Source organism: Melopsittacus undulatus, chromosome 3 (assembly GCF_012275295.1).
Source record: "Melopsittacus undulatus isolate bMelUnd1 chromosome 3, bMelUnd1.mat.Z, whole genome shotgun sequence".
Lineage (NCBI taxonomy): Eukaryota > Metazoa > Chordata > Aves > Psittaciformes > Psittaculidae > Melopsittacus > Melopsittacus undulatus.
The window spans coordinates 102,707,967-102,996,324 of NC_047529.1; the positions used below are offsets into that span (position 1 = coordinate 102,707,967).

The 288,358-nt window shown below is 40.5% G+C and overlaps 2 long non-coding RNA genes across 3 annotated transcripts; both read right to left on the reverse strand.

The window, feature by feature from the left end:
- Positions 1-25,975: 25,975 nt before the first annotated feature.
- LOC115945334 (uncharacterized) lies at positions 25,976-192,917 on the reverse strand. Of its 2 annotated transcripts, XR_004549511.1 has the most exons (10): positions 192,263-192,917; positions 189,860-190,003; positions 189,436-189,513; positions 189,040-189,241; positions 147,489-147,578; positions 145,778-145,866; positions 70,445-70,583; positions 45,688-45,871; positions 43,922-44,120; positions 25,976-26,191 (listed from the first exon to the last, which is right to left on the reverse strand). It is a non-coding gene; the product is annotated as an uncharacterized lncRNA (long non-coding RNA). The 2 variants fall into 2 exon arrangements; XR_004079690.2 differs by lacking the exon at positions 43,922-44,120.
- Positions 192,918-194,665: 1,748 nt separating this feature from the next.
- On the reverse strand, positions 194,666-237,870 carry LOC115945335 (uncharacterized). The gene is made up of 3 exons (XR_004079692.2): positions 237,691-237,870; positions 195,785-195,965; positions 194,666-194,695 (listed from the first exon to the last, which is right to left on the reverse strand). It is a non-coding gene; the product is annotated as an uncharacterized lncRNA (long non-coding RNA).
- Between the last annotated feature and the right edge of the window lie 50,488 nt (positions 237,871-288,358).

The following is a 288,358-nucleotide window of genomic DNA, read 5'->3' on the forward strand; positions in this document are numbered from 1 at the left end:
GATTACCTGGGACATGCAGAAGGCTGAAGTATTTCATGACATTTTTGCCTTAGTCTTCACTGTCAAGAGCTCCAGCCACATTACTAAGTCACATAAGGCAAAGTCAGGGACTGGGAGGATGAAGGACTGCTTGCTGTAGAAGATCAGGTTTGAGACCATCTAAACAACCTGAATGTGCACAAGTCCATGGGACCTGATGAGATGCATCCATGGGTCCCAAGGGAACTGGCAGATGAAGTGGCTAAGCCAGTATCCATCATATTTGAGAAGTTGTGACAGTCCAGTGAACTTCCCACTGACTGGAAAAGGGGAAATATAACCCCATTTTTAAAATGGGGAAAAAAGGAAGAGCCACGGACCTACAGATCAGCCAGTCCCACCCCTGTGACTCACAAGACTATGGATCAGATTCTCCTGGAAACAATGCTAAGGCATATGGAAAATAAGGAGATTATTGGCAACAGCCAAACAGCTTCACCAATGGCAAATCATGCCAGACAAATCTGGTGGCCTTCTATGATGGGATTACAGCATTGGTGCATAAGGGAAGAGTAATTAATTTCATCTACCTGGACTTGTGCAGAGCATTTGACACTGACCTGTGCAACATCCCTGTCTCCAAGGTTTGATTTTTGTTGTTATTATTATTTTCCTATATATGGTTAACGTGAGCTTTGAAAGAGCACAATTGGCAGGGATAGACATGTTACTGGCATTCTTGCAAGGCCAAGAAGAGTCATCTGTGTGCCCAATCTCTCTGGTTAAGTTTTGCAACATTGGGGTCGAGTCATATGTGGTGCTACCACTGTGTAAGGAACTATTCTGTGACTAAATAAAACTGATTTAATTCTGAACATTCTTAGAACACATACCAAATCTGATCTGCCCACCACGTATAATAACACTTGTTTACTTTAGAGGCAGCCATGCTGTTTAGCTCTCAGATGACTGCCTCAAAAATTCTCAGGAAGCTCAAAATAAGCCCCATAAAAAAAGCACAAGATTAGCACGGACTCATCTCTGGTAGGAGCTAGTTCCGCACTAAAATCTTCAAGCCTCATTCCTACTGTTCCTAATCCTTGTCAGAAATAATAATGAGACAGAAATAATAATACCCAAAGTCCTAAGTCTGAATCCTGATCTGATTTGGTAGCAGAAACCCAAATGTAAAAGCCTCCAAGAGAACCAAACAGACAAAGAGCCCCAATCTAAAAAGAAACATTCCACATTTCATGGAATTAGACCTTAACTCTTGGTTTCAAAGCAGATTTGTACTTAGGAGCCTATGTCACAACTTTCAACAAGATGTCAGATGCAGTTAATGCAACATTTAATATTGGTGCAATTATACTAGTACTCTTTGCAGTATCACCTATTTCAATCTAGAAAAGAAATGACAGTATAGGAAAACAACAACATAGGATGTCTTTATATCTATAAATGTGTTCATAATGGGATGTCTTTCAGTAAAAACACATACCAGTAACCTAAATAATTCTACTAGTGCCAGGTCTTTTATAGAAGACCAAAAGTCTCAGAAGTCTTAGATGTCTATATCAAACCAGTTTCACTAGGATTTTGGCAGGTAATAACTTTTCCAGGCCCATATGTAAGCACCGGATCACATATGATAAAGAGAGGTGGTCTTCAGTTACATTTTGAAAATATTATTTTTAAGGTTGATGAAATGTGTAAGAATTAGCAAGTTAAAAAGAAAAGCAGAATTGAACCAAGCCATTCTGAAGATAAAATAATGAAAGGAAGTAGAGATCTGTAATAATGCTGATTATATTGGCAACCCTTCTTTCTCTATAACCCATACTTCTGGAAAAATGGTAACAACTATAGTGATACATATGGTGCTAAGCACTTTTTATCTGAGACAAAACTATGCTGTTTTCTTCATGTATATAAGAACAAACTGAGTCCTGGAGAAGAAAAAAATCAATAATATAAAGGTTTTAATTCCCTGATTTAGATCTTACTAGAAGCTTAGAAACTTTCAGTAGGGAGAGAAAGGGGAATTTCCTTTTCTTAGGGAAAACCTCAAATTTATTGATACAGTCTATCAGTTTGATTGTGCCTAGCACTGGAAAGAGGTGGCTTCAGTCTTCAAATAACTGATTTTGTCTCTTTAAATCTGTTTATCACACTTGCACCTCAGTGTTAGGTCCTGGTCAGGAGAGAAGCTCAAATGCACGGCCAGGGGTCTGGACAACAAGCCTGCTCAGCCCTGGCTTGGAGCAGCTTTAAGAGCCAGGGAACCACCCTCTTGCTTTATGCCATAGCATAAATCTAGAATTTGCAAAACTTACCTTATGGCTACACTGTTAGAAACGAGCTTGTGTGCCTGTGCTAGTAGTAGGCACCCAGTGCAGTACTAATCTTCCTGGCACCAAAGCCACAGTCATCTATCCCAGGCCAAATGGTGTACTATGGAAATGTCCCACCCTGGTAGTTTTCCTGGAGATTCACAAGAATATCTGAGAAAATTATGTCAGTATTGCCTTCTCTTTATCTGAGCAGCTCTCCTATCCAGATAAGGATCATTTCTATTGCTCGTCTTAGGCTGGGGGAGCAGTTGCAATGAGGACTCTGGGGTATTTGATCCTGCAAAACTACCAGGATTACATGGAATCTGGAGTTCATGCCAGACACAGGTTCAGTGAGTCTTTCCTGATCTGTGCCTCAGCTAAGCCCAAACTTGCATTTTCCGACAATAGCAAGTGTAATTTCAACAGCAGTGCTCATGGCTCTGGTATAAAGAACCATGAAGACTGGGAGGGTCTGCAGGGTCTGCCTAGAAGACTGTGCATGAGAAAGGTGAACTGAATGACAGTTGCAGATCGCAGCATTCCTCCTGCCGTGAAAACCTTCATGAAAAGAAGGCTCCATGAAAAGTTTGTTATCTGTTGCTAATTACCAAACATCTCTATCAAAGACTTTTAGTATTACCTGATTTAAATATCTGAAAGGTGGTAGAATCTCAGGTAGTTACTGATCATTACTATCATTATGTCTGCATTATATATTTAATAACAGAGGAGGAGCACTGTAGTAATTATGAAGGTTACAGATAGCTTAAAATCTGATGTCCTTCAACAGTTGCTTTTACATGTTTCCTCATTTTGTTTTACATCATTATCCTTTGAATTAATGAAGCACTTAAACACTGTTTGCATACATACCCATACAGATTTCTGCCATGAGTAAACACAAAGTGAAAACATGACATTGTTTATCAGCAAGGTACATTTGTTCTGTGTTTTCAAGAACATCTATAGAAGTCTGAAGGGCAGAAATCAGATCCCTGGAAAACAGTTTGACAGAGCTACTTCTTTGAAAAAAAAAAAACAACAACCAACCAAACAAAAAACAAACACCCCCCCCCCCCTCACTGTATTGAAGAAAGGAGGGGACAGTTCTGATGCCTGCTGTAAGCTTCAAAGCTTTATTTACAAGATAATTCAGTGAAGGATTGTGCATTCTGAGCAATTCTGAATAATCTGAAAAAAGTTTATGAAAAATTAGACTCTAGAATTTGTCCATGGGCTTTAAATGAATGCCTGATGTTTTTCTTTTCTGGTTTTCAGTTTTAAACACTGTTCACCTTTCCAGGCATTAGTAGACATTTAATTTAACTTCCCCTTATTTTTAGATTTGCAGGTCATGGGCCAAAGTGTAGCCTTAGCTGTGTTAATGTAAACCAAGCAATTCTGTTCACTTAAGTGTATTTTCATTAGTGAAGGCGAAACCTGTCTCTCACACCTGATGTGCCTTAGCACTGTAATAATCTCACACTGGGATCTCAGAAACAGAAATACTCACATGCTCATAACACTGTGCTGAACATGTGTCTAAATCTATTCCTATTCAGGCTTTTACTGAAGCACAATATAAGAATGTAAGTTTGGCAAAAAAAGAGCTAGATACTTTGACCTAAGTTTCTAAATATACCATTTGACTAGACTTTTCTTTAAATGTGCTATGACTGAGACACGCATTCACCTGCAGTCTGTGTACTTAGTGAATAGCTATGCACATTTTGTATGACCAGCCCTGTTTGCTTTCTGTGTAAAACAGAAGAGGTCACCGTAGCTGAAACAAACCTGAAACTTGAAGCTAGAGTACTAAGTAACTTGAATTCAAACAAATCAAGCAATCTCACCCTGAAGTGAGCATGAGCCAATCTGCTTTCCTTAATGAACCCCTCTAAATAAGGTAAGTGGGTAAAGAAAAGCATATATTTTTGGGAAGCCAAAGTGGAGCTTTGATAAATTCAAAGTGTAGTCTGATAAATTCAAACCTTCACAGGTCTCACCCTTCCTTACCCGGTAACCCCACTTTTCCCTCCCCAATAGCAGCATGCTCCATCATGTCTGCTCTCACAGCTCTTAGGAAGCAGGGGAGAAGTTTGCTATGGGGAGAAAGAGTTTATAGCCTAGCAGCTGTGTGAACAAACTCAGACTTATTTGGCCTCTGTGAACTGGGTTAAATCAATGAAACTTCAGAGCTCAAGCCTGATGCTTTATTTCCTTCAGTCTGAGGTTCTGCTTGCTACAAGCATCATCTGGAGCAGCACGTGTGAGTCTGTGAAATGAAAAAGGAATGAAACCAGAATGTGATTGTATGCAAGATCAGTTCCACGCTGACGTGATAATACATTCAAAATTCTCATTTCTGTAGAAAGCTGACCACAGGCACTTCATCAATCAGTATTTTGATTTGTAACATGTTCCGTATGGTTCTCTGTCATTACATAATGGGGAACATCCCCTGTGAAAACATCTGACTTGGAGCTCTGCATCGAGTGAGCTGCTCATGTTTCAACCACATTTCCCAGAAACTGAACACTCAGCGACATATTCATTTTAGTGACAGCCACCACTAATGAGAAACAGCCATGTGTTCAGCAAGTCTTTTGCAACCCGGAGCATGTTATATTAACAATAACAACAACAAAATTCAGATTCATTTGCATGACAACTGAATCTCTAGAATCTCAATTTAAACTTCCTAACACTCATACTTAATCAGTGTTTGTAATTCTCCTTTCTCACTTTTTATAGTTTCTCTCACTATATTTCATCTCTAGTTAGGCCACTTGTTCTGGCATGCATTCTGCACATCAGAAACAGGAAGCTGGGGCATGAATTGGAGGGTTTATCAGAAGCTGAGGTGAAAAAACTAACCACTAAGGCTATCAGAAGTAAAAGGCCCACACAACAGTCAGTAGCTGCAGTAGATCAGAAAGGCCTAAAGAAAGCAACCAGAAAAGCTGAGGCAGATGATTGTAGAGCTAAGTTATTTTCCTGCATCAGTTTTCTTTGCTCAGAACATCAGGAGATTACTAATCTCAAACCTATTTGTTGTTGTCTGTCTTTGATTGGTTGGTTTTGTAACACAGAGGAGTAGGTCCCTGATTTTTGAATTGCATATACAGGAAAAAAAACCTAATCTACCAGACCCACAAGGCAAGCAAATTGTGAAGAAACTAAGATTTTAAACTGCATAAAAACAGTCACTCTTCTAGAAGACTGGAGGCAACAAGTGCTGTACCTTTATTTAGGAGAGTCTCTTACTGGTTATTTAGTGCATTACTTTGAAATGGTCATTAAAAAATTAAAAGCAATATAATACAACAGCTGGGTGTTCAGTATGCCACTGAGTCTGAGCAGCAGGACCTCTGTAGAGAAGACCTGTATCTCACTGGTCTGCTAAGAATTATTTGAATCTACCAACAACATACTGACAAAGGGCAATTTATTTTCATAATGAACCTGACAGAGACAAAGCAGGATACTAGAGCTGTGGTAAGAATGAAAGGAGCAACTCTCCCAGCCTGTGGGCAGTGGGGTTGACTCCCTTAATCCCAGAGACTTCAGCAGGATTTGTTCCCAGATAAAATGCTTAGAATAGGAAAGAGGAGTTTTAAAACTGCTTAAATTGATGCTATGACTTCATAAAGGTAACAAATAAATAAGAATTTTAAGAATATTTGTATTAATAGTGTTTTGCCAGCTGATTTAGTCAAGGTCAGAGTTGAAAAGTCAACTCATGTGCTATGTTCAAAGCATGATTAATTAACACTACTCCTTTTTTTTTTAAATGCACTTCACAGGAGTTTTTTATGTTTCATCACACTAAGAAAGTTAACATTTGCCTCTTAAATTCATTGCTTTTAAGACTATGGTCCCTCCAGAGCCTCCGTTTAGCTTGAATGGCTCATAATTTTCTTCTTTACTACAGAAAGCAATGATGACCTTTGGTTGTTGGTAAAAGAAGAAAGAAACGAGATACTAAACCTTCAAAGTGACACAAACATCCCTTAACTTTTGTTAGATCATTTACCAGAATCAAATGTAAGAGATAGAAAATCCATCCATGAGGACAGCAATCACAGAAACAAACTCTTAAAAACATACACAGTGTGAGAAGCAGTCTCTGAAAAATCATGACCATGATAAGTGGGATCAGGAAGTTTTGAGCACTTAAAAATACAAATGAGAACAAAGTTAGAAATTAAAAATCCTGCTATCTGAAGCAAAGCAGTTGTGACAGAAGATAAGGAAAATGCTATAACCAGAAATTATAAGAAAGTAGCTAATTCAGAGAAAGGGATTAAACAGAGCTCAAAGAACTTTGAGATGAACTCGCGGGTTTTCACAAAGGCTAGTTACTGAGCTTCAGGACATGGCACGTATTATTTCACAGAAGAAAAAAATGGCAGCTGATGAAAAATAAAACAAAACTAAAAGGTTTGTTGATAAATTTCTGGAAGCAAAACCAAGGAAACAGGATCGAGAATGTTGTAATGTATAAGAAAAGATCACAGCACCTTAAACCCAATCTCTAAGCACCAAGGCCCAGTGTCACCACAGGCAGTGCTGGCAGGAAGGAGCCTGAAATGATAGGGCACATGGTAACCATTAAACTAACCCAGGTAACTAGCTTACAGGTACAAAGAATAAGGTTGAAACTATGTTCTCTCAAAAAAAAGAAAAAAGCAGCTGATTGGAAGCACATCTGAAAATTACTTTTAGTGTGTGCCTCGCTACATTGCTTATCACTTAATCCCTTAATCTCTTGACCTTTCAGTTGAATTTATTCAGAAAGTACATATGTGTGCTTTGTTGAACTGGATCTTTTTTTGTTGCATCTTATCCCTAGTTGCCACAAAATTGCTTTTCCACTGAGCAAAGGGCTTGCAGGCTTGATGTATGCCTTGTACCTCTGTGCTGTTTCCTAAACATGTTGTCAGTTAAAATTCAGCAACTACCTGTGTCCAAGAAGTATTTCCTTCTAAGTACTCACATGTTTATCTCTGAAAAACAAATTATGCTAAATCTCATGCTGGATAAATTTTTAACTGAAACTTTCAGAGACATTCAATTTTCCCATATGTTAAAACTGTCAGGGATGTATCTACCACATTTCTGTTTTTTGGAACCCAGATCTGCAGTGGCAGCAAAAGGGCTGCTGCTACCAATGTCCTGCCTGATCTGATGCAAATGTGAAGATTATCCCAATCTTTCTGCAGTGACAGGGAGAAATGTTAGGCCATACATAAGCATAGTACTTGCCTGCCTGAGGAGAGAAATGAATCCGAATTTAGTATACAAAAAGGTCACAAAAGTGTGTTGAATGCTGAATTCTTTTAGTTACATTAATAATCGTTTAGTTAGCTTGCTCAGATGAAGTCCAGCTTCCATTTCTGAGAGCATTAAAAAGGCTACATATATGTATGCATGTATTTCTAAAGAACAGCAATAAAAGGTAAACCACAACACTGGTGAAGACTGAGGCAAAGAAGTTGTTGAGAACCTCAGCCCCTTCCAAATCCAGGATAGCCAGTTTTTCTGTTTTCTTCTGGAGATGGTCCACCCATTCTTATGTCCTCAAGGTAAGAAGGACATGGAGCTGTTGGAGCAAGTCCAGAGGAGGCTACAAGGATGATCAGGGAACTGCAGCACCTCCTGTATGAAAACAGGCTGAGAACACTGGCGCTGTTCAGCCTGAAGAAGAGAAGCTATGTGGAGACATCAGAGCAGCTTCCAGTGTCTGAGGGGAGCTACAACGATGCTGTAGAGGGACTCTTCATCGGGGACTGTAGTGACAGGACAAGGGGTAATGGGTTTAAACCTAAAAAGGGGGAGTTCAGGTTAGATATAAGGAAGAAGTTCTTTACTGTAAGGGTGGTGAGGTGCTGACACAGGGTGCCCAGAGAAGTGGTAAATGCTCCATCCAGTGTTCAAAGCCAGGTTGGATGGAGTCTTGGGTGACATGGTTTAGTGCGAGGTGTCCCTGCCCATGACAGGGGAGTTGGAAATGACTGATCCTTTGTAACCCTAACTGTTCTATGATTCTATGATTATTCTCAGTATGTAAAATCTGACTTTAGCAGCACTACTTTTCCATTTCCAAAGTAATGTGGCTACACCATTTACCACCAGTAATAAACTTGCCAAGTTATTTTGCCTGAACAGATGAGCAGCTACTCTAGTCCTCTACTCTGAGGGTACAGAAATTAATTTCTAATCATATTATTGTTTTAGTTTAGTTTGGGTTTTTTATTCAAGAGTCAGAGAAAGGGTGACTCATATTTCTGTTTGTAATCAGCAGCTGGCTCCTACTGTCCCCCTGAATCATCAGTTCTGGTGAGTCATTACTGCCATGGTCTTCAGCATTTGTAGAAAGGGTGTAATTAACTGACCCTTCATTGCATAGCCTTATAAAACACTCTTGTACAATTGGTCTAAATAGCTTTTGCTTGGAAGAGACACAGTGAAATCTGAGAATTGGATTTTGAAAGAAATTTGCAGCATCAAAAGAAATTTGACCATGATTATTGCTTTCACTTCTTTTCACAACGCAAAGAACTTGTTTTGATATGAGGTTAGTATAGGAAAGAGGAATGGTCATTTCAAAGGGATCTTTCTGTAGCCATAGCTGAACATTTTAAATAACTGTTAACAGCCTCTTGAGTTTTCTTGACTTTCACTCAATGTAAAATTTGCTCTTCACTCTGGAAGATCAGTATACATTTGCTGTGCCAAAGATTATCAAAATAAACTTTGGAAACTGAAAACTTTGAAAATGATTTAAGAATTCAGGCATGCCCTCTTCTCACATTTCTACTTTCCATGGTCTAACTAGTGAGCAATCCCTGCAAATGGCTGCTGGTAACAGAGGTGAACTAAAACATCAGGTCCCACGTGCAAGACAAAAGAATGGCACTTCCATCTTCTTTATCCTTAAGTGCATTGAGAACAACCTCCTAAACACTTTTGGGTCCTATCATAAGCTAAACTTTTTAGATGAGGTTTTGACTGCATAAAGTTGTTCAGGGACTTAGTAAAGGCATCCTCATTTCCAATATATTAATTGCTCACTGTAGGAATCTGAGACTTATGACCGATTATTAAGCTTAACCTTTAGCATGCCTTGATGTTCAGCATCCTTCACTAACTTTGAGAAGGAATTTATGCCATGCTGCTTGTCCTGTGTGACTAGCATAGTAATGTGGTTGGTTTTCAGTTCTTCTTATGCACCTCAGCATAACAAGTGCTCTACAACAACAGTTGTTAGTGACAAAAATAATTATCCACCCTAATTTATGTTATTAGTTGCATGGAATTACAGGGCATTATTTAATATAAAAACATTACAGTGCTTCCCTAAAATACAAATTAATTTTACTTAAGGAAGGTTGCTATGTAACAATAAAAGAATGATGTATTTATTAGGATTAGCAAACTTAAAAAGAATACACAAAGCTCTGTAAATTTGACGTTGCTTGATGCAATATGCAAACATCCATAAAAAAAATAAGTGACTTCGTATTAACAATCTTTTAGTGTGTCAAAGCAGATGTCACTATTGAAGAGCAACTATTGAATATTTTTGTCAAAATATTAAAGAAAATCTTAAATTCGTAAAATACGGGTGTCTTCTTGATTATCACAGTTCTTTAGATTAGACACTAGTTCCAGGGTAAACTAGAATTTATGCTTACTGCAATTTCATGATGTTATGTAAATATATAGGATTATATAAGTATAGAGATAGCTACACACTTAATCTTATCCTTCCATGAAGCTAAGAGCAGAGAAACTTATAGATCTCTTTATTCCTGATTATAGAGGTCAGCATAAGATAACCAAGTTGTGATGAAAGGCACTATTGTACTTGATCAACATAACTTCTTTTAATAGATAGGCAGCACAGTACTTCTGGTGTCTGGTGTCTGAATTGTTCTGTCCTCTGCTTTTGAAATACTTCAGTATTAAACAAATGTAATGTTAGATGCTTCAGTTAGACTGGTCTCACCTCAGAAGCTTTACTGGATTCCAAAATACCACTTTTCATCTCTAATAATCCCCTGAGTACAACAGACATATGAATAATTCATTACAGACAAATCAAGCCAGTAGTTTCCCCTAGATATTGCATATTTACTCAGGACTCAAAATCCCTTCTTTTAACAACTGTAAGTTGAGTTCCCTGAATCTGAGTCAGGAAAGTGAATGCATTAAAATGGTGGTTTTCTGCAGCCGCCCATGGATGGTGTTTAGCTGCAGGCACAGCTGTTTGAACAGCTCTTTGTGTGGGTTACCAGGGAATGCCCACAAAAAGCCTGTTTGTGTGTTTTGCTGGGGAATGGTGGGGGGAGCTTTATGTGTATTGAAATGTATTTTCTACTCATGTTGTACAGTCTCCTCCTGAGTTTTGAATCGTCTGGCACATTGACCTCATTGTCATCATAAAAAACATGACTTGAAGAAAGAGAAAACAGGTGGAGGCTTAATTCTAGTGCTCCCCATTTTGCCCTCTCTGCTTCTTCCACCCTTGGCTGCCCTCCTTCTCCTCCTCCTCCTTTCCCCACTGCAGTTGCCCAACGAAAAGCAACAAGTGAAAAACTAACCAAGGAAGTGTTTCACAAAAAATAGCTCCATGGCACCCTCTTCCTGACACACACACACACAAAAAGCAGCCTCAGTAATAGCCACAACCATCCAGCAAAAACAAAACTACATAGTGAACATACACAAGTGTGAACTGCTAAACTGTGTTACTCAGTTCTTGGCAGAGCAGTTTTAACAAATAGGTTTGATGCTTAATTAGAAATAGACACTTGTTCTTTCCCCCCCCCCCCCCCCCCCTCTCTTTTTTCTTTCTTTTTCGTTCTATTTTTCTCTTTATTTTTGCTAGAAATTAATGACATTCAGAGCTCACTGGGGCACAGATAAATGCGAGCTAACATATTTTTAACTTGATTACATTCTGAAGTGAGGTATAGAGGCACATAGCTACAGTAAGTGATTCCATGGAGAGAAAGGAGGAGGGAGGAAGGGAGGGTAAAGCCCTCCACAGATATGATAAGAAAAGCTGGGATGAATTGTGGCCTCTGTTCTCTGTTATCCAAGGGTGTCTAGCTGCTGCTGTACTAAAGGCCTTTATTCCCTGCCTGTGGGAAAGTGGTGGGCGAAGGCTGTGTTCTCAGTTACACTGCACATGCAGACTTTAATTAGATGGATTAAAACCAAGACTGTATCATGTCCTTTAGCAGTATTCTATCTTGAAACAAAAGATTTTCTTTCCTGGCTTCTGCAAGCAGCATGGTAGAGCATTAATAAAAAACTGGTCATGGCAGTTCAAGATGAAAGGTCACACATGATAGAAACTTTGAGGGGGACATCACATTCACCTCAGTGATAAAGGAGCTCTGTTCAGGCAGGTCAGCACAACATGCCTCAACTATTGGAAAATATAAACATATGGGGTGGATGGATGGTGGAGTGTGGAGTTTGGCATAACAAGTTCAGCAGTGGAAGTAGAAGGGAATAAAAAAAAGTAGAGTGAATTTCTAGAGACAGAATATAAGCTTAAAGGATCCAGCTTTAAATAAAAGCTAAAGAAGGTCAAAAGGAGCCTCAGATGAAACCTGGCGTGATGGCTACGTAGCACAGCTCAGATGCTGTACAGTGTGAATAGGCATTGAGACTGGTGATACCCTCTGAGAGCAGGCAGGGAATACCAGCTCGAGCCACAGGGCTACATCCTCACACATCACAGCCCAACCACACATGGGCAGAGCCTGCACCCCTTCAGCCCACAAAAAGACCATGGAGATACTTCTCTCTGAGTCAAGCTTCAAGCCTCTGTCTTATTTCAGGTGATTCCCAAATTCAATGCTTGGTCTGAGATAGGTTTTTCAATGTATCATGTGGGCCACAATGACTATTGTGTTTGGGGTTTTTGTGTTGGGTTTCTGCTGTTTCCTTTTGTTATGCGTTTTTAATGGATACCCAGGCTTTCCCCGGGGCTATGCGCTGGAATGTGTCGAGCGCTTCCAACATCACCGTTACCAGTGGGAGGGAGATTCAAGCCCTCCTCAGTTTCTCAAGAGATCAGGCTGAAAAAATAAACACATTATGGCTTTGCAAACCTTAACTGATGCAAAGGTCCCACCAAGTCTGAGTATAGCTACTGCCATGTGCAAGCCCCTATGGGAGAATGCTTCAGGCTTGAGGAGCAACATAGGGAAAGGAAAGGGAGCCAAAGGTAGATTAGGTCAAATGTTTCTGCTCTGCTTTGACATACATCCTACTTTTCAAAATCCAGCTCAGAAAAAAACCCATCAGTTTCCAGGTAAATAATTCTTGCCAACAACTCTTTTAACATTTTCATTAAATCAGAGTCACACAGCCCAAGTCAGGTATGACTGTGTACGCATTGGGCTCCATAGCTTCTTTCACGAGACTGATCCATGAATAAGTCAATTAAGAAACAAAGAGTCTTTCTACCCTAAAAGGAACATTGGAAGAAAGCACACAATGAGGTTCTCATAATTCAGAAAGGTTCTGCACATCAAATGACCACATTAATTAACAGCACACTCTTTGTAGCAAACTGAGGCAAAATATATGTTAGCTTTAATATCATTGAAATAAATACTCATCAGCTCTAGTAATTCAATCAAGAAAAGTAAAGGCTAGTGCTAGAAACCAAAATCCTTCTGGATAAAACAACACAGGTTTTCATTTTGAGCAGCAATTCAGTATAGTAGTTACTACCAAATTACTGTCCTGATTCTGCTGCTGCTTCTGAGATCATTGGAAAAGCATGGTTTAATTCAATACATCTAGGTAATTTTCTGTAGTCTCAGTAATACAGAATGGCCTAACATAATCATTTTGTATGATGAGGATAAACTCACTTGGCCTTCCCTGCCATTTATCTTTAGAATTGAGTAAAAAATTATAGCGTGAATTGCCCGATTCTTGTTTATATTGCTGCAGGCAGAAGTATAACATAGTACTGTGAAGGACTACAGTGTTACATGGAATAATTGAGGTACCAGGTGCACAAAGTTAGCACTAGAAATACAGAGCACCAGTTCCCCAAGCTATCTTGCAATATAGGACCCTGCAGGCTTATCCAAACCCACCCCCAGTGCTGTGACTGTGATATGGGGACGAAAGCAGTCATGGCCATTTTGCAGGGTTTAAAATAAATTCTCTTCCTAGACATGTGAAATAAGTTGCCACTGAAATAAAAGGAGGTTTTATGTTCATACCAGTGTAGTGTGCTTATGTGACCTCGAGCAGCTGGTGTGTTTGGTGAGTTTGCACCTCACTGCTTTTTACTCTTTTATCCAGATGGGGTGCTGAGTCACAGAAGACCTTGGTTACTTGCTCAAAGCCATAGGAGATCCTCAGTCAGGGAAGAGATTTTTTTTTTCTCCCCCAGAGCATCATCTCTGTAAAAAGCTTCTCAGTAGTTCAAAACTAACAACAAGTTTTGAGCAGGCAATAACCCCATTTAACAACCCAAAAAATCCTACGAGGTCTAAAAAAATTTATTTCAGTACTCATTTGATAAAGAACAAAATGAGAGAATAAACAATCTAGAGTGAAGGTGGTGAAAAAATTAATGATTATCCATCCCAGTGGCTTCTGTCACTAGGGCCAACAGGGAGATTTCTGCTGACTCCTGGCAGAACTACTGATATTTCACTCTGACACTAAATAAACTAAAGAGGACCAGCAACGCATGGGCCTGATACCATCTGTACTACTAAATTGGTCCTTGGCATATTTTGGCATAAATCTGCTTGTGCTCTTACAAACAATGCCAAAGGACAGCTTAGGTATTAACCTGCATGAGGGACCATATCCAACAAGTATTCTGGATATGGTCACTATCATTTGGAGAGTAAAAGAGTTTAGCTGTGTGAATGCAAGCTCTTTCATGTCAGTTGGCCTCCAGGAAAAAACTCTCTAGTTATATTTAATAGTTTTGATGTAGTAAGTGTGACTAGGCTTTCCTTTCCTTTCTAGTCTTGCCGAATCTAACAGTCCAAACATTGGCAGTGAGATGGGACACACACCAGAGTGATAGGAGTAAGAGAATTTGACCATGCAGCTCTGATAAATGAAGCACAGTTCATTATATTCTAAGGAAAAACACTTATTCAGGGAGTGGACAGAAGGAGACCTAGAAGTAAATAAACCAACCACAACATAAATTGATACAAACAACTGAAGAATCAATAGGCCGATTTGTTTCCATATTAGGGCTAGTCCTCTGTTACTATAAAGCTGACCATACAATAAATATAGTCTTTTTTATAAATGCAAACTGTGATATTATGTAAATCCCAAATATACTGTTAACAACATTAAAAACAGAAACTCTTACTTTAAGCATCACACAAAACTCAGTAGGTTCTAGATGGAAGAAAACATTGGACAAAGATCTTCTTGTTTAAGCAATAATCATCAACATGTGGCTTAAGTATAGTATGTGGCAGCTGCAACAACATTCATATTTCAGTTTGCCTAGTCTTAGCCAGAGCAAGAGAAGTGCTGAAAATGGTAGCATTCCTCAAGGATCCATTCCAGATCCCACTGAAGTCAGGGAGAAACTACCTTCCATGCTTTCACACTTGGACAGCACAGCTAACACTGAAGCAAGCAGACCATATCTATGTGGCTCTGTCCCAGCAAGCCAGGCACATTAGAAAAAAAGTCTATTCCCTCCCTAAAGTCAAGATTTATAGGGGAAAAAAGTCATGATTTTTGTTGGTCAGTAAGAAACTGAACATGAGCAGCTTCAGAGTGTGCTTGAGTCCAGAAACCTCCTGTGTGCTGGGCTGCATCAAAAGGAGTGTGAGCAGCAGGTAATGAAGGTGATCCTGCTCCTGTGCTCTGCTGAAACCCCACTTGCAGCACTCTGTGCAGCTCTGGTGTTCCCATGGAGTTGTTGAAGCAAGTCCAACCCTGACTTATAATCATAGAATAGCTAGGGTTGGAAAAGACCTTAAGATCATCTAGTTCCAACCCCCCTACCATGAGCAGGGACACCTCACACTAAACCATGTCATCCAAGGCTCTGGCTAGCTTTGCCTTGAAAACCACCAGGGATGGAGCATTCACAACTTCCTTGGGCAACCCATTCCAGTACCTCACCACCCTAATGGTAAAGAACTTCTTCCTTATATCTAATCTAAACTTCCCATGTTTGAGTTTTAACCCGTTGCCGCTTGTCCTATCACTACAGTCCCTAATGAAAAGTCCCTCCCCAGCATCCTTATAGGCCCCCTGATAATGTAGATATCTATCTATAGGTAGACATCAGTAAATAACCCAAGTTCCATCAGATACATAGCCATGATGAAGGTTGATTTTGGGAGACGAGTATGTTTTTAGTTTTTATTACACTTAATATGATGTTGCAAATCATTGTCCCTGCTAGAAATCCTTATAACATGATACCAAATCATCACAGCATGAACCTGAGTCCTAGGCTTGGCTGGTTTACATGTTCTGGAAAGATCGTTAATTTAAAGATTCTGCTGCTGGGAACTGAGAAACAGTGACACCTCTCAGGAAAAAAATCCACCTTTTCACCACTGCACTGCACTCTTGATGTTCCTGCCCCAATTCAGATTATGTTATGGGGCAAGAGAAGCGAAAAGGCTAGCTGATGTGTTCTCCAAAGAACATGCCTATTGCACTGGATAAGAAGATAAGGACTGGCTCACAAAAAAGAACCTTCTGCAGCTTCCCAGTGACAGGACTGTGAGAGGTGAGCACTGGCAATTTAAGAGGTACACAAGACACATCAAAAGCACAAGTGCTTTACCATATCCTTAGTGCACATGTGTTAAAGTTGTTAAAGGAGAGCTCGAGCAGGCAGAGTTGCATCTACCTTGCAGTGAAGCAGATTGCGAGTTTATTGTGTTTGGCTTACTTAGCTTTCCCACTGTAAAAACATTTTGTGTCAACATGAGTCAAGGTAAAACCAGAGATTCTCATTCCTTGATTAGATGTGTTTATTTATTTTCTTTCATTTGTTCTACACTGGGAAGTCAATAAGAAGGAAGCAGCAGTACAGGAGATGACACTGTCAACCTGAAGGAATGGGAGTCTACAGTGTGAAGAAATGAAAAAAAATCACACTTGGGAGTGCTGACAGGAAGTAAACTCATTTCCAAGTAGTTTTTAAAATAATTATTTCTCTATTTTGTCACTGGGTTTTTTGTTTTAGATGTGATGGTATTTTTGAGATTCCATTTCAAGTTGAGGGTGTCTGTTCTAACCAAAAATATAGAGAATTATGGGCTCGGTACACTTCTGACCTCTACGTTTGATTTGAAACCCCAGGATTTCTTGGTATATGATAAATCACTGAAAAATACATACCCTATATCTGATATTAAATCATAAAAGGCAACAAATAAGAAACCTAAGCAATTCCTTGAAAATCTGTTCTCTATGGATCAAAAATTAATAATAATTTTCTTTAGGGCCTCAGTACCATAGTATCATGGCATGCACAACACAAACATGCTTTGCTCCCAAAGACCCATCACCAGCATTGCTATTGTTTAGCACAGCTTTAAACAAGCTCTGAAGCCATGCTGTAAATCAGGACTTATTTCACTGAAGTCAATGCACCTAAATGACCGTAAAACTGCTATGAGAGAGAAATCAGGCTGTTAACCTTTAAATAGAGCTTGCACTTGTCTCACAACCTCTGTTTGGTCAGGCTATATTTTATTCATTCAGAGAGTGAAATGACAGCCACAAGACAGGAAATAAGTATTTGACTGTAGTTGAGCTATGCTTGATATAACTTAATGATACTAAGCTTTTAGCATAAACTTCTTATCCCATATCCAATAACACTGCTTGAACTGAAATGGAGGCTTTCGATTCTAACCTCAAACAGCAACCTGGACCATCTTCTGCCCACACAGTCTAATGATATGGGAACCCAAAGACAACTACAGGCTTCCTTCTTTGACCTGGAAGTTTCCACATTTCCCCAGAAACTGCTAAGTATCAACGAAGGAAACAAGAAAGGTGACTTACCAATCAGATAGTGCTAGTAGATAAGTTCTGGTTCTTTCTTTCGGGAATAACTTGGTATTTTATGTTGCATTATTACTGAAAGCACAAAACTGAAGCCAAGAACCAGAACATTTAAATTCTCAGTGGGCTGAGGTGTGTGTAATACTGACTATTGGCTGGCTGACAGGAAGTTCTCCCTCAAGAACACTGAGGTACCTTCATTGCACTGTAGAGTCAAAACATGGGTATGTAATTTTGGTTGTCTAAACTGCTCTCTGGAGGACATAAAATCCACTGAATTCAGGTGATGTGGTCCTATGTATCCATGGGCCAGGAGAATAATACCTCCTTACAATAGACCTTTAAACCCCATGAACACATCATCCTAATGATGTTTAACAGTCAGAGAGCACACAGGATGTTAGGAGTCCTTTGGAAAGGAAAGAAGAACAACACAGAGTTCTGCTGTTCCATAAGTTCAGGTGAATACCAAGTGCACCTCTGATCCTCTCATCTCCACAAAGGCACAGGAGGAGAGCTACAACAGATTGCAACAAGGATTACCTGATGTGCAGAAAAGCTTCTCTCCATGGAGAGTTTAGGTTGCAGAGGATTTCTTTGTCTGGAAAAATTACTAACAAGTAGTTAACATAGTTATAAAAGAATGAATGTATACCACAGGAAAGAATCATTCAGCATTTTTCAGAATATAAAAGCTAGAAAGAAAAACTAGGAAGATTAAGAGATGCCAAACTAGGGAGACCAAGGGAAGCACTGTTTTGTTTTATATAGCCACACAACGTTGTAAAGGACAAAACTATCAAAGACACAAATAAAATATAATTAGGTACTGAACATGGAGATAAGGACTTTTTTGCTGCTTCTTTCTTTACCTGCATTTTGCAGATCTGAGAATTTCACTTAGAAGAGATTCTGAAGTCCATATAGTTTCATAGGTTTGTAAAGAATGCCTTAGGATTCACCACTGTCCAGGGCTATATATAAAGATAGCAGTTTCATATGCATATTCAAAGGAAAAACTAGTAATTAGATGTTAAACTTTCACATTTAGATCTGGATTTTAAGTTCTTCACTGTTGAGAGTCATCTGGAACATACTTAATGATTAGTGTCATTAGCTGTATGTTATATGGCAATTTAATACAAATTTGTGTGTGCAAAAATCATTGAGAAGGCAGCTCCTGATTTCTGATTTCCAGCTACATTGTCATTTTAAAGCATTTATTCATGCTTTTTGGGTTTAACCTTTGTTTGGATGGTAGAAAGTAATGATAAAAGCCATCAAAAAAACAAGAAGAATTCAATGAATGCACAGCTTGGGGATTATTTGTTTGTTTGGGCTTTTTAGGGGTTGTTGGTGGTTTTTTTTTTTTGTTTGGGTTGGTTTGGTTGTTTTCCAATCAGATGTCCCAAAGAGCAAACCCCACCCCCCTCCCCCCGAGCTTTTGCCATTGCAGACCATATGCCTCTGTCACTGTGAGGATGAGAGGATGATGTCAGAAACAAAAGGAAAGAAGCTCTGGCCTAGGTCAAGTGGGTGCATTTCAGGGGTTTCACTGAGCTCCCACCCTGGCATCAAGCACTCTCTGCAGCCTGTTTCAGTTTCTGTTTTCTTGAGATGGAAGGAACTTTCTCTTTCATCACGGAATAAATCTGGGTTTGTCAGACAAAGAAACAAAAAAGAAATGCATTTCTCTTTCTCTGGGAAATGTAAACAGCATCACATCCAGCCAGCATCACCAGTTAGTGCAGCAGCAGGGAAGCTCTGCTTTCTACCTGGATTTCACCTCCTGAGTGGCACATACAGAAGAAAGAGGTAAACTGCTGAATTTGAAAAGGTTCATCCATGTCTCCTGCTGGCATGAAGAGCTTCTTCGTTTTCCTTTATGGCATCTTAAAGATCTCATGTCTGATTTTTGATTATGTAAAAAAAAATGTTTGCTATTTTTGTGTAAAAAATACTAGCAGCAAACTCTAAAAACATTCAGAGAAAGGAGCAGTGATTTTAGCATTGTGTTTGTATGATTCCAAAAGGTGTATTTAAATGTAAATGCTATCCTTTCACCCTTGAGCCACCTGTTCTTACAACCAGCAGAAACAGAGTGTTCATGATATAACAGATCTTATATTTGATTTCTCATGTGAATCAAACTCTTTTATAACACAGTTTTGCCAGGTTAAAAGAACAATATTAGTCTCGTGGTTCAGCAGCTAGATCACTGCTCTGTCACATAGGAGACATGGGTTCAAAGGAATGGCAGAGTGACTTAGCTGGGAAGTGCATGATTGAAGCTGCAGCCATGGAAAGATCCAGTCCTCCCCTCTCACAGAATTGTTTAACTTTGCATTATCTTGTCCTTCAGGCCAGTCAGAACCATCCCCCCTCCAGCTCCTTATCTGAAACTGTATCCAGCAACTGCTCCCTTACAGTTATCAGGAAGAGGGCTTGAGACCCCAAGTCTTTCAACCATCTGTATTAGTTTGCAATTCTACAGTAGTGATGACTGGCAAGGAGAAGGGAGATTTTGTGAACAGGTCTTGAATTTCAAGACAAAGTTTCTTTGACCATCTAGCTTTGCTTGTGCACTGAATAAGTGCAGTCAGGTTACATGTGCTCACGGCACGTGGATGTCTGAACTGCACAGGCTGTGAGCAGACAGCATCTGAGACTCTCAGCAGATGTACGACGTGATAATATGATTGACAGAGAAGCTCAGATCCTGCTATGCCAGCAGTGTCTCACAAAAGCCTGAAGAGCCCTGTGTGCTCTATATTAAGAACTTATTTCTTGAGTAGTGAAAAGTTTTAGTTCATTTTGGCTACAGAAGTTGACAAAAGAATTAGCATAGGCCTAGCAAAGTGTTGTTTCTTATTTTGGCCCCACTGAATCAAAATAAGGTGTTCTTTTATTCAGCACAGTTTTTTTCCCCTTGGTCTGAAGCATGGTTGTATGGCTGTATGGTTGCAGGCATCAGATTTTGGCTTCACATCAGCTCCATGCAACAGCAAATAGAGTTTGGAGGATGGCTGTAGGATGGCTGTATTGTGGACTGGTATAAGCTCAGCACTGCTTGTTACTAGATTTACTAATTTGTGATGCTGCTCAGAGGACATAGTGACACGGGTATGTCTTTGTGCAGTGACATTCAAATGCTTAACAAGATGATATTTTTTTTCTTACAAGCCATATTATTTTTTCATTCTTTACAAGCTGTGTGATACAAGAGAGAAATCTGTGTATGCTGCAAGTGCAGGCACCAATGTCAGGCAGTCCCACTTACTTCTCTCACTTCCCCTTCACTTGATACAGAGCATGTGTCTCATTGTGGCACTAAGCAGCACATGAAAACTGAGGGGAAATAGCCTATTATTTTAAGAGGTGGAGGACCAAGCACCTGGAACAGTGAAATACTTTGAAAGCACTTCTGTAAAGGTTTTAGGCTGCAATATATTAAACAATTAAGAGGTGTTGGTATTTCTATACCTGAGGGCATTTAAAACAGGAAAGTTCACTTTAAAGGCACCAGAGTGGAATGTGTATGGTCATATTCTTTTAAAGAAAAACTACCACTTTTTCCACCCTCTTTCAGCAAGACACCCAAATTTCAGCTGACTTGCTCTTTTAGCAGAGGAAATGAAACCAGATTATTTTAGTATGGTCTAAACAGTTAAAGGAAAAAGATTTTAAAAAGCCAAACCCTCCAAAGAATAGAATCAGTTACCTTGAATGCTTTACTCAGGTAATTGAGAAAATAGTTTTGCTTTTAACCTTAATGCATTGCTTGTGTACCCTGGACTGTCAGCACCACAGGTTACTACAGGTCAATCAGTAAATTGCTGATACCAGCTATAAACCAAGCCTTAGGAAATCCAGTGCCTCTTACATCCTTGCTTCTGTTTTTCTGACAACAATAAATTAGTTGCTGTGCAACATCAAATTAGCATGAGAGACCAAGAACTTTGTACTGACAATTTGGATCTGAGTACACAATCAATATTAATTGTAGTTAATGAATGATTAAGTAATTCTTAGAAAGCTCTTCTTCATGCCCTTTATAGTACATGAGAGTGAAATACAACCTCTTTTAGACAGGTAGACAGACAGCCATGCTCACAAACACACGCCCCATGTATCTGCAGCCTACATACGGATACATTCCAAAAAGACAAGCTCTAGGAAACTTCATAAGAGAAACAAGAAAAAAAAAACAACTACCTACTGGTTTCTATAGCACTAAGTACACAGATTTGCTGGGAAAACTTTAGTTTCTGTTCTAACATTGGTAAGATGATGTTTGCTTTTTCACCAAAATATTTTCTGACAAAGAATAAAAACTAAAAGACTTAATAAAATCTAAAAATTCTCATTCATGGAAAATGCTTTCTTCAAGTAGCTTGTAAGAAAACAAATACTGGACTTGGCAACTTCTGTGTAGTTTTACCCCCAGAGTAATTATGCCAGGCTTTTGCTTTAATCATTTATCTCAGGCAGCCCATCAGATTAACAAGGAAAAAAAAAGTATTAAAACTTAGTGAGTTACTGGAATCTTCTGGAACTGAAAACTATACAGCTGGTCTGCAACATAATTGGGCATCCTCTATACAAATGTTGATGAGTTTCCAACTATTGTAGTAGCATAGTAAGAAGGCAGATACTGGGCACTGAGCACTGAGCAACTGTTGTCACCAAGCCTTCCCCTCTTGGCTGCAACCCCACTAGCTCAACGAGCAGTTCTGGTCTCCCAGTGCAGAGACAAAGGTTGCTTTGGAGAAGCTGGGAAGCCTAAGAACACCATGTAGATTTAGGACTGGATAGGAGGTATTGTGCAGAGGCCATGCCCATTACTCATCCGCTGGCAACAAACTCTCTTCCTTTTGTCTGGAGAGACGGTAAACTTTCCATGCCATCTGAAAACAGAAGGCCTTTCACAGAGTACAAGAACTCTGCCATCTCAATCATGTGAAAATATTGTAAACACTTTCCCAGCCCCCATTCTGCTGTCCGAGAAGCAGAGCTAGAAAACACCAAACAAAACAGGAAGGGAAGAAAAGGGTGTGAGCTGCACACTTTGGTTTCAGTTGTTTTTCTCTCTGAATAGGAATTTTGCTTGGAATTTTCTTTTTTTTTTTTTTTTACTTAATGTTAGTGAAGAAGGTTAAGTAGCTCTTACGGAGAAAATGCAGTTAAAAGCCTATTCTATTTGTTATTTAGAGTGAAAAAAATTACAGTGCCCAGCAGATTCTCTCCAGCAGAATTCTCAGATTTCCTTTCAGCCTCTGCAAGAATAAATTTCAGCTGTGCTACAGGACTTGGATTTCTCTTTCAGTGCTTAGGTTGACTCACCCCTATGCATGTTTTCTAGGAGGGTCTTCTCTCTAAACATTTAAACACCACAAGTGTTGTATTACTGATATATCTTAAACACAATAATGTGTACAGGACGTGAAGGGGTCCACAAAGAAGAATACATTCAGAGAACCCCTGTGTGTGTACATATGTTTAAAAGTCATGATGCACAAGTGTATGTCATTTGCCCAAAACTGTTATACTACTCGTTTTGCCTGATGACCCTTTCTGTATAGGTTGTTCTGGTGCAATATACCATTAACTCAGGACAGTTGTTTTTACAAGTGAATTCAGTGCTTCATGTAGTTATGCAAGTGATGTAGTTCCTTGCTCAAAAAGGTGTACTTAGCCAGGGACTACTTTAAATTTCATAGTAAGTTTGAGCCATGCCAGCCCATTAGTTCCCTGATTTTTACTATCTGAAGCATGAGATTTTGATTTAGGTTGGTCAGCTTAACACTGGAGAAGGGCAAAGTAAAATGCCTTTGCAACTTAGTGGGAAATGTACTTTGTTCCTTTATGTAGAAATCTTGCTTTAGAACAAGATTTCTGGTCCAGTTTGGTCCCTGATCCAATTCTGAAAAGGTCAAGTGGAGGCAAATCTGGAAATATTCCTGTTCCCTCAGGGCAAACCCCCTGCACATGACCTAGGAAAGGCTCAGATGTCATCAGTGACTTCCACAGCAATGTACCACTGCTATCCTGGGGGGGTATTTTTTATGAATATTCAACAAGTGGCGTGCACCAGTGGAAGTCAGTCCCCAACAGGCAGTGAGAGCTGACTGCTATAAGAGCACATCATATATAGGAGAGGCTATTCTACTCGATTTCCTCTTAACTCTCTGTGGGTGCAGTTTGCTGACTGAAAAGGAGACTTTCATATAAGCAGAGGAATGTGAGTTTGTAGACCAGTTTTGCTATGCAAGTAAAGAGAAAATGTAAAAATGCAAACCAAGTGATGCATGAACATTCCTTCATGCTTGATGTTCTGTTTCCCACTGGGCATATCCTGCCATGCTGTACCTTTGACATCACTTTGTATGCAGGAGTCCACGTTCACAAGCAGCAGATAAATGTGGGAGTTCACTATAGTCTTGGATGTTCCTTGGACCTTTCTTGAGTTTGATTTTGGTGTGCACATTTGACATCTTAGGACATTCTGCTCTGGCCTCTGCCCTACAAGAGGAAAGGCTATGCCTTTGCCTGTGCTAGAGATACACTCCTTTATGCTAGTGAAAACAGCAGCTACTCAGTAAGTTGACAATCCTGATCCTGATTTCAGTAGAATTCAAGGACCATAATGAATGAGAAGTTATTACCAAGTAGTGATAGATGTGGCACATTGGGAGAGCAGGTTATAACCATCTCTCGGTATAAGTATGCACATTATGCATAAATCTGGCCTATTTAACAGTTTTAGAAGTTCAGGACCTGAATTCCATACCCTCAGAATATAAGTGTATATTCATGTGCCTAGTCAGTTACTTAGTCTTTCTATACACACACTAAGAACACAAGATCATAGGTTAGAGAGGGATGAAAAGTAATTGCCAATAGCTGAATCAAGGGCTGATAAACTGACTGATATTTTAAATTCACAGATGCATTCCTTGGGCCTGCCTTGCACATGCTATCTTGGTACTTGCCTCCTCCCCTTTCTATTTTATGAAAGAAAATGCAATAAATTAGAATTTTATGAGACTTCAAACAAAAGCCTTCACTAAAATTGAAAACAAGACATGAATGTAGAAGCATATGGAAGGTTTATGAGAGATTCTAAATCAATAAAACCCTGTCTGACTCCTACTTCTTTACAACCCAAAACTTACGAGACAGATGAAGAAGTTTGCTGTACTATACAGTACTTGTATACCTTCCAGCAAAGTGACATAGTTTTCTTACTCATTCCTCTGATGCAAGGCAGCCCAGTAAGAACTACTCTTAAGATCCATTTTCTGACTTTCTTTATAAAATAATTCAAAGTTGCACATGGAAATGACATACCTTTCTGCTTTGACCCTTAGCATAACAGTAACCAAGCAGAAGTGACTTCCTAGCCTTTCAGTTTTCTTTGGAACTAAACTCTGGACCCCCTGAATTCTGTAATCAGCATTGTAAGCGTGTCATGGGATAAAAGCAGTTCTGTTTAATTTAAATTTTCATCTTTGCTCTGGACTACAAATTGATTAATTCTGGTCACTGTATACAGTTTTACTTCAAGGTGTTTTTCTTTTTTCACTACTTCTCTCATCCTTACCATTCCCCCCTTTCAAAATGGTGTGGATAAGGGATTTTGTTTATCTAAATGACAGAGTGATTATTAAGGACTGTTTTACTTTGTTTTTGAATACAGTACCCTACATTCCACACATTTCTACCAGACACAGTGGTTTGCAACTGAAGAACACAGAAAGGGATGAAATTTGGGTCTGGCTTGAAATGACTGCAAAATACTTGAAGAACTTTTAGATTTTTCTTGTCTGAGATAACCCAGGTTTGGGGACTAAGCTATGGGGATATTTGACATCAGATGTTAGAAGTGGCAATACTGTAGTACATTTTGTTCTATGAGAAAAAAACGTAGGTTCCGTACTCAGTACCCAAATAAGGCCTAGGAACTGCTAATTTTCATTTATAAAGAACGGAAATTATACTAACCAGTGACAGAAATTATTATATTGGCTTAGAAGTATACCTCTTTTACATTCCTGCTAAACTGATCAGTTGTGTCATGGTTAATACCTGCAGCCATTAAATCATCCTTGCTTCTCATACCCAGTTAAAACTGAATTTAAATTGCATGCAACGGGATTTGCTCACCATGCCCCATCCCTCAACTGCCAGAGACAAACAATTCTGAAAAGAAGGTGAGAAAACAAGGGTGAAGACATCCAAATCACAGCAAGGGAGGTGTATTTACAGAACAGACATGCTCATGGTCAGGGGAGGTGGTATTCCTACAGATAAGTTATTACAAAGGCTCTGTGCTTGTAAAATTCATTCCAGTGTGGAAATAAGAACGGAAACAACAGCACAGTGTGGAAATAAGAATGGAAACAACAACAGCACAGAGGGACACATCTAAAGAGACTTGGAGGTTTGCATCTTACTTTAGATATAGTCTTGCTGAAACTCAAGAGACCTCTTCTGAGTATGCTGTGACTTAATCACCCTGGAATATCATTCTTCCAAAGGAAAAGGAAAAGCAAACACAAACAATATTTTGACACAAAATTTATTAAAACCGTTGTTTGCATAATGTCTTACAAAAGTTGATTAGTTGGGTTTTCTGTCGTTAGAGAACACTGAAGAGAGAAGAGCTTTTCAGATCTTGAACTGGATTGTGACTGATGTCCATTTTATTACTGCTTTGAATGTCCCTTGATTTCTTCTCTATTTTTTCCCAATCCCTGCTTCCCTGTGTGCAGTCCCCCCAACTTATTGAAGACATTCTCCTCCGGTATCTGTAAAGAGATAAAAACATCACAGTTTTCAAGTATCAAAGAAGGTATTAATAATTATTCAAAGGTAGGCCATCTGAAAAACTCAGCTATTGAACAAATATGAACTCTTTCCACTTCTCTTTCTGTCATAAAGGATGAACTTAAGCACGTTAGCAGGTTAATAGTCCACAAAAATTAACTTTACTTTGATGTAGAGCTTTGAAAGTAATGATAAAAAGTGTATTTTCATTTACTACAATAGCTGTAACAAGTTCTGACTTTTCCAGAATCTGTTCATAATAGATATTGTCTCACCCTCATTATTTTGCCACACAAAATACTCATACCTAAGAACTGTCACAATAAAGAGCACTATAGAGAAGATCAATCAGTCCCTGTGGGTCTCTTAAGGTCTTCTGGATCACAGTCCCAAGCAAACACAGTAATCCTTGTGAAGCACCATGCCTAGTCAGACTTCACAATTTTCTACCATGGCATTAGGGGGCAATGAGTCCCTTTCCAAAGCACACAGTTCTCCTGGTTAGAGCACAAGGGACTAGTACTCCATTCAGCTCTAAGGAGTTTCCCAAAAGGAGGATGGCTAGATCACTGTTATGGATTTTTCCCACTACTTCCTGAGGAAAATTTTGCCTCTATTCCTCCCCTCTCTCTCCCTCCAGTTTATGCTGCCTGCTGCCCCAAATATCTATATTCCTGCCTTCCATATGAGAGATATAAGACCAGTCTAAACACAGCTGTAAAGCTCTAAAATCAGCATCAAAGCTCAGTAAAAGCAAGAGGGAAAAACAATATGCTTTGTTAAACAATACGGCCTCAGATCTCAAAGGGTTATACAATTTAAGTAATACCCCCATTTAGTTCTGTATATGAAAAGCATTACTTAACATCCTCACTCAGAACCCCACTGTTTATGACAAAAGAATACAGCTCCCTCTTGTCAGTAGGGCATCTCCACTGCCCTGCAGGAAAGTATTTTGATATATTTCAGATGTATTGAACCTTCTACACATTAGGAAAACAAAACATGCACTGTACACTCTGGAGCCATCACCACTCTTGGTCAGCTCATAGGTTTGCCAAGGTTACAGAAAACACTCTTTTACATCACAAGTCTAAAGTTTAGGCTGTTTTACTCCTCCCCAGGAACCTGGAAGGGTTTAAACAGATTTATCAAAATAGAAATGGAAATATTTATGTTTGGAAACATTGGTATTTCTAAACATTTGTTATTTCTCTCCTTCCCCACAGATACTGATTCCCAGTCTTTGAGCTATGAGAAGTGGTTTAGAAGTTATTTCTCAGGAAAAAAAAAGTTTGCCTGCTAAATCACCCTCACCCCCTTCACATAGGTTAGGCTTTCTGCTGCACTACTGGTGTTACTACTATCACTATGTATATGTGTACATATCGTGTATTTATATGTTTGTGTGTTACATATTCATTTTTTCCCTACGCGGGTCAGCACTGGTTTTAGTTTTACAGGCATCACTGTTTATGGTCAGTATGAATCCTTATGATGATCTAATATGATCATCTATTTAATGTAAGCTACATAATTCACCAGTTTAGTGACACCCTGATCCCAGTGTAGAATCACAGAATGTTTGAGTTGGAAAGGACCTTAAGATCATACAGTTCCAACCTACTGTCATGGGCAGGGGTGCCTCCTATTAGACTAAGAGGACCCTAAACCATGGTGTTGGCACAGCAATAAAAGTTTTGGGAATTTAAAAGAACACTGAAAGGCACAAGAAGATGTTTTATTTCTTTTTATAGCTACCCTAAAGGGTCCCCAAGTGGACAAATCTGCCTCCACATGTGCTCATGTGCAGCAGGATGAGTGCAGGTAGAAATGTATGTGGTAATACTGCTACTCTGCAGCAGGGTGAGGGTCTACTCTTCTATCACAACTGCATATGAAACACTTTTTGCTATAGCTCCATTTCAGTTGACACTTTATGTTTTACTTGATAACAGAGTGGGCAATGCTCTATATTGCAACCATGAACAGCGAATGGGGAATACTGTAAATGCAGAACTACTGTTATCATGTATTCCAGGGAAATCAGAATGGATTAGCAATTACCACAGTGTACAGTCCTCATTTTGGATTACAAGAGAAGAGCCAAATTTAAGACTAAATGACACAAACAAGTTATCTCCTGAAGAAGGCATGCACATGAAAAACAACAAGGTTCTTGGTGACAGCCAGCATGGCTTCACTAGGGGGAAATCCTGCCTGACCAATTTGGTGGCCTTCTATGATGGGGTTACAAAAGTGATGGACAGGGGTGGAGCAGCTGATGTCATCTACCTGGACTTGTGCAAAGCGTTCGACACTGTCCCACATGACATCCTTGTCTCTAAATTGGAGAGACATCAATTTGATAGGTGGACCACTCGGTGGATAAAGAACTAGCTGGATGGTCGCACTCAAATAGTTGTGGTCAACGGCTCAATGTCCAGCTGGAGATCAGTAACGAGTGGTGTCCCTCAGGGATCGGTGTTGGGACTGGTCTTGTTTAATATCTTTGTCACTGACATTGACAATGGAATTGAGTGTGCCCTCAGCAAGTTTGCCGATGACACCAAGCTGTGTGGTTTGGTTGATACGCTGGAGGGAAGGAATGCCATTGAGAGGGACCTTGACACACTTGTGAGGTGGGCTGATGCCAACCTCATGAAGTTTAACCATGCAAAGTGCAAGGTCCTACACCTGTGTGGGAGCAACCCCAGGCACAGCTACAGGTTGGGCAAAAAGGAAATTCAGTGCAGCCTTGCGGAGAAGGACTTGGGGGTGTTGGTCGATGAGAAAATGAACATGAGCCAGCAGTGTGTGCTTACAGCCCAGAAATCAAACCCTATCCTGGGCTGCATCAAAAGGAGCATGACCAGCAGGTCAAAGGAGGTGATCTGCTCTCAGGAAACCTCACTTGGAGTATTGTGTGCAGTTCTGGTGTCCTCAACATAAAAAGGACATGGTACTGTTAGAATAAGTCCAGAGGAGGGCTACAAGGATGATCAGGGGACTGGAGCACCTGCCATATGAAGACAGGCTGAGAAAGTTGGGGCTGTTCAGCCTGGAGAAGAGAAGGCTGCGTGGAGACCTCATACCAGCCTTCCAGTATCTGAAGGGGGCCTACAGGGATGCTGGGGATGGACTATTCATTAGGGACTGTAGTGACAGGACAAGGGGTAACGGGTTGAAACTTAAACAGCAGAGGTTTAGACTGGATCTAAGGAAGAAATTCTTTCCTGTAAGGATGGTGAGGTACTGGAATGGGTTGCCCAGGGACGTAGTGAATGCTCCATCCCTGTCAGTGTTCAAGACCAGGTTGGATGAAGCCTTGGGTGATATGGTTTAGTGTGAGTTGTCCCTGCCCATGGCATGAGTGTTGGAACTTGATGATCTTGAGGTCCTTTCCAACCCTAATTATTCTACAATTCTATGAAGAAAGGCTACAACTACAAAAGCATAAGCTTTGTTCTTCCTATTAGGTTACTCACCAGGAGACAGACAATAACCTAGCAGCCATAGTACGTTATCTAGCAATAAAGAGATGGGGACCACTGCCTGCAATTCCCCCTCTGTACAGGCCTTGCTGTTTATCCTAACACATACAGAAAACCTTCTTCAACATAAGAGGCATCAACTTAGCACACAGAATCATCTTGGCCATCCCTGCACTGCATAGTCTGTCCAGGGGGCTGAACACGGTGATAGGAATGAAGACATATAAGTTGTTTATCAATAAAGGCAGCTTGATACTCCTACACTGTCAATAGAAGGCTCTTTAGAAACAACAGAGTAGGAGCAAAAGACATTGTAAGTTCCAGGCAGGGAACATATCAGTATTTTAGCTAGTGCCCAATAAAACAAAAGAAGAGGAATAAGAAGAAAAACATCACTTATCTCTTGGTACATAATAACCCCTGTATAGTGCCATATTTCAAATTCTGCCTTGGTTGAGTGTTCCAGGCCATCAGCCAAATAAATTTGTGATTTAAACATTCCAGAAATACACACACTTTCCTCAAAATTATTATTTCCTTTCCATTGTGTAAGCTCCACCAGAGATGGGCTTTGCAACTACAGGTTCCCTGGGACTGTTTCCCCATTCATGACATCATACCATGAGCAGCTTATCTTCGTGAAATGCCTGGAGGTCAGCAGAGATAAAAAGGAAAACACACACACACCATACTTACCTCCTCTCCTAGTGCTTGGCTAGGCTTGTATCTCTCAGCCTGACTTGTGCTATTAGACCCAGTTTGAGCCCAAGCAAATTCCAACCCACTCCTCTTCCTGAGGCTCCCATTTATTTAAACAGGTAGAACCAGAATCTCCCAAAGTGCTGCTGCAGCTGAAGCTGAAGCAGCTTATAAAGTAATTCTGCTACAGGTGCCAAATAAAAATGTGCAGTGGGCAGCTTCAGGCTGCAGACCTTTCTAGAGGTTAGATCTGGCAAAGGAAACACTCAGCTGCTCTGTGACTTTCTTAAGAGACCATTAGCTGCAATTATTGCATAAACTTAATAACAATCAATTTTTACTGAATCTGTCCCACTGTTCTACTATCTGTCATTAATTTCCCATATGTTCCCTTCACCACCGCTCTGAGGCTGAGCTCAAGTTACAGACTTTGATCAGATTTCTTTACAAGCCAGGACATTTGCTGGCTTGCTTGCTAGCTTGAGGCCAGTTATGTTTGAGTGAGGCCCAAGCAAAACAAATCAGATTAGGTGACTTCCAGTGAGTGGGCACCAAATCTGCATGATCCAGGGTTGTTTTTTAAAAGTTTTAGATTTTTTAAAGTAGAAGTTCTTTCATTATTTCAGGGTTTTTTTCTTAAAGAAAACAGAGCTGCTGGATAGTACTAGCTCATATGTTGCAGCATCCCCTTGCTTACTATAAAGCAGAGGTCTTTGTTCTGTTTTCTTTATGCTAATGATAAGGCAATAGTTTCTTGTCTCTATTTCTAATTACAGATGGGCAAAAGCATCAGTATATTTGGAAAAAGAAGGATAATCAACAAACCATTTTTTACAGTATTTGCATTAGATAATGAAGTCTAGAGTTTGCTGCTCATTCCAGTTTCATGTGAAACCCTCCTCTCATTCAAATCTCATTTCTAGAAACATTTCTTACACTGTGGCAATCTGTGAATCAACAGAAAATAACTGAAATTGTAGCACCCTTCCCTCCAAGCCTTAAAAAAAACCCAGAAACCTGAATAATCACTGGTCCTGAACTATTTAATTCCTTTGTCATCATTATTTTCTCAGCACATCTGAAATGTATTTTAAAAGCTTTAGGACAAGGACTATTGTAAATTGCCAAGAATTCTATGATTCTATGAAAATCCGGGGGCCTTAGGAAATGCTAAAATAGAGTTTTGAAAGTAACTTGACACTGAAGGACCTCTAAACCTTTGAAAATCCCCCGTTTTATGCTCCCCATCACACATGCACAGAAACTGAAGGTGGCAAAAATAGAGTCCGAGCACAAGACAAAATTGAAATACCAGTATTAGAATTTAACGTTTTGGGTTTAGTCAGTGGAGCAAGCTAGTAAGCAGTAATTTGAAAAGGATGTTTATGTCTTGCCTGTCCTTAGCTGGTGCAAAGACATTCTCCAGGAGTCACTTCATAAATTTAAGCACAGCTATAGGAATCGTAACTTGAAAGTTAAACAAATGCTGCATATAAACATCATATTGTCCATATTGCCATTATTATTATTAGCACTTACAAAGGTAACCAAGCACAAGACCCCGCAGAGTTAAGCATGTACATAAATACAAATGTATTGTGTTCTGAATACCACAGAGCTGAAAACTGTGGCTTCTGACTGCTAGGAGCATGTTTGCATATTGGGACCCAGAGCTTAGGGAAGCAGAGAATAGAGACACCTCAAAGGGAGAGATGAGTGGGAGCTGCCCAAATTAGCCATTAGGAAATGCAGAGGATATTAGAATGACCTTAAGCCTCTCTGGAATTTAGTTGCCCATTTCAAGGCAGGGATCTCCACACTCCTCCAACTACCCAGACCTCCTCCAACTACCCAGACCTCCTCCACCAAAACAAGAAGAGTAGTGGGTACTGGTTTGTAGAATCATGCTACAACCAGGGTACTCCTTCAGACTGAAGGAGGTTTGGGCTCTGCTCCCTCTAGGCATGGAGGGCTCTGAACCTGTATTATCCACACCTGTGTTAAAAGCTATCCAACTTTAAGTTATCCTGCTCTGGAAAGTTCTTCCTCTTCCTTTGAAAGCTGTTTCTTTAGGCATACTTAGGAATTGAGCCTAAGGAAATTAACCTAACCTAAACTAAACATCTTATCAACTCTCTTTTATTTTTGTCTTTCACATTTAATCTTCTTAACAAGACAATTTATTCACTATTTGAGGCCATTTACAAAGTAACAGTAAGAATTTCCTTAAATATTGCACCATCACTGTGTCTTCAATTGCATATGCTTTCCCACAAAATAAAGTTTGATGAAGAAAAGGTTAAATAAATGGCCCAACATAGTGAAGAGGAAGAAACTGCCATAGTCAACCCACTTCAGGACCTTGAAGTATTCTGCAGAACCCACCAGCTCATCCCACCAAACCACGGGGCTGTTCTTTTTCTTGTGTTTGCTTAACAATTTATGACACAGGGAGGAAGGGAAGCAGACTGGAGGAATGGAACTAGTGAGGAAGAAAGCAGAAAGATTCAGTGACAAAAGAAAACAGTTCAAACAGGAAAAGGCAGATTTGTGAGTCATTGGCAAAAGTACAGTTGTTCAGTTATTATACGTGTGGTAGGTTGGACAGAGAGTGTAAAGATGGGAGAGGAGACTCTACACACAGATCTCACTGAGATTCTTGCAGAGATCAGAACTACTGCAGAACCACCAAATAACCACCAGCCACCAAAGAGCTGAGAGAGAGTATGGAAAATTAGGGGGGATATCTGGGAAAGAACAGTCACAGAGGCCAAGAAAGAGCAAGATTTCAAGGAGTCAATGGGGTGAACAGCATTAAGAGCAAGCGATAAGTAAAAAAAGATGAGGCTGCAGAAGAGACCTGTTACTACCTCAGAAAAATCCCAGGGGGGGGATTAATTACACACTATGGGTTTCTGTGCTTGGATACAAAAAGCTTTACAAACCAAATTGTTGGCAAAACTTCATGAGTCCCACACTGGAATAATTAAAAGTTGTTCACTGAAGTTATTTTTGGTGGACATATTTGGATAAGACAGTGGAGTTGTTGAGCACAGTGTAATGCATGCCAAAAGTCCTGTTATGTGCCTGTCATTACACTCTGCCATACTTGGAAATATGTTCAAAAACTGTGGTAGAGAGTCCTTATTGGCTTCATACTCGAAGGACAAACCAGTGCTATGCATTTCAGATGGAGGTCATAGCTCAGGTCCTGAATCATTTTCCTGAGGAGGGGGCCCTCATGATTCAGTCCATGCAGGGAGGGAGTTTTTTGCTCTGTGTCAGACCTTGGAGCAAGCATAGAACTGTCTAAATGTGGTATTCATATTCAGAATTCATACATACATATTCTACAGGTACAGGGGTGTAGAAGTCAACAAAAGGTTTTATCATGGGGTGACCTTCCTATCTGATGAAATGGGGTACTCATACCTAATATACCTTCACAGCTGAAACAGGCTGGCAAACCAGACAGTAAAATATCACAAGCCATTGGAAAAATATCACCCCACTCCAGCATAATGTGTTTGTTTTCTTGCAGTGTAGTTCCTCAAAGGACCAAGCTGGGGGCTTTTCTGAATGTTCCCTCTCCACAGGAATTTTTCCTTGAAAAACCACACAGTACTAAAGTGGCTGTAAATAGAGACAAACAATACAAAACAAGGTCTGAAACAAGAACTGTTAACCAGAAACTTCAAAGGAGACAAAAAAACACCTTTTGATTAAGGATATATCAGGCCCAGAGTCTATCATTGTTTCTATGGAAAAAAAAAAATCTAGCCAAATCCCAGCTTCTCTAAAACCAAACAGTAGGTATATGGCTTGAGGTGGCTGAAGCAACCTAGAAATACTGCAACAAACGTCACAGACAGATGGTCTGCCAGGGATCATAATCTCCTGGGAACTGAAAAGCAGAGCACATACCCAATTTGTTAACTGTTCTCTTATAGTCAAACCATAGACACTGCTTCTCCCTTGCAGTAGACCTATGCCAGAAACTTCTTCCTCAAGAAGTAGCTCAGACGCTAAACTGCCATGCTGTCAGAGCTAGGACTTGTCTAGAGTTTGCAGAGACAGGAACGCCCCCCAGCTGCACCTAGCTCGGTTACACTTCTGTTGTCATGGATGTAATTTCGTACATCAGAAAAATGATCATCTCAATAAACTCATTCTTTTTTATTTGCCCAACATTGGAATCTGAGACTTCCGGGGTCAATTATGATTCCCTGGATACAGGCAGACTGCTTTCTCTGACACTACTCCTTACTAGTTTTAAAAAAAGAGATAAACATCTGTAATAAATACCCACAAAAATAAACACATTGCTTTCTTTGAGATGCTCCTTTTCTACAATACCCATTTAAAACCTTAACTTCAGTGTGATTATCACACTTAGGCTGTGCTGATCTGTATCTCTCCATTTGTATTCCCCCCTCTTGTCTGTCTCTATCTCTGACTCTTTGTTGTATGTTTAGACTGTGAGCTCTTCAGCTCTTCTCAGAGACTGTTTTTACCTTCAGCTGAAGCACTAAGCTAATGCAGAGGATCAACAGGGAAGACAAAACAAAACTTTGTTTATGAATGACTGCTCTCTTCATGACCTGTTGGAGTTCATTGTGCACAAATACAAATATTATTTGCACTAAAGACTTTAGTCATCAATCTGAATTTTAAGTTACAAAGCCCCTAATCGAAAATGATTGTGAATACTTTGACCTCTTGATAAAATCTGGGACATTTTAAGAATAATCTCTAAATACTTTTGACCCAGCATACGTCATAAACACCACTCCCAGAGAAATACTTTCAATTTGTCTCTTCTCAACTTCTCCTACCTGGAAAGAAGTATTGATTTTGAAAGCTTCAGGGTCCACAGACTCAGGGCCAGATCATGTTCAGGAGCAGTATGGAGCCATGTGGGAGCACCCAGGCTGGTCAGGGGTTCCCTTGCACTACCAAGGGGCTGTCAGCAGAAGTAGCAGAAGTATCTCAGATACAGGACCTGTCTGATTTGAGTTGCCAGCAACAGGACCTCTGCTGCATCTTACTTAGTTTCATACTGCAGAAATACAAGTTACCATGGTAAAAGAGTGGGAGATTCCCAAGCTGGGTCTTTAGGGGTTTTCACTTCTTGCTAGGAGGACCTGGGAGTAGTTTACACAGAGTGGTTGATGGGCTTCCACAGCCAGTTTACAGAAGTCTCTCATTCCAAAATGTGTGCAATTTATTTGAGCTAACAGAGGAGAACTGTCTGCTTCCCAGTTAATAAAAAGCATAGGCTGAAAGCAGAGCTCTGCCAGCATATCTTGTTACCAAAAAGATGCTTGGCATTATATGCAAAATTGAACATGAACTCATTATCTGATTATTTTCATTTTGAAGAATTAACTGCTTTGGGGGAAAGGTTTGTCTTAAGCAGTCCCTGCATATAGATGATTAATTGCAAATACATACCTCTGAAGAATACAGAAAATGCTTGTGACCCTCAGGGTAGGATGCAGCATTATCAGTTTGGACACCATGTGACTTAATTCAAAACAGAAGGAAATCCATTTAAGCTAGCAGCATCATGCCTATACAGATGAGAAGAGTTGGGCATGCTGTGCAATTCTTACCAAAGCAATATGAATAAGAAATGCTTAACAATTGTTTGTAGTGAATTTTCTCTTTCCCCTCCAAAAAGATAATGATATAGCAGCACATATAGTTCCAACTTTCTAGATACAAAAGTATGTTGAAAACAGGATCCCTCTGTGGTATAAATTAACATAGTGAAAAATTAAGAAAATGGAATCAGATACCCTGGGACAATATTTTTTTGAGGAAAACCCTCCATTCTGGCATCAAACCCAGGTCACTCTGGATTAGGAGAACTGTCTTTAAGACAGCTCATTGGGCAGCATCCTCTTGTTTGACTCCTGCTGCTTCTTTGCTCCATTCTCATCTGTTTGATCTCAGCTTTCAGTGTTTCCAAGGTTAGCCCTCTCTTGTAGCTGATTCAACAGCTGCTGCCCTCTCTAGGGCTGGTGAGTGCCACACTTGTACTCAAAATGCTGTTTCTTTTTCCTACTGGAGTGACTTTCAGAAAGGTACTGCAGACTCCTCCCTCCACTGTGTGTCAGCACTGTCCAAGTTAAACCAATGCATGTCTTCCACTGAACATTTGGCTCTTCCTTTTTCACTCCAACAGAAACACCCCTGCGCTCATGTGCCTTGTGAACCTACTTGTAACATCACAGTGTGTGCAGCTTAAACTTCCCTTTCCTTTCAGCTACATCTGAATTGCATTTTTACTTTTTTTATATGGGCTAGCCCAGCAATCCAGAGGCAAAAATACATTGACTGGTATCCAGGAAGGCAGTAAACATCCCAGGATGATTCTGGGCTGCCCAGCAAGCATTGCTTCCCAGGCTTCATGCAGGCCATAGGCAGGGACAACCCAGATGCTTTCCCTCCAACCCAGCCAGTACAGGAGCTGGTATCCAACAATTAGCTGAATCACTACACACTTGCTCTCTTATCACTCAGTTCAGATCTCTTTACAGAGCAGATTGAGACAGGAATGAGAAGCTACCCCATCTGGGAGAATAACATTAGGGTGCCCAAAACACTGACTTCCTTAGTCTGGGTTCTCCATTAATTAGGGTGAACAGGGAGAAACCAACTCCACAAAAGATGCCTTTAAACCTGTTAAATAGTTTTAAAGGACAGATCCCATGAAATGCAATAATCATTCTCTGTGATCACATAAAAATGATATGGTGTTTTGCAGGAAAATGAAAAAATATGGGTAGAATTCTAGGGGAAAAAGAGCATATAATTGTAAATATAGTCCATAAAAGAATATTACAGACAAAAAGAACCAGCCTGGAAAATGTTACATTCCCACCTGCAGAAATGCAGATTCCCAGCCTAATGCTGATGTGACAATTCCACTTTTTTGCCTTTCCCACAGCAGTGCAAACACCAGTGCTTGCCTTCTCTCCAACAGCTGGTCTAAGGCAGTACAGCAATCATAGAATCATAGAATAGTAAGGATTGGAAAGGACCTCAAGATCATCTAGTTCCAACCCCCCTGCCATGGACAGGGACAATTCACACTAAACCATATCACCCAAGGCTTCATCCAACCTGGTCTTGAACACTGACAGGGATGGAGCATTCACTACCTCCCTGGGCAACCCATTCCAGTACCTCACCACCCTAACAGGAAAGAATTTCTTCCTTATATCAAGTCTAAACCTCTGCTGTTCTAGTTTCAACCCGTTACTCCTTGTCCTATCACTACAGTCCCTAATGAATAGTCCCTCACCAGCATCCCTGTAGGCCCCCTTCAGATACTGGAAGGCTGCTATGGGGTCTCCACGCAGCCTTCACTTCTCCAGGCTGAACAGCCCCAACTTTCTGAGCCTGTCTTCATATGGGAGGTGCTCCAGTCCCCTGATCATCCTCGTGGCCCTCCTCTGGACTTGTTCTAACAGTTCCATGTCCTTTTTATGTTGAGGGCACCAGAACTGCACACAATACTCCAAGTGAGGTCTCACAGGAGCAGAGTAGAGGGGCAGGATCACCTCCTTTGACCTGCTGGTCATGCTCCTTTTGATGCAGCCCAGGATAGGGTTTGATTTCTGGGCTGTAAGCACACACTGCTGGCTCATGTTCATTTTCTCATCGACCAACACCCCCAAGTCCTTCTCCGCAAGGCTGCACTGATTTTCCTTTTTGCCCAACCTGTAGCTGTGCCTGGGATTGCTCCCACACAGGTGTAGGACCTTGCACTTTGCATGGTTAAACTTCATGAGGTTGGCATCAGCCCACCTCACAAGTGTGTCAAGGTCCCTCTCAATGGCATTCCTTCCCTCCACCGTATCAACCAAACCACACAGCTTGGTGTCATCGGCAAACTTGCTGAGGGCACACTCAATTCCATTGTCAATGTCAGTGACAAAGATATTAAACAAGACCAGTCCCAACACCGATCCCTGAGGGACACCACTCGTTACTGATCTCCAGCCGGACATTGAGCCGTTGACCACAACTATTTGAGTGCGACCATCCAGCTAGTTCTTTATCCACCGAGTGGTCCACCTATCAAATTGATGTCTCTCCAATTTAGAGACAAGGATGTCATGTGGGACAGTGTCGAACGCTTTGCACAAGTCCAGGTAGATGACGTCAACTGCTCCACCCCTCTCCATCACTTTTGTAGCCCCATCATAGAAGGCCACCAAATTGGTCAGGCAGGATTTCCCCCTAGTGAAGCCATGCCGGCTGTCACCAAGCACATTTCTCTTTTTCATGTGCCCTAGCATGCCTTCCAAAAGAATCTGTTCCCAGATTTTGCCAGGCACAGAGGTGAGACTGACTGGTCTGTAATTCCCTGGGGCATCCATTTTCCCCTTCTTGAAAATGGGGGTTATATTTCCCTTTTTCCAGTCGTCAGGAACTTCACCTGTCTGCCATGATTTTTCAAATATGATGGCCAGTGGCTTTGCAACTTCATTCGCCAGCTCCTTCAGGACCTGCAGATGGATTTCATCAGGTCCCATGGACTTGTGTACATTCAGGTTCTTAAGATGGTCTCGAACCAGATCCTCTTGTACAGTGGGCCCAAGGTCTAGGTTTTCACAGTCCTTGCGTCCACCTTCCAAGACTCGGGTGCTGCAGTCAGAGCCTTTGCCAGTGAAGACCGAGGCAAAGAAGCCATTCAGAATCTCTGCCTCCTCCAAATCCTTGTAGCCAGTTCTCCTGAAAGTTTCCGGAGGGGGCCTACATTGTCCTTAGTCTGTTTTTTAGCCGCTACATACCTATAAAATCCCTTCCTATTATCTTTAACATCCCTTGCCAAGTTTAGCTCCAATTGGGCCTTAGCTTTCCTAACTTGGTCCCTAACTACCCTGACAACATCCCTATATTCATCCCAGGCCACCTGTCCTTGCTTCCACCTTTTATAAGCCTCTTTTTTCCTGTGAATTTTTCTCAGCAGCTCCTTATCCGTCCAAGGAGGTCTCCTGGCCCTTCTGCTGCACTTTCTTCTAGTCAGGATACAACACTCCTGAGCCTGTAGCAGGTGATTCTTGAATATTAACCAAGAGTCTTGGGCCCCCTTGCCCTGTAGGGCTATATCACATGGAACCTTGCTAAGCTGGAACCAGGCTCTTCAGGTACCTGCTTAGCAAGGTTCCATGGGATATAGCCCTAGAGCGCAACGGGGCCCAAGTCTCTTGGTTAATATTCAAGGATCACCTGCTACAGGCACAGGATCACCAGTACTGTTCTGTTTCAGTTCCTGGAAGCTCCCTGCTCTGCTCTGGCAACTTGCCACCCTTCCTGAGCAACTCGTCTTGCCCCAGAAGCTGAAGAAATATTCCCTATTTGAACTGTTAAACTTTCATTTCCTATCTGATGTTGTCTCAGCATAAGCAGCATTTTAAAATCTATATTGATGTTTTCTCTTTTTAATTCAACTCTCTGAAAGATGTTATTTTGGACTGAAAGGTACAAATGAGCACAAACATTGAGAGTTCTTTGCTATGGCAAATACAAGCTTTTAAAACAAGATATTTAAGGTTTTCTTTCCACTAACTAGAGAAAGTAATTAACCAGGAAGTGTAAACAGCAAATGTGAACACAGCAGAATAGGCTGTTTTCACTCCAGATCAAAAGGAAAAGAGTAGGAGTAATAACTTTCTCAAAGGAATTTGCCATATGTCATTTGCACATATTTTTCACATCTTGTTGTTTCACAGATAAGACCCTGCAGTTGAAGCCACTTTCTTCAGCTTTCAGACCAAACTGTGTCACCCACAGCTGTGTTTCTATCTCATTGAATCACAGAATCATAGAATGGTTTGGGTTAGAAAGGACCTTAAGATTGCCCAGTTCCAACCCCCTGCCATGGGCAGGGACACCTCACACTAAACCATTTACGCAAGACTCCATCCAGCCTAGCTTTGAACACTGCCATGGATGGAGCATTTACCACTTCACTGGGCAACCTGTACCAGTGCCTCACCACCCTCACAGTAAAGAACATCTTATATCTGACCCAAACTTCCCCTGTTTCAGTTTGAACCCATCACCCCTTGTCCTATCACTACAGTCCCTGATGAAGAAACCCTCTCCAACATTCTTGTAGGCCCCTTCAGGTACTGGAAGGCTGCTCTGAGGTTACCATGCAGCTTCTCTTCTCCAGGCTGAACAGCCCCAGTGTTCTCATCCTGTCTCCATGCGGGAATACTAAGGTTTTCACTGGGGACTTTTTTTGGTTGGGTTTGTTGGTTTTTTTTTTAATTATCAATATGGTGTCTAGAATAATTTCTACATCTGCTCCTCACATTACCAAAAATGTGCACTGGTGCTGGTTTCATCTCTCTTGATGTGGCTGCTACTGACACCTTTCAACACCTGTAATAGTGCTGAAGTTTTATCTCAAGAAATGCAGGCAAAAAAGGCAAATGACTGTCACCTCCTCATCATTGTTAAAGAAAGCAGCTTGGTAATAAGTGTCTATTCACAGAGAAAACTTGTCCTAATATGTTCATGGACATGATGTCACCTGTAGTCTTTTCCTACAGTTTCTGCTTTTTCATTTACTTCTCCCAAATTAATTTTCTTTAATCAGCTTTGTGCTGGGAATGTGACTTGGAGCTCGTCCTGTCACCTGCTCCCTTCACCTATGGAAAATATGCATCTGAAGCATCTGTGGCACCTTGTCAGAGTTAAACAGAGACCCCTGTTAACTGCAGCCCTCAGCAAAACATTTATGGCTAACACACCATCCTGTGTCACATAGGCGTAGGTAGTGTGAGACCATTTCCTTCCCCTGCCTCACCCTGTAGTTGAACGTGTGGGGATGTAAACAGCAGGCGGAAGGAAGCTACAGTTTCCTGAGAAATAACTGGCTGATTTGTCTTGAAGCAGCTGGGCAGATTGTCTTGAAAGGTACCGGGGAGATACACAGCCACTCATGAGGAATTGGGGACTTAGTAATTGATAGTTTAACCACAATGTAAAAGTGTGGAGTGATGAATGCAGAAGTGCTAAGGTAAAGACACTACTTGTCTATTTTTATCAGTAAGTTTTCTAAGTCTTTGAAAGGGCTTGACTTAACTAGCAATGCTAATGGTCTGGTTTGCGTTGTACAAGCTGGAGGCATTCAGAAAAGATACTTTCCTGTACTACTTTGTCTCTAAATGTGCCAGGTGCTGAATCACAATGCCTCTCTGTGAACGCAGTTTCCCTCTTTCAAAAAAGCTGTATCAGCAGAAATAAAGATGCCTATTTAAAAACAAATTTGTCAGGTTTTCAGGATCCATTGAGGACAGTAGGAATCCACCTTTTAGTACCAATGAGCTCTGGCGTGGGTGCTGAGTGCTGGATCACAACCTCGTTTTCACAGTGCTTTCCTTTCTCTCACATTGCACAGTACAAGACACAAGAGGTCAGTTGCACAGGCATCTCCAGGTACATGCCTGGTCAGTAATGTTTTGAACTGTGGGCATCACAGCCTGAATAGCAGTACAGTTCACCAAGCTATGCATCCACTACTGTTTCAGTCTGTCTTTCAAAGAATAGCAAAGAGGAAAGTTAACAGTTGTCAGTCTTCTCTGTTAAAGGCTTATTTACTCTCAGCCCACTGTGCTACTGTTTTTCATAAGCTTTACTCTCAAACGTTCTATTTTGTTTTCCTGATAAAAATATGGTTAAGAGAATCATCTTTTAGCACCTGGCATATTCAGTGGACAGACTCCAAATATACTAGAATGGTTTTGTCTGTTGTACTTTTGGTATAGGGACGATTGTATTAATCAGCTTTTACACCAACAGAATTTCCCACACCTTCTGGAACCACTCAGTAAGTGTGGGTACATGGATTGATATTCACGCTACTGTTATTGTTGTTCAAGTTTTCTGTGATGCTGTACTCATAACTGAATGGCACTTGCCTAGAGAAGGAACAGAAGATATTGAACCAAGATACTGAACATGCCATGGCTCACAAGTTTTTATTTTAGTTTTCTGATGACTTTTTCCTTGCCATGCTGCATGCTGAATTGTGCCATTGCTGTTTTTTTTGTTCATAAGGTATTCTCTCGTGTTAGTTAGTCAGGTCCTTAGGGACTCAGATTTACTCAAAATGCAAAGCCGACACTACACTGACAGCCAAATACACTGTCTCAGCAAAGTAGCAAATAAACAGATCCCATTTGTCTTCAGGTTAATTTGGAAGATGAGGATGTATAGCAAAAAAAACAAGTACTGTTACACGCTCTTGGGAAAATTATTTTACATTAAACCAATTCCATCTGCAGCTCTGGAACTTGAGAGTACTCACAGAAATGGACGAGTAGCTTCCAGCTGAGTAAGAATACATTTTATACAGCAACTTGATTTAATAAAGCATTGTTTTCTGTTAATATTTAGACAAATATATTTTAAAGCAGCACAAAATCACAAAAAAAAAGCCTATGGGAAGTTTAAACCTCCAGCAGAATAACCTTTTTTTTTGCTGTCAGAATTTACCAACAGTGCCCACAAAGGACCTTAAAACGAGTATCTGTATGGCTCATACTGAAGCATCACAAATGAAGCAAAATACCGAGAAGTCTTTCAGGCTGATTAGGACACCTGTTCTTTCTGCCTCTTTGCACATCTCTGCATATAGTCTAAATAGTGGATGAATGGAATTTAGACTGCTGCTGAGACATAAAATTAAGGGCAAATGAAAAACATGTGACGGAAGGAGTGCTCTGTACTTTTAAGAGTGGCAAAAGACATGTAGCTTCTCCTTAAAAGAGATTAAAATCCATATTTGCAGATGATTAAATAACTGTACACGGAGATGAAGAAAAAAAGCTAGCGTTAACATGAGCGTGGGAAACTGTTAATGAAGAGAAAAGCTCATCTACAGGGAAATTAACTGTTTCTGCTCCATTTCCATAAGAAACATAAATGAAAATGTGTTTGTAAAAAACTCCAAAAAATCTTTTGCAAAGAAGATTGCAAGCATATGAGATATGGACATTGACCTAATCCAAAGACACTTCTAAACACTTGCAATGGCTATTCTGGATGAGATGAAGTGTATCAAGAAGTTCACTTTTGCGGTCCTATCACAGTGGCATGTGTGTTGCACAGATAAGAGCTGTCATAAATGCTTCAGTTTTGTGAAAGGCATAGTTTGTAAACCTTCTTAATGTTGGATGAAATAATAACTGTTTCCAGCCCAGGTGGTTCTGGTAGCATGGACACATTTAAAACACTGGTTTAACCTGTACATCACATGTTCTTTTTTCCATTTTCCATGTGCTTGTTCTATAGGACATATGAGGTTGAGACCTCAGTTCTTTCTAGTCCCATTCAGTCTGAATTACAGCTACAGTAGAGCAAAATCTTGATGTCTTGTTTTCATGACCTGCTGTCTCAGCCCACATTTTAATTTAAATAGCAAAGGGTCTTCCTTGTGCTTTGCATGGATCTTGGTACACTGGTAATTCTTAATATTTTTAAGCCTACCTGACTCTTTCCCCTCCAAGTCAACTACATAAATGACAGCATGACTCTTCTGCAGAGAAACCGCATACAGCTGTGAGACACACTGTTGACAGGAGGTACTTCGACCAAAGCACAGCCTTTGACTAAATGCTGCTGCCAGCATCTTATCACAATGATAAGGTGCTGCTCCTCTCATTGATGCTTCAAAGCATTTGGGTTCCTGTTTCAGATAAGAAAAAGAGTAACCGTTATTTCTTCTTTAGGGTAGGTGCAATGCTACAATTGCATAAATAGTATATTGTAGTACTAGCCCAATCTAGGGCCTTCTCTCAGATTACATGAACGGAAGAGGGCTGGATCTGGCTGACAATTTGGGAAATGGGTGAGAGGGGAACCCCCCAGCATGACAAGAACTGGTGTTAGTGAAATGATAGCTGGAAATCTGGATCATTGTTGAAGCAATGTCCAAACAGAGGACACATGCTACTGCAGAAAGAGCCAGCTTTTGGATACACACAGACCTAAAAAATGTTTAACTTTGAAAGACTTAAAAATCCCTCTACACTTTTTTCAAGGATGAGATCGATACCCCAGGTGGTTCTGTTGATACACTAGAGGGAAGGAATGCCATTGAGAGGGACCTTGACACACTTGTGAGGTGGGCTGATGCCAACCTCATGAAGTTTAACCATGCCAAGTGCACCTGGGTCGAAGCAATCCCAGGCACAGCTACAGGTTGGGCAAAAAGGAAAATCAGTGCAGCCTTGAGGAGAAGGACTTGGGGATGTTAGTCAATGAGAAAATGAACATGAGCCAGCAGTGTGTGCTTACAGCCCAGAAATCAAACCCTATCCTGGGCTGCATCAAAAGGAGCATGACCAGCAGGTCAAAGGAGGTGATCCTGCCCCTCTACTCTGCTCTCGTGAGACCTCACTTGGAGTATTGTGTGCAGTTCTGGTGTCCTCAACATAAAAAGGACATGGTACTGTTAGAATAAGTCCAGAGGAGGGCCACAAGGATGATCAGGGGACTGGAGCACCTCCCATATGAAGACAGGCTCAGAAAGTTGGGGCTGTTCAGCCTGGAGAAGTGAAGGCTGCGTGGAGACCTCATAGCAGCCTTCCAATATCTGAAGGGGGCCTACAGAGATGCTGGTGAGGGACTCTTCATTAGGGACTGTAGTGATAGGACAAGGAGTAACGGGTTGAAACTAGAACAGCAGAGGTTTAGACTTGATATAAGGAAGAAATTCTTTCCTGTTAGGGTGGTGAGGTACTGGAATGGGTTGCCCAGGGAGGTAGTGAATGCTCCATCCCTGTCAGTGTTCAAGACCAGGTTGGATGAAGCCTTGGGTGATATGGTTTAGTGTGAGTTGTCCCTGTCCATGGCAGGGGGGGTGGAACTAGATGATCTTGAGGTCCTTTCCAATCCTAACTATTCTATGATTTTGCCAGACTCCAGTAATTTTAACTGGACTTTAGCATATTCTTTGCTTTTTTTTGCCTTCTCCAGTGATGAAGTACTCTGCACCTTAAGCAGTATTAACTAATAATTCTCTGTAGTCACTAACCATATAGCTAATGAATACTTTAAAAGTAATTCCTGACTTAAGATTTATGATCATGCAGAAAGCTTGGAAAGTCTGCTAAAGGAAAGCAAAGAGAGATCACGGGCTCCCGGGTTTCTTGAAATGCCATAAGGGAATGCTGTCTGGAGTAGGTGGATGGTCTGATTGTGTGCATAGTATGATCCCAAGTCAGGAGGAGCAGAGACAAAACTGAGCTCACCTGTCTTCCAAAGACTAATCTCTTTGTTGTTGGTTTGTTTTTTTTAATGCAGCTCTTACTTTTACTAGCTGAATGAAATCATACTTGGAGAGAGTTTGTCCTTTAGGTCCAAGCTTCAGTCACAAGACTGCCTTTCTTTCTTGACATACAGGGTTTTGCGTTTCAGGAGTTGATGAAATAATCCCTGTAATAAGGTAAATAGGACTCAGTTCAGCTGAATATAATAACTTTACCCAAAATTTCAAGTAAACACTGAGAACTTCAAGTGTTCAGGTTCAGGGGAAGATATTCACTGCAGATTTTAAAGAATGAAAACAACAGCTGAGTTAAACTATTCCAAAGCCAGAACATTTTATGCATGCTCATCTTAATAAATGGAAAAATGTGCAAATCTGCTCCTTCTAGAGCATTATAAAATGGCATTACATAGGAGACTGATTTCAGAGTTCCCAGAGGTACACTCTCTTTTTCTGATGCACATGTCTAAGCACCATTAACGCTACTACCAATAGGACAATGTACATGTCAGTATAAAGTACATTATCAGAACCTCCTGGATTACAACTCCCTGATTAGTGTCTCTGTGTCAATTATCCCATTCAAGATGTCAAATATTTCACAAGAATTAAATTTCAAAATACACAGACTCTGTTTGATATATAAAATTCCAGAAGCCTGCTCCACATATATCGATGTTATTATATCACGTACTGCAAGATTAAACACTTTCACATACCTCTGCAATTTTAAAGCTACCATGCTTTTGATAGCACTGAATTTGGTGCTGCAGTTGCATCTATATAGTTTTACTTGTGGGGATACTTACTGTGCACAACAAGAGAAAAAAAGGTTTTGCATTTTCAGCCAGCATTTTAATTTCTAAAACAGTGACAACATTGTAATTCAATACAAAAACTGAACCTCTGTGACCCCTGAATCCAAAACTGAAGGGTAGGGGAGAGAAGGAGAGGAAGAAAAAGGAGCTCTACAATGCTAACATCAGAGAAATCTTTTCTTCATTGTGTATTCTTCACTGCCAGGGAGTAAAGAATGTGTGTGTGTGCATACAGGAGGCAAGCGTATCCAGTTGGAAGTGTTTTGGCTTTCAAATTAAATCAAGCTTTCCCACAGAAATCTATCCTTCTTGATATACATTAATATCCAAGTTATAAAACAAACTTGGCTTTCATCTCTTGGAGAGGTAGATCTCCAGGTGAGCAAAATAACTGTGGGCTTATTCCACAAGGCAGAGGCATACACCTAAACTAAAATCTTGGTTTAGTCTTCGAAGTGAAGTGTTTTCAGAACAAAGCCAAACTGGTGACTCAAGATCTAAATTATTTTACATCCAGGACAGCCTTAATGCTTCACAAACCAAACTATTTTAAAATTTAATGTTTGGCTTAACTTGTTAACCTTTCCCTTCCTTATCACTTCTTCACTGACACTTTCCCACAGATGTCTTGGTCAAAATGCGGTTACATGAAAACTCTCTAAAACGAAAATTTACTGACTGAAATGGGGACAAAGAATCACAATTGACTAGTAAATAAAATGCACAGAAAGCAACTTTAAAGTTTATAATTATAAATATTGTGTCAGAAACTCAGCCCTCACAATGACTCTTGTCTATTTGCAATAGAAGCAAGTACTAGCAAGCTTAATCTGCTCACATTTTGTCATTAGACCACACAATAGACTACTCTTGAGCAAGCAAAACCCCCAAATTAGTCCCAGAAATAATTAAGGAAGCCATTTAATATATCAAATGAAAGAGGATCATGTTTGGCTACAGAGAGACAAAATATAGCAAATAAGTTTTCTATTATAAAAAAAATATTCAGAGTCCCAGTCATGAGCTTCTTGTGCTTCATTTGTGCTGAAATAGGGAAATGGAGTGGGCTGGAAGCAAGAGATTAGGAAAAGCCAAGTTTTATTAAAATACAAAAGTCTAGTGTTTTTTTTAAGATCTCAGCCACCCTTGAGAAGGGGGCGGGGGGAGGTAGTAGAAGGGAGAAATAGAAAATCTGAATGAAACTACATTGCCTGGAGACACTTTGCATATCCATAAACTTAATTTTACCAAGACATTTCAAGGATATTTTCAGTCTTGCAGTTAAGCTCCTGCCCTTGATGCTCTCCATAACTGGGAACTCCTTTTAACCCACCCCTGTGGGAGCTGTGGACCACTAAAGACAGGGTATCTTTTATTAGACAGTGAAAAGTGCAGTGGGGCTCCTCACTGTGTTCTCTTCTGAAAGCAAACCCTGAACATAACTCCAATACAAATACAACCAACAACCATTGACAGCAAAATCTTTTTGCATAAAAATTGATCCCTTTTTCAAGTTATCCTTTTCTTACATTCATTATTCCACACCAACTCTACTAATAAAAGCCAGATATCATTTTCATCCATACTATCCTTCTTAGTGGTGCCTAGTTTCACTGATTCATCGGTGTATACAAGTCTTTAATAAACCAAGGTCAATCTAATTTCCTCCTCCTAGTGCTCTCTTCTCCACAACTTCTTTTTCACATGTTTCAGCTTTACTTTGAAGTGACTTCCTTGCCTGGCATGCTTAAATTCAGAAACAGAGTGCCTGTCATTACAACTGCAGTTCATGCCCTGATTAGTCATAGCAGAAGGAGAATTAGACTATAATCTCCCAAACAATGTAGAATCTGTAAATCAAAACCAACCAGCTCTTTCTGGGTACAGAACTGGGTACAGAAGTATGAAAATCCAAACAACTTTTCTAAGGTAAAGTCAACCTCAGCATATGGATTTGTTCAGCTTGGATTTTTTTTTTTCTTTCCTCTGCTCTTCACTGTCCCCCCCACAAAAAAAAAAAAAAAAAAAAAAAAAACAAAAAACCAAAAAAAAAAAAACCAAAAACCAGCTTTTATTGCATCCTGAATAACAGCAACTTCTGCTGGACCAGAGGACAAAATAGGCACATGCAGACATGAGCTTACAGTACAGAAGTACAGAGATGAAAAACAACCTACATTTAGTACTACCCCACCTAGCCTTCCTGATGGTAAGGATGTTTGCATTTCTTTGCTCTAAATCTAAAAAACAAACAACAGTGGCTGCTCTAATCAAAGGAGTTTTAACATGCTGCCAAAAAAAAAACCAAAAAAAAACCCAAAAAAACAAACAACAAAAAAAAACAGATTTATAATGCATCAAAATATTAATACAGTTATTTCACTGAAGAAACACAAACTACCCACAGCTATAGAGAGAAAATATTCAGAGAGAATCAGAGGAATGGAGTTGCGCCTGATGGAGCAACATAAAGTTTCTGGGCATGGAGCAATAATTTCCATAACACAGTACATGACAGGTTTCTACTTGCAGAAATGAATCTCTGTCATGCCAAGTGATAGGTCATCATGCACACAATGTATCTGGGATAGCCCAAGTACCACTGGAAGTCACTGATGCTTTATATTGTAAGTTACTTGAAACCTCACAGATGTATGACAGGTTCTTCCAGCAATGCAAGTGGGCCTAAATATAATCCTCCAAAGAAATGTCCATAAGATCAAATTTTTACTTCTCTGTCCTAATGAAAAATGTCAAATTGAGAGTTTTAAAGCAGAAGTTTTTCCTCTCTACTGCTCTTTGGTGTCTGGCAGGTTCATAATATTTTCTGGGGTTTGTTTCTCATCAGCTTCAATTATCTGGGAAAGGGGGAAGGTGGCAGAGCGACCACATAAACCCAATACAACGCTTCCTGAGGCTTCCTCTTGGTGACATTTGTGAAGTGGAAAGTTTACAACTATCATAAACAAAAAATGTGTAATCCTAACTCCTCCTTCCAACTCAACTTTTCATGCCAGTGTGGACCAGTGTGGAAAAAGAAGGCCTCTAGAGTATCAGCTTTAGTGGATGGGAACACACAGGATAGTGTGAAACAGTTGCAAGGCCAGGTTTAAACATGTAACCTGAAACACTGGAAACTGGAACTCACAGCGGAGCTTAGCAACAAAACCAACAATATAGACAGCGCATGACATGTGATCACTAAAGCAGAAACAAGGTTGCTTAAATATAGCCTCTGTAGGTACTAGAATGTTTCTGAGAAGTACACATCAAGCACGAGACAGATGCTACTAATAAGTAGAGCTTTAGACGTTTATTTTTGTATTTAAATATCCAGCTATATTTATCTGAAAGACTTAACTATACCATTCTTGACAGAAAGTTATGCCAGTTACTTACTGCTGTCTAGACAAAAATATTTAAAACTGGCAAAGATAAAACCTTTGTAAGGGAAGACGGAAAAGGGCTTTAAGAGTCCATGAGAAGGGCAGTATCTCTGCATTTGAGTGTCCAGAGCTCTGGCTTTAAGAACTTAATCTGTTGAGGAATGTAGCGTATTAATTATTTTGTAAACAGTTTTCTAATGGTTGTTCTTGAACCTAAACTGTTTGGGTTTGAAGGGAGAGGTAAATTGTGAAAACTCTAGAAAGCTGGAAAAATCCATCAGTTTGACAGGCAGGAGTTATGTCTGACGATCATCTGACACCTCTGGCACTGTGACCACAGTGTGGTGAACCACTTCAAGCTAGGACATAAAGATATGAATCATCTACAGTGAGTAAGCTGTCCCACTTGCAAACCTCCTGGAAAAAAAAAAAACAACACCAAAACAAAACAAAAAAAACACCTAATATTAAACCCAGACCATCTGGGCACTCACCCGAAGTGTTTGGACAGCTTTAAATGATCCTGTGATCTCAGTGAAGAAATTGTTCCTCAAATGAGTTACATATTTCACCTCTATTTTTAGAGACCTGCTATACAGAGATTTCCCAGTCTCTGATACAGTAATTTGGTAGCATGTGGTACATAAAGCTGGAAGAAAACAGCATAGAAAAGAGTTACCACAGACTTCAAGGAGCAGAAAGGTATGAAGAGTTTCACAAGTTTCCCTGGTTATTCAGAAATTATATATATATATATATATATATATATATATTCTTTTTTTTGATAGGGCAAATAGTTCTGCCCCACTACACTCAATAAACATTTCATTATTAGCCTAAACAAACAACAGACTGAACACAGTGCTCAAGTAATGCTTCAGGACATCAAGTTTCTATCAAAAAAGAGAGCTTTGGGTCAGCACAGGAATGAAACTGATATAGTTCATTCCTTGATCACTCCATTTGCATCACACAAAAGATGTCCTGGAGGGATGACAGAAGACAAAGTCCAGGTGATAAAAAGTTAATGGACTGTCTTTATACAACACATTACTCTACGTGGGTCTCTTACAGCCATAAGTTCTTATAGCCACAGCTGCAGCCCTTAAACACAGTAGTATACATAAAGGTGGTGTGAGTCAGTCACCTTTCTTTTTCTGAAACTTTCCATGGGCCACCGAGGAACAATGAATTTTACTGAATACTCAGCCTTATGCAGATCAAACCACTTTGGAAGTTACAATTGATTTCATTATACTAATCTGAACTACTGATCTCAAACTACTGATCTCACACTACTTTCGGGTATAAGTCAATATAAGTTAAATAAAACAATTCATGCAGCAAGAATGCTAAGCAATAAACAAATCCAGGTTTTGTACATGTGTAAGTATTGCTCTTGTTGACTAAGACTTTTTCCTATGACTTAATAAGTCTCCTCACAGAACTAGGTGCCATTTGAGATAAGCAGAGTTGCAAAACCTCTTCTTGTCTTGATATAAAATTATAGGAAGTAGAGCTGGAAAGGACTTTAAAAGGTCGTCTAGTTTGTCCTCAAGGCACAATTAATATTCATGTCACTTGTGAGATGTATATACCTAATGATGGTGACTTCATCATCTCCCCAAGCTTCACTACACTTATTTTTAGAAGGATTTTCCTAGTAACTGTTCTGACTCCCCCCGGTGTAATTTAGCTTGTCCTTTCTTATTATGCCTGCTATGAAAAAAAAAAATGACATATTACTTCCCTTCTGCTTTACAACAGTGTGGATTTTTACATCTTAATTATTGGCCTGACCCTTACATCTTCTTTTTGAGTGTTTGATAACTCCATTTTTTCAAGTTCTCCTTGGCTACACTGCTCCAAGATGAGTCCTTACCAGTATAAACCACTAGAGGACTATTTCTGTAGGCTGCTTTCTGGTTTTCATATAGATACTGTGGGTCACTTAACTTTTTAATAATTCAGCAACTCATATTTAAATTTATTCACTTTCATTCCCAGATATTTTCCAGAGAACTGCTGTCTGTTGTGTTACCCTATGTTGTATTTGTGCAAGAGATTATTTCTGCTTAACGCTTTGCATTTGTCCCTATTGAACTTAATCTTAAAATTTTTAGGTGATCTCTCCAATTTGTCAAGATAATTTGGGATTCTAATTTAGCTTTCCACAGGTTCAGAAACCTTTCCCCCCCATCTTCGGTCATAGGCAAATTTACTGCATGGAATATTATTCCCTCATTCAGATCATTCATGAGAAGATTTAATAATATTCAATCAAGAACAACTCCCTGTAGAAACTTCTCCATATATTTCAATCAAGCAATAAAATTAGGTAATTATTCTACGAGTTTCACTTTTCATTTAGCTTTGCTTTAATTTAGCTTTTACTCTAAAGACTACATTTCCTTGTCTTTCCAATAAGAATATCATTCCAGAGTGCCAAAACTTAAGTAACATAGAAGCAGAAAACTTTACCTCTGTATCTGTAGACCTCCTAACCTTATCATAGCATGAAATTAGTTTGCTCTTGACAAATTATTAGCTACTCCCTCTCTCCATCTTATGTTCACTTGCTCATGAATGTTTAGGTCATAAATTGAACATTTTGTTTCTGAGCTATTCTGGTGATTTTATCATCAAGCATGAAACTGACAATCAACTGCCCGCATGCAATAACATGTAAATTAACTTCATGCAAAAATTAAAAAGACTTTTTAATTCTTTTTCATCAAAAAATCTTCAAACACTCACTATTAAAGGGGGCAGCATAGAATCATAGAATAGTTAGGGTTCGAAAGGACCTTAAGATCATCTAGTTCCAACCCCCTTCCACGGGCAGGGACAACTCACACTAAACCATGTCACCCAAGGCTCTGTCCAACTTGGCCTTGAACACTGCCAGGGATGGAGCATTCACAACTTCCTTCAGCAACCCATTCCAGTGCCTCACCACCCTCACAGTAAAGAACTTCTTCCTTATATCTAATCTAAACCTCCCCCGTTTAAGTTTTAACCCATTACCCCTTGTCCTATCACTACAATCCCTAATGAATAGTCCCTCCCCAGCATCCTTGTAGGCCCCTTTTAGATACTTGAAGACTGCTATGAGGTCTCCATGCAGCCTTCTCTTTTCCAGGCTGAACAGCCTCAGCTTTTTCAGCCTGTCTTCATATGGGAGATGCTCCAGTCCCCTGCACATCTTCATGGCCCTCTGGACTTGTTCCAACAGTTCCATGTCCTTTTTGTGTTGAGGACACCAGAACTGTACACAATACTCCAAGTGAGGTCTCACGATATCATCTGTGAGAGGTCTCGAGTAAGCACAGAACAGTGCATCTCGCATATGATGTACCTCATTGATCAGCACTAGTAGAAACATCTCTCTATGCCGATTTATGTCTCAATGCAGCATTTATTAGAATAAAGGCCCCACGAAGTACAGGGATATCATATTGTAATGAATCAATTATGCTCATTCAGATCACAGTTAAAGCACTTATGAGATATTGCTGACTCTTCAATCACCTGCTTTTGTCAAGGCATGGCACACAGTCTTTGATGCATTCTTGATTCACTCCAGTCATGCCCAAATCTATCATAATTTTCATATTGATACCTGTTGTATAGCCAGCACTATCTGTATATGGGCAAAAATGAGATGGAAAAGGTGCAGAAGATACACGGTCTTTTTGGAGGAATACATGTTCTGTGCACCAGTCAGATGATGGAGGCTATCTAAATACACATCTGTCAAATTGAAATGGAATTAAAAATGAAGTGGCAAAACACTCCTGGTCAGACTTACTACTAAAATAGATAATTTACTTTTTATATGAAGTCAAGTTCTGTGGAAGACCAGAAGGCATTCAAAAGTAAGAATCCAACAGAATTACCCTTGAAAATAATGCTGTTATTAGTCTATGTGAAATAAAATAAAATGCACATTATATTAGAACAAACAAATAAAAAAATTGTGTTTAATCAATATTAACAAGGCAAATATTCCAGTCTTTGTCTAATGAAAATTAGCAACCACCAAAATTAGAAAACTGTAACCAGGTGATTTATTACCATTACTTTAGTCTTTTTTACCCTATTGTTGATGAAATGCAGTGGCCTGCATGAAGCTCCTGAAGATACCATCCTCCTGAACAATAAATGAAAAAGAACTGTCAGATAAGAAAATTGCATACCTGCTTCTTACTTATAGGTCTACAGCTATAGTGAAATAGGGCAATTGTTTTCTTCCCTTGCCCTCACCCCACATCAAACTAACCCATGAAGGCAATTTCCTAAAATGGTACTTTTAGCTAATCAAAAAGCATACTATAGGACACAGAGAGAAACTATAAATGGTAAGAGGGCTAAATTCCCCAGCTCTGGACTCCTGTAACCTGTTGTTAATCTAGTCACTCTCAGGAAATGGTGGTATTATTATAATTATTTCTCAGTTCCTTCAAAGGAAGTGCTAGATGGTATACTTTAAATAGAGGGTAAGAATATTATCTTTATAATATTTTCATCATGTATTGTTAAGCACAGCATTAAATCACTGTATACCAGTGCTGCATCCTACCATGAGGAAGCCAAGTGTACTGTCTACCTGATGAATTTTAAGCTGTCAGAGATTTATAGTGCATACAATTGATGAAATTCATCCCAATTTAGGTACCACTGGTTCCTGCTATATACCAAATAGTTGTAACAAGGAAAAATGCAGCAATCAGAAAAACATAAGAACTTTCTAAAAGACTGATGAAATGGGGTTCTTTCCAGTGATTTCAGCAGGAAATGGGGAAGGGTTTAGGTGACATAATGGAACAACAGCATCTCACATACCCATGTGAAACAAAATCATTAACAGGAGTAAATTTCAAATGGTTCACCAGGACCAAAAAAGAAGAACCACATAAAACAGGGGTACAATGAACTTCAGGTCATGACATACATTTCATAGAGTCACAGAATAGTTAGGATTGGAAACGACCTCAAGATCATCTAGTTCCAACCCCCCTGCCATGGGCAGGGACAACTCACACTAAACCATATCACCCAAGGCTTCATCCAACCTGGTCTTGAACACTGCCAGGGATGAAGCATTCACTACCTCTCTGGGCAACCCATTCCAGTACCTCACCACCCTAACAGTAAAGAATTTCTTCCTTATATCCAGTCTAAACCTCTGCTGTTTAAGTTTCAACCCACTTGACCCATCCTGCATCAAAAGGCACTGAAATTCATTGCTTGCAGCCCCACCTCATGTTCTTCTTTATCTCAGAACGATATGAACCAAATAATATGCATTTTAAGTGTACGTTTGTTGAAAGCTTTCAGCCACACTGGAACATTTTAAACACCTTTTTTTTTAAAACTAAATAAAACATTAAATATATAGGCAAAAAGACTCCTAATGTAGGTGAGGATAGGTCTATATCAATTCAATCGATTACATGTTCAAAACACAGCCAGCAGTCACAGTGTCAGAAATGCACCAAACTCAAGTCTTACGTGGTTTGTAGATATTTTTCCCCACTATAGAAAGAGCTGTGAATAGGCCATACAAGTCTTAACCAACAACAAAACACGGTGCAACAAGGAGGCTACACTTCGGTTTCTGCATATACCTTGAGCTGTTCAAATTTGGCTATAGTGACAGCATAGCATGATGTGTCACAGGCACCCACACAGCAGAAGATTTTATTCCCTTCAGTGTATATGTGCTTCATAAGCACAAATCCTTTTGCCCACTGTACTATGCAGACACCTACAAAAAACAAGGTGAAAACCATACACAAAGTGCACTCAGATGCCTATACTTTGGCTGTCTTCCAGTGGAGTGACCTGAGTCCTCTCCATGGTGAGTCTCTGAGTCACATCTAGAATCTTCCATTCATTCTGGAGTATTATACCTTACCCTTAGCCAAATATCTTCAAGTATGTTTAGTCCAGAGGGTGAATTTCAAATCCTGGAAGATTAAAATTACTATTAGGATTTGTGGTGCTTCTTATTTCTTCCTGTAAGGAAGTGGTTCATTCCTCCTTTTGCTCGTGTAGATTTGCTTCTTCCCGTGGAGGCAGATAAGGTGGGAGAAGATTGTATTAGAGAGTCAAATGTTTTGACTCTATACAAATGCCCGTAGCATGGGGAATAAACAAGAGGAATTAGGGATGTGGGCACATGTATGGGGCTAGGATATAATAGGCATCACAGAAACATGGTGGGATGGCTCCTTTGACTGGAGTGTTGGAATGGAAGGTTACAGGCTTTTTAGAAAAGACAGGCCCGGTAGGAGGGGAGGGGGAGTTGCCCTTTATGTTAGGGATAGGTTGGAGAGTATGAAACTCTGTCTGGAGACAAGTGATCAGTTAACAGAAAGTTTGTGGGTCAGGGTAAAGGGGAAATCAGGGATGGGACACATTACTGTGGGGGTATGTTACAGGCCACTTGATCAAGAGGAACCTGTGGATGAAGAACTCTACAGACAAATAGGAAAAGCCTCACACTTGCAGGTCCTTGTTCTCATGGGGGACTTCAACCACCCTGACATCAGCTGGGGCAACGGTATGGCCCAGCACAAGCAATCCAGGAGGTTTCTCGATTGTGTGGAAGACAACTTCCTTCTGCAAGCAATAATGAAGCCAACAAGGAGAGGTGCCCTGCTTGACCTCGTGCTCACCAACAGGGAAGGGCTTGTTGGAAATGTGACTCTCCAGAGAAGTCTTGGATGCAGTGATCATGAGATGGTCAAATTTGAGGTCCTCAAGACAGTGAGAAGAGCGTGCAGTAAGCTCACTGCCCTGGACTTCAAGAGAGCAGACGTTGGCCTCTTCAGGAATCTGCTTAGCAAGGTTCCATGTGATATAGCCCTACAGGGCAAGGGGGCCCAAGACTCTTGGTTAATATTCAAGAATCACCTGCTACAGGCTCAGGAGTGTTGTATCCTGACTAGAAGAAAGTGCAGCAGAAGGGCCAGGAGACCTCCTTGGACGGATAAGGAGCTGCTGAGAAAAATTCACAGGAAAAAAAGAGGCTTATAAAAGGTGGAAGCAAGGACAGGTGGCCTGGGATGAATACAGGGATGTTGTCAGGGTAGTTAGGGACCAAGTTAGGAAAGCTAAGGCCCAGTTGGAGATAAATTTGGCAAGGGATGTTAAAGATAATAGGAAGGGATTTTATAGGTATGTAGCGGCTAAAAAACAGACTAAGGACAATGTAGGCCCCCTCCGGAAACTTTCAGGAGAACTGGCTACAAGGATTTGGAGGAGGCAGAGATTCTGAATGGCTTCTTTGCCTCGGTCTTCACTGGCAAAGGCTCTGACTGCAGCACCCGAGTCTTGGAATGCGGACGCAGGGACTGTGAAAACCTAGACCTTGGGCCCACTGTACAAGAGGATCTGGTTCGAGACCATCTTAAGAACCTGAATGTACACAAGTCCATGGGACCTGATGAAATCCATCCGCAGGTCCTGAAGGAGCTGGCGAATGAAGTTGCAAAGCCACTGGCCATCATATTTGAAAAATCATGGCAGACAGGTGAAGTTCCTGATGACTGGAAAAAGTCATCAAATGGGGGAAAAACCCCCATTTTCAAGAAGGGGAAAATGGATGCCCCAGGGAATTACAGACCAGTCAGTCTCACCTCTGTGCCTGGCAAAATCTGGGAACAGATTCTTTTGGAAGGCATGCTAGGGCACATGAAAAAGAGAAATGTGCTTGGTGACAGCCAGCATGGCTTTACTAGGGGAAAATCCTGCCTGACCAATTTGGTAGCCTTCTATGATGGGGCTACAAAAGTGATGGATAGGGGTGGAGCAGTTGACGTCATCTACCTGGACTTGTGCAAAACATTTGACACTGTCCCACACAACATCCTTATCTCTAAATTGGAGTGTCGTCAATTTGATAGGTGGACCACTCGGTGGATGAAGGACTGGCTTGAAGGCTGCACTCAAAGAGTTGTGGTCAACGGCTCAATGTCCGGCTGGAGATCAGTAATGAGTGGTGTCCCTCAGGGATCAGTGTTGGGACCAGTCTTGTTTAAGATCTTTGTCGCTGACATGGACAATGGAATTGAGTGTGCTCTCAGCAAGCTTGCCAATGACACCAAGCTGTGTGGTTTGGTTGATACGCTGGAGGGAAGGAATGCCATTGAGAGGGACCTTGACATGCTTGTGAGGTGGGCTGATGCCAACCTCATGAAGTTTAACCATGGCAAGTGCAAGGTCCTACACCTGTGTGGGAGCAATCCCAGGCACAGCTACAGGTTGGGCAAAAAGGAAAATCAGTGCAGCCTTGTGGAGAAGGACTTGGGGGTGTTAGTCAATGAGAAAATGAACATGAGCCGGCTTCAGTGTGCACTCACAGCCCAGAAAGCCAACCCTATCCTGGGCTGCATCAAAAGGAGCGTGACCAGCAGGTTGAAGGAGGTGATCCTGCCCCTCTACTCTGCTCTCAGGAGACCTCATTTGGAATACTGTGTGCAGTTCTGGTGTCCTCAGCATAAAAAGGACATGGTACTGTTAGAACAAGTCCAGAGGAGGGCCATGAGGATGATCAGGGGACTGGAGCACCTCCCATATGAAGACAGGCTGAGAAAGTTGGGGCTGTTCAGCCTGAAGAAGAGAAGGCTGCGTGGAGATCTCATACCAGCCTTCCAGTATCTGAAGGGGACCTACAGGGATGCTGGTGAGGGACTCTTCATTAGGGACTGTAGTGATAGGACAAGGGGTAACGAGTTGAAACTAGAACAGCAGAGGTTTAGATTGGATATAAGGAAGAAATTCTTTCCTGTTAAGGGTGGTGAGGTACTGGAATGGATTGCCCAGGGAGGTAGTGAATGCTCCATCCCTGTTAGTGTTCAAGACCAGGTTGGATGAAGCCTTGGGTGATATGGTTTAGTGTGAGTTGTCTCTGTCCATGGCAGGGGGGTTGGAACTAGATGATCTTGAGGTCCTTTTCAACCCTAACTATTCTATGATTCTATGACTGTAGCTTGTGTAGCCAGGTCCACTCACAGGAATCCAGAGTAGCCAGTCTTGAAAGGAAAATAAGCACATCCTTCAAAACCAAATACTTGGCATCAGATATGCAGTTTAAGCTATCAGCCACTAGTTCCAGCCTTAATAAACTAATGTAGAAAAGATCCTGCTTTCTCGTAGTTGTTTCTTCTCTAAGTCTCTTCAGTTGAATAGTTGTAACAAGTAGTGGGACATAAGTGTGGATTCATCATAACTTTAGGAGACAGGAATTTCTAAATCCCAAATTTTTGTAATCGACACTGTATTTTTCTACAAGGTATGTCTTACAGTTCTACAAACATCACATACCTTACTAAAATAACAGACAGACCCTATGCTCAAGAGGTTGCTTACAGGTGGTTATCATGTGAGTAACAGATGCCTTATTGAAATAATTCGGTTTTCACATCTATGTCAGAACAACCACCATTAGAATAATTAGATTCTTCAGTTGGATAAAGATGTCTGAGGTATCCATCTCTCCAATTGATGGCCTTTACTGAAGACGCGTTGCTGTCTTTTAAAACTTTTAAGAGCTACAAGCTGACTCTCAGGACAAATAACTCCTTTTTCAGATCAGAATGAAAGCCCGTTGCATTAAATTACATTTGCTGTTGCTATGCCAACATGCTTCTTTGCTCACACTTCATCTTGCACCCTGAATGGCATGCCCAATAAAAAAAATCTGGACTTTCCATTTTAGCCATCTCAAGTGTACATCTGGTCTCTGTCCCAGACTGTAGGTTCCTTTAGGAAATATTCTAACTCCAACTAAAAATACAGTTCTTAACCATTTAGATGTGGCTAGGCATCATCTCCCACCAGGACTTCATTTTAACATAAAGTACTTTGATAGAAAAACACTATTCAGATTTTCTGATATTACAGATCGGCAAGAAGAACATGAACTTGTTTCCATCACACAGGGTGCCTCTGGAATTTCTTTTTTTTTTTTAAATTTTGAAATAAATTTTTATTTAAAGAAAGATCTATGGACAAAGATGAGCTATGGAGGGAGCATGGATTCTCCAAGGGTACGTTGCTTCCATATAAAAATGTCTGAAGTAGTCTTGGACAACTGCTTGAACAGTTGTACAGCTAATCTTCATCATGCCACCAGGTCAGCCTTTAACGGCATCTTACTGCAGAAGCAGCCTTCATTCTTCTGCTCTTGGTTCATGCCTGGTATATAGAGCAGCGCTGAGTCACAGGAATATTTTCCCTGCTGCCTAGGGCATTGCAGTGAGCAGGGGAGGCACTTTGCTTTGTACCTCATCAAACTTTACCCCAACAAAAGAATACAAAGTGCAGGTTTTGAAGATGCTATAAAGTTTGCCCTCACAGCTGGAGGCAGAATGAAACAATGACAGCCAGCAAAAAGGACAGGCAAGAAGAAAACAAAAAGTGATTGGAGAGATACAGCCGCAGCACAAAGAGTTCATTCTGTGCTTCTATTTAGAAGTCTAAAAGTCTCCTACTGGGGAAAAGAAACCATTAAAATCTTAATTAGAAAGAATATCACCTTGGGTACTTGTAATGGCTTAGAAAGACTTACAATAAATAATGTCTCTGATGTATTCCTATAAGTCCCCACCTATTCCCTGTCCTCTTTCAGTCTGTTAGCAGACCAAACATCCCACAGCAAGTGCCAGTGCCGCTCTGTGGCACTGGGATGCTTGATTTACAAGGAGTTTTCTCTTACATGCCCAGCTAGGATTGATTTACAGTTTGAGCTTTTGTAGCTGAATCCACAGAGTATTTAATTTTAGATTATCCAGAGGAACAAAGTTATAGCAAAAATAAAGCTGAATGTACTCAATGCAGTTTGTTCAGCACCTCCAGAGGTTTTAAGAATGAGACAACATTAGAAGCCCTGGTTATGTACACAGTACTCAGCTCACTGCTCCAACTGCATGACTGCATTAGCTTCTCAGCCATGTAACATGAAATTCTCCACCTAGTTTTCCTTTAGAATTTGGTTGTTTGGCTTTTATCTTTTCTAGAATTTTCTTGTGATACATCTCTTCATTCACCATTTGAAACACAGAGCAGGTTGAGACTGTCCAAACTGCATATTGAGGTTACATATTTCTACATATTTCACAGCATGAAAGGCAAGCATAGAAGAAGACCAGGTGTAGCTCTACTTTCTCATTTCTTACTGGAATTAGATGCCTTCTGTATTTTTATTTGGGTCTTTTTTTTTAATACAGACTCCCAACGAAACTCACTTCCCATATCCACCTAGATCCCACTGTAGGGCACATGGCCTGCTGAAACATGACCTTCCCAAAGATTCACAGCACACCTTCCTCCTGTTCAAGTACCTGTCACCGAGATGCCATAGATGCTGCATCTGCCACTGGGTATAGATCTAGGGCTATATCTGTGACGATTTTGCAGCTGAAGTATATAATCACAAGTCTGCCACACTGCTACAGCTAAACCTGCATTTAACTGATGCACACTTCCTTAGCAAATGGTGCCAGAGCACACAAGAAAAATGTAACACTACAGACTTGTGAACCAGAACACAAACAGCTTGACAAATTTCTCATCCCCTTTTTATTATTATCACCCTGCGATTAGGGAAGTATTCCTACTAGTGAGCCTTCATTTGCATGAGGACTCAGAGTCAAGATCATTCACAGAGGTGAAAAATAACCTTATTATCTCTAAAGAAAAAGAGAATTTTCCAAAGATTTTCAAACTAATCATAATGTCACACTTGACATGCTCGTTTTCAGAAAGTTAGGTTTAACCACTTGCTAGACTCTACAAACCTGATGAGCACCAAAAGACTACCTTAACTCTAAAGACAGTTGGAGGACAGTGAATTGCTCAATGAAATTAAATCTGTAGCGAGCCTGAACCTAAAGCACTTTGTCACAAAATTTCTCTGCATTTGCTGCCTCGGTCTTCCTAAATTCAGAAGACTGGGAAAAAAAAAATTAAAGGAGACAACAGTTCTCATAAAGCATATTGTTTTGTTGCTTTCCTAAAAAATACTCCTGCAGTCTGGAGTTCTTTGAATTATTGATGTGAGAGTTAGGCCACCCAAACACATCGTGTAGTCTTGATACAAAATGAGCCAACCAAAAAGAAAATGTTAAGCCCCTCTTCCATTCTTGGCCAGTCGACAGAGAGTTAATCCTAGAAATAATTCTTTTTTAAAACTGTTCTCAATTCCCCATTTTACAATATCATTGCTCAGTATTGTTAACGAAATATTGATATGGTAAGATATGTTTCCATGTGTTCAGTCACTTACAATAGGGAATAAAGAAAATATCTGATAAAGTATGGAATAGTGAGACATGTACAGAGCAGGAAGTGAGTGTACTCTTCCTTTACCCATGTTACATGGTAGATTCTGGAGACACATTTCCTTAGGGTGCTTTGGACAGAAAAGGAAGCAGCTTACAACTGTTATCATTTTACTTAGTGTGCCTTGCATTTGGGCACGCTTAGTCATAACTCTTGACTTGACAAAATTTCTTATTTTCCTTGAAACAAGAACTGCTTTCAACATTACAAAACACAATTTTACTTGATTTTCTTTCACAGCACTGCATAAGAGCACAATGTCCTTAGCACACATACAAAAAGAACTGCAATTGTGTGGCAATGTGGCATCAATTAGGAGAAATAAGTAAAATTCCTTTCACTTCCATTACGAAATTGTGCTGTTAAGCTTTTAGCATGCATGGGGTGGGGGAGGATGAATTGACAAGTTGGTTTTTTTGGTCTCTTTCTTGTAGAAGGAATTACTCTAAAGATTTATTTCTGACTTCGTTTTTAATGAATATTTTATAAGCAACAGAAAATCTCTATTTTTTCATGTTCAAAATGCAGGAAGATTTAGTCTGAGTTAAAAGCTATAAAAATGTCAAACTGAACAGACTGGAAAGAGAATACTTTCCATTATTTAATCACCATATGATAGGACACAATTCCTTTAAAAGACTTAAATTCTGGTGTTTTGTCCTCTTCACATGCATAGGTGCCATCAGTCAGCCAAGGTACAATTAGAGTATAAGAATTACCCTTAACATATGCTAATTGATCTCTGTGTCTAAGAAAGTAAGGATATGCTATACACTTCTGGTACATATAAACCAGAGTCAGCGTAATATAATACTGTGATGAATAAAATCAAAGCATTTCTGTTCATAGTGTGTTTCTGTAAGTTGCTATTTATAACCTGTCCTTCAGTTGCTACAACTCACTTTCCAGCTGCTTTCCCATTATTTTAAAAAAGAAGGTTGGTGGCACGAAGGTATTCTCACTTTCCAGTAATGATAAAAATCAAGAGCTGAAGTCTTGTGAATACTTAAAGCCAAGGTGAGACACTTGTGCAAACTCTGCAGAACAGAAAAGAAAAAAAAAATGGCTTTGGCAATTCACATAAATGCAGTTCTCTGTATTAAACACAACATATTTCTGGATATATGGAAGAGAGGACAGGAGAGAAGAGGGAACAGTAGTAGTAGTATTACATAAAATAGGTAAAGCAGACCTTTAAGTAGAGGAAGTTGACCACACGTCACTGTGACCCACATTAAAAGTTTGTCAACACTGGACAAGTGGGCTTACAATTTTGTGACATTGAATGGATATTAAAATTAATAGATAAATTAGGATGAATTTATTAGTGTTTATAATCTTCCCACTTTCCCAGACACAAAAATATGAATGCACAATTGCAATAATCCACAGCATTCATGAATTTAACAACTTATAAAACAGGGGTTATATAGTAGATATCCAACAGTTCTGTGTGTCACAGGACTCACTAGCTACAGATAGCAATCTTCTCTGTGTTTTCAATAGATATCCTCTATTACACTTTCTGAAGTTACTTGAGATAATTTCATATTCTCTTTTCCTCCTAGGTAAATCACTCTTGTGTTTTTTCTGTTGGACTTTATTGTCTTTTTCCTTATTGTGTTTAGATTGAGGTCAATGGTTCTGGCCTCTGTTTCCTCCCCAGCTATCAAAGTCCACCATGTCTCTTCCAGGCAGGAAAACCCAAGTGATGGTCATCAGCAAAGTGAAGGTCAGAGATTTCCTTGGCTGGCCTTCAATGCCTTCCTGCAGCAGCCTGAGTCAGCAGTGCTCCTCAGAGATCAGATATGCCTGGTCTCTCAAGGGAACCCAAAGGAATAAAGCTTCATGACTGATGTCTCCTTCATGAGAAATCCAGACATTTCTAATCCAGTTCTTAACCCTAGCAGAAGGCTGTTTGCAATGTGTTAAGCAGTTTCTGTTAACTCTGGCTCACGTCCTACTCCAGGTGTCTGTCAAGCTACTGTAGCAGGCCTAAACAGACATTCCCACCCATTTAACTTTAGTTGAATGTCTATTTAGATACAAGCAAATAGAATTTTATGTACTTCTAGTAAGGTTTTTCTTTAATATTTTAGCACATCCTAAAAGCCTCTGAGTCAATCCACATTTCACAACAGTTCCTGTTATCAAAATCAGGCATTCTTAGAAGCACTTTTTAATTAACATTCCCTCCTTACCACACACATAAAATATTGTGCTAGAATAGGACAATAACAGATTAGGCATGTGAGTCTCACTTAAGGGGCTTGAGTCCTCTCTTTGACAAGTACAGATGGGTCTGTCTATGGCTAAGATCTTCACATATATGGTAGATTAAGCAACTTCAGATGCCTTTCCTGTTAAAGTAGTGGAGCAGTCCTGAAGCCCTGATGTGGTTTTAGTCTGGGTCAGCTAGCATTTGTGAGAGTGAATAAGTGCACAATTGTTCTCTTATTACAGCTACAAATAACAGCTAATTCGTAGCCGCATTTTAGGAATTCATATAGGCCAGAGACTGCTCTCAAAAGTCAATTTTGGGTTTTTGAGTGCAGTTCAATAGTATGGACACAGGTCCTTCCAGTTGCAAATACATTTAGAGCTAAACTCAATAAGCTCAGCAATTCTGTTCCATGATCCAAGACAACAAAGCAAAAAGAAGAAAATATATGAGATTACACAAAGAAGGTTTGTCCTATTCTGGGAACTTGCTGTTCTTGGAGACAAAAAAACCCACAAATTCTGCTAATGACAAGGCATACCATATTCCTACATTGTAGAGTTGCTCTTGTAAAATGGAAACACAGGCTCACAGCTGATAAATAGCCAGAGTATTCACCAAGCTGATATGTGTTCAGATAGCTTAGAGACTTTGAGGGTTGAAATCATGAGATACTCTACAGAGAAATGTGGTTATTTAAATACCTTGTTTTCCACCAGGAGTTCAGCCATTATTCAAAGAGAGGAAGCATATTCATTCCTGAGTACTCTAGACACGGGACAGGTATGAAAAACTTTCTGCACAAATGAAGCTTCTGTCACAGCCTCAAAACAGACTACCTGAAGGAATGGAGACTGGAAGGTATCTGGGTTCATGGACAGCAGTGATCATTGAAGTTCATCACTCCTTGAGAATCACGTGAGTTTAAAGTTTTGTATGATTGCAATAGATACAGCTGATAGCATGAGAACAATTAGATTAACATTTAAACAGTTGTGGAGGCTATAATGCTATCAAAATGAATGTTCAAGGAAACTGTAGCCATTTTTGCAGCTGTTTTGGAAAGTCTCTCTTTGGCAAAACACATTGGATTGTCATTCTAAATGCCTGTGCTTCCCATGCTGGTTTCCTGAGGAAGAAGTTGTGGATAGACCTGTTTACTTATTAGATATTTTTCACTCCTCTTAGCTGTAGCTGTGGATTCCCCAGCCTTGTGAAAGTAGTCATTAGTTGCCTTGTTTGGACAGGAGAAATCTGTAAAGAAACTGGCTCTCGTCCAGAGGATTCATGGAATTTTCTTCCAACCTTGTGTAAGAGCTTAATAAAATCAATTTTAATTTTCTGTAGGATTTGTTACAAGGCTATAGGTTTTTTCTGAGAATAAAGAGCAAAATAACTGAAATTGTGTTTGCTGCCCTGAAATAAATCATACCAAATGAAGTGCAGATGGATTTGCTAAAGTGATCTTCCCTCCAAGTGGAGCAAGACCACAAGGATCAGATCCTGTCATCTTAAATGAGAACCAGACGAAATCAGTGTCACCTACATTCACATGCCCTGTGGCTGTTTTGAAGGCAAGTTCCTTGGTTGTGCCAGCCTAAAGCTGCAATAAACCCCCAGAAAAACAATGGACAATTGCAACATTTATGACCTTCTGTCCCTCAAGTGTTGACCGTTTTTTTCCTCTGGGAAACAGAAAACAACCTGCTCTTATGTGTTTTTAAAACAATCACTCCATTGCAAATGCCTCTCCCTTTGGAGAAAGGCATAAAGAAGAAACATCTAATGGATTTTACCCATGTTATTTAATATGCTGTTAGAAGAGGACTAGATGCTACAGCAAAAAGTGTATTATGAGGCCAGCATAACAATAGAAGACATAGTAAAATACTACCTCTTCAGGAGACTTTTATACACTTCACACTGAACATGTGAATCTTAACAAAATTCTACCTTATGTAGACTGCAAGTCATATTTATGTCCCTGACAACAGTATCCATCATTTTCTGAACTGAAGGCTGCAATTCTGTGGTGATTTTCAGCCACACCCATAATGTTGACAGTCGGTCACCTGCACAAAGTGCTGCATCTAGCACAAGCACCTGAACACTATTGTTCATATCATCGATTTTGGAGTTGCCCTGTATTATTACATACTGACTGGGCAAGAGTGACCTAGAGTGTTATTTCTCATTTGAGCTGTCTGGAAGGACCCACCCATTCTTAATAATCATCCATTCTGACTAAATTACAGCCTATTCCCTTGTGTTAGGGTATCAGTAGTTATAAAAACTCTGTGAAGAAGCTTGCCCACCTTATCAAAAGTCCAGAATGACAATCTGACATCAACCTGACACTGCTTCCTGCAGTATGTTTACACGCTGCTTGATATCAGATTCAATTTAGGATCCTGTTCTTCAGCACAAATCAAGGACTGAGCCTTATACACCTCATGCACTACCTTGCTTGACAGCTTACCATGACCTAGCATGACAACTGTGATCATTGGTAATCATTGCCAAAAGGGAGGATCACAGGAGTGGGTGGAAAGGAAATCAGACATTCCTGGCAGCTGGCCTGCAGCTCTGAAGCTTCCTTTCACCAAACATCAGACTGAAAAGAGATCTCCACTTACTGAAGAGGGAATTATGGGCTTCCACTTCTCAATCACTGTTTCCTAGTGCAGCATACAAACAATTTCTTTTCCCTGAAGCAAGTAAGGCAAAAAGAGAAAAGGCAAAAGGAAAAACACGTGTTCGCCCAGTGGGGTGAAAAAAAAATGGCCAAAGAAAGCTACTCCTCCCTGGTTCGCTACTGTCATATTTGTTAGTGATGGTAGATTAGGCAGGCAGGGAATGATGGTCCTTGGAAAACAAAACAGAAAAGTGTTTACCATATAAACAGCAAACAAGAGGTACACAACACAGAGAAATTTTAACTTGTTTTTGAGGGGCACAGCACACAGAAAAGGCTCAGCAGGACTGCCACTACCTCCAAGAACAATGAACCAAATTTTTCCTCATAAACAAGCCGTCTGAACCCAATGAAATTCTACAGTGTTTAGTCCTATAAATGCTTCTCTTAGAAATGCGGAAGAGGTTCTGCTTGCTTGATTAAGATTACATCTTTTTTTAGAGCAGACGTAAGAGAAAGTAAAAAAAGAGGAACAACCACTGACAGTAGTTGTGTAATAACACAATCTGCAACCCAAATGATTTGAAAACAAATAAGTAAGATTTAGTGGCTGTGTCCACCATGGTAAGGCTCAAAACTTGAGAATTTCCCTTTCTGCTGAGCCTACCAATAATTTCAGACTGGTATTGTGAAATCCTCTAGCTATTCGCTCCAGCTGAGCCTGCTTAATTAGAATTCCTCAGCACCTGGACATATTTCCTTAACAGCAAATGATACAAATAATCACTTCAGGAGACAGCAGAAGGTATAACATAGACCCTTCTTTAAAAAAATAAATATTATTATTATAAAAACAAAAGCAACAGTAACAGCTCCTCAACAGGTTCCTTTCAAAACAAACATGACCAAAACTATCCCCAGGTTCCTGAGGTTGTACACACTGGCAGCTTAAACCCCTCTTTAACTCCATTGCTAAAACTCTTTCAAGACATTTCAAGCACCATGGCAATGTCGTCTCGGAGCATTGTTAACTCCTACCAAAAGGCTGTGGGAAGCACACTAAAATGATAGAAGGTTTTGCTTGTTAATCTGTGATGAAAACCAGGCTTCTGCTGATGGAGGGAGTAGGGTAAAGATAGGCTTGTCTGTTTAATGCTTGGCCCAGATATCTTTTTGTCTTGAAAAAAAAAAAAAAACAAGCAGTTGAGGACACTGCTCCTGGCTGTGTCCTTCTGTAGGTTGCCAAATTCACAAAGCACACATTATGTAATGTGCTCCTATCAAGAATCCAAGCTCAAAAACATTTCATGAAGTCTCATGCTGCTCTTGCTGGAGGAATTGCTTCTGACAATGAAAAGTCTGTATCACCCTGGTTCAGCTGTCTCAGCCCTCTCCAACAGCAGCACTTTGTGCTTTCCCTCAATCTCTGCTCCCTCCCTCCCTCACCACAATGTCTGCTCATTCCTTAAGGAAACTATTCTCTTCCCTAAAACCCTTTATTGCCTTTTGCCAAAGGAAAATGAAAATAAAGGAGGACATGTAGCTTTGCCCCTCCTGTGCCTCTGGAACAGACTGGGTTTCCTCATTTTTGGGGAAATGCTCATTTCTTTGCTAAGCGCAAAAGAAACATTGGATTTATGATGAAAAGTATATTCATCACATTGCAGTATTGACAGAGTAGCTCTTTTGGTTTGATTCTGAGAGTAAAGGCCTCAGTTTAGAGCAATCTGCCTCCCAGAAATGTGCTTACTCCTGATGGAATAATTTGAAGCACTTTTCAGGAAAATACTGCAACTTTTCACAGAATTATTGAATGAATTGTTGAGTGAGGAATTTCATTTGCAGTCACTCTGCCAATTTGATATAATGAAAATCTATCATGGACACAGATAAAAGCATGTAATTACTTCAGATATCTAGATTAGAGTGCATAAAGAGGAAATAATGCAAGATAGCTCTCTCTTTCAATCTGTATTCAAAGCTTTTATACAAGTACTTGAATGTATAAATACTAATCAATATATATCAGCATGTAAATAACAGCATCGACTTCTTTGGTAAAATGTATTAGAAGAAATAAAAGTAAAAAAATAAAATTGCAATAAGAGTCAGAATTGGTAGAAAATGACTTGATAAAAATCCCATCAAAATACAGGGTTAAAATAAGCACTATTAAACTGTGTTTTTTTCTAATGCTGTTTCCAGCGTAGTTGCTAGCATAGTTAACAAACAGCTAGTCTTTAAAAAGGAGTGAGGTTTGACTAATATCATTGTGTCTAAGCAATAGGAAATTAAGGCCAAAGTTTCTTCTGGATGTTTGATCCATGACAGGCAGTTAAAGGATTCCCATTTCTTACAGCAGATTTCAATGCAGAAAGCATATCTGGGAAAGTTGTGTTTTAGAGTAATGTTAGAGTAATGATTTACAATGTACTAGAAAAGCAGACTGATAGAAATCTTCAAAGCACAATTAGATAGATTGACAGATAAAATATCTGTATATAAATCTCAATGTATTTCATTACATGTGTTGAAATAAAGGAGACGAAAGATGAAGAATATAAAAGCTACTCCTAAAACAGTAACAGAAAGTTTTATTGTTCTTTCAGACACAGTTAAATTTTAAATAAATTAATTATTTTAAATTTATGAGGATTTTTTCTTCAAGCATTTTTCTTATATATTTCAATGATCTATTTGTTTATTTGTCCCTGCTAGCTTCCTTTAGAATTTAAAGTGATGATAACTAGAAAGAAGGGAATAGAATGCTGCCAGGCTTTCCATATACATGGAGGAAAACCATCTTTCATTTCAAAAAAAGGAACACTTAATATTACTACTATTAAATACAGAAGGATAAGCCTTAATCAATGTTCTTTTCACTGTACTTTAGCAACTCCAACACATCAATTAATTCTTGCAGTGAAGCTAACAGAGTTTAATTTATACCTCTCTGAGGATCAGAAATGTTGACCATCTTCACAAGTCACTGAATCAGCAACAGAACTCAGGTGCTGCAGGTTCAGATTCCTAGTTATAAGAAATACCTTGAAAATGAGACTAAACACTACAACTGCTCCATCCCTGGCAATGTTCAAGGCCAGGCTGGACAGAGCCTTGGGTGACATGGTCTAGGGTGAGGCACCCCTGCCCATGGCAGAGGGATTGGAACTGGACAATCTTAAGATCCTTTCCAACCCTAACTATTCTATGACTCTATGAGTTCCCAGTGAAATCCAGGCGATACTGTCTAACCAACTGTAGGACACAATAGTGTACAAAACCTGCTTCAGGTTTTATAAATATAAAAGAAGGCCAATGGTACCAACCTCGTTTTAAGCTGCTTTGATTTTTATCAGATCAAACCAGCATGGAGATGTACTGATGTTGTATCTGTGCTTACAGAAATCAAGCGTAGTTTTCAGATTCAAACATGGTTCATAGACTATGTCATCCCAATTCAGAGCTCTGAGAAAAATAAATAGAAAAAAAAAAGCAAGTGTCAGCTTACTGCTTCATGCAAAAGCTTTGTGAATGAAACATGCAAAAGCAGCAGCTGCATAAGCAAAGAACAGAAGTTCTAATTTGTAAAGCTTTCAGTCATTGACTAACACAACAGAAGCAAAATAAAATATTTATTGCTGCAAGGGTTTATATAATTTGGTTTCTTTTCCTCCTCCAGTGGATTAAACTTCGAAATCTTAATGACTCATTTATGTTGCACATGCTTTACAAACTAATGCCAACTGCCTATGTATCTACACAAAATAGCAATTTTCTAGAGTTCATTGGCTTTGCTAGACAAAAACCCCCACAAACACAGTTCATGTATATGTTGGAAAGCACCAACACATTCTTCGAGTCCTAATAAAAGTTCAGGAGTATATTTGAAACAAATTATTGATTAGCTGCAAGTGTTATAATACAACATAAGTTAATATTACAAAACTTGCCTGGTATGCTTGAATTAGCATATAATAATGTACCTGGGCCTGGTGGTATAGACTCTACTACCAAACAGAAGTCTCTTCAGTATTGATCTGGATTAAGAAGGGAATGAGATCACCCATGCTTTTAAAGTACTGCTATGGAAAACAGAAATTAACCTATTTAAATGCTGACATGAGCAAGAAAACAAGTTATGACCATATAGATCAGAATGAAAAGAACAGTATCCTTTGAAATGAACCCAATAAACTACTTTCTGACTGGTAGTGCCAGCTTGAGCAACAGTCATAAAGATATAGGAACCTGGATAATGTTAAAAATCGTTACTGAAGGAAGAGAATTTACTTTAGTGTCTAATCTTCAAAACATTATTGCAACATATTTGTACGGTCCAATCTCCATTTCAAAAACACAGACTACTTGCTTTACAGCCAAAATACAGAATGGATTCAGAAAAGTTGGGTGACTGGAAAGCACTTCAGTGAAAATAGCTATTTTTACCAGTTTGTTTCACTCAAATTTCTCAGTGCCATCAGTTAAGGCTGACTGCTAGGATTTTCATCAGAACAGAGCACAGCAAACACTCTCCCTGTCAAAGTTTCAATCCTTCTTTCTGAAGCAGAAGATTTGTACTAGAATGTCTTCTAAACTGAAGCTTCTGAACACTCAGAAAGTAGCAGCAGAGAACCATCACAAAATCTGTGACCCATTCTACCTTACAAGTTAAACACATACATTCTGTGCAACTATTCAATGAATTATAAGGTTCTGTTGTGTTTGCACTTAATGTTGAATAGAGAAGAATCCTTTTTCATTCAGGACCATGCTTTCATTAAACCCTTCTACATTTCTCAGAAACATATGCCAAAAAGCATTTCAGTGTTATATGTCTGTTCCCTTTTCTTTGAATCCCACTCTGGTTTAGAGTGTGAGAAGGTACTTGAAGTAGTAGAGTTTACATTTGTTTGAATGCTGTGGATGGTCTTTGTTGGCAAGATTCATCCAATCTCCTCTTACCTGTGTAAAATTCTGGTATCTTCTCTAAACCTAATCTCAGATTCCTGAACACTATTCAACAGAGAAAATTAGGGACTACAAGAGACCAATTACCCTACCTAATTTTAGGCGATTTACATAGTTCAGATTAATCACCCCCTGGACGCAGGCTTTTTGTTTTTAATGGTTTGAAATAAAAGAGAGGGCAGAGGGAGGAAAAAAGTATATAACTTGTGCATCTACAGCCAAATTTAGTGTAAGTGTAATCCATTTTACCTTTACTGACTGGCATCCATTTTGGATCTGGCTACCTTGGACTTACACATGGACTTTCCTTGGCCATGGTGAGGAAATCCACACTAAATTTCCACCCATTAGTGAGAAAGAACTTACGGATGCCAGTGATTTCTATTGAAAACATTATCAATACCAGTCCCTATGGCACAATCATTCATGAAATCTTAAATAAACATCTTAAATAAAGGAAAATCTCTAGTCTCCAAAATAAACACTGAAGAATTGCAATATTAGAGAAGTTTATAAAATTCCAAGTAGTTAATAATAAACAGGACAAAAACAACATGTCCATATGCTGGCAGAACAATGCCTCATGAATCATGCACCTACAGTGAGCAAATATTTGTTGGGGGGGTTTCACTGGGGGATTTTGATGTGTCATACTGCATTCATAGGATGACATCTGAGAAGATGAGCTATGAAAGAATAAATGCTTTGGATTACAGTAACACCCATTTTTTAACCTTTGGCTGAATCTGCTCCAAGACCTTCCAGAAGTACTCCCGCCTAGTGCCAGTCCCATTACAGAGTATATAGGATTCACCACCTGTAAAACCAATGAACAGGCACAGTACCACAGGTAAGCGGAAGGGCATCACAAATCTCAGAGTACATTTTGAGTGGGAATTATTGTATCTTCAGAATGATAAAACAAAACAGTTGTTACAGTGCCTGAGAAAATCACAAATGATGCAGGAGGAGCTCCAGTTAAGACAAAGGAAAGGCTACAAACTCCCTACCAGTGTTGTGGACTCACTGTGCCTTCCACTGAGGCACCCACTTCTGGCAACTGCAAGATAGGTACATTGAGCAAAGTGATTTGAATCTCTTTCTTAGGTATTTTAGCTAAGCCCCCACTGAAAACATGGAGAAAAAGAGACCAAAATAAATTCTGTGTTACAGTATAACAGTTCTTCCTAAAGGATGTGGGGGAAGAGAAACTTATGCTTTCCACAGATACTAATGAACAGAAAAGAGTCATTGCCACTAGAAGACTACACAAAGAGCTGCATCCATCTGGAAGACATTCTCATGTGTGACCAGAATCAGATGAAAAAGCTCAAGGAATGAAGAACAAAGGACAACTAGCAGTGATTGCAGGTAGCTGATTCTAACAGATTGCAACAGAGCTGCGAAGATCAATACAACTTTGTGTTGCATGCACATATGGACATTGAGATAGTGCAGACTTAACATTTTAATGGTCCAATTTTATATAGCTCCCATACGATCCTACATGGAATACTGCAGTCAGCCAAACAGCAGATTACCAGAACCATATGATGAAATCTAGGGAAGGTTCTGAGCTGAGAAATGCTTTGTAATAGATTGCTATTCCATTTTCTGTATAAACACTTTTATGAAAACACATACAAACACATGAAAGAGTAATGAGAAACTTCTATATTTTTCTGTATTAATTCCTTTGAGGCTCTGTTTGCCAGGAAAGTGCAGAGACACCAGATCTCCTGGAAGAAGATGCAGGGCTAGCCCAAGGACTCCACAAATAAAGCTGCATTAACCAGGTATTCTGCAGTTTCTTCAGGCAAATAAGGAACTTCCCAACTCTGGATATATTTATTTATGGTTTGAATTAAATTTTTCATTATTTTAGATCTTGTGAGTAACATTTTCTCCAAACTCTCTTTCTTTCCTTCTTGTATGTGGGGAAGAAAGCAATAGGAAAGACAATAAGCCCTGCAGAGATGTCAGGAGCAGTGGGTAGAAATCTGTCACACAGTCCCTGTTTTTAGCACATCAGCTGACTGCACCTGAAGAACTGACTTATCCAGTGCAGAGATTTAGAGATGCTGTGTTATAACTGTTGGCACAGCAAAATACCTAGTGCTGTCCACTTCATCTTCTGCAAAGACATGTTTCTGCAAAAGCAAAGAGACTCGTTTATCCCTTGTCCACCTCCATGGCTCTACTGTTTGCAGCAATTGCTGCTTGCCTGCAGATGTCTCTAATCACTGACCACAGAGAAAGGAATTCTTCTAATTGCTGAGTGGTTTGAGTTTCCCAAAATAGTTGCCCTTCTTCCTTTCTGAAGAAAAAACTTTCCCCTGCCGCCCCACCCCCTTCCTGCTGGCAGACATGAGAAGAGAGCTGTGTTTGTTTTCACAGTAAATGGAAGGCTGGGGCAGTGACAAGGCTGATCTCACAGTTTCCAGCTGTAATATTGGATATCTTTACAACTGCACACATGCAGAACTCAGAAACTGAACTAGACCAGTAAAACCAATGCCAGCAAAAACCCCAAAGGTCTGAGGGGCAGCAGCACTGCTCTTTACGTGAAAGCTGGAATGATTTTACAGAGTCTGTACGCTCTGGTGCTTTTTAGGGCCCACCATAGCATATCACTGCCAAAGGTGCCTGCCCATTCTTCCACTCCCTGCCATCAGTGACTGATTTTGGGCAACTCTGAATTATCTTTTTGCTCTCCCAGTGGAGCAACACGGAGACAGTGTAAGATGAACCGTGTGCTCAGAAACTGACCAAAGATTTTATTAATCTCCACAGTTTGCTCAGAGACCCCTCAGAAGAAGCACAACAGCCAAAGGACTTTTGCTCACAGGGCTGTTCCTGGCAGCCTTGTGTGCATTACCAGAGTTGTTCCAGTTGTGCTCCGGTTAATAACAAGGAACTTGGTATATTTTCACAGTAAGACAGAGAACTGGACAGACTGCAGCTAACAGACAGTGCTTATGTTAATCCTATAATGCTGAACTTTAAAGAGTGCTATTACTTAATATATGTGCTTTCTCTGTAGAAAATACTTCTACTGCATAATATTCATATCAAATGATTTCTACACCAAGTGCTTACTTATAGATTCTCTAGCGTGATTTAGCAAATTGTTTACTCAGCCCCCAGGCACTGCTGTCCTTCCAAATATGCATTTGGTTATTTCTTTGGATATTTACAGTTTATAATTTCTAATTAAAATTTATTAATTATGAGTTCAACATGCCATAGTTATTTAACAGAATGTTATACTAAATATGGGATTTCAAGAAGATGATGAAAAGGGAAGAAATCAGTTGATTTTGCTCACAATCTATCCCAGTTTGGTCACATGTGAGGGTACTAAGGATTTCTAATGTAAGAGATTTCATAGCTAACCTTTGCCATATTCTTATCCCTCTCTTTGGGCCCCAGTCCTCTACACAAAACAATCCCCCAGCCTGACAGAAAGTGCCCTTATGAATACAAAAGCCTGTGGACAACTTTTTATTTCACAGCTGTATAATATTATAGATTATTATCTGCGAAAGAGTTCTGCTTCCCTCAAACTGGAATTAAAGTGCATTAGGAAACCAAGAGAAATGTTTTTTCTTGCACATCACACGGGGTCAGGCAGCTTTAGAAAACCCCCAGAAGGAGAAAACCATTCACTTTTTCCCTGTACCATCAGTATCATCTGATTGACTGTTAATTGTACTGCTGAGGTTTTAAGGGCCTCTATTCAGATAAGTGCTGGCCAAAAAACCCAGCTCTCATTCATCAAAGCACAAGTACTTTCAAGAGTAACCTGGTAACACAGAAAAGACTTGAAAATCCTCAAAATCCAGCCACCTATGGAGCGATCACATGAAAATATGTCAAAGAATCACTATTGTAAATGCTGAAGACAACTGCTACAGAGCTGTAAATACAAAATACTGTTTAATTGCAATTTGCAAAAATTCTTCCTGCTTTCAGTCATTATATGTCTGTCCCTCTGACGGAAATGGTAATTCTTTCAGTTTTCAAGCCTGTGCTCTCCTTTCATTGCAATGAGTCCTGATTCAGAGCTTTAAACTGTGTTCTGCAATGCATAATTAATCTGGCTTCATAGAGACCTGAACAAAAGACCTCATTCAATCTTCAGCTCCTTCCTCCTGAGATACTGTTATTTCTAAAAACTCCTGCCAGCTGGGCAGGAGGGAAATCTCAGCACTGTGGGAGAATGAACAAACTACAGACCTCCGAGGGATTTGAAGTAACTATCTGACTAAACTGGATTAGAAAGTAAGGAAGGGGAGGAGCAGGAGAGCTTATTCTGAAGTCTACAAAAGCTGATAAAAAATTCTTAGAAGATTTTCATATGGTGAAGGGGGAGAGAAATATGCAAGCCTTTATAACAAAACAGGAGGAATTTTAAAACATGTGTGAGCCAATACACTTGGGGATGTTTGAAGGGATTACTGCTGGTATTATTTCAGGAAAACTGTTGTGTCTGCCTTACAGCTTTGAGACGGCATTCCTCTGTGAAATCTGCTCTGCCCTGCAAACCAGAATAGCTATACTTTCCTTCCAGGTATTTGATACATCTCCCATTTGAACTTATAATGCACTCTAACCAGAAGTTGCTTTAAATTCCCTCCCAAGCACATCACAATTAAGAGCCTCTGTCCTGCAGGATTTCAAAAGGCTATGGAAAAACAAATTCAGTCTTGTTTGGAGAGCCAGCACCCTGCTCTAATTCCCTGCAAGCTCATTCTCCGACGTGTGGCGGTGACACTGCCCAGATCACCTGGCCACCTTTCACACATTGCTCTGTATTTTTAGCAGCCATGTGCATACTCAGGGGTATTGCCCCATTGCCACGGGGCTTTCTGGAAGAACAAGTGGAAAAAACTCACACTGCCTGTTGAGCAAGTGGGTGCCCAGGGAAAAAGATGTTGTGGGCTCTCTGCCTCCTCTGCCCTGCTCTGCTGGCCCCCACTGACACAAACCTGCTGCTTCCAGGCTCCCTGCTCCTGTAGCACTGATGCTTCAGTGGAATGAAGTTATGTGGGTATAGCCCTGGACAATATGTGACTCCCTAGATTTAGAAATACTTTCAGAAGCCAGATATTTTACTCACCCCAATCTTATTTGGATGATGGGCATCCCTTATGACATCAATGATGATGTTATGACAGGAGCAACCAGGACACGCTGGTCTTAGGTTTTTGCCTTCTACAAGAAGAAACTATATAAACACCTCAGGAAAGGTCAGCACCCTCATTTATAGTCCTTCTGCTGGCATCGCTGGAAATTTAAAGGGCAAGAACCCCAATCAAATCCAAATAATGGGCTCAGTTTCCTCTCCTTCCCCCTGCCCATGCCTGCCCATTGTGGAGGTAAGGCTGCATGGGATGCTGAGCTGCCCAGGCTGCTGCTGGTGGGACCCACTGCCTGGGCAAACAGTTAAAAGCACCCACACAATACACTGAAGTTCTCCATGGTAAAAAGGAATTAAAATATTCCCTAGAAGTTGATCTACTTGGGACTTGCGTGTTGTTATGGAGTGAAAACTGGGGTAGGTCTGGCATGAGATCAGCATGCACAATGAAAAATGCACCCCACTGGACAGTGCACCTGTGTAAAGATGGGCACACAACAATTACAACCCAATCAAACATCCCGTTTGTGCTCTGACCTCATCATCATTTGCCATTTCCAGAGCTATTATCACAAGTATGATTTTCTATAACATCCCTTAGCCCTGGAAGGGAAGTGCATGGAGGGAAAGGTGGTGTAGGAAATAAAAAGGGAGAGAGGGGAGAAAATAAGATTCAGCAAAAGCTTTCAGACCAGCAGAGGCTTTTAAGGGTGTAATTTCATAAAGAAACACTTACATGTAACTTAGCAACAGCAACAACAACAAAAGTACTGGTAGGTTATATTCCAGACAAACAGAGCAATGTTTAAAACATTGAGCTGTTATACAAATCCATACAGCTCATTTCTAGTTTCTTTAATTCCTGGGGTGCAGGAAAAGCAAGTCAACACCACCACGCTTTCTTTCATAACCAACATAATGACCCACTTGTGACATTTATCCAAAGTCACTGGATGTTGTCAAACCCATGTCGAGGTGTCACATCAAAAGTCATCACTTACAGCACTTGTGTAGCAGCTCTGGATAACTCTGTGGCGTTTCCCAAAAGGGACACTAAACGTTTCACATCTGGTAGAGGAAAACAAAATCAGTGTCATGACACTCAGCTATACAGATCCTAAGTAATGCTGACATACAAGTAAAAGCTCTGACTTTTCCTAACTGAAGGATAATCTCTAACGTCATTTAGTGGATCTACCAGTGTGTCATGGTTTGAGCATGTTTTGAGGGTGTTTTTTGTTCAAGGTTTTTTCCAGCCAGGTGGAGGAGGGGAGTCCAGGAGGAAGGAGAGACAGGACACCTGACCCAGGCTAGGCAATGAGGTATTCCATACCATAGCACGTGATGCCCAGGATGCGTACGGGGAAAGAGAAAGCTGGAGGGAGAGAGTGGTGGAGAAAAATGGAGGAGGGAGCACATGGTGCTCGGCCAGGCAGGGTGGAGTGAGTTATGGGTCCGTGGCTGGTGGGGTGTTGTATTCTTTTCACTTGCTGTTTGCTGTATCATTATTATTTGTAGTAGTAAATGGCAGTAGGGGTTTTGTGTTATGCCTTAGCAATTAAACCGTTCTTATCTCAATCCGTGGGGGCTACATTCTTTGGATTCTCCTTCCTAACTCTCCAGGAGTTGGGGGACTTGGTTTAAACTACGACATTTTTTTGGCGCCCAACGTGGGGCCCGAGGGTTTGAGATAAGAACAGATCTGAGTGGATTTATGGTCTCTTGTCATAATGCTGATTTATTGGCTCTTAGAGGTTTTTCTCTGGATCTCGCTGTTTCGGGATTTTGCCGGGTACTTTGTGTATGGATTGGACGTGTTTGAGGCTTGGGCTAAAGCTTTTGTTTCACTGTACTTTGTGTCGGAGGCTTGTAATACGGTGGGGCTCCGGCAGCAGGGGGGGATGGACGTGGCCGTGGACTTGTACCAGGCCGTCCCGCTGCTCTTCGCTGTCCTTGTCCTTATCCTCGTCTTCGTCTGTGTGGAGCTGCGTGAAGCCAGGAAGGAGCGGCCCCGGGAGCTGCCGGCAGCTGAGGCTGCCAGGGAGAGCGGCACGGGGAGCCAAACGGCTGTGGCAGAGCAGCGGGAGCAGGCGGGGGAGGAGCGGAGCAGGGCGGTAGCTGAGCAGCAGGATCACGCAGCGGGGGGGGTGAGTCCCGCGGCCGTTCCCGACCCTCCGACGGCCAAGAGTGTCCCCCGGAAGTCGCCCGCCGACCCCCAGCAGGATGCAGGAGACTACGCAGCACTTCCCAGCAAGGCAGAGGAGGAACCGAGTCCTGCTGCCGTTCCGAACCCCGCAGCGGCCGAGAATATTCCCCGGAAGTCACCCGCCGAGCCCCAGCAGGAGGCAGGAGACCACGCAGCATTTCCCAGCAAGGCAGAGGAGGAAGATCCAGACTTGGGAGAAGAGAAGCTGATAGTGGGAGAGCTGGCAAGCAGGGCAGCTACATCAGCCCCAGTGACAAGTGCAGCAGCATCATCTGAGAGTTCTGATGGTTTTGAATGGCTTTTGGGTGCCCTTGGGACCTGCCTGCTAATTGTAATGGTGGTCGGCATGTTGGCACACACACAGAGTGTGTTCTACCCACGGCCATTTTGTCTGATCCCAAAAGTTAAGCAGAGTCAGGTTTGGGTCTTGTCTAGGGTTAGACAAGGATATAGGAGCACCAGGAGACTGTCCCCAAGGCTGGACAGTCATGAGTGGCAGGGCATGTGGGACAGTATAGCCAGGTATCTGATCCACTGGGCCCCTCCAGTGCTTTGGAAGCATTGGAAGTGGAAGGCAGTTGTATGGAGTCCCCAGCAGCAAGCTGTAGAACTGCTGAAGGGGACAGTGAATGATTTTGAGCCTGGTGGGCCCAGATACTTCAGGCCATCATTCCAGAGATGCAACATAGAGATGTCTCATGATCGAGGGGTGGACTTAAGAGTGATGGTGTATTGAAAATGTGGGATCTGGGCATGACGTGAATGGTATGGAATAAGGGGTGGATAATGTTATGGTTTGAGCATGTTTTGAGGGTGTTTTTTGTTCAAGGTTTTTTCCAGCCAGGTGGAGGAGGGGAGTCCAGGAGGAAGGAGAGACAGGACACCTGACCCAGGCTAGGCAATGAGGTATTCCATACCATAGCACGTGATGCCCAGGATGCATACAGGGAAAGAGAAAGCTGGAGGGAGAGAGTGGTGGAGAAAAATGGAGGAGGGAGCACATGGTGCTCGGCCAGGCAGGGTGGAGTGAGTTATGGGTCCATGGCTGGTGGGGTGTTGTATTCTTTTCACTTGCTGTTTGCTGTATCATTATTATTTGTAGTAGTAAATGGCAGTAGGGGTTTTGTGTTACGCCTTAGCAATTAAACCGTTCTTATCTCAATCCGTGGGGGCTACATTCTTTGGATTCTCCTTCCTAACTCTCCAGGAGTAGGGGGACTTGGTTTAAACTACGACACAGTGCAGTAAGAGTATTAGACATGTCCTTTCTATTGAGAACACCTATTTCAAGGCACCCTACCTAAAGCTGGTGCAGAGACTGCAAAGAGCGAAGAACAGTCTAACCCAAGGCAGCAAAAATCTGTGAAACCCCATCCCCACAATCCAGACTTGGCATTGTGTTGCTGTAAGCATGAGACTACACAAATAATCTTCTGGCAGATGACACTTTGCCACGGGCTTCTCAGACACTGGACTCTCTCATGATCAGGACCTTTCGTAGCAATGCAGCCTTCAAGTCTTCCTCTGTCCCATCTCTTCTCTGCCACTCATGGTGCTGGCACTGCATGAGGAGCCTCATCTTGGCTGTGCGGGAGTCCTGCAGCGTTCCCAGACAGGAGCAGAGTCAGAGCAGCCATTACAGGGGTACAGGCAAAGCCTCTGTCTGCCACTTTAGGCAAGAAAAAATATCACTTGTTCTCCCTGCAAGGATGATGGGAGCCCAGCAGCTGCACTAGGCAGGTGTGATGAAGGAACTGGGGAGCCTGGCAAAGCTGCAGGTAAGGTTTCTGCAGAGGGTCTGAGGCTTGCTTCTGCTGCAAGGAAGGAAAAATGAAAGGAAAACAGCAGAGACCAGGGTTTGCTGCTCCTACTACTGTGTGAGGGATGGAGAAAGCATGGAGCAGAGCTGTCTGCCTCCTAAGGAGACAGGTTCTTGCCACCAGCCCTGCCACTGCATGGGGAGGGAATGGGGCACTGCTCAAAACTTTCATTCATACATCCCTAAGAGTATCACAAGGACAAGGATTTGTCCCTTATTACAGAAAGGGTCAGGGAGGAACCTGAAAGTTTTGGACACAACTTCTTCATCCACATGCACTTGAGTAAAACTAGGAGGCAAAAGTAACACACTGCTGCTCAGCCTGCATGCTGTCCTACCTGCTCCCAGACCTAGAGATCAGCCCGTACCCTGTCCTACCTGCTCCAAAACCTAGGGCTCAGCCTGCAACCCCACTCTTCCAACCAATCTGCTCAGTTGCTCATTACCTGCTCCACATTGTAAGCACACAATCTCATCTGTGCATACATACCAAACTCAATAGCTGAAGCAGATCAGCCACCCAACCACAACACAATCTGGCTCACTTTGAATGACATGAGTGAATCACCACCCTAGCCCAGCCCCATGGGACCAGCAGTGCTGTAGTCGTGGTGGCTGCCTCCACCACCCCTGGCCACAGCTGGCCATCCCAAAGGCTCTCATCCAGCTGCATTTCCCCCCACAGCACTAACACTTTAAAATCTCACCCTACATAAACAGAAGGGGAAATTCTAAGTCTGTTTTCACTCTGTGTCAGCTGCCAGATTGAGAATCTGCAAAAAAACTCCTAAAAACCACTGAGTGAATGTCAGAATTGGAAGCAGGGCTCCTCAGCAAGAAGTTCATCTGCTACGGGACATCAGTGCTACTCCTTCGAATCCACAGTCTGCCTTGTCCCACAGAAATAGGTCATTAACTTTCTCAGTGCTTGCTCCATCTTTTAGAAGTATACTCAATTTTCTCTGAGACTACTGAGTTGAGTTCCTTGGCTTTCCCCTCATCCCTCAAAACCTTCAATTGACAGTAATCCCTAGGACAAACTAAAAGTACAACTCAAAATGGCCCAAGATCAAGGAAAAAATGAGGACTAAACCAAAGATCAAGTTTTCCTGAAGCTCTGATATCACCTTCAGTTTACACAGAAAAATAGTAAGAAATGTGACCATTCCATTCTCAAAAAGAGGCAGCAGCTTGTCTGCCACACAGATCTGAACAGCCAAAAAAACATCTATAGAGGGACTCCCACAGCATGAAATGCAGACCTGGTTATAGTCCCCAACTCTGTCCTCAGGCATACACTACTGAGCATACTTTCTATGTAGCCCTTATTGTTTTAACTGTCTCCTTCACAAATTACAGACTGCACTGTCCTACCTACACCATCTTGTCCTAATCTCCCTGTTGAAATGTAATCCTGAAGAACTTCGAGTCTAGGAAACACAGTTATTCAGTGTTTTCAAGCAGGTTTAACACTGTTCATCAAAATCCCAAAATGTTGCTTAAATGGAATAAAAAAATTAATGTCAGACTTCTCATTCAGCTATACCATTTAATTACACACAAGAATAAAGCTCTACAGAAAGACAAACAAGAAGATAGTGGTGTAAATGTAACAGTAATTCCACTTTTGGGCAAAGGCATTCTTAAAAATTTGTCCTTTTTACAGGTGTATTCTTGTCCAGTATTATAATAATGGCAATTAAATAGAGAAGAAATATTTTGGCTTCTCAGCTTCAATAAAGATGACATCGCAGACACTCTCAAGAAGGCACAGACCCAAGCACAAAGTCTTGGGTCAGTGAACCACACTGAGGTCAAGTTTCCATTTACTTGGCTCTATTAGCCTAAGCAGAACAACCTGGAGCAGCAACGCTTTGCACTTAGTCTAGGATGTCCCACATAGCCCATGACACACCAAAACCAAAGTAAAACATAGTAAGCCCTTCTATTATCAGAAGTGCATCTCTTTAAAAACTTTAGAGGAAGCATTTTAAATTACACAAGGAGAGGAGATAGAATCCAGTGGCAACTAATCTCTTAGATCAAACTTTGAAAAAGAAATAAATATAATCCAAATTCCTTTTTATCCCAGGACAAATTCTTCAGATTACATCAATACATTACGTCTACCTATATTTTGGCATGGATTATTGACAGATGACAGCCCTAAAACGCAGGGCAGACCTTGTCTGCTTGTGTTGTAAAAATACTGTGATACCCATGAGGGTGCGAGTCTCTGGGCAGAGACATCCCCTGCCCTGCTGCCATCCAGGTACCCTGTGGTCACTACAGCGTTGGTGAGCAGCTGATTCCAAGACCGCCTCAGTTAAAACATGCTTGCACGGACTGCTCAATGCACTTATGCAAAGCACTGTATCAGTCCATGGTTTGATCACCACAGCTACACAGGCATCAACCTTTCTCCAAGCCATTTATGGCACCTACAGCCACAGAGACAGCAACCAAAATGCTTAAAGAAAAGCTGTAATGTAAATGGTGCCAATATATGCTGTTCCACAGATGTAGAAACTGAGTGGCAACTTTAAAAATGCTTTTTTCTAGTAGATATTGTTTTATCCAACTAACAGGTATTATTTCAAATGCTAACTTGTAATCAGTGCTAAAAGCATACGTCTTCCCCATTTCTTCACCAAGTCTGAGCTGAGGTACCAGAGCTACAAGAAACACCACCTCTGGTACTACAAAGCCACAGCACAAGTCTCCTCCCAGGAGACCAGAATCAGCTTTATGAATGCCATGAAATAGCTAATTACAAGTGGAAGGGAGGTGTTTTTCTCAGACATTGTAAGAAAAAAAAAGGAAAGAAAAACAAGGAAAAAAACAACCCCTCCCCAACAAGTTTGTGAAGGTTATGAAGGTTTTGGGGGTCAGAAAGTCATGTAATGAATGGCAATTTAAAATAAAAAGCCATCTACATGATATTTTGAGTGCCTTGGTAGATTTAATTCCCTTTTCAAACATCCTTAAAAAGTGAATTAGGAAACGGAGATTAGAGTGCCGTTGGCATAGGAAGAAACAAGAAAACAAAACAAAATCAACCACTCATCTGCTATTGAAAAATCTAATCTAAACCTTTTTATGGTTTAAAAATAGAAACTACTTATAAAACAATGTGTGCTTTAATCAGCATGCAAGAAACAAGCCAATAATTAAAAGTTCAAAATAAAGGTTTAAACTCATAGTTTTGTAACTTCAGTTACAGCCAGATTACAAAATTCCTTTCACACAATGCACATAGCATCCTTTGAGACTTAATGAAATTCTGCAGCTGGGGTAGTATGAATCCGAGTTCTTTCTGTTCTGAGTTATTTACTTCTGCAAGAAAATTCCCCGTGGCAACTGGCCAAAGGCACTTGTCTCCTTAGTGTGTGAAATGTGAGCAGATACAAACTTGACGCCACATTTCATGCCCTCACCTTCCCTTGTGTCTGCATTCCTAACTGTAAATTAAAGGGTGGCACTGACTGTTCTGTGGTGGCAGGAAGCGGCTTATTCAAAAAGATGGGAAGAGGAGGAGGGGAAAAAAGTACTGCAATGCTTCAAGGCAGTTTCTGAAACTAGAGTGAGATTCTTCACACCCATAATCAAGACAAGCTGAGATCAACCAGCAACAGCTGACTCCCTTCTAAAAATGTGCCATTTATTCCTTTTACTGACTTTTTAAACATACATTTATCATCTAAACAGAAATCAAAGGAAGTGTGTCAATAACCGTGTGCCAAAGCCAATTATGAAAGAAGCAATTTGGAACACGAAGCCTCAAGCTGAGCTTCAGAAAACAAGAGGCACCTAGAAAATGATGTGCAACTTGCCGAGACTCTGTCAAAACCAAAGATCCCCATAGGACCTCAGTCAGCCAAGGGTGAAGCAGTGACCTTGGAGAGATGTTTACCCTTCTTGGAGCTGATCGGCATAATGCATCTGCTATTTAAGCTAAGGGATATCATCAGTGCACTCGCTTCCTTTTGCATTCTGGTTCTCGTTCCAGTTCCTGAGTGCAGTTGTGTGTGATTATGACACTGGCAAAACTCACAAGATGTTAGTTAACAAGGTTCTGTTCCTGAGAAAGCCTGAAAGAGTCTCAAAATATTGCTGTCAGCTTCTAAGCCCACTCTGCAACATGCCATGGTTAGAGGCCTACATCCAATTATTGCGTCCCATACACTATTTACACAAGTTCAGGCTTCAGGCTGCCCTGGGGAGAATCCTATGATTCCTTCTGGAATATGCTGCAGAGACACGCTTCCAATTTTATCTGTAGACCCCAAAAATGTAAATTCCGTGGGGTGCAATAACACCTGAATTAATTTCACTTAAAATGAGGGGGTTTTACTTGAAGTTTCAAGCAATGAGACTGAAATAAAAATTCAGACAATCCAGCTACAGTTTGCTTCTTGCTATTTTTGATTAAGAAACAAGCAAGATCAAAGGCTTTTGCTCAGTCCTGTGTGCCCTCCATGGACCGCAGAGTGAAGAGGACTCTTCCTGTCAGTGAGACCTCACAGTGGTAGCTGTGCTCACACCCCTGCTCTCCACTGGAGCTAGGGCCTTGTTCAGACAGGTTACAAGGTGAGAGGCATTCCAGGGCAGGGAAGCTGAGCTGGGTAAGTACACATCTGTGTACATCCACAGATCCCAACATGCAAAACGCTCCCCAGGATAGCTCAAGCAAGTGGGAACAGGTTAGTCTGCACAAAAATCATGCCAGAAAAGCTATCACTGCAACCATCTTTATTCAAAATGTTTGCAAAGCAAATCCTCTTTTAAATAGACGGAAAAATAGGCTGGAAGTTATGAAGGGAAACTCAGGAAGCTGTTACCAACAGAAGGAATCAACAGGACAAACTGAAGATTCCCCTCTGCTTGTGCTAAGGTCTGCTGCAGAAAACCTCCCTCTAACATCTGTGTGACAGCTACGGGGTCTGTGAGATGCAGCAATCAGACAAGAGTGAGAGTAAAGCCTGCTTGGCCAGGCTTTCTGACAGAAACAGAAATGCAAATGTTGAATAGTGAATGGCAAATTACAGCTGCCAGAACGATTTTTATCACTTCCATAGCCCTCTGGAAAACACAAAAACAAGTGATGTAAGCATGTTAAGAGGATCAAACTGTAAATTCTTCTGGTACAGCCAGAGAAGATACAGTTGCTTAGGTTTCTAGGAGGATACTGCTGAAGTAACTGCTCACCAGTGAGAGGAAGAGTTAATTATCAGCTGACAAATGAAAGCAAGAGATTTTAAGACTGTTCAGAGAGGAAGCTCTATGTGCAGTTTCATTCTGAAGAGGGAATGGAGATGAGTGAAGGAGAAGGCTTTTACAGCACCTTCTGAAACAGGTGGGAAGGAGGAAGGAGAGGGGAAAGATTGTTTTCCCTTCTCTCTAGGAAGCTAAGCAGCAATGCAAAGGGTTGCAAGCGTAGAAACAGCACAAAACAGGACATTTGGTCCTGGCTATCTGAAGTTCCACCTCACCCCACACAGTAGCCCTGCAGAAGTTGTCACACACCATTTTGGTGTTGCCAGCAGTGCATTAAGGGTGTGCCACAAGATGTGTTTAATCTGAGGGTAGAGGAAGGACTGCTGCATTTTGTGTAGCCTGGTAGACACACTAGGCAGGGAGATGGTTACCCATCCGATCCTTCCTATCCTGTTTCATTCAAATGACCAGAAAATTTAAATAATTCAAATGTTGTTGTGTGCCAACGCAGCTCATTTTGACTGAAACTGGTAAGTGTGAATAGTATCAAGAGAAGCACAGCTGGCAGCAGAGAGTAGTTTGTAGCCTTCAGTAGAGCTTAGTCATTACAAATGATGCAGGGTACAGAGGTGTTAAAACTCTTCAGGCACTTCAGTTCCTGCCATGAAAAGATTTGTGGGGCTATTCAGGGGTTATTTTAGTAAATATCATCCAGCCACACTGACTTCAGGTCTGCACATCAGCTGAAACCAGGCAGAGCAGTATATAACTGCTGCTGGCTCTGAAATATTTCAAACCCAGACCCTCCTGCTTCCTTTGCAGGAAAGAGATCGCAGTAGTTACTTCATCACTTTACACCTAAGAAGGCCTTAACTGGCCAAGTGGGACCAGATTCTGATCCTTTGTAATAGCAAAAAGGTCAGAAGAGAATAAAAAGAACCTGCTGGGAGGCTGGGGAATAAGAGTAGAGGGTTATGTATGCAAAGGAGTCCTGTGTCAGTGCCTAAGCAGCATCTGTTGATGGAACAGTTCAGAAAAGGACAGGCTCATACGAATGTACATGATCTCACAAGTGATCTGCAATAGTGAAAAAACATTTTGAAAGAAAGAAAAAGGAAAAAGATGGAATTAGGGACAGACAAATTGTTCACCAGTTCTAAACCAACAATTTGGCAATATGGAGTCATCTGTTTCATATAATTTCAAAATGGATGGTTCTGGTTGACTTTCCTCTTTGCAAAGATTCTGTTATCCTCTCCCCAAGTGCCATTATCCAGAAGAGATCCAAGAAGCTAATAGAGGCAAAAAAAAAAAAAATCACAAAAATCAGCTGAGGATCAAAAGGCAATTACTGTATCAGAAAACTATTTTGCCTTTCTGTTGAGGGACCTGTTTTTACACAAATCCCGAGATGGCACAGCTTGGTACTAATACGCTTGTGTCAAGAGAGCCACTTTGGCTCAACGGTACCTGAAGATCTGTCCCAACTACTCTTAGGCTCAGGCTTTATGGGACCTGTGTCTCTAGCACTGAGATTAATCAGATACATTGTTTTCAGATACTGAGCTTTTGAGAACACTGATCACTAGCTAGCTTTTCCAAAACAGCTTTCTTGTTTTAAAGATATCTCTGCTAAAGAGAAGGGATATGCTGGTTTTGTGTTTATTTTTTTTTAATACAGGGAATATTCTAAGGGAACAGGTAGCATGAGCTTACTGAAAAGCACCACCTGTAGATGCAAAGTCTGAAGAAAGTATCAGGTACCATAGCATATATGCTCAAATTTACTTAATACACAGGTTCATTTTTCTCTCTTTACATTACAAAGGGCTTTGAAAATAACGTGCAGTGACTAGGATTTCACAACTGAATGAAACAACTCAGAGTACTGTGTGTACTTGTCCCAGTGACTTATATGCAAATAAGCCTTAGCCCTAAGTCCACAACAGTGACTTTAACAGGCCATGTACAATCCCCCAGGTGCTGCTTTCTGTCCCACACTTCATTCCCATTTGCCACTTCAGTGCATCCTTTGATTTCTTAATAGCCCTTGTTTCACATTTACTATAGTACTTAAATACATGATGATGGTGGACAAAGCTGGTAATGGTCTCTAGGACAAGGAAGCCACTGTATTTTTCCAGGCAAGACAGGAAAATGCCATTCCAGATTGCTGAAGATTCAAGTTTAAAGCAAACTTTTACAACTTCCCATAGGCAGCAGGTGCCTACAAAGATGTCCCCTCAGAGGTGTCCTTTGGTGGACACGTCTTTCAATAACTCCATTCATGCTCACCACTTTCGCATGAGCAAAGCCCAACTGGGCAAACAGTTCTTATGACCTGCATGACAAAGAAAGATAAAAAGAAATCTTTATCCTCAACAAAGATAAAAATCTAAAGATTCTTTGAGAAGACTCACCTCCATCCATTGCATACAAAGAACCTACCAAAAAGGAATCTTACCTTAATTAGACTTAATTTTTAAATTATAAGAAAAAAAGAAAAACAAACCTCAGGTGCAACATATTCTTTACCCCAGCCTTCTCCTCCTAGGGAACAGAAGGTGGAATAATTTTTTTGTCATTTTCACTCTTACTGATACTATCTATTGGCATTTATACCATTAAGACCTATGCTATCACCCACGAGCTTAGCACCTCAGCAACCCACTCCAGCAGAGCAAGTGGTCAAATCAGAGCTGAGACTCTTGTCTCAGCAACATCCCACCAAAGAGCACACAGATGGGAGAAACATACAGAGATGCAGAAGGTGCAGAAGATGCAGAAGGGGGGGATCATTGACACTCTCCCAGATTGGCACTGAGAAGTGCACTGGAGTGTAGGCATTCCCCTGCTCCTCCACTTCTGCTGTCATTTGTTGGACTTCTTTCAAACCAGTCTGCCACATTTTACCCTGAGAAGGACACTATTATTGACAAGAGACCTTGTGCAATATCAAGTTGCTGAGAAATCAGTAGAAATGTCTGTCTGCAGAGCGAGAGCTTCCTTCTCACCTCATTTTTGTAGTAGTCTAAAACTGTATTCAGCTGCTGTAGTAAGATTTCAGAGTATTTCAGTTCTCATTCCCACATGTAGTACAGGAGTAGCTGTAGAGCCAAAAGAATTTGGGCCAAACCACTAAGAGTTTTCCTCTTTGTAAATACGTTCAACCACATACTGCTGGACAAGGAACGTAGTCAGCACTGCTTGTATCAGTTTTGTGAAAATATCACAGCCCTGCAAACTGTGAAGTTTCCTCTTGCACAGAATTGGGAAGGAAAAGAACTTCTGCTGAGGATGTGCTGAGTAGAATTTTTTTTTTTTCCCAAAAAGGGAAGTCTCCTTTTAATATAACATTGTCAGATGTATTTACTACTAAGCTCATTGAGGCACTTGCTTTTCCCTTTTCTGTTATTTGTATCTTCCACCACAATAATTTTAGCAGTTGAGCAAACATTCCAGATTTAAGGATCAAGTTGAAAATATTATCACTTGCTCAAAAAGATGTTCTGCTCTTTGGAACAAGACTACGCTACAGCTCTCCAACACTTCATATCCACTGGTCACAAAGCACTTCTCAAAATTAGAGTATATGTAAGTTCACAACTTTCTTTCTGCATAGATAACCAGTTTTAGAGACGAGGAAGTACCTAGACTTATTTTCAACACTGGAAGCCTAGAGTTAGACTTCTAAACTTATTTTTTTGCTTTTCCAGGTATAGAAAACTTCTATTATTAATTTCCAAAAATGTATATTGAGCATCTCTGAATTTCAGCACTTTTTAGGTATTAAAGTTCATTTTTAAAACGTTGACTCTCATACACTTCAGGATTAACTCAAAGTTCTACAGCTAAATTAAAAGACAATTTAGCTACAAGTTTGTTATTTAGGCATAAGAAAAATGTTTCTCTTAAATATTTATTAATGTGTACAGATACACGTGTAATGGTTTGCACAAATAAGACAGAGACCAATGAACACCCTGTACAACTGAATGTTTGACAAGAAGCATAAAAGGAAAGACACCCTAAAAGAAGCAAGATGACCCATAAACACGTATGCTTGTGCACACACATTTTTCAGGAAAAGGACCAAGGACAATGGTACCTCCCTCCACTGCTCCCCCCACCCAGGTAATCCCAAAGATTGTTCTTCCTCACAAACCCTTTACTGAAGTTAATATATTTCTGAGATTGAAGAGAAAATACAGCATAACAATCTCATTTTGGGAATGTTCTTATTCTGAATAAAAGGATTTTCATATAGTTGAAGTCTAGCTTAAATTTCCCTTACAAGAGATGATTTCAAATGATTTATCAGAAGTTTTCTTCATTTATCAGAGTAGCAATAATGTTAGAATCCAAATCCCACAAATTAAAAGTATCAGCTCAACTCATAAACCCCACCTTTCATTGTATTGTTCCAATCTGGATTCTTCCAGTTTGACTGCTTCCTGAACTTGGAAGAAATGAAGATCTGAAAAATGGCCTGAGCATGTGCAATGGACTTAATTTACATTGTAAATGCTGTGCTGTGTCAGACCAGTTGATTACAGAAGTTTAACACTATATTGGTAGACATAGCTGGATCTAGGATTTAGCTCAATGTATAGGAAGATTTTAGCAGTAAAATAAACAGGATAGGGAGATAGGTAGTTTGCAGAAATGCACTGTAAATTTCTCCCAAGTTCACAGCATCTTCTGAGTCAGGTTTTGGTATGAGCCAGTATCCACAGGAAATGGAACACATGCTTTTTTTTTTTCACGTGATATAGATCAGAAATTGCTGTGTTCATAGAAGCATTCATTGTCCCCATCTTCCAAGATCCCCATGATGGCCAGGAACTGACAAATCTAGGAAAATGGCTCAGCCTTCAATGGGGATCCTCCAATAATATAAATCTATACTTGCTGTCTGGAAGGAATCCACATCTAAACGCATCAATCCTCTGTACTCTTCTGAGCACAAGCAACAAGTTTCCTTTGCATACCTGGCTCTTTAAATGCTAGGTTATAAAACTAAAATCAAGGCCAACACTTGTTTTCTGTTTTTTGATGGAAACTCTGCAATAATTTTCAATCTTAACTGGTACACAAGAGTATAGTAAAGTATAAGGAAATAAAACCCCCAGCATAATAGAAGGACGAGTGAAAAATATAAACAACATGATTTGGTAAGCATGCAAGTGACTGAGGCTTGTTTGTCACTGGATCTCCCCAGACTTCCCCTTGGAGTGAAACTCAAGAAGTGTGCATGGATGAAAGCATGTCAGGACTTGGTGGGGAAGCCAGCACAAGAATAGCTGCAGTAGAAAAAGTGTTCCACATCCATGAAGGTCTTGGGTTACTGAGATAAATTCAGCTATGAGACTCACCCTTGTGCATTCTTAACAGCTTCACTACAGGATGCCTTCATACAGGGCAGCATGAGGGGTGTGGAAAGAGAACACTGGACTGTTTCTTCTGGCTGACAGTGATATACATGTTACTACTCAGATTTAATCTTTTCAGAGGTTTAAAAAGTCTTATTTAAGAGATAATGGGCATGGCTGTGGCTATAAAGGCTTTTGCCATTAAACCATACTGATGTAATGAAGACGGCCTCATTTTCCTCATATATCAAGGCATAAGACATGCTCATCCCAGTTTCCCCAAATGCAAAATTAAAATAAGTAAACATAAACTAGAAATGCTCAGTTGTGCTGCTGAAAGGTCACTGTTGAAGGTTTTCACTTCCTTCAGCTAATAAATGGTATCATTTGAGATAAGTGGTTTCTTTTTCAGTTTCCAGATGCGAGACTAGCTGCAGTGCTAACAAACAGGCAGCTGTGATTTTCTTACCTTTCTGGATCATAATACTACAAAACTATTATATCAGGGTTTACAGTTTTACACCAACTGGAACCTCTAATCTTCCCTTTCCATAACATATTAGTGCAAACAATACTGAGGAAAGAGCATTCCCTCACCAACATGTCTATTAGAGTTCTTATTTTAAAAAGATACTAAGTTAAAACTTTTTATAAACTATTGACTGTTTTTTTAAAAAAAAAGGTTTAAAAGCCATTAAAGACTCACATTTCAGCCACGTTTCTATCAAAATTCAACAGAAGCTTTTTCCATTCTTGCTTTGCTGGTATTTTGCTTTGTGATTGCTCGGTGAATGTCAATGACTCAGCTTCAACATAGGGATACAAGAATAATTCTTTCCATGACAAGAGAACTATAGGACTAAAGCCATGAATTTTGGTGTGATGAATGCACATTAAAAGGGGATCCGAGTATCAAGACAATAAAACTCCCAGGAAGTACTAAGACTTGTGTTCCACTGAGTAGGCTACAGAATTAAGAGTCAGGTTCCTGCCAGGTAATTTACAAGCAGAGCATCAAAAGCTCCTTTGTCTGAACTTGTGGCTTCTTAATAAAAGGGTGGGTGCTGCTGCATCTTCCTCCTGAACAGCTTTTCTAAGGCTGCAGGAAAGGCTTCACGCATGAGCTGTGAAGGCCATCTCAATCCTAGCAGCAATCAGTCCTTCCTCCTTCAGAAACAAGCACTGCGACTGAATCCAAGTCTGAACTCTTCACCTCTCCAGCACGCTTCCCCTCTAAATATAAACTGCACTGCTGATGTGACTGCAGCTGGCATTAATCTTTTCAGATGCTTTCCATGTCATCCTTCATTTTGTTTACTGTGTTAAATCAGGGAAAAGTCTGATTTAAGCAGCAAAGAAATAGCAAAAATAAATGTAGATGAAAAGAAAAAATAGATAAAAGTCATAGGAACAAATGGGTTAGTGTTAGAAAAGCAGAAGGGATTCATAGAAAGCAAGTGACCTGATGAGCCTGAAGTAAACCCAGCTAGTAATGCTAATCTGAAACATTAAGTATCCAGCAAGTGTTGGAACCTATTTCATCTGTAATTCCGATAGGAACATAACTGTACACTGGAAACAAACATCTTTGTACCACAGATTTTTGAACTCTCCAAAGCTTAAGTTCCCCTGGTATTTGAACACCTAAAGAAAGAACCTTCAGTAGAACATCACAGACAGCAATTGTCTGTAACTTGTGCCATTCAGTGGATGTGTGCGAACTTCCACTCAAGTCTGTGCACACGACTGGGAGACTACATAGAGATTTCAAATCACAAAGTCTTTTTAAGAACTCGCAGCAAATTGCAAGGCCAGTATGAGTAAAAGCAGGAAAGTTCTATGTACCATAACAAAGGGACTTCACCCCATGCTATTAGATTTCTAGCTTCTTCATGAAAACACAAGTGATAGCAGTAAAAGGCTGCTTTTTTTCCTGCTGCAGCATAGTGAGCATTGCGATGGTGTTCAGATAATCCAGGTGTGGTACAACAATCACAGCCTTGTTGTGTGTCACTTCTGATTTTTACATGTCAATAAGAATGGTGAAGGTGTGAGTTTTGGAGGTGAGGCGGCAGGAACGGGGTTATGAGACAAAGACAGGGAAAGCAGGGAAAAGGTGCTAAAAATCCTAAACCAAACCAACAAAAAATGGGCAAAAAGATGCCAGTATGAGCAGAACAAGAAACAGACCAAGCAGAGCTGGAAAATGCCAGAGACTTACTTTCCCAATGTTATGAGCTGCCAGTAACTGCAGCCATTCACAGAGAACAAGGGTCTGTACTTGAAGGACAGTTTAGGAGGCAGTGTGCTTGCAGTGACATCCACTGTGTGTCACAGTTCCACTCATGCCTGCATGATCAAGCTAGAGGGCAGATGGATGTAAAGGCATAATCAGGTTCTCATTAAACAGAGATAGCACAAATACATACAATCATAGAATAGTTAGGGTTGGAAAGGACCTCAAGATCAATTAGTTCCAACACCCCTGCCATGGGCAGGGACAACTCACACTAAACCATATCACCCAAGGCTTCATCCAACCTGGTCTTGAACACTGACAGGGATGGAGCATTCACTACCTCCCTGGGCAACCCATTCCAGTACCTCACCACCCTAACAGGAAAGAATTTCTTCCTTATATCAAGTCTAAACCTCTGCTGTTTAAGTTTGAACCCGTTACCCCTTGTCCTGTCACTACAGTCCCTAATGAATAGTCCCTCCCCAGCATCCCTGTAGCCCCCCTTCAGATGCTGGAAGGCTGCTATGAGGTCTCCACACAGCCTTCTCTTCTCCAGGCTGAACAGCCCCAACTTTCTGAGCCTGTCTTCATATGGGAGGTGCTCCAGTCCCATGATCATCCTTGTGGCCTCCTCTGGACTTGTTCCAACAGTTCCATGTCCTTTTTATGTTGAGGACACCAGAACTGAGCACAATATTCCAAGTGAGGTCTCCTGAGAGCAGAGTAGAGGGGCAGGATCACCTCCTTTGACCTGCTGGTCACACTCCTTTTGATGCAGGCCAGGATACAGTTGGCTTTCTGGGCTGTGAGTGCACACTGCTGGCTCATGTTCATTTTCTCATTGACCAACACTCCCAAGTCCTTCTCTGCAGGGCTGCTCTGAATTTCCTTTTTGCTCAACCTGTAGCTGTGCCTGGGATTGCTCCATACATGCTCTACATGTATTTAGCCAGCATACTGTGGCCTGCTGTGCTTTTCTCCATGACGACCAGTAAACAAGTTTTCCATTAATGAAGTTTCTTATATCTACCCCTTCTCTTAAGATTATATGCCATTTAATTTTTAATTCCCCTAAACACTTGCATAAACATACATGGATGGTGGATAAGAGGGCTGTTTCTGTTTAATGAAGTGTACAGAGTAAAATATTTCAGCAGAAGCTAGTATACAAAAAAACCACATGTATCCCCATCAAGCTGCAATAAGCATAAATATATGCATTTATATGCTCTCATTTATTTGTTGTGTGCTCAAAAGTAATTTTAAGCCTTTATCACTATGATGTCTTCTGTTTCTATTCGACCAGATGGACATTCATCTCGAGGACTGGCTATATTCATGGAAAAGACTTGGGACAGAGAAATGTCATTTAGCTGTAAGGACAAGGCAGGAAAAGGGATAACAAAATAATCCTAGCAAAACAAGAGTATGTGGTTGTTATGCATTGGAAAACAAGAATAATATCCATAAATTTCTGAAGGACTTTATTCCAATGACACATGCTTGAAAACAAACATATACATGTGTATTTGGGGCTTCAGACTATGCCAAGAAGAAAAAGGAAACTTTTTCATGTGTTGGCTAAAATCTTAATATACAAACAATCAGTCAACCTCTAACTGCTCAAATTACTAAATGTGCCTTGCAAAATCACACCAAATACTCTAACGAATCGCTAACATGGAGATATTACATGACAAATTAATGATAACTCTGCTACAGCATTAACATAGGAGACTTGAGAAAAATGAAAGATAAGATCATCCGAGAGAGCAGACAGGAACATGCACAGCTTTCTTGCACTGCCTACATGTTTGCAATGAAAACCACACAAAATTTGCCTGAGTTCAGATTTCACTGGAAATATGAAACTTAGCTCAAGTGAAAATTTGCTAATGTTTGCATAGCTATTCAGTCAGCTGGGACCCAGCCTCAAGCAAAGCTTTGTGATATAAAGAGCCATGAGAACTGTGCACTTTCATATCAAAACTAGGTGAAATGGGGAAAAATTTGACATTTTCATTTTGAGTTGTGATATTTTAAATGAAACTTCAGAGGCAAATGCAATAACAACACAGACTGCACAAGTATAAGTAAAGGATGAGGAATAATATACTGTGCAAACTAATACTAATCAAGAAAAGGTTTAACCTTGTTCTAACAAAACCTATCAGAGTAAAATCTGTTCTCATCCTCACAATACACTTAAGGGATCTTGGGCACATTTAGTTCCATGTTGTAGGTGGGAAATTAAGGCATATGTGAGCAATAAAGCTTGACTGCGAGCTCAATTTCCCATCCAAATATCCTTCCTCTCATTCAGATTTACTTCTGCATGCAAAGTCAATCACACATTAGTGGTCCATTAACTCCTAAGCCAAATCATGTCCCACCAGTCTCACTTTGCACAGACTCAGAGCATATCATTCAGTTACCATCCTCGCATCTTCCTATCAATGGCTGATGCCATTTATTTTCATTCAGTATTTCATAAAGCAGTTTGCATCCATGTTTTCTGCTTCTGTGTTATTTAGTCATTCTGGGCTTTGAAATCACTGCAGTTGAATTCAGCCTGTCAGGGATCTTCAATGATGGAAACAGTAATGGGCAATCACACTGGCCTATGAAATAATTGACAATCCCATAGAAGCCAAAAATTGTATGTTGCTATATTGAGCATGTCTCTTTATACTGAGCCACTAAAACACTCTTCCACACCCCATACAATCAGATACTCTCCCTTAAGTAGTAAAATATATATTTTGTTAAGTCAAAATAGGATTTTACATTGTGATAAGTAACAGAGAAGAAACATTTCTTATTTTTATTTCAGTATGCATAATTACAGTCAGACATATAAGCTGTCATCACACTGCTGGAAAGGAGGGGAAGAATAGAAGGGGCCTTTTTTGGCAGAGGGAAGGAGTGATTTTCTGGTTTGCTTTGGTTTTACAGTGAGCTGGTTATCTCTAGAACAATATTCTTATACAGGGAAATGAAATAAATTCCCCATTGTATGGGGAAAACATAGCTTTTATCTTTTACCATAAGAAGGTAATGATGGAAACATGAACAGCCACTGTCCTTTGAGAGTAATTTATTCCTGGAATAGAACAGGCTCTGCCAGCAAGATTACATTCAAAAGTGAACAACATTAGAAAACCCCAGTGACAAAGACTAGTTAGCAAATTGCACATCAAAGAAATATTTTCTGACTTATTTATTCCCCAATTTAAAAACATGTTGAAAGATTGAGCTCCCCAGACAGAAAGATCACTTGGCCCAGATTACAAAATATCCCAGAGCTACTCCTGATTGTGTTGTAAGGTCTAAACCACATAAGAAAAGGAATACTATTTTTCAGAAGCATTTTGAAACAAACAGGGCAATAGCCACGCTGCAGCTCAGAATGTCTGACATAGCACCAGCTCAGACAGGGACCTCCACACAACTCAGCTGCACAATTACACCCCAGAACTAGCAGAGCTGCATTTGTACAGTGATTTAGCAGGTCCTGCATGATCCAACACAGCATCACCAATTCATCTATGTATTTTCCAACCCCAACACCACCTCTGCTAACTCAGGCATTTTTTCACTGCCTTCTTTTGCATGGCGTAGACCTATGCTTTGCACTCAGAAGTGTAAATCAGATCCAAAAGCAGACAGACCCCAGAGTCACTTGGACCTAGCAACTCTGATGCCTAAATTTCATTTAAAACTCGAGCCAGGGTCACCACCTGTCCTGATTCACTTCTCTATTGTATCAACCCAACAACAGCTGGTAGATGTGCTCTGAGCAGCTTGTCTCTTGGCATCTAGTGGGTAACTTTCCTTGTACAAGGACTTCTTCATTCTTCCCTCTTTATTCTGTGCAGGGTGTTGGGTGAGCCCTGCAAATATCACCTAAACTGACAGGGATGTTGTTAATATCTACAGAACAGAGAACCTGGTTCTGAAACGAGATAAAGTCTTAGTGACCTGCTGTAATCCCATTTAGATCCCACCCTGAATCAAAGCCACATGATGTTGTGAATTGTGGTATGAAATAAAGAGGCACTGTCACCAGCCATGCTTTTCTAAACAGTTTCAATAGATCTTCAGAGTGTTTCCTTAAACTTCTAAGCATCTCAAAGCCCCTGCTCAATTCCACACTCACAGTATGTCATAGACACAATTAAAATAACTAACTCTTCCTTGAGATGACTGACATTTGGCAATACCACCTAGAGTTTGTCAAGGCAAGTTCAACAGCAGACAGGCTGAGCAGACTGTTTGAGAGCCATAAGATAAAGATAAAAGTGAAGTGTTCAAAGGGAGCCAAAGCCCTGACATACAGAGTGCAACCAAATTTTAATGAGAAAGCTCAATCAGCAAACCCTGAAGATTCAGGATTCACCGAATAAACCCAGATGGGCACTCACCATACATTTCAAGTAAACTCAAGTCTTCTGTGGGGAACCTGGCCATCATTTTATCCTCTGTTTTATTTTGTTGTGGTTTTTTGTTTGTTTTTTTTTTTGTTGTTGTTGTTTGTTTTGTTGTTTTTTTTTGTAGGGAATAAGTAAATAAAAAACACTGTTGTCCAAAGTCCCATATGTCTTATATACATAAATGATCATAAGAAACAAAACACAGAAGGCCATTTTGCATTGTTGCAATTGCAACTGATAAACTCCAAAAGAACAGGATGCATGACACATAATAATAAGATAAATGTGCAAGCTTAAACAATGCACTTGGTGTGATCATTATAACACATGTTCTGGACAGCTACAGCCATCAGCCAAGATCTACACAATTCTCCTAGCAACATACAGGAAAGAACAAAAAACTCATCAAAACCCATCATCGTCTCTTTAAGGTACTTTAAGGTACATCGCCTTCAAAGGTACTTTGGAACTGGCTCTAAGTCATCTGACTGCCATAACAGTCACCTCTCAGCCCTGACTACTGCTTCCATAATACAAAGTAACTAGAATGAGCATCTCTTTCCTATCATGTTGAGCAGGCATGTCCCTGACTTCACATCCTAAAAGGTCCTCTCTTCACCCTGTCACTCCTTCCTTACCACAATACCAAGTAATTCTATTTTTAACACAGAAGGAAGTGTCAAAAGACACTGCCAAGGGTGGTGTACCACAAAGCTGACCTACCACAATATTACATACATTTAATAAATCAATTATCTTCCAGGCTCTTTGTTTTCTCAAAATAGAAGACTACAGCCAGCAAGAGATCATTAATGAGAAACAGCGCAATGTATAAAGTGAGAGAAATCCAGTTACTGGTGAGAAAGCAGACAGTGGGTTTGCTGCTGCCAAGAGGGGGAAAGAAAAAATGCTGAAATTTGAGGGGTTCCTTTCTGTTATTATTTCTATGACATCTAAGTGAGAAATCCCTGTTTGCTTTATTTTAAACAGCCTGCTGGCAGCATTTCAAAGCTGCTGGTAAATGGTTCAAACCCCATTTGAACAAAGCAATGCAGATTTAAGTTTAGCCTTTTGTTGTTTTGATCCTGCCAACCTTTCTGTTGCAAATGCCTCTCCAGGATCACTCAGGTCTGCATATGTGACCCTCCTCATTTATCTTGCTTTCAAATAAAGAAAAGTCCAGTTTTGGAAAATGGGCAACTAAAACGTTGGATCCCTGATCTTGTAAAGAATGACACAGGCAACACCACTGAAACAAACTGCATTGATCATGGCCTTGAGTAAAATGCAGAGGGACAGACTGCGACCTCACATTCAAGAAGTGAAGGAAAAGTACAAGCAGGGTCTTACCAAAGCAAGTCCTATCCATGCTGCACTAAAGACAACAAGGGCCTGTATTATGGAAAGCCTCATAACCTTTTCCAGCTTTAATCCCTGTTGTCAAGGTTTGAGCAGAAAGCACAAGAACTGGGCTGGGTCCTTGATATCCCTGGATAGGGTCATTCAGACACCTATTGTTGATGGACTCCTGTAGCCATCTTGGTGACAGCAAGTCTAAATGAACAAGTTCCACAAAAGCATCATTACTACCTTGATCTTGATCAGGTTTCCTGAGCAGATGAAGTTGAGAAATACTCTATATAGTGTTTTCACATGCATAATTCAGAGGTTCTGCGTAAAAAGTAAACTGTTTCTTCAAGAGCACGATAATTTTCATGTTTGCCAGAGGCACAGAGGGGGAATTTATCCCCAGGCTCCCTGTTTTGGTCTCCAATATCCACAGTTGCGCCTTCACTGTTCCAGAAGCTCTCCTGCTCCTACTTTGCACTGCACCCTCAGTGTACAGGTACTGGAGAAGAGGAAATCAGACTGAAGAGTGTGGTTGACTGAAGAATAAGGTGGATTGAAGAATGGGGTTGATTAAAGAATAGGGTTGTAAAATAAGTAACCTCAAGAATGTTAGGCTTTGTTACCAACTATAGGGAAAATAAAATTACTAAAATAAGCTTTGACAGAACCACCTGGTGGTTACTGATATGACAATGATCCTAAAACAAAGCGATGAAGAAATAACCACCTGGGGTCCGAATGCCCACTACCACATTTTTGTATGTATACAAGTGACATTCTCTATGAAGTATGATGTAATGTACATGATCTAATGAATATGTATGTTTAAGGACAATATAATCACAGCATGGTTGATGCCTGGCAGAGACATGCTTGGAGGAGCTATTCCCTGTGTCTCCCAGTGCCGCAATAAAGAATACCTGCTTGTCAACTTAAAACTTTGTTGGCAAGTTTGTTCCTGGAGATTTCTCTGAATCAATTTGGCGACCCAGGTGGGACACTCTCTGCTCGGCTGCAGGACAGGACTTCCTAGGGCCCTTGGGAGTTTTTCCCGGAAGGACCCCTCTACTAATTCTGATCACTGCAGGAGCAGACAAGGACCATCTTCATAAAAGGTATTCTTTTCTTTTGTACAGTCTGTAAGATGCAGGGGGCATCTCAGTTTGGTAAACTGGTTTGGTAAGTGTACTCAAGGTTTGAAAGCCTCCCATAAATCGAGATAGGAAATCTTGTGGGTAAAGGCATATACCCAGCTGCTAGCGTCCATTTGGTATACACCCACAGGAAGCAGGGGCATCCTGTGGTTTGGGTCCTGCAAGACTCAGTGGGCATCTTGTAGAAAACGTTTTGGATTTTACTGGTATTTGACTTATGTTGTGGCTTGTTATAGTTATGATTTTGGTCTTGTGATTTTGATATTGGTGACAGACTGTTATAACCGCGTTATTAATTGTTGCCTCTGTTTCAAGTGTTGTAACTGTGTGGAGTGTGTCTATTTTGTGGCTTGTTATAGTGATGATTTTGGTTTTGTGATTTTGATATTGGTGACAGACTGTTATAACTTAATTTCTGTTCATTTGATACGGTTTTTGTCTCTGTCCCAAGTGTCGTAACTGTGTGGAGCATGTCTGTGGGATTCCATGTGTGCGTGTGAATGCAAGATTAGTAATGGGAAATCAGCAGAGTAGAGAGATCTTGAAAAAGAATTTTTTAGGGTGCATTTTGGCACACTGGAAAGAACTGGGAGGGTTTCCTGGGAGCTCAGTAAATAAGAAAACATTGGTGAAATATTGTAACCAGTGGTTGCCCTTGTATACTCTGGGGGATCAGGAGAAATGGCCTAAAAAAGGAACTCTGAATTATAATACCTTGTTACAATTAATGTTGGTTTTGAGGTGGCAAGAAAAATGGAATGAAGTAATGCATGCAGATATGTTTTTCACTTTAAGAAACCACCTGGAGTGGCAGACAGAATGTGGAATTAATATAGCTCTGCCAGATCCCTAATTTTGGATTTGGAAAAGGACAGGGAAAAACAGAAAGCTAAGTTGGAGAGATGTTCAGCCTGTGATACTGGGGGAATGATGTTTAAAGTTTAAAAAAAAACCAAACCAAAAAACCCCCCACCCCAAAATAAACAAAAAACAGAGTAATCAGAATGATAGATTGGGGGATTATGTATCACAGGTACCTCTGAGAGGAGCACTCTCAGCATCTGCCCCATCTGTTATTGGTAAAGAGGCACTGTTGCTGTCACTGTCAACAAAGCAGAAAGACTTGAGAATGTTAAAGAAGTGTGGAGAGCGTATAGGAATCAGGAACAGGGAGAGAAGAAAGAGCTGAGTCATGCTATAGGCAGGGGTACAGTAGCTGCTTTGGGACAAGTAAAAACTGGTGGAGGGACTAATGTGAGAGGATGAGGCAGAGGTAGAGGAGGAATGTCAGGCAGAGGTGAGAAATTGAATTCTCTGGTGGGATGGGATCAGTGTGCATACTGTAAGGAGTTTGGATGTTGGAAGTGAGACTGCCCTGTGGGGAATGCCATGGGGTGGCTCCAGTTACTGAATTGGAACTAGACTGACAAGGACCCGGGGAATCTACCCTAGCAGATCCACACATTAAATTAAAACTAGGGACTAGAGGAAATAAAGTAGATTTTTTTAAGTGGATACAGGAGCAACTTATTTGGCATTAAATCAGAGGAAAAGAATTTGTTACAGATGTAGGAGCTGCTGGCCACCAAGAAAAAAAAAAGAAAAAATTAAAAAACCCGAAACAAACAAAACCCCAACCAAACAAAAAAAACCCAACATTCTTTCTGAAACCTTCAGAGTATAAATTGGGAAAACAAATAGGAATGCATAAATTTTTATACATGCCAAATTCTCCAAAATCTTTATTAGGGCAAGAAGCAACATTTAAAGAAGGCAAAATGGAATTAAAAGTCAAAACCTATCAATTAATTCAAGTTTTGAGTTTAATTCAACAGAAAAGCAAACAGGAGGACCTCCCTGAAATAGAAGAAATCCTTAATCAGGTATATCTGGGAGTATGGGCATCTGAAGTTCCAGGTAAGGCAAAAAAATGCTTTGCCTGTTAAAGTAGAAATAAAAGGGGGGCCTGCCCAATTAAAATGAAACAATATCCCTTAAAATTGGAGTATCCAAAGGGAATAAAAAAAATATTTTTTTAAAAACATGGATTATTAATTGAATGTGAATCAGGATACTCCTATCTTGCCATTAAAGAAATCTGATGGGAAAAGTTACAGATTAGTTCAAGATGTCAGAGCAATCAACAAAATTGTGGAAGATATTCACCCAGTAGTAGCTAATCCTTATGCCTTATTGAATAAATTGAACAATGGTCAGAAGTGGTTTACTGTTCTCGATTTAAAAGGATGCATTTTTCTGTCTGCCCCTGGCCAAAGAAAGTAAAAATTTATTTGCTTTTGAATGGCAAAACCCTGAAACAGAAAGGAAGATATAACTCACTCGTTTGATATTACATCAGGGATTTTAAAAAAAAAAGTCTCACCATTTTTGGAAATCAATTGGCACAAGAATTAGAATCCTGGGAAGCACCCACCCAGACAGACACTTTACTACAATATGTTGATGACCTGTTAATTGCTACAGAAACTGAGAAAGAATGTGTACAACAGACTGTAGAATTGTTAAACTTTCTAGGGCTAAATGGATAAGGGGTACCTAAACTGAAGACTCAACTAATTCAAACTCTAGTGTCTTATTTAGGATGCAAAATAACAGGAGGACAACCAGAACCTGGAGCAGCTCAGAAGGAACCAATCTGTCAAACACCGTGACCATCCACGGTTAAAGATTTCTGGACATTTCTGGGAATTACAGGATGGTGTCAACTCTGGATCTGTGATTATAGTGTTCTGGTAAGACCCTTATATGAGCTGCTAAAAGAAAATCCAACCTTTCTAAAATGGACAGATCAAGCTGAAGAAGCACTTAAAAGTTTAAAGACAGAACTCATGAGAGCTCCAGCTCTGGGGCTCCTGGACATAACTATACACTTTTGGCTATATTCATATGAGAAGCAATGAATTGCCTTGGGGGTTTTGGCTCAAAGATTGGGACCTTATAAAAGAGCAGTGGCCTATTTTTCAAAACAACTAGATGAACCAAGTAAAAGCTGGCCTGGATGCTTGAGAGCAGTGGCAGCAGTTTTCTTAAACATCCAAGAGGCCCAAAAGTTTACACTGGGACAAAAGATCACTGTGTTAGTATCACATGCAGTATCAGCAGTCCTGGAAGAAAAAGGTACACATTGGCTATTGCCATCACATTTCTTGAAGTATCAAGCCATCCTAGTAGAACTGGATGATGTGGAAATTATGATCATTAATGTTGTGAATCCAGCACCTTTCCTTCAGGAAACCCCTACTAAATCATTGACTCACGACTGCTTGGCCACTATAAAGAGATGGGAGATGTGGGAGGAGGACAAAGGAAGAGAGATAGTATGTATAAAAGGAGATTTTTTTTTTTTTTGTTCCACTGAACATTCAGGACCTTCAGTTGGAGCTTAAAACTTATCCATGTTTTTCCAAGTATCTATTAATTATTCCTGACTACTGGCACCTACAGAAAATTAGATAGCAAAAATAATAATTATATAACCATGATTTATTCATGAGGCTTTAGATACAAGTCCAATTCCTCGCTCTGCCAGAAAAGTCACATACAGAATAAACAAAGCTCACCAACTGTAATCTGCAGCATTTTAAAGCCACAGTTTTCATAAGCTATTTGCAATATAGTCAGGTAGATCTCAAAATCTGCCGATTGTCATTTAGATTTCAAGAGTGCTTTACAAGAAGTACCTACTGAACAAGTTACAAAACTGTTCTTCTATTTTCCAATTCAATATTCAAAGTTCCTATCAGCTATGCGCTACTGCACTATGACCATTAGAAATATGTTCCGACTTTATTTCCCCACATCACAATAGGGTATGCAAATTTGCAATAGTTTCTGGTGCATCTGCCAAGGGTTCAGAACACCACAGATCTATAAAGCGGAAAACGTGTACTGTGTATTTAAAATCTTGCTCAGGTATATTTATTGTTGTTAGCTTCCACCCCCTTTATGTGTTTCATTATGTAACAGAAGGTGCCCACATAAGTCTCATCATGCAGTATACCAAGTAAGAAAAATTCAGAGGAGGGCAATAAAGGTTGATATTCATAGAATCATAGACTCATAGAATGGTTTGGACTGGAAAGGGCCTTAAGATGATCCAGTTCCAACCCCCTGCCATGTTCAGGGACTCCTCACATTAGACCAGGTTGTTCCAAGCCCTGTCCAACCTAGCCAGGGTTGGACATCCACTGCCAGGGATGGTGCATTTATCACTTCTTTGGCCATGATTTGCTCTTAGTGAAATCATGTTAGCTTTCACCAGCCACCTTCTTGTTTTTAGGTGCCCTAGCATGCTTTCCAGGAAAATCTACTTCTGCCAGATCCTGTCAGGCACAGAGGTGAGACTGACTGGTTTGTAGCTACCTGGGTCTTCCATTTTCCCCTTCTTGAAAATGGGGCTTATATTTTTCCAGTCATTGGGAACTTCACCCAACTGCCATGAGTTTTCAAATATGATGAACAGGACCTGCAGATGGATTTCATCAGATCCCATGGACTTGGGCACATTCAGGTTCTTAAGATGAGCTCGAACCTCATCCTCTCCTACAGCAGTCAATATTAGATAATGACAACAGGGAACCACAGGGAACTTCCCCCTGAATTTCACACCCTTTTGTCAAGTATGCTAGGACTGAAGATAAAAACAAATTGGTTCACAAAGATTTGAAGACCAGACTTTCCAACCCTTACTCAGCTCAACAGTTATAAGCTTTAACACTCATTTCATGAGTATCTAAAAAATACTTCTCTGTTTGAAGAGATGTGTCCAAGTCTCACCCACCTACACAAAAAGGAAAAATGTAAGAATGAAGTCAGTTAGTGAAGAAAGAACAGAAGTGGTGGAAAGATCTGTGGATCTGAGGCTGGTGGAAAAGGCTTCTCCCCTCAGGCTTCCAGCAAATCATGACAGAGGCAACCATGGATTCCAAGCAGTCCAAGCAGGAGCTCTGTGTAGGGGCAACATCTTTCTGATGCAGAAGCAGTGGTACAACCTCTATTCCCAGCTATAGGAAACCCAGAGTCACCGTCCCTCCAGCCATGCTGAGCTCAGTACACCTGACTCCAGTACACCTGGAACCCAGTACAGCCGAGCTCACTCTGCAGAAGTTTTGTACCCTGCTATCTCCCACTTTTCAATTGTTCCTGGTTCCCTGATGATGGTCTTGTTTCTTTCATCATATAGGAAATAGGCAGCTCACAGGGACAGGCAGATGGGTCACCCCTGAGGCGGAACCCCTTACTGTTCTTCAGGGGAGTTTTGTTCAATCCCAAGTTTTATGATACCTATTGCAGAAAAAGTTTCCTTAATCACAAGTCTTGATTCTTCTTCTGCTTAGAGCTTTACAGTTGTTTATGATGGTGAAGGGTGTTGTCCTTTAAACCATTTGTATGGCATTTCTGTCTTCTAGAAGAAAGTCATCAGCTCTAATGGTTTTGGAGGGGAGGATGGTGTACTCAAGTTTGTGACTATTTGAAAATGTCGTTTCTCACCACCAGCATTAGTCACCATATGCCTTAACTCAGTGCAAGGCAGGAGACAGCACATAGCTTCAGACTGCACTGAGTGCACAGCCTGTTCTTCAGCACTTCTAGCACTAGCGCACTCTAAACCATAGCTTCCTGCTACAAAGCACTTCTTTTCCCTAACTTGCAACAGATGGGAGCAAATAGACTCCAGTGCAGGGGTCAGAGGACTGAAGAAATGAGGAAGGCCTCACCATAGTTTCCTTCAGCTGTCATTGCAAGAATAGACTCGCCTAGGACAGGCAGCATGGTAACTAGTTCTTTTGAGGTCTAGTGATAGCAGTTTCTCATGTAACATTTTCAGACTCTTGCACCAGGCATATCAGGTATCTTTGCTATTTCAATGGTATCAGCACAAACAATTTCCTATGCAGTCCTGTTCTGCTAGCTCTAAAAGATTTGTTTGCTCATTCATGCTCATTAAACTATCTAAATGTTGGCATTGCCTTAGAAAACACCATATAATTATTAGCCAGCCACAAAAATAAATGATCAGGTTTGCATAAATCTGCCTGTATTCTGAAAAAGACTTTGTGGTTTCTAGCGTAAGGGCAGGGGGATCTAGTGAAATGTGGCTTGCAATCTGAAGATACATACTAGCCTATACAGTTTTGGTTTTCCTCCAAATGTAAGGACCTAAATCACAGGGGAGAAAAGACATAGTGCATCTGAAAAGATTAAAACATCCTTCATTCTTCCTATAAATCTGCAGATATTTAAGAGATCAAGAGATGAGAAGGTTGGTGTACCTAAAACTAGTGTGGGAGAAGCCATGAAGAAGCAGCCGTATCCTAGCATCCCAATATGTCTTTTGTAGTGAGGGGCTGAGAACTGAACACAGGATTTAAGGTGCAGCCTCGCCAGTGCCAAGTAAAGGGGAACACTCACTGCCCTGGTCCTGCTGCCACACTGGTGTTGATACAGACTAGGATGCTGCTGGCCTCTGTGGCCACCTGAGCACAAGGTGGCTCATACTCATAATCCTGTAAAAGTCAATTTTAGTTCTTCTACCCAGCTGATATGTACCTGCATTCAAAACTTAAACCTGGGAGGGTAATACGAGATCAAGGGGTCATTTTATGGAGCTTGCAAAGCTCTGTGCGTTTTTACACCCTTCCATAGCACCTTCTTTTTCTTTCTTGCAATTGCACTACACTCTTGGCACTGGTTCAGCTACTTAACCATGACAGCACCAGACTCTCTTCCACCAAACAACTACTTAGATTATTCCCTGTCCTTCATCTGTACTGCTGCCTGTTCAAATCATCCCTCTTCTGAACTTGCTCCTACAAAACTACATCCCATTTCTTCATTTTTTTGTTTCTCTCCAGAATTGCTTATGCTATCACTTGCCACTGAATTAAATGGTAGATCTTTAAATATGCAGTTGCATCTAACACCAGTGACAGAGACATTCATCTCCTGCTATTTTGGACATGATAGCAACTATTTTATAATAAAGTTTCCATTCATAATTGGGCTTCTGACATGTGAGTTCAATATTCTCTATTTGATTATTTGAATGGTCCCTTCTATAAGCCAGGTAAGGCTACTATTACTTTTATTTCTCTGTGTGAAAAGGCAAAGACTCATGAAATAGCTTACATTCCTAGAGCCTGTTGTCTTTGGGCAGGAGTGCTCTGGATCATCAACACTGGTAACAATAGACAGTACTGTAAAAATAGCGTATACACATGGAGTACAACAGACTGGTTAGCCGTCTTAGGACAAGAGAAACACAGCTCACTTTTATAACCCCAGTAATAGTTGCTTGTGCCAGCTTAAATCACTAGTAGAGAAAATTAATGAATGTTGATAACTGTCCAAATAGATTCTACCTTCAGTATTGGGGTGAATTATTATTATTATTCATTCCATTTATAGTAAAGATGGAAGCTCTTTTTAAGTACCATATGGAAAAACATTATAGCCACAGTCCAAAAGTAACTGCCAGTGCACAGTGTACTGTTGACTCCTTTTGGATTGCTGCTTCATCACTTCACCTATAACCTGAAGGAATCATTTCTCTTTCTGAAACATAGCAGCAGTTTAATTTCCGTGCTCAGTATGTCTGGTGCCTCTTACAATTATAGTTCTCAGAAAATCTAAAAGCCATAAAACATCTTAAAGTATGTAAAATCCTATGTCTACCATGAACACATGGTCCTGAGTTCTCAGTTTATGTTAGATTTGCTAAATGAAATGATACATTTGACTTTTGGAAAAAAATTTTGAAGACGGATAGTCCATTTGTTAGGAAAAAGTCCAGAGAGAAAATCATACGGTATTGACAGAGAAAGACATAGACAATATGATTAGAAAAAACAATACACATAGTTCAACTTCACAAAGATGATCATGATTGCACCCTCCATGAGCTGGAGCCAGCTTCAAAGTACACTTCCTGTGAAATACAAAGTTGTGGGACATCTGAATCTGTGGGCTAAATTCAAAGCCACACTCTGAACTATTAAATCTTTCACACTTGCAGCTTTTAAGATTTTAGCAGGTGTCAGACACAGAAGGGGATGAAGCTTAAACCGACCATCACCAGCCTGGCTGTTCACCTCCTGCCTGTAGCATTCCCAAGGCAGTGCTGAATGGGATGGGCAAATTCAAATTTAGAAGCTGGACCAAAATCTGGAAGATCAAATTTTGTAAAAACCTGTGTCTGACCGATTTCATTTAGTGCTCTCCACTAGGGGAATAGCAAGAAGCAGCTATCAGCAGCAGATCTGGGCAGTCAACATACACCCTTCTGAATTAACATGGTGAAGCAGTCCTTTGATCACTTGGGGTATCTAGCAGCACCTAGGGAGAAGGGAAGAGCAAAAGGTGTTGAAAGGTTACCTATCCATAGCAAATGCTGTTCCTTTAAACCCTATTATTTAGGAATCCAATTTGCTAGTGAGGCTGTTATTTTAAAAGGTGGAAAATCAGAGCCACCTTCAAACACTATGGATTGGATGACTCCCAGAAACTCAAAAAATCAAAACAACTTTTTTGATAAAGGAAATCTCTACTTAAAATCAAGACAAGAAGATTTCTGCCTCTATTGTTTTTGAAAGACTTCCTCTAGTTCCAGACAGGAATAATTAAAGGAAGTCTAACATAAGAGACCTGATTAGGTGATTCCCAGCAGTCCTCTCTCTCTTCAAAACCTATGGATCTGCTTCCAGACACAGCATAGAAATTAAGAAACTGAGCAACATGAAACTGATATTGAGGATTCTTATATCAAATTAAAATGGGTTTGTATGTTTCTAAGTCAAAGCACATACAGAAAAATGGTCACTATCATACAAGTGAGAAATTTTAATTAAAAGAAAATAAAAATTAGATATAAGGAGATAAACTTAGGAGACTAGGGATAAACTTAGGAGATAAGTTCACATTCTGAAAGGATTGATGTATTGGTTTCCAGCACTTTTCAAATAATCTTGGTTATCTTTACTTCAAACCAGGCTACTGCACTTCCTTGTGCAGGCATACCCCCACTTGTACCAGTCTCTTCCAGTGAATTTAATATTCACTTACAGCCTAATCTCTGGTGCAGGTACTAATAGGGTCCCCTGTGATCTGTATGCCAGTGTTCACACAGCATCTGTTATTTCAAAAGGGGAATAAATACTTTCTTCCCATTTAAATTCTGGATTCTGACCAGAACCTGTAGTTACAGCAGCCATTTGTGTTGAGAAGTATAAGGTCAGAAATAGCACGCCTTGAAACTCCAGACAATGATGCAATGGTTCAGTATAGCCACACACGGTTGTGTTACATGGAAAGAAAATCTGTTGTGAATGAGTATGGATGTTACTAATGCATAGGAAAACATGAGACAGGGATAAATCTTGTCCTTAGTATGCCTGCTTGAGATAAAAACAAAAGGTACTGTAAACATAAAGCTGAAGACACCATTACAGCTGAAGGTCTAGGAATTCTTCTTGGCAGTAATTTCGTATAACCCTGATACAGATGCAAGGATCCAAACCCCCAGTTGATTTTCTAATTGTTTTTCTTTTAAATTCTTCCTTGTCAAGCCATCTGACCTGTTTAGAACAGGAAAAAGGGCTTAAATAACGCGAGATAATGTTAGCATTCCTGAAGAAGCTTCTTCCAAATGTCATTCACTATAGTGCTACATGAAATTATCTCTCTGGACACTCACTGCAGAATCCAGAACAGAGCGAACTTCAGCTACAGCCCACCACAGAGAAATGCTGCATTCCCTACTCCAGCATAATGCATCCAATTAAAAATTTTTTGTTCCTCAGCCAAGAAGCACAGTGACATAATTTATTATTTCCCTTTTGAATATCCAATACAGAATAAATCTGGTCTGCTAGGAGGTACTTTGACAATTTAGCCTCAAAGCATATCAACTGTTTCCCAGAGCTTCCTTCCAAAGATTCAGCAGTTAATTTTACACTGCTGAACCCATGAAGTCTTCAAAAAGTCAGGTAGGAGGGAAGGAATTAAATTTTTTCCAAAGCATGCATAAAAAAACCCTCAAAAAGTTCTGAAAATTGAGCCAAGAGTTTATATTTATTACCTTTTTGCTGCAAAACACCAGCAATGTTGCACCCCAAAAGGTAAGAATGCTGCTAGTTTGAAAATACTATTCTAATACTTCTTTTTTAAGTTTTATAACATCCCATCCTAATCTCTCACAGCACTTTTTGATTTTCAAACTAAATCTCCACTTGTTAGTGGGAAGAAATGCACACTGAATAGTAATGTCCAGCATTAACATAACCCATCTTTCTCCAGCATCCTTTCCGTTTCTTTCAGGGGGGCAGTTTTTCTGTCTAGCCAATATTCTAGATATTCTAACAGGCACTGTTACATGATGACCTGTATACAAGAAAATGTAACATTTAGGTTTGTATTGCCTACCTGTGGTCTTCCTCAACTCCTCCAAGACAGCTCTATGTACATTATACATACTGGCATCACTTGAAAAAGCAAGAGTTTAAGTTTTCAGATGCTGCATGTAATACATGTCTGGCTAGTTCACCCTAGTGAATGCTTTTTACCATTAATAATAATTTCTTAGGAACAGACACCTATAAGCTGGGACATGTCCCTCCAGAATTAACGACAAGGGGAACCGACTATGGCACTTGTGGGATATACAGGCAACACAGGGAGTTTCTAACTCTTAAGCCTTTTCCTCCCCTCTTTCTTTGGATCCCTCTGTGACAGCCACAGGTCCCCAAGACTTAGGACTGTGCAAGCGAACAGGAAAGTGACAGGACCCACTTACTACTGCACTTAGCCTTTCAGGATATTTCATGTGTAGGATGAAGACAATTCAGCATTCAGTGATACTGCTTCTCCAGTCCACACTAGGGCTCTGATCCCCAGTGAAGTTTATGTAAGAAGTTGGACATTTAATACCTTTTAGGACCTGCAACTAAGCTTTTAGTCTACTTGTAGACTAAAGAAAAGTAACTAAAGACAAAAGGCTGTGGTTTACAGAAAGGGATCAGTTTTCAACACAATTAAATGGCCTAGACGGGAATAGTAGTACAAAGAAGAAAAGTTCTCACACGGATGACAAAAACAGCCATAATGAGGGCACTGTAACAATGGCAGGTCAACTGCACTTCACTTTTATTCAGCATGATTCAGATACTCATGTCTGACATTCACAGCAGAGAGGTTTCATGTCACTAAAGTTTAGACAGGAAAAAAAAAGAACAAAAGCAAATGTCTTAATCAGAGTCACAGTAAAGATTTTGCCAGAAAATTGTATTTCACCGTTTTTCTTCTTTGAGGGAAAGGGGAGAAAACCAAGAGAGAATTATAATACTTAACAAGCATATACCCCAGGAGGAGGATGCAGTACACAACAAATCCATTCACTGTGGACCTTCTCAGCCATTCATTTTATCCATCTTTAATATTATTCCACTTCCACTGTCATTTATCTGTCATGTTATCTGCAACTTCTATTTCTTCCTTATTTCCTTTCTATAATTCCCTATTCCTCTTCTATTTGTTTTAGTTTTCACATTTCAACAGGGTTGAGAAAATGGACTTAGCTTAAAAAGTCTCTCACGCCTTTCTTCTTCAGTACATCCTTACATAATCAATGACAAATAGAGGAACAAAAACTGGTACAAATATTGTCATCTGCCTACAAAAATCACCTGAAGATGCAATAAATGTCAAGGAATTGACTTTTGCTCCTTTTCTCTCTTATTGTGCTGCTTCTTTCTGTTGTTCTTACTTGTGGAATGTAGGAGTGTGCCCCATGTATGTTGCATTCAGTGTAACACCATCATTTTGTTATTCATAATCAAATTCTGAATGTGCACCCATAGGAAGGAAAAAAAAAAAGGCCTTTCTCAATCTAGTTAGTAGACCCTTTTTGAAGCTCTCCATAACCCATACTTCACATGCCTGCTCACTGTCAAATCCTGTAAGTGGTGGTAAAACTAACACCTACTAAATGATCTCTCTGTGGACTCTCACTGCTTGAACAAAGTAAACAGCAGTGGCAAAAGGATTTCCAGGCACCACCTCCTAATTGAAGTTTAAGCAGCACAGGTCCGGGATATTTTATTGTTGCTTTTGTTTTTGGCAAAGTTTGCAAGCATGTAAAACTCAGTAAAATTCTGGGAAGAAATAGTCATGAAAAGTAAATCCAGCTTAGCCCAAAAATAGAGTTAAATAGTTACTGTTGAGTACTTTATCATCCTGCAGCTGGGTAAGGGCTTTTTGATTTTGTTTTTGAGTAGACATGAGGTTTTGCCAGTTCAAGTACATACATAGTGGAAACTACTTTTAGTCCAGTGATGGTATAATTCTCCAGGCTGCCTGACTTAAAAGTGAGTGAGCTCATCCTCAGCCATGTGCTTAAAAATCCATTGGTATCTACTGAAATCCCAAATCCTAGAGTACATCAGAAGAAACTAGTGTCAAAGATGGTGATTCAGACAAAATGTGTGAGGCAAGAAAGCATACAAGTTACCCAAGAGGAAAAGTTGAAAGGTGCTGAGCAAGATGATGATCTGTAAAGAGGTTTCACAGTACTGAAACACCTCCAGTCAGTAGGAAACTACACCTGCCTTCTGTCACACACTACAGCTGATCCCACCAGCCCAACAGATTCTGAGCTTTCTTCCTCCCTACCACAAAGGGCTAACAGTAAAAATACACTTAAATCTGTTAAAATACATGAAAGGAGAAGGAAACACAGCCAGAACACCTTAAAAGTATTTGGACAGGATTAATTCTATCCAACGCAGACTGAGTTCTCTTGGGAAAGCTTCAACAATTTCAAATGTCCCCAAAAGCTCAAAAGATAAAGACTGCAAAGCCTGAAGGTGAGAAAATGGGGGAGAAGATCCAGGGAGCAGAAAACTAACAGTGCTGGAGGACACCACAAGCTATGACTTTTTTGTGTCTGCGTATCATACAGGTGATGAAACAGCTTGTAAGCAGATTTACAACAGTCATTTCCCAAGTTCTGAACTGAAAAGGCCACCAAGAATCCTCAAAGTAATGTAATTGTGTCAAACCATTTCAGAAAGTTTCATTTTCATTCTCTCAGGCAGAAGGGCTAACATGGACTGCCCTGAAACTGTTGTGGAGCAACCAGCAGGAGCCACGTGCTTGAACAGCACAATGGGGTAAGAAACATCAGCACAGTTTTGCCAAGAAGAAATGAAGTAACATTAATCTAACTTCTTCTGTTGACTGAGTAATGTGATATGTATTTACCCACTGTAGGGGAGGATCAGGTCTGAGATCACCTAGGGAACCTGAGCATGCGCTTTATACTTCTGACACCTCCAAGCTGAGTGCAAATGTGGTGAGGTTCTGCGCTTGGGCATTTGCAAGAAGCACAAATGAGAAGCACTCCAGGTCCTGCACAAATGCTTCTATGCTGAGCCTTTGGCCATTAGGTCCTCCTGGTCCAGGGGCTGAAGCATCTTTTCTTTGGTGGTTTTGTTGGGGTCTTTTGTAAATCCTGCTTAAATGTTTATTGGATTCATAGCTACCTAAGTTGTGCTTTCAGATGTCTGGGACATTGCTTGTAATGGGATCAAAGCTTTGGTTTAGGAATAGATACTTGGTGATGACCCTGAAGCAGTTTCTGCAACAACTTAGGACCAACCAGTTTTATGGTGCTGAAAATATCCTGCAATCAGGTACTCTTTTTACTTTATTTCAAAGAACCACAGAAAGTTTACACAGTTATTTCCAAATTAACATTTTATATCATGCTTGGTGCTCCATGGCCTCAAAATTCTGTGCATAGGAAATAAAAAAAAGAAAAAAATGTATTGTACTAAGAGTTATATTCAAACTTCTGCTATCCTAAGTAAAGCTACAGATTACACTTGATTGCTATGCAGTACTGTGTATGTTATGGCAACTCATGAGATATAAGTACAGCGTTATATATCAGCTGTCAGAGCTTCTGCAGATCCTTCTAAAATCCAGGAGTGCCTTCTGTTCCCTAACTTTGCAAAAGAGAGCACAAGCATCTGGCATTGTATGCACTGCATAGACGAAGTTCATGGCCAAGCCCAGAATTCTTTAAACAGGAAATTCCTAGAGGCCAAATCTCAAAGCTGCTGTTCAGCCCTATACTGTACCAAGAGCCTTTTTTATTCCAGCACAGTCCTACAAACCAAAACAAGAACTGTTTCTCATGAAATTCAGGGGTCAGCTCAATGGCTTAAGACTACTTTAAGGGAGGGCTGCTGCAGGATTTCACCCTCTACAACTAAGACAAAGATGCTTAACCACTTGAGGCTAATACAGTGAATGAACAAGAAAGCAAGTTAAACATGATTTTGTCTTTCACTGTTTCACCAGAAGTTTCAAGCAAACTGGTAAGCACAGCCTTGTGAGATTGAAGCACAAAGCAAAGCAGAGAACTACGCTAGGAAGAAAATAGTACGTATGTCTAAGATTGTATCTTGGGGGAAAAAAATCTTTTAACCCTACTATGCCCTGAAGCTGACAATCAATTCAAACATACATTGACCAGTAACTGGTGTTCACCACTGTTCAGTGTGCTATATATCATACCTCCTCTATTATAGGTATTCTTTCTCTATAACTATTGGACAAGTTACTCACCAAGCTGGATGTCCAAGGGAAGAGAGTTGCGACTTCAAAATAAACTTTTATCTAGAGGTAGATTAAAACTTTCCAAGAAAATTCAAAATCTTCCATTTTACAACAGATCTATTGTAGTTGGAGCTGACAGACTCTTCAAAAGCATTGATAGCAATCTAAGGGATATTACAATAGTAAAGACAACATACTGATAACAGAACCAAACTTGTACTGAAGGGACATGAAACATAAATTATGATTTGCAAATCATGGAAAATGTTTCACAGGCTTCAGAAAGAACCAATTCAGAAAGAGTCAATACTACGAAACAAATTCTGAATCAATCTTGCAGATTCTTTGCATATTCAGGAAGAAAAAAAAAAGACAATTTAATGAGTCACTCATTCTTTTATTTATTATGCTTAGAAAACAAGGGACAGTGCCATTTCTCAAGAAGTTACAGAGAAGTTCCTAGGCAGTAAAACTACAAAGCCAATATCCATTCTGATATACACTTCATAAAATCCCCTACAGATTCACAGACCTGCATGGGGTATAGTGTGGCAAAGACATGAGCAGCCACTGAAAACCTAAAATAAGCTGTGACAAAGTAGTTGTCAAAGATTGATCATAGAATCATAGAAACATAGAATAGTTAGGCTTGGAAAGGACCTCAAGATCATCTAGTTCCAACACCCCTGCCATGGGCAGGGACTCCTCACACTAAACCATATCACCCAAGGCTTCATCCAACCTGGTCTTGAACACTGACAGGGATGGAGCATTCACTACCTCCCTGGGCAACCCATTCCAGTGCCTCACCACCCTAACAGGAAAGAATTTCTTCCTTTGATCCAGTCTAAACCTCTGCTGTTTAAGTTTGAACCCGTTACCCCTTGTCCTATCACTACAGTCCCTAGTGAAGAGTCCCTCCCCAGCATCCCTGTAGCCCCCCTTCAGATACTGGAAGGCTGCTATTAGGTCTCCACGCAGCCTTCTCTTCTCCAGGCTGAACAGCCCCAACTTTCTCAGCCTGTCTTCATATGGGAGGTGCTCCAGTCCCCTGATCATCCTCGTGGCCTCCTCTGGACTTGTTCTAACAATTCCATGTCCTTTTTATGTTGAGGACACCAGAACTGCACACAATACTCCAAGTGAGGTCTCAGGAGAGCAGAGTAGAGGGGCAGGATCACCTCCTTTGACCTACTGGTCACGCTTCTTTTGATGCAGCACAGGATACAGTTGGCTTTCTGGGCTGTGAGTGCACACTGAAGCTGGCTCATGTTCATTTTCTCAACAACCAACACCCCCAAGTCCTTCTCCGCAAGGCTGCACTGATTTTCCTTTTTGCCCAACCTGTTGCTGTGCCTGGGATTGTTCCCACACAGGTGTAGGACCTTGCACTTGGTTAAACTTTGTGAGGTTGGCATCAGCCCACTTCACAAGCGTGTCAAGGTCCCTCTCAATGGCATTCCTTCCCTCTAGCGTATCAACTGAACCACACAGCTTGGTGTCATCAGCAAACTTGCTGAGGGCACACTCAATTCCATTGTCCTTGTCAGCGACAAAGATATTAAACAAGACCGGTCCCAACACCAATCCCTGAGGGACACCACTCATTACTGATCTCCAGCTGGACATTGAGCCGTTGACCACAACTCTTTGAGTGCGACCATCCAGCCAGTTCTTTATCCACCAAGTGGTCCACCTATCAAATTGATGACACTCCAATTTAGAGACAATTATGTCATGTGGGACAGTGTCGAATCATCATAAAGCCTATAAAAGAAATAATTCATAAAGCTTATAAAATAAATAATTCAGAAATGCTGTTACTGATTCAAGAATTATATAATGATTTTTATTCCTTCTGTCTTCCTGGAATGATATTATATAGAATTTAGAGAACATTTATTGTTGTAAAAGCATGAGTAGTTTTGCATTTAGCCACTAATCTCTGAAGAACTCCAAAGTGCTAAGAAACTAGGTATTAGCTGTTGCATTCAGTGCAGCAAACCTTTTCATTGCTTGTTTCAGATACCTGAATTGACTCCCATGGTAAACGTGCCCAAAGAGCAGGGTGGCAGTACGAATAACTTTATTCCCTCTGCCTATCCCACCTCCACTTCCCCCACACCCTTCCCCCCAAAAATCAAACAAACAAACAAAACAAAACAAAAAAGAAAACAGGTAAATTGGGAAATCAAGTAGCACACACAGAGGGGAATTTAGGCTCTTTGAAAGAATACAATGGACCAAAGGGATCTGGCTCAGCTGTTTGCTACATGCACATTCACATACACCTCTCATTACAGGATCATAGAATAGTTAGGATTGGAAAGGACCTGAAGATCATCCAGTTCCAACTCTGCAGCCACGGGCAGGGATGCTTTCCACTACAGCAGGTTGCTCAAAGCCCCACCCAACCTGGCCTTGAGCACTGCCAGGGATGGGGCAGCCACAGCTTCTCTGAGCATCCTGTGCCAGTGCCTTACCACCATCACAGAAAAGAACTTCTGCTTTATATTCAACCTGAACTTTCCCTGTCTTAGTTTGAACCCAGCTACTTCCATCTGCAGGAAGGAGGAGCACAAATAACCTGAGGTGTAAAGAAAAGAGGGGAGCAAAAAGAAGAAAATAAGAAGGCTCCAACATCCTCCCCTCGGGAAAGAGATAAGAAACAGGCTACTTGTTGGCTGAACCCAAGACATTACCTCTTCAGGTTTGGTTTTCTGTTGTCTGTCTTCATTGGATATTGTAAAGGCTTTGTACTTCAGTTTCAGGGTCCCTCTTCTCCTGGCCTTCTATGCTCTACCCTAGCTTTACTCCACTCCATTCAGGCCATCATTATGGTCCTAAGTAAAAGGCAAACAACTCCTATTTTTTTTTGTTTTCTTGCCCTGCATTCCTCTAGCAGAGGATATTCACCTTCTCAGTTCTTGACAGAGCTCTGATTTATTGGAGCAGCAGCTGTTCTTTACTGCTTATATTAAACAGAAAACACTAGAGAACCCACTTCAAAGTACAGGGTTCAAAGAATCCATTTCTGAGTCTAATATGCAAGTTTTATGTATGAGGGTCCATGCTACAAATTTAACTCTACTTCTGTGCAGTTATTTCTCTTGCTATAGTCTCAAAATCCCTTTCAAATATCCCCATACAAATATAGCAGTAATAAAATCAGTTCTCATTAGAAAAGCACTTAACTGCTGCTACACTACAGTATCGATGACTATACTTCACGGCAAACATTGTTTTAGTTCGCATTTAACCAAACCTATCTAGATCTAGACCACTTTTAGATTTTATACTGAAGACAATTTCCAGCTCAGAGGTCTAAGTTCAAATACATGATGTTGGTCTGCCTGACACAAAGTTATAGCCTCAGACAGTGTAACAAAGTTAATTGGATTTTCAACAGGAAAGCTTTCTTACAAATGTACAGAAACATACAAAGACTCATAAAAGCATTAAGTCTAGCTTTTTGTTGTCAGTTCCTCTAAACTCTGCTACAAAATCATCCTTACAGTGAAATTTTATGTTTCCTTATCTATAGGATCAAATCTCAGAAAATCTCTTATGTCATAATTATAATGTCATTTATTTTGGGAAAAAATTTTCTTGAAGTGTAGTATAAGATTTTAATCACTGTTTTTCATGCAGTCCTTGGACTTTGCAGCACATGTTAAGGGAGAGGCTTGAAGCAACATTGCATTTTGTTGCCGGGCAGATTAGAAGTGGCGGGAATGTTTTTAATGATATGTTTGCAGAAAGAATAAGGGCCCTTAACTTAGGAGGTTCCAGTGTGCATATATTCTAACAAAGTGCTTTATTAGTTGGCAGCATCATATTAGAAGCTACAAATTAAGTTTTTATATTGAATTTATATTTATATTGAATTACAGGGACAGCCAATTCATCTCAGTTTGAGTTTGTAAGACTCCTGCCTATGCAAGGACCTAATATCTGCATAGAAAATAAATCCAATAGACCCTGACAATCAAAAGGGACCTGACCCAAAAGCTGGCAGCCTTAGACCCGAACACTTCTACAAAAAAACAAACCAGATCCCTAAAAATGTGATGCTGCTCAGAGAATGTAGCCTGCCTAAATCCTTTTTTTTACTGTGGTTACTCTCCTGTGCTTCAGAGAAAGACCAGAGAACCTAAAAACCACACATCAGATTAGAATTTATCAGGGGGAATTTTTGCTTTCATGACCTCATACATGACAAGTGAAATCCCCAGAGCATGGAATTACTAACCAAGCATACTTTTCTCTTTTTATCTTCTCTAACAAGCACCAGCAGGAGACATCTTTGCATTGGATGTGATAGGAAGTTGAGGTTCAACGTCAGTCCACTTTTCCATAGCAGAAAACTATGAATGATGATTGATAGTCTCAAAGGGAGCCAAATGATTGTTGGATGCCCTTACATGATGAATTGTAACACTGGAATCATCACTAGTAATGCTACAAGTTGAGACTCCCAGTTTGTACAAACTTGAATTAAAACTGTCTTTGTTCCAGGAACTACACTACAAGAAACCTCATGAAACTCTGAAGAGGGTAGATTTCTGAGGTAGAAAGCAGTTGTCACCAAGTTCCAGTTTGATAAGTAATGGTAACAAGTCATCCTAATTTCTAATGATGTCTCTTCCAACATAGTCTCAAAGAATTGATCTTTAAATCAATTTTAATCAAAGTAAAATACAATTTTTAACAACTTATTGTTTGGAGAACTGTTCTCCAAACCACATCTGATCTCTAAACAGCTGTTTGGAGATCCCATATGCAAAAGAGCAGTGAACAATGACAACAATTGCAATTAAGAACTGTTTACTAAATTACCTAATATATAACAAGCTTATTTGTAGAGCCTGAAATTCATCTCATATTCAAAGAGTGGATGCAACATTTTGGAATAAGTCTTTATAAATAAGAGTTGAATCCCTACATGAAGTACAGAATTTAAATCATTGCTAAGCAGAGATCTGAGATCAGCTCTCAATAACACAAGAACAGCAAATTGTGGTTATCCTCATGTCTTCAAGAGTATTTTTGCAGATGCTTCATTGCATCAAACTGGAAAATCTGGTTTTTTTTTAACTGTATTTTCAATTGTAGAGAATGTTCTGGAGACAAAGTAATTTCTTACTATAATTTTACAATAACAACATAGCAGCTCAAAAACTGTCAGTTCCCTCTTGTCAAACATTAGTAATTACATGGACAAATCATATTAGCCAGACATGCAGAACTCCAGCACTCTCAAGGCTCCTGCACAACCTAATTAGCTCAAAAGACACTTAAATCTGTACTAAAGCTGACAATGCTTCAAGCACTTCCTTAGCAGAGGGCAGTGTAAGTTCAGCTCTGTGAGGCCACAGCAGCTGCCTGGCACAGCAGCCCAGCAAGAAAAAGAAGTACAGACACCCTCTGTCAGCAGCAGGGAGCCTGAGCTGCACCAGGGGCAGGATAACCTGGCAGCTTCTGTGACTGACTGGGGTAGAAAACAGGCAGAGTGAAAACCAAACCATGTCACTGAGCACTCCTGCAACACACTCAGCCAAATGCCTTTTCACCAGGCAGGTTAATCCTGTTATTGTTGCATTAGTGGCCAGAAGCCTTAAATTGTTACCAAAAACACTCCACACTTTTAATGGGAAAAGGAACAATTTTTCCCCCTGCCATGTAGATGCACATCCCTCTTAAAGCAGAGAACCATCTGAAGCAGAAGAGTGGATGCCCTACACTTCTTTGCTGTATAGAAAGCAGGTCAGAAATCAGAATTTGTTTTGTAAGGGGAGGGAAAAGACAGAAAAGTATAGTTTAAAGGTATAGGCTGAAGTTTTTAAGCTTTCTGGAAAGCTCTGAATAAAATTAATTTACAGCCACAATAATGTAACCCAGTATTAAAGATTTGCATTGCACATTACAACAGTAACGTGTTAAAAATGTTCTCTAGCATTTAAAATATAACATCTAAATTAAGACATTTCAAAGGATGGCAAAGAACAAGTTTTCTCCAGTGGAAAAAAAAACCCAACAAATTCTTATGACCTTTATGTTCCTATGAAATACCACAAATTCAACAAAACTGCACTTCTGAAGAAAGAAATTCTTCAAATAGATCATCTTTTTCATCACTAGCTGCAATAACCCCTTACACAGTAACATCTTGGAGGTCCAGATGAAGGTCCCTTTCAAAGATCATTGAACAACAAAAACAGTGCTGCTCCTGAAAATGCACTCTCAAGTTTCCACCTGAGTTCCGCCAAAACCCCCTGATACTCTTACATTTTACTCATACAGCTATTTGAGCAAGAGCATTTTCCTAGTTATAGTATTCATGCCTTAAAGCAAACAATATACAATAAATGGCAACCTGCAGCATTCAACGTGAATTGACCTTGGCCAAACAAGATGAGCCTGAGGCATTCCAGTGGGTGTTTGTGTTTCTATCGCCCCTTTCTCCTATGCTTTCCTGAAATAAGGAGCTTGAACTTGCTGAATATGTAGCTGTTTGTGACAATAAAACTACCCTGGCCTACTACTAGGGCACAAACTATTCTTCAACTCCTGCAGCTGTAACAGGAATTACTTACCTGTAGGTTTGTGTTCATTTGATCAGAGGCCTTAGTGCATCCATTTGTACAGATGCTATTTAAAATAGTCTCAGCTGAGTACTCTGAAGGACAAGGAGAGGCCCAAGCATTACGTACAAAGTGTCTTGTTTGTCATCTGAACTAACCTGTTACTGGATTTGTTTAATTTTTGTTTTCAGTTCTATCTGCCATCTCTATATAAGGCTCTCTGAGTCATTCAGCAATGTTATATAGACCAAAAAATCAGTGCAATGGGTTTGTGCACTACCATTCTCCTGGAACACAGCCTGAGCTGGTAAAAGCATCCAAAAGGCAATGGGGACCACTTTCTTCCTCAGAAGGCTTTCATTTTAACATTATTTAAGGGTACTGGTAGTAAAGCAAAGAGGTCACTGCAGTAACAAGTCCATCATTGAATTCAAGCTTTTAAAATAGATAGATTCAAGCCCTGTCACTTAAATAGTGACTCAAGCTTTTACAAAATTAAGGAGACAGATTCTGTAATGGATTGTTTTGTGGTTTGTTTTTTTTTCTCATTAAAGCAAGAAGGCTAGCCAAATTTTCAGCAGATAGAGATGAAGTAATTTCACTGTGGTCCTTTAATGAGCATCTCAGTTTGACACCATCTTATTGTTTCCAGTGAAATCATACCTGTGCAAGACATGGACCAAGAGAGAACCAAGCATTTTGCTTTGGGACATTTTAGATCTAAGAGGAAACTGCAAAGCTCAAATCCAAGAGCCAACACTCATTTAAGTTTTCTTTTTATCACCTCTCAAAGCTATTAAAAAGAAAAAAGGGGCTCCAATGTGTCCCATAAGCAAACAAGTCACAAGCCAGACTAATGATATCACTCCTGCCCTTTGCTTAGTGCAGTTCTAACTAATCTCTAAACTCCAGTCATCTGTTTCTAATTCGAGTACACTTCAATTTCCTCACTCAATATGAGGAGCAGGAGCACCAGTGCTCACCAAGGGCCCTTGCCAAGTGCAAGTAAGAGTCAGGAAAAATTCTGGTGCTCTACAAAGTAAGCTGGCCTGGCAGTGCCCAGCATGGGTTTTCAGTCAGGACACTTGGACTCAGCACCCAGCTCTCCAAGTACAGGGCCAATAGCCCACATAGGTATTGTTTTTAATAAATGTAGTTTTAACACTTCAGTATCAGCTACTATCTTTATGAAGAAATTGTCCTCTCAAAAGAAAATGAGCATTTAGTGCTTTATGGGGGCAGGGGGGGGGTGGGGGGGGAGTGCAGGGGGGAAGTTTTCCCCTTTCTGTTGCCACTTCCTAAAGGAAGCAGAGGAATTGATAGACATAGCATCTCCCACAGGAATTGATAGACAGAGAATCTCCATCAGTTGTTGTCCCTCTCCGATACACCTTTATCAGTAGAAAATTATTCTGAATCTGCTAAGCACAGGATGTTATGGAACTGGGGGTGGGAAGAGGAGCAGAGCTGCGTAACTATCAATCTACATTACTATTACATTGCACAACAGTTCCTTTTGTTTCAGGATAATAGGATAAAATGCAACAAAATTGAAAGGGGTTTATGGGGTACTATTTTTGCACCTTTCAAGGTGCAAACAGATTGAAAGAACATAAGATATCTAGCAGCATTCCTGGAGCATGCAAGCAGAAATACCCTGCAGCTCTGCTCCATCTCCAGCTGTCCTGGGTTCACCCGTAGCAGTAATTTTTTCTCCTTCTTGGTAGCTGGTGCAGTGCTGTGTTTTGACTTTCGGCCTGGGAACGGTTGCTGATAGCACCTACGTTTTTAGTTACTGCTCAAATGTTTGGTCTGACCAAGGTCTTTCTGAGCCTCATGCTCTGCCAGGGGGGAGGGGAGGCCAAGAGAAAGCAGACAGGACACCTGACCCAAACGAGCCAAAGAGGTATTCCATATCATAGTACATCATGCCCAGGATGTAACTGAGTTACCCAGAAGGGCTAGGGCTCTGGGGGTTGGAGAAGGTATCGGTCAGTGCTCAGTCGGGCAGAGTGGGGTGAGTTTTTGGTCGGCAGGTGGTGAGGTATTGTATTCTGTTCACTTGTTATTTCTTTTATTATTATTATTGGTAGTAGCAGTATTGATTTGTGTTACACCTTAGTTATTAAACTGTTCTTATCTCAACCCATAGGAGCTACATTCTTTCAATTCTCCTCCCCAACTCTCTGGGAGTTGGGGGAGAAAGGAGGGGAGTGAGTGAACGAGCTGTGTGGCTGGGTTTAAATCATGACACTAGCACATCAGCCAGGCCTCAGTGAAGACATGCTACAAGACATTCCCCTCAGAAATACATAAAAATCTTAACCTGTCACCTAACCTGCTGCAGATACAGCTCATCAAGACTGTGCCTTTCCTAATGTGATTGTGACAGAGCTGTGATCAAGCCTGAAGCATTCAGCAATCAACATTTTTATCTATACAGCACAGATGCTTCCTTTTTCCAGGCAGTTGAGTACAGAGCTCTCTGTAGACCTGACCTAAGGGAGGTGCTATCTCAAGACACTGAGTTTGTTTAATGTGTTTTTTCTGTATTCAGTTTTCTCTGACTGGAAGAGTGTGAGCAGCTTCCCTTCAGTGAGCCCATACTGGACAACATCAAGAAAGCATTTAATAGGAAAGCATGGCCACCATCACATACAGGAACAGGTAAAGTGCTAGAATAGAAGTATGAAGGCTATGTGTAGGAGAGGTCATTGGGCTTGATTGCAAACAAGTGAAGAGAGAGCAGAAACAGAACAAAATTAGAGAAAGCTTTAACAGAGTTAAAAAATAATAAGACAGGGAAGAGCCTCAAAGAGAAAGAACGTGCACTCTTGGACAGCAAGAGGAAGAGTGCAGCTGTGAGTAGCCAGAAAACAAGCAAGGCAAGGATCCAAGAACAAAGAGCAGTTAAAATTAGTTCAGAACAGAGAAACACCTTTGACACTTACGGAATTTGTTAATGCCCCACTACTGGGAGTGGGGCCAGAAGAATTGAACAATGCTGCTTCATTTTGTGTCCTTCACACTGACAGCCAGCACTCACAGGTCTGGTTCGCAGATCAGTCAATAGCACATGTACTGCAGACTCAGCTTGTGCTAAGTACGATTTTAACAAAGTAGTTTGGAACAGCCTCAAGTGCTTCAATTTCATCTCATCCTTGCACTTGAATAACTTCAGAAACATCAGTTGCATAACTTGGAAAACTGAAAAACCCTGACAACGCCTCCATTTCAGCTGGTCCAGTTAAAACAACTTGCTGCCTTGGGAAATCGGCCTGGCCTTTTGTGTCAACTAGTATTGCCACTGGCCTCCAGCTCTCTCATTAGCTTCTCTCACGCATTCCAAGATCTACTCTGTTATTCTCAGTGCAGTTTGTTTCACAATCTGCGATCACACCAGTGCTCTCACTCATACGCACACAAGCCTGGAAAGGTCAGAAGTCACAGATGTTTTGCAAAAAAAATGTAGAACCCACGAATTGCATGAGATTTGTCTTACTCAGAATGCAGAGAGAAGCATATACATCCTGCATATGGAATGCATCACATTTAACTCATTGAAAACATGATTCATATTTAATTTTTGCACAGCTCATCCCAGGTATATAGTAGTTGCTATGGCACTGCTGACATCCAGCAAGCAGCACATCACTACAACATGCTGTTCCCCATAGATGAAGCCTTGGAGGCATGACCAATGAAGAATGTACTATTTCAGCATAGGAAAGAACAAGGCAGAATATTCATTTAGTGTTTGTATCATACATATATCAGGTGTGCCTAGAGCTCATTTATAGCTGCCAGCCATATTGATGTTTATATAGTGCAGAGTCAAAAAAATAACTGCTGCATCAGAAGACTTACACCTTAATTCTCCTACGAATCCTTACATCAATTCAGCTATAACAAGTAACAATGACATATTCTGAAAGCAGAAATGGGCTCCTGTAAAGTAAAGACTTAAGAGAGTTTTAAAATATGCATTGGTAACTCTCAAAATAAAAATAAAAATAAAAAAAATAAAAAAATCTACCAATTCTGAGGAAAACTGACCACAGATTCTGATGAAGTCTGGCTTACTCACCTTTTGCAAAAAGGGTGGTTTCCTATCCATAGGCTGTTTACACTGCCATCTATAGAGACAAGACAGAGAGGCAGCCTAGGACAGCAACAGCCTACAGAAACAACACCACAACTACCAAAATCACAACAGCTCTCAATAGCATTTTGGTTTTTTCTTCCTCCTGGGTGAGGATTTAGATGGAATGGGATAAGTTAGACAGAAAGAGGTGGAAACAGCCACCAAAAAATAAAACAAACTAGGCAGAGACGAAGAGAAAGTCTTTGGACTTAGTGAGGTAGCTGTCTTTAGACATACCATATACCACTTACTCAGCCACTGAGGGTGTGACCCAGACCACCTTTTCTGCTCCCTACAGCTAAGTATTATGGCCTGACTGGACAGATAACAGGCAATAGTAAGTTGCAGCTGTAGTTTCTTCCTTCTTCTGCAAGGCAGCATATATAAAAAGCCCAGGAATTGATCAGGCACAGCTCTAGGCTATGGACCTGAGCTGCAGGAAATATGGCAGCAGAAAGGCAGAGGAAACATGCAGTCTGAAGCTACCTTCCTCTCCCCTGTACAGAAGATGCATGCAAAAGGTGATGTGCAGCGTCTGCAGCATGCAAACTTTCCTGCTGCCCAGCATAATGCCCTCTCCATGCATCAGGTGTGAAGTGATAACCACACTTAAACTTCATTTTGAGGGCAAGGACACTTGGGTGTGGAGAAATCAGGAAAGAAGTAATTCAGAAAGACTCAAACATTGGACACTGGAGAACAAGGGGGAAAGAAGACATGGCAGACTTAAAACTGGTGAGGGGTGGCAAGAGACACACGCTGTAAGACTTTCAAGACCCTTAATATCTTAAGACTAAGAAGAGCACATGGCTGCTATTTCCTTTGATATGAGGGAGAGTGGTGCAGCTGCATCTGTAAGGAATCAGGCTACAAAATTTGTTCTCCAGATGCAATTCGCTGAAGTTTAGTTAAATTTCAGGTACATTGCAAGAGAGATCCCAAAGACAGCTCAGTGCAGAAACTCAAGTTCTTCCCTCTTGATTAGGAAGAGATTCTATTATGAGGTATTTGGCTGTCCCAGTAGCTGTAGCAGACATGCAAACTAGTAGTTATAGCTCAGAATTATTATTTCTGATATACTCCTTAACCTTAAAACTCACTAGAGTAAGGAAATAAGGAGGATTTCACTAGGAACAGAAAAAAATAAAGGTCTGAAAACTGCATGAAGAAGGCCTCTATTAGGACAAATCTGAGATTAAAAATGCACTATTGTAAAAAACATGTGCAGTATTTATATAGGGGCTTTCACAGCAGTCCTGGAACAATGCAGCAACCTGAAGAGGATAACAAAAAGTCTACTGAGTAATAGGAAACATTTTTTGCTTGTTAGATTCATGACTCTACAGGATGGTCTAAAATCAAGTGTGCTGAGACACTTTTAAACTGTACCAGATGTACAAGTGGGGAAAAGACTGTAGAAATTCATGCCTAAAGGATTACTTCTGTAAGTCTTCCACTGCTGGATGTGAGTGCAAAAGGGAGGATTCTCACAAAGGCAACAAAAACCTGGCTTTCCCACCCAACCCACACTTCTGTTCAATGACCAAGAAAACCAGGAAGAAAGTCAGGAATGCCCATGCGTGTGTCTTGCAGACACATCACCACAACACACATGGTCTGCTTGAGCCTTTTTCCTCTCCATTGCAGTTCCCCTAAGTTTTATGAGGCTGTGCATATTTTACAGCCAATACATCCCTAAAACAAGCAGGACAAAAGCCAAAGCAGCTTGGTAAGACTCATTAACCATGCCAAGTACAAGGTCCTACACCTGTGTTGGAGCAATCCCAGGCACACATACAGGTTGGGCAGAGAAGAGATTCAGAGCAGCCCTGCAGAAAAAGACATGGGGGTGTTGGTCAATGAGAAACTTAGCATGAGCCAGCAGCACATGTTCACAGCCCAGAAAGCCAACTGTATCCTGGGCTGCATCAAAAGGAGCGTGACCAGCAGGTCGAAGGAGGTGATCCTGCCCCTCTACTCTGCTCTTGTGAGACCTTACTTGCAGTAATGTGTTCAGTTCTGGTGTCCTCAACATAAGAAGGACATGGAACTGTTGGAACAAGTCCAGAGGAGGGCCACGAGGATGATCAGGGGACTGGAGCACCTCCCATATGAAGACAGGCTCAGAAAGTTGGGGCTGTTCAGCCTGGAGAAAAGAAGGCTGCATGGAGACCTCATAGCAGCCTTCCAGTATCTGAAGGGGGCCTACAGGGATGCTGGGGAGGGACTCTTCACTAGGGACTGTACTGACAGGACAAGGGGTAATGGGTTGAAACTTAAACAGCAGATGTTTAGACTTGATATAAGGAAGAAATTCTTTACTGTGAGGGTGGTGAGGTACTGGAATGGATTGCCCAGGGAGGTAGTGAATGCTCCATCCCTGTCAGTGTTCAAGACCAGGTTGGATGAAGCCTTGGGTGATATGGTTTAGTGTGAGGTGTCCCTGCCCATGGCAGGGGTGTTGGAACTAGATGATCTTAAGGTCCTTTCCAACCCTAACTATTCTATGATTCTATGATTCAGTCAAACCCTAATTAAAATAAAAACTTTGCAAACAGCATGTCTCCAAGGGGTGAAAGGTCCCTGTGCTGCTCAGTGAGGAAACACCAGGGCCAATTTTAAACTCTGGAGTTTTATGAGTGTCTTTGTCAGCAGTGGTATCTGTGTGTCATGTTTTAATCAAGGCTCTGAGCTTGTCTGTGACAGACTCAGAACAGGAAATTAACACCCTGCAGTGTGGTGGCAAAGCCTTAGAGGAAGCAGAAGTAAGGTACATGAGGCCGAGGATGAACAAAGACCTATAAACATAAGGTCACCCATAAAAGTCACACTTTAAGGCACAGGAAGGATGCTGAACAAACTTGGCTGCATTACACGCTTGCAGTAAAAAACCAGAAAGCCTCTGGTTGAGGGTCAGAAGCTTCACAAGGCAGTTATTTAGTTATTTTTCTGACTACTTGCTACCCTTTCAAATTTTGAGCAATGTCATTTAGAGCTAGGCATAGAAAATACCCAATAAGCTTTCATATGTCACATTTCCACTTGACACGTGGCTCAAGGCTAAGATACTGCTTTTCATCTACCTCCCTGTTTATTTGGGTTGTTTCCTATTCATAAGGAGTTCAACTTTTCTGCAGGCAGCTGGATAGATTTCTACTGTTATCATGGTATTGCTGACCTTTAACATGGGGCTGTTAACCTGACCTTTGCTTCTTTCTATTTCAACAAGGATGTTTCAGTGTAAATAGTTTGGAAGCCAAACAGCACCAGGAGATGCCTCCTCTCGGAGATGGGAATGTAGCTAGTTCAGCAAGGAGAGGAACAGGGTAAAGTGCTGCAAGCTGGCAACCAACAGCTAATAGCAATATAACATTGAAGAAGTATCTGGAACAGAGCTCTTTTCTGCAGCCAAGAGATATCTGCCAACTGACTTGTATAATATTTGATAATACCTGTGAACTGCCCTATACTGAAAGGAAACGATAGGGGAGACCATACACATTTGGAAGGGCCCAAGGGGAGACTGTAGGGCAGAAGATCTGCCAGTTGTTTGAGTGGAGTAACAGAGCCTTAGGATGAAGAAACAGTGGCAACATTGCCTAAGATAGCTCTTGTAACTCCTAGGGTTTTGAAAGCCTGAAATGTCGTCATAAACAGGGAGGATGGTCGCTTTTATGAAAAGCATACGTTTTACAGCATGGCAATTACACCACCAGAAACAACCTGATTTACCAATAAATAAATAGAGGAACACCTGCTTTTGTAGGCTTTATCTAATATATTCTTCACCTCAAGCAACTGTTAATATATGAATTCACAATCTATTAACTTAAATGAAAGGCAAGTCCAGACTTTCATGGAGTAATAGGAATTGTTACTGCAAATCAGACCAGTGTGCAGCCTACTGAACTGAGAGGAACTTTAAAAGGTTTCTGCCAGACTCCTCAGGCATGAAGTGGTCTTTTGAACATGGTAACAATGGCTAGAAGCTACAGGAAAAGGTGTTCATTGGAGGAAAGTTTTGGTTCACAGTGGGAGTTTCCTCTAATCCTGCACAGATTTAGAGTTAATTTTTCAAGGGAGACCAAATAATACCCTAAACACCATTAAAATTTGATAGGATTTATGTTCCTAACATCCTAAGTCCTGCTGAAAATCTAAAATCTAAGCTTTTATGTTGGGCTTATGCTGCAGAGCAATGAGAGGGAGGTATTTCTTACACAAAGAGAGGGAGGTATTTCTTACACAACTCAAAGAGTTCAGATTATGCACAAGTAATACAAACCACCTGTGGATCACTGCAGTCAACAATCTGTGGGTTTCCCCCAGTTTCTTTGTTTAAAGTGGGCTTTTTAATACATTTCGGCTTCAGACACAAGACAAAAACACAACACTGGGGTGAGCATCAGAACAGCCACAAAGCAACCTCAGCTCTCACGCCTGCTGGCTGGTCCCGACAGGCTCTCTATGAGCAGCTGCAGCGTAGTGCTCATAGGCAGAGAGAGCTACACAGAGAGAATACCAGCTGCAGACTCCCCTGCACCTGGGGATCCCCAGGCAGGGAAATCAGTCACCTTTGAGCTCTCAGAGCAACACAGAGGTGCTAGATCAGCTTTGGGTATGTTGAGTTGCCCCAGACTTTCCACCCATTCCTAATGCAAAACACACTGCAGAAGTAAAATAACTGCACTGACTTAATGTGTGTTATCTAGAAGTGATTTGAGATGATAAAAAAAGGTAAAGTCAAATCACTAATGTAAAGCAACAGCATTTTCAAAGTGTACTCCTTGTGGAGTTTTACATCCATTCTAAACAAACAAAAAAAAAAACCAAACAAAAACCACATAACATTAAAACATCAGAGATGGGGCTACTCAAAACATCATTTGGACTCTGGCAGCTTGATCATGTGGCTCCCCACACGCAGGTTTTAGAGGATACTCTGCTCTGACCAATACAAATGCAGAAAATCAGTAAGAGGAAAGCACCAAAACAAGTGTAAAAGCCTTCGACTACCAAACAGGAAGCAAAGCAGCACCAAGAAACTATGCTGCTCACCAGGGATCTAATCAAATCAGATGTTATTGGAAAGATTCAATCCAGCTAGGGTGCTGTGAAGTTTAAAAACCTGTCACAGGCTCAAATGGAACCTAAAATTAGTACAGTGTTTTGTCTCTTCACTTTATATTCCTGTCCTACATAATGAGATCATATTGCTGTTAGAGTCAAATGCTCTCTCTCACTGCTGTTGCTATGAGAGGCTAACAGAAGCTGCCAAGATGTCTAGCAAGGCTTTTAGATTAAAATCTTTATACATTTTGTTCCCTGTCCTTTCTATCATCACACAGTGTTGTACAGTGTTAACATTCTGATATGAAAATTACTTCCCTAACAAAGAATAAAGCCATGCCTGATTTCATAACGTACAGCAATGTATAGGCACATATAATGTTAGAAATACTTTGACTAGAAAAACCTGAGATGGGAGTTGGCTGATGGGGGCTTTTGAATGGCTTATATAAAAATTGAAATTGGAATAGACTCAAAGGCCTCACTTGTCTCATTTTAACAAGTGACAATCCAAATGAAGCCCCAAATGCCAAAGGTAAAATCTAGTGTGCCAGAAGGCCAATGAAGTCAACTTCAGAAGTTCATTTCAACAGGAACAGGAAGTTCAGAAAAAGCCATTTTCAGCAAAACAAGCCAGTTGTATGATCTCTTGCTTCAAACCCAGTAACAATCATCCTTGGATGAATGTTCCATAAATCCGTTCACATAAGTGAAAAAAAAACCCTAAACAAATTTGGATGAGAATTTACTGTGAAAATGGTATTTTTAACCAGCTGGCACTTGTCAATAGGCAGCTCAACTGTCAGAACTCAGGCACTCTTATTCCTTAGGTATGCACAGAGACTGGAGTACAGATACAGCCAACCTGAATGCTTGCACAGTTGACACTGGCATACATAACTCTACTGTTCCTTTAGTTTCTCAGGCCATTGTTTCTACAATGCTGTTGCTCAAATAATCTGAAATTACAGTATAGGATCTGGTGATCCAATCTATCTCCAAAAAGGAGACAGAACACAAGGTAACTGGGTACAGGCTAAGGAGGTAAGCTTAGCTGAGATCAAGGGTATAATGCAATAGAACTGGACTGCTTTTTTTGGCTCAAATTACTATTGCTGGCCCTAATAAACCTAGTGATCCTGCTTCAGAGTTTTTGAGATCTTTTTAATTACTTCACCAGGCAGACTAATATATACTCAGTATATACTGTAGAAATCTCAGGACAACTTTTCTTCTTCAGAGGAAAATTATAGCAATGCAAAGGACAATCCCTAGGCTTCATCTCAGCTTTCTAATTCTTCTGCGGGTATAGCTGATTAAAAAAAAAGAATAAATGAAAGGGGATGAAATAAAAAATGGAGTTCAGATAGATATAGACTAAATCTGCGGGGAGCGCAGGTAATAAGATTTGCATGAAGAACAGTTTGGGAATGAGCTCTGAGGCGTTGGTGCTTTGACAAGCCCTGGGGCAATGATTTGGGGCATGTAAAACCAGAGGATGTGGAGAGGGTCTGCAACATTGTGATTGGACTATTTATCTGAAGAGTTTTACAGGGGCCAATGAGATTGAACACTGTATGTATGTGCAGGTTGGGAAAGTACCGAACAGGAGGATAAAAAGGACTTGGTTTTAATAAAGTTGGATTTGAGTCTCTGCATTAACTTGAGTTCGTGTTGTGAAATGTCACATAAACCTAGTGTTTTTTTACTTAGTTAGCAACATCTTCTTAAAACCATTTCACTCCCTTTGGTACATCTTAATCTCAAAGACAAGGCCAACAATTATAAGATAACTAAAAGATAGGAAAGGGGCAAGAGTTAAAGCTTTTCACCCAAGATCAGAGGCAATTTCTGTCAAAGCTGCAACTGTAACTCAGATCTCCACAGTCCTGGCTTTGCAGTTACATTTCTGGGACACACAGTATTCCAAATGAGCCTTTTTGACTTTCTCTGAATTACAACCAGAATAGCCTTTTCCATCTACAAGGGAACATGATCTCTTATGTCAAAGAAAAATCAGAATCACATTTACTGAAATCAGAGGGACACACAGGTTGGAGCAGGCATTGGGAGAACCAGGTATAGTGTTAGTTTCTCCTATTGAAGAGGCATTCTGCAAAATGACAATCCTCTCGGATTTACTCCTGAGGGTTATTTTTAGTCTATGAGAGACAAAACTCATTTGGATTTATATAAAATGAACAGTAGTGGTTATTTTTGACTGTCTACTGAAATAGACTAGTACCTGGGTTCAATAACTCATAACTTTAACTTAAGCATCCATGCTTGTGTAGCAATTCAAAAATTGTTTAAACAGACTTACTCCTAGATCTAGAGAAGACATTTAGGGAAAATTTTCTCATGAATGGATCACGTAACACTTTATAAACCTTCTTCTTACCTAGCATCTTTGCCAGATAGCACAACACTAAAGTTCTTCAATCTCATATCAAAAATATGAAGAGCATGTCCAGCCACTAACAACATTCACATGAGGGGATTTTCTTCGTTTTATATATAAGCATCCTCTAAGAGGTCTAAGCCACAGACTTTTACTGCAATACAAAAAGGGACTGTACAGAACTTTCTAAAAACATTTGTGCAGAGGTATGAAAAGCCACCTTGGGGAAATTCCCCCCTATTAACAGATGTTATTGCCCATGCTGTGCAAAGGTGCAGAGGGAGTCATTATAAATATTCTTGTAACTTATTCCACTTGAGTGTAGTAGCTTTCAGAAAGACGTCTCAATAAGGAAGAAAGTCAAAAAGCAAGCAGATAAAAACAGCAGCAGTGTTTACCAGTGCTAACACTGGCAGTAAGGACTGTCCCACACCAACACGTTTCTGCCCAAGGAGCCATCGGCATTCTACTGTAGTCCATGAGATCAAATTGTCCCTTTTTCCCCTTAGGATTTGTAACTGAAGCAAGACCACTTCTCATTTTCATGGACTGTAATTAGCAAAGTATCACCTCAAACCTTAAGGATGTTTGAAAAATTTAGATTTAGGATAAAGAGAGAAAAAAAACCACAATCATCATGTAAACCTATGGATTCTGATGTTAATGTGTCATTTCTCAACTGTGATCAATTACAGCAGACTGCAACAGAAATCTTGTACTCCCCAAAGGCTTCAGCTATAGTGTCTTCTCTTGCTTCCAAAGGCTTCAGTTGTAACATCTTTTCTTGTCCTATTAGTTGCTCCAAAATAAGGGAAAGGGATCATGAATGACTGACAGCCAACCTTCTTTTATGACCTGTCTCCAAAGCACCAGGTCTGAGAATAGCAGTTTAATAGTAAAATATATTTCAATGAGCTGTTACTTATGCTTGTGTAAAGTTACTGTTGTTACCAAATTTCCTCTTGTGTTTCCTGAACACACATTCTCAGCTTTCTAGAATTCTGGCTAAAGTTTATCAGCACCAGCAAAGGAAGCAACATGAGAAAAACCTCAAAGAACAGAGTTTATGAAATATAAACTATTCTGTTTCATTCTGGGGACAGCCATTCACAATCAAACTTAATGCTGAAGGCAAATTTTGTGTCATTAAATCTCTCAACAGTAGGGCCTTATAGTTCTCAAGACTTCTCACATACAGCATGGGCTGCCTGGGGAAGAGAGGTCCAACTAGTTTTGACCCTTCAGTTGCTATCTTGCTATCTGCTTTAATCTCATACAGAAGTGGGGGGCCATAAAACCCAAACAAACAAAGGGTGACCTGCCAAGAAGCCTCTGCTTTTCTTAATCTTGCAGTTGTTCAAAACAATGACTTCTAAAGCCACTAGGTGCTTGCTGGGTATATAAGTTGTTTATGTATATAAGTATATATACATATACAAATGCCTCTCCATCCATCCAATCAGCAACCAAAAGCAGGAAACTGGGATGCAAGAAGCTTTGTTTGATTTTCTTTCGTTCTAGTTTTGCTTAGCTTGGAAGATCAGAAGAGATACAACAGTGGAGAAGACAGTCCTAGCTTTATTTATATCCAGGGACTTCTCTTTATAATGGACTGAAAAGAAATATCTGATTTTGTAAGACTAATGAGGCTGAAGTTTTTCCATGTCACGTGTTTAACTAAACCAAATTTGGAGGGGGAAGAAAGGGAAGAAGAAATTCAGTCAACAGCTCACCTATTTCTAAGAATGAAGAGCACCAAAGGTAGCTTAGTTTTTGCAAAGCTCAAATTTTATTGAACCTGTCTTTGAGCATCCCTCAGATTTCTAGACCTTGGTGTAGGAATATTACATTGTACAGCAGAAAGTCTTCCATCAAGGATGGGCCTTTGTTGCTCCTGAGTACATTTACCTCAATTCTGCCACACTATGCTCTAGCAAGTGAAAAACGAAAGAAAGTTCCCACTTGTACTTAGAGATGTTCTAGTAGTTAACATTTTCTAGTCTCTCTTCATTTAGCCAGCTGCCAGTTCTCATCAGTTCAAGCTCTATATACCATTGAAACCAAGAAATTTTAACATGCTCCATACAGTTACAACTTCTACCTGCAATTGCCACACACAGTACCTAAATTCATTCCAGCTTGAGAAGAAGCAGATGAATATAATTTATTTTTTCAGTTTTTAATGTGCCATCTCTTTTCTTCTTTTGCTTGGGAAACTGATAGCAGGGACCTTGCCTGTTCTTGGCAAAGCAGTGAATCCCTGAAGGGCTTTAACACATCTAAAAACTATTCCTTTGAACTGAAAAGAGAGGGTGCTTGGTGGAAAGACAGGGAATGATCAAAGAAGGAGATGTTCTGATCTGGAGAAAGGATGCCTTTTGGGCTTTAATGTAGCAGAGGAGTCCAGTGGTGAAGAGCGTGAGGTTCTGAGCACAATCTAAAGAACAAGGAGTAGCTGCAAGGACTGACACAAGTTTAAACTAGATTTTTCTTATCTTGTTACTAAAGAAAAATCTTGTGCATAAATAGTACAGAAGAGTTTGGGCTTCCTGAATGAAGACTTCTCTAAAGCCTGGAATGGGACCCCTGGTACCCACATTCCCCCTTGTTTCCATATTCATCAATATTGGTGGAGCTGACTAACAAGGTGACTGTATTCCATACTTGTACCTGGTCAGAATAACAACTTATATGATTATCAGTTAGTCCAAGGTAGCTCCTAAATCATGCTGGTGATTTATCCAAATTGTCTGCACTAAAAGGGTTTTATCATTACGAAGCAGAAGTTAAGAAATGCAGGAAAATTTCTATCCACTGTGGATCTGGTGTATGGAATAAAATGGAACTCCCCTTTCAGTTTACATCAATATCATACATTGGTGGCTATACTGCAATATTCTTATAGGGAAGCTCTACATCAGCCTGCCTTTAGAACAGGGACTGAATATTGTACGTAAAATAACAATGCTTTGAGCTTTAAGAACTATCTCATGTAGCATGTGTATTCTCTCATTTACCAGGAACTGCATGCTTCCCCATGCAACTATGACTGTCCCTGGGTTTATTTTGGCAAGTTTATATTTACTTATATTAATACATATATATATTGCATATATATGTGGCATCTGAATACAATCAGCTTCCAGTTTCCCACTGCCTGGAAGTAGGTGACAGCTACAAAGAAACAAAAACAAAGAAACCTATGCCCACTTGGTTTTATGTCCTACATAAACTGAGAAAAATTAACCCAGCAAGTGCTGCAAGTCCTAAACATGGGACTAAACTAAGTATATTTTATATATTCAATGATTTATATTAAGACATCTAGCATGGAGGTCAAGATCTCAACTGATGGCAAAACCCCTACATCATTATATAAGGGGTTTTTACACTAATTTTGCATTTTGTATTTTAATGTGAACTCATCCAACTTGTTTTTTCTTACCAAAGTTCACCAATACCAATGAGCACAAAGCCAGAGATTGTGAAAACTACTATAGGTGAAGTATGTACCATGCATTTTTGAGGTATTTAATTTTCTATTAACAAATAGTTCCAAAGGAATGGTTTCTGTGTGACCCAACAGACTTCTGGTGAGCACCACAAGCTTGATTCTACTTACGCAGTATGAAGGTTTTTTGAGGAGACTTTCTGCTTTGTTTCCTTATTGCTTGGATATTGTGCTTAAGAAGATTTAAACCCCAACATATCCATCTTACAGTGTTAGAGCAGGATAATAAATTATATATGCTTTAAATATTCATTAGAACAGAAAATTTAAATCCTTTTATTTGAACAAAACTCCTACTTGAGCTCAGTCCATTTTGAGCTCAGCAAAGGGTTCAAGGCTGGTCTATGGGTTTCAAGGATGGAAACCCTTTTTACAGAGTTGCTCAAGGGAAAAAGTCTCAATTCTCTGCTCATAGCTGAATGGAGAAAGTTACCACAGAGATACATGCTAAACGAAAAGGAACAAAAACAAGGGTCTATTTAAGCTCAAGTTAGAAAACAGTAGAAAAACAGGAAGGCACATTCTGAGTTTGATACCCATTTGGTTTCCGTATGTGGTTTCACACTTGTGAGGTAACGGACTATTGAACTATGATGTTCAATGGCTGTTGCACCTTGCTGCTCATGGCACAGTAGCACTTGAGAGCTGTGGGGCATGCTGGAGGTGCACACAGCAGTTCTTGCACAGTCTCTACCAGAACAGTGATAAAACTTAGAACTGTTCCAGTTGGTGGCAACCATGTGATATGAATGGGGAAATATAGCAAAGATAGTTTTCACATAAATATTCACACACAGATGACAGGAAAAGAATTCAGAAGTGATGAAAACAGTATATATATATACATATATATATACACGATATATGAACACAATGAGAAGCTAGCAGTTGCATGTTTTTTGCTGTGCCTTAGCGGTCAAACATACTATAGTTCATCCAGTGCTACTGCAAGTATCACTTTGACAAAAAAGCTACCTGTTTATCCAGGCTTTTAAGTATGTCCACCCCTCAAAACCCCAGAAAATCAGGCAGGTGGAGGAAGGTGACTGCTTTCTTCCAACTTATCCACTTGTCAAGTGAGTGCTGAAGTTCTGGGTTGTCCAGGGTATAACCTGCTTTCTTGGCATTTTTACATGCACACAGCACATCAAAATCTTATCCTCTTGGGAATTTCCAGAAGTAGGTGACAAAAAAATTCAGATCATTAAAACAAGGATATAATTGAGACTAATATAATCCATTAAACAAAACAAATTTTCCGTCAGCCACAGTGGAAGCAGGGACAGTTCTATTAGACAAAAACAGGTTGAAGACAACACCAGGGTGCCTGGTCTCATTTTTTACTTCCTGTTCCCATTTCTCTTCAACTGAGCTTTTGAAACATCCTAACTTTGTCTAAAAGAGAGATCATGAACTTGCAGCTGGGTGCTTATAGACAGTAAAGCAGCTGCCAGCAAGCCTAGTTATTGTTTATATTAAAAAAAAGGATGACAACATCAGACTCCTTTGCCCTTCAGCACTGCCTCTCAAGGACTGTCAGCTGCCTCCTGAACAAGCTGAAGTCTGCCTTCCACAAGTCCAAGGCAGAAGTTCTGTTGAACCCTCTCCATATTTCTCCAAGAATCAAAAACTCTCATTTTGTGATGGCTATGCCCAGTATGGCCTCCAATCATTACATCACCCACAAGTCCTTTTCTGTCCACAGAGAAGGTCCATGCAGGGTGCCTTCCCTAGCTGGCTCATTCACCAGCTGTGTTAGGGTGTTATCTTCCACACATTCTAGGAACCTCCCACACAATTTCCTCTCTGCTGTGTTGTATTTCCAGCAGATATCTGATAAATTGTATTTACCAGTGAGAGCAAAGGCTAGTGATATAGATTAATAGATGAAAACTCTAGACACAACAGTACATGTTGTACTTGCAGTCAGTTATGCCAAAAGGACATCTCTTTGTCCACACATGTTAAGTTACTCATTATAATAAATGATTACTAAAGAACTTCACCCTTGCTTCTAACAGCATTTGAGACCTAGGCTTTTCCTCTGTTGTTTAGAGCACCTATAGCAGGTTTCGTGCATGTCCCCTTCAAACACACAACCTACAAATCTGTGGAATAAAATTGTCTCAGCATCATTTTCCTGCTCAAAAGCATACATGGAGAACCAACACAGCCTGCTACTCCTCTGATCTAGCTGAAGCAACTCTTTGAAGCAGTATGGGTTAAAACTTGCTCTCATATGTATCCTGTGACCCAAGTTTCTATAGGAAAGCTTTAGCATCATTGCCTAAGCCTGTTTGACACCTTTATTACCCAGATCACTAGGAAGACTTATTTTTTCTAGTGTATTAATTCTACCAGAGCTTCACTTTTGGGTAACACACCATCAGAAACTCAACAAGAAAGAGCACACATTATTTGTGGGTGTTAGCAGTCCTATCATGAGTACAAATAGTGATTTTATGAATATCAAAGGACTATAAAGCACCACAAAAAAAAAACCCAGAAAAAAACTAAAAGTACCATGTAACCTAACACACGTAACCCTATATTAACCAAATCTTGCAGAAAAATGTTCTGTGCCAAAGTGGTTGCCTTACTGTTAAGTATAACTTAAAATACTGTAAGACAGATAAAGCAAAGCAGCATTAAAGCATCATATTCACTTGTTTTACTTCATTTCTGAGCAGAGGATTCTAACTAAAATATCATCATAGTAAGATAAGAAAAAGCACACTGTATTCAACGTAACAGTCATTCCAGAGGCGTATTAAGGCCTCACAGGAGTTGAGAGGCAGCCTCAGAATGTACTTAGCATTCTTTTTATCTTAAAATTAGGTCAGTGCTTCGAAACATCAACTTGCAGAATGTGGAGAAAAGCTGGCATGTATTTGGGAGTTCAGTGCCCAGTAACACAAGAGAAACGTTTAGATATATGCAGCTTTAGTCTCAATAAGTGGCAACTGAGGACAATAAAATGCTCAAAGAACTATACCATTTCTCGATTGTTATCACTATGATCAACTCATTGTGGCATCTCAGTCTCAGATCAGAGTCCTGAAGGGCAGTAGTATCCATGCCATAGATTTCTCCACCATATCTTTCATCCTGCAAAGCAGAAGTGCTGTACATATTTTCCCAGCTGCACCATTTTCTGCAGCACCAACTCCTAAACGCATAACCTGCAATCAACACATTAAGCTTATTCACCTCCCTCTGTCTCAAGTCCTCCTTACAAATATTCTCTCCACTTCTTTCAAGGGCGAGAGTGAGGTGATACGAGCCGAATAACATCTTACTCTCAAAGGCTATCTTTTCCCTCCATCGACTTAGCCTTCCTTGCAACATGACCAACAGGTCAAGGGAGGTGATTCTCACCCTCTGCTCCTGTCTCATGAGACCTATCTGTGTTCAGCTCTAGGGATCCCAGCACAAGAGAAATATGGAACTGCACGAGTGATCCAAGGGCTGGAGCACCTCTGCTATAACTAAGAGAGCTGGGCTTATTCAGCCTGGAGAAGAGAACACTTTTGGGAGACTTTAAAATGGCTCTCACTACCTAAATGGGCTACAGGAAACCTGGAGAGGGGCTTTGGACAAGGCCTGGTAGGGACAGAATGAAGAGTAATGGCTTTAAGGGAGATTTAGACAAAATCTTAAGAAATTATTCAGCATAAGGGTGCTGAGGTGCTGGCACAGGGTGCCTGGAGAAGCTGTGGCTGCCCCATCCGTGGCACTGTTCAAGGCCAGGTTGGATGGGGCTTGGAGCAACCTGGTCTAATGTGATGTGTCCCTGCCCATGGCAGAGGGGGTATGAAATTAATTATCTTTAAGGTCCCTTCCAACCAAAATCATTCTATGATTCCTTTACCTTTTTCCCCTAAATGTGTTGGAATGATGAGAGACACTGGGCATAAGTTGAAACAGAAGTTCAGACTGGGTTCAAGGAGAAACTCTCCATGCCATGATGACAGTGAAGTGGGTTTCCCAAAGTGTCTGTGAAGGCTCTAACCATAGAGGTTTTGACTATCTGTCTGGATAAAGCCCTGAGCAACCTGGTCTGACTTCAGAGCCATCCCTCCTTCCCCATGTCAAAAGATGCTAATCCGTGCAAGATACCTGTAGCTGCTTTACAAAACAAAAATAATGCAAGGAATTTCTAACATCTTTAAGCCAAATCCCTCAGAAGCAGAATATCCATCAGTAGGAAAAAATATATCTTTTACTAAGTATTAATACCAGTTATTGATGCTCTTGGTGGGGTTTAGACTTTCTTCCTTGATGAAAGTTCCTGACAGCTGTCAAAAAGTAAACCTGGCTAGACTCTGCAAACTGATGTGTTGCAAGAAAGTCTTTTCAGACTGCCAGAATCATGTCAAAGACAGGGCAGGTCCCTAAATCTTATGCCAAACCTGGTGCCTGTGGTGATAAAACATCCTCCCAAAGACAGCCTGACCTTGGCAGCTGCACACATGCAGTTATCAATCAAGGTTTATGAATGAAAGAGAAAGACTGAGCCAACACAGATGCCCTGGTGTCTGGATAGGTGGGTGCCAATTGCTTCACCCCTAGCACCTGCTGCTGGCCAGTCCAGAGCTGGAACTCTGTGTTGAGAGTAGAAGAGATGCTCAAAAATAGGTGCCTGAAGTGCTATAGGACTGGCAATATGACAGATTGTACAGCTGGAGCAAGAACTAGAACAGAAATGGATCAGGTTGCAATTAGAATTTAAAAGTTGTAGCTAGAAAGAGATGTCATCCATCAAGCAACTGCCTTAATTTCTCCTTTAGAAGAAGCAATTGGATTCCTGAAGTACTCCTCTAGGATTTATACAGGAATTTCAAGGTATGTTGTCTCTATGGTTCAGGAAGAAGGAAAAACAATCAATGATATAAGAGCTCTATTGATGTTATCTGTTTTAAGGCAGGTTTCCTTAACTGATCCAGGAGATTTTAAATTTTGTATTTAAGGTGGGCAGCCAGGTAGAACAAAGAGGAGGGCTGAACTAGGTTTTTTTTTTTTTAACCTCTGGTTTTAAAGGCAATTAACCTGGAGAAGCAACTTAGCAGTAGGTTTTTCTTGCATAATTGGGACATTCCCTTAAGGAAACAGGAACACTTCCTGATAGACATTTTAATGGAAAAGCAATGAGTTTACATACTGTAAGACACACAGGAATCTGCACAGAAAGGACACAGTTGATTAAAACACACGGCACAAAAACTTTCCTAGCCATATTAACAGGAGAAAACCATTGGGCATCAGGCTTCACTAGTCCTAGCATTCCTAAGATTACACATTTTAAATATAATCCCCCTCAATGAAGAAGCAAAGACATGATAAAAGTACTGATACTAAAACCAGAACAGAGCATCCAAAGCATTTTCAGATGCTAAAGCCATTTCCATATAACTAATCAGAGCAAAGGATAAGAGGAGTTTCAGTTCTCTGACAGGTTTGGAAAGGAAGGCTTCTTTTGAGCTGCCAAAGTGCTAAGACGGTACACAAAGGGAGATGTCACTAAAAAAGCCAAAGTGCAAGCAACATTTTTCATTTGCCCCACATCAGAAAGGGGTATTTCAGGCAAAACCAAACATTTCAAGAGTAAGTGACAGAATAAATACAGATGTGTCATCTGATACTGCCAAATTTGCTTGTAATTGAAAAACAGTCAAAGCAACATTTTTGGGGATCCGTATCTATAATCTTCAAGGTATTTTCTGTACTTGGGCACATATGTTTCAAGGCTTCAGAGTCAGCTTTAATAGTATTTTCAAGACAGGTTTGAGTTTTTTAATGCCAACTTGAAGCATTCACATACAATCCCAAAATTACTTGCTTCATGTTTTAGTGATAGATTTCACATGCTTCAGTTTCCCTGATTGGATTTCCCAGATTTACAGACAGAATTACACAGAGTCAGGAACAGGAGTTAACTCTCCTGGCTTCCTGGGTCAGTGACTTAATGAAGAGCTTATCCTGTGTCTTTTGCACATGTACATTGTATAATCCCTTTGGGGACCAAAGGCAGAGAATTGCATGCATACATACACATACTCATACACATACCCAGTGAACTATTCTGATTATGCACCATTTTTCTATGGGACTCTGCCAAAAATAAGCAACTGGCAGAAGATGTACATTAGTATGTGTTCATGCAAATATTCACATGTAAATACTGCACATCTCACTGGCCTTTGAAGTCGCTGGATTGAGGGACACCAAGAACAGCACCAGAATTCAAATAATACTATTTACAGAGCAAACCTCGACTGTTCACAAATGTTCTATTTAATGTCTCACCTTTCAGTCTGCACAATAGGCATGCATATTAAAATGAAAATAAAATTATTTATAAAGCACAAATAGTACCCATGTTATTTTCACAGAGGGTTTATTGCAGATAGCTCATCACAACCAGACATCACCAAAATAACCTGCTCAGCACAACAGTTTTAAACGTAGATCCTTAAAAAAAATAAGAACCTAAAGAGCCTACTTATTGAGAATAGTCACCTGATGAGATACTCAACTGCACCATTACATATTAAAACCTGTAACAAGTCTGCTTGGAAAAGCATACAGGAAAAGGAGGCTAATCAAACTTCTCTAAATCCCATGGGTGCTGTGGGACTGTATTAATAGTTATAGCAAGTACTTTGAACATGTCTTGTAAAGCCATTATTTAAGTTCTAATTAATTGGCAGGTCTACGTTTGCTCAAAAATTCTTGAGCACTCGAGTAACCTGATCTGAGTTTTGTCTCTAAGAAATCTTGGAACCAGCTGAGATTTGCCTGGTCTCACATTTCACTGAGCAGTTAGCATAACTGATGATAGTCCTTCCTGATACATGGTCCATTTCCTTGAGTCTTTTGCTTTATTATCTAATTCTGAGCAACATAAATTCAACACATGATTTGGAAGAGTGCCCTGAGCAAGTTGCCCTCAGTGTCTTACACATTCATGTGTTTCAGCATTGAAAGCCCAGCTAAGTCAGACAATTTTAGTACTTAAAATACAGTTTCATTAGGAGGCCACAGTGCTGAGCAAAAAAGCCTACATAAATATATACCCTGTTGTCCAAAACAGTAATAAAATGAATTGAGTTCAGTTATGCTACAAGTGCAAATCCTTTCATATCCTCATTTCAGCTGTCTTCCATAAAGGACTTTCACCTGAAGAGTCTTGGAGAATGTGGGGAAACTTTCCACAGCTCACAGAATTCAGCCTAGCTCTAGAGACCCAAAGCCAGCAGCATATTCCTATTGAGTCACTGCTTTAGACTTTGTCACTCACCTGACTGCAAACAGCTACATACCCACAGCATTCCAGATGTGTTTCTGGCTGTTCTATTACAACTAGGATGCACATTTTGTAACCTGCTTCCCTCCATATAGATCTAGCTCTGTTTAGAGGAGACAGACAGACACAGTATCTAAGTAATCTCCAAAGCACAGAATGGAAATTTACGTGTTAAAAGACCAAGGCAAAAATACACACTCTTTCTTAGCCATAACAGCATCCAACTTAATCCGAGAAACCTTGTCATATCCAAAACACCTGAGCACTGGAAAAAACAGTAAAGATCCCTTTTTCTGTTATCCCTTAAGGTAAATTTGCACCTTTCACACTTGGTTTCAGTTCAGCACGTCACATCTGCATCCAGTATCTTATAGAACCTGTGTATGAGTAACTTAATATCCAAATAGACTTTAAACATCATAACATTTTGAAGAAATATCAAGTACAAATACATGACAGGATTTTCATTCCATCTATACAGTAATGTTAACATTTTTCTACCACTTATAAATACCCAGTGTGAGACAACCCAAAAAAGACACAATATTTTGCACAGTAACACACGTATCTTTGTCACCTCTTTTTCTCTGCAGGGTACCAACCTCAAGCTAGGCTTCCTTAGCCAAGCCTCCTCCTGCTAGAAGTTACCTTCCAGAAGGCCATACAACCTGAACTCACTGCACATTTTGTGTCAAATATCCCTCTCTTCTTCCAAAACCTAACTCCCATTATAATTTTTGTAGCAGGTACTGACTTTTCTTCATCAGGTTAGTTCTCCTTACAAGTCTCCATACAATAGCATCTTCCTGAAAATTTCACCAGTATGATGATGATTCCTTCTCCTCTTTATATGAGCCCCCCCCCCCCCCCCCGAATGTATTCCCGACACCTGTGTTCCTTCCTACAGCTTATTGTCTGCCTTCTACGTTCTCCTTGTCTGTGTGTTGGCTTTTTAACCGTTCCCTAATTAGGACAATTTGCCTGTACACAATTTATTCTTTTTCCTCTGATATTTATTTGCTTGTGTGATTTATTTCTCCTCTAACATCACCAAAGTCCCTGAAGACATTAATAAAGTGCTGTTGAAAAACTTAATAGGAATTACCTTATTTGTACTTCTTCTAAAGCCAGGTTGATGTAAACTGGTTGTTGTCGTCTGCCATCAAATAGAAAACTCCACTGCCCCTGAAGCAGCTGAACAGAATGAGGAAATAAAAAGGATTATTAATGAGAACTAGCTGTGAACTGCTGCAGCTTTAGCTATTGTTTTGGAGTGCATCAGCCTTTCCTGAAATGCTCAGTTTCTGAAGGGATGGGTAGACATAAAGAGTAAATGCTCTTCATGAACCAGGGCTTTTTGCTTCTAGTCCACTATTAAAACTAGGGGCTTAACTTGAGACATCTAGAAGTTGCCCAGTTTTCCTCTAAGATCACTCATTCACCTCTAACAAAGTCGCTGCCCTTATTGGTGTGACAGTTTGGGATACCTGAAACAGGAAAATCAAACCTGGGTCACTTTCAAATCTTTCTCCTATAATTACCTGAGATGAGAAATGATCATCTCAGGTCCTAATCTCACAGCCTCTGAAAAACTCAAGTTTTGACTCTGTGGTCCCTAATAACCACAGCAGCTGTAGATTTTCTAGTGATTAAGATAATGCAGTCTGCTTTGGTAACATAACACTGAAGGTTGCATGGTATTTTATGCAGCATAATAGAACATAAACCATGCTATAATTTTACTATTTCTAGAACAAAAACTAATTAAGTGACTAAAACTGAAGAAAATAAATGTTATTTGTAAGGTGTACACACATATAATTGTCTTTAAAAACCATGTCTCTTGGCAATGGCTGGATTCCAGCATAGAAGTTCCTTAAAGATTATTTTTAAAAGTCATCTGACTCTGAATTATCATCTTTTCCTAACATCAGATTTAAGCCTGCAGTCATGCTGGGGAAGGACAAACAGTTCAAGTTTATGCTCTCCTCGGAGCATATATATTACATATCACAGACTGCATCTGATCTGTACAAGTCCTGTTACAGGAAAAAGAGTATTCAAGCAGGAGAGGACGAATGTAGAGCTTTCAGCAGAGGGAGGCATTGACACGGCATATAACTCGAGAGGAGGGTATCCAAGACAGACTGTTTTGGTGCTTGGCTGCAGTTAGAGGAAATATATCCCTCCTCCTCCTGTAGGCTTTGTTTTGTTTGTTTGCTTGTTTGCTTGCTTTCAGAACAAGAATAGCCTGACACAGTTTTGCTAGTGTTGTTTTCCTGTGTGCAGATGTTGAGTTTCATTTTATTATCAGTGTTAAAAACCCCAAATACTGGGGTTTGGGGTGGGGGGTGTCGGGGGGACTGGGGAGGTGGGATGGAAATAGAGACATAGGTTTAAATAAAGAAGCCTTTGGTCACCAAAACTAGCTGGGGCAGACAGTGTAACTGAAACCCGCCTGTGCCTACACTGTCAGCACAGCACACAGAGCAAACTTACATAATATTTTCCACATCCATTTCAAGTGGGGCAGCCTGCCAGCTTAATAGATTTCTAGAGAGGGTGGGAGAGAGAGTTCAGTTTGTTTCACAGACTGTCGTATTTACAGCTCACCCCACTGCCTTCCCCTCTCTGGGCGGTTACCTCTGCAGTTTGCCAGGCAGCAGTGAGAGTATAGCCCTGATAAGTCACGCTTCAGAGTGTCTGAAGCACTGCAGCTGTACAAATTCGCTTTGGCTTTCTGTTGTTGAGGGTGCTGACATGCACTGATTTATTGAAAGTTGTCCAAGTCCAGAAATCAGTGGTAGGAATAGCACCTTGATTAGAAGATGGGAGAAGAGCTTCAACTTCTGATCTTCACTGCCCTCCAAAAACTGAGTCCTTAGAAAGAAAAGGCTCCAGCAAAACTGTGGAAACAAAACCCATGATGGGTTCAGGTTAGAAGTGGGTCTGAACCTCCAAAACATACTTGAACATTCTCAAAAGGCTGAGTTGCTCCTATCCATTTCCTGGATGAAACTGTTACCTCGTTTCCTGTGAAAAATTGTGAGGAAAGATATAATTGTATGAAGAACTATTCATTAGGAACAGTCACACAAATAACTGAATAAACAGTTCTGTGTGATATGTGGCAGGACAATCCATAAAGCAAAGCACTGGCCTGCATATTTCCTGCATTTATTCTATATTTTTTTTACATCTGGTATGTTCTCCACTGGGACTTCTCAAATACCTCATTAAGATTTTGCTATTGCTGGCAAGCAATGACTTTGCAGTTTCCCATCAAAGAGAGACAAGGAAAAATTACAAACAAAAAAGTTTGTTTCCTGTGACCAACTTGAATGAAGAAAAAAAGAAGGTGAAAGGAAGTGAAAAAGTAGAGCACTGATATTGTAAAAACCCCAGTATGTTGCCCATAAACCAGACTACAGAAAACAAAGGTTAAGACTATCCTTTCCTCTCCCATCTATAATGTGTGCACAGGGCAATATATGACCCTGTATGGATATTTGAATGGGATTGCATAGAAAAATGAGCTGGGCCAATTCTCCCCAAACTGAAATGTACCTATACAGCATCAAAATTGCTAATACATTTATATAGAATATTAGTGACAGTATCATTAAATCACACTATTCCTCCAAAGCAAGTTGCTCTCACCATGCTTTTTAAATTAAGAAAACAAAAGGATGCCAGTGAAATGACATGTTCATCAATTTAACCTGCAAAAGAAGAGCTGTTCTGAGACTAACACAGAGATAAAACAAAAGCACAGTTCATGAAACAATGCAATGATGTCAAGTGAGGTGTAATATTTCCTCTTGTTAGTAACATCGTGTGCTTTGAAAGCAATGCCTTTGACCCTGAAATCATCCTCCAAAACAAACTCTTTCTTTTCAACTTTTCTCTCATCAATAGTTTACAACTGGAGTTTACTGGCTTTGATTATAATCACCTCCCCCAAAAATGTAGGGCATAGAACATCTTTAAAGATGTTTTTTGTTTCTTATGACCTTGTTTAAAAGGAATCCCTCAATTTCTTTTCTATCTTGGATGACATTTTATCATTTCCACATTTTTTTCCAGTCCAAATTTGGAGAGTCTACATATTGGCAAAATCTATATATTTACCCAGAGAGAACTCAGTATCCTCTTCTTTCCCCCTGAAAAGAAGCCTGATTTAAATAACTGAAAATCAATAGTATTTGAACTTACAGGATCAATGGTGAGCTAAAAAAAAGAAATAAAGACATTCTAATATTGGGGAAAGGGTAACCTAGTCTGAAACTGATAAACCAGAATAAATTGTCTTTAACACAATAAACAGTGAGGTTATGTAGCATCATCCAACTATAACAGCTTTTTTCCACAATGTTAAATTGCCATTCATTGAGTTTTCTGCATACTTAAAGATTGAATAATGAAGAGTGGCAAGAAGAGAAAATAGAAGTAGAGGCAGAAGTTTGCTGGCGGGGAAAAACACAAAATCAGAAAAAAAAAAGGAAAAATGGAAATGGGGATGTTTGAGCAAGCTGTTTTAGTTGGAGCCTCAACAAGCTAGTGGTGAAAGGGAACAGAAACCTTCCACCTTAGGGAAGGATTAGTTACGACTATGAGGCACAATGTGTGTGTATGGTGACTGTGCTATGGGGGTATATCAGGGACACTAGGCTCGAAACGATAATTGAAGGACGAGATATGCACAGTTCTGCACCAGTCAGCAAGATTTCCTCAACATCAGTGTTACCACCCCAACATAAAATTCTTACCAGACAGAAATCTGCACTGCAATTTAAGTGCAAAGTTTGGGATCACTATGTGATAGTTTTTTAAATACCCACAGTAAGGTTTGCCAAAGCTCAGGTTTTGTAATTCTGCTGCAAAACCACACTAGATCATATTTCTTTCTCTGGGACTTGAGCTAGTATATCTGCTCCGTGATATACTCTGCCATGTAAAAATAAAGCCACAGTATGAACCATTCACTCAAAGGAATTTAAAAGTAGAATATACACTGTATTATCTTGCAAAGAGAGAAGAATTTATCACCCCAGTTCCTCAGACACTAGTAAATATGTTGCACGTTATAAATGCACCTTTTTTTTGCTTTTGGCAGCAACTAAACAAAAATTATCTAAAATGTAATTTCCCTTCTGCTATTCCAGCCCTTTAGAGCTCATATTCTCCAATCTTCAGACTAGGAAATTCCAGAGCTGTAGCTAGACAGGAGGGCATAGGAGGGCATCACAGTTCCCAGGGAAGGGCATGCTCCTTCACCATATCCTGACACGATCCTTAGGAAGGACTAGCCTGCATACCACTTATCTCACCCATCATATACTGCTACCTGGCTGCCCTCAGAAGGAAGATGTATGGTAAGAGCCCTGATGTTGCGAACAGACCCTGGACTGGACCTATGCAATCAGCACCAGCTGAGGTGCAACCAGTGTGCTTCACCTACTACCCCTTTCATTGCCAGTCTCAGCGCTGGGACATCACATACAACACTGGATTTGACACAGCTTGATAATGTCAACTGCATTTACTGTTATTATTAATGTTGAACTTTCTATTTTAACTACAGAAATACTACTAGGCCAAAAAGTGATTACAAACTTAAAATCTAAACTTGAGGGAACTAAAAATTTGCAGCTTTGCACCTTCTCACTAAGTATAGCCCAGTTACCCTCCCTTCTTCTGGCACAAGCTGAAGGATTTCATACATGTGTATCAAATGACTTTTTCACCTATAATCAGTTTTCCTTTTCTCTTTGACAGTCACCAAATTCCATCTGGAAAAACCTTTTTAACAATCTGCTTAAATATAAATAGTTTCTTTATACTGACTTGAAAAGATTGTCTCTAATTAATTGTAATTTGTTTGCATTGTACAAACAATGTGTAGATCTAAATTCTGTTACTGCATTGTGAAATCCAAAGGAAAACAAAGATCTCCTTATGCAAATAAACATTCTTAAATGATATCTTAATCATAGTAACACCTGTATCTGAGTATTTAGGATATAAACTGGATCTAACTTAGAGACCAGAACTGGAGATTCTGCAGAAATGTGGCTAGATCAGAAAGTTGCAGTTAGTTCTTTTTACTCAATTTTCTATTATACATTTGAGATTTAAAAGGCATACATTGACACACAGGTATAAGGAGCATGAACTAAACACAGATTCTCCTGTTACTTATAGTTTGCAAATTAATTCAACCTCACAAGGAAAAGAGCTTTGTAACAAACCAATGTAACCACTAAAACTGAAAGGAGACTGAAACCAGCAACATCCAGAGGATGTTACTGCCAGCATTAGAAAGCATCAGAAGAAAGTACTGAAGAAATAGGTCCCCCTTTCTGCAACCTGTGAGTGCCCACTGCCTAGACTATTACAGCCTAGTGCAGCTGAGGAGGTTTTCTGACTGCACAGTTCAGGTTCAATAGGCAGCAATAACAGCACAGCAGCAACAAGTCCTAGGTATCATCCTGGAGGAAATGAAAGTAAAGATTCCAACCAGACTCTTATTCCTCTTCTCAGTCCTGCAAAATTGAGATACAAGCCTGTAGGCCACTTATGCTGTTCTTCCCACTTTGAGACTCACAGATTCCTTGGGAACATAAAAGCAAAACCCAGCAAATGCAGCAGCAGGTAAGTAGGACAGATCTGATCAAACCACGTTTACAATTCAGTTTTCACCACCTCAACACCCTAAACTACCTCTGCCTGGACTCAGTGGCAGATGACTTTTCCAGACTGCTCTGTCCACAGAAAGCTGTCACAAAAGGTTCCCCTGGATTTATGCGTAGAATGAGTTCTGTGATCTTCTGCCTTCGAGGATTCTTTGAAGTGAGTGCTACCCCACAGCCCCATGTACCCTGAGGCCCAACTATAACATCATGATTCTTAAAACTGTTCATTATAAGTTGTCAAAGATTTACATTTCACAGATGAGGAACCTGAAGCAAAACCAGACCTTTAGGTACAGTCCTTTCATTCCTTGTAGCAGCTGAGTCCCTTTCCTAAACCAAAACGCATTCCCAGGGTGATGCATTCACTCCAGAGAACATAGAATCATAGAATCATAGAATCATAGAATAGTTAGGATTGGAAAGGACCTCAAGATCACCTAGTTCCAACCCCTCTGCCATGGGCAGGGACAACTCACACTAAACCATATCACCAAACGCTTCATCCAACCTGGTCTTGAACACTGACAGGGATGGAGCATTCACTACCTCCCTGGGCAACCTCAACACCCTAACAGGAAAGAATTTCTTCCTTATATCCAATCTAAACTTCCCCTGTTTAAGTTTCAACCCGTTACCCCTTGTCCTGTCACTACAGTCCCTAGTGAAGAGTCCATCCCCAGCATCCCTGTAGCCCCCCTTCAGATACTGGAAGGCTGCTATGTGGTCTCCACTCAGCCTTCTCTTCTCCAGGCTGAACAGCCCCAACTTTCTCAGCCTGTCATCATATGGGAGGTGCTCCAGTCCCCTGATCATCCTCGTGGCCCTCCTCTGGACTTGCTCTAACAGTTCCATGTCTTTTTTTATGTTGAGGACACCAGAACTGCACACAATACTCCAAGTGGGGTCTCACAAGAGCAGAGTAGAGGGGCAGGATCACCTCCTTCGGCCTTCTGGTCGCATTCCTTTTGATGCAGCCCATAATACTGCTGGCTTTCTGGGCTGTAAGCGCACACTGAAGCTGGCTCATGTTCATTTTCTCATCGACCATAAGTGCTAGAATAGCTGGGGTAGGCACATCCACAACCCCTAAGATAATACTGCTTACACCTCCTCTGGTAGAAAACCCACAAAAATCCATCCCTCTTCTGATTCCATGTAGTACAAGTCATATTGTCTATCGTCTGATCATGGAGGTTGTAATTCCTAAAGTGTTCAGAGAAAAACCATGGCTTGGAAAAGTATTTAAATGCCCACCATTTGTAATTGTGGGGAGTGAAATTCTGCAGAGAGCACAACTTGTGAATGCAGACAGGAAGGAAAATAAATATACATCTGCTAGAGAATCATCATTGCCAGCACTAGCATGTCTGAGAACTATTTCCTGGTTCAGTGTATCATACCTGCAAGGAAGTGCTCATTATTTAGTGAAAATCTGAACAAAATAAATGCTCTTTCAGTTGCATGCACAAAATTCAGTCAGCAACAAAGCAGAGAGAGGCTCGCTGTGTAGCGTGCAGCATCTGTGCCACAGAAATCAAGCCTCAGGTGTTACTGGAACATGTTGTGCTGTTTAGCCTCACATCACCTGCTGCTATTGGCTGACTCTAGGTATCAAATGGAAATATCATACTGCAGCTCACCCAAAACTTTACCCACTCCTTCATGGCAACAGACGTTTGTGACTTGCAGTTTGAGTCATCTGTACCCCTAACAACTAGAGCCTGCAAATTTGCCTGCATTTGCAAAGTAACCAAACTGCCTCATCTTAAAGTGCATGCTTTGTTATAGCTCTTTGAATAAAGTCTGTATTCTGGCATCATTTTGCATTACACATCAATGATAATATTCTTTTAGAGAGGGACCTCTTGCAAGTGCATATAGTGACAGGACAAAGGGGAATGGTTTTACACTGAAAGAGGGTAGATTTAGATTAGACATCAGGCAGGAGCTCTTCCCTGTGAGGGTGATGAGGCACCGGATGCCCAGAGAAGCTGTGGTTGCCCCATCCTTGGCAGCGTTCAAGGTCAGGTTGTACAGAGCTTGGAGCAACCTGGTCTAGTGTGACATGTCCCTGCCCATGGCAGAGCAGGGGGTGAAATTAGATGATCTTTAAGGTCCCTTCCAAACCATTCTATGACTCTATGAGATGCCATTTTGTTCATAAGATTCTGCTTTAAAAAAAAAGTCTTACTGCTAAAAGAACTGGCAACGGTAGCATAATGTTATCCTAGATGGCAATTCAATGAGTTGAAATAATTTGGACTGTTTGTTTTGGCAATATTTGGTAACATACTGGACAAATAACATCAGAAATCTGTAATTTCACTGCAAATTTGGACATCTTTGGGCCTTACATTACACAGGTTTTTCTGAGCTTTTTCTTCCAAAGGTTTTGCCTTTTTGCTCTCATATTTGCTTTTCCAACAGACATCAGTTCAAAATTTTCCTCCACCTGTGAGGAACTGGAATCTTTCTCTTCTGGGACAAATTACACTTACAAGCATATTTTGTAAAGCCTGGCTTCATAGAAACACCATAATTTAGGTAACTGTTATGTAATATTAGTTAAGAGGAAGTTACCAGATGAATAAAGTGGCAGAGGCAGCATGCAGGAGTCCCCACCAAAAATATTTTCAGGGTCACTTTTACATCCCATTCACTGGGGAGAATGCTCCTGAGAAGTGAAACCGTGCAATGGTTTTGTCTTTAGACTCCAGATTTTCACAGTTACATGGGAAGCTACTACTGAAAATGTCATATTTACTATCAGAACTACTGAGATCCAGCCTCTATGAAAATCTGCCTAGAGTGACATGGGAGCTGATTACCTAAAATGCACTCATAAATTGTTCTTGATGCCCACACTTTCATGTGAAATAAAGGAAGATACCTGATGATGGGGAATAGATCTGAGCTGAATCAGTTTGTTTCAGATAGCTATGTCATTCAGTTGCTAACTGGCTTTCATAAAACATCTTTGCGTATCCTCTGCATGCATCAAATAAATAAGGATCATAAAGTGCTAGAAATGTTTAGAGTTCTAAAAAATTAAACATTAAAGCTATTCAGAACTAATTGCTATTATTAGAACAGAACTAATTTTTATTATATTATTATTATATCTATTATTATTACAGAACTAATCTGATATTAAACATACTTAATTTCCAATGGAAAGCAATATATGTTTCAAAATCTGTAATATTTCTCTGGTTTAAACACAAAACAGCATTTTGAGTTTGCTTGATTTACTGAAATATTTGTGTCACAGTTCTCATTAGCAATTACTTCAGTCTCCCTTTTCCCTGATAAAATGTGCTATCTTTCCTAATCCTTCAGATTTGCAAGATAGTCTTAATCCTGCTACTAGCCCAGATGTTTCTCTAGGCACTGGAATTCAATAAAGCAGATGGATTCAGAAAAAAATGACTGCAGACCAAAGCTATATTAAGTTTACAATGTTAAGAGAGCCCAAGGGACACTGTTGTGAACAGTGTGCAGTACAGGCATTCAAAGGAGCAAAATACGTTATCATATCACTGGATGGCAGAGGCAGGATATATGCACTGACATCCAAACCATTCTGGACGTAAGCTATTTACAGTACCAGTGGGAGTTGCAGACAGAAATCTCACTGGCTGGTGGAGAACCAGTGAATTTTGTGCATGTTTTGCCTCAGAGCACCAGCAGATACGAAGCCCCACCACCTTCTGGACAGCTTTGACATTGACTGACTGGCTCCCACAGTTCTGGCTCAGTCTTTGTCTTGCCATTGCCCCCAGTTGCTCTGTGGAGAGCTGTGCAAGATCCAAAGGTCTTTGGCTCCTTAGCAGCTCAGAAAGCCAGCCCAGCAGTGACAATCATTCCCAAATTGAGGTGACTTCCCCACTTTGCCTTGGGCAAGAATGGAAAATCAAGTATGTTCTTTGCACCTTTGGCTCTCTAACCACTGGCCTCACACACTACATATTATGCTCATGTGTTTTGTGGAATGATCCATTCACTCACAGTACAGCCTAGAGTGATAAATGCATGATGCCATAGAAGGTTTGTGTGTAGGCCTTTCTCCTGGAAAGAAAATGTATTTTGAATATGATTTGGCTGGTAAAAGTTTGGCAGTTTATTCTGTTACTCTAAGCAGACCACTGTGTGCAGAACCTACAGAACAGCAAGGTGGAAGTCCTTTGGAAGATACCAAGAATTACCCTTGATAAATGAGGAACAGAAAGCAGACTCAACTCATCTTTGTACCCAAGACATAAGTATGTATAGAAACTAACAGTCTAGAAGTATCCAATAGACTTAAGGCTGTGACCTGAAGTGAACAAGACCTTGCAAAACTTTATATCTTGTTTCCAGGCTTTCTGAAAGCACCTTCTACCAGAAGGATATATTTATGTATCCCTATCTAACAGCTTTGTGTAACAGGCTTCACACAACAACTTTCTCCAGCTGGTATGGTGATGGTGTGAAGGACTAATATAGTAAGTTTAGTATTTTGGTATTATACCATCCTCCTTGTAAATCCATTCCTTAATTCACCTTTGTGCCTTGAAACTGAAATTCTAGCATTCAAATAGTTTTGTGAGGTGCTGAATATCTCCAGTGAAATGTTTGTGGCATGCTTGACTTGTGCTCAGTAATCATGACCCAACTTCTTCCTAATCTCACTCATGCAGATCCATATTTAGGGTAATGGGTGACTACAGGGATTTGTTTCTGGTCTAGAGCTACTTTTTTGATCCTTTTAAAGTATTAGTCTTCTACCATGCGATGAATGTCTGCCAGCAGCTTACTAGGAAATCTGAGTAACATATAACTTCTGTTCTTTCCCCTTAAATAAAAAGGTGTGTGTTAGAATACCATGACTGGAGGTCTAGAATAACATCTCCCACTTGCTGCTGGAAGACAGCTTGCTGGGCAATTAGGGAAGTCAAAGCAGAAGCAGACTGTCTTCCACTGAGACTGGAAATAAGTTTGCTCCATCACAACAACCAGTCCCATGGATGTCTGATCAGGAGCTTTGGAGTGACCTCCAGGAAAGCTCTGTCTCACCCTCCACAAAGTGAAACTCAGAGTCTCTGAGAGGTTAAACAACAAGTGCTATAGTCACCCCAGAACTTCAGACAATCTTCCAGGTACTGGGCTCTGGCCATTGTAGTGAAGCTGCAGACAGGCAGGCAGACCCCTAGGTGCTTTGCTGGGATCATTTGTCAAGCAGTGTACAAGCTGCATCTTCTTCAGTGTGGCTCAAACACAAACTACATGGGGAATTTGCATTTCTTTCCCTTTCTCTCATACTGCAGCAAAAGTTGCCAAATGCTCAGGACTTACATGCAAATAGCCTTGGTTGTTCTCTGGTTGCAGAGGAGAAGCAATGAAAGAAAGGGCTGCATAACTGGAGCTCATTGCCCCTTTTACCAGGCACAGTTCAGACATGATGATGGTTAGATACACATCAGACTTTCAAACTGTGGTTTATATAGCTGTTAAAACACACTAAACCAGCACACACAGATTTCTTTTTCTCCTCTCTACCCAAGAGCCCCTGACCAGAATCTGTTGATCCTAGGGTGCAAGATAGTTTTTGTCCATCCTTAAGACAGTTTGCACTGCAGTCCAGCACTGTGTAAGGCTCTCAGAATCTCTTATGTAACGTATCTCTTTCACAGTGTGGTGTATTTCACTTAGGCTTGCAGTGTGCATTGAAAACCCTGTCAGGCCAGGGCCCACTGGATATACTGAAGCAGAGAAATATGGAATAGGGAAAAAAAAAACCAAAACACATGTCAGGCAGGAGGACTTTCTCCGTGAGGAGACAGAAGATGGCATGTTCCGTATTTCCATACACACCTCTGTGACACCACCAGCATCTACTTACAATACAAAACATTCCATCCTTATTTATTTCCTCTGGAGCCGATAACTGCTAGAGAGCCTCTAATGCAGATACTCTGCCTTTTATCTCAATGCAAAACACAGTATAGAATCAGAGCTGATCAAGCCCACAGTGCAGTTACAAAATCTCCTAGAATGTGGAAAGATTTAGTTCTATAGGTATGCCCAGAGTTACTGCCACAGGATATTAGGTTCTAGACCAAGTATATATAAGGATAAGTGTATATGAAAATCCATTTGTTTTCTTGCTACTGTAATTCACTTTCTTTTTCTAGCAGTCTGGAGACAGAACATACTTGTCAGCTAAACACGATTCCTTCCTATCTTTGTGATTGCACAGAGGTCACCATTGGTAACAAGCTTGGAAAAGAAAATCCTACAGCAGAAACTATTCAGGATCATTATTAGAGCCCGTGCAAATGTAGCAGCAGTGTGTTGCTAAATTAGGAGTAGTTATATACACTTGTAAACAGCACACATGGGAGGAGGAAATGGGGAGTCTGCAGATCAGCTGAGTTTGAACACAGTGGTGAATACAGAGCCCTCAATGCTGACTCACTTTTTCCATTTTTTAAATAAAAACATTAGCAGAGATATTTTTAAGTGATTACTGCACTTTTCTGCTGCAAGCAAAGTCTTTTCATAAGTTTTAACTCTCCTCACTGCCCTCAGCAGTAACATACTTTAGTTATCACTTCAACTTATTAAATCTGTTTAGCCATAAAGCCCAAGACAGTTTTAAATGGAGCAGTCCTTAGTCCATAACTTATTGGTTTTTAAGGGAAAACTATTGTCTCAAGAAAGTGCAGGAGCCTTGGAGCCAGTATCTCTTGGCTCTACCCTTCATATTTCTGCTGACATGCTGTATTATGGAAAAATGAAACAGTCCCAGTTGCGAAATTATGGCCCGAGCTGTACAAGCAGATTTCTGTGCTCAGTGAAATTGACAGAGGCCCAGAAGTTCAGCCATATAGATCAAGATCCTTCATACATAGCTGGTTTATTTATGGTACATACCCAGCTCCCCAGCATCAGAAGAGCTGCAGTTGCAAAACCCCTGAGTCGAGTCACATTTTAAAGGAAAAAGAGAATAAATAGTCCAGGCTTTCCACAATAAGGACAAGTACACAACAGGGTAACACAATTAGACTCAGGCTGCTGAGCTGTGGAGTACTCTTCAGCTCAACTAAGAGGATTCCAGCAGCAGTACTCAGAAACTCACAGGTCAAGCCCTTGGGAAGACAGCAAACCTGCAGATGAAGCAGCAATGGACTGCATCAGTGATGTACAGCCTCAGACCAAATGAAACCTGAACAGTGTGAGAGAAGTTGAGTGATATCTTTATTGATACGTGGGGCAGAGTTTTTCACATGCTCAGAAGTGGTGCCTCATTAGGCAGCTAAAGAGAGCTCAGGCTTTTGAAGCATCCAGTACCCAAGAGCTTGCAGCCAAAGACCTGGAGATCCATCTGTTATAAAAGGTGCACTAAAAGATGTTGAAAGTTTGACACATATCCAAGGATAAAAGGGGGAGCAAAATTCTTTTGAGACCTGCTTTTTAGTTACATGGCTATAGGCTCAGAATCAGCTTTTCCCCTTGAAAATAACTGCAAGTACAAAGCAGCATCCTCAAAAATATAAATAGCTAAAAAAAAACCCCGTCCTATTTAGAGTTCAGTTTAGGAAGTCCCCACTTCAAAATCCCCATGGGTTTATGTTCCGTGATAACAACTTGGTAAAATTATCTTCCATGTAATTTTTAATTAAGTTTCAAGAAAGCTCTCAGATTAGAACAAGTATTTCTCCTGTAATCTTGACATTACCAGAAGTATCCAGCTGATTTTGAAATTTCTCTTGTTCTCTGTTTTCCCTCTTCAGTTGCATTATTTGTCTCTGTATTCCACATCATCAGACTTCTTGGTAATTTGAGAAATTCTCAGCTATTGTTTTAAATAATATCCATTTCACAGAGGGGAAGTCTATTTTTCCTATTCCCCTCTTTCCTTCCACTCCCCACCCGCCCAATTGTGCATTCCTCTGCACAAACAGATGCTGGAGTTTGTTCATGGCAGTTTGACTCACTATATTTCCCCACAGTTCCCACAATACTGTATTCCTGTCTCCCATCCTGTCCTAAACTGTCTCTGTGGTTGCCATGTACTGTTTAAGAATTGCCACATTCTACCTAAGAAGTGGAAGAATTTCTCAAAACACTCAGCAAGTGATTTCAGTTTGTTCAATACTTCCCATGTGACTGCTTTACAAATGCATAAGATGTAATTCTGTGGTCCTTAGAATGATTAAGGTGCAGAAAATGAACACTTTCTTAAGCTCGCTCACCCAGTATGTGACTAAAGGCTCAAGCCTGGCAGGAATTCAGGCACAAAATAGAAAAACGAAGACAAAACTGCAGATTTAGGCTAGTTTCTGTCCAAAGAAAAACAGTTCAGGAAATTCAGTGTGTAAAGTCAGACTCAGCCTCATGAAAATTGCACTTTACCAATGGATTTGACTCTGACACAGCAGTCTAGATTTCCACCCTTGAAGTAAACACACAACTACAACTAGGACTTGGTTCCCAGAAAATGGTGCATGCCCTCTCCAAAACTCAGATCTATTCAGCTTTATAGCTGTAAGATCAGCTAACCTAGCCAAAGGGTGCACAGACCAGCACAATGCTCCTCTGTGAACTTGGCATGCCAGAATAACACTGAAGGCTGTATCCTAGCTGCTAGATCCTGAGTGGAGCAGCTCCATTGGCTTGGGAAGTGCTGTGCCAAACTAGCTGAGGTTTTAGGCCCAAGCATGAATAGGAGATGAGACTGCATAGGCAGAGCAGACAGAAAACCATTTCTGGCACACCAGTGGATGACTGCCCTACAGATTGGGAGGGAGAAAAGGAGAGAGAGAGAGGGGCTTCCCCTCCATCCCTCTGCTTTGAAAAAGCTTCCCTGGACCTTTTGAGAGATGTTGTCTTCACAGGGTGTGCAGGAAGCTCAGACCTTTGTCCAACAGCTGCAGAGGCAGAGCGTCTCTCAGTACTAATCCAGCAACAGTAATGGCATGGCACCCACAGCTGTCTTACTTGGATTCAAAGCCAGGATCTTTTCCCTTTATTTCAAACACACACACACACCCACACAAACATACTCACTGTATCTTTTGATAACAGAGAGGCTGACATCATTTGCTACACAGTTGTATTTCCACCTCTCTTTCAGGACAGTAGAGGTACAAAACAAACACACTATGTGAACCGCTGCTGAGGAGCAGAAAAAGAGGATTCAGATATACCCCAGGTTGCCTAAACATATTTCAGATCTTAAACCTTTTAATTCACAATATTCCATATTTGGACAATTTGGTTTGCACACAGATAAATCCATGTTTTCTTTTACACACTGAAAATTGCAATGAGTGTTACTGCTATGAAGCTCTTATGAGTCCTATATTTGTGAGACAGATTAACTGAGCCTGTTTTATGATTAATTCTACAAAAGCCACTTCAACTGCGCACCTTTACATCCCTATATGGCAGTGGAGAAACAGCAAGAAAAGAATGTCTGCAGCATGAGAATGGATGTATTTTAAGAACTGAATCATAGAATCATAGAATAGTTTGGGCTGGAAAGGATCTTAAAGATCATCTAGTTCCAGCCCTCTATCAGGTGATTATATTTCTTTGGACTTTCTATCTAGTAAAAAGCTTTTCCTTGCATCTATGTTTTCTACTAAAAATCACACCTGTTTGCTGCCAATAAAAGTATGATTTCTGCAATGGTAATTCCCCATATGAAGATCCATACAGCAGCAAAAACATAAGGGTTACTAATGTGTTGGAAACCAAGTAAGTGCCTGAGAATGCCACGTTAGGAATTAGGGCTTCTTCCCCCAGATATATGGGAAGTGCAGCTCCACCTATGCATGCAGCATGGGCAACAAAAAGGCAGAACTGGAGACCATTGTGCAGCAGGAAAACTATAACATAGTTCTCATCACAGAAACATAGTAGACAACTTGCACAACTGGAGTGGTGCAATGTATAGCTATAAACTGTTCAGAAAGGATAGGCAAAGAAGGAGAGGAGATGGGCTAGCCCTGTACATTAGGGGCTCTTTTGATTGTTTAGAGCTTAATAATAGTGACTATAGGGTCAGAGTTTTTATAGGTATAAATCAGGCGAAAGGTCAAAAAAGTGGCTATGATGGTGAAAGTCTGTTATAAACCATCCAGGCAGGATGCAGAGGCAGGTCACATATTCTAAGAGCAGTTGGGAGAGGTCTCACAGGTTGATCTGCTAAGGTTCTGCAGAGCAATGTGTACAGCCTGGATCCATGGGCTGTGGTCAATGGTATGAGGCTTAACAAGGCAAAGTTCCAGGTGCTGAACTTGGGTCTCAAAAACCCCATGCAACACTCCAGGCTTGGGGAAGAGTGGCTGGAGAGTTGCTCATGAAAAAGGACCTAGGGGTGCAGACTGACAGAGCTGAATATGAGTTAGCTTATGCCCAGGCAGCCAAGAAGCCACCAGCATCCTGGTCTGTATCAGCACCAGTGTGGCAGCAGGACTAGGGTAGTGATTGTCCACCTGCACTGAGTACTGGTGAGGCTGAACCTCAAATCCTGTGTTCAGCTCTGGGTCCCTCACTGCAAGAGAGACATTGAGGTGCTGGAGCAGAGCCAGAGAAGAGCAGCAAAGCTGGTAAAGGGTCTAGAGCACCTGAGGGATGGGGGCTGTTTAGGCTGGAGAAAAGGAGTTCAAACATTTTGATCTGGCTTCTGGGGGAGTGACTGTAACATTGTTGATTCATTATTCTGGAAGTCCCACATGACATCCTTGTCTCTAAATTGGAGTGTCATCAATTTGATAGGTGGACCACTTGGTGGATAAAGAACTGGCTGGATGGTCTCACTCAAAGAGTTGTGGTCAACGGCTCAATGTCCGGCTGGAGATCAGTAACGAGTGGTGTCCCTCAGGGGTCAGTGTTGGGACTGGTCTTGTTTAATATCTTTGTCGCTGACATGGACAATGGAATTGAGTGTGCCCTCAGCAGGTTTGCCGATGACACCAAGCTGTGTGGTTCTGTTGATACACTAGAGGGAAGGAATGCCACTGAGAGGGACCTTGACACGCTTGTGAGGTGGGCTGATGCCAACCTCATGAAATTTAACCATGCAAAGTGCAAGGTCGTACACCTGAGTGGGAGCAATCCCAGGCACAGCTACAGGTTGGGCAAAAAGGAAATTCATGGTAGTCCTGCGGAGAAGGACTTGGGGGTGTTAGTCAATGAGAAAATGAACATGAGCCAGCTTCAGTGTGCGCTTACAGCCCAGAAAGCCAACTGTATCCTGGGCTGCATCAAAAGGAGTGTGACCAGCAGGTCGAAGGAGGTGATACTGCCCCTCTACTCTGCTCTCGTGAAACCTCACTTGGAGCATTGTGTTCAGTTCTGGTGTCAACATAAGAAGGACATGGTACTGTTAGAACAAGTCCAGAGGAGGGCCACGAGGATGATCAGGGGACTGGAGCACCTCCCATACGAAGACAGGCTCAGAAAGTTGGGGCTGTTCAGCCTGGAGAAGAGAAGGCTGCGTGGAGACCTAATAGCAGCCTTCCAGTATCTGAAGGGGCCTACAGGGATGCTGGGGATGGACTCTTCACTAGGGACTGTAGTGATAGGACAAGGGGTAACGGGTTCAAACTTAAACAGGGGAAGTTTAGATTGGATATAAGGAAGAAATTCTTTCTTGTTAGGGTGTTGAGGTACTGGAATGGGTTGCCCAGGGAGGTAGTGAATGCTCCATCCCTGTCAGTGTTCAAGACCAGGTTGGATGAAGCGTTTGGTGATATGGTTTAGTGTGAGGAGTCCCTGCCCATAGCAGGGGGGTTGGAACTAGATGATCTTGAGGTCCTTTCCAATCCTGACTATTCTATGATTCTATGCTTTCTGTGGAAAGATTCTGTATCGTGTCTAGAATCTAATGGCCCAACACACAGAAAATACAGAGCAAAGTTATCAAGATGAAAGGTTGGCTCTAACTGGGAATTTTTAGCTTATTGCATTCCTTTCGCAGATCACAGACATGGTAGTGACTCTCATGATTACATCTCACTGACATCCAGTCCCTAAAAAGACAACTTGTTCTTTCCAGAGTGAGTTGGAAGACCATTTCACATAGCTCAGTAAAGACAAATATTTGCCACAGGGCTGCCGTTTATGCAGAAGTGTCTCAGTTGTTCACAGTAGTGAACTCTTGGGTACAAGTATCAGAACAAAGGAAAAAAAATCAGTACAGGGTCCAAGAGCAAAATTTCTTTTTCTTTCAAAAATGTTCAATTATGTGGAAGAGAAGTGCTACAAAAGCAATACAAATGTACCACAGTTTAGTCTTACAACACACAAACCACTTGATTGCAGCAGTGAATTAAGTAATATAATTGTCCACGTTTCAGCAGATTTTAAATTCTATACCCTATTAGAAGAAAGTTTACTATTCTGAGCATTGTATTAGCTCTGCCTTCAACAGTTTGTATAACTACAAAGTTAGTGTAATGGAGCTTAACTTTCTGTTGTGGCTGAGGTGTAAAGCTACTGAGATGTAGCTTCGAAAACTGTGTATTGATGTGCATCTGAAAGGTTTTAAAATGTGTCAAGGGTTTTTACAATGCCATCTGATGTCTTCTTGGCCTCACGTTTACAGAGAATTAAAGAAATGAAGGCTAATTCTTAAAGAAGAGATAGGTGACTTCCTTCCTTGATTTGATTTTAGACATTCTCAGCCATTGGTTTCATTTCCTTCCTGCAGCTTTTCCAAACACAGCTGATCTCTTTTTCTCCTTAACACAGTCCCTGCACTTCAACCTGTGATTACTCTACACAGATTCCAGGAAAACCCCAGATTTCTTTGTCAGATCAAGCATTCCTTTAGTCATTGTTTGTCCCATTTATTGTCAACCAAAGCTAGACATTTTACATTAATTATTTGATAAAAAAGAGCTGTTGTTTAAATACCAATCAAAAAAATTAATCAGAACATTGAAAATTCAGATTTGAACTTAGCAAATGACACTTCCAGAGTATCATCCAGCAATTCTCTCTCTAACAAAGGTGACTCTTCATGAAGTCACAAACCTAGGAGTGGAGGTCTGAAAATTAATAGAGAAAAATCACTCATGTCAGAAGTCACACACTAAGTAATTATGTAGCATTCACCTTAAAACCTTTGTTCTCTCAGTTTTTTACCACTTATGAAGTGATTGATGTCTTTCCCTGCCCAGACAGGACAGTGCAAAGACTATTTTTCTCATTTAAATAGATTTATGCAGATCACAGAAATGTGCTGCATGTTGGTTAGGTTAGGAGTCAGCAACTGTAAAAAATTCCACAGCACAACTTTAAGGATAAACTGGAATGTGTCAAGATTGACAAATACATTTTTTTTTTTAAGAAACTGGAACTAATAATAGCTGAATAGTGCATTTGTCACAAATACCCATCAGGAAAAAACACTGTATTTGCATACTGCAGTACTGAAACAACAGTTAATTGTTGTTTCAGTATAACTATTCTTCAGTACATCCTATGACATTCAAAGGAAACTACTAGCCAGCATGGCGTATGTAACAACACCTCAATGTTCACATCACACCAAAAGAACAATGCCACTTAGCTCTCCAACAAATCCCAGCTAAGCAGCACTGTTTAAAATTAGATTTTCCATGAGCAACTCACATAGCAATCTTTTTTTGCATCACAAATCTATTGGAGAGATTTTAATCTCCATGCAGATGCTTCACAATCACAGTCACAAACCATGTCTGTGATGGTATCAACTACATTAAAAAAAAAAAAAGAGTGATGAGAAGACTTTTACTCAAGTTGGGTCTCTCAGAATTATACACTTTCTTCTTACCCTCCCAAATCTCCCCTCCTCCTCTCCAAAAAAATCTCTTCAGGTTTAATCAATTAATAAGTCTGTTTGATTGAGTGCAAACATTACCAAAGCAGCAGTAATTCAAACCCCTCAGGTTTCAGGTCCAAATGTCAGCTGAAACAGAGAAAGGCTCAGATTTAGGTGCCATTTCCACACATCACAGACAGGTGAGATGATAGAAGGCTGCGGTGGGCAGCTCTCAGTTTTAGGTCTCTTTCAGAAGCTACAGAATTTATCTTCCCATTTCAGGATTGCCAGAGCTGAAAAGCTTCAAAACCCAACTCCCAAGAAAACTCCAGTGCTTGTCTGTCATTGGTTGAAGGTTAGCCAGAGAGCACCCACAGCCCTGCCTGCCACTGCCCAGCCCAAAGCCATTTGCCACCATGTGGTCTCACTGCCCAGGTTGTGCCAGGCTGGCAGCTTCCTGGGCATCCTGACAAAGTGTCACTATTTAAGCTGCATCATCACCTCACCAGGGCTTTTGAAACAAGCAGGCAGTATTTTTCCAGCAATACCCCTGCTCCCTGGTCTTTTGGACACTTAAATCTTTTTTTCTGAATCAGATTTATAAATGAGCATAACTCTTATCTACTCTTGAAGGAATCTGACACAGCTGGTCGTCATGTTCTCAAAGTGATAAATATTACACAGAACTGAGAATGAGAGGCCAAAAAAAAGCATTTTGTTTTCTTCTGAGAGGTTGCATCATTCATTAGAAATGTATCGCAGATAGAGAAGGAGGAAAAACATTTTGCGGTCTTTCCTTTCTGCCTTTCCCAAAATTAATATATTTACAAGTGCTGTTGAAATAGAACTTACATCTTTTTACCTCCATCAGTGTTATTTACAAGAGTTATGATAACACTTAAGCAATCATCTACTCCCATCCCCATGGAAACTGCCATCAAATTGCAAAAATGTGACTGAATGCTTTAAATCGATCACTTTTCAATGGAGGAAGACTTTTTTCCCCAAGGCAGTTTCCATGGGATCAAAAGTTGACTAATTGTTTAGAATATTATCAAGTGCACAAGCAAGTGCTTGGCCTTTTTAAATGAGACTTTTTTAAACAGGCTTCTAAAGTAGAATTTGTGAGTCTCATTCTTCTCCTATCTCATTGGCTGTCAGCCATCAAACCCTTGTGAAATCAAGAGTTTCACCAGTTTGAAACCAGCACAGAAGTTCTGTCTCTTAATTTTGGAAAAAAGTTGCCAGTGGGATGAAGGAGACAAAGAACATACATTGTTTTCATCCTGCAAAGTAGCTCAGAACCTTTGGGAAAGAAGAATTCCTGAGCTGATCCTGCTGGCCAGCACAGGAACAGGCTATGTATCAGAAGATGGAGGCTATAGTCACAAAGGTCTTTAGACTTCCTTTATGAGCTTCTCTTCTCATCTATGCCACTTTTACATTCATTCTCTAATCTATTAAATAAGAAAAAATAGACTATCAGGTTTAATTGAGAAGTAAGAAGTAATACTAACAGGCAACTCTTGTGGCTGCTGTGAGTTCAGAAGGCATATTTTACTATATAGTTCCTTCAGTAAGTGCTGCAAGGCAAATCTCAGTTATTTGTGGGTTTATAGATGTCCTGGGTTGATCAGTAGCAGTCATTTTTCTCCTTAGTAGTTGTTGCAATGCTGTGATTTTGACTCTTAGCCTGGGAACAACACTGATAACACCAATGTTTTTAGTTGTTGCTAAACAATGATTACTCCTATCAAGGACTTTCTGAGTCTCATGCTCTGCCAGGGAGATGGGGAAGTTGGGAGGAAGCAAGAGACAGGACCCTAGCCAAAGAGGTATTCCATACCACAGCACATCATGCACAGTATATAAACTGGGGGGAGTTACCTGGAAGGGCTAAGTCACTGCTCAGGTCAGGCTGGGTATTAGTTGGTGAGTGGTTGTATTCTCTTCCCTTGTTTATTGTATTCTCTTCTCTTATCATTATTATTATTGGTGGTAGCACCAGTAATTTTGTGTTATACCTTAGTTACTGGACTGTTCTTATCTTAACCCATAGGAGCTTCATTCTTTCTATTCTCCTCCCCATCCCTCCAGGAGTGGGTGGAGGAAAAAGAGGGGGAGTGTGCAAGTGGCTGCATGGCTCTGAGTTACCAGCTGGGCTTAAATCATGGCAATAGATTAGCCCTGTGCTAGGACATCTCCTTTGGTGTAAACAAGAATTTTCACATACCACATTCTGAGTCCGGTTTTGGTGTTAATGGTAAAGAGCCAGATGTCAAACCAATCTATTTAAATGATATACATAAGCCCATGAGAATGTATATGATGGGGTATGCCTCTACCCTGGTCAGAGCACTGGGTTCTGCAAAAACACAATATTTAAACTGTTAAAGGCACAGATTATCATTAATTCAGACAATCATACTGGCTAGACTGAGAAACACAAAACCACTTTCCAACTCTACCCCAGTGTTTTACAAAGAAAATATCCCCCCCAAAAAAATTAATTATACAACAAAACTTTAAAAAGATGAAGTTATTTGGAACTTACAGTCTTGTATTCAGAATTATGACAAAGCATAGCACCCCTATTAAAACATTTGTTCACTTGTGAACAGTGTGTAGATATGCAGCCAGCTACATCTTTCTGCCCTATCGTACGATTATCCTTTTATTTCAAATGCATGAGAAACAGGATTTGAAACTACTAGATATGTAACTAAGTAAATGTCAAGAGAAAAAAGGTTGAAAACATCCTCACTTCCTATCACTGTTGCAGCTCCTTTCACTTTTGCAGCTCTACCCTGCATGCTCCTGGAGGATGCAATAATCAGGGTCTCAATTTCTCAGAGGTACTAAATACCTCTTAGTGAGACAAGATGCAGTCATTAAGAAAATCAGCATCTTATGGGGATGGAAAGAGGAATGAGTAAAGTGTCTAACATGAACAAATGGTTTAATTTCATGTATCTATGACAGTTTTGTTGAACAGAGCTTTAATCTTGTTGTTTTGGGGCCTCTCTCCTGAGATGCAGAAATGGGGTAATCAGGTTGAGGACTTTCCCTAGAGCACCTGTTTTGAGAGGTTAGTTGCATCCACTGAGCTTTACAACAGAACACAACCTTTTCTCTGGATCTTCTGAAACCTTTTCATTGAGCTTAAGACTAGGAATTAGCTCTGGCACATTACAGGTGCCATCCACACCTGAGAGCCAAAGGCATTGGAACCAGCTGACCGTGAAAACAATTTCTTCAGAATAGTTCAGCACATTCTTATTCATCCTGGTGAATCTAATTATTGGAGCAGCAGCCCAGTTAACAGAGCTCCTCTAGCCTTAAATTGTTCAGCAACAAAAATCAAATCCACTTCCCCACTGACCCTTTTGTAACAAAGTTCATAAAGATTCTGTCTTCAGTAAAACCCTATAGTTCGTGGTGGGAAAGCACTGTTGAGAGTTTATCAGGTTAAAACACAAAAAACCCAAAGAAAGTCAACCATGCTTCCTTCAAATTGATGTCAAAATGTACAATCCTAGAATCATAGAATGGTTTAGGGTGGAAAGGTTTCTTAAAGATCATCCAGAGGAAGGGCAGAGACACCTTTCTCTAGAGCAGGATGCTCCAATCCCGATGCAACCTGGCCTTGAACACTGGGGCAGCCACAGCTTCTCTGGGCAACCTGTGTCAACACCTCACCACCTTCATCATAATTCTGGTGTATGATCTGCGCAACAAAAAATATGCCTTATGTTGCTCTCATAATTTACCTGAAAAGTAAAAATAGACTAGTATTACAATCCCCTGGTCAGTATTAAGAGTGGGGTAAATACTATAAATCTTATTTTCAATTATTCTATACTATTCCGTATTTCAGTGATTCTGAAAAAGCTGATATTAGACTAAATGAAAATTTTACTCCAGAACCTAGTATCAGAAATTTTCCTCTTTATATTTCTTATTATTCATTCATCTCTTCCTAGCAAGAATGCTGCTATTGTTTGCAGAAGTAATTTTTCTGAGTCTCATCCCTATGGGTCTTGATATTGTTTCTATTAATTAGCCATCATTATGTATCAATGTCTTGCTCATTTGTTCCATCTAGGAGATAATTCCTGTCCTTAGATGCCACTGGTTTGAATAGGCGCCTCCTGCATACATCCAGCTTTTTGTTCTTCCTGTTTGTGGGTTTCTGTTTTATTTTAGTAGTTGGGGAAAAAAAAAAAAAAAAGAAAAGATAAAATTAAAAAAACACTCTGGAAAAATCGCACGTACGGAATGATGAAGCCTAACACCACAACCTCCCTCACATCCAACTAGGTTATTCTGGGTCACATTTAATTTTCACATCAAGAAAAAACTAGATGAATAGTGAATGGGAAAGCATAATAGGAATCCTGCTGGTTTATGCAGGCTTGCACATCTGGAACAGGGTGGGAAAAGAGAAATAGAAGAGTAGGAAAGGCTGGGTTTGTCTCAGTAGACAAAACCAGGGAGTCTGGAAAGCACATGTAGTCTGGTTTAAGTTAAGTTAGCACTCAGAAAAGAAAATATTCAGTAACAAGCCCTTCCTCTGAAATATCTCATGTGCAGAAGTGCTCCTGTTCTCTTTTTGAGCCTATATCTCAGCCATCTCTATTAGTTACTTTCAATGAATGTGTTGGCTATCTCCTCCTCTGGAGGCCCCAGTAAACACCCAACTGAGGTGGCAAAGCGATTCTTCTCCAGCCAGCTTCCTAGTTACAGATTAACCAGAACAGCCATGGTACCATACAGCAATTTAGGCAGGCAAACACATGCATTCACACAACCGATAAAATGTGTTTGCTTTGTGTTAAAGAATCTATAAAAGCCTTTTCTAACACTTCTATTGAAAAAGTCATAGAGGTTTCTTTAGTGGTAAACAACTTCTGCAGTAAAACACAACCTTATCTGGGTCACTATGGTGTTACACACATGGGTCTGTGCCCAGTGGCCTTTACTGTTCTTTAGAGGCTTCATCTTGAACAGCCCACAGGCAGGGAAAGAGCAGAGGCATGGCTAGCCTCTGTAATTCTGAAAACACAGATAAGAGGGGCAGCACATTGACACCAATATGCAGGTCTTCAGTCACTCCACAGATAGGATGAAATGCCATCTCCATCCCACCTCTCCGAAGAGTTCCAAAGCATGCAGCCAAGCCACTTATACACAAAAATCCAGAAGAGAGAAAATGCATGCTATCTGCTAAATGTATGCTGCAAGAAAAAGCCACAGGGCTACATTAGTATTCAAAGACAGTGGCAGCATAGTGATGTACATTGTGAGAAAGTATCACGTAACCCAAGCACTGTTATTTTTATTACCATTATTTTGTCATCTCCATCTTATTTAACTCTCCACTTATCCTTTCCAATCCATCATATAGCATAATTACATTAAATTAATGACCTCTCAAGTTACATTACAAAAAGAAACATATTCTTAGAAGTTTCTCAACTGAGTCATAAGCAATTAAAAAGATCTCTGAATGCTTTGTTTAATTTTCTTGAATGGGAGAAGTCTTAGAAGCAGGTAGAAGTAATTTCCTTTGTGGAAGGGCCATGAATTCATATCATAGCATATGAATAATGCATTGTTCCATTTAAAACATCTAAAGAGAAAGCAGAGTCTGCTAAAAGCTGAACCTACTGGCGATACAAAGTAGGGGATTGAAATTCTGCAGATAACACAAATACAAGTAATGCATTGCTGAGGAACCCTGTGATTGTCTTATCTGTCACACATAGGTGGCCTATAGAGGGGGGAACCTTGTCTTGTTCCAAGTACAAAGTTAGCTGGAGCATTATTAAAAATGCAACTTAATAAAACTAGTCTGCTTCATGTAGGGCAAGTTATTTGTGTCTCTCAACCACCTGACCATGAGAAAGGTTCAGATATTTCCCACTGAGAATAGAGATCTGGGGGAAAAAATACTTCTTTTAACCGCTAGAGTAGCAGAAACAGCATATTCATCATAGTCAACACTGCAGGATTTTATAACTAACCTATTTTATAACTAACCAGTAAGCCATTTTTTTAATAACCCTCTCAGATCATAGAATCATAGAATGATTAGTGTTGGAAAGGACCTTAAGATCCAGTTCCAGTTTCAACCCCTCTGCCATGGTCAGGAATACCTCACATTAGACTATGATCTTAGAAAAGAGAGCACATCAAGTATATTAATTCTGCAGTTGGAATTCTGACTGCATGGCTCTACCACCTTTACTTAATATCACTTTGCCTTTGCAGGTCTCAGGAATCCCTGACTAACAGGCTCATCTTAAATATACGGCCAAGAGACTGGGAGATTGGTGCAGAAGTACACTTAGGACTGTAACTGGGTTTGGGATTTTCTCTTATTTATGAGAAGCAGTGTAGCTGTTAAAAAAAATACAGCTACAAAAGCAAATGTTTGCATGATCAGAACTGACTGTTATTTTTCTGCTCTGGTGAATCTCAGTGCCTTCTGCAAAAAAAAAAAAAAATAAAGTAATTCTGCACAATTTCTATTTGCTATCTGGACAAAAGGTTCTTTGTGCACTACAGGGCCAAAAGCATTGCATGCAGTAAATATCCCAGCCAAAGGTGTGCTACTGATAGGTTCACACCCACTATCGTTATTTTATATTCTTCATGATGCTGGCTTGCATCCCACTTTGTGGCACAGTAAGATAAATGGCTGCTCGGAAATCTGTTGAGAAGGAATGAATCTGCTATGTAATATACAAACTGCAACAGATGATTGCTACTTTAGACAATAAAAACATGATTATTTTTAATAGCTGGGAGGATGTAGATTTCTTAGAATACACAATATACTGTAATAACTCACAAGCTATTTTTTAATACTAGAATACCACCTTAATTTACTTCTGCTCGTCCTAGAGAGGTCAATATACAAAAATATGTCCAATTCTGCAAACAGAAGATTAAATTCTACCATGCTTATAGTGGGGGTCATCTCATTTAGCCTTAACTAACCAAAAGGTGAACAAACTTTAAGTTAGTCAACTAGATATTCCTACACTGGGATGAACTGCTTTTATAGAACACCTGTTACTTTGCCTCAGTTTTAAAAGTAGCCAAAGCAACTGCTTCAGACAAGTGCAACTTTTAGACAGTGAAACAATATGAGATCAGTTCAGTCCTTAATGGTGTTTCTGTTTCTGTTCTGAGTACCTTACTACATCTGGACTACAATACCATTGAAAATAAAGAGCCGAAAATTGGCCTTTTTAAAGAGGGATTTATTTCATGATATAGGGACAAACAAATTGAAGTTACTTCTGCCACCATTACTTGCCTAAATCCTCCTTTACTAAATGGATACCTCTATTGAGGTATCAGTGGTATTAGCTGAAGAGGTATGTAGATAAAACTGGCAGAGTTGACAGAATGATATACCCCTCTATTCTTTTTTCATATATGTGAGCATGATTTTTATCATGTTCTTCCTCCAATTAAATGTCAAAAACAAGCCCAAAATGTCAAAATCTTAGCTTGAATATATTACCAATCTTCTACACAGTAAATAAAAACTGAGCCATATGTATTAGATTACTTCAAGTTCCAAACAAAAAGCATGCTTGAACATGTAGCATGGATTTAACTTAGAGAATTTCTGATAGATATCTTGGAACAATATCATGTTATTTATTTCCCTCTTGTAGTCTCTGCAATTAAATAGACTTGGGGGCATTGGTCAATGAGAAACTGAATGTGAGCCAGCAGTGTGTACTCGCAGCCCAGAAAGCCGAGCGTATGCTGGGATGCATCAAAAGGAGTGTGACCAGCAGGTCAAAAGAGGTGATCCTGACCCTCTGCTCTGCTCTCGTGAGACCTCACTTGCAGCAGTGTGTGCAGTACTGGTGTCCTCAGCACAAGAATGACATGGAGCTGTTGGAGCAAGTCCAAAGGATGCCACGAGGATGATCAGGGGGCTGAAGCACCTCCTATATGGAGACAGGCTGAGAAAGTTGGGGCTGTTCAGCCTGGAGAAGAGAAGCTGTATGGAGTCCTCAGAGCAGCTTCCAGTGTCTGAAGGGGCCTACAAGGATGCTAGAGAGGAACTCTTCATCAGGGACTGTAGCAATAGAACAAGGGGTGGTGGGTTCAAATGGAAACAGGAGAAGTTTAGGTTAGATATAAGGAAGAAGTTCTTTACTGTGAGGATGATGAGGCAGTAGAATGGGTTGCACAGGGAAGCTGTGAATGCTCCATCCCTGGCAGTGTTCAAAGCCAGGCTGGACAGAGCCTTGAGTGACATGATCTACCGTTAGGCGTCTCTGCCCATGGCAGGGGGTTGGAACTGGATGATCTTAATGTCCTTTCCAACCCAAACTGTTCCGTGATTCTATGATTTCTAAGAATATAAAAACATTTTCCTTCGACTTTTTGTGCAGACACAGAAAATTAGAGTTTTTTTGAGTATTGACTCCTGAAAGAAGATGATGGAAACTTCCAGCTGCTTTCCCAATATATGCCTGAAGAATAATAAATTCATGAGGCCCATAATTCACCCTTCTTCTACAAGATATGCCTAATGATTTAGTAGAACCTTCTTTGAATAAGAACAAATCTAAGAATTAAATTAAGAACACTTAATTTAAGGGCACAAACAAAAAGTACCAAAATGGACCCAAAAGCTTGGACCAATGAATATTGTCCTCTATATTGATATTTCACTTGATCAGGGTTTTGGGTTTTTTTTTCATGTTATATGGGGAGTTTTTCTGGAGGAAGAGAAGAAAAGCAGAGAAGGGGTAGAAGAGTTTTAGTTTTGCTGTGAGTTTTGGAATGGAAAGTTTTGAGCTAAGCTGCCATGTGGTTTTTAAACCACAAGCATAATTAACAATACCAGGATAGAATTCGTTAATAAAAGCTGAAATAGTTTTCAAGAGATATATGATCCCACTAAAACAAAAGATATTTGCTTCCTCAAGAAATTGCATGGTAAAGTTCTGTGGTGTAAGTTGTCATGGGATCAGAGGATGCTTGATGTTGGAGGAAACCTCAGGATGTCTCTAGTCCATCCTCCTGCTCAAAGCAGACTCAGCCATGAAGTCAGATGAGAACACTCAGGGCCATGATCAACTGGGTCTTGAAAACCTCCAAGAATTGAGATGACACAACCCCTATGGGCATTTGCTCCACTGCCTGACTTTCCTCATGGAGAAAAGGTTTCTCCCTGTGTATGCTTTCTCCTCTCTTGTCTCAGTAAATGACTACTGGGTCCCATATTTCTACCACACTCTGCATAGCATGGCACTGTCCCTCTTGGTAACCTTCCTACAGGCACTGGTTGACTGCTGCTGGCTCACCCTTAGGGCTGCCTCCACCCCAGGCTGAACACCCATTATTTGCTCGTAGCAAGTCCATGATCTGCATTACAAATTGTCATAAATTCTCCTGCACTCAGGCAGCACAGAGCTTCAGCTGATACTACTCCTAAAAGTGTCAAAGAAAATTTGACCACTGACATGGAAGCTCCAATATGTTTGCTTCCCTCAGAGGATTTCACTTTCTTTCACTGCAACCTCCAGCAACATGCTGTGAGGACCAATGACTTTCTTCTGCTGTATAAAAACATGGTGCAACTATGATGCATTATTATGGCTACAAGAATAGTGAGTTGATTGTACAACACAAACTGTCAAGTATCAGATTGCTTCATAGGTTCCCAAGAATATGCATCCAAAGAGAGGAAAGGTGACACAGAAAGTCTGCTACAGTTCAGGTAGGTACCATGCAGAAATGATCTTTTACAATGAGTGTAGTATAATGCACAATTTCCTACCTTTTTATCCACCTTTAAAGTTTCTAGAGAGACTGCAAAGGTCTAAAAACTCTGAAATCTTTTTGGAGGCTATGAGAAACATAAGGGTGAGTTTTCTAATGAGGACACATTTTTCTAGCCTATTGTACAATATCCTAATATGTATTATAATGGAACTGGTCTTGGTGAATGCTTTTGGACTTGCTCCACCACAATGTCAAACAGTTAGTTACCCTTAGGTAACAATCTCCTTGCTAACTCTGACACAGATGGCTTCTGCTCTGAAGTAGATGAAGAACTTTCTTGCATCCCATTCCACTGCCTGGTTCAGAGGTATTGTTACAAGTTGCCAGGGATACAGCCACAATCTGAAATGGCCATAGACACTTTTTGTACCATGACTATTTCATTATGATTCAAGTATAACCAAAATAGGGATACACTTATGCACATAAGCACAAAGCAGCAGTGAAACAGAAGTAGTTCACATCCTGCTATTAAGGTGCTGGTCTGAAATTCCAGTTTAACACCACATTTCACATGTTTTAGCATGATCCTTCAGGAATCATTCAGTCTTTCTATGCATTTGATTCTTGCCTGCAAAGAAATATTTCTTTTTCTGTCCACTACTTGTTTGTTGTTGTTCTTTTTTTGCTGTCAGCCTTTTGGGGAAAGTGTGGTCACTTTCTCCTTGTGAGAGCTACGCAATATTCAAAAGTAAATCCAGTTCAAGCAGATGTTCATTTGAAGGGCCTTAGATCTTCCACTTAGGCAGGATAACTGCATAGACTCAGCAGAAAGCAACTGCTTGAGTTTCCATCCGTTTTAGGGCAAGGCCTTAAGTCTGCTCTGAACAACACTTCTCGAGCTCCACAGCACTCAGCTTTACACGCATACACGTATAAGCTGCAGTCACAGTTTAATTGGTGCTCTAGGCAGTAATGCTACACAAGGTCATAGAACAGGTTATACCTGGAGCAACAGGAAACCTGAAGATGAATGTGGAAATACAGGACACAAGCAACGTAGCAATGGCATAAATTATCTGGTAAGATTAATTCTACATTTATAGCCTGTCAACATTCCACTGGTCACTTAACAAGAAAGCACAAATTAAGAATGCTGTTGACATTTACAAAGCCTTTTGTAGTTCTGGACTCATTTTTTATTAGAGCTATGAAATAAAGTTAGTCTCCAACAATACTTCAAGAGAACATAACGAACAAATAGGGTGGCAGAAGCAACAGATTTTGCTGAAATATAACCTTTAATGCTCTTTTGATAGTCTGAGCATACATAAGGAAAACAGAACTTAGCCAAGAAAGAAATTAAGGCTTCCAGCCAAATCCTTTGTGGCCATAAATCAGTTACACAATTTCATACAAGGTGAAGAGCTAGCCCTGAAATTTCACCCTGCTGTTGTTATCAAAGAGCTTCTATTTGCCCCTCTTGCTTACCAGTGCTTGAAACAAAGCATCCCATGAACTCCATGCAATAATCCACACAATATATTTCATTGCATTTCCTCATCATATCCCCTCTGCTGATGACCTCTAGACTCTTCCTTTTAAATTCTCTGTTTTCTGATACCCCCTCTGCACAAACATGGTTACCTATTTCCTACAGAAACAAACTTTTTTCAGTAACCATGACACAGCTTATACAGTCAGAAAAGCACACAAAACAAGTGTCCATTGTGAAAAAAAAAATGAAAATTCTTCTGTTCTCATTCAGTGACCCCATCCCCACTGACACCAGAGGGGCAATTTTTCTTATCTAAAGAAATATGACCACATGGGAGAAGATTATGTGCTGGAATATTGCACTTACACTGAGCAATGCCTTTCGTTTTTCCTCTTCTGTAATCACAGTAGTGAAGGATAGATCTGACAGGATTTTATTGACACAGACTTTTTATAGATCCCATTAAAAGATCCCCAGACACGCATTCAGCTTCCTGTACATGTAGTAGAAAAGCACTGCAGAATCATTGTTAGTGAAAATACATTTTGCTGCGAATAGGCAGGAGAGGAGAGGGAAATTCTGAAAGACCTTAACAGACATCATTTCTGTGTGGCACACTACCTGTGTTAGTCTGGTGTTACCAGAAATATTTTCTCTTATCGTTAAGGAAATTGTAAAACATGGCCTTAGTTCTTGCCTTCATCTATCTGATCTTTGGCATATGTTTTCTTTGCTTCATTTCCTATCTTAACAATAAAGACTGGTTCCTTCACTTCATCTATCTTGTCAAACTAGACATGTACACTAACCCTTTCATCCTACATAATGCGATCAGAATAATGTAAAAAGAGCCCTAAAAGCTTCATATCCACCCACAAAAGATTCCTGAAGTGAAACACAGAAGCCAAAAAGCTACTTACACAAACAACTTGCTACATCATGTAACAGCCTGATCTCAGTTGAACCTCCAGATATTTTATGTGCTTTGAGATCCTTAGCTGAAGACTTCAGCCAACTATCAAGTAATAGCACCAATAATGGTTAAAGTCATAAAATAATTTCTTTTGGTTTCACACATCTATCCACTTTTGAAGCTTACTTTTTGGTTTTTATGGTTTAGGGTAAAAACAAAACTCAACACCAGTACATCTTGCTAAAATGGGAGAAAATTCCCAACAGCTTTTGTGCTATGGAAAAGTGGGAAACAAATATACACACACTTTTCCTATTGTAAGAAAATTCTAACTGTACTTGTTTTAAATAGGACAACAGCAAAACCAGCTGAAGTTTGAAATGTGACATTCAGCACGCACGTTATCCTTAATAAGAAGTACATGATGTGCTGTGTCTGAGGAAGACACAGAGCTTACTTCTTTTCCTTCCATACTAATTGCCTAAAACCAAAATCCCTTCCCATTTTAATGAGCCTAAAGCTGTGCCTTTCTGACATCACAACAGTTACCCCTGCACAGATGGACAAGCTCAGTTTGTGTGAAGGAAATGTTCATACATAGATAACATAATACTGTCAGAGTCATAAAATGATAGAAACATGAGTAGAATTGTCTAAAAGTGGCCACTGATACATAACACAGACCAAAGACTGTCTCTGGCAGCTCAGATTTAACTCAGTCTGAATCTCAGATGAAGCCAGAACACCCATTTCTTCTGGAAAAATTTGTGGTCATCTGTGTAATTTGCTGTGGCCTGAATTGCCTTTTGCATGTAGCCGGGAGTTGTCCTTCCCATCCCCAGTCATGAAAGGGTTTGAAATTATTTTTCTGGATGTCCCATTTCCTTTGCAAGTAAGTTCAAGACCCCATTCGTATCATTCCGTGTAGAGAGAGAAATGTTGGTTTTCACTGGATAATGCTGCTACCACCTTCAATCACCTACAGAGTACAATTCTCCTACAAACAGAAAGCAACAGCTTCTATAGTATTGTTCCAATCTTTAACCAATTTATGGGCACATTTATGCTCTCATCTCTGTGACCACTATAAGGCCACAGCTGGAGTGTATAAAGTCTGATTTCTCTCACTGTGAGAGCGGTCCAAGGGGAACCTCCTTTTCCTTTGGATCAAGGATTTGGATGAGAGAAGCATGACTATATGGGCCATTTATGTGTACTCTATGCCATGAAGACCATCAGGATCCCAGGCCATTTTTGGACCAACCCACAGGCAGTGAAGATTACATGCAAAACAGCAAGTAAAAACAGTGTCATGCTTTAAAGGATTTGGAGCTTGGTCATGCAAAATACAGGAACATGGTCATATAAACCTCTCAGTTTAAGGACACATGCAGAAAGGTGGCTGGCATGGCAGTCATCCATAAACAGACACAGTTTTCAGAGCCCAATAGATGCCCATGGTGTGGAGGGCCACAGATCTAGATATCTATAACCTACATAACTCTAGAGAGATCAAATGCAACTCAGATCCGAAGGCAGAAAACAGCATTTATCCAGGCAGAAACAGGAAAGTGGATATATTTACAGGGTTAAGAGTGTGTATTATTCTTATTTAAGCCTACTGATGCTCCACAAATAGTTGTGACTTCCCTACCACCCTGCAGCTAGTCTAACATATTGCAAACTCTCTGTTTTGCCTGCTCCGTGAGGCACTACAGTGAAACCTCAGAAGCACATGGTCTTTCACTCTCAGGTCTTAGCAGATTAAGTTTTCAATTTAGCAGATTCAGATTACTAATACTCATAAATTAACATTGCAACAAGCCAAACCCAGGTTCTAACCACAAAAAACAGACACCTCATGCATGCTGCCTTAGCTTTCCAGCTCAAATAATTGTCTGTGACTGCCAACACAGGACACATGAGTAAGACACTGGCACTGAAGTGAGGGCTGCAAGATCAGCTATCAGGGTTTGGAAACATTTCTCAGAAGGATTTCAGTAGAAACAAGCCTCTAACTTCATGAAGAAGAGACAGCTTTACAGCCTTACATAAAATGTCACATATATCACTACAGCAGTGCTGCCTGAGTATAACTGAAAAATGTGAAGCTTAAGTGTCCAGTGCTTCTCGCTTTCACTTCCATGTTTCCAATCATCTGGTCACTGACAACTTTAGCTGGACATAGCTACACTTTCTGCTGTCTCTTGGTTACCTTCAAAACTGTTTCTGAGAAGGTCATTTGCATCATTTGGCCTACAACAAAATCCAAACACCTCCTTGCAGCCCTCAGTCTTTGAAGTGTGGTATTGCTGTGAATGCAGGGTAGCAGGATAAGTCCTGATCCTTATGCTGAAGCTTTCCAAATTATGAGAAAAAAAGATAGTTTTCTTACCCACATATCTTCCCAAGCCTTAAAAATGTGAGGACTGCGTGTCAGAAAAGGATCAGGACTTGAATCTCTCTAGTATAACTGTATTCTTCACCTGCTGAAACACATCATTTGCTGCAGACCTGCAGAGACACATAAATGTTACAGAAATGACAAGAAGTATCCTATAACTCTTGGGTCTCCTTCTGCTGATGATAGTTTATACCTCTGTAACACAAACTGAAGACAGGGAAGCCTCAGTTCAAATGCACTACATGATCTGCAGAAGGCATTAGCCTTGCCTCTTTGTGGTTCTTCTCTTGTGCTAACCCTGGAAATAGAAAACTGGGCTGCAGAGGCAATAACGTGCACTAAATAACTCTAAACTCAACAAGCAAAAGAACGCTTCTACCAAGCACTACTGAAGGTACCTGCTGCAGTACTGAGCCTCTTCAGTTTGGGAGCTGGACCTTTATCTTGCTTCCTAATATCAAAGTGTTCATCAAACTGTAGATATGGCCTCAAATACAACAGGTTTCTCAGAGCTATGGAATCACATGAGCTTTTTCAAACAAGAATAGCATAATAACTTTTGTTTACAATACATACATCCTCTCGCTGCTGAAAAGGAGTATTTTGATAAGGTCATCTTGGTAATTCTGAATGGAAACTTCTTAGAGAATTGCTGAGGTGAGTAGCTAGAGAGAGGACACCTTCCACAGCTGAGCGGGGGGAAGCTCAGTGTTCAGGACCCTCAACTCAGAACAGCAAGAGACATTGAAGAAGCCTCAAGTCCTCAACAGGACTTGCTTCAGCTCAGCTGATGTGAGCAGCTGACTCACAGGGGGGCAGAGCCAGGAGGAGTGGCACCAGGCCTGACCGGTTAAAAACCTGCTCCAGGGGACACAAGTTACCAGGAGAGTGGTGCCTCAGTTTGTGTGGGCAGGCGAGCAGGATGGTGAGCACTCATCTTACAAGCAGGGCCTGCTCTGGAAGCTCTGCTCTGGCTGCCCCGGCTGCCCCGGCGGTGGCCAGTGTAGGCACCCAGACAGAGCCGAAGAGAGGGGAGGCTGCAGTGCAGAGCTCAGGTGTAGAGAGTGCCTGCACTGGTCTGGTGAGGCAAGGGTGCACAATGGGCAGGGCTGCACCTCCCTGGTGGAGGTGCTCCTGCAGCAGATGGCTGAACTGTGGGACACTGGCAATAGGCTGCAAGATATCTGGGAAGCAGAGAGAAGCAGGACTGCTTGCTCCGGGCCCAAAGGGTGCAGGGCCCTCAAGTGTCCTCTGTAGCTCATGGAGGAAAGAAGGAGGCCATTAACTCAGGAAGCTGGGAACTAGTAACAAAAAAAACAAAAAAAAAACCAAAAAACAAAACAGAAAAAGGAGGAAGAGGACAATTAAAAGCAAGGAGCTTCCTCCTAAATCTGTTGTCCCCACTCAGAACCACTTTGCAGTTCTACAGGGGGCTAACGAGGAAACACACTCGCAACAGAAACAGACTGCTAAAGAAGATCACTACTGGTGCTGCCAGGAAAAAGTGGTGGATCAGGGACTCTACTTTGAAAAGCACAGAGGCACTCATCTGTCAGCCTGACCCAGTCTCAAGGGAGGTGTATTGCCTACCACAGTCACAGATCTGGGATGTTGCAGAGAGACCACCTGGTCTAGTAAGTCCCACTGGCTATTACTCACTTCTAGTGGTCCACGTGGGTGCTAGTGATATGAATAGCAGTAGCCCAGAGAACATAAAGAAGGACTACAGGGTCCTGGGAGAGGTGGTTAGGGGCTCTGGAGCTCAAATAGTCTTTACATCAATACTCCAGAATAAAGGGAAGGACCTTTAAAAGGCTAGGTAGATTTTCCAGGTTAATAAATGGTTAGAACAGTGATACCATTGTCAGGAGTTTGGATATTTAGAACATGGGAGTCAATTTAGGAGGTCAGGTCTACTGAAGGCTAGCGTAGCTGGTCTGACAAGGGGAAGAGCGGTTGTGGTAGGAGGCTTGCCAGGCTGGTCAAGAAAACTGTAAACTAAATGTGTTGAGGTAGGGGAGCATAATTCCATCCCAACATGCCCAGTCAGTTGCCAGCACCTATAATAAATGCTTGGAGCTTTTAGAGATATTCCAGTCGCTCCAGCGGATTTAGAAAAGACAGGCCTGGCAGACAGGGAGGGGGAGTTGCTATTTATGTTAGGGAGGGGCTGGAGAGTATGGAACTCTGTCTGGAGACAGGTGAGCAGTCAACAGAGAGTTTGTGGGTCAGGGTTAACGGGAGAACAGTGATGTGGGACATTATTGCGGGGATCTGTTACAGACCGCCTGATCAAGAGGAACTTGTGGATGAAGCACTCTACAGACACGTAGGAGCAGCCTCGTCCTCACAGATCCTTCTTCTCATGGGGGACTTCAACCACTCTGATATCTGTTGGAGTGGCAGTACGGCCTGGCACAAGAAATCCAGGAGGTTCCTTGATTGTGTGAAAGACAAATTCCTTTTGCAAGTAATACAGGAGCTGATAAGGAGAGGTGCTGTGCTTGATCTTGTGCTCACCAACAGGGAAGGGCTGGTTGGAAATGTGACAATCCAGGGCAGCCATGGTTGTAGCAATCATGAGATGGTTGAATTTGAGATCCTCAGGACAGTGAGAAGAGAGTGCAGCAAGCTCACTGTCCTGGACTTACCTGCTTAGTAAGGTTCCATGGGATATAGCCCTAGAGGGCAGTGGGGCCCAAGACTCTTGGTTAATATTCAAGGATCACCTACTACAAGCTCAGGAGTGTTGCATCCTGACTAGAAGGAAGTGCAGCAGAAGGGCCAGGAGACCCCCTTGGATAGATAAGGAGCTGCTGAGGAAACTTCAAAGGAAAAAAGAGGCTTATAAAAGGTGGACCACTCAGTGGATAAAGAACTGGCTGGATGGTCTCACTCAAAGAGTTGTGGTCAACTATTCAATGTCCAGCTGGAGATCAGTAACGAGTGGTGTCCCTCAGAGATCGGTGTTGGGACCGGTCTTGTTTAATATCTTTGTCGCTGACATGGACAATGGAATTGAGTGTGCCCTCAGCAAGTTTGCCAATGACACCAAGCTGTGTGGTTCTGTTGATACGCTGGAGGGAAAAATGCCATAGAGAGGGACCTTGACACGCTTGTGAGGCGGGCTGATGCCAACCTCTCAAAGTTTAACCATGGCAAGTGCAAGGTCCTACACCTGGGTCGAAGCAATCCCAGGCACAGCTACAGGTTGGGCAAAAAGGAAATTCATGGTAGTCCTGCAGAGAAGGACTTGGGGATGTTAGTCAATGAGAAAATGAACATGAGCCAGCTTCAGTGTGCACTCACAGCCCAGAAAGCCAACCGTATTCTGGGCTGCATCAAAAGGAGCGTGACCAAGCAGATCAAAGGAGGTGATCCTGCCCCTCTACTCTGCTCTCGTGAGATCTCACTTGGAGTATTGTGTTCAGTTCTGGTGTCCTCAACATAAGAAGGACATGGTACTGTTAGAACAAGTCCAGAGGAGGGCCGCAAGGACAATCATGGGACTGGAGCACCTCCCATATGAAGACAGGCTCAGAAAGTTGGGGCTGTTCAGCCTGGAGAAGAGAAGGCTGTGTGGAGACCTAATAGCAGCCTTCCAGTATCTGAAGGGAGCCTATAGGGATGCTGGGGAGGGACTCTTCATTAGTGACTGTAGTGATAGGACAAGGGGTAATGGGTTGAAACTTAAACAGCAGAGGTTTAGACTGGATCTAAGGAAGAAATTCTTTACTGTTAGGGTGGTGAGGTGCTGGAATGGGTTGCCCAGGGAGGTAGTGAATGCTCCATCCCTGTCAGTGTTCAAGACCAGGTTGGATGAAGCGTTTGGTGATACGGTTTAGTGTGAAGTGTCCCTGCCCATGGCAGGGGTGTTGGAACTAGATGATCTTGAGGTCCTTTCCAATCCTAACTATTCTATGATTCTATGATTCTAAATACTAATTAAACTCTGGTGCTTCTTCTTGAACTTAGGGAGGGACACAGATGCTCACCACTTTGCAGATTTCCCCTTATTGTAGAGACAGAGTTGAACAAATAAAAGTATGCCCATTAAACATTTGTAAAACTTCATTGTTCTTTACAAAGTTTTAGCGTAGCTTTGACAAAGGGGGATAGAGCGGAAGGCTGTTAGGCTTTGGCTGGAAACCCGTATTTCAGAACAATGCTAATCAAACTACTAATGACTGTCTCATGGATAAGCATGGCCAGCATTGTTCTTTGCAAGAAAATGTACCACCATTGCAAAAAGACTCTAAACCAGGATTCTTTTGGCTACAACTGATGGTGGAACATGTTGGTCAGTAACACCATTCTGTTAGGGAAGGCCTAGTGCTTTGGATATTTACCTGAATATCATTGGTGCCTCCTCCAGCAAGGCCGCTTTTTGCCAGCCTTGCTTCCTTCCAAGAAAAGATGATAAACTGCAAGAATAACTTTTCAGTGCCAGCTAAATGAGCAACAGGTCAGCTCAAAGTATAATAACTAATAAGCTCTAATCATGATAATTTTATAGGACATTTCTAAACACCCAAAAATTGTGCTTCGTGTATAAGCTGCTTAAAACGGTATTTAAACAAACTTATCTACTGCTAATACCAATGCTGACATTGGCCTGGATTTATTATGCATTTTCAAAGGTCATTAATATTGTCATCACCAAATCTCCAGCATTCCTCAGAAAACAGAAAATCTTTGTTTCTGATATTTGCTTTGATGTCCTTTTTTTTTTTTTTTTTTGCAAGCACTTTTTACCCTCTGTTCTAATTCAAGCCAGAAAGAAACTACGTATATTCTGAAACCTCAGACATCCCACCAGGCATGAGCTCAGGTTTTTAAGCAATCTTCATCTGCTGTAAGTTCAAGCTATTTTGAATGTTTATAGGAAGACTTCTAAATGCAAATTACTTGTGCTATCAGAACACTTGGTGTTATGAAGAGAGAATACCGAAATGAAAACACTTGTCATTTTTCCATGTGCACTCTCCATCATACTGACATCATTCCTTCATTCTGCGGCATATTCAGCCCACCATTATCATAGCTTAGTGTCAAAACAGTTCCTGGGCTTCCCTTATTCACTCCAGATACAAGGGAAGGAAACATTATTTCTCCTGTAGAGACCCCATCTTGATGTCCCTAATGAACACTTTCTAAGCCAGCTGGGGAGATCGCAGGAATGGTGGAAATGGAAGTGCAGAAGGCCTGGAGCACGTTGTAACAGGTCAAAGCACAGATGGTGGCATCAGGTTTCAGTAGCCTCACATCAGACTGCCTCTGAACACAGACCTCTTTATGAAAAAAATATGACTTATTGCCACACCAATAACACATTCATTTTATCACTGAAATTATACAATAAACTAGAGACACTGATGAGAGCTGTCATTGTGTGGGAACATCCCAAACAAGTAAGTTGGCATAATTACTCTCAGTACTGTGGTGACTGGCACTCACATCTACCTCCATTCTATTCTCTACCTTGTTTATAACAAGTAATCTTACAACAGTTTGAGTGGAGTGGCAAAAATATCTACAGAACAAGACTGGATGTATCCAATATTTACTTAAAAATCATTCTAAAATGCACTAAAGGTGAGATGAACAAAAAGGTGAGAAAATTTGGTATGATACTCTAACAAGACTTCAATAACTACAAAAAAAACCCCTCAGCCTTCTCAGGGAAATAGGGTTACAGCATATCAAATTTAAAAAGAAGCCCAAACAAATACTCCTGGTCACTTTGAAGAGTTTAATCCAAACATTATGCTATCACCAGCTAAAGACAGGATTCATTTTCTGGTGTGTTTCTTGGAACTAGGATGAAGTTGAAAATTAAATGCTCAACAGCTTTTCTCAGGAAGGGAACTTGAAGCCTAATGCATTAGATGTTCAATGAAGAGTTGTAACTGAGATGCCCACTTGACCACAGATCTTTGACTCACTCAACCAGTACTGGAAAAGGTATTATAGAACTTGCAGACTTGTACTTTGCAACTGTACATCCCATCCACCCAACTTTGGAAACATCCCAAGTAAAAGAAAGTAACCGCAATAAAGGAACATCTCAGCTTTCTTATTTGCTTTTTCTGAAGTGTATCTTTTGTGCAACTCACATGCTTTGCCCATAACATCCTTGGGAGCATTCAGGGTGGCTATAAGAATCACTGAATCTCTCTAGTGCTTGCCTTCATCCACTTGGCTGTCTCACAGGCAACCCAAGGCTCAACACACAAAATATGCATGTGAGAGTCTAATAAGCTCAAAAGGGAATATTTCAGCCATTTCTGAAGCTGCTGTTCTGGCAGCATAGCAGGTAAGGCAGGTTTTGGTAGTATATAGCATAGAAATATGTTATGTGTATTACAGAGTTGTTGTTCATGGAGAAGCAGAGGTACTGTTATTCATACCACTAAGCTTTTTTTATTGAGAAAAGTATCACGAGGCAAGAGAGCAGGAGAGTACAGGGCCACTTCAGCTAAAGCAAAAAGATAACACAAACCCTCAAGTAAAGCTCTAAATTAAAATGCATCCGTTGGTGTCTAACAAGTATAACATACATCCTACTGTATTCTATACCAACTGGAATTTTCTTCATTCAGAGGCTCCTGCTTAGACACATGAATATAGCTCTACATGGTATTAAATGGGGAGGATCACGCTTAAGGCAGAGGAACTCCACTGAGGCAGTGGTGTTACACCAGCTGCATTGTGATGTGAAAAAGACATTGACAACAGGGTCAAGCCTTGTGTTTAAATCAGTCCCCCACGGAAACCTTATGCATAAATAGCCAAGGATATAGCACATTAAATATTATAAAAATAATAAAAATGCCATGCTTTATTTTGTAGTTATCATAGCCTCTTTTTTGTCATTTGCCATGTGCAAGTCTGGAAGACCTTCTTTGTTCAGGCCAAGAAGGCTGGCATGAGGACAGGGAGGTGCCCGGTTGCTAAGTATGAGATCCAATTACTATTACTGATTGACTATTCTTTAAAGAGATCCATCTGTTTATTTTTTGGCATATTCAGAATAGTAGCTTGTTACATTTTTACAAGAATCTTCGTGATTCAAGGAAAGCAAAACCTCATGTAATGAAAGAAAAAGAGAGAATACTTATTAAGCAATCCCATCCATGCTGCACAACTTAAACATCCATCTCCAAAATGTCTTCAGCCTGTTCAGTTCACAACTATCATATTTCTTTGCTTCAGGGAGAATGGGTAGGAGGCTACTTATTTCCCTGCAGTTTCCCAAAATATGCATAAAAGTAACATCTCTTAAGTTCAGAATAAATCTTCTGTTCTTGCAAGTCAGTATGAAAGGCTGCCCTTTGTAGCTGTATTACAAAAAGCAGGTTCCTTCAGTCAAACTCCTCAGCTGCCACTGCAAGAACTTTAGCTGAAGGCAGATGCTTAGGTATGAAGCCAGGTTAGGACCAGTCTATAATAGTAGGTATCTTTGGATAACAACAGTTCTGAGCTGAGTGTGGAAGTATAGAAGATGCACTGCCAAAGGTCAAAAAGAAAGCCGCATCCTAACATAAAGACTAGGCCATTCTTCAAGTATTAAGTATATTATTTCCTGACAACAGAAAGGGGCTTATTCAGCTTGTAGTGTATATATACACACATATACATATAAGCGTTTCCAAATGCATTAAATAGCCAGGAGCATAATTTCTTAGTGAAAGCATCATTTCTTAGTGAAACCAATATAAAGTTATTCAGAATCCAGTGCTTCTGGTTTAATCTAACAAAGAACTAAACCTAACTGTTCACACTAATCAGCATTGCCTCTTCTTCTGGCTTAAATCAATATTACAAAAGAGTATATGCCTTCCTGATTTATAAAGCCAACTCTATTCTCAATTTTGAGGATGCATATTATCCATTGACAACATCCATGCATAAATATTTATATAGTATCTAATATACTATTTAAATAATGCAATGACAGGATGAGGTTGCAACAAAAAACCTACTTCTGAACTAAGAGACAGTGTGGATTCATAGACATATGTATGATCAGAGTAAAAGTTTAGTACTAAGATTAGGCTCCTGAGAGTTTGATTTTCAGGGGCAATATTATTTTCAACAAGTTCTACTATGGTACCTATCACTCATTTTAGGCAGCTGTAGGTTCAATATACTACCTGTATACAGCTGTAAACAGGTCAAGTAGATAATGCAGTTAAATGCCATTACCATTGACTTCCAAATAATTGCCTTTTTCAATTGCCATATAACTACACAAATGAGAAGCACTTATGTGGAGAAGTACTTATCCTATAGTCAGATAGAAAGATATTACAACTGATGTCGTATAAAAGCTGCTGAAATTTTCCTGTGTCTGCAGATGCTCCAAACTCACAATCACCAAAATCAGAAGCAAAAAATGCCATTGGAACAATTGATTTTAGCAGCAGAACACAAGCAGAACGCACAACACTTTTCAGTTTCAAAATGAAAGAGCAGTCAGTCACTTTCACAGTGCTCAAGAGGTGCACAAAACCCAAATCTCCTCTGCCTTCAACTGAAAACTGCTTGTGCCTGATGGAAAGCAGCACACAATCCTGCCTGCCATCACAAGCCTCCACTCCTGCTTTCACTCCAAGCACAAAGGGCAGCACCACAAGCTCCCGTTGCTCCCTATTCCACTGCCAAAATCTCTCCATTGATCTTCTACAATGCACTGGTGCTCTGTCAGTCCAAAAATAACACTGGTGTTATGCTTCAAATTTAGGATTTGAAACAATACAAAATGTTCTGGATAGCAGAAGAGTGCTACTGATTAGCAGACAGCAAGGAATGAATCTCTGAGTGCTCTATTACATGAAGGCTAGTACACAAGTAGGGCATTTAATTTGGTAATCCATTTGGCTAACAGGATATTCCACTAGCTGCTCTTTGTGTGCTGCCAATTTGCAATATGGGTGGAAGGAGGTCTTGGCACAGAAAACAGAGAAGACCTCTGGTTTCCTAGGCTGGAAGGGATGCATCTTTCAAAACTATAACTTGGAAAAAGATGTATCATTCCTCTCTGGGACTACAGAGAAGTGCTGATGCTTTGCAGAGGCCACTGCTGATTTCTCTAATTCAAAAGAGTGTTCCTGGTAATAGGCAGCTATACAGACACATTGCAGTGGAGAAAATGTATTTCCCTTCAGCTGTCTAGCAATGAAGACATCTTAATCCCAGAGACAGTGTTCATCAGTCTTAAGATGGACCTAAGTCTTTTAGTTACAATTGAAAAACTACCTTTAAAAAAAAAAAGAAAAGATAAAGATATACCTGATAATGAAAATGTATCTTAAAGTGTATCCTTAAGGCCATCTGAGCTTCAGAATGAATTGTACTGGAACTTAATGTGCTGAAAAACTCCATGAAGCCAGGCATTCCCACACAAGGCCATCACCATTTTTGATGGAAAATTTGTGATATAAACTGTTATGTGTAGCTGCATAAGTAAATCTCAGCTCTTCCTCAGATGAGCCTGAAACAACAGAGTAGAGCTGTTTGCAAGTATGAAAAACTGTAAACCTGTCACTGTTTTCAGAAAGACGAGAAATAGAAATTTCAGTTGTGGTCCAGCTGCATTACTCCCAAACAACACGCCAGAGTCATGTACTTAAAGAGAATACACTACAACTAAGGTAAATATGATAAAAAGCAGTTTCTAATACCTACTTTAATCGGGTGGTTCATTCCTGAGAATGAAGGACAGCACCTCTACCATGGGGCATCCTTTTCTTCTGGAGGCCAATGCTGTCTTACAAGAATATCTTGTTAGAAAAGGGTGCATCTGTTGTATCCGGATTAGAAATATCAGTACTTTGGTCACATATAAATTGACTTACATTTACTAACTAGAAGACATTGTACACTAGTGCTTGGTTGGATGAGGAGAGGGGAGAGCCTGCGAAGTGCAGGGCTGTTTTGGTTCCAGCCAGAAAGAAACCCCTGGTTGGTTATTAGATGACTTCCTTATTAAATACCTATGAACCAACCTCTCTTTACAGAGTTCTGAATACCTCAACTTCTATTTCTCTTCTCACACAAGAATAAAGCATAAGGACTTTTTCTGGAACAATTTGGCAGTATTTGTGCATACCTTACCCAGCCCTTCATGCTTCTATTCCACTACTCCATCTGCAGCCTGTAGAGCAGCTCCTTTGGCTACAAGGCAACTGGTGCCTTCCTTTCTTCCTAGCAGAACAGGTGATCCATTCAGTCAAGTCATGACAGCAATTGATTTCTAGGGCAATGCAAATATATACAAATATTAACATCGAAAGTAGGGAAAAAATAATACAGTGTTTGTTTCTAGGTATAAGAGCCATGCAGACTTCTTAAAGTGGGGTTCATTAATAACGCTTCACTAATGACATCAAATTTTGTCTCATCAACACAACCATGGTCATTAATTATAGAAAAATTATCTTTCCTGACATCTATGGGAAAGATCACTCAGTATGTGAATAAAATCAATTTCTAGCACACATGTAATTCTTATTTATTTGTTAACAAACTGTTAACCGATAATTGGCATGAAACGGTATGTATGTGGAAGTCAGAAACACAAAACACAGAACTATTTCAATCTCAAGTACCTGCAGAAGAATCCCAATTAAGACCATCACAAAACTCTTGCTGCTGTCTTGTTGCTGCAGTGGATGGAGATAGTTGTCTATAATCTATGTCTCTAATAAATCAGAAAGGCAACTAAAGAAGTCAAACCAAAGGAAAACCAGGTTTTGAAATTCTGGAAATGTGCCATTTTAACAATTTTAAACCAAGTAAGTCTTGGGTTTGCAGTTAAAATAATTTTCTTCTGTTCTCCTGTTGAAAATTTATGTAGTAATTCAAATATTTAATGACTTTTTAGTCCTCTCCTCCTTCTTTTGTATTTTTATCACCATGCTTTTTAGGACGTAGCTACAGATAGCCTTTAGGGGGACTAAAACTGAGGAGTTCATTCAACCAAGTCAACCCAAAATTGTCCTTGTAGGTTCATGAAATCAAATTATTAAACATTTATACCTCTACTTTACTAAGGCCTTTGCATGTCAAATAGATTAGTCACTGTTGATGTTGAAACTGTTACGGCAAACTGAGTTCTTGTTTTTTTTAAATAGGATAATATATTTGAAAAACTTAAGAGCAGTCAGAGGCCACTCCTTTGTTTCAGCATCCAGCTTTTCAAATCATCTTTTCTCATGAGCACAAGGCACAGTAGCAAGAGAAAGTTGAGCTTATTTGAATCAGCACAAGTTTTACATTTATCAATTTAAGACCAGAAAAGACTCCTTGATAAAGCCATCTGAATGCCTACATATGACGAGCTATCAACTTTCCTCTGGGCTCTTTTATCGTGCTCCATTCATTGCAGCTAAGTGACATGATGTGTTTGGCTAAAGCACATCTTACAGGTGGCCTTACAGCTGAGGGACAGCCAAGATATTTATTAAGTCACAACATGCATATATAGAAGTGAGCCATGAAGAAAGCTTAAGACATGCACAGAAACATAGGTAAGTAGTCATTTACTACAATCTAAAAGCTAAAACTCCACCTCTGGACACAAAACCATCAGCTTCCCTTGAAACAGTTGAAAAACTATACCATGTTCAGATCTTCTAGTGTTAGTTAGAACATCCCAACAATGCTGTCCTAGCTATGCTGCCAAACCAGCTCTGTGGGTGGAAGACATACTAGCACGGGGGTAATTCTCTTTTATGATTAATGAGATGGTTTAATCATATAGAAGGAATACCATTTATGACCATTGTGGTGATTGTCGGCAACAGTATATGCCATACATATACTTAAAGCCCTTTGTAGTGTGGGCTACAGGCCTTTTATCAGAGAAACTGTTAGATAGAATGATAAAGGTGATAGTTGAAAAACATCATGAAATAGCAAGGCCTTTCTTCCAAGCATGTAGGAAAGCAACACCATGCATGCTTACTTGTTTATACACTCTTCCATGAGTGGAAGTACATGAACTGAAGTACACTGAGGTCTTTGGGGGAAAATGGTCTCCTTAGTCCTCAAAAAGGGAATTCCAGCATTGTAAAATTGTGATAGAAATATGACTTCTAGTGACAGAAACATGTAGAAACAGTACTACAGTCTGTAATTTTTTTTTTAATATTTTGGGATAATCTAGCCCAAATCAGGAGATGGATTCAGATTAGTGCTATGGTCATCCCTACTCCTAAAGAGTTCTTTGTCATGGTATCTGTGAAATTACAGACCTATAGCTCTGAAGGCTAGAAAGGACCACATGGAATATCTCATCTTCCCTTCTCATTAGTACAATCATATAATTTCACTCAGCTGAGACTCCATTGTTTGCTAAAGCATACCAACCAGTCTCACTTTGCAGTCTTCAAGAACTAGTAAGCTCATTGTTCCTCTTAGTGACTTGTTCCAGTGGCTTATAACTTTGTTGTTAGCAACTGAGTGTAACACCATTGTAGGTAACAACCATAACTACTGAGAATAGCTCTACCTGTTTAAACGATGGTACTGGAGATAATGAATACCTTCCTCAGGAGATCTGTTTATCATAAAAACAGCAGGGCTTTAAAAAGTATTTTTGTAAAGCAGCTACTACTTTTTTGAACTTTTCACACTTATTTCTCATCAGCTTTCTGTACTTTCCATGCAGCCTTTCTTCATGATAGAATGGAAGCCTTCTTCTCACAATAACAATGACTCACTGCTGAAAATTCATGAGAACTCCTCTACATGCATAAAAAAAGGGAATAAGAAATGTAAATACTCTTTGAGATGCCACAAAACACATTTCCAGATAAAATAGTAGCTTGTATTTTTGTAGACCTTTTCATCTTCAAAGCATTGGTCATGCATTCATCATCAGAAAAGATGACTGATACTAAACATCATAAAAACAGTTTTACAGAGGTTCTGCTTCACCTTCCCTGTCAGATTTAGCTGCTGCAGTTCAAGGGGTGGAATGATTGTCAGACTTAGCCCCTGTAATGCACCATACCTTAACAAATACATGGCCAGTAGAATCTTTGGAAATCTCACTCCCTGGAACAGGGTTAGGTTATGGAAAGAGTGTGTCAGACAACGGCTGACTGCTAGCATCTATTAAGACCAGGTGGTCTTACTGGGTGGGCTACAACCCTCTTATCGGCCCTTCCTCTGTAAATCTGTACATTGAAGCTTTACTCTTATAAGTTCTGAGTCCTTTATTAGAAAGGTAAGGCTCAGCAGCACAAAGGATTAGCCTTTATTGTCTCACTCCTGGCCAGGCCTGTTTGAAGGGCCTTTTTTCTGTAAGAGGTACTTATTGAACACAGAAGTCCTGTGGAGAATAATTCCCAGAAAACACCCCTACATGGCAACGGACCACAGTGCAGAGACTCCTGAGGAAACCTGGCAACTGAGATAGTCTCACAGCACATTGAAGCACTAGCCAGAGAAGCTGTTAAGGTCCCAGAAGCACCTGAGCTATGTTTTTATGACCTTACACCCAACCAGATCAGTCCTAGCTCTGGTTTAAAGTCATCTTAATACAGCTGTACCAATTCAGTGCCCATTCCACTATGACTGCAGCACCTCCATAACAGTGACACGAGGCTGGGAGCTGCCTGCTTCAGTGGACTGTTTGAGCAGTCAGTGCTTCAGAAATGAACACACAATAATGCTGAAAAGGAAGAAAGTAGTTTAAAGTTTTACATTTATCATCTGTTACACTAAGAGAGAGGGAAGCCTAAGTTTGATTGATTTGAACAAATTAAGCAATTCAAGCATCTTCTACCTAATTTTAGGCCAAGCAATATTGCAGAAATGCAGAAGCAGCTGATAAATCAAAAGCAGAAAATTAGGAATTAAAGCCCATTTCAGGCCTTCCATCTTTATTATCCTTCTTTACGTGCATATGGTAGGCGTTCAACACTTTCCATGTCCATCTGATATTCCCTGTGCTTCAGGAGTTGTAGGACTGTAGTTATCTACAAAAGGTAACCTAACAGTTTCCTGTGACCAAGACTTAAATATGTTGTTACCAGCTGGTTCCTGGATAAATTGAGACCAAGTCTTGGCTTTAAGTGATCAAATTTATTTTAAACTACTTGCTCACAGGGTGAATTCGTGTATAGAGAGAATTCTGGCACAATATTTTATTACTGACTTATGGCATATGAATCTTTTTTTTTTCTAAACCAATATTAAAACCAGAACCTATAATACACCAAATGCAGACTGCATTTTTTAGAAAGCTGATACCAAACGTAACAGCAAATGAGCCCTATGAAAGGCTAAAGTTGCTTTCATATAAAATATTTTCTACCAGGAAATAGAAGTGTTGAACTAAGCATTTAACTTGAAAGAACTGTGCACAGACTCCAACGGTTGCATTAGCCTTTAAAATAAAAAGAAAACACAAAGGTTTTTATGAGCATATGGAGCTCTAGTTTCATAAAAAGGGTATTATGAAGACAAGGTAAAAAGAATTCCAGTGCTTTGGGTGCTTCTTTCAACCTTCTAACAGCTTCCTCCCTGTGCATCAGCCATTCTAGGGTGAGGTTTCACAGTATGGATGAATTCATCTAACAGTGCTGCTCCCTTCACTTCCCCCTGTACCCTTCCTTCCCTGTCATGCAGGCACATTCCCTTCTTTCCACTTTCTCTGATTTTCATGTGCTTACTTGGAGAACCAAATTGGGTTACTAAACCAACAGAAAACTATTCATGTTTTATTTTGCTGAGTGAATTTTCCACCAGCTAGAAAAGTAAAACAGCTCTAGGGGTGATACAGAAATCAGAGCTAGTGCACAAGAAGCTATGACTGAGAACGCTACTCCTAGATTTTCTTAGGAGACTTCAAATCCTTAAAGCATCCATTCTAAATAATGTGCTTACCTCTTACAAATACACTTACCACTCAATTATGGACATGCTGTGCTAGGTTCTGCAAAAAAAAAAATGAAAGAAAGTAATCAAACCAGATAGATTTATCACAGTGACAACAAAGATTAATGGCAAACTGGCACACTGTAGAGTGGTTACCCATTCTCAAAAGCAAACATTCTCTGCTTTGGGGGAGTGGGGAGGAAGCAAAAAATCAACTTGATATAGTTTCACTGACTTTCATTGATTTTGGTTCCTTCTTGGGGGGCAAGGGAGGAGCAGCTATTCAGATGAGCCTGACACACATAGCTGCTGTTGATTTGCCAGATTCCAGTGTCTTCAAGTGTGACACAGCATAATCATTCAGCTTCTGTATTTAAAAACAGAAATGATTTAATCTGGCTCGCTGCCATCCCACTTGCTGACTGTTGACACCATGTAAATAGTGCGTAGCTGTGTGACCACACTACTTTCTTGCCACATGCAGAGAGAAACAGACAACACCTACTATTATTATAAGCTATATCTTAGATACCCTGGAAACATGCAAAATGAACATAAAAATCCATTCAAACTTGTGGTGATCTCCAGCTCCGAAGTTCTTCACTGGGACTCAAAATGAACCTCCACATTCACACTGTGATTAAAACCAGAGATTGCTGATTTACATCTGACATCTTTTAGAAGTCACCCTGCTAAGACTGTTGATTGATAACTGATCTGTTAACTGACACAAGAATTTCCATTCGCAAGACTTTTCTCTGTACAGTGCTGACTGAAAAGTCCACCAATTTAGAAGGTCAAAGACCAACAAAAACCCAGTTCTAAGACTGCAAAATTCTAAGGATCTAATTACTATCAGACACTGCTCTCTGCTAATGTTAGCTGGTCTGCTCCTACTCTTCTGGTTATGCATGCTTATTAAACCAAAGTAAAATTGCGGGTTTCACTGGGGAGCACTGTAAAGCAAAGATAGCACATCTGATATGTCACCTGCTTCTTACATGACTGTCTTTTAGCATTTAAATGCCATACAACCTCAGTTAGAGACTGAAAGCAGACAATAAATGCTGCTTTTCAGAGAGGATGTAACAGGATAGGAAATTATTGTCTCTATAACTTGTCCCCAAGTATCATTACATATACTCACCTCTTTAATCTTGTGACTATCAAGCAGAAAAAGCAATTGACTATATTTTTACTTTTCCATGGCATGGTATTGTATAGCATGGCAACAGCAGAAAACTTGCTCCTCCTCTTCATTTCATTGAGCCTATGTTGTCAGAACAGGACCATGATATGGTTCTTCTTGTGAAGACACACAGGAATACCTGTTAAGTCAGGTGAGGCAACAAAATAGAACAAATGATGAAAAATAAAAGTTGAGTTTTAGAAGCTGATGGCTGTATTGGTGTGGAGACCTAGCTTCAGTCCTCACTCTGTGCAAGCACAAGAGAATTGTACCTATGCAGTTCCCTTTAGATTTAGGTTCCTGAAATAAAAGAGTATCTGTCTTCAAACCACTGAACTGTGCAACTAGATCCTAATTTCTCAGGGAAAATCAGATACACAGTTCAAAGTGCCTTGCCTAAAAGAATTCATTTAGAAACTCTGGAAACCAGCAAACTTAAAAAAGAAAGAGAGGAATTCTTTTTTGTTCAGCTCCTATGAGACAGTCAGAGCACACAGAATTTTGGTTTCTTTCCACTCAAGGATGAATACATTGGACAAAATTCTGAACTTGTTCATATTGTTCAAAAGAATCAGCAATTTGAGAGTCCCAGACTGAGACCAATTTTTTGTTTTCTCCATTTAGAAGATTAGGAATCTTGTGGTCTCTTTTCAAAGGAATGTCTTTGTCCCAAAGTTTGCCTTAGAGATTTACTTGCACTATGTTATTTAGAACAGAAAAGAACACTGGAATGACTTCCTAATTTCTTCAGTAAATCTGTTCTCAATCTAATTTATTCCAAGCATTTTTATAAACAGTTTCTTAAATTATGTTCTACTCTGAAGCTCTGTAATTACATATATACACACATACATACACACACACACACACACACTGGGCAAACTTTCTCTTGACCACAACAAATGTGCAGTAACTCCAGTAAATTGAGAGAAAAAGTCTTGGGAAAAGAGTAGGTTGGCTGAGAAGATAACTTACTGCTGAAGATACGGTTTCTGTTCTGAAAGTTGCTATGGGCAATGTAGGTGCCTCTCCCACAGAAATGAGAATGTCTGCCCTGTAGAGGTTTTGTAGTTTTCCTTTTGCCTGGGGTTTGGATTTCACAAGACTGACTACAGTGTCCTTGTCTAGGAAACACTGGGGTTAAGCCAGATGGTGAGCAAATGTGCAAATTGTAAAGAGTGAAAACTGGGAAAGGGCAGTGGCTGAAAACCAGGGAATGAAACCCAGTGAACCAGACAAATGGCTGAAATCTGAAAAGTAAAAAAAAAGTTATGAGGTGGCATGATGAGGATAATGAAATATGCTCACTGGAGGCAAAAACCTGAGGGTTTTTGAGGGAAATGTCAAATGCATTTGGACTTTTTTTTCTAAAGCCCATTCAAAGCTGATTTCAGCAAGGTTTTCTCTCTCCCTCCTCAATGGAAGTCTTGTGAGAATTTCATTAACTTCAGAAAATTCCTCTAAATTCTAAATTCTCTACATTCATACCTGTATATGTAAGCGTAAATTAATTACTTCCAACAAGTCCAGAGCTGGACAAACAACAAGTAAAAAGAGCACAACTTGCACATTCTTGCTAAGAGCTAGCTCAGCAGTCAGCATGCCTGAATGGTCAGCTATAAAAGCTCCCGTTGCATGATAACCTGATTTGACTGTTTCCAAATGTCCTCTTTGACTTAAAATGCACAGGTAAGTCTCATCTTTTGTGTAGCTGAAAGTGTGTCAACACCAAAAGAGCAAAACCTGGGTAAATGTGATCTACCAACTGCAGGAACAAGTCTTCTCATAGAATATTCTCTCAGAGATTCTGCCACATTCAAAGGCAAGGTCTTCCAATGGTGAATATTTCTGGCATCTTATCTGATGTCCCTATTGACAAACTTGAGCACATGTGGTTTCACAGAAACATTCAGAAGAGATGATGGAGGTGATGAGCAGCACATGCAGGACCTGTTTCCTGTGATGGTTGAGAAGCGTGTGCTGGGTGCTGGGGCAGCAGTGAGAGCTGTGGCACAGTCAGTGACACTGCTGGAGCTGTTGCAAGAAGCTGCGTGTGAGGGCACAGGATGTATATGAGCCCAAACAGAATCCAGCAGCAGTTCATTGCCTTGCTTATAAGTCATGTTGTTTGCAGACCGGTTTCAAGTGACATATAAAATACCATTTTTTTTTATACACAAAATGGTTATTGCCTTATCCATGCAGCATTTTGAACATTTTCTGTGATGAACAGTGCCCAATGTGCTTTATTTTCTACTATCAACATTTAAATTTTCACATCTAAAAAGCAAGCACAGTTCCACACAGAAGTGTAATCTCTGCCTGATTCTTTACAGTTCCAGCACTACACTGTTCATTATTTCTTTACTTTGGCTAATGTGGCTTGATGGCTTCACCCTTTGTTTTCCCTTTTCGGCTGTATACATCAGATAGCAGATGTTCATACTTCCCTTCCATCATGTGACACATCTTCATAATGCAGAGTGACAACATGGCAGACTTACTTTTGTAAGGTTTTAGTTTTGATCTACCCTAGAGCATTTCTTAGAAACTAGCACTAATTTTACAGTATAAGTTAAGGAATGCAAGGTCTGAATGGTCCTATGCTGCAAATACTGAATTCTACATTTCTGCAGAAAATCAGTACTCCCTCAATCAGTATGAAGATTCATTTGTTATTTAAGGCTAATCCTGTTTCTGAAACAACCTCTTTAAAACAGTATTATCTGCTTCGTCTTTGTGCTAGCCTGCTGTCTCTGATATGACTGAGGCTTTGGAAGACACTGCTGTGAAAGGAGAGTATGCTTGCAGCAGTGTACATGAAAGCTAACAAACTTTCATCTGTCTTCTTTTTTATAGTAGGTGCTGGCATAAACAATGGGGAAATCAGAGGTTTATTGAGGCTGCATTAAAAAGTAGTGAATCAGAGTTTCATTAAAAATTTGTTGAGGGTGCTAGGCTGTAATTTTAAAGGTGTTCAGTGTTCCAGATAAATGCATACTAAGCTTTCTGTCAAAAGCTTAGGCACCTCCACTCCACTTACTCCAGCTCAGAGTGAGCGCTTTCAAACTCCTCAAAATTAGTAATAGGCAACTATTTGAATGTTAAAGTTCTAAATACCTTTAAAATTCTGAACTCCAGTTCTTAATGAACTGTGGTCTTAGACTGTCAGCTCAATTCAGTCTTAAACACTGTACTGTATGAGTGCTACTTACCTACCTACTAGAACTAGATCATTACAACCCATCTGAACAGTACCTCAGAATAAATGAGTGAGAAATAACCCTCTTGGCCTGTACTTGAATTTGTGACATAGAGGTAAAAAGCTAACTATACCATTATAATCATCTTGATCCTCCTGTCTTACCATTCTTCATACCTCTCATACAGCATGGTGTTTCCTCAGGCTTGTACTGAGTAATTTCATAACATTTAGAAAATTGCTAGGAAGAGGTGTTATGAAAGAATTTTTAATTCTAAGAGCTATTTTTTATTTGAAAGAGGCACTTTTTTCTTTTTAATTTAAAGAAAATATAAAAACATTCTGAGCTAGGATCGATATGTCTGAAACTGCAGCAAAGGCTACACACATCAGTTCAAAAAATCCTTATTTGTTTAAAGTTGTTAGCAATACTTTTTCTAAAAGACAGAAAAATTCATCTTTTTAAATTATATCAGTGAAACTTTTTATAGAAGACAGAAGAATTAGTCTTTTAAAATTATATCAGTGAAATATGCAGCAAGACAAAGTGCTTTCCTTTTCCATTCCAACTAAATCATACACTATTTGGGGTAGAAATTTGACAGGGAACTCTGTTGGATTATTCCTACATTGTGGCTGGGCTGATTTCTTTATACTTTTTTGATAGATGGATGTCTAGCAGAGCCCTGAATATCTTCACCGGTGCTGATTCCAGAGTTTTGTTTGGCAGCTGGTTTACTTGGCTATGAGTTCTTATGTTTACAGACTTTTCCTTCATATATAATTCTAATTTTCCCCTCACAATGCTTAGGGCCAACTTTCTTTCTTCTTTCTTTCTTGTTAACTACTGAGAATAATCAGGTATCATCTCCTTTTCATTTCCTTTCTATTGTGGACAAAAAGAGGTTGCTTTAAACTTCCTGGAACTAGTGTGATTAATTCTCTCAATTTACTGTTGTCCTGTGGGCCTTATTTTGCCCCTACCATCACTTTTCTCACAGAGCTTAAGATTTAGCCAATTTCTTTTAAATGCAATATCGAAAAACAGTTACAGGACTTCAGCCCATGACCATAAATAACCATAAATAAGACTAAAGTTCTCATTGTGTATATTTCTATGGATTACGTTGTATAAATGGTTACACTAGATGAATATCTAGTGTACCTTCATCATCCACTAGATGAATGTCTAGTGGACCTTTCATCAGAGTAGAAAATGTAACAGTTTGTAGAGCTGAAAAATATCAGTGCTGCAAAAAGAACAATGCTTATCATTGAGACAACAGTTGAGGACACTACTTCTAATCAGCAAAAAGATGAAACAGGATGTTCTTTCAAACAAGTCTGCTAGCAGTTTCTTCCTCGGTATGTGCACACTTTTGTGCATTCCCATCCTAGATGCCCAGGCACAGTCCTGGCACAGTCCAGAACATCTTTACTGGATAAGTTTCATTAGGTACATTAGAACAGAGATGTTCTTTGGTGGACCTAGCCCTGTGTTGGTTATTCATCGTCATTATTTCAATTATCATTAAATCAAACATAGTAAGTACCTGATAGCTTCTAGTAATTCCACTAAACAAATATTTGCCCTAAGTCTCTGCAAGCAACTGACTACAAGTGCCTCAACCGATCATTGCAGCTTCATGGATCAAGCGACAGGATGTATGAACACACACGGAAAGACGAATCACGGTGGTATGACTCTGGGAGTCGCTTCTATTAACAGGATGAGCACTTGGTTGAGAGTGTGTTTATTCAAGCTTCCGGACACATCTCATTCTCATCAAACATGCTCATATGACTAGCAGGATCTGTACCAGAGTGTCCCCCATGCAGTCATTAATCTAATTTGCCAAGGCATTCTCACACTACTAACTTGGCAAACATCTTCCTTGTTACCATGTAATCTTTCATGTTTTGTCAGTAGTTACACAGCACCAAATATGCCAAGACCATTCAAATAATTTTGAGCATTTCTCTAGTTAATTCCAACCATGAAAAGTAACTCAGCCAATTCCAATTATAAAGGAACTGTTTCATCTGGGCATTCATTGCTTACAGTGACTACTAAATAAGTTGTTTTAGTGTAGGATAGTTATGGCCGCTGACTAGAAAACTGACAATAGCCTCAGTCCTGACCTTGTTTGCCAGATAGCTTTTAGCCACTTTACCATTTCCTCTGAGCTGTGAACTCTTTAACCCCCGCATGTGCATCTGGATCAGGGTATTCAAGGAACCTTTGCTTCTGCATCTGACCGTTACCATATTATCAAGTTCTTCCTTTCACTATAGGGCTGTCACTTTCAGGACGTGGGAAATGTGGTTCTTTTTTTAAATAAAGGAAGTCTGAGTAATTCCATAAAGCCACAAAGACCAAAGACTGCACACTCATTTATTCCAGCACCTTACAGCATTTCGGCTTTTGAAGTTCTGATGTCAAAAATAACCTTATTAAAAATCACAGAGGTTTTCAAGCAACCAGGTCCATCCAGGAGAATTGTTTTCCTAATACTGAGAACAAGATTCCAAAATCAGAGTACTGAACTTGGAACTTTTCTTGAGGCTATAAAAGTTTGTTGTGTCTCCATCTGTTTGCTCAATAATTTGATACTAAGCGTTACTACATTAGACATAATCATTCAGCAACATTGCTTCCAGGCTGAAAAGCCACTAGATTCAATCTAACATTGAGAAAAGTTCTGTCTTGCTTGAACTTCTGTTTTTTAATTTAGATTTGCATCTTCTACTGAATGATACCTGTAGGATGCCAAATACCTAGTTTGCTATCTGAAACCTGCAACTGCAGTCTTTCATAGAAGTAGTCAGACAAGCCTGTTCTCTGGTGGAACCATTCCCATTCATGTGCAGTCTACAGGAATGCCACTTAGAAATCATTCCAGCATAAAACATTTGCATGGACATTAGGACCTAGCAAGACATCAGGAGACCAGTTATCATTCAGGTTTATCTGTTTTAGCCAGTACCAGAATACTGAAACACAGGCCAGAGCACGGTGGCTGGAGTTCAACAAAAATAAAGTACGATGAGCTTGAGGAAGCAACTGGGGACTGTCTGCATAGCTGTAACCAGCCCTCTGGCCATATGAGCTACCCACATGAGTCTTCCAAAGCAATAGGGTACCCACCACAAACTTTAGGAAGATGTATGAGAGATGCAGCATCAAACGGGGAGGATAGTCCACTCACCATGTGTCCATAGACAGATATGTAGATGCTGAACTTGTCAGGTCCTGGGACAACCTGCCAGTATACATTTCAGCAGCAGAGATGGAATAGATACCATGCTGTTCCTCACTTGCTGACCAGACACCTTGCTGGGGGGCTTACAGTGCTCTTGAGAAGGGATGGTCACTGCTATGGTCCTACTGAGTCAACAGCCTGTTGTCTGGTATCTGAATAGTACTTGATCCTACTTCCATATTACATTTAAGGGCAGTAAGGGTTTTCAAACTAGAATCCCTTATTAAACAGAGGGAATAGACATAACAAATATATAAAAAAAAAACCAAACTTCAGTGCTTTCGGAGGTTCAGGGATACTGGACCTTGTCATCTCCAGACTAAACCAGTTAAATATGGTGACATTTCAGGCATGAGCTGATTTTTTGACACGGCTTTGAGGATGGTGGAAAGTATGTTTTCAGGTGGATCAAAGGAAGCCAACTAAATTAATTGCCTAAATGCTTCCTGGTACAGCTCAGGAGAATCAAGTTCTAAACTGAGTGAAGTGTCAGGGAGACTGGAAACCTTGTTAATATGGAAACCTACATGCAGTTACTAACTTCAACTGCTGACAATAGTTTAAATTCACAAAGCTCTTTATAGATGGGATTTTTACAGAGTTTAGTCTAAACCTAACTGACCATTTAAGTCTATGGTAAAATCTCACTGGCATCCACAGAAGCAGGCAGAGACCCGATGGAGATCTTTTTCATACACCTCAGAGGCCTCATGCAGCTGGTGAGTGAGCTAAAACACATGAGGAAGAAATAATTTGTTCTAAGCCACAGAAAACCTGTGTGTCAGAGCTGGAGACTGGGCTCAGAACTGTTGCTATTCTGTTCTTCTCTGTGGCATGGGAAAATTTCACTGAGTTTTCAAGTCCACAGGGCAGAAATGATATTGTCAGTGACTTAAAGCTGCTTGAGTTGTTTATGAAGAAAAGTAGCCACAATTATAGTTGTTGCTCTACAGTTTCCATTTCCTAACTACAAAATGGAAGATGATTCTACTTTTAAAGCCTCAATTCAGCTTAGTCAAGCTAAGTTTAAGTGCTTAATGCACTTGGAGACCATAAGAATTGTAAAAAACCTAGAGTGTTTCTTCAGAACCTATCAGCTGTAATGGTCAAATATTTAAGGAAAAAAAGCAAAACTCAATAGACATGACAGAAGCATGCAGGAAACATCTGAAGTTTCCTCACTGTTTCATATCACAGGAATCAGGGAGACAAAGAGCTGCTTCTCCCTGAAATGCTCAACATTCTCTCTGGAAAAAAGGCAAAGTATATATAGGTACAGACCTGATTTTCAGTGATCTCTGACAAATGTCAGTTCTGTGGGAAAAGGAGGAAACAGTGTATAAAATAATGGAAAAAGGAAAAGGAAAAGCAGACACTAGACAGTGACCAAATGGCACTGAGGGGGATTTCAGGAAATATGTTGGGTTTTTTTTTTCCAGTGTTACATTCCAAGATATTTTTAAATCACAGATATTGAAACAGATTCCCATGCTATTCTTAATCAGTTACAGTAGCCACTGAAGTTAGTGGTTCCTAATATGTGGCAAAAAATATAGTATTTCTAACTCAAGCCATGTCATGATGGTATTTTACCCACATTCCTCATGCTATTGTTGCAATTCCACTAATTTCACAGCATTTGATTCTTTCTGAATGTAAGAACATGGTATCTCTCTTTTTGATATTAACAGCAAGCAGTATAATCACAATAACCATGGTTCTTCTCATCCTCCTGTCTCAAGATATTTGATCCTTTACCCCTGACTTTGTAGATGGAGAAACTCCAACACAGAATCACAAGGAGTCAGCCAAGGGTAAACCTGCTGTAGGGCCTAGAATGGAAATATCAGCAGAAAGTATCACTTCCCAAACTTTATAGAGCCCATCTGGCCTCACACACAAAAGACGTACACTTCTAATGTCCTCCCTCTAATTCACACCACAGCAATGCTGCTCTCATGCATTGCTTCCTCACCCTAAGGTGGGATCCCAATCCGCCGGACACAGTCAGTACACAGCTCTTGTAATCCCCTTAGAGATCTCTGAAGAGGGAGAGCTGTCACCCACAGAGGCCAGGGAGAGGGATACTCCAACATGATCATTCCACTGCCGCTCGAGATTGTGCCTCTGGAGAGAAAGGGGCACAAGACACAACCCGATGTGGGTGCTCCCACACACAAGCTGTCACCCACCATGTCTGACATATGGCACATGTCTGCATCAGATTCAGATGTTAGGCATCCATGTGCATTGGGGTGGCACATTAGGCCTTATTAAAAAAAAATAACCACTATTAAAAGTATTATTCATCTGTGAGACACATGATTATTTAGTGAAACTTAGTATTTATCTAAAACATATTGAGATAACTCATATTAACTAAACCTACCTGATTTCATAAGCAACTTGCAACCAATATTAATACTTGAAAACCCACAGAATACTTCATTTATCAATGGAGCAACCAGAAAATTCTGAGAGAAAAGCTATAAAAAGAGACTTGAACTATTGAATGGCAACAGAAAGAATTTCTGAAAGAGATCCTGAAAAGCTTGCTGCAAAGATGGATCAAAGTATTTAAGAGAAACCATTCCTCTGCAGCTAATATAAACCAAAGCAGAGTGGCATAGAAAGTTTAAAACAAAAGTGCTGTCATTAGTGCAGCATTTCAGAAGCTGCAAACCCTTGAAGAGGTGCCATTTACAACACTGCATGGGTTTCCTCTTCTCCATCAACAGTGCTAGAAGTGCAAGCTGGCAAATCACACATGTCCCAGAAAATGAAGTCTGGGCATAACCAAGCATGGTTATAAAATGGAACAGAAAATGTAGTGATGGGTGAAAGATGTGAAATCTGGAAAAGTGGGATAATTATATTCCGGAATTAACATACCATTTTTATTTCCCTGAGGTTAGAGGTAAGAAAAAACAAACTACAACCTGACCAACAGTGGGGAAAGTCTCATTCCAGGACACAGAGGGATGGTTATCTGTCTCCTGCATAAAATACATCAGTGGCTAGCAAAGTACTGCTCACTTATCTGATGCAAGGCAATTTAAACATTTTGGCAAGACCTTCTTACGTTACAACAGTTATTAATGCATTTCAAATGCAAGTCTGACTTTTCTTAACCCGCAGTAAGAGTTCCTGAGAGCACAGTATGTACCTGCATTGAAAGTAGGCAGTTTTATTTCTATTAAAAACTGGAAATGCTAGATTTAAAAATAAACACTTGATTAAGATGTCTGATATTTGACCAACTTCACAACCACTGTCACAAATACAATTACAAGGATTTGGCCTCTCTTTTCCATGTACTATTTAGAAAATTTACTGAAATGAAACAAACCTTAAACTAATGGCACCCGTTGCCCTGCCAAGAACACCGATGTTCCAGCTCAGTGCATTTGTTTTCTTGCAAGGACGTCAGCAGTATATTTAGCACCAGGGTGGAAATAGGGGAGGTTAGACTACAAGACTCATATTACATATTGCGTATGTCTCGTATTCCCAGTCTCAGGCTGTTCCCAGATTTATGCTCTGCTCATTTGGTGGTTTCTTTTGAAGCATTTTGACAGCCAATTGTTCAATTGTTTCTCTGCCTAGAATTCAAAGCCAGCTTCAGTGTGATACAGTAGATGCACAAGGCAAGCCTTCCCCAGAAAGTCATGTTATTTTGCCAAAAGGAAGTGTTAGGGGTTTTTTGTTTGGTTGGTTTAAATCAACAAAACAGATGAAGCAGCAAATGAAAGGGGAATTAACTGTACATACTATGAATGTGATCATTTTTGCTGCATGTATTCAACTTAACTGCAATACACAATTACTCTGTCTGAGAGCAGTGAGGCCTTAGACACATACAGAATTAAATATAGAGATGCTGTTGAGATACTAAAAGCTGAGTTATTTCTGCTGATCACAGAGAGCAAATTACAATTAAATACACATTTTTCTAGGAAGTTTGACAAGGAAAAAACAGGAAGAGGTGGTTGTCACTGCTGTTTTACCTATGCTAGGGAAAAGCAGAAATCTAGTTGCTCTAGCTCTTACCGACAGAGCAATTGCACTCAGATTACAAAGCAAATTAGTGCTAACAAGGCAAATCAGGAAACTTGTTCTGCAAAGGAGTTCAAAGCACTGAAGTTGAAATGCCTCAGCACTGACTGCAATATCAGCCTAGCACTGGGGCAACTGCACCACTGCCAGCTGTTGTTGTAGCACAGTGGTATTTTTTGCACAAAACCAACTCCACAAACTAAAGATAGAAAAGCACAGGAAAAAAAGTTCACATGTAGAGCTCTAACTCTAGAAGAGAAAACAGGGAGATAGTAGAAGCAAAACAATGGTTTGAGAGCACTTTGCCTTTGATAAGAGGGTACCAAGAAGGACCAAAACCATGGAGGTACAGTGATAACAGCAGAGCACATCAAGAATATTCACAAAGAGTTGGACTTCTTCAACTGGCATAGGAGAGAGGAAGGTAACACTACTAGCCACAGTGTGGTCCTTAATGGGAAAAAGATGAAAAGGATCTCAGTCTACCACCCCTTGTGTTGGACTCAAAATTGGGATTTGTTATACCAGGGGACACAAACTGACAGGAAGGATGATGGTGGGGGCAGGAAATTGTCACATGCTACATTATGTCAGTACTTCTTTACTTCCTTACGGAGAAACTCTTTGATCCACGAAGTAACTGACTATTCTGGCTTTTCAGTCAGGCCTATCTTTACATGTGTTTTTACCAGTCTTTGCTAGTAATACATGATACTAATACTTCTATCTCTGAAATTCAGAGAAATGGCTGCCACCTGCAGTCTTAGCAGGTTCAGCAGTGTTGATGCCTTTCTGCTGTTCTAACTATAGTGGTATCTAATCAGAGGAGGGCTCTTCAGCACTAGTTTCTCCTGAACCCCGGCAATCAATTTCTTTTCACAAATGCTTTTCTGGTTGGCTGGTTTTATTCTGGGCCCAGTGTTAACTCCAGTTCTCCGATTCTCCTCTCTACCATCCTGGTTTTTACAAATCTCTCTTCTGTAACTTCTCATTATCCTTTCAACATGCAAAGTTTATCATTTACCAAACTGTGAGATTTCTTTCTTCACAGTTCTTCAGTATGTCCTCATCATAGAATCATAGAATCATAGAATAGTTAGGGTTGGAAAGGACCTTCAGATCATCTAGTTCCAACCCCCCTGCCATGGGCAGGGACACCTCACACTAAACCGTATCACCCAAGGCTTCATCCAACCTGGCCTTGAACACTGACAGGGATGGAGCATTCACTGCCTCCCTGAGCAACCCATTCCAGTGCCTCACCACCCTTACAGTAAAGAATTTCTTCCTTATATCCAATCTAAACTTCCCCTGTTTAAGTTTCAACCCATTACCCCTTGTCCTATCACTACAGTCCCTAATGAATAATCCCTCACCAGCATCCCTATAGGCCCCCTTCAGATACTGGATGGCTGCTATGAGATCTCCACACAGCCTTCTCTTCTCCAGGCTGAACAGCCCCAACTTTCTCAGCCTGTCTTCATATGGGAGGTGCTCCAGTCCCCTGATCATCCTTGTGGCCCTCCTCCGGACTTGTTCTAACAGTTCCATGTCCTTTTTATGTTGAGGGACCAGAACTGCACACAACACTTCAAGTCAGGTCTCACAAGCTCTACCACTGGATCAAAGAGCATTTACTTTTTATTCTGTGTGAGAAAAGTGCCTTTTGGTGTGAAAACACTGGGATTTTCATTATTCATAATTACCTGAGATCCTCATTGAGCAAAGAGCATTTATACTACTCTCTCCCAGCACCTCTCAACCTCTCTCAGGGCTAGGAATCCAGGCCGGACCCAACCATGGCTAATCCAAAGACAATTTGATGAGTTGGACCTATGGGTCTTCATTTAGGAGATTTTACTCTCCTCCCCTATACCAAAATGTCGGTGGTGGCATTTCACAACAGTCTCAGATGCAAAGAAACCACTGGCACAGGCATGCTACAGAAGCCAAGCTCACTCGTTCATTAGTCCAAGATCTTCTTTTAACTGTTAAATAATAAAAAAAGTTTGGGAGCCAGAATTTACCTAACAACAACATAAGCCAATATTTCCATGTGGTTTCTATGAACTCTGAATCCAGGAACAGCATTCAAGGATTTAATTGCACAAACAGCAACATCACCAGCCTCTCACTCTTGATGACCTGTATTAACAGTGAGTCTCAAATCACCTACAAAAACAATACCACAGTGAAAAAGTAATCAGTCATGACCTTTTGTGCACATTCATCCCTTCTGTATTATCACTGAGTTCGGAAATCTGTACCATCTCATAAATAAAGAAGGCATTAAAAACCCTTTGGAAGCACCAGAAGTACATGAGGAACCATGTGCTTTGCTGCTGTCTGGCAGTAACCTTTTCCACCAGTTCTTTGCCCATCTGAGTACACATAAGGCCGCAGGACTGAAGCAAAAACTGATTAAAATACGCATGTGCACGTGTGTATGTGCACATTTATGTGTCTGCACACACATTTGTAAGTATGTTCTAAGGAAAGAAAGGATGTAGGGAAGGCTTTAAAAATGCTTTTATGCAAGGCAAGCTTACGGAAGTCAGGGACAACTGCTCTCAGTAAATTGATCTGAGATTAAGAAAAAAAGGAAATAGTCCCCCTTTGATGAAGAAGTTTAGAATAGGTACAGCTGCATTGTGCAGGAACAGGAACTTCATAATAAAAACACTCTGATGTGGCATTTACCCCAAAATATCAGGGAGTAAAAATAAATACACATCCACAAGGCTATTCTGGTGCAGCTTAAATCACTTGAGAGCATCACAAGATGATCTGGAGTGTGCTGAACGCTAGGCTTCTAGCAACTATTTAGGTTTGCTGCAACCAGTTATTGGATGTTTGTGTCTTTTAGGTAGCCAGGTATAATGTAAGTGGGAGGCAGCAAAGAAATGCATTATGAACCAGTGATTTAAAGAAGATTAGTACCCTGATCCAGGACCTGTATCACACACATTCTTTGTTGGGTTCATCTCATATGCTTATTAAGGCTGTTTGCATGGATTACTACTGTCCCAGAGTGACACAAACTGAAGTCCTCTTGTTCTCACTATTTGGGCTACTTTTTTCCTGTCTGGACAAACTGCCAGTCAGGGTGCAATCTGTTTGAAAGCAACAAATGAACGAGATGCATAGGTCAATGGCCAGACACTTCAAGTCATAACAAGCTAGTGAAGCAAGCTAATTTTGCTTGCAAAAGAATTAGCCTTTATTAGCCACTAACAGCACTTTTGCCCTGTGTAGCCTTTAACCAGCTGCAGCTCCTTTGGCATCACATTTTGGAAAGATTACTAGTGGCACGTCTGGTTATGGAAAGCTTGGAGGGCTTCCTAGAGCAGCTACCGCTTCCTAGGGTAGCAGAAGAACGAACTTCAGTTGCCACACTGTAAGCATTCGTATGGGATAAATCAAGTTATTCAGACCAAAAATTCTGCAAGGCATTTTTGCCCATGTCTAGTTTTTATCATATGTTTATCACATTCATAGATGTGTAGTATAAGGCATGCATATTAGTAACTTCATGAACTGAGGTCAGAGCTGATGGAGAACATGTACAGAAATGCATATATACATTTTTATACATATGTAGGCTGGATTTGCCTCCTTAGAGAATGGGAGTGACCTGCATAACCTTACTACTTTTAGACTGTGAGCTTCAAGCCCTTGGAGAGAAGCTTGGAGCAACCAGTCACAGAATGTAAAGCAGTCTTACATAGGTACAGGGAAAGATTATGGAAACTCATGGGAAATAATTCCACTGTGGCTCCTAAATACAGATCTGGTTAGGGAAAGGAGGCTTGGAAAATATGCAGAGAGGAAATACAAACATGAATTTACCCCGTAAATTCACCTCTCAGTTTGTGTCAGATGGAGACCTCAGTTTACAGCAGGAGAATACAGAATTCAGTGTATAGGGCAGGCTGGACAGGGCTTTGAGCAACCTGGTCTAGTAGAAGGTGTCCCTGCTCATGGCAGGGTGCTGGAACTAGATGAGCTTTAAGGTCACTTCCAACCGTAACCATTTAACGATTCTAAGATTTTATACGTATGTGTATATAATCTTATACACTTGTACACTTGTATAAATAAACTGAGATACAGTTACACTTGTATAAATAAACATATTTATTTCAACATGTGTAGTCCTGCTTTTGGAAACAGCGATGGAATCATCAGCACTTTGTATTTTCTATCTTTTTTGTTTCTGTAGAACTGAGAAGCACCAATAGCCTAGCTGCACTCGTAGTCTCTAACTTCAAATATATTTATATGAATCACTGATTTACCAACCTTGCTATACCCAGTGAATTACATTTTTTCCTATGGAAGTGTCAAACTGCAGTGACACCTCACAACTCTGTGATACTGCTGTAGAGCAAAACCAATAAATTAACCTGCTCATCTAGAGAGTTAGACAAAAGGTGGAACCTATTTTAGTCAGCTGTGGCATTTCTTCCACAGGAAACCGTAAAAGCTCCTAAGATCCCAGCCAGCTGAATACAGGCAAACCCACTCCATTTCATTTCATGTTTAGCCTCATGTGACATGTTGGGTTTTGTCTGTTTTTTTTTCTTTTTCCCTAATCTATTAATTCAGGAGTAGGTCCTGAAAGGATGCGTTTCTCCTGGAATATGACAGTAATCATTTACAACAGCAATTACTGTGTTCTGGTATAGCAAAGACACTCAGCACACTTTAAATTCAAACTGAGTAAAAAGAACAAAGAAGGTTAAATTATTCCATTTGACATAAGTGATCAGATGCGTGGCTAGCAGCATTTCTAACATCAACTTTTAATCATTTAGGCAACTGTTAAAGAAGGCCTTTCTGGGGCCAAACTGAAAAAAAAAAATCAGAGCAGCTGAAATATGGAACCAAACCATTGGCATTCATGGGGGGGATGTATGAAAGAAAGGGAGCTCTTTCTCACCAAAAGCATAGCTGAGCAGAGGAAGCCAATGTGACCCAACTTCAGGCTGTGCCAATAGAAATAATAAATAGATACCCCTTGGCATAGGATGAGGAGTCGTGTACTCCCTTCTGTCACATGCCAGCACCACTCTGGTAAGAAAACCATGGGTATACATCTCACCAGTGGTTTCAACAAACAGCATTTGTCTTTGCCTTTCCTTCTATAAGGGAATAACGCTCTATAAGGGAATCACCCTCTTTTTATGGGTGGGCTGCACGAGTTCCTACACAGTATGTAAAAGGAGAGCCTCTTAAACATTTCTCTTGCACGGTATAGGAAAAGTAAAGAAACAGACAAAATTCCAAACAGCTCACGGAGATGCAATTCCTCTCCCATCTTAGCAACACCAATTCTCCTCATCAGTGCAAAAGCAACATCTACCTTCGTTTTTTAACTTCATGTATAGCTACAGATACACCAGCATGAATGCAGGGATGGTTTCTAACTAGACAGCTGCTTACCCAAAGCAAATCTGAGCAACATGGCAGCTCACCTAGGAGCTCTGCACATCCTATTACTGGTACTACCCAGAAAGGGCAATAATGATGGATAAAAAATGTTGTGCAGGAAAAGCTGCCAGGAAATACCAATTCCCTTTGCAAACCTTAAAGGGTATACCTGCTTTCTACAGCATATAGAAAGAAAATTAATTATTTTGGAAAGGACATCTGCTGCAGAGTAGCAGGAACAGAGATCTCCATCAACTCTGTTGAAGCTGGCTATGATCACTAGTGAAAAAGGAAAACATCCTTTTAGGAAAAACAATACAACAAACAAACCAACCCAATAACATGGTTAAAACTAAAGTGAAAACAAATAACACTTCCTATCAGCGCAACACACCTACAACAAAGGGAAGCAGTAGAGAAGGGGAGGAAGACACACTGCTACCATGCCCACAGCAAAGACTGGCCCTGAGAATACATTTGCCATATACCACAGTCAAAATAAGTGTCATCTGCACCATGTGATGCTGCCAGGAATAATGACAGCCTCAGCAAATTTCTGGATTTGATGCATCAGGCACTGAGTTGCCATTGACCCACACAGAAAGGACAAACCAGAAAGGAAGGATTACTATTGGCACAGGCAACTTGGATTCAACATGTACAATGGTAAAAATCGGGCTCAGATTTTTGCTTATATATCCTCTCCCTCCCTGGCCTGAGCTCTTGTGATTAAATGGTGGGGAACAATTTCAGATCTCACACAGTAAGCATGGCATGAGATGAGGAGTCTGTGCTAAAGCAATTTTATGGATATAAGCTCTCAAACAAAATCAGAACTGCCCTTGTACTGCAGCCTTTCTGCTCCCAAAGCTTTCTGAACTTCTGGGGGCTATTGGCAGTTACCTAAGGGCTTGTTTTAAGGGATAACTGGAAAATTGCATTAATTCAATTTGTCATAAGTAACCAGTCAGAGTATTACATGGGACACTGCATACTGGGCACCCAGGCAGTCTGGAAGCACAGAGGCCCTGCAGCTGGGGTTGGAGCAATAAGTGGATTTTGCAGTCCCCTTCTCTCCCATGGAGTCAGCTCCTGGCCACATAAAACATGCAGTTGTGCTTAAACTGGGGGTTTACTAGCGGGGGGAAGTTTTCAGTTACACAAAATCTCTGTAGAGATCCCTGCCACCTCCCACAGGAAACGAGTGTTTGGTGTTGTTTGTCCCTGGTCACACCAGCAAAGCAGCTTTGCTGTCAGTTGTGAGGATGTTTGTGGGACTTATCAGATTGTAAAATACCGAAGTGTGATAATTATGCAGAAAGTGCCCTCTCCTCTCAGTCACCACAACCCTCATCTGTGGCTTACCAGCCAGAAACTCTGCAGCCTGTTTTTAAAGCTTTTGTTGCACTTCTAAAATTAAAACTTCACAACTTACACTTCATTAGTTTTTTTCCTTGGATCCAAAGTGCATTTTTATGTCAGCTGACATCTAGTCCTAAAAATAAGCATTCAGATAACGAAAATGTATAGAAATGTTTCCAGGACATTTATTATTATTAGTAGTAGTAGTAGTATTCAATGCCTTATTTCTTTTAAATGAAGTTTCTTCTGCAACCCAAACAGCACTGCTCTGTATTAGCAAGAAAAAAATTAAGTTAACTCTAAGCCAACCATCCTGACAGCACCCATGCTCATAGAATCATAGAATAATTAGGATTGGAAAGGACCTTAAGATCACCTAGTTCCAACCTGCGTGTTCTTTTAAAAAGCTTGTCATCTTGCTACCCCTTCATTGGCTAGATTCATCCATACTATGGACAAAAAGATGGAATGCATAGGCTATATAAATACATATGTTCTGTAGCTGTCACATCTACTTCACGTATGTTACAGTCAGTGTGGATCTCACCACCATCACAGCGGAAGAAAGCATTCAAATCTTAGCTAAAGTCCTAGAACAATCAAGAGGTTACGGAAGAGAAGTGCAGAGTCAGGGTGCTGTCATACTGCTCAGCTTTGCTTTCCATTTCCTGGACCACAGCAGGGGATTTGTTATGGGTTCCAGCACAGCAGTAACCAATTTTGCTTGCCTCAATTCAGCAAACTGAATATCAGCCACTGAAAGATGAAGAGTGGACAAGAATTTTCATTGCATCTTTTAACTCTATAACTTTTTCCCAGGCTATACTGACACACCATGCAGGCACCTGGGTTTTAGAAAACACATGTTCTGCACTCCTGTCAAGGTACCATACTCTAAAATGTCTCAGGTTTGGATCCTTCAAAAATTGAAGTGTTTAAAAGAAACAATCACTTCAAAAATGTTGGCCTATATCCCAGCAAGGAGTGAATCTAATCTACACAGCAATCTTCAAATGATACAAAAACTAAGCCTTAGAACAATAAAAACACAACAGGCAATATAAAAGCAAAGAACTCAGGACAATGTAGCAGCTAAGATCATGTAGCTTTCACTCAGCTATTTAAGTCACATTTGATAACTACTTGGTTTGTTAGTCCCTGCTATGAACCAGAACCCCACTGACTTTCTGTTCCTTGAAAAGCCATCCAAAACACAGTTGCTATTCCATAAAGCTCAAAATATGTGCAGTCAGAGCAATACTCTGTGTTATGCTTTACATCTGTTCTTTCCTCTTCCTCAGTGAATGCCTGAAGTCCCAGATTTCTCTTATTGACTGCTGCCATTCCTGTCTTTTTCTGTATGACCCTAGCTCTCAGAGAAATTGTTACTTTTGCAGTTCTGGTATCATTTTTTATTTAATGAGAATGTAAAGCTGCACAAAGGGTACATATGTGATTAGTATTCTTTTTTTTTTTTTTTTGCCTAAGCATACCCATTCACAAAATCAAAATGCATGGCCAGAACAATAAAATCTCTGAAAGAAAGTTTTACAAGCCAGCTCTGTTCCACAGACCACAATGTAGAACCTGTTGGGTTAACTTGTTTTCATTATCTAGCATGGAAAAAGAAAGAAGAGAAAAGGAAGAATAGGAAGAATAGGAAGAAAGGAGGGAGGGAGGGAGGGAGGGAGGGAGGGAGGGACGAGGGAGGGAGGGAGGGAGGGAGGGACGAGGGAGGGAGGGAGGGAGGGAGGGAGGGAGGGAGGGAGGGAGGGAGGGAGGGAGGGAGGAAGGAAGGGAGGAAGGAAGGAAGGAAGGAAGGAAGGAAGGAAGGAAGGAAGGAAGGAAGGAAGGAAGGAAGGAAGGAAGGAAGGAAGGAAGGAAGGAAGGAAGGAAATCCTTGTACGTCATTGTAGTTTAGAGCTAAGAAATAAGGAGGACTGAAAAAAAGGTGGAAATTTTATCATATGAAGGAGTTTGGTATTCAATGTTGCTTTTCTTAACCTGTGATGAATAAGTAAATATGAATTGGTTAATTTTGAAAAACAAAATTCAAGTTTTAGTATTCATGAACTGAAAAAAATTTGTTTCAATTGGCTGGGCTTTTTTCCAGTTGGATTTCTCATGAAAGCTAGGAATGACCATCTGCATCCCTTATCCTCTTTCAGGGGGGACCATGACTGCCATTCTAGGTGGGACCAAGCTCCTCATACAGAACTTGGATTCTTCTGCTTGGTGGCAAACACCAGCTGGCAAGCAAGCTCAGACCAGCAAGGAGACTCAGAGCAGTAGGCATGCAGCATACAAACTATAAGCTAACTAAAGAAATACACAAAAGGGAAATGCAGAATTGACTCGGAATTAAATACTCTCAAAATGGTAGGCTCCATTTCCTTTTCTGAAAGAAATAAAACAGCAAAATGTTAAAAAATTAAAAGATCTTTATTTCTCATAACATGTTAATCTGTCAGAACTTGTGTTATGTCATCAAGATGGTGGATTCCTGCCCTGCCCAGGTTTGTCCCTTTGAATCCCTGGAATTTCACATTCCCTAGCAGATAATTCTGTTATCCAAATCACGTATAAATATAAGGCAAAAAAACAGGGAAGTGCACAAGTGGTAGGGAAGTAGTAACAATATTTCTTCAGGTCTATGCAGGAAACTCTTCACATTACAATGCTATTGTGATACAGGGAAGCAGGTCAGTTTGCTAATTTAAATATAGTCTCCTAATTTAAATATAGTCTCCTAACTTCCAAGCTCTACCACTGACCTACTGTAGCCTTGCAAGAGTCATTTTGACTACGTTTGAAAGGTCTGTTAGGATATCTATTTTCTTTGACAGGATACAGAAAACATAACTCCTAATCTATAGAATTCCACAGTCAGAAATGGAGTTGGGAAATGGAAAGTGGAATCAAACATAGCAAATGCATTTTTGATACTGTTCTCTAACCCTCTTTTTGATTAAATCACAGTCTTTACTCTTGTAGCTGTATTGAGTGGCTCTTGCTGCACACTGCAGAAGTTCTATCACATTGTAATTCCTTTTTATTCCAGTATGATTTAACATTATTTTTAAAGCAATTTTTGTCAATAGAAAGAGAAAACAAACTTATGAGAGAAGCTTTCAAAACAAATGCCCCTCTTCGGTTTTCTCAGGTACTTTCTTCTACGGACCAGGTAGCTGCACTCCCCCAACATACCTTGGGAACTGAAGAGAAAGACAAGAGGAGACAGTTTACACTCTGGGAATTGTTGTTGTCCCAGTGTTGTCTCAGACAACCTAGAGGCCTCTGTATGCCCAGGGATGCTTTATTTGCTACTCAGATGAAAACACTGCTTGAAGCTAGGCAGGAAATAAGCTTCACAAGCCAAAACACAGATGGCATGCTTGCCTTTACCATATGATTCACCAGCGGTTGAAATCTGGGAGACGCCATTTGGAGAGCCCACAATGTCACTTCCAAAGCACAAGCTTCGGGCAAAAGGCAGGCAGGGCCTCTGGGTGCCAGCATACAAAAGGAGCTGGCATGTATGAGAGCCATATATATATGGTTTCATATATATGTGTGTGCAGAACCAACCACAAACTTTCCACCCTGATGAAAGCATAATGAAGAAAGTCGTTCCGACAGATTCACAGCTGGTTTCAATCTACAGACTAAGCATATCTAATGGGCTGCCTTTATCACAGGAGCTCTCATAGGGTTCTGGCTGCTACTGAGGGCAGTTTGCCACTGTGCAGACTGCTCAATAAAAGTCAGAGAGGACACTGTGTACTCCCTGTGCAAACAGAAGCACAGGGTAATAGAGACCATCTGCTACCAATTCTGGCCCTACTTGCACCTTTATTAATCCACCCCTGCTCCTAAGATCTTACTGCAGTTAATGCTGCTGCTTTATCAAAATAGCAGGAAAATGCAAGAAATTCTTCTCAAGAATCTTATTTCTTCTCGCTTTCAGAGGTAAGTTAAAGGATTATACTCAAGTGAACACAGAAAGAAACACCTGGTCTCAAGCACTCATGGGTGAAACTGGTTTCTCTGGAGACAAGGCTTTTATGTTAGGAGAGGATAAGAGAAGCTACCAAGGCCAGTAAAAGCTGGACATTTACCTTCTTTTACAGAACATGCTACTTACTGAAAAAGTTCAAAACCCCAAATCCATTTATAAGAATTTGCACACTAGGGACTCGTTGAGAAGTTACTGTGTGCTTGTCATGTAAAAGAGTACTTCAAATATACATTACTTTATCACCCTCACCTCCCTGCAGTAGTTTCCATATTTGTCCCGGGGCAAGAGAAGTTTACAGGGAAAGGGGAGAAGTCTGTGATTAAGGCAGCTTTCAGCTCTTATTCCTACAGATACCCTGTGGATATTGCTGTATTCTCCAGAATCTCAGCTTCCACTTAAAAAACAATGAAGTTTCCAGCCCATCTGGGTTTGCAGAAACAGAATGTAAACAGATGCACTGTTGTCTTATTTTAGAAGCTATAGCAAGCCAGACTGAAACAATAGCACTAAGAAATGTCAACTGCTCCCATTCATCTCAGTGGGGTGGGGTGTTAACTTTGAAGCCTAATTGTGACCACTTTAAAGCCAACCTTTTAACCATTTCACCACTCTGTGAAATGGTTAAACTCCTAAGTAATGAACTTACACTGCCTCTGTATTTGTATGCATTACTCTGAGATCTTCCATTCACTTGAAAAGGACCCTGAATTACAATCGAGCTAGTTTGAATATTCTTTCACTTAAGAAGTTAGCCGAATTGTTTGCTACTGTCTTTCAAAATTCAGGTTAAAAGAAAGTCAAGGGCGAAAGGTTAGCTTCATTGTTGGTGCTTTCAAAAGTGCAACATGTGAGATTTCATGCTTTTTGCTTTGATCAGGGTGTCCCGATGGCTGTTCTTTTCGATATACTGACAAACAGCTACTACAAAACTGAAAGTAATTACTATTCACATAACACCACATCATCGGCTAGAAGTAAAGAAATCCTAACGACACGGTGACAATTCTTGCAACAGTAAAAAGGGGGAAAGAGAGGGGCAAGTCATTTTCAAGAACTTACAACTGCCATTACCTTAAATCTAAACTGCATTGGGCCTGGTTCTGAGCATACAGAGAAGTTGCCCTCCGAAAGATGTTTTATTTCCCATTTCCAAGAAGTTGATGCTTTCTCCATCAGTCATGGCTCTGAAGTCAGCACATGAATTTTCCTCTGGGCCCATCAGTTGAAGACCAGCAGCTCTACACATATTTGTAAACATGGCTTCAGGTGGTGTGAATTATTAGGGCAAGCTCAGAACTGCTGCAGAGCAACACATGCACTGAGTTACTAACATGCACTGAGTAACTTCCCAGTTCTACAGTTATATCTGCACTGATGCAATCACAAGCCTTTTTACCTCTTATCACATAATTCCTAATATCACACACAGCACTATTATTAATACATCCATGTTAGGTACCTTAACTAGATAATGCTGGAGTGTCTCCAGATGCCATCTCAAAGCAGCTACAGCCATCAGCTCAGTGAGAGTGAAACAGAGTATCATCCAAGTCAGCTGCATGGCACAGCTAAAGAAATAGTGTCACTCAGCAAAAGATCCTGGACAAGCAGCTAAGCCAGGAGTAAACTCTCTAGTTCATGGAGCAGCAACTGGAAGAAATCCCAAGGTGGAAGGATTTGCATAGCCCATACTGTCTTTACTGCAAGATAACTCCTTGAGTGAGCATCCTCATTCCTGAATACGCTGTCTTTACTTGAGAAGGTCTTGAACTGGTATAAGAGTGCCTACATGTGGTAAGGAATAAGGTTATTTTGGTAGAAAAGAGAAACTTTCCTGTCTATAACAATGCCTAGGTGTTCGTGGAAACAAAGCCATAATTCATGCTGCTCAGGTTCTTCTGCCTGCTGCAACAGACATTACTCTGATGTTGTTGTTAGCGTGTTATGAATGCACAATCCTTCCATGTGTAACTTCCACTTTTTAGCTGGGCATTAGGGCATTTGAAGTTTAGCCTGACTAATAGAAACACCATATCTGAGTCCCTCTATCATCAAATACCAGTGTTTCCTAAATCTTGATCTTTAAACTGCAGCAGCAGATTCATAAAATTCTCATGACAGAAAAAGCCTATGAGCACTGACTTTGCACACAAAAGGCCTGGCATGGAAAGTCATTGATTTTCTATCGACTTCAAGCAGATGCAGCAAGGTGATCAGCTCTTTGCAGAAGTGCTGAATAAGATCACATATAAGTTCACAGAAGTATCTGAGTGTTGTTGAACATGTTTTTTACAGATGTTTAGAGGTACAGAACAAAGGGAGCTGAAAATAGACATGGTAAGTTAGTGGTTTTACTTTATCACTGTATTAAATTCCCATTCACCATCAATAAGGCACCACATACTTGTTACAGAAAGAAAAAACAGCCTCATAAAAACTAGACCTGACACCCTGCTTTACCTCACATCTGTCTTCTTTTCAACTGCTAACAAGTAACCCCCCCCCCCTCCTGCAGCTGATGTGCAGAAGCCTGTGCTGGCAGTGTCCCACTCCGGAGCCGCAGGCTGGAATGCTGACGTTGGCAGGGCTGCCACCGCGTTTACTTAACACTCATTTCTCTCAGTCTGCTTCAGACCAGAAATGTAGGCAATGAAAACCTATTCAGCCTTTGAGAGCCTTGGTCCTAGCGGTTGACAGAGTGAGGTTTCTGCAGGTACATGAAGGAGGTGTTCAGAAGATGCTTCCATTCAAGGGAGGTAGAAAGAGAGCCCCCAGATGTCTCTGGTTACGTTTTCCTGGCATGAAAAAGGGAGGGGTGAGGCTTCAGGGCAAGCAAGAAAACGAGCTTTCTAATATTCACTGTTCAATCTCAAAACACAAAGCGAATTTAAGCTAAAGGAGCTTAGCTCCATTTCTTTCCATTTAGTAATTTATTTAAATGAAGATAATGAAAATGCTGTTTTGAGCAGTGGATTAAGCGTTACCCTGAAACAGGAGTAGAAAAAAAAATAATTGTGAATTCAAATAAATAGCAAATTAGCAAACACATGAGAAGTTCTACCATATTAGTAGGTATCCAAGAATCTTTGGTTGAAAACATTTACATCACAATGATAGCTGGACAAAACAGCTGTCACAGAAGCATTACGAAGTAGAGGGTATAATCTGTAAACACTCAGCACTCAAATTAAACCAAGGTCTGTTGAGATGGTGGAGAAATGCATCATTCCAGGGGGCAGGCTATGGATAGCCTGGTGCCTTCCCAAGGAAGCCAGCCCTCTCAGACTGTGAGGGAAGGCAGCCTACAAAGCCCTGCACTGTCCCAACCTTGCTGCAAGCCCAAACACAACCCAGTTCTGTAAACCTTGCATTATATGGCAGACTCTTCCCCCCAGGCATGGTGGATGCCCATATTAAGTCTGGGTTCACTCTATGCAGTGCCTTAGGAAAAAGATGGATGGGCCAAAGTTTCCCCACAAGCATTAGAAAAAAACAGTCCCTCCTGTGCAACCAAGGGCAGGTAGTTTACCACCCATCCACACTACATGGTAGGGCATAATACAGGGACCCCAGGATGACTCCAGGCATCTGAGCTGCAGCCCATAGCACAACATGGCATGGTACAGCAAGCACAGCAGTGACACAGCAGGGCCAGTGTATACATTTGTTTGTGGGGGGTGAAGAGTTAATGTCAAGCACAGCACTGAGTCGCAGTCCCTCCCATTAAATGAGGGTAGTACCATGTTCCTGCTTCACAGGATCATGAAGAAATGTGATGTCAGACACTGTAGAAAAGGAGACCCTGCAATTACAGATCCAAAAAGCCTGCTAAATATCCTTGACAGTGAATTTAACCACAGATTACCTTATCAGTTACCTGAGGACACATGGCCAAAGCCTCGGCTTCTTGATGAATTGCAGAATTCTTAAATTGTGACTCCAAGCTCCAAGGTTTGTTGCATTGAATCTAGGCAATGCAAGTTTAGCTGCACTTGTGTAAAGACCTTGAGATAACTCAGAGCCCTGTATGAATTTGAGTAGCCTTCATGTCACCTACATTTAGGTGAATTTGTGAGACCTGGAAAATGACAGAGACTAAGTTTTTCAAAGACCAGTAATTCACATTTATCGTAACGTATTGCTACAGTTTTAGTTTGATGCCAGCACATCTCTTAGAATTAAGCTAACCAGAGAGTAAACTGGTTGAAGCAATGATCTGGATCATAGAATTCTATCATATTAGTAACCAATGTAATACAGAAAACCAGGGAAGATTTATTTGGAATTCATTTGGCAGTACTGCAGGATTTGTCATAAGGAGAAATATCCAGTAATTGAAGGAATTCCTTAGATCCTTGAAGAGATTAAATGGATAATTTTGAAAAAATTCTTAGAAACACTTAAGAAGAAAAATATTTTACTAATTGAAGTAACTTCATTTTTTTTCTAGGCCATTTCTTTAGTCTCTTAACATTTCCCACATTGCTTAAAGCAAACATGTCCTGCCAAATATTTTAATAAGACTAGTGATCTGTAATCTCTCTGATATGGATCATATCTTAATAAATGATTTCAGAGTCTAGAAGAAACATTAGAAGCAAACTACAGCACTTGCAAATAGTGTATACAGTCACTTGGCACTACTGTGGGTGATACAAGAGGACAGAAACAGTGGTCAAAATTTAGTGTTGGCATCCACCAACTTTTAAATATTCAGGTAAGGCCTTGATTCCTGCCATTGGTCAAGCAATGCTACAGAGGTGGAACTTAAAAGCTCACATTAAATGTTACACATTAAACGTCTCTAGGTTACAACTAGAAACCAGAGGTGGAGGTCCATAGAGTTTCTATTTATGGTTGTCCAAAACCACACTGGAAGATGAAAAGACACAGCTGCAAAGTACAGTGAGAATGGGGTTTCAGACAAGTAACTCTACTTTCATATCAGTTGGGTCATGCTCACTCAACAAGAGCAAAGGGTTTGTAATAAAATCAGCTGAACTGGAGGTATATAAACAAGATCTGCTGAAGTTGACATTTTGGCCTACATTTCCTAATATTCCTTTGCTGCTTTTCCTAAGAATTTCTCATTTTGAGGAATTCTGAATCTTTCAGGAGCCCTCTGATGAACTGTGAGCACATAATGGGAGACTGGGTGATTGAAATTAATTCCTGTGTCCAGTTTAGCACAATTAGCTTGGTTTCAAACACTAAATTGGCTATTAAATGTGCTAAAGGTAAGCTACTCTAAACACTAATTAAACTATTTGTAAATTGTTCTAGGATGTCTTAATGTGTTTATATGCCTTGTGCATAAATGTTTCCAGGATTTTAAGGAGTTTAATATCCCCAGTAAAGACCTAAAGGTAATACATGTTGACATGATCAAAGTTTCTCCCTTCCTGAATGAATATACAACTCAGTGCAATATAACCAACACAATGAAAGGAGTTCTGTCAAATGATATAGGCTAATACTTGCACTGGGGAAAGGACAGGGTGGAGAATGGTTAGTTGTTAGAATCAGAAACACAGACTGGGACCCAAAGGTAAGAAGAGGAGTGAGGATGTTTCCCAGAGGCTTTTCCATTTCCTGTCATCACTATAGGAAAGGACAAGAATTGAGATGGTTCCTGCCTGCTGCTGGCTTATTTTGTATATTAACTGGTGTTTCAGTGCTTCAGCCTACAGCTTAGAAAGAGCTTTCCCACCCAGGTATCTGTATCAGTTGTTGTCAGTAAGGCCACAGAGTCAATCAGAAAGAGCAAAGCAGTTCTTTCAGCAGTACAGGAGAGCAGCTGTGGAATAGAATGAGCTGTCAAAACATCTCCAGCTCCCTGCTCATCCACAAAGAGAAAATCTGTGTGAGGGGCAAGTGAGTATTTCTTTCCGCTTAACAGAATAAGAAGGACATTTGCTAACTTGAAACAGTTCTGACAGCATCCTAGTTGATATTGCTGCATTGAAAGAATGAGACCATGAAATCCATTTGTGGCTATTTCTGAGCACTGTTTTGCAGATGGCCCATGACTGTGTTAGCCTATGGAAGTGGGTAGTAGTGGGCAACCTGCTTGTTGGGATGGGATGGACTCTGACATGCCATATCTCCAGAAAATGCTCCAATTGGTCCTGGGCAGAGGTGACCATGCCCCATATGGGAACATTCCCAGGCACAGCCTAACAAACTCCTGGTACTTACACAACACTAATGTATTGTTTCACTACCATACCATAGCTACCTCTTTCAGGAGGCAGTCACAAGTGACCAGAAATCTTCTGTTACTAACAAGTGGTGTTTGCAAGGAAAACGATAGGCATTCTCTCTGTTGAGCCCAGGGATGAGTTGCAGGGTTTTGACCCAATAAGCAGGCTACCACCACATCATCCAAACAGACAGACTAGAATGAATACCCTGTACAGCATCTCATAGCTTTGTGTTATAGGGCTCTGTGGTAACAGTCCTTGAAAGTTTTCAAGATCCAACACACACATGTGCATTACAAGAAGTTTTTCACCAGCTAGATTTACATTCATTGTTACTCCTTAACCTGAAACCTCAGGATTAAATAACTGACAGATATTATCAGTGGTTGGTTTATGAATCATTCAACTGAAGGGAAGAAGGGCCAAGGAAGAAAACAGTGCCTTTACAAGCATCCTACTTTTCATGCTTCCATGCGGGGAGAGAGAGAAGTAAGGAGAGGGCTGAGGAAAGATTTTCAGCTTGAACCAAAATACACTTCCCAGACAACATTTATATCTGTTAGGCACATGTAAATTCATAAATGAGGTAATGAAGAGAACAGCAGGAAAACGGCTCTGGGACATTAGATCTAATGTGTCAGTATAACTCCAAGTTTCAGCAAGAAACTTTTTGCTAACTTGTTTCCTATTTAAATTGGTTCCTTCATATAAACCCCAGGTTTCTTTAGGTATTTCATTTTGCCTCAGTGAGGCTCTAGAAATCTGAAAAGAGATAAGGGAGAGAGAAGTCTGGATTTGGGTTTACACAAAGCAAGGCCATGTAAAGAGGAGCTGCCTCCCCTCCCTTCCACATGCGCTAAGGACAGGTTCACTGATACCAGCAGCACAATCCACTGATGGAAGAGCTCAGAACTGGATTATTCTCATCAGCCTCTTGTCTTCTTAGCAGGATTCTGCACCAGCCTAGAACACAGGTGCTGAGCACCTCATCGGGCCACTGGCTCCAGCAAAAGCAGCAGTGACCAAGCAGCACAAAGCAGGACACCATTTAGAGCCTCATTCAGATTGCATAGATATGCAATATGCCCAGACTGGAATCATCTGGGATGCATTTGGCTAGGAAATAACTCATCTCTGCTAGTATACCTGCCTTTTTATTAGGGCAAGTGTCATTGTGACAGTATCATTAAACATTAGACTACACTGATAAAATTGACTTTCAGAATCTGGGTTGGTCATTCTTATTTCAGTAATTAATTTATACAAAGTATTCATACAAAAATTAGCCTTGACTTTTGTTGCTTAAAGTAAATCAAAACCCATTTGTTTTGCTTACCCTGGTGCACTGCAAATACCAGAATAGAACATAAGGAAGGGAGTGGAAAATTTTGCACTATGGCAGCAGGTGATTCATTGTGTTTTATCTGTGCTGCAACAAAATTGTCAAGGGTATTTTCTATGAATTATTATAGTTTCTAAACCTGATCACACTTCAACAGCAACAGACCAAAACCAACATACAAATACTGACTTCATGTGTTCACATCCTGCTAGCAGTTTTTCAAGTACAAACATATTTAAATTACAACTGTTTTCCTATCTGCGTCCTTTATTCAGAGGTACTGACCCTTACTTACATTTTGTGATGCCTAGTTAATGTTCAAGGCTTCAGCCTAAGAACAGCAAGGTTCTTTCATGTATCTTCCAGTACTGCCTTGCTTCAGCCAAACCAAAATCATAGGCAACACTGCATGGACAAAGAACAGCCCCAGAAGGTTGCCTGGGCTCCCTAAGTGGAGTAGGCAGGCCCTTCCCAGGGGCAGTTATTTCCACCATCACCACTCTTACCTCCCCAGATTAACACACATGGGATGAACTGTCCTCTGGACATGCTTATTTAGCCTCACTGACTATAATCAGGGCTTAGGTGACTATCTTGCTAGAGATAGGCAATATGAACCTGTTATTGGAAGCTAAGCCTTCGTGGGGGGAATCACCTTCAGTAAGTATGTGGATGCCTTTTCCTTTAAAAGCAGTAGCACTACCCTTTTGATCCCATGTGATCATGCTACCACTGAGAAATCTGCAACTGCTCTGGCTTCCAGCTATTTCTGGTGCAGGTCTTGGTGTTGATTTTGACATTTTGGAGACATCTTTGAGCACGGCAAGACTCCTTGCTCATTCACCCCAAAACACACAGTAAATTGAGTAAAGTAGGAGAGTGAAAGCAATAGCAGCATTCCATTGGGCAGGGAAAGACTTAAGGATCTGAGGATCAGGAAAGATTACTTTCTTTACGAACTCCTATATTTTCAGTCACTTATTAAAAGAGGATATATATTTCTGAAGTGAGGATCTATACTTCCTCCCTCTTCTGAAGGTATACATCTCTCTACTGGACTGTGATGAAAAGGGCCTTCCTTGCCCATCGGAATCCAAAGATGAAGTCACCCTGTTATTCTTTTTCACCTTGCACACGTGTTGAGGCTTCTCCGTGGAAGTCTTGCTGAGACACACATCTGATTGTCTCTTGGTCCTCTTTGCTCACGAGGCCTTTTTTTTAATCCCAGATTACTTTAGCACCTGGCTCAAGCAGGGATGTTCCTGGAATGTTAATGAAGGAGGATTCATACATGTAAACAATGCTGTTTTCTAACTGTGTATGATCTCCTGTTCATACAGAAGACATTTCAGTAGAGAGGATATTGTAAAGAGCTCTAACTAAAAAGTCTTACTCACTTTTTGTTTGAAAGCTTGCCTGCTGTGCCTAGCTACAACTAATGAAAGCAATAATGTCGGGAAGATGGGCCCCTTCTGCACCACAGCACGGTTTGGTATGTTGCTGCTTTTGGCAGATGGATCTGGAACAGCCACAGGGTGATTTGGGCACAGAGACCCCTCTCCTGCATTACTTCTTCGTATTGGAAGTGGGAGAAGCAGAGTCTCCTTCTGCTCGCTCTCTCTCTCAGGAAATGTTCATCCTTGGTGATTTTCTAGAGTTTTTACCTGCTGGCATGCATTCTGGCTGTTTCAGTGCCAAAGCACTGAAGGGCATCCATGGGTGCAGAGGGACTCCAACAACCATCTTCACTTGCCTGACCCACTCACTTCCATGTATCCAGTCTGTCCTCCCAGTAAAGAAAGGGTCTTTCATAAATTAGGCATCACCATCCTTTGCCAGAGGAGGTAAAACTCACAGGCAGCCTCAACCTGGAGCAGTAGACCCCATGAGCACTGCAAGCTTCAGACCACTCCCAATATCAGTTCAGGTATAGCCACAGGTTTTCCTTGTGGGAAGAAGCAAAACTTGAATAGTTATACTTTATGTGTCTTTGGGGTTGTTATGAATGATGAGAATAAAGTGAAGCAAGGTTACTAGGGGGATTAGGCTGTCTCTGACACATCTTTTCCATTCTCAAGAAGAGTTTCCCACTGAGCTCCTGAGAGGTGATGAAACCCTTAAGACTCCAGGCTGGAATATGCAGCCACGACTGGCACTGTTTTTTGTGAGCTATCAGGGAAGGTATCAGTGCAGCCTGTTGCTACTGATACTGTAAGTAGAAGACAGAAACAGTGGCTCTTTTGTTTATCAGCCCTTTGCAGTGTACAGTCTCTTTGTGAATAATAAGCTGCCTTTCTGCAGCTCTTGTATAGTGCAGTGCAATAGTTTCGGGTCAGCTCAGCTAAACTGAATCTGCAATCACCTGATATCCATGAATTAAAATAGTGATGATAAGAAAAATGTCAGTACAAGAAAATCTTGCCCAAGACAGTGCAAATTAAACCAGAGAGGACACATTCTTCCTAAAAAAAATGCAAGTTACTTTTAGCTGGTCTTTGCATCTTGGATTTACTACTGGTACTATGGGAATCGCATTGCCTCATGCAAAGCTGTGCTTACTCATGCTTCCAAAGCACTTCAAGATGAGAGAGAGCAGGGTCTGTAAAACTATAAAGGATACTTGGTTAACCTTTATTATTTGATCACAGCAATGGGGAAATAGGCTTTAAAAATGCTTCAGTTCATTAGTTTGTAACTATCTTTCAGTAGCTATAAGTTTAGCTGAGAACCTAAAAGCAAAAACCAGCAAGTTGCAAGGTAGCAGGTTTGGACTTCATACACCTCAGTACAGGTGTATTGTTTTGCCTCACCATTGCTGGTGCTAACTTTTAATACTGTCTTTAATCCAAAGGTAACAAGTACATGTAGAGGTAAAGTAAATGAAAATATATCTGGGACTCACCCCAGAGCATCTGTCTCCTAAAACGTTACCCTCTGGCCCACATCCTGCACTGCTGTCCTTCTCCCTGCATAAGCTTTTGTGGTCTTATTAACACACTGGGCAAGACTATACAGCAAAAGGCTGTTAGAGGTCCTCAGGTAGCTTTGAGGAAACTGGCTTGTCTACATGGTACATTGCAATGTCATGCATGGATGCAAGTTTAGATCCCAAAGGCAATATAGCTGTGTCTGCATAGCAAAGCACCCACGCTAATTACCCTGCCCCTGAGGACACTGCAGGAATGAATCTAATTAGGTATGCTGAGAGGCACCCCTGTTGTTAGCCCAGGGAGAACAGAACAACACTCACAGAGCTTCCGATTACATTAGTTCTGGGTACAGTGTACTTTGTTGTGTAGCATAGCTGAGCCCACATATGATCTTGTGAGTGTCATCCTAAGAACTTAAGTATGTTCTTCCAAGCCAGTCTCACCATCTGACCCTGCTTTTGCAGTATCCATAGTTTTGGGGTTTGTTTTTGGTTGGGTTTTTTTGTAAGGGTTTTTAATTTTGCTGTTGTTTGGAGGTTATTTTCCTTGATGGTAGGAAAATTAAGTAGATACATTCCAAAGAATGAAGAGAAAAAACCCAATATAAACTGCACTACCATAATCTAGTATTATTAAATTCAGCTACAAGTAGCAACATGTTTGTAGGGAAGCACTGGATCTTCCCATCTTGATAAAAGGCATGCTTTAGCTAGTGGTGCATGTTTTGCAAGCAGTGTATCTCTAAAGGTACTATTAAGTCAAGCCAACTCAGCCATAAATACAGACTGTGGGATATTAAGTTGAATCATGCAAGATTTTCCATAACAAGTTCAAAGCTGAATGAAATAATTTAAGCACCTTGGAAAGATGGAACTCTTCAGAGAGCAATCTTGTCCCTTCTCCTCTGCTTGCACCATGTGGGACAACAGGGCTGTTCTGGCTGTGCAACAGCCCCAGCTCACCAAGCATCACTGCCCATGGCTTTGCACAGATATACAATAAGACTTTCTCTACCCCTGCCTCTATCTGGCCTGGCTGGCAGCACTAAGCAACATATGCAGCTATGCTGCTCACTTGCACGAGTTGCTATACAACAATGGGGGGGTAAATAACAGTCTGTCTCCACTACAGCCAGCACAGATACAGGGATGGTGATGAGGCTGTTGTTAAGGAATGCTTCCAAACATCATTCCAGCTGCACCATAGGTACACAAAAAACCCTCTAAGTTAATGAATTTCAAAGAGAAAATATGCATGTTCCTGGTCATTTCAGGAGGGATTATTAATAGTTCTTATTTTTGACAAATAGTTCTTATTTTTTGACAAATGGAGCACAGTAATCTCCAATTCTCTTCCACGTGTTTGTGTAAGAGCACCCAGGTCTCTCCCATATGTTTCAGAGAAATGGTTTTGCACTTCTGAAAAGGACCAAAGCCTGTCAACTCCTGTCCTGAGTTCTTTATCACACTGCACAAAACACAGTGTAGTATTAAAGTGGCTTAGGTAGGCATTACACTGAGGCTTCTGCTAAGGATGGTTACATTTAGTTGCATGAAAGCAAAAAAAAAATCCTGTTTTTATCTTTTAGATTTCCAAGAATGTCATATTTAGGATATGGAGGTTGGGGAGTGTATAATAAATCTGAAAATCGAAGTTCAGTATTTAATCTTAACTTTGTATCCTTTAGAAAAACAATAACCTTAAAAGTATGGTTTCTCTTTACACAGCTTTGTGATACTTGTCAACATAATATAGTGTGCTATGGCCTTTACTAAAGCAAGCTGGGATATCTCACGCAACCTTGACTTTACAAGAGAGGTTCTGGATGTATACCAGACGCACAAAATGCTCATTAACTTGATATGATATGAGAAAAGTGTTGAAGTGAATAACTTCTATAGTAGTAATAGTGGTGCTATCTATGGACATTTTATCTTGCTCTTGAACAGCAAAAAAATACTTTGACATGCTCTGTCTTCGGGCAAGTTTAATGTGACCCAGAGACTTCTCTGTTTCAGAGCTTGGAATCTGCCTCTCCATTTATACTTGGCCAGCACTCAGACCAAAGCTGCAGTACACCACACCATCACACAGAGACCTAAGAAATAGAGGGGGCTGAAATTCAGGGAAGGAGCATTTCCTGGCCTTACAATAGTTAATACCAAAATAAGGCATATAGCCCAATTCTGTTTCAATCTGTACAAATAGCTCAAATTTTCAGCTTTACACCCAGAGCTTGGTTAATATCCTTCAGTCTTTGTACAGATTTACATCTACCAATTACTATTTTTTCCCTTCTATATATTCAAAACAAAATGTGAAGTGCAAAGGTTATTAACTTTCAAAACCTCTTGAGCATAGACAGACACATAAAGTCTCTGTCAATGAACAACAGCTCATCATTCATTCTCATATACTGGCACATAAACCTTCTGAGTGGCCAGGAAAACAGGAAGCTTGCTACCCTCATAACATTCCTCACGTGGTTGCTGAAGGCTTTGTGTCTATACATTCCTCATGATTCCCAGAAACAAAGTTAAAAATAATTTAAGATACATAAGAAGAAATAGGAGGGAAAGGTGACCTACATGTAAACTTTGTCAGAAAGTCCTCAAAACTAATTGCTTAAGCTGGTTAGGAAAAGAAGTAAAACCACTGTGATGTTTTTCAGTCTTATTTCTCAAAGACAGACTGGTCTTGGGATATCTTTGCAAACCATCAAAAAAGAAAATCAATTGTGGTTAACACTAGAGTTCATAGTTCTGTTCAATTTGGAAGCCCTTAAAAACTTTCTAATTGAGGTGCTACATGGACAACAGCTTTGTATTCCTTGAGTTAGCCTGCACTGACCTCTTCCAAGTACCCATAAAAACTTGAGGTCCAACAGAGAGCAGAGCCACAAAGTCATCTGTGAGACAGAAAGGTGGACTGAACCAAGCCACAGTATGTCCAGGCTGTAAACGGGGCAGTTCCCAAAACCTGCATGCTCTGTACCTGTTTGACATCCACACAGGCACAGTCAATGTATTTTGTATAAAGGAAGAGCTGTCATTTCATATTTAAAACTCAAACATCTATCTCCCCTCCAAAATTCAAGAATTATAAATAGTTTGAGTGACAAATACTTGTGTCACAGTGCTCAGGATACCTTCAAAAGATATCCCTGGCACTGTATGTGATTAACCATAGCCTGGCAGAGTTTACCCTTACAAATATATTCTGGATAAACTCGTTGGTTTGAATTTGTGTCTAAGTAAGTGTCTAAATGAAGAAAAGAAGCAGGAAGGTAGATTGTGTCAGTCCCTTGCATGCTTTTCAAGCTGATTGGTATAGCTTGATATCTGTGCTTTAAGTGTAATAAGGGCATTAAATTCCTAAATGTATACAATGTTGCTCAACAGGTTTTGCCACAGAAAAACTGCAGTTTCATACAGAATAAGGTTAAAAAAAAAATTGCACAGATTGCAGTAAGCTGGTTGTTTCCCACCCCTCCCCAAACACCCCAGTTCCTTACAAATAAAGTATAGTCAGAGGGTTATTAATAAAATGAAAACAAACCATTAAAAACCTGAAGTCAATTTCAAACTACAGTAGAATGGAGAGATCTGTCTTCTGTTGTCAGACCTCCTCAAAGTTATTTCATATTTGAGTTGCTAAACAACCATGCATCTCCCAGCCATCTTTTTCCCTGAAACTCTGCTCTAGTGTCTTCCAGAAACACATGAAATTATTTCCTCTTCAGTATGTTCAATATGTAAAGGAAAAAAAAAAGTAAACCACCCTGAAGTACATGTGTTTCTCTTTAAGAAAAGGATTTCCCCCGTTCAACATAATAATAGCTCTCTGCTAATGAAGTTACGCTGTGATTTCAGCAGTACCTAGATTAGGAAAGCAGTAGTATTGGAAACACTGCCATTGGCACACAAGGTAGAAATATTCCTTCTAACCCTCTTTCAATTCCAACCTCCCTGGGACAGTGTTTCAGTCTATGCAAACCAGATTCTTTTCTAAATTTGTAACTATGTTGAGAAACACATCAGTGCAGAGGAGCACAAGGAAAGTTGTGTGAAATACTACAGTTTAAATGCTCTTTCAAAAATACTTGTCATTCTGACCCAACTGGAACAAATAGGGAGATGAAAGGTTTGCAATAGCAGCTTGCCCTGGTTGGTAGAGCCTGAATATGGGATTTTGCCTGTTTTTTTTCAAGTCTGAGCAGCTAGCAGCTGGAGTGTGTCCCACATGTTAACACTTCCCCTGGGAAGAAGGTTTGTTTCAAATGTAACATCAGCCCTCCAAAGCTGGTCATCTTTCTGCTTTATTGAGTTTGTGCACTCAATCACTGCCTTACGTCCCAATGAGAACACACCTATTCTGAGGGACTGAAACTCCTCGCCAGCTTCATATGAACTACTTTTGATGTAAACACAATCTATTGGCAATATCCACTTCCACACATATACACACCCCAGGCAGACACTGAGTAGATGTAGCCTTCCAAACTTACACAGAAGCTGTGGCAGCAACTGATGTCACCTCCTTTGCAGAAATTTCCACAAGCATCTTTCAAAGGCCAAGTTAAACGAGATAGAGCTTATCAGCTTCTTTAGAGAGCTCTGGATGAGCCCAGTCCATGTGACCCCCTTCCTGGTTGTGGGGGTGTGGCATGTCACAGCTCTGCTATCAGCTGGCACATGACAGTGGGAGATATGAGACAGCAGAAAACGGGTACTCACAACACCACCCAGGCTGAAGGTGGAATGAATACACTGAGCAACTTCAGTGTGTATGTGCTTACTCCCCAAAAACAGGTGGAAGGTTCTCAGCCTTGACTCCTGTTTGCACATCCCACTCAGATGGCACAGATGGGTGATAATGATGCTAGCACTATGCTGGAAAGGCTATGGTTCATTAACATCGTATTAAGACCTTCAGCAGTGAGTTGCAACACTGGAATTTTCTTCCAAAAGTTTTTCCCTCTCTTAGGTATCCCGCGAATGAAAAAAAGTTACTGACAGGGTTATCTTCCTGAAAGCAATTCCTTCAAAATAAATTCATTTGTTATTGTATCAGAAATATCATAGAATTTCAGAAGATGCCCTCCTCAGTTTTACTGCTGAAACCACCCAAATGTTTCAGTTTTCCTTCACTGCTTTAATTATGACATGATCAGTAATATTTAATGGTTACATGATCAGTTCCAAAGAGTTAATTTTTAAAGCTTTCACAACGATCAATTTCATTCAAAATATTAACTAGCCAATGACAGATAAGCAAAAGCAGATATTTAAACATTTGCAAAAGATCTCATTTAAGTCTTCATCCTTGCTAGGACAAAAAGACACATTGCTTGCAGTCATTTAAAAACACCCATAGTATTGAGCACTGCATTCAGACAGCTTGCAACTGTCACCCCAGGGCTCTCCAAGCTTCTCTACATGGGTCTGTTAGCACAGAGGACAACCTGAAACTCTTACCTCCAGCTAGTTAGCATCCTTTAGTTAACAAATGGTGGCAATGCATCTTTTTTCCTAGTGTACATTCCCTTTTAATTTTTGAATGTATATGCACTTACCCCTCTTGTCATCATTTTGCTGGGCTGCATTAATAGTTTTCCCACAGGAAACATTTTTTATTATAAATAGCTAGAAATATGCTGGGGAAAAGTTCTGAAGTTCAGGAATTGCCTTCCTATCTACAGCACTGTATCCAGTATCTACTGGATACACTGTATCCACTGTACTGGATACACTGTATCCACTACATCAATACATTCTCCTTTGTTGTTTTGTCCTCTCCAGGTTGTCATGACAATCTGCTTCTACAGATTCATACTTTGCACGACTAAGAATTCACCTTATATGGGGACTTCCTGAACTAGCATAGTCAGTCACTCTATATCTCTATATCACTTGGGGACATCCTTTGTAAACTGTGCTATTGACACCAGATTAACAGCTTCTGGCAGACAGCAACACAGTGGATAAATTCTGGATCTAGCAGTGAAATATAGATGTATAGTGTATAAAAGTACAAAAGAATTTGTGGCAAAGATAGAAAGAGAAGCTGAAGCTCAGCCCTTCGCCTAACCCCAGTGCTGAGTGTGGATTAACACTGGATTTTTCCTTTTTGAAATTCAGATTTCCTCCAGCTCTGCAAGCTCATTCCAATCTTACTGCAACCCATACCAGGTAAGGATCTCACTGACTGGTCTAGCTAGGGATGAACCAAATTAGATCACCTTTACCATTTCCTCTGGTGATTCAGCTGTGGTGTGCCCAGCACAGAACTGTTGCTGAAGCCCAGCTGTTAATATCATCTTAAATGATAATATTTTTTCAGGTGCTGGGCAGTTTGAGGAGATAATTCCAGCGATGAACATATTGGAGTAGCCAAGACACAGCTACTTGAGAGGGTATCATACACCAGTTATATCTGCAATATAAAAAGAACTCCGACAAAGCTACTGAGGACAGCTGCAGGGCAGTCCTCCTCAGGGGTCATCAGCTTTTTTCATCTTCTGTAAACTAACCCTGGGCATGGCTTTAGAAGATGATTAAACCAAAGATCTGTGTGTCATTGCACCTTCTCCAACACCAGCTGCACATTTTCATCCATGAAAGCCCCCAGATTCATGATCCAAGATAAAAGCCTTCCTATCTCTGGTATTTCCTTGCCGTGCTGGTTACAGTCCCTTCTCCCAGCCCACTTCTAAACTGTTTTTGGTTGAAGATTCTTAATCTTTGCTGGAACTGCATGAACAGAAGTACAGATCACCAACAGACCAAAAGCCTTTCAGTAGAATGCCTAGAAAGTCTTCCACAGAAGTATAAGGACTTTTGTGCCCAGGTTCACCTCACCTTTATACTAAAGGGGTGCTCTAAATGGTCCTGTTATGTACAGGACATACATATATATTTATACGTAATCTTACCCGCAGAGATGATGAGATGCCAGCTATGAATCTAGAGAATTTACAAAGCTCTGCCAAAAGTCCTTATAGCTGAGAGTGGCACATGAGTGCTTTAAGCACTAAAAAAGGCCCTGCTTCCTTCACACCTGAAGTACAGGCCCACAGACACTATATCTAAGAATTCACAAGCCAGTGCATGATAGCTCATGCACAGGGTTGTTTAAATGTAGACACACGACCTCAGATTCCACTCATAAAGGGGGATCTGTACTGCAGTGTTTGAGACTTACAACGCAAACATAGCAGAGGCACTACAGAGCTTATGTGAAAAAACAATGATTCTGTATGGAAAGGAAGCTGGCTTGTTTTGAGCAGAGATGTTAACAGACTAACCTTCTTCTCCAGCACTAGCCTGCTTAACTGAACATACGAGAATGCTTACTGACGCAGTGTTGTATTTATCTGAGGCGGGTGTCATATCCCACACATGTTAATTGTCTTGCTGGTAGTTAATCTGACTGCCAGTTATAAGATTCATTTCCTAAAAAATAAGCCTTGGACAACTGTGCTGCAATTTTAGTAATTTGGGGGCAGAGAGGCATTGAGATCATAGTACATAAATACAGCTGAATTTAGAAGAGTGGCTTCAGACAAGATACCTTCCCTCCTGCCCCTGGGTTCAGGATAGTTAATAAAAGCTGGATCTTGAATGACAGTAACAAAACAGGGACTTGGCACAGAGAAGAATTGCTTCATCACATAGATCTACCAGAGGAAGAATAAAAGCAGCATCAACTGGAGAAGGTGAAAAGGTGGCAGGATTACAAAAATCTATGACAGAAAACGTATTTGGGACCCTCTCAAAGGCAGCAGAACTCTGTATCCTAAACAAGGTTTCTTCTGCTCCCCTCATCTTCAACATGTTTCAATTGCAAACAGTGGTAATTCCCAAGCAGTGGCAGAAGTGGGAATACTCGGGCAGACGTGGCATTAGCAAATGTAACACAGAGCCATCAACTGCTCTAGCTGCACCGAGTAATGTCCCCCTAGCCTCTTGTCTTCTTCCGTTAGCAGATTAGTTTCCTCTGCTAGCATAAACACACATGTAGTAGGTTCCGAACCCTATCAAACAAGTCAGGCTGGAAAGTGGGGAAAACAGAAGCCTATGAAAAGTGTTTGAACTAAGCCTACTGAGAGAACCGAGGATCTATGATGCTGTACCTGCAAGCTGGGTGGGATACCAGCACACTGAAGGTGTGCTGCTTTCCTTCCAGCCAGAACCGAAATCGGCATGAGCCATAATGCCCCTTGCTGACAGCAGTAGAAATGCATCTAGGGGTGAAGCTCTGTTGATGCAAAGCAGGCATCTCCCACCAAATCCTTTAGGAGGACACAGGACTAGCATGGACGGGCAAAACTTAAAGGTTTACGTCTCCATCCTTGCAGTTTAAGTATGCAGCTACTCCTTCTTGATTCCAAAGTTCTTTTGGCTAAAATAAAGGATAAACTTTGTTTATTGGATTATTTGTATATTTTGGATAAAATAAAAGATAAACTTTGTTGCCTTGGGTCAGATATACCCTCCCTTACCGGTTAGTTTTTTTTTAATCCTAAAGGGGTTTAGAAGAGATAAAGTGTTCCAGGTCATACATTTGTCTCCTAAAGTCATACACATAAAGCTGGTAGGGCACTCAACACAAGATAGCGCTGTTCAGCTACAGGGGCAGTTGTGAGGGTTCCTTGGGCATCCACACCTCACTGGAAGCCTTCCTGTAACTCCTACCCTCGGGACTATATTTTTCCTCGGGATAGAATATCTGCAATAACCCCATGACACAAGATCTAAAAGAGAAAATGGAAAAATAAAAAAAAAAGGGGGTGTCCCCCTATTTATGTAACTCATATCTATTTCTATTAATTGATTCATCTACTCTTCTCATCCCAGAACTGAAACTGTCAGCATTCAAGGGAGTACTTTATATTTGCTCTATTTGTGGAAATGGATGCATGTATTTGGATGTGTTTGGTTTTTTAGCATTGGTTTTATATGCTGTAAAATAAGCAAGTTGTAAGGTTGCTTGATTTCTGGAAATACAGAATGTAAATAATTTCTCATCAGGAGCCCAAGTAATTTGCTAAGATGTGCGATTGTTACTATATGGTATGTATGGGCACCTTTTACATATATTGCACACACCTACTTGCCCAGACACAAATTAGTAATGCCCTACACCAAAGCTTGCATTTGTCTGCTTTTATTAGAGGTGGAATGGTGTTCTATGGAGAGCCACAGGCATTCCATTACTTAGGATCAGCGCCTGAACAAAATTAAAAGGCGGCTAAAAATAAGCAACCTTTGTTCATTGGTATAAATAACAAAAACAAGAGAGAAAGAAAGAAAAAGAGAATGAGACAAAAATGAAAACTGGCCCCAGACCATGTCCTGCAGGATGACTGGTCACCTCCTCATTGCCAGTTCTGTCACTATCTCCAGTATGGGCAAGATACTTCCCACCGCCAAGTGCCTTCAGTCATGGTCCTGAGAGGACCATTACTTTCAGAGTTGCAGTAGGCCTGAGCATAGGAAGTAGTGCTCCCACAGCACTTCATGAGCCAGCACAAGATCCCAACATGATCCCTGCAGTAGATTGTGAAGCTAGTATTTGGTTTCTCTCTGTTTTGTTTGTGAAGGGTGTTAGGATGGTTGGGGCAGGGCTGCACTTGCATAAAACTATCATAATTAAAAACTCTATCTGCTCTTTATTAAAATAGAAATAACTTTTAGATTCCCGTTTTTCCAACAGACTTCTCTAGCAAATAATTCCCAGCTAATTAAGATTTTACCCTTGCCCTCTATTCCTAAGCACACTGTACACCACCATGGCACCGGATGTCTCAGGGTGGGGTGCCTTGTTATACTACTGGAAGTTTGAAGCCGAGTACACTTCTGGCTACTTTTAATTTTAGGATCTCACTAATAAAGAGGAATAACAATTGGCAACCATCGCCCAAGCAGCACACTCAGTTTTTCTTCTGCTTCTATTTCATATATTCTATTGTAATAAAACACACATGCACAGGGGAAAAAAAATCTATTAGCCCAACAATTAGACAAATAATGGCATTAACAAGTCCCACTTACCAACTTAAGCAGGTTTAGCTGGGAAAGCTGAAGCAGCTGTCTCTGTCCTGTGTATCTGCCAGAGGTCACCATCCTTCAGCGAGAGCAGCTGATCCTCCTGGATAAAATCCTGAGCAAGTACAGTCTACAGACTGCAGCATTAACATAAACCACCTCCAATCTCAGTTCACTCTGGCAGTAACCTCCTAGAAAAATAGAAAGGAGGAAATCCAAGGCTGGTCACTGTTTCAACCCTTAGTATCAGATAAACCCACCTTTGATTACATTTCAAAGTCCTAAAAAACAGAACAGTCAAGAGTTTTATAATGAATTGTTGCCACCAATTAACATCAGTTCTTGTCAGTGGCATAATCATTGAAACACAGTGCTAAAATAAGACCCAAGAAAGGTCTGGAAATTTTATCCAGGTATGTGTAGACTTCTAATATTTTCAAAAATAGCTATAGCTGCTAACTAGGAAATTAAGCTATTTCCAAACCTGGAACTAAGACAAATCTGTCCATTTCCATATCACTCCAACAATGTTGCAGTATCCAAACTATCATAGCTACAATATGAAATCTCAAACAGTAGAAAGATGAGAGAAGGACAAAGATCCTTCTCCAGTGAGGTTATTTTCCATGTCAGACCAACAGATGATTGGCTGAAAAGCTATCAATGTCTCCTTGGCATCCAAACTGGAGATGCAAATACTTATAGTGGATTTGCTTACTGGTAACTATAGGCAAAACAGCAGGTGGTTACAGTTAAGTGTCTGGTACACACATTTCACACAGTCAAATTCACATGAAAAAGATAAAGATGTCAGGTTTGAGAAATAGTGTGAATGAGGAGAATGCTAATAGTTATACCTTGAAAGCTGGCAAATGATACAAAAGGAGTGCATGATCTCCAAAATGAGGGGAGTGTGTGGAAATGAAAATTAAAACATAAGGGCAAGATTTATGCTTAGCCTAGAGTATGATGCTATGTGTTGGGATGGGAGGTGGGGGAAAACAAAAGGAGAATCATTGGTGATATCTGGAAGGGTTCTGTTCTATGATGCTTGAACCACACTTACGTAGTTGCAAAAAGTCTTGGTATGGTGCCTAGACAAGAGGATCTTCTGTTGAGGCTTTCACCACATTTGTCCTAGCCTCCTGCGTACAGTTTGCACTGATATGGCTCCAGCTAGCCCCAAGACACCAAACCCTGACACAACTATTTTGTGTGCCCTTCTCATGTCTCTCTTCAAAACAACACAAGCAAGCCCTCTTGGTCACATTTGTAAGTGAATTCAGAGCAGGTATATCTGTACAGAGACAAGCAGGATCTTGCGTCTAACATGTAAACTCCTCCCAAAGTCAGCCCTTGCTGCGTTTTCAGGATTATCTTATTTAAATGACCCAGAAACACTGCAAGTACAAAGGGAGAGAGAGTGTGACACTGCTGGCTTGAAGCACACGTGGCAAGGGCAGGCATGGAGCCATTGGAGACATTGCCAGCCCTGCTTGCAACTGAAGCAGTTCTCCCAGCTATTCCTGTCATGGGCTGCTCTGCAGAGCCTCTGCCAGCCCACGGAGGAGGGCACGGGCACATGATAAGGGTAAGTGAGAACTGAAATCGGACAGCACCAGATTAATTTCCCTTTGTGTCATCTATGCATGAGATTTTCTGGCACCGCAAAATGCACCAAGAGAAACCCACTGGAGTGAGCATTTATCACCTGAAATGCTCAGGTTGACAGAGCTACAAAGGTAAGGATTACTCACTGTTTCCAACATGGTATCACATGTTCGAGAGATGACTACAAAATGACACAGAGAGCGTTTATCTTATTTGACTTTCTTCCTTCTTTAGAAACAGTTTAAAGTGCACAATGAAGGTGCAAAAGATGACATTTCTTCTCTCAAAAAAAAAAAAGAGAAATCAATACAGGACAAAGGAGTTCACTGGTTTATTACCAGGCAATGCTTCTGCTATGGAACACATCATGAATGACCAAAGAACAAGCATGATGACATCATCACAATCATCAGGAAAGGAGAAACTGAACAAGAAAAGGATTTATCTTCAGTAGTTCAATCAAAGACAAAAAAAAAAAAGAGCCAAAAATTGTATTCAGTTAAGAATTGAGGGAGATTGGAGAAGTCACCAAATCTGCCCTTCTGTGTTGTTCAGCCAATGCAATTCCCTCCACTTACACTTTTGTTCATGGTTTTTACTTGCTGCAGTTTTTGTTAACCATTTCAGCCAACAAGAGGAAAGAGCAGGATCAGGAAGGAGCCAAAGATGTTCTTTTTCAGGGAAACTGGAAACTAGCCAGCAAAGTGGGTCAAAGGAAATGCTGAAAAATACAACTCCATCCTACAGTTTAATTTCAGTCAGAATGGACAAGTTGCACACAGTTCTGGTAGCACTCAACTGGTACCTCAAATTTGGTGTAAAAATTGAGAGGAAGCAGAACAGTCAACCAAGGTGGTCAAATTGGTCAGCATTTGGGACTCAGGGAAAGGTTATGCTGATAAAATAATATAGTGGCAGATGTGTATCAAACAGGTCCCCTTCTACCCATTTTGAGAAATGTAGGAACCCATTACCTGTTCATCCACTAAAGGTGCAAGTTAAATAGAGGTACCTGGCAGAGACTAAGGGCAGGACGGGCTGGAAGTCAGAAGAAGTTCCAATGACAAACCACTTCCCTTCTTTAGATAAGGTTGATGGTGGCTTTAGTTGCATTGTATGCACATAAAACAATGGAAGAAGCCTTCTCTCACAGGGGGATTTACAGAGTTTGCAAACAAGATGAAACTCTGCATCTGATAGGAGAAAGTAGTTAAAACAGAAGAGTGGTACCAAAAGAGAGTAGTGGTAGAGGTTTGAGGGTATGGAGCAGCAGTTGGCAGCAGTAGGTGAGCTAGAGAAGTGGGAGGCCTCATCACAGGCTGTCTTGTCACATTCTGTGATAGTCTGTGGCCATGTCTTATGCCACATTTCTCTCTCATGGCAAGTATCCAGGAGAAAATGTTTACAACAAATAAACCTTTGAAGGGAAACTGAAGTATTGAGGAGGATGTTTGCAGTCATCAGACTTGTACCCTATTTTATGCCTATAAACACAAAGTAAATGAGAGGTGTTTTGGCAATGGCATGAAAAGGCTGTCCATCTGAAACCCCACACTTTGCCTCAGTTTCAGGCCATGCCATGCCTTCTATTTTACTTTCAAACAGCTAACTGGCAGAGAAAGCCATGATGTAAGCTAGTAACTACACAAAATTAGCTCTGGGCAGCTGTGAGTTGATGTGTTCTTTCTATTTGCAGTCTCTCCTTTGCTGAAATATAAAACTGGGTACAAGGCAGCATATTCCATCATATTTCAAATTATAACAACACAGGCAAAAGGACAAAGAAAATACCACTAATGCAAAAGATGAACAAAAAGCCAGCCTAGGGACAATCCTGGCAGCACAGCTATTTAGTATACCCCAACTCCTTTACTGTGTATGTCATTCTCTAATTCTATTCTAGCTTTTTTACCCTAACAGAAAATGGTGATCTCTTCCTATGTATGATTAAGAAAACCCAAACAAAACTAATACTTAAAACCTGAACAAAACCAAACTACCTACCTCAGTAGCCACTCTTCATGCTGATTTGTGGAATAAGACTTTTTCTGCAAGCTTGAAGTACTTCTATATAATTAATAGCAAAATAAACACCACTTGCCAAATACATCTGTATGAATCTGATCTAAAAGCATCTAACCACTCTCCTGTTTCCTTGTTGTCGTACCCTTATGGAGTAATTTTGCTAGCCCTCCCCTAAACCCATTGCTTCCTGTACCTCCTGAATTTCAAAAGTATGCAAATGAATGAGCTTTTCTTCCCTTCTTTGACATACACACTCTTTTAAACAGGCTAGAAACAAACACACATGTATTTATTTACATTGTGATAGTCTCCAAAGGCTCCATCCAATGCTGTGGTTAAAGCAAACAACCAATCAGCAAAGCAAGTCCAGAGTTCAAGCAGCAGCAATCAATATGCTGAGCTCATATAGTGGCAAACTTGAGCATGTGGGTACCCCAAAACAGAGGAATGCTCACTGGACTCCAGCAGCACTGTGAGTTATATTTGCTTCTCCAGTAAATGCTTTGATATTTGAAGTGTGGGAATGCATTTCCTCTTAAGTAGGGTTTCTGCCCCTTATATTGTCATAAAAACTGGTTTCCACCACCTCTGCCAATGTGTATGAGCTATTGTGATAGCTAGGCACAACCCTTATTCCCAGTCAGTTAAACCTATGCAGATAGGTCGAACCTTATCAAAACTAAGCCAAAAAAACACATAGTCAAATGGAAGTGTGGTTTATTGACTTTGATAAGATAAAAAAGTAGTCAAGGACAGCATTTGCAAACATAAAGACAAATATAGACCATAAATCTGTACTGGGGCACACTAATTAAAGCTCCATCCCTCTTTAGGAATCTATTTCAGTTAAACAGGATGATTTTGGTTAGAACCCAGGCAACATACCTATGAAGCAGTCTTTAAAGTTTCAACTACACAGCATGGAGTTCCACAAGGACTGCTCACCACAGGGAACTAGGGAGCTGTCACTGTTGGCCGAGATATCCTTGCATCCCCTTGTGATGTGCTTACTCAGAGCAAGCACAGAAAAGGGTTCAGTATTTGCCACTTGTGCCAGCACTGCCTCTGGCAAAACCCAATAATCAGCCTACTCAACTTATGTGCTGCACAAAGTGCATCCGTATGTCTCTCTGAATTACCATGAGTCCACTTTTCTTTCCTGCTTGTGTGATACAGCCTCTGAAATTGGGTCACAGAATTAAAACCAAACAAGGGTGGCTCTAGCAGAAACAAGAGGACTGCCCCTTATCTCCACATCATCACACTTGGCTGTAAAAGGTGATGGTCAGAACAGCAAGAGTTGTCAAGGGTTATTTTCTTTTCATGGGTTTTACTTAATGGGAACGTTGAAGGAAATAAATCCAGGCTTCAAGGTGAGGATGCCAAACTGTGTCAGTGATGTTAAGCAGGGGTCACTGAAGTGACCCTTTCCACACTTAAAAGAATTTAAGCTTGAATTTGTATTGGAGGAGGGAGAAGGTGGGAAACTTACAGCTGAAAATAGAAGTTATACCTGAATTCTGGGCCAGGAGATGTCTACAAGGTCAATACAAAAGACCTTTGCATGATCAATCAGAACAGATATTTCAGGAAAAGTGAGCACCTCCAGGTGTTCTCCTGAACCACCTTAAAATATCCAAGCATATTTAGGCTAAGTTTTAATTAGATGGCCAGCAGATAGTATCATCCTGCTCTTGCAAGCAATTCACTGTGTGGCGTTAAATAAATCACTCATGTATAATCAGCACTAGAGAAGAAACAGTTTTCTGAGAAAATACTTGAACAAAACAAAATATTTAATTAGAGAAAAATAGGCATTGTCATAGCTCGAGAGTGAAACAGCCATCTAAGTGCTTCACAGAGAATTTAATGCTTCTCTCCTTGCTTTTGAAGGTCACCTTTTATTCTTGGTGAGATTCTCCTTTGGTAAAAGGGGTGAGCAAACAGAAATGCATCACATGCATCTGCTGATCTTCTGGGAGAACTGTGTTTCCCATAAGGTTCTTCTTGGTTTTTCCTCCCTCTTATCAACTACAGATACTTCTCTGCATGTCCAGAGACAAGTTAATTTATACCAGCAGAATAGATACATGTCTATATAACCTGATCTAACAGAAAAGGATGGTTCTGCAGGCAGATCTGCTTTTAGACGTAGGCAGCACCACGGATGGATCAAAAAACCTCATGTGAAGTGCAAGGTACAACTGGATCACAATGAAATTGGATTTTCTGAGGCTCCTTTCCCTGTGCTCCCAGCTATCCCCAGGTGCTGTGTTCATGCCCTATAGATAAGCATGAGCTGCAGTACAAAGCACAGTTGGCAGCTAATTTGGATTTAGCCATTTTACACTTGCAAGCCAGGGATTCAAAGCCAATACCAGGATCCCCTCCTACTTTCCAACAGAAACAATTTAAAACAGATCTAACACCTATGTTATCTTCAAAATCCCTATTGTTCTGTTTAAAGAGCATATCCTCCTAGAATAGCATTCTTTTGATAAACAACTCCTTCTACATGTCAGCCAAACAACAGTTTTGGTCTTTATCACAAGTGGAGCAGCAGCAGAAACAGTGTGTGGTGAAGTGGGGGAGGAGGGAGTTTTAGCTGAAAATAGAGTTCATCATCAGCTGGACTCGAGACTTAGTTTTTAAATAGGTTTTGGAATGTGAATATGAAGCAGTTAAAAGAACCCTACCTCCTGTTCTTAAAGGACAAAACCTGAACTTACACACTCAAAAGCATGGTAGAACCTCAGGTAACAGGCATTTGTGTGTTGGACACAAAAGTTTCTTGTCTAAGATCAAAATATACAGGAAACAAAATAACAAACACACACATACGTCCCTTTCTGAAACAGAAATACACAACAGCAGAGAACCTGTTTTAAAATAGGGTTGTTACAAATGATTGAATGGCACTATATGGTTTAATTGTATAGTTTGCTTCAGATATCCCTTCAGCATGGCTAAAAATAGTTTTACTTCTTCAGTTCTTAGGGTGAACTGATATATGTATCTATATGTACCCACATTTGGTACATCTGTGTGATGCACACACTGTAAAATCTGCCATGTAACAAATGACAGGAAGTCCTCAGACTTGGTTTGTGTGTTCCATTCAGAGCAAGCTGAAAACTAATCTCCAGAAAGCTAATCTGACTGACACTGGAAATCATCGGCACATGTGGGGAAGAGTTAACATGGAAAAAAACATACACCCAAACACAAAAAGCAATGACCAAAGCAAAATATGAGCTAAAAATCATTTGTAATCTTGCTTCTGGCAATCATTAAATTCCTGCAATATCCATGTGTTTTGCTAATAAGCAGATGAAATGTTGCTGTACTTAGAGAAGAGGCAGTATTCCTACTGCAATTCAATGTTAAGAAATGCTCTTATGTCCACAGGCTGCCAGGGAAGCCACAACACTTTGTTTCTAAATGTCTGCTAAAAAGGCATAAGTGGCCTAAATAACACAAACTTCAGCATCTTCAGCAGTGCTATCTTCTGTTAGTGTTAACTGACAGCACACCCAGGCCATGAAGTGACCCCAGCTTGCATAAACAGGCTAGACTTTGGATAAGACAGTTGAATTTGGAAAACACTGTCAGTCGGTGCTGCCTGATATCTAGGTTTCCCACAGATAGAGCATCTGGGCAATGTTAACTGTGGCATTCTGTAAACACCAGCTGGACAATGATAGCGTATAACACAGGCAACAAAGTGATCCTGTAAGACTATTTTCCTCTGTTTAGTGGTGATCAGATGGCACAGACAAATGTTGTGCCTGTGGAAACGAGGTCTGGAAGTAGTTAAAGAAGTGTTTACAGCACAGTCTGCAACAGATAAGGGGACAAGATGCTCTTCAGAAGTCAGAAAAATGCATCTGAGTGTAAGGTTTTCTTCTCCTGCTCAGCACCAAGAGATACAGATACCTTAAATGCAACTTCAGTCAGGAAACTGGACTGACTTTTCAGCAGATTTCCAGTATTAGGGCTTAGCAACACTGAGCAAAGTCTTGGTCCACCAAAATCACATGGCAAAGCTCCCCACAGGTCAAAGAGGGGACAGAAATTCCCCAAAACAATCTTATACATAAGACAATAAACTTTTCAGGTCTTGCCATTACTGTTCAAACAGGCACAACAAGCATATGTACACATCCATACGTGCAAATCATCAAATGAGATGGGAAAAACTTGAATAAAATAGTTGTTCAATTGATAAGAGGGAACTAATACTGGTTTTCTTTTTACTGCATCTTGGTGGCAATTGCTAAACCTCACCTCAATTGCATTTTCTAAGGAAATTCAAGTTAATTCTATTCATTCAAGGCTTCATACTGAGAAATGAATGGCAGCAAGGATTCACAATTGCTGAACTGATCTTCTTCCCATTTATGACCAACTTCTTGATAACAGCTACAGTAATTGCTGCTGCAGAAGAAAACCTGTTTTATATCCCTTTTGCCTAGTCTTTGCTGCAGTTTGGTGGTTGAATGGAGAAGGATGACTTCTTAATGTGGTCAGTCTCCAGAAGTTTTACCTGAATGACTGACAAGCCCTCACCATCATATGAGAGCCTACACTGTGCAGCCCATTGAAAAGTTCAGAAGTTATGAAAAAAAGATGCATGAAAGGAAAATAAGTCACTCTTATGAATGTAACAACTGTTTACGCTTGTGAAAACCTAGAAATCTTCTATTATCCTGAGGATAGTTCACATTTTATGTTGTTCTTGGATTCAACTGCAAGAAAAGTCATACAAACTACCTACTTTCGTGGACATTTTTGGACCCTTTTTGTTTTCATGAGTTTGGGGTTATTTGGGAAGGGTAGGCTTTTTTTTATTTGTTTAGGAGGTTTTGGAGAAGTTCATACTGAAATATCCTACATTCAAATAAAGCATATGGTTGTTACCCTCATAAAGAAAGATAAATGCTTCCCATCTTTTAAAGTCAGCTTCAACTGAAAGGAGCTGAGAAGCCTAAAAAGGAGGAAAACAGTAATTTTCTTTTCAAAGAAAAATAATCAACTTACCCAGTAAACAAAAGATTTAAATATAAGGATTTTTGAGCAACACTGCTGGAAAAAACAAACCCAAAACATGCATTCATGCTATCATGCTGCAGACAGAAAAACATGCATGTAACGAATATGTTACTGAGGAAAACTGAGTTGTGGAATTAAACAGAGAAGAGCCTTAGCTGTTAACTAAAGGTGGGGAGGAAGGCAGTCCAATCTGGGACATGACAGCATGCTTGAAATACTCAGAACACAAGCTCAGGATCATAAAGATTGCTGTGAATGGAATTTAAGTTCATTGCAATGTCACAGAACAGCTCCTTTAAGAAAATCAAATCATACTGCAAAAATGTGGAGGCCCATAAGACAGCAGAAGTGTTGCAGCAAAAATAAAACCCCCTTGCTCTCAATGCTCCTTGGTGCAGCTTCTACAAAATAAACATTTTTCTCCCACTTTTCCTTACTTTTTTTTCTTAACAAATTTACAAATGCTTATGAAAACAGAGACAAGATTTCATATGGTTTGTCTATGGCACCATTTTGTGCTATAGGGAGACTACTTGGAAAAGGTGATGAGTGGTAAGTCGATGAATGATATTAATAGAGAAACAACAGACAATTTGCTCTCAGCATTGTGGTTAACCCTTTAGCCTTCACATCTTAGTTTCTCCCTTTTTGTCAGGAGGCCCAAGCAGGGCATAATGATTACATCTTCCTGCACAAGCTGCTAATAGTTTTCCCTTCCCAAATGTTGGCATTTTTGTCCTTTTCACTGCCAGAAGCCTTGTGTACATAAAAACATCTTTGGAAGCAGGGAGGAAGCACTAAAGCGTGATTATTTTCCTTATTCAAGTCCTGAAGCAGAAGTGAACATTTCATACTTTAATAATAAAGTTATTATTTAAATAATAATAAAAAGATGTTTTGTACTTTCAGCATCAGTAAAACACCACCTGATGTTATATTTACTCCTGAAGGTGTAGGTGGAGAATGCATAGACTTAAAAAAAAACCCCATGCCTGATAACCACTGTGCAGAGCACTGAAGTGTCGAAACCATTAGGTACTTATGGTAAAAACACAACTTTGTTGAATGCAAAGAGCATCCCTTCAAGAGCCTTTAACAAAAGGGAAAAAAAAGCCTCATACAAATGATTTGCAGTTTCCCAGTGAGCACATCCATTTATCTAATTAAATATTCCTCTCAAAGTTGCAGTGACAATAGCTCTTGTTCCTTGCCAGTTGCAGTAAGAAAGACACATTGAACAAGGATGTCAGCTGAATACATTGATGTTAATGCCAAGTGCCCAAAGCCTTGTCAAGATGTTGATGTTTAGAGGGAGGATTCCCTCATTTTCAGCTCTTTTTAAGGCTTTGTTAAAGTATTGAACTTCTAGAAGACCATTTTTGTGCATTCTGCAGACACATACATGGACTCACGTTTTCAAACAGGCCAGGGTCCATCTATCATGCTGAGGTTTTGTAATGGAAAGTGTGGAACAAATTAGTTTGTTTTCATTGCTGGTGACCATGTTTTGGTCCCATATTTTGGTTCATGAGGTTCAAAGTCACTTTGAGTGTGCTCATATTTTAATTCAGATTAAAAAAAATAACCTTCCCTCCCAAAAAATACCAGTCAATCTCCAAAACAAGTTTCCCATATTCAGATCACTGTAGCTTGACACCTACATGTTTTCTTGGTTTTTCATTTCTCTGCAGGACATGGAAACTCAGATGCATTTCATTGAGCAGGTCTCCATAGTTTTCCATGCATCCTCAATTCACTCAATTTTTAGTAGATGAAATAGTTGTTTTTTTTGCCTTCATCCAAAAGCTATATTTCTAAGTAAGGGAAGAATCCAAGAATAAACCCAGGTTTGAGATCTAGTGCCATTCTGCAGCTCCCTGAACATTGACGGAATTGACAGGTAAGATCATACAAAGAGCAGGGAGAACAGTGAAGCCAAATCTTCCCCACCCTACTTTCTACTTTCCTGGGTTTTTTTCTGCTTTCAATTATAGAGTCATAGAAAGCAGCAAATAAGATATGTCCAGTGACACTGGATACACGCACCTATGGAACCTGCTCAGTTACCAACAGGCTTAATATTACCTTCAATTCCTCTGAAACAGCAACTGCATCTATGACATTTCTGTACCTCAGCTCAGACTCTTGCTGGGCTGTCTGGTCTTTATGGGCTTTTAAGGTGCTCTCTTTGTTGTCAGCTTCATTCCAGAGGCAACTGCATTTTAACTTTGACATACCAAAGACAAGTAGCTGAGAGTTCTTTTTTTTATGAAACCTATTTCATGTGTAATATCAGACTTGAACTTATTTGGTTGGGCAAATCATTTTATGCAGGAAGGTCTAATCCATATTTTGAAATTGATATTTTAGGACACATCACTTGTAAATTGTGATTAAAACTTTGTGAATAAAGGTTTTCTTTAAAGAGTAGTGACCTCCTAAAAAGCACAATATGTCAAGACAACTCATTTATAGTCAATTATATTTTAGAGGAACACAAACACAGACCACACCAAATAAGAAAACAGCATTATTAAAAGGAAGTTTAAAAAAGCCCTAAGTACAGACCAGAATTCCTATGACACACACAAGGTCAAAAACAGTATTTCCACCCATCTGAAGCAGCAACAGCTTAGCCTCATAGCCTTATAGTCTACTTTGGAAGTAGTCTTTTAAGCAGAGTTAGATACTTAGATTCCAAATATTTAACCTAAATGCTATCTCAAAATTAGAACAAATGTCACAGTGGTATAAAGCCAGAAGAGGGAGGAGAATAAAACCCTGTAAGTCTGAACTGTCACTTCAGTCCTACTGTCATCAGAAGGAGCAGAGTGTGCAGGACACCTCATGAGCCTCTGTTTTAATTTGATTAAAACTGTAATTATACTCAGAAAAGAAAAAAAAACAGAACACAATAACTGAATGTCCACATGATTCCCTAGTGTATGAGTTGCATGTTGCATCTTCTCTCTATTGCCTCCAAAGCCTTAGAGAGACTCTTATACCATTTCTTGAGGCATTTGTCCCAAAGTCTCAATAGAGAACCAAATAAGAAGCAGAGAATAAAAGGGACTATAACAGCAGAGGATGATTCTCTCTGTTGTGTAACATCACAGCTTGAAATTATAATGAAATCAGTCTTACAGAAAAAAGCAAACTTATAAATCATAATACATGCTAAAATGCTTCATATTCTTAAAGAATTCATACCACAGTACTTGTCTTTGTAAGCAAAAGTATTTCTGTAAGTGATCAAATCTGCTTTTCTCCCTTCTGAGATCTACGCATAGCTCAACGGATCCTAACATCTGGCATTGCACCATTTAATCAGTCCTGGAAAACTGCCCTTTATTGCATGCTGCCATAGAGAAAGGTTAACAGCATTTATTTAGTATCATGCCATTGCTTGCTATTTCTTTGAAAGTCTTTCATATGCTCCAAAGACAGTTCACACGCAATGCAACTGCACTGAGTAACATGCTGGAAGGTAGCGGCTAACTGCACATTTGTGGAGAAAGAAGAATGTATTGACTCAGGACAAAAAAACAGCTTACACAGAAAATGCTGTGTGCTTCTGCATGTTTACACAAAGCAGACAGACCTTTTCTGCTCTATTGTTTCCAGGACTATGTCAGATGGCCTCATGCCATGGCAGAAGCCACAATTTTGTTCCTCTTCTTCCAAAGGGTAAAGGGCTGAACCAACCATTGCTACAGGTCCTGCAGTACCAAGGAGGCTGTAGTTTCTCAAATCTAAAACTGATGCTTTCACATAGCAACAGTATCTTCACATACACCCCCTTTAAATGGAAAAACAGGCTGCTCTGGGGAGTTCTACATTGTGCTCTGCTTTTTCATTCATCCTTCTTAGGTTTATCAAGCAAGAATGACTAACGTGCTGTTGTGATGCACTTTGCTCAAAAATATGGCCAACTGAGCCTGCTTCCACTGAGCATTTAACAATAAAAAGAACACTCATCTGGGCAATGTGTAAGTCATTATACCGCGCTTTAAAAAAACATAAACCAGCCATGCTCTCATGCAAACCTGACCTACATAATGTTGACATCTTCCAATGTCAGGAAGATTTCACAAGTAATCCTATGTGTCCTATAACTGTAAAACTTGTGATGCTTTAGCCTCAAATAGGTTTTCTCGTTATGCTTCAACCCTCCCACTGCCTTTCCAGTTTCTTACATTTTGGCCAGGGATTTTAGGTGGGACAAACATCTTTGAAACCATTCATCCTATGCCAACAAATGCTTCTCTAGCCCAGAGCATACACAGTTTAACCACCTGGGAAGGCCTGTAACAACTCTTCATGGCACCCAAAAAGAAAGAAAAAAGAGTACTATATATATATATGATATCAACCTGAAACCACTGACTTCCGCTGGGCCAGGGGTTTAGTTCTTATCCCCACAGAACTGCTAAATAGCCATTTAAGGCCCTAAGACACGAAGACCAAACAACACCCCAGAACATGACTGCTAAAGAAGATAGCAATAACATTGTTTTGCTATAAGAATACTTGAAATCTTTACTTGAAAAGCAGACTCCCTGGCATAGTTACACCACACTGCTGACTTCATACATGAGGGGCAGAGTGTTTTAGGTAGACCCTGCTCCAAGAACTTTTACTGAATTTAAATGCTTCAGTGGGAACAACGCCTTGATTTCTCTAGATGTAAGACACAAGCCTGTCAGTTCTTTGTTTTGACAGAGAACTGTAACAGGTTTCAAATTTATGAGACATTTTTCAGCCCAGAATAATAGCTGGAGCTGAATCATTTTTTGGAGTGCAAGGACATGAAAACATACATTTTTAAGATTGTCATCTATCCTAAATCCACCTGGTCTTTTCAACTGATTATGTAGGTCAGTAAAATTTGTTGTAGCACATGCTATTAGCTCTCATTTCACATTTCAAGACCTCAATTTTTTCACTGTTTCGATTTCTTTTGCAGAAGACTTCCCGTTTCAAACTCAGCTCTAACATGAACACTTCTACACAGAAAAGGCCTATTTACTTTTGACTGTGATATTCATGTGAGCTATGGTTATCTTAACAAAAAGGTTATTAAAAGAGGATATTTGAATGTCAGTACAAGATATTCTTAAAGTCATTGCTCAGCTACAGAAAACACTAAATACAATCATTTTATTATTCTCTTCATGGAAACTTGCACTTGTTCATGACTCATTAACCTAAAAATCCTCCCAGCATCCTTATCAGCATTCAGTGTCTTTGTGATGTCAAACAGGATTTTCTTACCCTTATCAAAGGGATTAAATGCTTCTCTGAATCACAGTATTAAACGATACATGCCTCCACCTTATTAGGATGCCTCATAAATATAATTCCTTATAAAATGCTGGAAGAAAAAGGCATAAAAATGTTAAATTAGATTAAGTTGACTAATTTCTTAGGCCCAAATCAGCCATAACTGAGACTTGGAAATATACTTTTATGTCACAAGATAATTGTTTTAAAAGCTGACAATTTTCAAAACAGCTGGTAACTCTATGTGTCATTCAGAAAATTAGTATTGCCCTTTAATTAGCTTTTAAATAACAGAAACAAATGCTTGAACCCAATTCCAAGCACAGAATTAAACTAGTCCTTCCATATGATATTTCATACTTGCCCTAAAACAACACTTTTGATGAATTCAGTGAGAATTCCTTGCAGCGGAAAGAAGTTTGTGAATAATCCCCAGGACATATCAATGGAGAAAACAGTAGCAGCAGGAAGAGATTCATTCCAACTATTCAGGCTTGAAAATAATAGATTTATAGTAAGATCCTCCTTGGTAGTTTGCAACCATGTGATGCATTTCTCATATTTTGGCATATTTTATACTAACTCTTTGCTGCAAATAAATATATCCAAAAATATTAAGAGCCTGGCACTTGTTTTGTGTGGTTAGCTTGTTTGGTTCTGTTTGGTTTCTTTTCTTTTGCTCTGACATTCACCTAATAATCTTGATCTGAAGTAAGAAGGTGCTATGGCCTATAGACACTAGTTACTTCTGTTTAGAAGTTTGACTGTATTTCACTGACTTCTCTGTGGCAACATACAGAAGATTAAGGACTTAATATTCTTTTCTTTATCTTAATAATAATTAAATCATTATTAATTATTTAATAATGATCTTAGCTAACAAGACCATAAAAGTTTGACAAAGTTCTTGGCATGCTTGCGGAACAAATGTGTTCTCTCCATGGGCTAACTGCTCTGAAAGAGAATGATATTGCTGAACCAAAAAAAACCCCAGCAGAATCTAAAGCTGTTAGCTTTATTTTCCCCATATAATTTTGTTATAGAGAATGAAATCATCCCACTCATTAAGGTTATCTGACATAATTTCTATTGCAAATGATTGCATGTACAGGAGATGAAAAGGTAGGTATTGCATCCAGCTGTGAAAAAATGCTAATTGACTATCGTGCTATTTCTTCTCCATGACTGACTTGGTATACAGCAATTTTCTAATGCTCTTGCTAACAATATCAGACAGGAAGAGTGCAGATCAACCTAGTTTATGTTTATGAAGAGGAGCACTGACTTCCCACAATTACTTCTTGAATACAGCATCAAGCCAAAGGAGCAGTAGGGAAAACATGTGCATAAGAATATTGTTTTTGCCCTTTGGAAAGCTTGTCATTAGACAATCCCACAACATAAAGGACACCTTAGGAGAAAAGAAAAACACTGATCTGTATCTAGTGAATGAAAGCAAAATTACAGAAGAATCATGCCACATATATCGCCATGGAATAATTTTTCTCAAAGAGTTCCTAGTTGTTCCCAGAAACAAATTTAGGTAGTAAATCAGAAAAGTGGAAAGGCTCTTATAAGGGAAATTTCCTAGGCTTTTCTTGAACTAGTCATGGCATTTGTATACCCCCTTACCTAATCAACTTGGTTCAGTAATCCATCAAAAACTACCCAGGATCCATCTTCTGCCACACCAGTGAAGTGAGTGATTGAGCACACTGCTCTATGTGCATCAGACCTAGCAGCAGGGAAAGGGACAAATGGGCACCTTTTCTCAAAGGTGAGGCAGTAGATATGCTCAGCTGCACTCCTGAGCCACAGCATTCAGCAGCTACACACCACCAAAACACAAGAAAGTTTACAATCCCTACCAGATATTCTACATAGTATCTTTATGTTGCGCATTGTTATTGGGACTATCACTATGAAGTGTGTACCTGAGATGAATCATAGAATCATAGAAAGGTTTCGTTGGGAAAGGACCTTAAGATCATCCAGTTCCAACCTCCTGCCATGAGCAGGGAGGCCTCACACTAAACCATGTCACCCAAGGCTCTGTTCAACCTGGGTTTGAACACTGCCAAAGATGGAGCATTCACCACTTCTCAGACCACCTCATTTCAGTGCCTCACCACCCTCACCGTAAAGAACTTCTTCCTTAGATCTAACCTAAATTCCCCCTGTTTCAGTTTAAACCCATCATCCCTTGTCCTATCACTCCAGTCCCTGATGAGAAGTGCTTCTCCAGCATGTTTGTAGGTACCCTTCAAATATTGGAAGGCTGCTGTGAGGTCTCATACAGCCTTCTCCAAGCTGAACAGCCTCAATGTTCTCAGCCTGTCTTCATATGGGAGGTTCTTTAGTCAATCAACAGAGGAAAGCTTCTCTTTGATTAACATACTGATTGGAATTTGGAACATCTGGACTAGTTGCTGTATTTCTTACATCCTGAATGACAGAAGATCACGTGTGATATAGTAACTTTTCCTTCTTCATAATTAGCTTGTCTAGCAATAAGATGAGCTCTTGTACATTAATACAAGCTTTTAAGGGCAGAGTTTTCCTGTCACTAGATTTATATGGTAAGTGAGCTTATATTTAATAATAGTAGGGTTGAAATGAGTTGTCAGAATGAGAAGAATAAGGAAGTATGCTTAGATGTCATTACTTTAGGTAGAAATGTGCTGTTAAATTTATATTCTGTGTACTACATGTACAGTAAAAACTTATTTTAGCTAACACAAAAAAGGCATGTAGTCTAGTATACACAGCCTCTGTAAGTAACACCTATGCACATAAACAAGAACACTGTCCTTCTAAAGCAACATGTCTGTTCTTTTGCTGCGTTTCTCATCCAAAGAGATAATTCACTTTATAGAACCAGAGCACTGACTAAAACCAATATATTGACTTGTAAGATGTGAGCACAAACAAATTGCAACACACACAGACTGCAGTTAAATAGTGATGACACACAGATTGTACAACACAGAAAGGGATGGGTCATAACACAAATGTGCATGTACATGGGGACAGGAAATTAACTGTCAAACATTTACATATTTATTTTTTCATTACATTTTTGGACTCTGAACCTAAGTGCTTTGATGTTTATTTGGTTTATCAGTTATAAAGTTAACTAACCAGTCTGCAACAGTTAGGATCTGTCATTTTAAGCAATCTTCATGAGCAGTGCAAACAGAAAAGCCAAACTCCATGGCTGAAGTGTAACAGCATTGCATATAAATAAGCACCAAGACTCACCCAAGTGACAAAACACTGTACCAAAGTATGTCAGGAAGCCAAGTTGTTGTTACTTTCAATACATAACAACTGGGGCCTATTGTGATTCCTTCCTGACTTTGTGTTTCTCCAAGTGGTGGGACTCAGTGAACACGTTGCAATAAGAGATCCTGGTAGAGAGACAGGCATGTGTAAGTTGATTAATAGTGAATGACCAATGTATGTTTGATGCACTCCAGAATCTCTGGCTTTTTGATGCTGATTGTAAGAATAAAGGCATCTATTTGTGTGTTTAACATTGCAAGAAAAGCACTACATTAGCATTGCTTCTTTCAACAGTTTAAAGAGCAGAAGGCTGAAAGGCTCAAAGTAACCTGCTTCTCTGCCAGAGATCCAAGGTTAAGTAAAAAAAGTTGTTTAATTCTCCATAAGCTATTAGTAGCAATAAAAAACAAATCACAATATAGCAATAAATAGGGCAGCATAACAGACTGAATAAACTGGAAAATCTGAAGGAAGCAAAGCAATACCTGGTCACTACCAGTCCTGATCTAGGACAGAAGGCTTACCCATTGCTTTTCTTTCCTTGTCTTTTAGCCTACAAAAAGCACATGTAACTGGTATGTTACTGATGTCCTGGATTCCAGTGATATTATTACTGATTCCAAGCTGATGTACAGAAAACTTAAAGACTTGAGTTCACATGACAAAAGACTAAGACTCAATTATAGTGTGGCACTGCCACCACTAATGGCACTTTAATGGCACTCCCCTGCAAGTATCTGAAAGCATGTTGTTACAGACACCGTTGCATGAACCAGTAATGCAGGCAAATCCTAATCACACCTCTTTATAGTTTATTGCAGTGAGCAAGAAAGAGCGTCTCAGAAGCATGCCTAGAAACAGACCTACTCAGGTTTCCTGAATCACAAAGCCTTGGCTGTCTTTCTCCAGTGATGTGAGCATCTGCATCTGAGAGTCAAAGGAAAAGTTTGGAAAATACCTATAATAGGCTGTGTTGCAGGAAGGAACCAAAGCAGAATGGGAAAGCTGCTCAGGAGATATAATATAAACACAGCTAGAAAGGGCTTATCTGAGGGACAGGAAGAGCTGCACAACACTTTAGAACCTTGCATCTTCCAGCATATCCATGCTGGTTGTGCAGCTCAGCAGACATGAGCCACTTCTGCTCAAAACAGTGGCGTAGTGAGACATATGCCAGTGCTGCACCACTCCTCTGTGTGAGCACAGGGAGCCCCTGTGTGAGATGACCCCATTGCAGCCAGGAAAGAAAAAGAAACAAAATCCAGAGTTCAGCTCATCTTTCTTGCATATACAAGACTTTGCAAACAGTCCTTTACATGACCCCAGTATACTGACTGAGTTTACAGTTTACAAGGCCTAATCCCACCACTTAACACAGGTGGTTTTATCCCCGTATGTTATTACTTACTTTGAAGGAGGTGGGGGGAGGGGCAAGGGAACAGTTTTTAAGTCTGTGTAAGTTGTATCTGTAACTTGTTCAGTCTTGCAAACATTTCCTGTGAGGACTTGCACATTGACCTCTATCCACTAAGAATTTTAAACTTGTCTAATTGCTGAAGGGCTTGTGAACAGTGGCAAAGAGCCTCTAACCCTTAATATTGAAACATGAAAAACCAATTCCTTATCCAGTTACAAATTGTGTCTATTCTGCAAAATTCTAGAGGTTTCTTCCATTCAGTAGCTGGCAGAATTCAGCCTGTTGGGATGATGGCATACACTTGGCTCCTCATTGCTCCAAGAGTTAATCATTACACCATTGTCAGTAATGCTCAAAATACGGAGAACAGAGAGAGTGTATTTGCTGTCAAAGGTCTGAGAAAAAGACGTAATGCAAAGTCCAAACCCCATCAACATGAGGAGATAAGAAAAGCTACTCCGTTCCCATTGAGATGGCCTCCAAACATATAGATCAGTTTCTAATCTGCTTGAGAATGCATTTCAAATTTCATTTTAATAGGTGCTAAGTACATACAAAAAGAAATACCATCATTAGTATAATCAATCTGCAAGGAGGAAAGCAAGTAAAAAGAATTAAGTAATCATAATAGTAATTATTAATTGCATTATAATTGTTAATTATAATGTAACAGATTTCTAGCTGATCTTTTGCAAGCAGCATAATATAATTTCCAGGTGCTGCATTAAGTTATGCAACAGAAAGGCATTCCTGAAACAGCTTTTGAACATCAAATCCCACTTCAGTAAAACCATTTCTTTCCACAGAATATTAAAACTTGCACAAAGCACGGAACTTTCTCACTGAGATGCATTATGACTAAACCTTAAAAAATCTGGGGAAGAAATCATATTCAATAATAAATATCTTCATTATTTGGGCTTTCATTATGGTTAGATCAGAGATTAAATATATATATTTACATATATGTATAAAGTTATTTTCTATATTACATAATTACATGCATAAATGCACACATATGTACATATATATATAACATTTTAATCTCTATAGTCTTTTTAGGACAGAAGTCTTTTTTTTCCCACCAGTTCTATCCTCATACACTCTCCAAGGCAGACACTGCTGTTGCTGGTTTATAGGTGGATAACTAAGAACCAGATTGAAGAACTCATCCAGAAGCCGCTCAGAGCCAGAGCAAAGCTTGTCTCTGGCTCCCCATCTTGCTTTCCTTTCCAGGTGCAGGAACTCGCAATGCAGTCTGATGCAAGTCAAAGGTGGTGCATTCATGTCACACTGACTTGGTATAGTGCTGGCTTGCATGGGGCAATAGGAGAGGGAGGCTGCCTCTCACAAACACCATCCTATGATGGATCTTATATGAAGAGTACAAGTATCATACATACTGCCTGCCTCTGACATGCATTTGAATATCTTTTGAACACTTCTGCACAGTGGGATGTCCTTACAAATGTGGCCTAGGGAGCTGTGTCACCTATGTGTTAGATTTCTGTATTACAGCATTTAAGCTCCTGGGACTTTGTGCTTCATTTCGGAGGCCTCTGCACTCTTCTGTAGCACCTCCAGGCAAATTGGAGCTGCTAGGATGCATGCAATGTTATGTTTCCCAAAACCTTTTGTATCTACCCTATGCTGCTTATTTGTCTGAATTAAAAACTATCACACCAAAAAGTTGTGCATTTTTCTTTTTAAATGACTAAACAAGACAGATATTTTAGAAGATATGGAAAAGAAAAATAACTTCACTAGCAGCATGGGGCTCATATTTCATATTGAAACATTGCCCTGGGTTCAGCAGTAGCAGTCATTTTTCTCCTACTTAGTAGCTGGTGCAGTGCTGTGGTTTTGACTTTCAGCCTGGGAACAACACTGATAACACCAATGTTTTTAGTTGCTGCTCAATAATGATTACTCTGACCAAGGACTTTCTGAGTCTCATGCTCTGACAGGGAGGAGAGGAAGCCAGGAGGAAGCAGAGACAGGACACCTGACACAAGCTAATCAAAGGGGTTTTCCATACCACATCACGTCATGCCCAGTATATAAACTGGGGGCAGTTACCCAGAAGGGATAGATTGATGCTCAGGAAGGGATGGGTATCAGTTGGTGGGTGGTGAGTGGTTGTATTCTCTTCCCTTGTTCTTTCCCTTATCATTATTATTATTGGTGGCAGCAGTAGTGGTTTTGTGTTATACCTTAGTTACTGGACTGTTCTTATCCCAACCTGAGGGAGTTACATTCTTTCGATTCTCCTCCTCATACCTCCTGGAGCTGGGGGAAGAAAGTGCGAGGGGAGTGAGCGAGTGGCTGTGTGCTTCTGAGTTACCAGCTGGGCTTAAACCATGACATTGCTAAGCAATTAAGCCATTTTGCATGTTTTATGTCATTAGATATGATCATGTTTGAATCCACTGGGAAACTTGCCTCAGTAACTTAAAGACATGGATGACTTCTCTTCTTGGACCCTGGAGCAGTTCTCAGAATGTACAAGCTAAACTCAGGAGGAGATGCATCAGAACTATTTTCTCCACTTCATGTATTAGTGGAAAAAATTGGAATATGGGATTCTTTTGAAAAAACAGAAAAGAAAATGGGAAGTTTATTACTAAAAAAAAAAACAAAAAAAACCCAAAAAAAAACTCAAATAAAACCAGTGTCTCTTTTATTTAGGCATTATATCACATACATTAAACAATAACCAAATATGATATTAAAAACAGCAAATGACAGACCCAGAGAATTATAAGCTTGGGGTGAGGAATTAAACAGTGTTCAGAAATAAAACACTTATTATATTCAAATGAAAGTAAAAATGGAGGAGACAGAATAATAAGCTATAAAAATATATTGGCAGCAAAGCTGTTTCAGGACTGAACATTTCCCCTGCGAGATTCTCAGGAAGCACCAGGCACCCTCCAGTTTTAAAGCTTTCATCCCTGGGCTTGGAGCTATATTGGTTTCCTGTACAAAAGGAATTGAGACCAGAAGAAAACATCTGATCAACTGCCCCAGCAATCATAGAGTGCTTTATACTTTGTGGAGTGCTGCCTAATACAACAAAACCCAGTATTGTTACAGAGGACTTAAAGAGTCCAACCAATTATGTCCCTTCATGGGTACGGCTATACTAGCCTTTGATCACCAGTTCTAACTACCAGCAGTAAAGCAAACACAAATCTGCAGACAACATCAATAAACCCTGCAGTGGGAATGGACAGGGAGACTCTGTGCCCAGTTGGCTTTTTCTGCCTTGGTTTTATTTCATGTTATTACTCCTTCCCCAAATCCCCATCAGCATTCTCTGCTGGCTGTCCTCTCAAACTCAAGGGCAGGTTTGAAGGGAGTGTAGGCAGCTTTGCTCACTTTTTAGTCATTCACATGACATCAAGCAGAAAATTTAGGTGTTAAAAAGAAGTATCCTTCTTTCAGCAGAATTTTTAAACCAAGGCAGAATTCACTCTGCTGATAACCTTGACTTTATCTCTGTTTTTATTAAACTCTGGTTTTACACACATATACGCAATACACGTGTTTGTGATCTATTGAGTTTCTACAAATACTCTTCTACACTGCTTTTTCACTCTGTGGACTCTTTCCTGAGGATTTTTCTGCTAAGCACAATCTAAACACTCCAGATTTTCTGGTGATTTCTGCTATTATTTCACTATGATCTCGCAGTGCAGGATTTGATCAATGAAGAGGTCTGGGCTGAGCATGTGCTCTGTAAGATGGTCTTTTTTGTTCCTACAGTGTTTAAAGTTTAACAAAACAGACCTTCCATTCCCAAGAAGCACATAGCATCTTCCAGCTCACAGGCGTAAAACACCAATGGTTTTCATCATGCAGAACAGACAGGTTTAAGGCACAGATCTGAACAAAAGATTAGGAAAGGCAGTCTGGTCCAACGCTTAAGCCAACAGCCTGGAATCTAGAAACCCTGGCTCTGCCAGCATTGCTTGTAACACAGCCTGTGCTGCTGGTGTCTGCACAAAATCACATTGGCCTCAAGCCTTATAAATGTGCAGGACCTGAATGCTGAAATAATTTAGAATCATGCAAAGAACCTTTGAGTGTTTGGGCCTTGTTTATTTTGTGCTGCAATAATTGCCCATAAAAAGGAAGATAACAACACTTCCCTATCTCACCAAGTACACTGAATACCCACTGCAACAAGGATACCCAGCATACCTGCTGAAGTGAGGTGATGTACTGCTTCAAAGAGGCATGAAAACAAAGATAGAACTTCACATCAGCCTCATGATACATTCTAGCCTAAAAGAGATGCAGCCTAAGTAAAAGCATGGACCTGTGAAAAATTAAATAAAACCCAATTCTGCCACACTTATGTCTGTGGTCAGATATTTCCTAACAACTGGTGGATGCTAACTGGGCTTTAAGCCTGCTGTCTGCTTTGCCTGGCACATGATTCAGCTCTTGCCACTGCATAAAGTGTTCAGTTTATTTAGCCATGTCTCCCTAGATGGCAGAGCTAGTCCTCCCTTCCCTTCCAGCCCTGCTGCTTTAAACACCTCACACTGCATTTTACTCGGGAGAAGCCCTGCTCCCATGGCTGGCTGGCAGGAGTCCTGTCTCTCATCTGTAAATACAGGCAAGGGAACTCTTTTTTAACCACATTGCCCAGAAACCAAGGATCTGTTAAAATTTTTCCAGGTAAAATTTCACATCTTATTATTTAAAGTACTCCATAAAAACCATGCCAATCCAGAATTCAGGGTAGAAGAATCTGAAGGAAAGGGAGACAATTCTTACTTGTAACACACTAAAACAGAAACAATATGACTTGGATTCAGTTTCTAACTTACTATAAACTCCCCAATACCACTGTTCTTTTTGCATGTGATCCAGATGAGATGGCATCTTTTCTCTCTCCATTTATCTATTAAAATTATAATTTGGATAATAACAGATTTATTTTGCTGGGAGGATCTACAGCCCTTAGCCCTTAGAGGAACTTTACCATAACACAGACACAGCTTTTTCACTTTAGTAGCACTACTTACATCTGGATGAAAAAGTAGCACATGCCAAATAGGTAGTAAAAGCCAAAGCCCATGGGTAATAAACCAGGAAGAAAACTCAAACTTTATAATTTACTGTGTGTGAAACTCTGTGAAAAAAAATTTGTTTTCCAAAAAAATGGTCTGCACAACTTCTAAACAAACCCCCACGAGAAACAAAGCACTGAGGAGAAACAAGTCAAAGAAAAATCAACCATAGAATGGAGACTGAACAGAACTAGCCAAGCCATTCTGTAGAAATGGAGTAGGTAATACAGTATCTATAGTAGGCAAAGCTACATTGAAATAGTTACAGCCCTATAATAAATTGAGAAAAATGTAGCTGTGTGAACAAGACAAGATGAAATTGCACCTAATACTGTGATTCATACTTGCTCAGAACATCTGGTTGTTACCATACTAGTTGATGCCAGGCTGCATTTTATTCAAACCAGTAAAACTTTTTGTGCAGTCTCTTGACCTCACTAATCTCATTTACATTGAGAACAATAATGTTGCTGAGTAATTTAAAAAGGAAGTGTTCCCATCCCCAAGTGTTATCCCTACATCTCCTCTGAAGAAACTTTAAACTGGAGAATGTTGCAAGTGAATGGGAGTTCTCTGCAACCCAGGTCATAATTATCTCTCTTAATTGTTTGAGCTCCAGAGTGTTTAAGGCTTTACATGACAATCCTATCATGCATGTTCAGAGGAGACAAAATCTGGAATTATCATGATTTACTAGGTTTTCACCAGTTAGTGGAATAAAGTCTCTCCTAAGCAGGGTCCAGAATGCAATCCAACAATGCCAAGACATTAAACATCTTTTCATGGGCTTGTATTTAAAAGACCAAACTCATCTTGATATTCTGGTCATCAAATGTCAATACAGGACACATAGAGGCTGGGATCACTGTGCAGCATTTTCAGCCAAATCTTACTGTACTAGAGGCAAGAAATACATAGGCTAAGAGAAAAAGCATTATGCCTGAAAACTGTTCCACCCTTTCTATACTACATAAACAAAAGAGATGAAAAATGCTGAATGATCTTCAGAAGCTGCCTCTATATTCTTTGACTGTGGCATAAAAGTAGAACTTAGCCAACCAAACACAGTGAGATAGAGCTGAAGTAAGTAGGCTGGTTTTCAACTTCGTATTTTCCTTCCAGTCATTGGAAAGAGTTGTGTTGAGTTTGTTTTTTATACATTGTAGACAATGTATACTATGTCTACTGTGTATAGTGTGTACTCTATATACCTTATATATGTACTCCATTCATCACAGAGTTGCTCCTATTCAGTCTGTGAAAGACCACGACTCATTTCTTGCGCAGAATAAAACAGGTATAAAACCGTCTCAGAACAAGGTAGGCCCCCTAAACCTCACATCTGGTATTACCATACTGACAGGTAGTCCACCAGCTGAGGACATCTCCATCTGTAGCCTCTGTGTATGTGAGCTGAAAGCAGAAGTCAGCTCAGGCTACAGGGTGCATCAGGAATTACCAATATTGCTGGTTTGAACACTTCTGTTCAAACTGTCTCCCGTTTTGTCACCCATTTTAGCCGGGTGCAAATCCACCCACCTCTACTCCATGCCACAGTCCAGCTGCCACATCACTTACATGAGTGTGACTTTGCTAGTGGATGTGTAAAAAACAGACTGGATCTGCAGGTCTGACCTGATAAGAAAGAAAAGATCTGCTCCTGGATATTTGTGTGTGTGGAGATGTTTAACCTAGCTTGATTCAGCACAGGCCCACAGACCCACAGGAGGCTGCATCAGCACAACCGGAGCAGTGGCAAACTGTAGCACAGGAGCACCCATGAGCAGCAGGGGTGTGAGGAGGGAATTTCTTAGAGCTTTTTTGTGTCAAATCCAATTTATTTAACATCTAATAATGTACAATAATGACTGTATAATGACATAATGATAATTTAATTACATCATAGAATCATAGAATAGTTAGGGTTGAAAATGACCTTAAGATCATCTAGTTCCAACCTCCCTGCCATGGGCAGGGACACCTCACACTAAACCATATCACCCAACGCTTCATCCAACCTGGCCTTGAACACTTCCAGGGATGGAGCATCCACAACCTCCCTGAGCAACCCATTCCAGTACCTCAACACCCTAACAGGAAAGAATTTCTTCCTTATATCCAATCTAAACCTCTGCTGTTTAAGTTTCAACCCATTACCCCTTGTCCTATCACTACAGTCCCTGATGAATAGACCCTCCCCAGAAATCCTGTAGGTCCCCTTCAAATACTGGAAGGCTGCTATGAGGTCTCCATGCAGCCTTCTCTTCTCCAGGCTGAACAGCCCCAACTTTCTCAGCCTGTCTTCAGATGGGAGGTGCTCCAGTCCCCTGATCATCCTCATGGCCCTCCTCTGGACTTGTTCCAACAGTTCCATGTCCTTTTTATGTTGAGGACACCAGAACTGCACACAATACTCCAAGTGAGGTCTCACAGGAGCAGAGTAGAGGGGCAGGATCACCTCCTTTGATCTGCTGGTCATACTCCTTTTGATGCAGCCCAGAATACGGTTGGCTTTCTGGGCTGTGAGTGCACACTGAAGCTGGCTCATGTTCACTTTCTCAACAATCAATACCCCTAAGTTCTTCTCCGCAAGGCTGCACTGAATTTCCTTTTTGCCCAACCTGTAGCTGTGCCTGGGATTGCTCCAACCCAGGTGTAGGACCTTGCACTTGTCATGGTTAAACTTCATGAGGTTGGCATCAACCCACCTCACAAGCATGTCAAGGTCCCTCTGAATGGCATTCCTTCCCTCCAGCATATCAACTGAACCACACAGCTTGGTGTCACCGGCAAACTTGCTGAGGGCACACTCAATCCCACTGTCAATGTCAGCAACAAGGATGTTAAACAAGACCGGTCCCAACACTGATCCCTGAGGGACACCACTCGCTACTGGTCTCCAGCCGGACACTGAACTGTTGACCACAACTCTTTGAGTGCAGCCATCCAGCCAGTTCTGCAAGTCACCACAGAATGGGGAAGGAAGCAGTCATTAGTTTTTAAAAAAAGATCTGATTTAAATTACTTCACACTACTTGTACTTACACAAGAAACAAGACTTGGTCATACTGCATTCATTTTCTAGTTCTGTTCTGAATTGAACTAAGGGGATTGTTCCCAAGATCGATTCTGGGAGCAAACTGACCACAACTGATGAAATCTCCTTGAATCTGCCAATTCCTAATGTGTTTAACATTTTATCCCAAGCGACACTGCGTTCATCCAGCAGTAAAGAACACCAAGACACCTGCATAAGCTGATGCAGTGTACCCCTCAACAAAGGACATGTACTGAGGGGTGACTGTGATCCTCACAAAAAGAGGACAGTGCTAGACTCCCTTAAAGTTGAAGGCCAATTATTTGGCTTTTAAATTGTTCAGCACTAAAGGGTTGACAGGAGACCTCACAATCTGTCAACATCCCTGGCTGGAGGTGGGAAGACCAGTAGGGGCTAGTTTGTTTAACTGGTACTCTCAAGTCTTCAGCCACCACTGCCTACTCCCTGGCATTTTAAATTAGCCAACACTTAGGTTTGGTATGACCCTGGGCTGTGAACTGTAGTTGAGGACATCTTGTCTTTTAAATCACCTTTATTTTTGGGGGGCCTGTAAGAAATATGGGGAGAGACTTTTCATCAGGGCCTGTTGTGCTGGAACAAGGGGTGATGGTTTTAAACTAAAAGAGGGAATTCTGGCTGGATGCAAGGGTGGTGAATATATGGTAACAGGTTGCCCAGAGAGGTGGTCGATGCCCCATCCCTGGAGACATTCAAGGCCAGGCTGGATGTGAGCAGTGTGATCCAGATGAAGATGTACCTGCTCATTGCAGGAGTGTTGGACTAGATGGGCTTTGGCAGGTCCTTCCAACCCAAATCATTCTACGATCTTTGGCAACTCATATTACAGCCAAGTGTACTTCAGGCTCCAAATACAACTCTGTGGTCTACAAAGCCTTCTCATGGCCTCAGCACACCAGTCACCCCAAAAGAAAAATTTGCTATAATTTTACTGATATTTGATGCTGATTTTTTCTGCTTTTCATTTTTTAGATATATTGGAATTCAAAATGCACCGCTTAGCAGAAATAGCTGTCAGACTAGACAGCAATGAAAAGCTGTAAGTAATACCAGGCTACAATTTACATTTGCCAAAACACTTAGAGAAATTTAAGAAAAGGCTCCAGCAAAAGGAATTCTCCCTTCAAACAGAGCTGAGCCGAAATAACACTCAAAGAGGTTAGAAAAATCTGCCTAAAATGTTGCCAAAGCAACCCCGTGATCAAACCAAGAGGGAATAAATAAGCCTCTGGGGCAAAAGGCCTGCCTCCTTGCTCCAGGCAGTCTGTCTGAGCAGTTTCCTTTAGTGCACAGCAGAAAGCACAAGGTCCAGCAGGCACACCGGAGATGGGGAACTAACTGAAGTTAATAGCAAAGGGCTGCAATCCTTTCTTCAGGGCATCTCTGCAAAGTATCCAACCTTAATGTAGCTTTCTATTTAAACTGACTTGTTTCACTTGTTAATGAACTGACCCAAAGTAGGGTGTAAATCCTGGGAGATTCCCCAGCTTTCTTGGGCTCAGATCCTTTTCTGAGTACAGGGATAAGAGGCCCAGGGTTTGGCCATCACTTGTATTTCAACAGTCATTGATCACACCCTTTCATATCACAGGAATTGTGCTAATTCAAATATTCCCTCTCAAATCATTCAAGTTTAATTTCTGTTACGGGAAAAGAAAAATATATATGTATAAAAACAAAAAAAAAAGCCCCGAATAACTATCAGGGCATTTGTTCAAATCAAAATGCCGTCAGATCAGACACAGACACAAGCTCAGACAAACATTTGTGTGGCTGAATCAAAGCAGAGGTCCAGACCTAAAATGCAAAGAGTGAACAGGTCTGGATCTCAGTACTGTGTTTCTTTGGAAACCAACATCCTGTTGTACTACTTAAAATGATGATTTGAAGAGAGCTCCCACTCCTATGGCCCTGTGGACTGTCTGCTCAATGCTTCTCCACCACATTAACAGCACCCATGTTCAAAGGCTTGCACAAAAAGAGGACCATGCATGCAGTTTTGACTGTACACAGCGAAATCAAGAAAATCACTTCAGACTATGGCCCTCGGATTCCTGATCTCTGGCCTAAACCATGGGCAAGTAATATCCAGTGAAACATAAAGGGGCTGAGACACTCAGGTACTTCAGTTAGTCACGATTTTCTTTCTTCCAATAGAAATCCAAGGGTGACAGCCTGAAGAATGTCATAGAAAGCATGCAGACCAGGGGAAGGAGACTATAAGGTGCTTTCTGTTTAGTTTCCCTGAGTTCAGACAAGGCAGAAAAGTGAAAGACACAGAGTAGAAAAGAACAGATAATTTTACATGCAGAGAGGTATAAGGAAATACTGAAGGGTCCCCATGGACTGTCACTCTAAAGTCCTTTCTAACAACCCTCAAGACAAACTTCAGAATACTTGGAAAAGAATAGCAGTGCATACCATGCAGTTTATAGAAAACCTTGGTTAAAACAATCTGACTCAACAGTCCCATTGGGCTTTATGTTCAGGTTTTGTGGATACTTCTAGTTCAACACAGATTTCTGGCTTCAAGACACTCCAATCTTTTAAGAAGGCTTCAGTGTGGAGATGAGGTGGCCTGTGCCTCGATAGCTCAGGTCAGTCATCACACACGTCTGTGGTACATCTGCCTTACCCTGTAATGTCTGCAATCAAGGATGACCACAGAAAGCATGTCAGGTATTTCCGTCCAGCTGCTAAATCTGAACCATTTTGCTTATAGAAAATTTGCTAGTATTAAAAATAACTCAGTTCCAGGTGGTTGGTTGTGGGTTGGACAGGTCAACAGAATGTTAGCACTGCTGTCCACACAAAAATGGGGCTTAGCCAAGAACATTTAAAAAGGAATCTGGATTACATATGAGGAACACATACAGCTGATCATGATCCACTGGCTGTATTGCTCCAGCTAATCTGAATTATATCTTGCATTTGCAGATTTGTTTCAAAGGCCATTATAAACTCAAAAAGAAACAACTTAAATAAGTCTTCATTTCTACAGAGTCCTTGTCCTCTGAATAAAGGCTATTGCTTCTTTTAAGGAAAGAAGAAATCACAATGCCTATACCAATAACATGTGAAAGCTAACAGGCAGTTCAGGTCAGAGCAGAACTCTTGCTAAGACAAGATGGACCTTTCAAATGCGATCAGGTTGTGGCAAAGCCCAAGGTTTCACAAAGCCCCAACAGTATTGGGGAAGACACTTAAATCCTGAAGTTGCTACAAATGACACTATTGAGAGGTGACCAATGCCAACCTTATGAAGCTCAACCAAGCCAAGCGTAAGATCCTACACCTGGGTCAGGGCAATTACAGGAACAGCTACAGGGTGAGCAAAGAGATTCAGAGCAGCCTCTGGAGAAGGACTTGCAAGTGTTCATTGATGAGAAACTGAACATGAGCCGGCTTCAGTGTGCACTTGAGCTCAGAAACCATCAGAAACTGATCAACACATCAGAAACTGATGTGCTGGGCTGCATCAAAAACAGCATGAGCAGCAGGTCGAAGGAAGTGATCCTGACCCTCTGCTCTGTTCTTGTGAGATCCCACTTGCAGCACTGCGTGCAGTGCTGGTGTCCTCAGCATAAGGACATGGAGCTCTTGGAGCATGTCTAGAGGAGGCCACGAGGATGATCAGTGGTTGGAGCACCTCCTGTATGAAGACAGGCTGAGAAAGTTGGGGCTGTTCAGTTTGGAGAAGAGAAGGCTGTGTGAGACCTCACAGCAGCCTTCCAATATTTGAAGGGTACCTACAAACATGCTGGAGAGGAGCTTCTCATCAGGGACTGGAGTGATAGAACAAGGGGTGATGAGTTTAAACTGAAACAGGGGGAATTTAGGTTAGATCTAACGAAGAAGTTCTTTACTGTGAGGGTGGTGAGGCACTGAAATGAGGTGGTCTGAGAAGTAGTGAATGCTCCATCTTTGGCAGTGTTCAAACCCAGGTTGAACAGAGCCTTGGGCGACATGGTCTAGTGTGAGGCCTCCCTGCCCATGGCAGAAGGTTGGAACTGGATGATCTCCAGGTCCTTTCCAACTCAAGCCATTCTATGATTCTATAAATTGCTATCTAGGACAATGGTGTAACATCTGGCTCTTTCTGATGTCTCTACCCTAAACATTCCAGTTATTTAGTTATACCAATAAATGTTACAAGTTGAAAGAATATTAAGATGGGCTGGTTTATTAAAATGAACAAAACCATACTTGTTTTATGAAGTTTAAGGGCTGTTCCTTGAAGGGTAACCAACACAAAAATGCATAGTTCCTTTCTTCTCTGATACACCTGAGGCTGAGACACCTGTTCTGTTCTATTTCAGCAGGCAATCTGCTAGCTGTTTGAAGGGTGAAGCTGCAACATGTGATGTCCTCAGGTCCCATTTCACAGTCTTAGATGGCAAGTTTATACCAACCGGCTGGTTTATCCAGGTAGAGGCAACCCAAGCCCGCAGACTGCATCATCATAGTCGTTTTTCACTGTACCAGAGCCTTTCCAAGGAAGAGTAAGGAATCCTGCACTCTCTGTCCAGCCAACCCAGGGCTGAAGCATTCCAAAGACCACACAGAGTTGCAAACAAAGCACAGAGGTGTTGGAAAGCATGTCAATAACACTAAGTGCAAGCTAGGAAGGAAGGAAGGGGTATCCCACAGTTACACACACATCTGAACTTCCATAATTCATGGTCTACAGGATTTTATTACTTATAAAATGGTTCAAGCTCACATTGTGAGCAAAGAAAACCTTCCGAGTAAAGCAAAATGCTCATTCTCTGTTAACTTTAGACTTTGAACAAAAGAGGGCAACAGGAAAAAATACATGCAAGATGGGGATGAAATTACAAGAGAAAAAGACATAAGGACAAAAAACTTTCCTCTACTTGCACTCCTTGCTACTGATTTTGTTAGAGACCTGATTGTTGAGACTCACTGGAGCTGTGAACACACCATGAAATGCAGACTTTCACCTTCATACTTTCATACATTAGGATATAATTCTCTGCCTAAATTCTTGGGTCACCCTGTGAGGCAAAGGTCTCAGCCCTGATCTCCAGCACAACACAATTGAAAGGAACTTAGCTGGCTGATATGAAACAGAGCTTCCAAAATGCTTGTCACACGAGCCTTAATAAAACCATGACAAATGCTTTTCAGAACCAAAATAAATGAGAACCCCGGAGTACCCCAAAAGCCCAGTCTAAGGAAGTTAATCTATGCTTAACACTTTTTCATCCTCTTCTAGAAACATGGTATTTCTTCTCTGGGAGGACAGTGCTTTCATTATAGTTATTAGGAGACTGGGGATAAATCTCCCTTCATCGTGGTTACTTATTCCCCCCAAACCCCCCCCCCCCCCCAGCAGCAAGTTCTGATAAGACCATCACCTTTACAGTGCCAGCATGACTTGCAGCCATGTATTCAACAGTGTGGTCAATATCTGCCATGTGTGCTTTGCTCTCCCTCTGAAGGAGCTTGGGAGTCCTACTTATTTATAGTAACCTCTTGTTTTAGCTCACATACTACTGGCTGTTTATGACAATGACAAGCAATGGCACAGCTTCTTCTAAAGGGAGTTGCTGTTTCACGGTCCCATATTAAAACCCTCCTGGGGATGTTACATGTCAGAGTTGAGTCACTCTCACAGTCCCTCATTGCCAGAAGTAGCACATCCCATACTCCAGCCCTACCCTTTTTTCTCTCTATCCCAGACATGCTAATGCACCCTTTCTCTTGCATCAAACTAATGCTCATCAGAGCCTTCACTGAGCTGATTCAGTTCATGAACCTAGGAGCAAACAATTCACTTATTTTAGCACATTTTCTTCCAGGCCAGCAAAGTGAATCCGTTTCACTCTGAGCCTGATGAGTACCAGACTTGTTGCCGCCCAGGGGGAGAGGAGCAATAAAACGAGGACAGGGCACCCCATGTCCACAGTAAGGAGACATAGTCAACTGTAACTTGTCAGTTGGCCCTCAGCAATGTGACCGTGACTGAAAAAGGTTCCTCTGCAGCCAAGGAGTGAAAATGCGAGCTGCAGCTCTCCCCCTTGAGCTCTCAGCTGGCTGATGCAAACCCTTAGTCTGGGCCTGCAAGGACCCTGACAACCAACAGGGAGACTCTGAACCTAACCTAATACCTGGTGGAAAGCCAGGGCAAAAAGTAAGTTTGTTGCATCCTTGGCAGCTGCCAGTGGTGGAGAAACCCACTCTGTAGATTTTTTGTGTTTCCACGTGGCTCAGGCTGCTTGTATTGACTGGGCATTTTATCACCTGCAAACAGCTTGGGGAAAAAACAGGTCTGCTCAGAAGGAGAGACAAAGGAGATACTAGAAAGGCACAAATCTGCCATATTCTAATCCTAAAGGCATTCCTCTTTCAATGCTTACTGCAGATCACCTGCCCTTTTCATTACCCCTGCTTCTTGCCAGCTTTTTACACAACTTCCTCCTATTTGCCTGACCTTTAACACAAAGACCTTGCCTAAATACTTCTATACAGCTACTACAGCCTGCTCCTTTTATAAAGTCTCTTAAACATTAATCTACCATACATGTTTACAGGAAACCAACTACTAATTACTAGTCAGGAAGCAAAAAGCTGATTTTTATAAGCTTGTATTTACACATAAGTTAAAAGTGTATTTCCTTCCATATGCACAGTATAATTAATATCACTCTTCCCCTATTCATTTTATGCCAGGCATATATCTTAGTTCCACTGGACCTTAATTCGTAGAACCTGTTGGGAAATCTCATTTTAAGGTGCAATACTTTAACACAGTGGACGTTTGTATAATTCCATCCAGTTTATTTACAGAAAATATAGCACGTCACTGAAACTGACTCTGAGCTGACACTGCCTTCCAACAATGAGAATGAAAAACTAAATAGCTAGAAGGGAAAGGTTCCTTCTCCACAACCGTTTCTTGAAAACCTGTGGTACACTATAACAATGGACAGACCTTTCAGTAGAGTAGGTTGGATGCTTATTCATCATGAATTGATCCAAGCTCTTGATAACCTGATAAAAGGATGCAGCTGACTGCTTTGTGAAACAGCCAGGATTTCAAAGACCAGGTAAAACTGTGAATATCACAGTATTTAACCCATTTTCTCAAAAGCAGAGTTAATCTGTGTAACTCAGTGATACTCATCTACATATTAGCCTGTTACACACAATCTAACCTCTGTTACAAGTAAGCTTTCAGTTTAAGTTTTGGCTGCTTTTTTCCTACTGTTTTTCCTACTGTGCTTTGCATCTCAAATGAGTTGCTTGTAACTTCCGAGACAAGGCAAATGCGTTCAACCCATGCAGCAGCTAAAGCTTGTGCAAGCAACTCCCTTGAAACCTTTCTCTGACATCATCAGCACAGGACATCCATCAGGACTGGGTAGAGTTGCCATCTATAACAGAAACTTCAGGAATGAATGGAAGCACCACTGCTGTGCAGGGAAAACCTCTAAAGCTCTGAACATTACAGAGGCGGAAAGCAGACAAGCCCCTTTGGGTGATCAAAGAGGTTGCAGTTTCCTTTCAATAAGTTACCATATCCTTTGATATTTTACCTATTTTATAAGTTCTCCCAATTTTGCAGAATAGCTGTGATAACACAGAGCCCATCTCCTGCACTGCCTTTCGCTGCACAGAGGGAGAGCAGCGAGCATGGAGACAACACTTTTTGGAACCTTCAGCTTGCCTCAGCAAGGAGGCAGAAGATGAGTGACCACCCGACCTAGGAGTCAGGGGTCAGCCCTTTTGGGAGCCGCCCCCTTGCTGAGTCCACTTGCAGCTAATCCCCAGTGAGTGGCTCTCACTGAAGGATTTCTTTAAACCCTTGGCTGAAAAAGAAATGACAACAGAGTTAACAAGCCCAGGAAAGCCCATGACTTGGGCAAATCCTTAAAGATCAAGTGAGGATGGGGAGGAGGGAACATCAACTAATCCCAGAGTCCAAAACATTGCTTGTGAAACCCTTTTAAAACAGAAAAACTTGACTAGGTCTCCTCCCCTTTTAAAACACAAAAACTTTGCTGGGTCTCCTCGTTAGTGGCGATTACAGGGGAGGCATTTCTTTCTTTCTTTCTTAACTAAGAGTCTCTTCTCAATAAAACAAACAAGGGTGTCCATTGATATGGTGCTGTGCTTTCTAATCCAGCTGGCTTTGTACGGCTTTTATACGTACTGTGGGAGAGAAAAAGAAAGGCTTCTTCAGAAGAGCCTCCATTTTCTCAGCAGAAGCTCTAGGTTTACTGCTGGATGTAATGTGCCTGGGCAATAGATACAGATTTTTCTCTAATAGAAACTTTTAAAGGACACAGTTTTCAAAATCAGTGGTGACCCACTGAAGTTATAAATTATCATTTCCTTCTTTTCCTGCAGAGAAAAAATAACAAACATCTTAGACATTGGTTCTGCCACTAAAAAAAGCATTATTGGTGTCACTGTATTTCAGTAGATACCTCACCAAAAAAAATAACAGGGCAGCACGAACACAGTGGACCAAAAAACGTACACAGGAAAAGCCTGGATGGACCTGTGAATTCCCTGCAACACCAGCTCCCTGTGCTCATTTCCTAGGTTGATTTCGGGTGTCAGATGTGTGAGAAGTGAACCCTGAGCTGCTCTCACCCCTTTCAGTGGTTTCTAGGTTAAAGCAGGTCTCAGCACTTCAGCACTCCAGAAAGAAAGAGCTTCTCTCTATCTCCTGTCCCTCCCAAAGACACTATCTTTGGTATTCACTTTTCCTTTCACAGAGGAAGTAGCAGCAAAAGACTAAGAGCTGTCAGTACCACATCAGCCAGGAATGAACACTGCTGGGAGGGAACAATCTGCCCTTTTTTGTAGCATCATTATTCTGTTTGGACTCAAGCTAACTTACAACACCATGCCCCATGATGTATCTTTACCTTCCCACTCCAAGACCTTAGCCCATGATCACTCCTTTCTCAAATCAGTGTCTCCAGGAAACACTTTGACTGTTGGCTTTCCTGTCTTATTGTCCACACATGGTTGGGAATTTTTCCTTTTCCCCAGTACCAGCATACAAACTATAGCACCAGTGCTGGTTCCAGTACAGCTCTCATCTGAATACTAATTATTCTAAGTACATCTCATCTGAATATTAGTTCTTATAAAAATAACATTTACATTTCACTTCTAAACTTTGTATACAGATTCATGTGTCACGAGTTTCTATGTAACACATTTCAAACTCACTGAAGGCTGGTACAGAGACCCTGAACACACCTGAAGCAAAATCCATTTGAAATCTTATGTTGGACAACATAGCTTTACCCAATATACCTTCTACTCAGCTGGCTTCAGTTGTCTGGATTTTGGATGGCCTTCCATACTTTTGTTACTTTGTACAATTCACATCAATAACGAGTATTGTCTCCCTTGCTGTCTCACATCTTATTTTATTCCACATGCCACATGCATTTAACTGAAGAAGTTGTCTCTTTCACTTCACATCTGACAGCAAAACATTGTCCAACCCATCATTTGACATATGAGGCTTGGAGTCCAGTCCACTGTTTTGTCAAATGCTGTTTGGATTCTGAGCTGTGCTCAAAGACCAGCTTCCATAACCTGATACTTACACGGGAGCCCTTCTCAGCACAGCTTCCACTGAGTACCCAAAGGAACTCAAATCCTTCATTCAATAGCACATATATGGCAGGGCTAGTGCAAACAGGGCCTTTATAAGCTCTGATAATGTGAGTCAGGACTCATATTTCTCTGCAGACTTCTTCCCATCTCTTCATCTCAGAAATATTTGGTGAAAGATGGAGAAAGATGCCTTCTAAAGCAATATATATTCAGATATTTGGGTTACATCTGTAAGGGCTATTCTCATGTAACATTAAAAACAATACAGAAAAATTGGTTTGAAAGGTGCTAGTAAATATTAACTTCATGAACAATGAAAACATTTGTGGCTACTCTTATGTGTTTTCGAAGGACATATGTGCATATCTATAATAAAACAATTGGAAAGCATGACAGAGCAGTAGCATTTACTCTTAGAAACCTTGATAAAATAGTTTAGTTCTTGTTCTGATGGTCCCTGTCCTTCCCAGAACTGACAGCTCCAAGGGTAAAGTCTCAGCTTTGTGCAGTGCAGTAGTTAACACAGGGAAGCACTACATAAAACAGCCTGGGAGAAGGTATACATCTACTGGGGGCAGCCTAGCTATTCTTTTCCTCTGAAGCCAGTTTCCCCTCAAAGCTGCGAGTAAAGGAAACAAAAGGTTGGATATACTTAACACTTTTTAAACATAACTAGGCTGCTTCGTTTTTTTGTGCCTTTCATTTGCTGTTGCTTTGCAATTTGCCTCCAATCTCCCCACTGTGAAGTCCTCAGTCAAGTCAAACCTGTTTGCCATTTGTGTGTGTCTAAGTGCCCTTAGACCCAAACCCAGCCAACAGTTTAGAGTAAACAGACCTACCCAGGGAGGAGCTGGAATTTGAACTGCAAATCATGTGTGTCCCAAACAATTACTCCCTCCCCAGGTGACAGAAAGCAGCAACGTTTCTGGTGTCTAAGCACATTTCTCTGCAGCAGTTTGAAAGATGGGAGCTCAGTCTCTTCGTCACAGGCAGGGCAGTGCCCTAGAGAGACTCGTCAACAAAGAAAACTGCTTAGCTAACTGGTCTACTCCTTGTGCTTACATACTGCTGATTTGTCGAGCTCATATTTTAAGAAGAGTGGGTACATCCTGGAAACACCCTCTTGCCTCAGTGATTATGTCTAAATTGTTCTGCTGAATATGTTACATAAGACTTGCATAAGTAATGCATTCTGCTCCTGGTAAATTGGGTTGCTCTAGCTAATGAGGAGCACCACACAGTAAGCTTCCCAGACTGCAGAATGGCCAGAACTGCACTTTTTGAAACAGTGTTCATCCTTCTTTAGCACAAGACTGATCTTTCAAAGAAGATTAAACCTAGACAAACAATTGAAAAGCCTGAGCAAGCTGAGACCAGGCAACAAAGGCAAGCACTAAGCACAAAGGAGCCACAAGGAGAAAAGAACAGGGTAGGAATAAAGAAGGGAGAGTGGTAATCACTCTCCATCTGAAAGCAGGGACCAGAGACAGACCTGACCATGAAGGGGTTTTAATACCGAGCATGAGATCTCCTCCCTCCACCTTGCCCTGTCACCACTACCACCACTGATGTAGGGGTGCTCAGATTCGGATCTGTGAACTCACTTGCTACATATGCATGTTCTAATTACACCAGGGAGTCCACTCACCTCTTGACCATATCATTTGAAATGTAAAATGACAGGTCTCAGGTAAAGGTTATCTATTTGCAGGAAGAGCGTGCTCCATGCAAGACCTGCACATCCTGCTCCCTACGTGAAAACATCTCTTCTGCACTGACTTAGAAGATTTCTCTGAACACAGGTCCGAGTGGTGTAGGCTGAGGACGACAAGCTACATAACTGGTGTGGAGCAACCCTAATTCCAAACAGTAAATTGGAAGAGTATCTTCAGAGAGTTCCATTAAAACAAAAAGAATTACTCATGATTTCATCTTTTTAGACTCTTTTCCCAAAGCACAAGGCATGAGGATTTGTATGTGTAGAAATGGAAGAAGATAACATGTACAAAATACATAGCTGAGGTTTTTCACACATATTCCTTAATCCATAAAAGTGAGAACGCATAGCAAATTACAATAAATCAAAAAGTGATAGCAGCCAGTGAAACCCTGATAATCACAGAGCTAACATGCAGGATCTTCTGTAGTAGAGAGTATATACAGCATTGTTTCAAATTTACACTGCATCTGGAAAAAAGGTATCCAATGGTACTAAAAATTATGGGGAAAAAAAGCAACCCACAAAGCTCATAATGTTTGGGAAATATACCAATGTAGGTGGATGTTGCAACCATCAGCTGCTTCCCTTGTCATTATGAGGCAGTCCTTACTACATGATCATACACCGGTTTTGCCTAGGCTCCTGCTTCATTCACTGCATAATTATAATGAAAATGAAGTTAAGGTTTTAATGCTAAATGTCCTGGAAGCTTAATCTGGGAGTCACTAAACTTTTCTTGACACATAGCATTGTTTCTGTCACAGTCCAAGCTGAACAGCACATGTTAAACACCAAGTATTTTATTCAGTGGGATCAGCTCAGTCATACAACAGTGGTCCAGCCTGGGAGAGGAACGAACTTTGGATCCTAATTCGTTTGTTGTCAGCAGGTGTTATGTTGTGTTACGACCTGTTCAAGCCACACCTATAATCACACAGTGAGCTACAGGTAACTCCTGAGATTTCCTTTTATCTTTAATCACTTCCTATTCACACTTCATTCTGCCAACACCTCCTGTCAGGGTTATTGCTGCTTATTTCCCATGAATGTCTAAGAATATCATTCATCCCAGAAAAAAAGTTTCCATGCAGTGAGGTATGCCTCAGAAGTGACCTGCACTGTTTCCTAAAAGGTTACTTGTCTGACTTGTTGGTCAGGAAAGTAAACAGGAAGATCTACACTGTGTCTGTCATAAAAAGCAATAGTATTAGGCAGAGATCACTGAAGCAGTTATTCCAGTGTAGTTCTCTAGCACTGAAAATCTCATACACAGATTAATTAATTTACTAGTAGCACAGTACTATGGATCCGATCTTGAAATTTCTTAATCATGTTATTTTCTCTTACAAATACTCAGATCAGACACAGCTGCAAATTTTAGATGAGTTGTACTGGTCACTAACTACTCAGATCCAAGATTTCTGGGAGACGCTGGCTTTATTTAGTTTATGATCCTAACTGCACAGTGCAAAACTTGAGTCATACCACAGCCTCTTATAAGTCCACATCTCCCTCTCCCAGCTACACATAACAATACCTAAACAGTCAGCCTGACTGCTTTAAGGGTAGACTCGAAGAGTAACTCACTTTTCTCTCGCAAGGACCTGCAGGTGTCAGCAGCAATAAGTCCCATCACCCTTGCTATATCCAACCACATAACCAACACAATAGATGGACATCACTGGCCTTCTAGAAGTGTTTGACAAACACTTTGACATACTAATTATCTGCTTGGGAACCGACGTGGTAAAGCCAGATTGGGTTACTTATGCATCACATTTTTTACTGCAGAGAGAAATAATACGAAAGCAAGGAAGCACTCAATGAAACTATCAGAAGTTTACTCTGAAAGCAAACAAGGACTGTTTCTTGCACTGATTATTATTCAGCTGTGGAGCACATTGCCACAGGATACTGCAAATTGGCTGTGTTGAAAAGGACCCAAAAGCAACTGCTCAAAGCCACATAACAGATCCATCAAGGGCTACTAATCTTGAGGATACCACCTCTGGCTTCAGGATGTAGTATGCTACTGAAAACTAGGGAAGTACACTAAAAAAAGCATCACTAACACTGTCCTGTGCTTTTAGCTCATTAGTGACCATGGTCAGAGGCAGAACTACAGAATCTGTTCTTATACTGTTATTATTACATTCCCAATTAGGCAAAGATTTCAAAGTAGAGCTCAGTTTTCAACCCTTCTTCATATTCCTTCTGTCTCTGCTGGATCAGATACAAGTGCATAACCTCAGCTTGGATGTGCTGTCCTGCAAAGACAGCCAACAAATAGCAGTGAAATGATGGACATTGGACATGCTAAAGCTTACAAGTCTCACCATTCAGCCCCTGCTCAACATCTCCATTGGCTCCAAAGAGACTGACCAGAGAGAAGTATTCTTCATCTTCCATTTCACACACTCTTGCTCTCATTCTTTCAGTCAAGTCACAATCTTGCCTCTAACCAGACCCATCTGCTCCCAAGGATGATGGAAGTAACACTTCAGCCTTATAGCAGTCATAGGCACTTGCCAGTGTTGCATTTTTCCTCCTTCAGCTTAAAGAGGTCTGATTTACACTCACTGTAAGCTGGAGTGGTTTTCCACTGCTGCACAGTGCTTTCCCTGCTACCATTACACATCTTCATAATTAAAACTTTTCTGCCTGAGTCAACTGAAAACTACTGAAAATGTCAAGTATTTGAAAACCATTGCCAGAAATAGTCACATCGCTTTCAGACAACCCAATTTCTGGCAGGAACCCCTTGAAGGTAGAAACTAAGGCAACGTTTAAGTCTCCATCTCTCTTCCGTACTCAGTATTTGATAACCCTAGTTTCTGTGTAACTTATTATTGAGTTCAAATTAGACCTGAGAGAGACTTTCAGAGGGCCAGATCTCTCCCTATGACATTTGTCTATAAACTGGCTATATTCTTGTCATCACTTACAGAAATATCCTTAGCATTTACTCCATCTTCCTTATGGTCTTCCCACTTTGTAATGGAGATCAGTATTCCACATATTCAAGAAATAAGGACAGCTGCATGAAGGAGAGAAATAGAGTCCTGTCCCTTTGGGTGGATTGATCTGCCACAGGTCTTCAGGGACCTTTAGGCTCCACGCTATGCAATTTAATGTCTTTTTGTGCTTGGCCCTATTGATTCTCCTACCCCTTCACCTATAAACTATGGCAACTTCTCCTGTGGAAGAAAACCCGAGCATGCTCAGCGTTTCATTCCTCAGATGAATCTTAGATGGCAGTTAGGAAGTGACTTCATGGTTTTAAGTAAAACAATATTGATTTTTATATTCTAACCAGAGTCTAAAGATAGCACATTACCTATTTACCCTTACTGCATGAGGGAGACATTGGCATTCCCTTTATCACTTCCCAGAAACAAAAGACACAAAGAGACTGCATGAGGGAGACATTGGCATTCCCTTTATCACTTCCCAGAAACAAAAGACACAAAGAGCTTTGCCATATCCTGTAAATTACAAAATGTTCTTCTCCAGTCAAGCTGTTTATCTACTTGAGAAGTTGCTGCCTACAGTTCCTTTGTATACAAGGAAGAGATACCACACTCTGCTAGCACTTGGAAGAAAAAAAACACCCAAACGACAAACCAAACAGAAGAATGATGGCCAGCTACTTTAGAGAAGTGTCACTCCTTGATCACCAAGTGATGCTTCTTTTGTTGAAGAAGCTGTTGAAGCAAACAGCTACCTGCAAACCAAGCACAGAGATCCAGAGGAAACTAGAGTATGCCAAACGCTTGTTCTTTAACAGGATTCAACCAGCCAACAGGACTGTACACTGGAGTCTTCTTAAACTTCCACTAGGAAGGATCTTATGAAATAGTGGGAACTCAGTAAAATCTGGACCTTTGTCTAACACCTCATAGTGTAAAATATCCACACAGTTTGATAAAGATTATAAGTGTTTGTACCTGTAGGGAAAAAGTACTGTCAGCTACAACACTGTCAGCTTTTGCCTGTCTGGTTGGCTCAATGTTTTGGTAGACACATTTGACTTACTCAGTGTACTCTCTACCTTGTCTCGTGCAATAGGAGTTGGAAACCCCACAATTTTAACAGTTTATTTTAACTTATGTCACCAAGATACACAAACATCTCTTTAAAGCAGTGCCCTAGAAACAGAGCAAAATCAATCCTTTCCATACAGACACTTGCTTTTTTAGATACTCCTTTCAAGCAGCGTATTTCTTGTGTTGTCTCCCTACAATGCACAGAAGGGAACAACCCAAGCTACAGGCAATGTTGCCAAGCGTGTTTCTCTTCCTTTGAGGTGAATCCTTCCAGCAGGCTTTTATATGCTCCAGAAAACCTGTTCCGTTATAACTTTGTAGCTGCTGTGGACTGTAGCAGCCCTGTCTGAACCAGGTCCGATACAGGTAACCAAGAGCCAGCACAAGAGCAAGCACTTCTTCGCTGTTAGCCATTGCATTATCACGTCACTTCCCTGAAGAGTGTCTTATCACCCATCATCTAGGGACAGAGGTTTGTGTTAGTCTGCCAGATAGAGCTTATTAGGGCAAGTTCTCTCTGGAATACCTGAAGGAAAGCAAAGCTATGGGTGGCCTTCTCTCTCGGTTTTATTTTTACTGAAAAGTAAAACAATCTAACTCTGCAAAACCCTAGCTCTGCAAGATGATCCTCAGGGTTATCCACAAAACCAGAGGAGCCCAAGTAAGTAAATTCCTAAAATAAAACAAAAAACAGTAACAAATGCATTGTTTTCTCTTGCTTCTAACACAATACATCCCACTAAGGCCCTAAAACCAATACTGTATGTATTTAATTGTGATCATGCTGAACACAAGATTAGCAGAGCCAGAAAATGTCTTGGACTTGAATCTACAATTGTTTTCCATTTTGTAAACTTCACAATGAACATGGCTGGAGACTTGGATCCCACTCCCTAAAAGAAAACCAACATTAGCTATGGGTCCCCCGAGTCCCAAAACTGAAGTGACCCAGATGTGTTGCAAAGGTCAGTGTAACCAAGAACCACCACAGAATTTACTATTTTTGCTATCCTGATGCCCAAAGCCTTTAGTCCTGAGCCAAGGCCCCCACTGCATTAAGTAATGTGCAGCCAATCTTGAATCAGTCCTTAAGCCAAAGACTTTACAGTATGAATTTTAGCAGGCTCCATCAGCTACATAAAACAAGAAAGGGGGGCAGGAGGGGGACCTGGTAACTCAAACACGAGCACATGTTGGCTCAATGAGCATTAGTCATGGCTTACCACCAACTAATCTCAAAACAAAATATTTTCCAGTAACAGTTCTCACTTTTACCAACAAACGACATCTCACAAAAGTTTTTTTTCCCTCCTCTCTGGGCTCTCAGTACTGAACCACCTACAGACAGAAAGCCCTTCTCTCTCTTCCAGCACCATCTTACTGCATTTTGTGCACTGTGGAAAAAAAGAAGAGAGAAAAGGCAGCATCTGCAAAACCAAGTGAGTCATGGCCAGGCAATCAACGAGATGCAGGCTGGCCTCTGTTTTCACAATGAAAGGGTTTGCTTTTTTCCTCACCCCAAGAGTGAGAAAATTCCAAAACTTGGTTTTATAAGGAGGTGTCAATGAGGTCCTTTAAGTAAAAGCTGCATTAAGGAGGGAAAACTAGCAGTTCTCAATGACGCTTTTTCCTTCTGGGTGCTTTGTCCCAAGTCTGCTGCTATACATGTATTCACTGGAGCAGCTTTTACTAATAAGATTTGGTACTCTGCATGATAGCTCAGAGAGAGTGGGTGATTTGTTATGCCCTATTTATTATTTTACTAAATGTGAAAGGTCCTAAGCTTATTGCTTATGCCTTCAAGTGTTCTCCTGTGATGGAAAGGAAAGCCACCAATTATGGTACAATGTGCAGATTGGCTCCAGAGGGCTGTAAACATGCCATTGGGGATCTTCCCTGGTGGAAGGTGAGCATGGGAGCTCAGCTTTTCTCAGCCAGGGATTATCCCCTGTGGTCAAAGGGCACTATTGCTGTGTGATTCAGTCCACCATTTCTTGTTTTCACCTTGGGCTGGGATCTGCAGATAGGGGTTGCTCTTTAGCTCCTGTAGCAGAGAAGTGGTTTGGTTCAAACCTCTGGAATTTCTGGATCCTGAAGGAGACTTCAAAAATGCAGGAAAGGCTGGACTCACATTGCAAAGGAGCACAATGCACATAGCCTGTATCCTATCTTAAGTTAGAAAGTGTTTTCTCCATTTCTCCCCAACCTGAGCAATGCTAGGTAAGCCAAGTGAAGTGGATTCACATGCTCTAAAAGCACACCATCCAAACAGACATGAATCTTTTTTCCTTTCTCGGAGCAAGCCATTATTTATGAGTTAACTATATATTCTTCGGTGGTCACAAGGCAAGATAAACGTTCATTCTCTCTTTGACATGATACTACAGTTCTCCAAGCTTCTTCAGTATAATGGGTTCTGGGTAAATTACCCATTTGTCCTGCTCTCACAATTCCCAACAAATGAGTCCTGGAATGACAGAACACCATTTTACTGAACTAACAAGCTGCTTTTAGCTTTCTTCTCATTTCTTCTCTGTAACACAGGGCCTTTTATCTTGGGACTGTCTCCTCCTGGGCATGCCTCCAGTGAGTCTTAGTGCCTGCTGCATATAAGCACTGGCTATGCAACATCATCATTGCTTTAAAAAGTACCAAATGCAGGAGAACAGTTTCTCTCCCTCTCTCTCCCACCCTCCTTTTTTAATAAGAATTTTTCCATGTGGTGGAAGAAATAACATTTGGAATTACTGAAGGCTGCCAAAAGGCGAAAATGAAAACAATGAGTTGAGTCACACTTGAACCTGCCAATTTCATAGAATTTAGATCTTCTTAAGGCATTTTGAAAAGAAAAGCCATGGAAAATATTTTAGTAGACTTTTTATAATACAACCTCCTCCCCCCTCCCCCCCCCCTTTTTTCTCTGCTCATGTAAGTTGCAGTGTCAGCCAATACACAGCACCATGGCATGGGCACACATACTTGGAGTCCTCTGGTATCACAGTCTTTCTATAACACTTCTATACACATGCAACAGCAGATCAAGGAGCAGATATGGAGCTCCACTGGACCTTTATATTCCAACCCACAATGCCATGCAGAGAACCTGAAAGTTTCCTAAATGCCCCTCATTTTTCATACCCATGAGCAATACTGATTTGCTCTGGTAAATTATAATTTCATTGCAAACTGTTGCAATGTAGTCTCTATAAAAGACCAGCTCTTATATGTTTGCCCTATCCTAACCAAGGACTTTACACTTCTCTGCCTGGTCTTCAAGTGTTTCCATGGTCTGAATTTTTCACTTCTTTTCACCTTGAACAGTTACACTATGTTATTACTCAGTTGATGTGCCCACAGAAGCTGCTGACTGCATTGCCAATACAGGCAGATTGAACTGTTACACTGTTTAATGAAACAGGAAATTCAGATGATAGGAACCACAAGCAAAATATTCTGTGTGGAAAAAGCCCTAAATAGGAATCAAGCCAGGTAGCCTGAGGAGTTTTCCATGAAGTTTAAATGCAAAAGCATGTGTGTAAGGGGGAGGAAGAAGAGATCAAAGCTGGAGGCTGCATGCAGTTTACTGAAGCCTTGCATGTGTGAGAAAGAGGACCAGCAAAGTACAGTAATCAATAGGCAGTGGAAAAGTATTTGTGGCAACACTTCGGGAAGGAAAAACAACGACCTAACAGCCCACAGGGAACAGGCTTAGGCTGGAAGATGAACAGTCAGCCAAGAAACCTTTTTCTCCTGCTGATTGATACACAGCATATTGAGGGATTTATAGGTATTGTTTGTAATCTGCATGAATCCAAGACATACCAAACATTATCATTCCTCTATCATTTTTTCTCCTTAAAGAAACCCCTCAAAATACTTAACTCTAGCTAGCTGCTGTTTCAAGCAGGGTTGCATGGTTCAAATCTAGGCAAAATATGTGGACTTATTATCAATCCCATACAGTGTCACTTAAAAATGCTAATGTAGAGTCATGTTGTATTACCACAGGAGATGTTACACTCTCCTCATGAGGGCAAGTGTAGTATAAACTCTTTTATATGAGTACTTCTACTGATATTTCAAGAAGCCCTTAGAAACAGCCATATTAGCATTTATACTAACATCACCCTTATCTGATGTTCTTTGACAACCATCATTACCATGAGTCTTGCAGGAGGAACAGGTGAAACTCGCTGCAGTGTCCCAGTGTGATAATTCCAGCCTGCCTTCAGCAGCCCATTGTTGGCTTGGGCAGAAGGCATCTGCTCCCTTCCTTTCATTCCACAAAAGCTGTCCAGGCTTTTCCACAGGCTGTGGAAAACAGCTCTTACTGTGGCTATTACAGATCCTTTCCCTCAGTGTAAAGCTACTGGAAGCTCTTATCAAGCTTGCCCACTCAATTGTTCCTCACTATCGCATGTTATCAGAGGAGTCACTGCACTTTTAGCACATATCGGTTTTTCACTAAGTCACTTGGCTACAGTTCCAGTAGCTCTCCTTGCCTCAAAGTCTTTAAACACTCTTACCAATATGGCTGAGCAGCTACAGAGGCATTAACATAACTCCCTCACATGGCTAAAACTGTGTTCCAGGATAAGGCAGGGTAAGACTCACTATTTACTTAAATGCATTCATAAATAGTAAGCTAAAATAATATCTTCTAGTTCAATATCAAAGCAGGAATGTCTACAAGATGTGGCTACACTGACTTAGTTTTACTGTTTTAAATTCACTGTTTATCTTATATCAACAGCTTTCTCATTTAGCCAGTGTTAGCCTGCAAAACAGTAGTGAACCACCCACTATTTTGTACTTATTAACTTACTGTCATTTAACATAAAAAAAGTTTAGGCAAACCATGAGAGATCAGAATTCTGATCCTTATATCAAAAAACAGAAGGGCTCCAGGGATTAGATTGTGAAATACGATTTCACAGGTTATATTAAATTCCAGTTTAATGTTCTTTTTGATATCACAGAAAGTCAAACCTCATTTCATAAGAGAGCACTTCAATACACTTTGCATACAGCATGCTTTCCCTTGATAAAGTCACTGTACTGTAGCAAACTTGGAATTGGATCAGAACCTCTGGAGCACCTGGCAGTGGGAGTGGAGAAGAGGAAACCCCACACTGCTAACCTCAGCTCACAGAAGTCCCTTAGATAGTTTTACAGCAAACACACAAGAAGAACGAGCCAACAGGCTTGGCAAAAAGCATCATAGACTTGAATTATGCTGGAGGACAGACTGCAGATGCCAAGCCTATCTGATACAGCACACATCACGTGTATTCTCATGTTGACTATATTTCAGCAAGAGTCATGGCAGAACGACAAACAAAAGACATACATTTAAGACCATCTGTATCCAAAAGCATTCCAAGGCCTGAACTTTGTCGAGTGGTATCTGTCACTAATGATAGAAAAACTGCTGAGAGTAAAAACCTTACCTAAACAACCTAACCCTGGATGCAATGTGTCTTTTGTGCCTCTGAGATTCTCATAGACTTTCAGAGGGAAGTTCCCCTCTGTCCTCATGGTCTTGCATAATTCTTTCATGCGTTCCTTCAGCTTTCTCATACTTCAACACAAAACTGTGGGTTGAAACACAAAAGCACAATTGTTTACAAGAAAACTGACCATGACTGATGTCATTAGAGGAATTCAGCAGGAGGCTGCATAGAGGAGGGAAATTTAGAATTAAATGAAAAGAGTGCCCTGATTATCCAGGGATGGACAATTCACTGCAAGACACCACCAACTACTCACCATTTCTCCTCCTCTGCTTGGGCACAGCATTCTCCAGAAGTGAAAGATTCCTGCAATTAATGGGTGATATCCTGAGATCAACAGAGTAGGTTTTCACCCAACAAGGTTAAAGCAAAGGCTCATAACTGGTGGTCTGTCTTATATTTATTACTTTAATTATGCCACACCCAGAGCCACTCTATAGGCAGGCTGATGCAGCCATGTGTAGCATATTAAGCCCCTTCATAGGGCTATCCTCACCTGATTGCAATTACTGAATAGTATGATTTTTAAGCTATCAGAGGAGCCAAGCAGAGGGTGAGCTGGTCAAGAGCCTTTAACCATTCTCTATTGTGCTCAGGCTAAAGCATCCTTTCTGGTACACACTGCCATGCTACTTGTGCATTAGCAAGATATCTCTGGCAGAAGAGAGTAAGCTCTTGTCCCTTGAGCACAGTCAATCTTACTTAAATAAAAATCAAGACAAAAATTAGGCCTCTCTAGAAATAAACAATTAATAGGCTGTTAATGTGTTTGCTCTGTGGATCCACTGTCCTCCTGAGTGCATTAGTGAAGATTACTAATTTATGAGAGGAATCAAATACCAAATAACTGCTTAACAAAGAGTTAAGTGAAAACATTTGAACAAACCACAAAGCTTTTAGTTCAGTTTTTGTGCACAGGAACTATTCAGAGAGAGTAATAATGCAATGCAAGTATGTGAGGTGTCCCTGCCCACAGCAGGGTCTTGGAACTAGATGATCTCAAGATCCTTTCCAACCCCAGCTACTCTATGATTCTAAAAACCAAACCAAAACAAAAACCCTTTGAAAAACCTTCCTGTTTCTGCCTGAGTTCATGTAATAACACTTTAAATCCATCTTTCAGGCTTTGCAAACCATTGACGTTATTGCTTGTCAGGGCCTTCACTCCAAATGACAGGAGTTTTGTCATGAACTTGAGTACAAACTTCATTTTGGATACCTGGTTTAGTAATTCTTACATTATTGCATGATTTTCTTAGAACATTCCACCTCGATGATGAGGTAAGCTACTCTGCTTTCATTTGAGGGGTGGCTATGGGTGCATTGTTTCTAAACAAATACATCTCTAGTCCTTGTGGTTGTGGCAAATGTCCTGGGTTCAGCAGTAGCAGTCATTTTTTCCTTAGTAGCTGGTGCAGTGCTGTGGTTTTGACTTTCAGCCTGGGAACAACACTGATAACACCAATGTTTTTAGTTGCTGCTTAGTAATGTTTAGTCTGACCAAGGACTTTGTTGAGTCTCATGTGCTGCCAGGGAGGAGGGGAAGCCAGGAGGAAGCAGAGACAGGACACCTGACCCAGACTGACCAAAGAGGTATTCCATACCACAGCACATCATGTCCAGTATATAAACTGGGTGCAGTGACCCGGAAGGGTTAGATCACTACTCGGGTCAGGCTAGCTATCAGTTGGTGGGTGGTGAGCAGTTGTATTCTCTTTCCTTGTTATTTTCCCTTATCATTATTATTATTGGCAGTAGTAGCAGTGGTTTGTGTTACACCTTAGTTACTGGAGTGTTCTTTTCTCAGCCCATGGGAGTTACAGTCTTTCAATTCTCCTCCCCATCCCTCCGGGAGCAGGGGTGAGGAAGGGGGAGGGAAGTGAAAGAGCGGTTGCGTGGCTGACTGAGTTTAAACCACAAGAGCAAATAGTTGACAAACATGAGCAACAGTGCACTCCCGTGACTCCAAATGTACAAAAAAAAACTCCAAAAAAAAGCAGGTTTGACAGTACGAGGACATAGGGAAAAGAAATACGAAAAATATAAGCAGAAAGAGAGTATTTTCTGTGCTTAGAACACAGTTATAAACCAGAACACCTCAAGCCTTGTGAGATGAAGCAAACTGTAGCTTATCTCACCCTCAGCCTGATGCTTCAGCCTGGAGATACAATAGGCAACAGAATCCTATCTGAGCCTAGCCCTGCTCTATGACTAAGCAACCCAGCCTTTTTCGTTCTTTTGCCTAAATACTTTTCACTCTCCAGAGACAGCTCAGCTACAAGACACTGAAACAAAAGAGCAGGGATTAGTATATTAACCCTCAACAAATAGGCTTTTGCCTCTAAAGCTACACATGAGCTTGTGTTGAACATAGAACACCACAGCTTGCAATGGTTTCTTCTCCATCAACCAGTAAGTCACCTTCATTTACCTGGAGTATAGATGATGCTGCATTGTTCTTGTAGACAAACAGCGTATTCCTATTGTACCCAGGGCAATTGTGGAGCTTTTCTCAAGATATTAAAAGTAATTCAGCAATTACCTCTGTACCATGGTTAGTGTTGTGTAATTATTACTGAAAGGGAACTTCATCACCAAGGTGAGAACATACAACAGTCCACTTTATGGACTCTCAGGTGTCCAGTGTGCAGTGTCAGTAACTGCATTCACAATAATGGAAATAAGAATAGCTGTCATTTTTCACTGAAATCCAAGCTCACAAACACCCTAAGTGCATGCCATTGTAAGAATTGGGTCAGATGTCCCTGGATCCCAGCTTCTTCCTGTATCCAGTGCTCAATATGGTCCTCCTGCCTGACCAGAAGCTTGAAACATTATGTAAAGGTGATGAAAAAAGTGTCTGGGAGATTAAAACAGATTAGCAAGGACCCATGAGGTGATGAGTGGAGCCTGCCCCTGCAAGCCTTCCAGGTTATCTCCATCTTCATGCCCA